The sequence below is a fragment of the Canis lupus genome, chromosome 12, assembly GCF_011100685.1.
Source record: "Canis lupus familiaris isolate Mischka breed German Shepherd chromosome 12, alternate assembly UU_Cfam_GSD_1.0, whole genome shotgun sequence".
Classification (NCBI taxonomy): Eukaryota; Metazoa; Chordata; class Mammalia; order Carnivora; family Canidae; genus Canis; species Canis lupus.
This window is the reverse complement of record NC_049233.1, coordinates 3,694,293-3,928,752: the sequence shown is the minus strand read 5'-3', so window position 1 is coordinate 3,928,752 and position 234,460 is coordinate 3,694,293. Positions and strand designations below refer to the sequence as shown.

General features: G+C 43.8%; 4 protein-coding genes, 2 long non-coding RNA genes and 1 other non-coding gene across 8 annotated transcripts; 5 read left to right on the top strand and 2 right to left on the bottom strand.

Annotated features, from left to right (window-relative positions):
- Positions 1-29,410: 29,410 nt before the first annotated feature.
- RPS10 (ribosomal protein S10) lies at positions 29,411-35,569 on the top strand. The gene is made up of 6 exons (NM_001252045.1): positions 29,411-29,466; positions 30,263-30,412; positions 30,640-30,811; positions 32,649-32,726; positions 34,630-34,685; positions 35,478-35,569. Exons 2-6 carry the CDS (start codon positions 30,263-30,265, stop codon positions 35,517-35,519), a joined length of 498 nt encoding a protein of 165 aa, NP_001238974.1. The 5' UTR covers positions 29,411-29,466; the 3' UTR covers positions 35,520-35,569.
- A 26,969-nt stretch (positions 35,570-62,538) lies between these two features.
- On the top strand, positions 62,539-182,490 carry NUDT3 (nudix hydrolase 3). The gene is made up of 5 exons (NM_001252389.1): positions 62,539-62,929; positions 124,551-124,661; positions 172,973-173,017; positions 178,708-178,792; positions 181,948-182,490. Exons 1-5 carry the CDS (start codon positions 62,831-62,833, stop codon positions 182,124-182,126), a joined length of 519 nt encoding a protein of 172 aa, NP_001239318.1. The 5' UTR covers positions 62,539-62,830; the 3' UTR covers positions 182,127-182,490.
- LOC102156449 lies at positions 62,980-77,774 on the top strand. The gene is made up of 2 exons (XR_005367593.1): positions 62,980-63,379; positions 77,415-77,774. It is a non-coding gene; the product is annotated as an uncharacterized LOC102156449 (long non-coding RNA).
- On the bottom strand, positions 89,156-107,673 carry LOC119874149. The gene is made up of 2 exons (XR_005367592.1): positions 106,989-107,673; positions 89,156-89,718 (listed from the first exon to the last, which is right to left on the bottom strand). It is a non-coding gene; the product is annotated as an uncharacterized LOC119874149 (long non-coding RNA).
- A 20,833-nt stretch (positions 182,491-203,323) lies between the features above and the next one.
- On the top strand, positions 203,324-203,425 carry LOC119874384. The gene has a single exon (XR_005368238.1). It is a non-coding gene; the product is annotated as a U6 spliceosomal RNA (small nuclear RNA).
- Positions 203,426-209,044: 5,619 nt separating this feature from the next.
- On the top strand, positions 209,045-211,654 carry SMIM29 (small integral membrane protein 29). Of its 2 annotated transcripts, none has more exons than XM_038553783.1 (5): positions 209,045-209,198; positions 210,273-210,456; positions 210,654-210,679; positions 211,017-211,122; positions 211,278-211,654. In XM_038553783.1, exons 2-5 carry the CDS (start codon positions 210,346-210,348, stop codon positions 211,341-211,343), a joined length of 309 nt encoding a protein of 102 aa, XP_038409711.1. In that variant the 5' UTR covers positions 209,045-209,198; positions 210,273-210,345; the 3' UTR covers positions 211,344-211,654. The 2 variants fall into 2 exon arrangements, with proteins under 2 accessions (XP_038409711.1, XP_038409712.1); XM_038553784.1 differs by having other exon boundaries at positions 209,186-209,474.
- Positions 211,655-211,872: 218 nt separating this feature from the next.
- Positions 211,873-221,240, bottom strand: HMGA1 (high mobility group AT-hook 1). Its single transcript, NM_001003387.1, is given in 6 exon segments — positions 211,873-213,209; positions 214,576-214,626; positions 215,211-215,294; positions 217,056-217,234; positions 220,807-220,920; positions 221,168-221,240. Coding segments are annotated over 4 exon segments (324 nt in total). The 5' UTR covers positions 217,191-217,234; positions 220,807-220,920; positions 221,168-221,240; the 3' UTR covers positions 211,873-213,155.
- Between the last annotated feature and the right edge of the window lie 13,220 nt (positions 221,241-234,460).

Below are 234,460 nucleotides of genomic sequence, written 5' to 3'. Positions count from 1 at the left end.
GAAGGTCTTTCTGTGCACAGGAGGATTTTACGTGAACTCATCTAGTGCTAGTATCCCCATTATACAGATGAGGAAACAGGCCGAGCCCGGTCCTTCAGTGAGACCTCTCTAACTATTAAAAAGAACTTCCCAGATGGTCCTTGGGGTTTGTGCTCAGAGCACACCGCAGTGGTCTGGACACCATCGCCACCTAGTGGCATTGTACCTTCAATGCAGGTAGACTGTCTAAGCAGATGCTGGGTATCAAGTTCAACACCCCACAAAGATTTTGTGTTGTGGTTTTTATTTATTTATTTTTAAAGATTTTGTTTATTTATTTGAGAGAGAGAAAGCGAACACAAGCAGGAGGAGCAGCAGGCAGAAGGAGAGGAAGAAGCAGGCTCCCCGTAGAACAGAGAGCCCGACAAGGGGCTTGATCTCAGAACCCTGGGATCATGGCCCTAGCTGATGGCACTTAACCAACTGAGCCACCCAGGTGCCCCTTGGCTATGATTTTTAATTTCTGTGTCCTGAACAACAGAGAGATGTGGCTCACTAATAATCTTACATTGAAGATGTGATAATGGGCAGAGTTCACCTTTTTTTTTTTTTTTTTTTTTTTTTTTATTCATGAGAGACACACAGAGAGAGAGGCAGAGACACAGGCAGAGGGAGAAGCAGGCTCCCCTCAGGGAGCCTGACGTGAGACTCGATTCCGAGTCTCCAGGACCACACCCTGGGCTGAAGGCAGCGCTAAATCGCTGAGCCACCCCCCCACCCCCCCCACCCCACCCCACCCCACCCCACCCCCTCCACCCCCGGGCTGCCCGAGTTCACCATTTGTAATACCAGCCTCAAAATGAATACCTAGGGGAGAGGAATTTAAACAGTGTGTTGATTTTTTAATTTTCCAGGAGCTGTCATATAAATTATCTCATTCGACTCTTACCACATCTGGTAATTTTAATGAGGGAATGAGACCAGTCAAGGGTGCCTTGACTGAGCCTCCAACACTGAGTTAGTGTTGGAACCTATTCCCAGTGGCTCCAGAACCTGGATCTTGTTACTGGAGAGGCCCCAATAGATCAAGCTCCCAACTTCTAGGCCCAGGGAGGCTAGGTGACTGGCCCAAGGATCCCATGAGTCAGTGACAGGCCTGGGTCTTGATCCCAGGTCTCCTGAATTATAGGACTGGGTTCCTCTCCACCCGGGGACTGTGTTCCAGCTTCTACTTCCTCCAAAGCAAACCCTACCTGAAGAAACAACAAGGCGCATGTAAGGGCTCTGCCATGAGGCTCGCTGCTGCAACACACCCCCTGCGGCCCATGATCTCTGCTTGGCTGCTTTCCACTCTGAGGTCTGGGGTTTTCCATCCAACCGGTTCTCTTTCAGCATGCAGCCAGTGTTAGGCCAAGAAAGAGAAAAAGACCACACTGATGGATTTGCCTGTGCACCGCCCCCATGCTCCAGCCACCTGTCCCCTTCTATGCTGCCCACCGCCTTTTCCTCCCACCCCGATCCCAGAGCCAGGAGGCCCAAGCCAAGATGAGATGAGGGTGCAGAGCCAGGGGACTGGAAGCTGATCTGGTTCTGCCACCACCTGGCCTTGGGGCCTGGGCTGGGGGCGTGCATTTTGCCTCTCAAACCTTGGTCTCCTCACCAACACAATGAATATGGATCACAGCACAGTGAGTTAGAGCTAACTACTGCAAACCAGCAAAGTGCCCTTCCGCAAGGAGTGCATTAGAAGCACCACGGCACAACCACACAATGAAATGGATTTTTTCTTTTTTCTTTTTTCTTTTTTTTTTAAGTAGGCTTCATGCCCAACGTGGGGCTTGAACTCACGACCCCGAGATCAAGACTTGCGTGCTTGGGGAACCTGGGTGGCTCAGTCAGTGAGCTTCCAACTCTTGGGTTTGGCTCAGGTCATGATCTCAGGGTCGTGAGATTGGGGACTGCGATGGGCCTCAGGTCAGCTCCACGCTCAGCATGGAGTCCGCTTGCAATTCTTTCCCCCTCCCTCTCCATCCCCCTTTGCTCCTACCCCTGCTCTCTCTCTCTCGCTCTCTTTCTAAAAGAATTTTTAAAAAGAAAGAAAATGGTGGTGGAAGACTATATACCCATGTTTGCTTATAAAATGGAGAGGGTATTTTGGTAGGACACAGGACCTGGAAAGAGTGGCTGCCTCCCTGAGAAGAAAGCAGGTGGCTGGATACCAGGCAGGGAGACTCCGCTCTGTGGACTCACATATTCCTTTTTGATGTATGAACTATTTCAGCATATCATCTATTTAAAAAATTAAATTGCAGGGACACCTGCGGTTGGGCATCTGCCTTCGGCTCAGGGCGTGATCCCAGGATGCCTGGATCAAGTCCCACATCAGGCTCTCTGCATGGACCCTGCTTCTCCTCCCTCTTCCTACGTCTCCACCTCTCTCTGTGTCTCTCATGAATAAGTAAATAAAAATCTAAAAAAAAAAAAATTCCTTAAAAAATAAATAATTAAATTACATATCTTAAAGATAGAAATAAATACAGTGGGGGAGTAATAATCATCATCACCACTCACATGGGCTTGCTTTCTCTTTGACACTATTCCAAGTGCCCACAGTTAATACCTCTCTTATTTCTCAAAATGAAGCTATAAAGCGAGGCATCCTTATTACCCATTTTGCAGATGAGGAAACCAAGGCTTAGAGAGGCGAAAGAGTTTTCCTAAGTCATCTTGGAAGAGCAGTGCTCTGGCCTTCGCTGCTGTACTGCCTCCCAAGCCCTGTGGTCCACATCCCCCACAGAAATCGTGATGGGCGTGGCCACGCAAGCTCTTTGAAGAGTAGAGAGTGCTCTGCTAAAGTGGGAAACTTCTGTTTATCTTGGCAGAGCCCCACCTCAATGTCTGAGGCTGTGACAGAGTGTATTTCCCAAAGATGGCCCCAATGGCACTTCCCACCCACGTGCCCTTCCACATGTCTCTCCAGGAAGAGATGGGGTCTGTTTCTCCACCAGCCTTCAATCCAGGTGCCCAGTGACTACTTGGACCAATATAATGTGGCAGGAGTGATGCTGTGTTAGTTCCCAGCATAGCCCTTCACCGACCTGCATCTTCTGATCCCTGCTACATGAAGGTGTTCCAGCCAACAGCATTGGCTGACAGCCAGCACCACCCAGCAGCTGTGAGAGAGAAAGCCATCCTGGACTTCCAGATCAGTCAGGCCTTCAAATGACTCCAACCCTAGAGCAATCTGACTGCAAACACCCAAGAGATCTCAAGTGAGTAAACCACCCAGCTGAGCTGAGTCAACCCACACACAGAGTTGGGAGAGAGAATAACACACTGTCGTTTGAAGCCACTAAGGCTTGGGAAGAGGTGGTTCATTACACAGCAATGAATAACCAGAATGGAGGCCCTAAGGGGAGCCTACTCGTTGTGGAGCCCAGTTCTTGACTGTGGTTCGGTTGCCCCATAGTGTTCAGTTGGCGGAATGGAGGGAGAGAGGCAAAGACCCTGGCCAGGCTCCTCGGTGACAACCTCCAGTGACAATAGCCATCACAAGATGTAGGCTCAGCTGCTGTCAAAGCTGCTGTCAAAGCTCCACCTCCTTGTCTCTCCTTTTGCCCTGATGGTCTGGCTAGCATCAGGGCAAAAGAGGGGGAAAGCACCATTTCCAGTTGTGCTGACACATGCCTTGCTGCCCCTAAGCCATAAGTCACCACTTGGAGTAACAGTAAATCAAACAGTGGAGCAGAGACTGCTTTGTTGGTTATCTGTCTCCCTAGCAAAATTGGAAGCTCCTTGGAACTTAGCTCATCCTCAGTAGAGTAGGATGGCTTGGCCGCATCACTGGGGCCTGGGACCCTTCTCAGTCCTGCACTGTTTCTCTCTTACCCTCTGCCTCTTTGTCTCCAAAGGTTCCCCATGGTTTTACTCATGGGTTATGAGACAAATACAGACTGGCAGTGTTCTATCCAAGCCATACTTCATTACTTCATTCATTCCAAGTATTGAGGGCCCTCTGTGTCCCAGGCACTGTTCTGTGTGCTGGGAATATAGCCGTGAACAAGTCGGGCAAAATCCTTGCCCTCATGAGGCTTGCAGCCCTGTGGGGAGAGAGATAATAAGCAGATAAATAAGTATACAATCATGTCAGGTGGTGATAATGCTACGAAGAATAACGAGACTCAAGAGAGTAACAGGGGATAGGGATAGTCTTTACGAGGGAGGTCAATGAACATTCCCAAGAAGTCATCAAAATAACATAAAAATGACCCAAAGAAAGAAGCAGAACTTCTTGACAAAACTCATATCTGTAAAATCTGATCAGGGAAATAATACTTGATAGAAATATGAGCACAAAGAAAACTCACAATCTTAGGAGCTCTAGACAGTAAAACTTGATATGTACTTTCCCTCCACAAAAGTCAATAAATCACATGGGATTTTTAAAAATTATTAGTGAAGAATTGATCCCAGTGACAAAAATCTCAATAAGGTAAAAATTAAAATGGGCAAAATTTTACCATATATTTTAGAAAATTGGTCAAGGAATTATCTTCATATCATTCACTCCAGAAAACATTTTCTCAGTGAAAATTGATAATGGGAAAAATATGATTTAAATGTTATATTAAACAATGGAGTCCATAAGCGAATTCATGCAGACAAAAATTAGATTAGTGGTTGCCATAGGATGAGGAGAGGGATGAATGGAGAGTGACAGCTAATGAGTGCTGGACTTCTTTTTGGGGTGTTGGAGATGTTCTGGAACTAGATAGTGTGATGGTTGCACAACATTCTGAATATACAAAATGCTACTGAATTGTGTGCTTTAAAATAGTGAATTTTATGTTCTGTAAATTATTTCATATCATTCATTATATCATGTGAATTACATATCAGTAACAAAATTTAAAAAACAGAATCAGACTTTTCACTGGTCTCTTGATAAAGTCCTTTGATGCACACAATCTTTAATTTTTATGAAGTCCAATTTGTCCATTTTTTCTTTTGTTGTCTGTGTTCTTGGTCTTATGTCCAAGAGATCTTGCCAAATCCAATGTTGTGAAGTTTCCCCAATATTTTCTTCTAAAAGTTTTCTAGTTTTAGTTCTTATGTTTAGATCTTTGATCCATTTTGAGCTAATTTGTGTACATGGTGTGAGGTAGGGATCCAGCTTCATATGTTTGCATGTGGCTGTCCAGTTTTCCCAACACCATTTATTGAAGAGAGTGTCCTTTTTCCATTGAGTAGTCTTAGTACCCTTGTCAAAACTCTTTTGGCCATACACATAAGGATTTATTTCTAGGCTCTCTATTCTGTTGTATTGATCTGTCTTTTTGCCATTACCACACCATCTTGATTACTATTTCTTTGCAGTATGCTTTATTTTTTTAAGATTTTATTTATTTATTAGAGAGAGAGAGAGAGAGAAAGAAAGCAGGGGGAGCATCAGAGGGAGAGAGAGAAGCAGGCTCCCCGCTGAGCAGGGAGCCTGATGTGGGGCTCAATCCCAGGACCCTGGGATCATAACCCAAGCCAAAGGCAGACTGAGCCATCTAGGTGCCTCACTTTGCAGTAAGTGTTTTTTTGTTTTTTTTTTTAAGATTTTATTTATTTATTCATGAGAGACACAGGGAGAGAGAGGTAGAGACACAGGCAGAGAGAGCAGGCTCCATGCAGGGAGCCCGATGTGGGACTTGATCTCAAGACCCCAGGATCACGCCCTGGGCCAAAGGCAGATGCTCTACCACTGAGCCACCCAGGCGTCCCTGCAGTATGTTTTAAAATCAGAAAATGTGAAATCTCCAACTGTGTTCTTTTTAATTTTTTTTAAGATTTTATTTTTAATTAATCTCTACACCCAACATGGGGCTTGAACTTATAACCCCAAGACCAAGAATCACATGCTGTACTAACTGAGCCAGCCCAGCACTCCCAACTTTGTTCTTTTTTAAAGAGTGCTTTATCTAACAAGTGACCCTATCTATTTAGGGTCATTTGAATTTGATGATGAGTTTTTCTATTTCTGTAAAAAAAAAAAAAAAAGGCTATTGGGCTCCTCATAGGAATTGCCCTGAATCTGTTCATTACAAAACCCCTTTTCTTACTTCTGAGGCTACCTGGCCTGCCCAGGGAAAGCCTGCAGAGCCTTGGGCCCAGGCATTCTTGAGCCCCGACCCAGGCTCTGCCACTTGCTGGCTATGTAAGAGTGAGGCTGGGCCCAGGCTGAACCCTTGGGCTCACCTTTCCCATCTACAACATGGAGCAAACAGTGGTCACTTTGGAATTGTTGTCAGAGAGACTACCAATAATGTGAGGACGTGGTGGTGCTCCATGAAGGGATTGGGGAGACTACTCCACTAATGGCATAGCGTGTCCACTTCTTGAAGGGAAGGATTTTTTTCTCCTGGAAAATCTGGATCTTGACTGAGAAAAAGAGTTTGGCACTTTTTCCAGAAAGGAGACCCTTCATTCTTCTCCTGCTCCTCTTTGGCTCTGGGTCCCCGTCCCAGAGAACTGAATCTGCATTTGCCCTGACAGGAGAAAGCTGGGCAGGCCACATCAGCTCTGAGCCCCCTTCTATCCCCACCACCCCACTCTGTCCCCTTCGCTCTGCCGGCAGTGGAGCAGGCCAAGGCAGGAGCTGAGGACCAGGTCTGCTTGTGAGCACACCCTGCCCCTGCCCACACGCCATGAACTCCATGAAGGAAGAAGGAAGAAGAGAGGCATGGTGACTGCGAGATGCTCATCCATGAGCAGAATCTCTGTCCCATCCCCCAAAGCTGCAACCTTTACTCAAATTATAATACAGCCCAACGCCCCAAGCCTCCCAAGCCCTGCCACAGAGCCTAGCTGGCACCCGGCCCCAGAGACAACACAGGGCCATGGACTGAGCCCCACACCCACCAGACCCCAGAGACCAAGCATGCCTCTGCGCCTTTCCACTTCCTTCATTCTGGAGTTGGGCCTCCTCATTCCTCACCCTGCACCAGGCTCCCTGGAGGGACCTCAGTGTATGCACATCCTTCAGCAAACTCATGCAACAGACACTGCCTGGCATCTTCACTGAATGCAGCCCCCTTGTTTTATAGTCTCTGTCATTATGCCCATTTCACACATGAGGACACTGGGACTGAGACAGTAGAACACCTTGTCCAGGATCACACAGCTAGTTGGTAACGACCTGAGATCAGAAGATAATAATGATCACCCACCTCACCCCTCCTTTCTGCTGATCTCTGTGGAGTAGGCAGAAAGGTGGCCACTTCTCCCAAAGAAGTCTACATCTAAATCCTCAGAACCTGTGAATATGTTACCTTTTGTGGCAAAAGGAACTTTCCAGAAGTTACTAAATTAAGGCTGTTGAGATGGAAAGATTATTCTAGATTATTTGGGTGGACACAATGTAATCACAAGGGTCTTTCTAAGAGGGAGAGACTTCTGACTACAGAAGAGAGGAAGGCAGTGGGATGACAGAAGTAGAGGCTGGGGTGAGGTGGCCTGTGGCCAAGGAACACAGGCAGCCTCTAGGAGCTACAAGAGATAAAAAATAGATTCTTTCTGGGGCACCTGGGTGGATCAGTCAGTTAGGTATCTGCCTTCTGCTCAGGTCATGACCCTGGGATCCTGGGATGGAGCCCCTCATTGGGCTCCCTGCTCAGTGGGGAGTCTAGTCTGCTTCTCCCTCTCCCACTACCCCTCCCCCCACTCATGCATGCACTCTCTCTCAAATAAATAAGTAAAATCTTGAAAAAAAAAAAAAAAAAGAATAGATTCTCTCCTGGAGCCTCCAGAAGAAATCAGCAGTGCAGTCATGTCTTTAGCTCCATAAGGTTCATTTTGGATTTCTAAGCCACTAAATTTGTGTTAATGGCAGCCATAAGAAATGAACACGCTCCACTTGGCCCTCACTCTTATATCAGCCTTACAGGATAAAGATCGTTATTGCCATCTGACAGATGGAGAAACTGAGTCTCAGAGAAACTAGGACGTTCCTAAGGCCATGCAGCCAATGAGAAACATAGCTGGGACTTGGACATGGTCTACTTCAACAGACCCCACTGGCCCTCTTCATGGAGCGAAGTGGGACCCAGACCCAGGGCTCTGTAACCACCCAGGCTACTTCCACTTTAACTGTGTGTCTCGGGATGAGTTAGGTAAACGCTTGTATGTCTGTTTCATCATCTATAAACTGGGATCATAATCATAACAGAGCTAGGCACACAGTAAACAGGCAACCCATTTTCTCTGTCATCGTTTTTAGTGTTCTTTTTAAAAAGGGTTTTATTTATTTATTTGAGAGATGGAGTGAGAGCATGAGCAGGGTGGAGAGGGAGAAGCAGACTCCCTGCTGAGCAGGGAGCCCAATGCGCGGGACTAGACCCCAGGATCCAGATATCAATACCTGAGCCAAAGGCAGACATTTAACCAACTGAGCCCCTTAGGGACCCTCACTGTTCTTAGTGTTCTACCAAGCGGCCATTAGGTTGCATTTGCTGGTGTGGTCACATAAGACCAGGAACCCTCCCAAGATGCTGTGCTGTCCCATCCCCTGAAGCCAGGGAGTCAGACACAGAAAGCCCAGGCATTGATAATAGGGGCCCACTGCTTCATGCCAGCCCACCCACAGCACCCCAACCATGTGTCCATGCTTGTCTAAAACAAGCTCTCACTCTATCTGCCAGGGAAATGGAACAATGTGGGCTCACCTTGGAGGCATTCTGGGGAAACACAGTGGTGTTCGAGAAAGGGCTGAGTTCCTCTCTAGTCTGAGTGTAGTGATCAATCCAGTCTCCTGGCCAAGCCCTCAGGGACTGAGATACAGGACAGCCCATCTGGCAGGTGAACGTGTTCGGTGACCTGAGAGGTGGCCCTACGTTGAGGACTAAGCTCAGACAAGGCCTCTTCCTTCTCTAGGCCTCACATCCACTTGGACAAAAGGAGGTGCTTGGCAGTCATATGTCCATGTCAAATGCTTTGTGACGGTTAACTAATTTAATTCTTACAGCACTCCTATCTGTGAGTAGGTGTCATCATTCCCATCATACAGATGAGAAAACTAATGCACTGAGAACACAAATTTTTTTTCTAGGGTCACTTTAGTTGCCAGGCAGTTTAGTTTCAGCACCTGTTTTCCTAATCATGTTATCTAAGACAAGAAAAGGTACTGGGTTTAAAAATTACCTGAGGACTGGGGTGCCTGGTTGGCTCAGTCAGTTAAGCGTCTGACTCTTGGTTTGGGCTCAGGTCATGATCTCAGGACTGTGAGGTCAAGCCCCACATTTGGCTGTACTCTCAAAGCAAAATCTGCTTGAAATTCTCTCACCCTCTACCTTTCCTCTGCTTTTGCATGTGTGCATATGTGTGTGTGTGGGCACTTGCACACACTCTCTCTCTCTAGATAAATAAAATAAGATCTTTAAAAAAAAAAAAAGAATTACTTGAGGGCTGCTTAAAAAGCAGCTTCCCACAAAAAAAGGGGGCAAAAAGAAAGGCAACTTTCTTTTTTTTTAATTTATTTATTCATGAGAGACAGAGAGACAGAGAGAGAGAGAGAGAGGCACAGGCACAGGCAGAGGGAGAAGCAGGCTCCATGCAGGGAGCCTAATGTGGGACTCGATCCCAGGATTCCAGAATCACGCCCTGGGCCGAAGGCAGGCACTCAACCGCTGAGCCACCCAGGGATCCCTGAAAGGCAGCTTTCTGAGCCTCTTCTGTAAGGATTCTGATTCCAGAGGTCTGGCAAAGCCCAGGAACCTGCATTTTAAAAAATTGTTTGCATTTGCAAATGAAAATGAGTCCATTTTTTAAAAATTGTTGTTTAAAAAGAAAACATGCAGGAGTGCCTGACTGGATCAGTTGGTTGAGTGTCCAACTCTTGATTTTGGCTCAGGTCATGGGAACAAGACCTGACATGGATTCCATGCTTCATGGAAGTCTACTTGGGATACTTTCTCTCCTTCTCCCTCTACCCACCCCCACAACCTTGGTTCCCAAGAGTTTTTTCTCTCTCTCAAATAAATGAATAAAACTTAAAAAAAAAAAAAACACAAAATGTTACATTTTCTACCTTAATTGGGGCACCTGACTGGCTCAATCAGTGAAGTATGCAACTACTGATCTCAGGGTGGTAAGTTCAAGCCCACATTGGGTGCAGAGATTGCTTAAAAACAAAATCTTAGAAGAAAATTCCATCTTAACTACTTTTAAGTGCACAGTTCACTAGTGTTAAGTATATATATATATTTTTTTTTTTAAGATTTACTGATTTATCTTTAGAGAGAGGCAGAGAGAGAGTATGGGGGGTTACAGTGCAGAGGAAGAGGGAGAGAATCTCAAGCAGACTCTCCACCCAGCATGGAGTCTGACCTGGGTCTCGATCTCATAACCCAGAGATCATGACCTGAGCCAAAATCAAGAGTTAGATGCTTAACCAACTAAGCCACTCAGGTGCCCCAAGTATATTTAAGTTATTGTCCATAGATGTCTATAACTTTTTCACCTTGTAAAACTCTATATCTATTAAACACTAATTTTCCCTTTCCCTTCCCACAACCCTTGGCAACCATCTATTTCCTGTATAATATTTTTTAAAGATTTTATTTATTTATTCATGAGAGACACAGGGAGAGGCAGAGACACAGGCAGAGGGAGAAACAGGCTCCGCTCAGGGAACCCTATTCGGGATTCAATCCCAGGACCCCAGAATCAGGACCCTAGTCAAGGGCAGACGCTCAACCTCTGAGCCACCCAGGCGTCCTTGTTTCTATAATTTTGACTACTTCAGGTACTTCAGACCAGTACAATCATAACATATTTGTCCTCTTTTGACTGTTTTATTTAGCTTGGCATAATGTCCTTGAGTTTCATCCATGTTGTAGTGTGGGACAGGATTGCCTTCTTCTTTCAGGCCATGTACTATCCCTTGTGTGTGCATATGCCACATCTTCTCCACCTCTTCATCGAGCCATGGACATTTGAGTCACTTCTGCCCCTTGGCCACTGTGAACAATGCCTACAATGAACACAGCATGCGCAAATGTCTCTTGGAGACTTGGCTTTCAGTTCTTTTGGTTATATACCCAGAAGCGGGATTGCTGAACCTGCTTAGTTTAGCAATTCTTCTTTGAATTTTTTAAAAAAACTCCATAGCACCATTTTCCATTTCTGCCAACAGTGCACAGGGTTCCAATTTACCCATGTCCTTGCCAAGATATGTTGTTCTCTGGGGCTTTTGATAGTAGCCATTCTAATGTCTGTGAAGCATTATTTCATTCTCCTTTGATTTGGATCCTGACATTTTCTAAAGCTCCTCAAGAGACTCCCACGTGGAACCAGGGCTACACTTTGAGAATCAGAGCACTGAGATGTTTCCTGATGACACCAAATACGGGGCGGGGGACGGGGGGTGCAACCTACACCAAGACATGACAGTAGCAGGGGGCTCCACACTCAGCCTGGCTCATTTTGGCCCCCTCTGGTCCGCCTGACACCAGAGCTCACCGTTAGCCCCACAGCGAAGATAAGTGGGGCGTTCTGGTGGGTAGGACTCCCTGTCTCCGATTCTTAAGGAGGAAAGGGTCAGTCTGTAGAATCTGATGTGAGGCAGAAAGTCAAATCTTCCCCTGAAAGGGAAGAGCCAGGCACAGGAAGCAGCTGGAACATGGCTCGGGGCCTGCTCTCCAATTTGCAAAAACCTACTCGTATTGCTGAGGAAGTGGAACTGCCATATGGCATCAGCCTTGCTGGCACTCCCAGCCAGCCCCAGAACAAAAGTTGAAGCATCAGAGAGTAAAATGCCCTGCCCTCTCCTCCCTCAGAATGCCAGGGCTCCTGGCGGTGACTTGTCTTCACGTTCAGCCGGGAGGCTCAGTCCCACGCACAGAGGAGCAGCAAGGCAGGAACAAAATGATGACTTTGGGGGGTGGCCCTGACTTGTCACATTATCCGCCCTCCCCTTCAGCTGTCCTCGCCCTGCAGGCTGCAAGGAGCTATTGTGCCAAGCTGCTCCACATGCAGTCTGAGGCCAGAGGTGCTTCCAGGATACTGCAGAACCGCGCAATGGGCCTGCAGAGCAGCCACGACACCCAGGACTGTTATTTATGGTGCTGGCCATGCTGGCTGGTCGGTGCCTTCTTCCCGTTCCATCTGGCCCTTCCTGGCAGGGCTCCCAGCTTAACTTACTACCGGCAGGGCCATATGTCCTGCCAGCCCTCAGAGGGCCTATGAGTGCCAGGGGCGGGGAGGAGAGATGAGAGCTAATTTCTTCCCTTCTCACAGTGCTGGTCCCTGGAGACAGAGGGCTCACCCATCCTGGTGCCTCCCCAGAGCCCCGGGTAGAAACTCCAAACTAGGTGGAGTATGGTGGAGTTGGGTGGGACACCAAGATTCCCTTCTGGAACTGGAGGCCAGGAGCCCCCTTCCCCCAACCCTTCCCTTCTTGCCTTACCCCTTAGTGACAGTGACTGGCACAGGCTTCTGTGGGCCCCAGGGTTGGGGATGGTGCTTGCTTGGGCTCAGGGTCAGACAAGCTAGAATTGGGATCTCCAAAGATGGCCCAGTCCATCCCCTTCAGGGTGAAACTGCTGCTCCTCCTTTCAGAAGGTGGCGTCTGTTTCTCTCTCCTTGCATCTGAGCGGGACTTGTGACCCACAGAATGCAGTGGGGGTGACCTTGAGGAGACCTAGCAGCTTTTTGCTTATGCCGATTGAGGGTTTTTTGGACCTTCCAACCTAACCCAGCCACCAGCTGAGTGAGTGACCCTAAGCTGTCACCAAAAGCCACAGACAAGGTTTACAACACAAGTGGTGACAAGCTGTCTCCACGGAGCCTAAAATGCAAGTGGATGAGGACAAATTGCAGACGGCTGCAAGACTCGCATCTGTGGGGGAAGAAGCAGAGTGAAGCAATCGGGGTAGCATCTGGTGACCTGAAAACAGGAGAACCCCAAAATAAGCAACAGATATTCATGGAAAGCACAGCATCCAATTTGAGAAGAGCAGCTGACATTAGAGTGTGACCAGATGCGAGGTGCTTGAAGGGGCTGGGAGGTGCAACTCCCATAAAGTCTTGGAGAGATTAGCCAAGGCTCCCTGCCCACGGGACGGGACCCCCACACTAGCGAGACACTGCTGGTCATGAAATTAAATTGAGCCATGGGACAGGGACATAGAAATGAAGGAAAGAGAAGGGCCAGGAAAAAGAATGAGTGTGCCTATTATTAATTTATTTGCCTCCCAGCAACAATACCATGCTTCTTCTCCATATCAGATGAGATCCCAAGGGATTATATAGATTTTTCTAGTCCATCCACCAAAAAGACCAGAAGCAGTGACCAACTCAACAGCAATGAACTTCCTGAAAGCCCAGATTGTGGTCCTGAAATATCATTTCCCAAGAACATAAATCAAGCTTCTTGGAGAAATGCCTGGTTTCGAGTCTGGAGCAGGAAAGTACTAGATGCAAGGTACACAACAAGCCTTGATGCAGCAGCTAGCAGGAAGCTCTCGAAGACTAACAGGATCATGTCAAAAAGACTCAGGAGCCAGTTTGAAGAGGCTCCCACTGGATCCTGAGAGCTTCAATAAGGATAAGAAATGCAATGGATTCAAATCAATCAAATATGCTGAAATCTACGGGCTCACAAATAATTGGCCATGCCCCAAATCTTGGAACGACCTGACCTTGCAGATCTCCAGCCAGTTTGGGAAACTCCAAAACTATGCTGTTCCATTTCTCTTGAAAGTTTACGCCAAAGAGGGGTTGGGTTTTTGCCATTTACAGGGTTGGGACACAAAATAACTGAGTGGCAACAGCTCTGGGAATAAAAATGGAGTGCCCCCCCCCAAAAAAAAATAATTGGCCACCTGGATAGGGAATCAATTTATTGTCTTGGAAATTGGTAAATAAAAGAAATGACTCAACCATTTATACTGCCTTCCCTATATGAACTATGCCACTGGATAACCAAGTAATAGATGAAGGAAAGAATCTCTTTATAAAAGTGTTGCAACCAATAAGTTCAATAGTAAAAATAGAACATCATCTTTTCACCACACCCTGTGAATTAACTGATGTAGGCATTGTCAATGACTGCTAACATCACAAAGAGAGACAGCCAGACATCATGTGCCTCCTGAGGGAATATCACATTGCCACCTAAATGTTGCCAAAGGGATCTAACCTGAGTCTGGTCAATCCTCTGAGTCCAGTTACCAGTTTGCCAGAAATACAGGAGACAGAAGAATATGTTGAACTGCACTGTGTGTGAAATCAGAATATCTAGACTGAAGTGAGCCTGGGTGGCTCAGTCGGTTGAAGGTCTGACTCTTGGTTTTGGCTCAGTTCATGATCTCAGATCGAGCCCTGCCATCAGGCTTCATGCTCAGCAGAGTCTGTTTGAAATTCTCTCCCTCTGCTCCTCCCCCTACTCATGCACACTCTGTTTCAAATAAATAAATAAATAAATAAATAAATAAATAAATACATAAATAAATACATAAATAAATACATAAATAAATACATAAATAAATACATAAATACATAAATAAATAATTTTGTGAAAAGAAGGAAAATCTAGACTAGGAAACTCTACAGTAACAGCCCAGTACCTTAACAAATTAACTCAAGAAAAAAGTGGGTGCAGGGATGCCTGGGTGGCTCAGGGGTTGAGTGTCTGCCTTCAGCTCAGGGTGTGATCCCAGGTCCAGGGATCGAGTCCCACATTGGGCTCCCTCTGAGGAGCCTGGTTCTTCCTCTATGTCTCTGCCTCTCTCTCTGTCTCTCATGAATCAATAAATAAAATCTTTAAAAAAAGAAAAGAAAAAAGTGGGTGGAGAGTGTGATGCACATATCCTAAGTGACTCCCCTACAAGTCATGACCTTGAACAATCCCTTCCTTGTGAGTGCAAGTGTGACCTGTGACTTGCCCCAAGCCAAGAGAATATGGCAAAGATGATGGGCTGTCACTACCATGGCTGTTTTGTTATGTAAGACTCCATCTACACAAGAAGTAGAAATTCTCTTATTCATTTGGAATAAGAAAACAGCCATGCTATGAACAGCCTATCGAGAGGGTCACATGCCAAGAAATTTGGGGCAGCTCTTAGAACCTAAAGGCAGCCTCACTCAACAGGCAGCAAACAGCTGGGGCTCTCAGTTATGCAACCGGAAGGAAATGAGTTCTGTCAACAACCTGAATGAGCTTAAACATGGATTCTTCCCTAATTGGACAACCAGACAAGAATGCAGCCTGGCCAACACATTAATTGCAGCCTATGAGACCCTGAGCAGAGGACCCAATGCAGTCATGCCCAGACCTTTGACCCACGAAAGCTGTAAGATAATAAATGTGTGTTCAAATTAAAATCACAATGGGAGGCCGCCTGGGTGGCTCAAGCATGATCCTGGGGTCCTGAGATCGAGACCCACATTGGGCTCCCTGTTCAGCGGGGAGCCTGATTCTCCCTCTGCCCCTTACCCCACTTGTGCGCATGTGCTTTCTCCCGCTCTCTTTCTCTCTCTCACTCGCTCTCACTCTCTTTCTCAAATAAATAAATATAATTTTTAAAAGAAAGAAAGAAAAACACAATGAGATTTCACACCTGTCAGAATGGCTAAAATCAAAAACACAAGAAATAACAAGTGTTGGCAAGCATGTGGAGAAAAAGAAACCCTCTTGCACTGTTGGTGGGAATGCAAATTGGTGCAGCCACTGTGGAAGACAATATGGAGGTTCCTCAAAAAATGAGAAATAGGGGCAGCCCGGGTGGCTCAGCAGTTTGGCGCTTACCTTCGGCCCAGGGTGTGATCCTGGAGACCCAGGATCAAGTCCCACATCGGGCTCCCTGCGTGGAGCCTGCTTCTCCCTCTGCCTGTGTCTGTGCCTCTCTGTGAATCTCTCATGAATAAATAAAGAAAATATTTTTAAAAATGAGAAATAGAAATATCATATGATGCAGTAATCAGACTACTGGTATTTACACAAAGAAAACAAAAACAGTAATTTGAAAAGATTTATGCACCCCTATGTTTATTTTTATTTTTTTTTTTAAATCTTTATTTATTTATGATAGTCACACAGAGAGAGAGAGAGGCAGAGACACAGGCAGAGGGAGAAGCAGGCTCCATGCACCGGGAGCCCGACGTGGGATTCGATCCCGGGTCTCCAGGATCACGCCCTGGGCCAAAGGCAGGCGCCAAACCGCTGCGCCACCCAGGGATCCCGCACCCCTATGTTTATTGCAGGATTATTTACAATAGCCAAGATATGGAGGCAACCCAAGTATCCTTCCATAATGAATAGATAAAGACTTGGTATCTATATATGATGGAATATTATGCAGCCACCAAAATAATGAAATCTTGCCATTAGCAACAACATGGATAGACCTAAAGAGTATAACGCTAAGTGAAATAAGTCCATCAGAGAAAGCCAAATACCATATGATATCACTTCTACATGGAATTTAAGAAATAAAACAATTGAGCAAAGGAAGAAAAAACAGAGAGACAAACCAAGACGCAAACTGATGTTATTAGAGTCAGTGGGGGAATGAGGGAAATAGGGGATGGGGCCTACGGAGTGCACTTGTGATAAAAAACAGTATGCTTGTCCTGATGAGCACTGAAAAATGCGCAGAATTGTTGAATCGTTGTATTGTACACCTGAAAGTAATTCAACACTGTATATTAATTATACATCAATTAAAAACATCTTTTTTATGATTTACTTATTTATTTGAGAGAGGGCGTGCATGAGTGAGTAGGAGGGGCAAAGGGAAGGATGCTTGGGTGGCTCAGGTCGAATGCCTGCCTTCAGCCCAGGGTGTGATCCTGGGGACCCAGAATTGAGTCCCACATCGGGCTCCCTGCACGAAGCCTACTTCTCCCTCTGCCTGTGTCTCTGCCTCTCTCTCTGTGCCTCTCATGAATAAATAAATAAAATCTTTAAAAAAAAAGAAAAGAAGGGGCAAACGGAAAGAAGATCTCAAGCAGTCTCCCTGCAGACTGTGGAACCTGATATGGGACTCAATCCCACAATCCTGAGATCATGACCTGAGTTGAAATTGAGAGTCAGACACTTAACCAACTGAGCCACCTAGGTGCCCCCAAAACACAGTCTAAGATAATAATAATTTTTTTAAAATGTGCACTGTTTTAACCCACTAAATTTGTGATGATGCATTATACAGCATAGAAAAATGAATACACTGGGAAAACCTATAGATTAAAAGACAGTTTAGGGGCTCCTGGGTGGTTCAGTTGCTTAAGCAACTGCCTTTGGCTCAGGTCATGATCCCAGGGTCCTGGGATTGGGGCCTGAGTTGGGGGGGTCCCTGCTCAGCAGGAAGCCTGCTTCTCTTTCTCCCTCTGTCCTCTCCCCCCATGCTCTCTCTCAAGTGCTCTATTTCAAAGAAATAAATAAAGCTCTAAAGATAAAATAAAATAAAAGAGAGTTAAAAGACATCAATTTTTTTCTTTCTCATTCTTTTTATTTGTGTCTGTTGTGTGTGTGTGCTACAACACAGATAAATATTGAGGACATTATGCTAAGTGAAATAAACCAGTCACAGGAAGACAAATACGGTGATTCCACTTATTTTAGATACTTAGAGTAGTCAAAACATAGAGACAGAAAATGAATGGTTGTTGCCAGAGGCTTGATGGAGGGGGCAATGGGAAATTATTGTTTAACGGGTATAGAGTTTCAGTTTTGCAAGATGAGAAGAGTTCTGGAGACGGATGGTGGAGATGGTTGCACAACAATGTGAATGTACTTAATGCCATTGAACTGTACACTTCAAAATGGTGAGGATAGTAAATTTTATGTTATATGTATTATACCACAACAAAAAAGTTGGGAGAAAAACATCTACCCCCAAAAGTCATATCCGGTTTTTTTTCTATCTCATCCTTTTTTATTTGCACCTTTTTCTCTTTTTTCAAAGATTGTATTTATTCATTTGAGACAAAGAGATACAGAGAGAGCATGAGCAGGGAGAGAGACAGAGGCAGAGGAAGAAGCAGGCTCCCCACTGAGCTGGGAGCCCAATGTGGGACTCCAGGATCATGACCCTCATGAACTGAAGGCAGATGCTTAACCATCTGAGCCACCCGGGCACTCCTCTTTTTTTCTTTTTTAATAGACCTTATTTTTTAGAGCAGTTTTTTTTTAAGATGTTATTTTTAAATAATCTCTACACCCAACGTGGGGCTCGAACTCACAATCCCAAAATCAGGAGTCACACGTTCCTTTGACTGAGCCAGTCCGGCGCCCCAGAGCCGTTTTAGATTTACAGCAAAATCGCACAGAAAGTATAGTCCTCATGTAGCCCCTGCCCCTCCCCCACCAGATTGGTACAGCTGTTACAATCAGTGTCCGTACATTTAAAAAATCTTTTTCAAAAAAAGATTTTATCTATTTATTCATGAGACACAGAGAGAGGCAGAGACATAGGCAGGAGGAGAAGCAGGCTCCTTGCAGGAAGCCCAATGTGGGACTCGATCCTGGGACCCCAGTATCAGGCCCTAAGCCAAAGGCAGATGCTCAACCACTGAGCCACCCAGGGGTCCCTAAAAATCCTTTTATTCTGAGCTAATTTGAGACCTGGAGAAAAGTTGTAAGAATAGTACCAAGAGTTGTCCTACAGCCTCCACTTTTTTCTCTTGGTGTTCATACCTTCTCACCAAGGATAGGAAGGTAACACAGGTACAACACAAATTAAACCACAGATCCGACTTTAATTTCATGAATTTTGTACTAATATCCCTTTTTGTTTCCAGAGTCTGATCCAGGATCCCACACCGCATTTAGTTGTTATTTCTCCTATTCTCATTCAATCTTTACATTTTTCCTTTTCTTTATGATGCTTATCAAAAAAACTTTTTTTAATGAGCAAACCAAAACAAATTAAAAAGAAAAAAGAACAAAGTTAGAAATCTTGCAGTATCTGATATCAAGACTTTCTGTAAAGCAACAGCATCGGGGAAGTATGGTGCTGGTGTCAGGAAGAACCACAGAACAGTGGAAAAGAAAAGAGTCCAGAAGCAGATCCACAAATTTATGGTCTATTGATTTTCGACAAAGGTGCCAAAATTGTTCAATATAGAAAGAATAGTGTTTTTAACAAATACACTGGAAGAACTAGATGTCCATTGGAAACAAAAAGAATCTCAATCCTTATACCACACACAAAATTCAATTTGAAATGGATCATAGATATAAGCATTAAAGTTAAAACGATGTATAAGACTAAGATTTTATTTATTTATTCATGAGAGACACAGAGAGAGAGAGAGAGGCAGAGACACAGGCAGAGGGAGAAGCAGGCTCCACGCAGGGAGCCCCCTGTGGGACTCAATTCTGGGTCTCCAGGATCACGCCCTGGGCTGAAGGCGGCGCTAAACCGCTGAGCCACCCGGGCTGCCCCTTTTTCTCTTTCTTTCTTTCTTTCTTTCTTTCTTTCTTTCTTTCTTTCTTTCTTTCTTTCTTTCTTTCTTCTCTTTCTTTCTTTCTTTCTTTCTTTCTTTCTTTCTTTCTTTCTTCTTTCTTGTTCTTTTCTTTTCTTTTTTTTTTTTTGAAAGAGAGAAAGCAAGAGCAAGGAGAGGATCAGACGGAGAGGGAGAAACAGACTCCCAGATGAGCAGGAAGCCTGACTCAGGCTCCATCCCAGGACCCTGAGATCATGACCTGAGCTGAAAGCAGATGCTAACCAACTGAGTCACCCAGGTGCCCCCACGACAAAACTTCTAAAGGAAAACATAGAAGGCTATCCTTGTGCCCTTCAGGTGGACAAAGATTTCTTAGATGGGAAACAAAAAGCATAGTTGTTAAAAAATTAATAAATTAGGGACGCCTGGGTGGCTCAGTGGTTGAGAGTCTGCCTTTGGCTCAGGATGTGATCCCAGATCTGGCGATCAAGTCCCACAACAGGCTCCCTGCGAGGGGCCTGTTTCTCCCTCTGCCTACATCTCTGCCTCTCACTGTGTCTTTCATGAATAAATAATATCTTTTTAAAAAATTAATAAATCAGACTATTAATAATTGATTAATTAATTTAAAACTTCTGGTCTTCAAAAGACATTGTTTTTGTTTTTTTTTTAAGATTTATTTATTTATTCAGAGAGAGCGAAAGAGAGGCAGAGACACAGAGAGAAAGAAGCAGGCTCCATGCAGGGGAGCCCGACGTGGGACTCGATCCAGGATCACACCCCGGGCTGCAGGTGGCGCTAAACCGCTGTGCCACAGGGGCTGCTCCTCAAAACACATTGTTAAGAAAATGAAAAGACATGCCACAGAGTAGCAGAAAATATTCATAATACATATATCTGAAAAAAGTACTGCCATCCAGATTATATAAATAACTCCTACAATTCAATAAGAGGAAAAGTGATCCAGGTTTAGAAATAGGTAAAAGACTGCCCATATACTTAAAAAGTAGTTAAAATAGTAAGTTTTTTTTTTTGTATAAATTTTATTTATTTATTCGAGAGAGACACACAGAGAGAGGGGCAGACACACAGGCAGAGGGAGAAAGGCTCCACGCAGGGAGCCCGACATGGGACTCGATGCTAGGTATCCAGGATCACGTCCTGGGCTGAAGGCGGCGCTAAACCGGTGAGCCACCGGGGCTGCCCCTAAAATAGTAAGTTTTATGGGATGCATACTTTACTGCAAAAAGAAGGGGTTAAAAAAACCAAATGATTTTATATTTTTAAAGATTTTATTAATTAATTAATTGATTGATTGATTTGAAAAGAGAAACAGAGTGTACCAGCGGTGAGGGTGGGGGGCAGGGGAGAGAGAGCAGAGGGAGAGGGAGAAGCAGGCTCCCCACTGAGCAGAGAGCCCACAACACTGGGCTCCCAGGACCCCGGGATCATGACCTGAGCTGAAGGCAGCTGCTTGAGCAACTGAGCCACAGAGGCGCCCTTCATATAAAATTTAACACAGCTCTTTTATTTATGTAACCTACCAATCCCACTCCTGGGTGTTTACCCAAGAGAACAAAGGCATACATCCATACAAAAACCTGTAAACTAATGTTCACAGCAGCTTTATTCATGATAGCCAAAAACTGCTAACAACCCAGATGTCCATCAAAAGCGGAGTGTAGGGGCAGCCCCGGTGGCCCAATGGTTTAGCGCGGCCTTCAGCCCTGGGGTGTGATCCTAGAGACCCTGGATCGAGTCCCACCTCGGGGTCCCTGTGTGGAGCCTGCTTCTCCCTCTGCCTGTGTCTCTGTCTCTATCTCTGCGTCTGTCATGAATAAATAAATAAAATCTTTTAAAAAAAAAACCCACAGAAGCAGAGTGTATAAACATCCAATATATTTGTTCAATGGAATACTACATAGCAGCAATAGGAATAAAATACTGAAACAGGCTAGAGTGTGAATAAATTTTAAAACCATTATGCTGAATGAAAGAAGCTATTCATTAAAAAAGAATATACCATATGATTTCATTTACACAGAAGTTTAGAAAAGGGAAATTTAATCTGTAGTGACAAACCAGAGCAGTAGGGATGCCTGGGTGGCTCAGCGCTTAAGCACCTGCCTTTGGCCCAAGGGCCTGAATCCTGGAGTCCTGGGATCGAGTCCCACATCGGGCTCCCTGCATGGAGTCTGCTTTTCCCTCTGCCTATGTCTCTGCCTCTCTCTGTGTGTTTCTCATGAATGAATAAATAAATAAAATCTTAAAACAAAAACAAAGCAGAGCAGTAGTTGCCTGGACTCAGGAGTAAGGGAGGAGGGTGGAGTGTAAAGGAGCACAAGGGAATTTTTTTAGGTGATACAAATGTTCTTATATCATGATTGGTGGTTACATGACTGTATATATTCGTCAAAACTCATCAAACTGCACACTTAAAATTGGTGAACATTCTTGCATATAAATTATACCCCATAAAGTTAATTTTTAACCTGGGCGAGACTGAACTACAGTGTCTAGAGATGCACACGTAGGTGATAAAACTCCATGGAAGTGAATACTATGAGCCAGGCTGGTGGTCACTGTGGGAGAAAGCCAGGAGCTGTACCTGGGATGGGGTGGTGAGGAGGGGCTGCTGGTTACAACAAAGTTCTAGTTCTTGACATGGATGGTGGTTACAAGTGCATTTGCCTTATAAAAATTCACGAAGCTATACTTTTATTTTCTGTAATAATAAATAATTAAAATAATGATAAATATTAAATAATAAATAAGTACAGTTAATAAAAATAAAATATGATTTTTTAATTTGTTTTTTAAAAGATTTTATTTATTTATTTACGAGAGAGAGAGACAGAGACACAGGCAGAGGGAGAAGCAGGTTCCATGCAGGGAGCCCGATGTGGGACTCGATCCTGGAACTCTGGGATCACGCCCTGAGCTGAAGGCCAACACTCAACTGCTGAGCCATCCAGGCATCCCAAAATACGATTTTTTTTAAAAGATTTTATTTCTTTGAGAGAGAATTTGCACAAGCAGGGGGAGGGGGAGAGGGAGAGGGAGAAGCAGACCCCTGCTGAGCAGAGAGCCCCACTCAGAGCTCCATCCCAGGACCCTGAGGTCACAACCGAAGCTGAAGGCAGATGCTTAACCAACTGAGCCACCCAGATGCCCCTGTTTGATTTTATTTTACAATGAAATAGTAAAATATAAATTGAAAAAATTTAAAATGACACTAACATTTCTTGAGTGCTTCTCATGTGCAAGGCATTGCTCCAAATGCATCACTTGTATGAACTCTTAGAATCCTTCCCACAATTTCACAAGGTTGGTACTATTATTATTTCCAGAAGACAGATAAGGAAACTGAGGCATAGAGAAGCTAAGAGATAGGCCCAAGGCGCCACAGTGATAATGGGAGCACTGGGATTTGCAACAGGCTGAGTAGGAGTCTGTGCTCTCAATTGCAGAGGTAGAGAGAGGCTCCAATGGGGGCCAGAGAGGAACTCTCCAGATAGGGGCATGGCTATCTTGCTTGTCCTGGTGGTCTGTGCTGAGGAAGGAAGCTCATTAGGGAGAGGATATTGAGCTGGGAGTTTCAAAACCAAGATGCATCACCAGCTTCATTTATTAAGAAATCTTTATCGAGCCCCTCATGTGTGCCAGGCACTGTCCCCGGCTGCTGGGATACCCGCTCACCAGCTTCACTTACTGCTGGCAGAAATCCCTGCCCTCGCAAGCGTCAGGTTGTCCACCTGTAAACAGGTACCCAAAGATGTAATTAGTCAGCTAAAAAGAAAAGGAAGTATGAAAAGTGCTCAGAGGTTTATGGGTGACGGGGGATGAATCAGACCTTGACAGCAAGGTAAGATCATCTCTGCAGCAGCAACAAGAGCAGGAATGCAAGACAACAGATCCAACAGCCTGAAAAGTGTGGCAGTCCTTGAACTCTGTCTACTGTTTTCGCCTCAACACTGATCATTATCAAATAAATTGGGGAGGGGCGCCTAGGTGGCTCAGTCAGTTAAGCTTCTGCCTTCAGCTCAGGTAATGATTCCTGAGATCAAGCCCCACATCGGGCTCCCTGCTCAGTGGGGAGCCTGCTTCTCCCTTTCCCTGTGCCCCTTTCTCTCTGTCAAGTAAGTAAAATCTTTTTTAAAAAATTTTTAGGGTTGCCTGGGTGGCTCAATGGTTGGGTGCCTTCAGCCCAGGGCATGATGCTGGAGTCCCAGGATCAAGTCCTGCATTGGGCTCCCTGCATGGAGCCTGCTTCTCCCGCTGCCTGTCTCTCTCTCTCTCTCTCTCTCTCTCTCTGTGTCTCTCATGAATAAATAAATAAAATCTTAAAAAAAAAAAAACTAAAACTAAAAAAGAATTTTTTTAAATGAAACAAATAATTTGGAGAAATAATCATGGCCGCTCCAGGCAGGTGAGGTCCGAGGAGCTGCTCCAAACAATGACAGGCAATAAGGTGATAGTCACTGAGGGAGAGGTTTCCATAATACAGTTCGCCCATGTGGAGGAGATGGTCAGGTTCCACTTAGAGGAGAAATTCCACCGTCAGCCCCATGGCACCAAATGTGGGTGACTCATGCATGCATGCATGCATGCATGTATGCATGCGTGCGTGTGTGTGTGTGCACGAATGTGCGTGTGCATGCATGCATGTGTGTGTGTGTGTCCAGGAATGTATCAGCAGCCATTTACCTACATATCACAAACTCACATATGTTGTGGGAGCTATAAATGAAAAATCACAGCACAGATGGCTCTTTTGAGGAGGTTTCTTCAGGAGTGGGAGGAAGTAACAGGCTACAGGATTAGAAAGCTATTCTAGACGTGGTGAAGGGAGATGTGGGGAAATGGTGAGGCCCACGGTGTCTGCTGGGGAGGTGTGATTCTCTGCTGTTACAGCCAGTGCCTCACCCTACCTGGGCCATGAAAGGGCATGTCTGCTCTGTTCCCCGATACTCAGAAATAGAGGCCACCATGCTGGCCATAGAGGGCACTGCTCCCCAATCTCCCTCCATCCTTGCAGCGACACAGATTCTGCTAAAAACTCCAGCACCTCAAAAGGAAAGGAACTGCAACTAGAAAATCTTTACAAGCCATAGTTTACTTATTTCCAACGTGCAGCTCCCAGGGGGCCCCAGGGCCCCAACCCTGACTTCTTTTTTTTTTTTTTTTTTTTTTCCAACCCTGACTTCTGCAAGAGTACTCAGGAGTTTAGAGATTTCTCAAAGTTGGCGGTTCTCAAGGCTGGCTGCTTCAGAAACTGCTGCTGCCCCACACCCATGTCCACCAGAACATTCTCGGCAGTTTTACTTACAGTGGCCAAACACTGGAAACAACTTAGATGTCCATCAACTGGTAAGTGAGTAGGCAAATTGTCATATAACTATACAGTGGAACATCACTCAGTAACAAAAAGGAACAAACTGCTGATGCCTGTGATACGGCTTCTCACAGACCTAATGAGTCACGAGAGGAGGGGTAGCCAGACACAAGCAGATACATCGTTGTGCTATCAGGTCAGAATAGGTGGCCCTGGGAGTGGACATGGTGAGTTGACTGGAGACTTCTGGGGTCTGGTCACATTCCATCTGTTGATCTGGATGGTAGTTCACGTGGATTTATCTACATTTATCTACATTTATCTTCACACACACATTGAAATACATTGAGCTGGAAGCTTGAGAGCTGTGCATTTTACATCTATTACACATCAAGAAAAATGGAAAAATAAAATACTGACCCCTGGGTTCCACCCCCAGGGCAACTGACTAAATTGGTCTAGGGTGAAGCCTGGGTGAATGGATTTTTTAAAACCTGCCAAGGGATTCTAACAGGCCACAGGGGTGAGCCCCAATCCCAGGAAGGCCAGAGTCCTTCCTCTCACTGCACTGAGTTCTCCACTCCCTGCCTCTGCCCTTGGCCCCAGCAAAAAGTCCCCATTGCAGAGAGGCAGCCTAAGGCAGCAGTCAGACTCCAGTTCTATCACCTCTTACCTCTGTAACCTAGCAAGAAATATCTATTTCTCTAAGCCTCAGATTCAGGTTTTTGGTTCTTTAGGGTTTCTGCATCTTTAACATGTGGCAAGAGACAAGCTTATACCTTATGCACAATATTGCATGGGAGTAATCAAAACGGTATAGATCTTTATAAAGTTAATCTCCTTAAAACATACATCTGATCCTGTCACTACTTTTTAAGATTTTATTTTTATTTTTAAGTCACCTCTACCCTCAATGTGGAGCTTGAACTTAAAACTTTGAGATTGAGAGCCCCATGCTCAACTGACTGAGCCAGCCAGGCGCCCCCTGTCACAACTTCTTGAAACCTGTGGCTTTTTCATTACACTTTAAATAAACTGCAAACTCCTTTCTGAGGCCACTTTAGCCTGTCGGGGTGTGCCTTGTTCACCATGTCCTAGCCACGCTGGCTGCCTTTCAATCCAAGCACTTCTCTGCAGTACAGCCTTTCATAGGAGGAGCCTGTCCCCAGCCTGTTCTCAACTCAAGCTCAACTTCTCCACAGGTTTCAACCTCCTCACTCCCCATTACCTTCTGTCACCACACCCTGGTCATTTTCTTCATAGCTCCCAGCACATAATAGAGGTTGTGTTGCTTGGTGTGGGACTCGTGTGTGCTCCTGCCCCCAATGCTTCCCTACCATCTGGCCCAGCACCAGGTGCTCCGTGCCTAACTGCTGAATGGAATTCAAGTGAACCCAAAGATGTACTGTCATCAGAGAAGTCTTCTGTGAAGTCAGAGAGTATTACTGTTCGTCCTCCTTCCCTACTCAATAACCTCTAATCTCTTCTGCTCCCCATGAGGTTGCTGTTTATTCTGGAAACATTTATTAAGTATACCTAACGTGTGAGACATTGTGCTCACTGCTGTAGAGGACACAGAGAGAAAAGCATGGTCCCTGCCCATCAGCAGGCCCTATCCAGGGAAGGAGACACCCACAGGAATACCATCTAAGGTCCCTCCTCACCCTCTTCTCGTTCCACACCCTCTCTAGATGTTCTCATATCCTTACACGTTCAGTTGATTCCCTCACCTAATCTAACCCAGCTCTGTCCCACAGGACAACTCCTGAACTCTTTTTTTTTTTTTTTTTAATTTTTATTTATTTGTGATAGTTACACAGAGAGAGGCAGAGACACAGGCAGAGGGAGAAGCAGGCTCCATGCACCGGGAGCCCGACGTGGGATTCGATCCCAGGTCTCCAGGATCGCGCCCTGCGCCAAAGGCAGGCGCCAAACCGCTGCGCCACCCAGGGATCCCCAACTCCTGAACTCTTTATCTAAAATTATACTGGGGTTGGATCACTATACTGCACATCTGAAACTAATATAATACTGTAGGTTGGGGATCCCTGGGTGGCTCAGCAGTTTAGTGCCTGCCTTCGGCCCAGGGAGTGATTCTGGAGTCCCAGGATCGAGTCCCGCATCGGGCTCCGGGCAGGGAGCCTGCTTCTCCCTCTACCTCTCTCTCTCTCTGTGTCTCTCATGAATAAATAAATAAAATCTTTTTAAAAAATACTATAGGTTAACTAACTGGAAATAAAAATTTAACTTTAAAAATAAAAAAATAATACTGGTATTTTCACCAGTGTGTCTCATAGGCACTAATGCAACAAATTCTAAAACTGAATTCATCTATCATAAACAATTTACTGGTATTTTATAGAAATAGAAGCTTAGGGCAGCCCGGGTGGCTCAGCGGTTTAGCACGGCCTTCGGCCCAGGGTGTGATCCTGGGAATCCCCGATCGAGTCGCGCATTGGGCTCCCTGCATGGAGCCTGTTTCTCCCTCTGCCTGTGTCTCTTCCTCTCTATGTGTCTCTCATGAAAAAATAAAAAATCTTAAAAAAAAAAAAAAAAGAAATAGAAGCTTAGCTTATTGAGGAAATGATGTTGAGATAGCAGTTAACATTCAGAGGGGGAAAATTTTACATCAGAAAACACTCTAGGAAGATAAAAGATCTAAACATAATTAAGTCACAAAAAAGACAATATTTTTGAAAGTGAACAAGGGAGTCATTGGAGGTTTTAAGCAGGGGAATGACATGGTCTGATATTGTAGAGGGATCACTCTAGCTATTATAAGGGAAGAGACTTGAGAGATTCAATTTCAATCGAGGGCATTCCATTATTGCTGCTAGGAAGAAAGAAATCCTACCTGTCTTTTGCTTTTTAGATCTTCTCTTTATTTTATTGCTGTTTTTCTCTTTTGTTTTTTGATATGCTGCAATTTCATCATGATGTTTAGGCATAAAGTTATATATATATTATTTTTATGTTATTTGGCAGTTTTTTCTTTGTGGGGATGGATATGTTTTTATGTAATCCAACTTGGATTTGGTGAGCTCAGTGAATCTGAAATGTGCTGTTTTCTAATAATTCTGGAAAATATTCTGAGGGTCTCTCTTATATTCTATATTACTTACATTCTCTATTATTTCACTATGAGACTTCACTTAGACATACAGGAGACTTTGTCTATCATTCGTATCTCTAACCCTTTCTTTCAGATATTCCATCTCTTTTCTCTTTTAAGATATTATTTATTTACTTGACAGAGAGAGAGCCCATAAGCAGGAGGAGCAGCAGGCAGAGGGAGAAGCAGGCTCTCAGCTGAGCAGGGAGCCTGACATGAACTGGATCCCATGACCCTGGGAATCTGACCTGCCCTGAAGGCAGACGCCCAACCATCTGAGGCACCCAGGAACCCCCAAATATTTATTTCTATATAGTAAGACCACAAAAATATTTGAAGAAACTAGGTTAATATTTACATAATCTTGAGATGGGTTAAGTGACTTTTTAAGCATTGTACCAAAGTCTGTAGCCATAAAGATTTGGATATGAAGGAATGTGAAACTTCTACTTCAAAATACCATGAAAATCAAGACAAATGAAAAAATGGGGGAAATTTTTGGAAAAGTATGTGACAAAGGATTAATAGCTTTCATATGTAAAGAGTGATTTCAAATCAGCAGGAAAAAACTTTCAGTAGGAAAACTGATCGTGGAAATGAACGATTTATTAAAGAAGGAATACAAATGCCTAAAAAGAAAAATGTTGAGCCACAGATGTAATCAAAACAAGTAAGTTAAAAGAGCAACGAAATTAATATTTCTTATTTATCAGACTGGCAAATATGAATAAGAACATTATCCAATCCCAGCAGGGTTAAAAGGGAAGTGAGCCTTGTTAATAACTGCTGACTAGAATGAAATGGATGATGCCTTCTTGGAAGTCAATGCGGAGTGTGTAAAAAACGTAAAAATGGGTGCTTTGTTACTCAACAATTACAACTTGCAGGAATGCATGCATCCTAAGGAAAATATATTGGGGCAGTTGTGCAAATATGTGTGTAGTATTGTCACCTATAATAGTGAAGGGTCTTAAAATATGTATCCAGTCATAGTGTTGATCAAACTATCCACCAGTGGGCTCCTGTCATTACAACCGTAGGCATTAACACGAAAAGACATTCATGAGGTGTCGGGAAGCGGAAAAGCCAAGGTCACCAACCACACCTTACATAATGTACGCGCGAAACAGCCCGTCTTTGTTAAATACGTACATGTATGTATTTGCGCGGGTGCATCTGAGTTTGGAAGAGCAGATACCAAAATGTTAAGAGCCATTACATTTGGCCCATAGGATGCTGTTTTCATTCTTTTATTATTGTTATCGTTTTGTCTGTCCTGTCTCCGTTCAAAGAACATCTATCACTTCCATAATCACAGGTCATCCGTGGGAGGTCAAGGAGCAGCGCGTTTCCGAGGCGCCAGTCCCAGCACCAAGGCAACCGCCTTCCGCCCGGCACCAGGCTCACAGGTGCCAGCGTCCGCTCCACGTACGCGCGCCGCGGGAGCGCTCAGGGTCCGCGGCGGCCTGTCAGGCACCGCCGAGGCCACCCCAGGCAGCCCGCGGGTCCTCGCGGGGGGGCGGGGCACGCCAGCCCGGAAGAGACGCCGCGCCGCGCCGCGCATGCCCCTTCCTTTCCAGCCCCGGTCCGGGTCGTAGCAGGCGCCAAGGTGAGTTTCTCCGTGGTCCGGCTCCCATCGGCGTCCATCCTGGCTCTCCGGCTGTCGCAGTCGCTGCTCCTCCCCGGGGACGGGGCGGGGGGCCGCTCTCCCGCTCCTAGCACGCCCGTTTTTGAGTAGTGAGGGGGCCGGGGGGCTCTAGTAGGAGAGGACTGGCGTCCCGTCGGCGGAGGCCGAGGAGGGGAGGTGTGAAGCCCTTGTGTCGCGGCCAGCCTCAGGCGAGGTGAGGGAAGCTGCGCCTCGTTTGCCCGCTCGCCGCGGGCCGCCTCCTTGCCCGGCCCTGGAGCTCTAGTTTGAGGGAAGAATGGAAGGGGGTGAAGGTGCGGGCCTCCTTGCTCGGCCCTTTGCTTTTGGGTCCGCGGCCCGCCACGAACGGAGGGCCCTCCAGACCCTCCCTGCGTCCCCGAAAGTGTGCCGCGCCCTTCCGCGCTGCGTACAGTTGCTGATCCTCCCCAAGTGCCCCGGGGTGCGGGGTTTGCGCCCGCGCCCCCCTGGCCCGTTACTCCTCCGTGGGTCTGGAGCGTTCGGGAGCCCTGCCCCTGTTTCTGCTCCAGTGTCACGGCAGCTGTCTTCTCACGCGTCTCTGGGGAGTGGAGGAGGGTCACTGGCGGCGTTCCGTTTTGCAGGGTTTCAAGATCTCCCTGCATGTTTTCTGTGCTGTGGTTTGAGGTTTCAGCCCGTTGGACGGGGTTCGGGGTGGTCGTGCTGGGGTCTTGCACGTAGCTCACCCGGCTGGCCCCTAGCTGCACTGCTTAGAAACGCTCCGGATGATTTTGCTTCATTCCAGATGTTGATGCCCAAGAAGAACCGAATCGCCATTTATGAACTCCTTTTCAAGGAGGGGGTGATGGTGGCAAAGAAGGACGTCCACATGCCCAAACACCCTGAACTGGCCGACAAGAATGTGCCCAACCTTCACGTCATGAAGGCCATGCAGGTAGCCTGGGGGCTGCTGGAGTGGGGTGCAGATGGAGGGATTTTCCACTAAACTAGAGGCAGATTCCAAGGAGAGGTCAGGACAGCCAAGCAGCTTGTTGCCTCCAAGGGCGCTGAGGTAGATACACCGTGAAAACTTGTCTATGCAACGTAGCTTCCTTTTGCACTGAGTTGCTAGATTGAAGTCTCTGCTTGTGTCTTGACGGTGGTTTTCTTTCTGTCTTACAGTCTCTCAAATCCCGAGGCTACGTAAAGGAACAGTTTGCTTGGAGACATTTCTACTGGTACCTTACCAACGAGGGTATCCAGTATCTCCGTGATTACCTCCACCTACCCCCCGAGATCGTGCCTGCCACTCTGCGCCGCAGCAGACCGGAGACCGGCAGGCCACGGCCCAAAGGTATGTCGCCCGAATAAAAGACCTGCTCTGCAACTGCTCTTTCTCAGGAACGGTGTACGTGAAACTGCGGAGGGCAAAGGAGGCCTTAGGATACACCATTGGGGTCGGCGTTAGAGGAGCCCTGCATGCAGGACCTAGGCCTCGTCCTGGAGCCTCTGTCCCCTGACATGGGACTTAGACTTGTAATGGAACTGCAGTCAGGTCAGTTCTTCAAACCATCCCAGGAGATCCCATTAAGCACAGAATATAGTCTGTGTCCAGGCACATGTGGTAGAGTATTGAGTAACTGGCAGGACGGAGCAAAACTGTTTGCCACATGTGAGAGAAATGGAATGGAGAATTTTCTAGAATTTCTTGGCGATGGGAGCAAAAATAATCAGAAGTCAAATAGGGGAAAACGGATGTGTGTATGATAGTGTGAAAGGATGTGCTTGTGGGGGGATGGTGGATTACGTTCTGGCTCAAGACCATTGCTGGCTCACAATTGTGTTTTCTCAAGGTTATGGTTCTCTTTCCCTAGTTTCTGAAAGAACTTGTTACAGGAGCTTGGTAGTAGTAGTCTGTGGGCTTGGGTGATGAAGTGCAGAGATCCCTAAAAACAGATGATCACCAAGACTGTCTGGGTCCCGTAGGGAGAAGCTTGGTAGCTCAGGAATCTGTATTTTTTATGAATTCTCCTTAGGGGATTCAGGTGGTTAGGTGGTGGGGTTATGTATCTGTAGAGCAGAGGTTCTCTGCTGCATCTTGGAGTCTCAGGGGCAGTGGGATACCATTGTCTGTGCCCCTACAGATTCTGATTTTGTTGGCATAGATGGAACCTGGCATTTATTTTAGGTTCAGTCTTCTTGGGCTGAAAAAATAATAACATAATTGACCTTTGAAACAGCTCAGGGCCTGGGACACCTGTGTCGTCGTCCGTCTCCCCCAACCCTACCCGCCTCATAGTCCAAAATCCATGTATAACTTGATTCTCTGAAAACTACTAACAACTTGCTATTGACCGGAAGTCTGTCTGATAACAAATAGTGGATTGGCGTACAGTTTGTACATCTGTTATATACCCTATCCTTATAATAGAGAAAACATTATTAAGAAGATCATAAGGAAAATAGATTCATTGTGCTACTATAATCTCATTGATCAAAAAGATCATGAACCCATGCATTTCAAACCTGTCTTGTTCAAGATCGACTACAGTTTATGTTCTAATCATGTGGACTCGAAAGTAAAGTTGGCAAGTTTGCAGGGTAACTAGGAAAAATACCAGATTAAATTTCTAGTGTTTATGATAATGTTTTAAAAGTAGTTTATATGTCTGCCTTCATATATATCCACACCCTAGTGAGGTGTGTGGAGAAGCCCAGGGCAACTGGAGGATTCTTGGTGGCCTCTATATTTATACACTGACTACTGGAGTTGGGGCTTTGCTGTTTGCACAAGAGATTTTCCACTTCAGAGTTGAGTCAGGTTCAAAATTTGGGCTATTTAGATGTTTGTGGAAGTGGTTGGATTGCTTAATTTGCCAAGTAATTGGAAAGGGTGTGTATGTTGAGAAACAGTAGAAAAAAAGGCAGTCCTTTTGCAGATGGATGGCATTTTCATTATTAATGTCCTCGACCTTTGAGGAGCTAGGGTCAGTGATTGACATTTCTGGCAGACAGCTCAGTTGTGTCCCTTTAACCCATCATAACTAAGTTGCTGCCAGTGAGCATAAGGAGAGCAATTCCAAAAAAAAAAAAAAACCAAAAAAAAAAAGGAGAGCAATTCCACTTTTCTTGGCCTGAAGGCAACAGAGTTCCCTCATCGCCTTACATTCACAGTGTGGTTTAATTTATAGGTCTGGAGGGAGAGCGACCTGCAAGACTGACACGAGGGGAAGCTGACAGAGACACCTACAGACGAAGCGCTGTGCCCCGTGAGTAAAGCATCTCTCTCAGGGGCTTTGGGGGAGAATCTCTGGGTTCTCAGTCACCCTGGCTGGGGTTTAGCCCTTGGAAATGCCAAGGTGACCAGGAAGGATTCGTAGTCTCCAGGCCATCTTTAGCTGGAGTCCTCTATGTCTCTTACCTGGTGCAGGTATTTGATGGATGGGATTAAGAGACAAGCCCCCTCACTGGGGATACCAAAGGCTTGAGTTAAAGACCTTTAACTAGAGCAGCACTGAAAACTCAGGAGAACAACATGCTTTTCTTTGTTTTCTGGTTGTATTCCTGTGTCCCAAGCTCGTTGAGGGCAGGGCCCGTTTACGTTATCTTTGTTGTTTCCTTTCCTTTCCTTTTTCCTTTCCTTTCCTTTCCTTTCCTTTCCTTTCCTTTCCTTTTTCCTTTCCTTTTTCCTTTCCTTTTTCCTTTCCTTTCCTTTCCTTTTTCCTTTCCTTTCCTTTTTCCTTTCCTTTCCTTTTTTCTTTCCTTTCCTTCCCTTATTCACAAGAGACACAGAGAGAGGCAGGCAGAGGGAGAAGCAGGCACCTCGCAGGAAACCCGATGTGGGACTCGATCCCGGAACTCCAAGATCACACCCTGGGCTGAAGGCAGGTGCCAAACCGCGGAGCCACCCAGGCATCCCTATCTTTGTTTTCTTAATGCGAAAATAGTTAGAAATCTTGTTCTTAAGTAGCACGTGTTTGTATTGACTTGGAATAACAGATGTTTGTTCTTCAGTCAACACATACTGAGTGTCTGACTTGCCAGGTTGTGTTCTAGGGGTTGGAAAGGCAGTAGTGTGCATAACAGACAAAAGACCTTTCTCGTTGAAATTGTAATTTAGTGGTAGGAAACTGGTAAGCAGAAATGAGTATATACTATGTCCATGGTGTGGGTGCTCCAGGGAAAAATTCAAGTGCAGATGGTGCAATTTTCAGTAGGGTTTTCAGGGAAAGCCACAGAAATGTGATTTAAACACCTGAAGGAAGGAGTCAGCCAGTGGCTCTCTGGGGAAAGAGCATTAAGGCACCTGGCTTGTTAAACCAGAAGACAGCAGGAGAGCAGATGGAGATACAGGTCCCTAGCTCCGTGGGCAGACTTGGGATTTTAGAGTCTGTGTCTTTGTTGAGAAGCAGTTAACTGTGTTAAGAAAGCAAGGTATAAAATAAAAGTGAGCACTTGACTATGTTACTGGGTAGTGAGAACAAATTTCTCCAACGATCAGACTAACTTGAGAGAAGGTTAATGGTGGCTCTTACTAGAAGTCCCACATGGGAGTTAGAGAGTGGTTCTCCAGAGAATGTAAGATTGGACCTGAGCCTCAAAGTTCTAAAATGTTATTTCAGTATGTAATCTATAAATACTAAGATACTTCCCATCCTCTGAAGTCTTGAAATGTTAGATGTATTTTCACACACCTCAGTTTGGACTCTTGCCTGCCATACAGGTCAGGGCAGCACTGGGTCTTTCATCTTACTTGTTCTCTGCTGTGGTCACCACAGGGTTGCTTTTGGCTTCTGTGGGCCTTTTTGTCCTTTATCTCTTCCCCTGTTGCTAGATGCTTATCTGAAGCATGTAAGTAACTCGATGGAAGTGAGGGTCTTCTTGGGCCACATAGAAGGGCATATAATCTAGGCTTTGTGGTCTGGGCAGCCTTCCTGGAGGTGAAGGTTTGCAGGTAAGTTTTGAAGGATGACTTAAGGGAAGCTGCCGGGGGTGGGGGGGGGCAGAAGTGGTTCATGGGGTGTTTCCCACCCCTGGGTGTAAGTTACTTGTACTTCATGCAGTGTATTTGCTGACATGGCTTTTTCTGCAGAATTAGGCCAGAGGCTTATCTTCGCTTGGTCTGTAATAGATGATATCATATGATGACTGAATTGGTATTTCTCTTTCCAGCTGGTGCCGACAAGAAAGCTGAGGCTGGGGCAGGGTCAGCAACTGAGTTCCAGTTTGTGAGTATATCCCTATTTGCTCTCCATAGGTGGTCACTGTTCTGGTCTCGGCCCTGGGGTCTGCAAGTTCTAGGGGTATGGTATGGTGTGCTGGATCCCACCCCTCCCCCAAAAAAACCCATGTTTCAAGAGCTTTTACATTAAGATACAGTATGCAAACTTTTATAAATACATAAGTTACTAAAATGAGTCCCCCACATCAATACGCTGCGTAGTGGTAGCTGCTTCATTAATGAGCATCATAATTGTAACTCTTAATTTCATGAACTAAAAATTATAAAAATTAGGGTTATGCACGACAAGCTGGAAATTGAGTGAGCTCTAGGTCCAGGATGGTGTGGGGCCAGGTCCTTCATCTTCTTCAGGGCTCAGCCCCTCCGTGCTGCAGTTTCCTCATCCTGATCGTGGTAGCTCTCTTGAGAACTTGTGATATTAATTATATAGGGTGAGGCATATCACTGTTGCAGCAACAGCTGTCCTGTGGCAGGTTTCAGAGCACACCAGTGTTGTCTGAGGCCTCATTTGTGAAAAGATGTGTGTGGCAGACGGGGACTCGTCCTGTGCTGGGGGTGCGTGCGTGTGTATATAAACACTCTTGAGTGGGTATCTATATTCCCATTTTACAAATGTGGAAACAGGCCTAGAAAGTGAATGTAGCCTCGTAGCCAGTAAGAGGCAGGACTGGGATTTATGGCCTGAACTCATGAGCCCCTATATTCAGGGCCATGTCCTGTGAGAGTGAGGCCTGCTCCCTGGCATGCTGCTAATGCTGATGTATGTTTTTTCTTGCAGAGAGGCGGATTTGGTCGTGGACGTGGTCAGCCACCTCAGTAAAATTGGAGATTGTTTTGTGTTGAATAAATCTATAGCCAGAAAAACATTAATCTTGTGTGTCCTGTTTGGTTTGCATTTTGTGGCCTGAACAGGAGTAAGGATCAGAATGTAAATGGGGCAAGATTGGATCCATTTAAGGAGTTGCCTTCATCCAGGGTGGCATCACTTGGCCACTGTGAGAGCTGCAGGACTTGGCTCAGACGTGGGCCCTCTGTTCCAGCACATGCTGCCCTGTTGAGTCTGATCCAGTGTGGTTACCATCTGGGGGGTGATTGGGGAGAGCAGGGCATCCTCCACTAGGCAGACTGCACTTGTCCAGTGTTCCTGGAGGCTTTTTAAGTGGGAGCCCTGCATGTGACATTAAATGGATGAGCAGTGACATTCCCCAGTGGGGCCAAGTGCCCCCAAGGGCTTTGCTGGGACCGTGCTGGCCCTGCACCACAATAAGCCTGACATGGTGTCTGGAAGTGGCCCTATGGGTGTAGCCCCTTAGAAGTTCAGGGACACCATCCCACAGGTTTCCTGGGTCAGATGCTGGCTTTGGCTTGCAGATCAAACCACAGATGGTGATGGTTACAGTAAATACACAGGACAGGGTCAGCATATGAGGCAGTGGCTCTGGGCCAACTAGTAATGGGACATTTCTGCCAAGTAAGGTTTTTTTTGGTCAGCAAAACTGGTAACTGGATATTAAGGGGATGCAGGGCTTGGGAGTCCTATTTATGGGTTACTTCAGTCCAAGCATTGTGCAGATAAGTAGCCAAGTGAGGTTCATAACATTAGAATCGCAACAGGTGGTTTTGTGCTGGTAGCCACCATGATCCTAGAGTCCTGGGTTTGATCGTTGTAATTTGGACCACAAGGTGGCAGCCGACAGCAACTCCCAAGTGTGCACTTCATACTTCGTTTTGGGAGATGAGCTTTGTATTCTGAGCCACCAGTAAGTAGAAGCTTGCTTTGGCAGAAAGGTGGTGTTTGGGGAAGCTGTTTCAGTGCGGCCTTGGCTGCCTTGTCAAAGATTGCTTTTTATCCAATTTTTCTGCTGGCTCAAGTGATGTCAAGTGGTTTGCCCGTGTTCACACGCCTTGTGATTGTTTAACCTGGATTCCACTGTGAAATGTTAGTAGCTCCTGGCCTTTCTGTTTCCCACCGAAGCCAGCAAGCAAGCAGATGGGTTTCCTCTGTAGCCTTGCTGATTTTTCTGGCAGTAAAAAGTAAGTCTTTTACAAAAAAGTAAAAGTCACTTTTTTGGCTAAGGCTCTTTGCCAGCCCTTTCCTTCGTGATTTAAGTTAGTTCCAGGAGGTATTCTCCAAAATCCCATGGACTCTGGGAAAACCCAAGGAATATACAAGGTAGAGTCATCGCCTGTGGATGCAAGCCAATGGAGGCTGCTCTTCTGCCCGCCAGTCCCTTGTCCTACCTGGGCAGATTGAAAGCCCACTGCCAATCAATAACCATGGATTAGTTGTTCAGGGATCAGTGCTAATATGTGCTCTGGGAAACTGAAGCCTCAAGATCTGCCTTAAAAGACTTCACAGTCTAAGGAAAAAAAAAATAATGCTACACAGTAAAGTTCTGCTTGCCAGGAGCACAGGCTGGTTCAGTCTAGAGCATGTGACTATCTTGGGTCATGAGTTAAAGCCCCATGTTGGGTATAGAGCTTTTTAAAACTCATATGCCAAATACTATATAAGTGATAAATATGTCCAAAGTGAATTTTTTTTAAGATAGTTACTTGAGAGGGGTGCCTGGGTGGCTCAGTTAAGCATCTGCCTTCAGCTTGGATCATGATCCTAGAGTCCTGGGTTTGAGCCCCAGATTGTGCTCCCTGCTCAGCGGCGAGCCTGCTTCTCTCTCCATCTGCTGTTGCTCCCCCTGCCTGTGCTCCCTCGCTCTCAAATAAAACTATTATTATTTTTAAAAGATTTTATTCATGAGAGACAGCGAGAGAGGCAGAGACAGGCAGAGGGAGAAGGAGGCTCCATGCAGGGAGCCTGATGTGGGACTTGATCCTGGTCTCCAGGATCAGGCCCTGGGCTGAAAGTGGTGCTAAACTGCTGAGTCAGCCAGGCTGCCCAAAATTAATTATTTTAGAGCATGAGTAGGGAGAAGGGGCAAAATGAGAAAAATTAAGGGTTTGGGGGATAAAGGTAGATGTTGACTATTATAAGCACCCAGGAATGTTACCCGAAGTGGCTGGTTACAAGGGGCAGTGAGAGGCCTGCATGAGCACAGCCATCAATGGGTGAAAACTCTGGGACAGTTCATCTCTGATTCCCTAAAAGTCCCAACTGTAGATCTTTAAGAAGCTGCTACCATATGCCTATGTTAGGTGCTGGGAGACAATGTTGAGAAGGATGCATCCTCTAGCCCTGAACATGAGGGTCCCCTGGAACACTGCTTACTCAGTGCCTGGCATGGGCCTCCAGCAGGGCAGCATGGGCTCATCTGGCTAGAATCCCCCATCTCTTGTTTCCAGAAGCCAGGCCAGTTGAGAACTAAAATGCCCACTATGCTCAAACTGTTCTCCAAGGTTTGGGAATACAGCCAGTAGCAGCCCCATAGCATTATTGGGGTCATGAGCTCCTGCTGCTGCTGTATTGCTGAACCCTTAGAATAGATTTATCCTTTTCCTTCCTGGACCTTGGAGAAAGATGGGGAAAAGGAGTCTTATTGATAGCACTAATTAGGACACTCGTTTCAAAGCCCACGGGTGAGGGAGATCCTGATTTGATCACTGTCTTGGGGACAAGGTTTATCTATTTCCAATGAGTGTGAAGCACTCTTGGCTCTCAGAGGAAGTATCAATGACTGGTGAGAGCCTTTTTTGGTTAAGCTTTCAGGACAAGGACTTGGTCTTAGGATGCTGTGGAAGGAAGCTGATGGTCTACTGGCCGGTGGGTGGCTGGGCCCAAGGTGAGAGCAGAAGTGTAACAGATCTCCAGTTTCAAGAACTTCCCTCCCTGCCCATGCCTCAGGCAGCTGATATCTTCCCCAGAACCACTGCAATCCTTTCCTAAGAGGTTTCCTGTCCCCAGCTTTGCCCCGTCATATTTTAGAAACACAAATGTGACCAAGATATTCCCCAGCTTAAAATCTTTCAAAAGTTCTATGTTGCCTTCTAGAGTCTTCTAGAATCTGAACGAATGCCGAACTCCTTGTGTGGCCAGACAGGTCCCTCACAACTTCTCATCTGCCTACCAGAACAAGGCTCCAAATTCCAGAATCCAGCTAACGCAGCTCACTCCCTTGGCTCTTTGCATGCTGTGGTCCATTTATACCTGGAAGCTCTCCCACCCCAACCCACTCAGGGCTCTTCTTCATTCTTCATTCTTCAGATTAAATATCATCTCTGGGAAGCTGTTCCTGACAGAACTCACTCCTACTTCAAGTTAGGCTCTCCTTGTTAGAGCCTGCAGCATCTCTGGCTTGCGCAGGCTGTGCTGGAATGCTTGAACAATTGCTCATTTCCTCTCTGATGCTGAGCCTTGCTCTAGGGGCCTCGTTTAGTGCCTTGTATGCAATGGCTCCTTTTTAATTGTTAGCTTTGTGAATGATGTCCTTAAGGAGTCATCTCTGAGATGCTGTCCCCTTCTGTGGAAAAGAACACTTGTAAAATTAAAAGAAAAAAAAAATCCCTTCAAACCTACATTGGGCCTATGAAAGTAACCGAAACACATCCTTACTACCGAAACTAAGCTCTGCCAGCATAAGGGAAGGCAGACCTGGAAATACATACTAGATGGTAAGTGACCTAGTGGTTATGGGTAGTTGTCTTGGTGGCTTTCTTCAGGGAGGAGGGAGCAATCAGCTCTCCAAGGGAAGGCTACTGAATCTTTGTGATCAGTGGTTCACCATGACCATCTGCACTAAACCTTCAAGTCTGGACTTGTTTTAGTCCAAACTCAAAACAGCATGAGGCAATAATGTGCCTGGCCCAGGCAGTCCCCATATCAGAGTATCAGAGAGTATCTCAGAAGGCTGGGGCTTCCTTGGCCAAGTCTAGGAATTGTCTTATTTTCCATTCTTTTCTTTTTCAGCTTTATTGAGGTGTCATTGACCTAGACTAAAGTGCATGTATTTAGACATACAATCTGATCAATTTTTACATATGTATGTGCTTATGAAATCAAGACACTAAACATATCCATCACCCCAAAAGTCTCCTCCTGTTAGTTTGTAATCCCTCATCCTCCTCCACGCTCATCTCCAGGCAAACAGTGATCTGCTTTTTGTGATACAGAAAAGTTTGCGTTTTCTAGAGTTTTCTAAAAATGGCATAAGAAATCCATTCTTTTGTAGTCTGGGTTCTCTTACTTGACATCACTGTTTTGAGATTCCTTGGTGTTATTCCTTGCCTCAGGAGTTCTTTATTGCTGCGTGTATTCTGCTGTGTGGATATACCACACATTTTTAAGGAATGGAGGCGCTGGGTCATGTGGTAATTCTGCGATTAACATTTTGAGGACTCGCCAAACCGTTTTTCCAGGGTGGCCGCACCATCATCTCACCTTTCCCATCAGCAGTGGACTACTTTTCAGTTGCTTCTCATTTTTACCAGTACTGGGTCTGCTCAGTCTTTTTATTGTAGCCATTCTAGTAGTAGATGCGAAGAGTTTGGATTTTATCCCGGGAGTGCTGATTAACAATATAAAGGTGAGGATTGATGCGACCAGGAGTGCTGGCTGCTTGGGAAATACTTGAACCCCTGCAGCAGGAAATAGTAGGCTGAATCTGGGTCTGCACAGTGACCACACTGGGGCACTGAGTGGTCATGGGTAAACCACTCAGTCAATAGTGACCACAATACACATTCAGCCTGCTAACGGGAAAGGGAGGGGGCAAATCCATCATTTAATTGCTCAGTTTTAGAAAGGGAAACTAGGACAGAATGAGGGCATTAAGGGGGAGAAATGAAAGGAATTGTTTAAAAAGTTACAGCCCATAGAAAGCCTGGAGCCTATTTCTTTTTAAAAGTGCTTTATTGGAAGCCCGTGATAAATGCATGGCACAAATCCAAAAGAACAGCCACTTGAAAAATAAGCCCTGCATGGTTTACTGACCTATCAAAGAGGCCATTGTGAGGGAAAGGGCATCTTTAAAAATAAATAAATATTAAGTGGGAGAGGATACCCAAGCGCAGGGAATAAGGAGAACTTAGAGGGGAAAAAAATAATTGTAGAACCTAAGAATCAAATGGCATTAAAAATTTTTGAGGCATACCAGCAAAAAATGTCAAAGCAAATAGCTCTAGCTTATTTAAGTGCATGAAAAGGAGGAAGTCAATTTGAGACTCCAGGGGCATTGGTTCATTAATGTGCAAAAAGCATCCTGGGGGAATGAGCAGTCAACTGACTCTGTGACATCTCTGCCTCCATCACACAATTTCCCTTTCTATCCAAATTAACAACTTATGGAAAATTTCAAACACATATAAACGTAAGAGAACAGACCACCATACACCAACCACCAAGTTTCAGCAGTCCCCAGCATTCTGCCTCTCGTCATATCCAACCATACACCCACTCCCCACTCATCCCTAACTCAGTTATTTTTTTTTTTAAGATTTTATTTATTCATTCATGAGAGACACAGAGAGAGAGGCACAGACACAGGCAGAGGGAGAAGCAGGCTCCATGCAGGGAGCCCGATGCGGGACTCGATCCCAGGACCCCAGGATCCCACCCTGGGCTGAAGGCAGGCGCTAAACCGCTGAGCCACCCAGGCGTCCCTCAGTTATGTTTTTAAAGTCAGGCTTATTGAGAGGTGCCTGGGTGGCGCAGTCGGTTAAGCATCTGACTCTTGATTTCAGCTCAGGTCCATGATCTCAGGGTCATGAGATGGAGCGCTGTGTCAGGCTCCGTGCTCACCACAGAGTCTGCTTGAGATTCTCTCTCCCTCTGCCTGCCCCCAGCCCACCAAATAAGTAAAAATCTTTTTTTTTTAAATGAAAAATAAAGTCAGACCTATTGAGGTATAATTTACATGCAATAAAATTCATCCTTTATATGGATACAGTTTTGAGTTTTGATAAACAGGCATAGTTGTATATCCTACACAGTTGTGTTATCCTGTATTGTGGGGGTGGGGGGGGAGTGCAATCGCAAGGGTCCTTATAAGGAAGGAGGGAGACAGGAGAGTTAGAGATGTGATGGCAGAAGCGGAGAGCAGAGAGAGAGAAGTGGCCAGGAGTGCTGGTGACGTGGTAAATACATGAACCCCTGCAGGAAATAATAGACTGAATTTAGATCTGCACGGTGACCACACCGCCACAGTGTGGAAGACTTGCCATCACCTTAAAGAGATCCCCTGTGCTGCCTCACTGTGGTCCACACCTTGGCAACCACTGTTTTGATCTCTATTATTTTGCCTTTTCCAGAATACTAGATAAATAAATGGAACTATTTATAGTTTTCTGTCTGGCTTCCTTTGCTCAGCATCATGTTTTGAGATTCATCCATAATGTTGCATGTATCAGTAGTTTGTTTTATTTTTGAGTATTCCATTGAGTGGATATATTGCAGTTGGTTTAGTCATTGTGGTTGTTTGTTTTTGTGTTTTTTTTTTTTTAAGTAAACTCTATGCCCAATGTGGGGCTTGAACTCATGTGGGGCTTGAACTCATGACCCTGAGATCAGAAATCACATGCTCTGCTGACTGAGCCAGCCAGCTGCCCCAGTCATCTTAATTTTCTTTTTTATGCAGGCATGTTTGGGTAAAGTTGAAACATACAAATTTTAACTCCATCTTTTTTTTTTTTTTTTTTTTTTTTTTAAGAGAGAGAGAGTGCAAGTTGGGGTAGGGGCAGAGGGAGAGAGAGAATTTCAAGCAGATACTCCACTGTGTGCAGAGCCTGATAGGGGCTCAATCCCACAACCTGAGATCATGACCGGAACTAAAATCAAGAGCCAGATTCCCAATTTAATGAGCCACTCAGGCACCTCCCCATTCTTTTTTTTTTTTTTTTATTCATGAGAGACACAGAGAGAGAGAGAGACAGAGACAGAGACAGAGACACAGGCAGAGGGAGAAGCAGTCCCCATGCAGGGAGCCCGACGTGGGACTCGATCCCGGGTCTGCAGGATCACGCCCCAGGTTGCAGGCAGCGCTAAACTGCTGAGCCACCCGGGCTGCCCTCTTTTTTTTTTTTTTTTTTTAAGATTTTATTTATTTATTCATGAGACACAGAGAGAGAAACGGAGACATAGGCAGAGGGAGAAGCAGGCTCCCTGCAGGGAGCCCAATATGGGACTTGATCCCAGGACCCCAGGATTATACCCTGAGATGCTCAACTGCTGAGCCACCCAGGCATCCCACACCTCCCCATTCTTTTGATAAATGGGTATAACCATATAACTCACACCCCTAAGAAAGAGAAAAGCAGCCCCTGACATCCAGGAACTGGCCTCACCCTTACAGGTAGGTCTTAGTGTGTTTGAAATTGGCCTGGGAGATACCTGGGTGGCTCAGCGGTTGAGTGCCTGCCTTTGTCCCAGGGAGTGATCCCGCGGTCCTGGGATTGAGTCCTGCATCAGGCTACCTGCATGGAGCCTGCTTCTCTCTCTGCTTGTGTCTCTGCTTCTCTCTCTCTGTGTCTTTCATGTATAAATAAATAAAATCTTAAAGAAAGAAGAAAGAAAGAAAGAAAGAAAGAAAGAAAGAAAGAAAGAAAGAAAGAAGAAGAAGAAGAAGAAGAAGAAGAAGAAGAAGAAGAAGAAGAAGAAGAAAAAGAAAGAAGAAGGAGAAGGAGAAGGAGAAGGAGAAGAGGAAGAGGAAGAGGAAGAAGAAGAAGAGGAAGAGGAAGAGGAAGAGGAAGAGGAAGAAGAAGAAGAAGAAGAAAGAAGAAGAAGAAAGAAATTGGCCTGGCACTCATAGTGAGGCCTCACCATTTTCCTCTTGGACATAAACAATGCCATCAAACAATAACACCAGACAAGGTCACTTTATGACTCTGATGATGTATACAAAAAAATCAAGACTTATTTTTTTAAGATTTTTTTTTTTTTTTTTTTTTTTATTTGTGATAGTCACAGAGAGAGAGAGAATGAGGCAGAGACACAGGCAGAGGGAGAAGCAGGCTCCATGCACCGGGAGCCCGACATGGGATTCGATCCCGGGTCTCCAGGATCGCGCCCTGGGCCAAAGGCAGGCGCCAAACCGCTGTGCAACCCAGGGATCCCTATTTTTTTAAGATTTGAGAGAGAGAGAGCACACATACGGAGGGGTCAGAGGGAAAGAGAGAACCCTTAAGCAGTCTCCATGCTGAGCACACAGGGCTCGATCCCAGGACCCTGAGATTATGACCTGAGCCAAAATCAAGAGTTGGTCACTTAACTGACTGAGCCACCCGGGTGCCCCAAGACTATTTTATAATCTTATCTAAGAACATAAAAACAAGTTCATTGTGAAAACCACCAAAATACCAAAGATCCCCTCTCCCAGTTCATAGGAATAGACTGCTACTTCTCTACCAGTTATAAGTTAAGCCATGTTCATTCCAGACTCTTTCTAAGTAAGATTTTTTTTTTTAAGATTTTATTTATTTATTCATGAGATACAGAGAGAGAGAGAGAGAGAGAGAGAGAGGCAGAGAGGCAGAGACACAGGCAGAGGGAGAAGCAGGCTCCATGCAGGGAGCCCGACATGTGGGACTTGATCCCAGGACTATAGGATCAGGCCCTGGGCTGAAGGCGGTGCTAAACCCCTGAGCCACCTGGGCTGCCCCTAGGTAAGATTTTTGAAGATACCCAATCACAGAATCACAGAATCATCCTGCTTCCTATTAGCATCCAATCCAGAGCAAAGCCCTGCTTCCTGAAAACCTCCCCCAAATCACCCAACACAGGCCCAAATCCTGTAATAAGTCATTCTTAAGATCTTCTTCCCCAGATACCCTATGCTTCTCCGTGGGAGGTATCCTCCCTCATTTCAATCAGCAAAAAAAAAAACAACAACAACTTTGTTCAACTACAAGTGTGTTCTTGGTCTTTGCCTGGAGGGCATTAACAGCCCTGTCAGATACAGAACATTTCACTTTCTTGTGGACACCTGTGTTGTTTGGTTATTATGAATAAAGCTGCTGTGGAACATTTTGTAAAGTCTTTTCATGAACCTATGTTTTCATTCTTGCTAGGTATATTAGTTTCCCATTGATGCTAAATGAATTATCACAAACTCAGTGCCCTGAAACAACACAAAATTACCTTACGGTTTTGGTGGTCAGAGGTCCAAAATGGGTCAGCAGGGCTGCATTTCTCTGGCAGCTTTGAAGAGAATCTATTTTCTTGCCTTGTCCAGCCTCTAGAAGCCACCTGCAAACAATGGCCCTTCCTCCATCTTGAAGCCAGCAGGGTAGGTAGCATCTTTAAATCTCTCTCTATCTGCTCCCTACTTTGGCCACCACATCTCTCTCTCTGAATCTCCTGTCTCCCTCTTTAGGGACCCCTCATAAGGACCTGCATTGGGCCCAGAAAATACATGATTATATTCCCAACTTGACATCTCTCTCTACTTTACTTCTGCAAAATCCTTTTCCCATATAAGGCAGTGTATCCACAGGTTCTGGGGATTAGGATGTGGACAATTTTGTTGGGGGGGTGGCGGGGGGCTATTATTCTATCACACCGGATAGATACTCCCAGGAGGGGAATTGCCTTGTTATTAAGTAGATAATATGTTTAGCTTTATAAGATACTTTCCTCCAAAGTATGTGTACTATTTTGTGTTCTTGACAGCAGTGTATGAGAATTCCAGTTAATTCAAGATCCTTATCATTTGATACTGCCAATCTTTTTAATTTTAGCTATTCTAATAAATTTATTTTTAAGATTTTATTTATTCATGAGAGAGAGAGGCAGAGACACAGGCAGAGGGAGAAGCAGGCTCCATGCAGGGAGCCCAATGTGGGACTGGATCCCAGGACTCCGGGATCACGCCCTGGGCCAAAGGCAGGCACTAAACCACTGAGCCACCCAGGGATCCCCATGGCCATTCTTTTTTTTTTTTTTTTTTTTTTACTTTTTAATTTGTTTTTTAAATTTTTATTTATTTATGATAGTCACACAGAGATAGAGAGAGAGAGAGGCAGAGACATAGGCAGAGGGAGAAGCAGGCTCCATGCACCGGGAGCCCGACGTGGGATTCGATCCTGGGTCTCCAGGATCGCGCCCTGGGCCAAAGGCAGGCGCCAAACCGCTGCGCCACCCAGGGATCCCTATTACTATCGATAATAAAATGTGAATATTTTCTCATATCTGTGGCTTGGCTATTTTCTTTCTTTTCTTTCTTTCTTTCTTTCTTTCTTTCTTTCTTTCTTTCTTTCTTTCTTCTTTCTTTCTTTTCTTTCTTTCTTTTTCTTTCATAAACTGTACCCTCAACATGGGGCTTGCACTCATAACCCTGAAATCAAGAGTTGTATTCTCTACCGATTGAGCCAGCCAGGCAACCCATGGCTATCCATTTTCTGATTAGCAGAACATTAAAATTTTGATGAAGTCTAATTTATCATATTTTTTTTTTATTGTTATTGCTTTCTGGGTCCTACTCAGAAATCTTCATTTAACCTCAGGCCCTGAAAATATTCCCTATGATGTCTTCTGAAAGTTTTAGGGTTTTAACTTTTACATTTAGCTTTATGATCTACCCCTTTTTTTGATCCACCTTTTTTTTAATTTTTAAAGATTTTATTTATTTGTTAGAGAGGGACAGAGGGGGAGGAAGAGGGAGAAGCAGACTCCCCATGGAGCAGGGAGCCCAACACGTGGCTTGATCCCAGGACCCTGAGATCATGACCTGAGCTGAAGGCAGATGCTTAACCAACTGAGCCACTCAGGTGCCCCCTTTATGATCCATCTTGAATTAATTGTGGTGGATAGTGTCAGGTAGGTATCAAGGCTCATTATTTTTCATGCAAATATCCAGTTATTCTAGGACTATTAGTTGAAATATTTCCCATTTCATTGAAATCAGTTGATTGTATAAGTGTGAGTCGATTTCTGGACTCTATTCTATAAAATTTCATGTCTATCTTCATCAAAATCATAGTCTTGATTACTATGGCTTCAGGGTGTTAGATAAGTCCCCCATCATTTTTCTTTTTCAAGATTGTACTGACATTTTATTTTATTTTTTAAAGATTTTATTTATTTATTCATGAGAGACACAGAGAGAGAGAGACAGAGACATAGGCAGAGGGAGAAGCAGAGGGATTCAGTCCTGGGACTCCCGGGATCACACCCTGAGCCAAAGGAGCCTGCTTCTTGGGCAGGCTGAGTGGGCAGCCTGGCTTGGGGCTTGATTCCAGGACCCAGGGATCATGACTCCAGCAGAAAGCAGATGCTCAACCGATTAAGCCATCCAGGCTCCCTGAGAAGTGACTTCTTAACATTGTCAAGCCTCTTAATCCATTCACATGGCATATCTCTGCATTTATTTAGATCTTCAATCTCAACAAAATTTTATAATTTTTAAAAAAGATTTAATTAATTTATTTGAGAGAGAGTGAGCATGAACAGGGGAAGAAGCAGAGGAAGAAAGAATCTTAGACTCCACACTGAGTGCAGAGCCCCAGTGTGGGGCTCGATTTCACAACCCTGGGAACATGACCTGAACCGAAACCAAGAGTCAGATGCTTAACTGACTGAGCCACACAGGCGCCCCCCCAATTTTGTAATTTTTAGGGCAAAGTCTTTTGCTAAATTTATTCCTGAGTCTCTTTGTGATATCTTAAATGGAATTGTTTTATTTTATTTTCCAATTGTTTTTTGCTAGGATATTAAAAGTGATTGACTTTTAGATCTTTTAATTAAGATGTAATAAACATACATAAAATGTACAGATCTTAGATATTCAGTACAATGAGTCTGACAATTGCTCACACCTGTTGAAATACTTCATAAAATGAGAGATACATTTTCAACCCCCTGGAATGTTTTCTTTTGTCTTTTTCCAGCCAATTCCTTCTCCAACCACCCTACAACTCCTATCAGATTTCTTTTTTTTTTTAATATTTTATTTATTTATTCATGAGAGACACACACACAGAGAGAGGCAGAGACACAGGCAGAGGGAGAAGCAGGCTCCATCCACGCAGGGAGCCTGACGTGGGACTCCATCCCGGGTCTCCAGGACCATGCCCTGGGCTGAAGGCGACACTAAACTGCTGAGCCACCCAGGAATCCCTCTTTTTCTTTTCTTTTCTTTTCTTTTCTTTTCTTTTCTTTTCTTTTCTTTTCTTTTCTTTTCTTTCTTTTCTTTTCTTTTTTCTTTCTTTTTCTTTTTTTTTTTTTTTTTTTTTGGTGCCGTCACTTGGATACGAATTCTTTTTTTTTTTTTTTAAGATTCTATTTATTTATTTATTCATGAGAGACACACAGAGAGGGGCAGAGACACAGGCAGAGGGAGAAGCAGGCTCCCCTGGGGAGCCTGATGTGGGACTCAATCCCAGGACCCCGGGATCACAACCTGAGCTGAAGGCAGACGCTCAACCACTGAGCCACCCAGGCGCCCTCTGTGTTTGTTTCTATATATTAGGTAAATCAGCTATGTCTCTTGATCTTGAAGAAGTGGCCTTATATAGAAGATTTCCTGTGGGGCTCAGAAGTTCAGTCCTTCCTGGTTACCAGAACCAGGTGCCCTAATAAATAGTCAATCCCTTGTGGCTGGGCTGCAACTGCTGCGGGTGCTCTGGTTCGTGAGACTGGCCCCCAGCTGGCTGGCTGTGATGCTTGGATGTAGGTGTTAGAGTGCACTGGTGGGAGACTGGCCCCCCATCCCTCCATGGGAGCCAGTCCAGGCTGAGGCTGTCCACTGGCTGCAGCAGAGTGGAAGCCATTTTGAAGAGGCATCTGCTGGGGTGGGCAGGTTGGGTAGGACAGGTCTGCAGTGGAATACCTGGCAGGGTGCTAGCAAGGTAGATGGAGAGTGTCAAAAATTATGCCCACCAGTGCCAAGCCTGCTAGGTAGAAAGAGGGTGAGATTAACAGTGACTGCTAATGCTTTTATTCCCACAGAAAGTTCCTACAGATCCTTGCCCCTCTGGCACATACCCTAAAATTAGTCAATAAATTTCCTTCTTATATGGCCCAGATGCTTTTTAAATGGCTGTCTCTGTGCTGGATTCAGAGCCAGTAAGTTTGTGCAAGTGCCCTTTAAGAGCAGAGTCTTGGCTTCTTATGGCCCTCTGCTTTCCCAGAGTCAAGCCCTGCTGTTATTTCTGAGTCAGGTATTTTGTGGGCTCATCTTTCTGGTGGAGATCTTCAGGGCAGAGGCGCCTGATGTGGGACATGAACTCTTCACTCTTCAGGGAGGCCCTCTGCATTTGTGATGATATCACTCCTGTTTGTGGGTCACTGCGCTGAGGCTGTGGGTCCCGACCAGACCACATCTCTGCCCCTCCTCCCTTTCCATGTGTCTTTTTCTTTGTATCTTTAGCTGTGGAAGAGTTGTTCTGCTAGTCTTTGGGTCATTCTCAGAAAGAGTTGCTCTACATGTAGCTGTAGCCTTTATCCTGTCTGTGGGAGGATGTGAGCTCACTACTCCATCATCCTGCTCCTTCTCTCTAGTTCATTTTATTTTATTGTTGAGTAGAATTCCATTGAATAAATACACCTCAATTTTTCCATTCTCCTACTGATGCACAGTTGGGCTATTTCCAGTTTGAGGCTGTTACAAATAGGGCTGCTACAAGCATCCCTACTCAAGTTTTTTAATAAGCATTTGTCTTCATTCTGTTGGGTAAATACCTAGGACTAAGCATGTTTTTAACTTGCTAAGAATGTTCTAAATAGTTCTTCACAGGACACCTGGGTGGCTCAGTAGTTGAGCGTCTGCCTTTGGCTCAAGTCCTGATCCTGGAGACCCGGGATCGAGTCCCACATCGGGCTCTCTGCATGGAGCCCTCTTCTCCCTCTGCCTGTGTCTCTGCCTCACTGTGTGTATGTCTCATGAATAAATAAGGTCTTTAGAAAAAATAGTTCTTCAGTGTGGTTGCTTCATTGTACAACCACTATGCAACAATAGTGTGACTGTCTCAGTTGCTCCATATCCTAGCTAGTCAGTATTTGCTGTTGTCTTTTTTATTTTACTCATTCTAGTGTGAACTTGTGTTTTATTGTAGTTTTAGTTTACAGTTACCCAATAACTAATGATCTTAATTAAGCACTTTTTTTAAAAAGATTTTTATTAGGGGGTCTGGGTGGCTCAGTGGTTGAGAGTCTGCCTTTGGCTCAGGATGTGGTCCTGGAGTTATGGGACCGAGTCCCACATCAGGCTCCCTGCATGGAGCCTGCCTCTCCTCCCTCTGCCTATGTCTCTGCCTCTCTCTGAGTCTCTCATGAATAAATGGATAAAATCTTTTATAAAAAAAAGATTTTTATTTATTTATTCATGAGACACATAGAGAGAGAGGCAGAAACACAGGCAGAAAGAGAAGGCTCCCTGGAGTAAGCCCAATGCAGGACTCGATCCCAGGACCCCAGGATCACAACCTGAGCCAAAGGCAGATTCTCAACCGCTGAGCCACCCAGGCAACCCATTAAGGACTTTTTTTTTTTTTTTTAAGATTTTATTTATTCGTGAGAGACAGGGAGAGAGAGAAAGAGAGGCAGACACAGGCAGAGGGAGAAGCAGGCTCCGTGCAGGGAGCCCGACGTGGGACTTGATACTGGGTCTCCAGGATTATCCCCCCGGCTGAAGGTGGCGCTAAACTGCTGAGCCACCCGGGCTGCCCATTAAGGACTTTTTAATGTGCTTGTTGGACTTTTTTTTTTTGCTTCTAAGATATTTATTTATTTATTTATTTACTTATTTATTTATTTGAGAGACAGCATGAGCAGGAGCAAGACCAGAAGGAGAGGGAGAAGCAGACTCCTCATTGAGTGGGGAACCCAACATGGGACTGGATCCCAGGACTCCAGGATCATGACCTGAGTGGAAGGCCTGCTTTTGGACATTTTTAAAAAGATTTTATTTATGTATGTATTCAGAGAGAGAGCGAGAGAGCAGAGAGCTGGGGAAGGGCAGAGGGAGAGAGAATCTCAGGCTGACTCCACGCTAAGCAGAGCCCAATGTAGGGCTTGATCTCACAACCCAAAGATCATGACCTGAGCCAAAACCAAGAGCTGGGAGCTTAAACAACTGAGCCACCCAGGTGCCCCTAGTTGGACATTTTTATGTCCATCTGTTTAATTATATTTTCCATTTTTTAAGAATTGGGGTGTTTGTTGTATTGTTGATTTGTGTACATTTTAAAATTATTTTTGGATACCAAACATTTGTTACATTTATATATGTATTACAAATGTGTTTTCCAGGCTTGTCTATTTGTTTTCTTAATGGTGTCTTTTGATGAGCAGGCTATAACTTTGGTCAAATCCAATTAATCAGGGTGCTTGGATGGCTCAGTTCAAGGAGTGTGTGACTCTTTATCTTGGGGTTGTGAGTTCAGGCCCCATGTTGGGTATAGAGATTACTTAAGTAAATAAAACTTTTAAAACTCTAATTAATCAAGTTTTTTTCTTTTATGGTTTGTGCTTTTCTTGGCCTCTAAGGCATTTTTACTGACTTTGAGGTCACAAAAATATTCTTCTCTACTTTCTTCTAGAAGTTTTATGTTTAGGTCTATTATCACCTCAAATAAATTTTTGTGTATGGAGTGAGATTGAAGTCAAGGTTTATTTTTAACCAGCATTTTATGAAAATCTAGCCATGTACTGTTAAGTTCTTTATTGAACACTTACATTCCCACCACCTTGATTCTACCATTAACACTTTACATAATTTCTCACTTATCTGTCTTTCTATCCATTCATCCATATATCCATCCATTAACACAACCCACTTTTAAAATACATCTCTGGGGCTCCTGGCTGGCACAGTTGGTGGAGCATGCAGCTCTTGATCTTGGGGTTGTGAATTCAAGCCCCATGTTGGGTGTGGAGATTACTTAAAAACAAAAAAATATTTAAAGAAATAAAAACATGGGCGCCTGGGTAGCTCAGTCAGTTAAGCATCTACTTTTGGTTCTGGTCATGGTCCCAGGATCCTGGGATCAAGTCCCACATCAGTCTTCCTGCTCAGTTAGCGGCCTGCTTCTCCCTCTCCCTCTGGCCCTCAACCCCAAACCCCCACTCATGCTCTCTCTCACTTGCTGTCTCTCTCTCAAATAAATAAAAAATCTTAAAAAAATAAAAGTAAAAATAAAATAAAATACGTTTCCGAATAAATTGCAGACAACAGTACTCTATCCCCTAAAAGTTTTTTTCCCCTAAATGTTTTTGTTTCCCCTAAATGTTTTAGCAAGGATATTATTTAGTTATAGGTCAATATTATTTACACAGATAAGAAACACAAATCCTAAGTGTGCATTCACTGGGTTGTGACAATGTGACCTGTGTAACCCTAACCTCTAAGATATAGAATTTTACCATTTTTTTAGAAAGATTCCTCATTCTTCTTCCCAGTTAATCCCCATCACCCATACCCATAAAGCAACCATTGTTCTCTTGTTTTTTTCCTCACCATAGATTAGTTCTGCTTATTCTAGGACTTCATATAATGGAATTACACAGTATGATTCTGTGTAAGGATTATTTTACTCAGCATAATGTTTCTGAGATTCATCCATGTTAACATGTCTATTAATAATGCATTCCTTTTTTGTGGATGAATAATATTCTATTGTGTAGCTTTACCACAATTCATTTACCCATCCTTCTACTGATGGTTATCAATATCCTTCTGGAATGTTGCTAAGTTTTACTTGATGGATTTACATGATGGATTCTCATGAATGAATGAGAATGAATGTCAACTCTTTGAAAAACACACACACACAAATTTTTGGTGAATATATATGTATTTTTTAAATTCCCTTGGGTAAATACCTAGAAGTGGAATTATTGGATCATATGATATGTATATTTTCAACTTTTTGAGAAACCATCAAACAGTTTTCAAAAGTGGTTGTACCATTTTACATTTCCACCAACAATGGATGAGAGTTGCAGTTGATCCACATTCTCTCAACAACATATGTTGTCAGTCTTTTTCATTTAAATATTTCAAAATTTAGCCATTCTGGCATATTGCATATGGTTTTATTTTCTTAATTTTTTAATTTTTAAAGATTTTATTTATTTATTCATGACAGACACAGAGAGAGAGAGAGAGGCAGAGACATAGGCAGAGGGAGAAGCAGGCTCCATGCAGGGAGCCTGATGCAGGACTTGATCCCAGGACCCAGGATAACAACCTGAGCCAAAGGCAGACACTCAACCACTGAGCCAACCAGATGCCTCTGTTGAACACTTTTTAAGGTACACATTGGCTATTCCTTATATATTTTTTTGTGAAGTGTCTGTTAAATCTTTTGCCCAATTTTTAAAACATTAAACTTTTTTCAATTGTACTTCCACAAAGCTGGAAAAAATACAATTGAACATTCAGAAAAATTAATCTTTTAATTTTGAGATATTTGTAAATTTGTATGCAGTTGTAAAAAATAGTGTAGAGTCTGTTTGCCTTCTACCCAGTTTCTCCTAATGGTAACGTCTTGCGAAACTATTATTTTGAAAGTAAAATATCGTAAAACACTATCGCCACCAGAATATTGCTATTCGTGAAGTCAAGGTACAGAGTATTTTCAATACCATAAAGCTCTCTCATATTGCCTTTTAATGTTGCCCCACCCCAATAGCCTCCTGAACCCTTGGCAACTGCTGGTCTGTACTCCATTTCTACAATTTTGTTATTTCACAAATGTTATATAGATGGAATCATACAATATGTAACATTTGGGGATTGGCTTTTTCACTCAACATAAAATCTGGAGATCATCCTAATTGTGTCCTTTTTTCTTTTTTTTTAAAGATTTTATTCATTTGGTTTTTTTGAGGGGGGAGGGGCAGAGGAAAAGCAGGGAGGGAATCTTAAGCAGACACTGAGCCTGAGTGCAGAGCCTGACATGTGGCTTGACCTCACAACCCTGAGATCATGACCTGAGCCAAAACCAAGAGTTGGACATTCAACTAATTGACTGTGCCACCCAGGTGGCCCAGATTGTGTCCTGTTTCGATAGTTTATTCCTTTTTATTGCTTAGTAATAGTCCATGGTATGGATGCACCACAATTTGCTTAACTATTCTTCATTGAAGGACAACTGGATTGTTATCAGCTTTTGGCTATTACATATGCAGCTGCTATAAACATTTATGTACATGGGGCACCTGGGTGGCTCAGCGGTTGAGCATCTGCCTTCCGCTTAGGGTGTGATCCCGGGGCCCTGGGATTGAGTCCCACATCAGGCTCCTTGCATGAAGCCTGATTCTCCCTCTGCCTATGTCTCTGCCTCTCTCTATTTATTCATAAATAAATAAATAAATAAATAAATAAATAAATAAATAAATAAATAAATCTTTAAAAAATTTTATGTACAGGTTTTCAAGAAAACATAAATCTTCATTTCTCTAGGATAAGTCCCAGGAGTATAATTGCTGGGTTGTATGATTGTTGCATGTTTAGTTTTTTTAAGAAACTGTCAGGCTGTTTTCCAGAGAATTTGGTAAAATGTACCAAATTACATTTCCATCAGCAGCATACGAGTGTTTCAGTTTCTTTGCATCTTTGCCAGCATTTACAATTAATCCCTATTTTTAATTTTAGCCATTCTCAGAGGGATGGAGTGAGATTTCATATGGTTTTAATATACATTTCCCTAATGGCTAATGATGCTGAACATCTTTTCATGCACTTATTTGCCATTTGTATATCCTCTTTGGTGAAATGCCTATTCATGTCTTTTCCCCATTTTCTAATCAAATTGTGTGTGTTTTTTAACCAGTGTGTTTTGAGAACTCTTTATTGTAAATACTAGTTCTCTGTCATATATGTGATTTGTAAATATTTTCTTCCAGTGTGTAGCTTGCTTTTCATTCTCTTCCAGGGTCTTTTGCAAACAAAAATATCTAAATTTTTATGAAGTCTGACTTATTATTTTTTTTATTTTATAGAGCATTTTTTAATATTTTATTTATTCATGAGAGATACAGAGAGAGAGAGACAGAGAGACAGAGACACAGACAGAGGGAGAAGCAGGCTCCATGCAGGGAGCCCGATATGGGACTTGATCCTGGGACTCCAGGAACACGCCTGGAGCCAAAGGCAGATGGTCAACCCCTGAGCCACCCAGATGTCCCTAAAATTAAAAAGTATTAAAATTAAAATATAAATCCCCTAATTCTGTTCTTAAAGACTTTTTTGGCTGTTCTATACCCTTTTCATTTCCATGTTTATTTTAGAATCACTGTGCCTACTTCTTCCAAATAATCTGATGACTTTTTTTAATAGAAATTTCACTGAATATGTATATCAACCTAGGGAGGATGGATTCTTTTCAATACTGAGGTTCTTCATCCACAAACATGGTATATGTTTACATTTATTTAGGTCTTCTTTAATTTCTCTCAGCAATATTTGTTTTCAGTATACAAGTCTTGTGCAATTTTTCTTAGGTTTGTTCCTAGATATTTGACATTTTTTGATATTATCATAAATTATATTTTGTTTAAATTTCATTTTCCAATTATTCATTGATGGTTATACAAATATACCTGATTTTTATGTATTGACCTTGATTCCTTTCACCTTGCTAATTTCATTTATTAGTTCTAATATGTATTAGTATTTGGGTGTAGCCTTTTTTTTGGATTTTTTTACATATACAATCATGTTGTCTACGAGTAGTGATGGTTTTACTTCCTTCCCAATCTTATGCCTTGTATTTATTTTTCATGTTTTATTTCACTAAGTTCTCTAATATAATATTTACTAGTAGTGGTGGTGAGATAGTCTTGCCCTGTTTCTGATCTTAGTGGAGAAGCATTTATTCTTTTACCTTTAGGTATAATGTCAGCTGTTGTTCAGGGATATCCTTTATCAAGTTGAAAAAATTCATTTTTCAAAAAGATTTCACTTATTTATTTGAGAGTGAGAGAGAGTACAAGTAAGTGGTAGGGCAGAGGGAGAGGAAGATATAGGCTTCCCTGCTGAGCAGAGAGCCAACATGGGTCTTAATCCCAGAACTCTGGGATCATGACTGAGGCAAAGGGAGATGCTTAACTGACTGAGCCACCCAGGTGCCCCTTACTTTTTTTTTTAAGATTTTTTTTAAAAGTAATCTCTACACCCAATATGGGGCTTGAACTCATGACTCCAAGGCCAAGAGTCACATGCTCCACTGACTGAGCCAGCCAGGTACCCCCAAAATGTTCACTTTTATTCCCAGTTTGCTAATAGTTTTTATTATGAAATAATAATTTATTAAACATTTTTCATCAAATACTTTTCCTGGATCAAGACGATCATACAGTTGTTTTCTTGTATTATGTTCAGGAGGTTCATGTTATTGTTTGATTTTTGTAAAGTTAAACTCACCTTACATTCTTTTTTTTTTTTTTCCAAAGATTTTATTTATTTATTCATGCTAGATATATATATAGAGAGAGAGAGAGAGAGGCAGAGACACAGGCAGAGGGAGAAGCAGGCTCTATGCCGGCAGCCCGACATGGTACTTGATCCCGGGACCCCAGGATCGCGCCCTGGGCCAAAGGCAGGCGCTAAACCACTGAGCTACCCAGGGATCCCCTAACCTTACATTCCTGTATTAAACTTCTTTGGTCATGATATATTTCACTGTATATGTAGGTGGATTCTATTTACTGATTTTTTGTTCAGGAGCTTTTTTGTATGTATCTATATTATTAGGAATATAGGTTTGTAACTCTTTTCTTGTAATGTCTTTATCAGATTTTGTAATCAGGGTTATTTTTGCCTTATAATGCAAGTTGGGAAGTAGTCTTTCCTCTTCTATGTCCTGGAAGTTTGTGTAGGATTGGTATTACTTCTTCTTTGGATATTTAATGGATTTCACCAAAAATATCCCAGACACTAGAGTTTTCATTGTAGGAAAGCTTTTAATTTTTTATTAATTTATTATTTTTTAATAGACTTTTTATTTTAGAATAGTTTTAAAGGTGCATGGGTGGCTCAGTCAGTTAAGTCCAACTCTTGATTTCAGCTCAGGTCATGATCTCAGGGTCCTGGGACTGGACCTACACTGGGCTCCTCAATGGGCTAGGCATGAAGCCTGCTTGTGATTCTCTCTCTCTCCCTCTCCCTTTACCCTTCACCTCATTCTCTTTCTTTTTTATCAAAAAATAAAATAATATAAAAAAATTTAAAAAAGAATAGTTTTAGATCTACAGAAAAGTTGTAACAGTCGCTATATAACCCCACTGTTTCTCTTATTGTTGGCATCTTACATTAATATGGTACTCTTGTTGGGGCACCTGGATGGCTCAGTTGGGTGTCTGCCTTCAGCTCTGGTCATAATCCCAGGGACCTGGGATCGAACCCCATGTTGGGCTCCCTGCTCGGAGGGGAGCCTGCTTCTTCCTCTTCCCCCTGCTCCTGCTATCTCTCTCTCTTAAATCAATAATATTAAAAATATATATGGTACCCTTATCACAACCAATATCGATACATTGTTATTAACTAAAGTTGTGAGAAGGCTTTAAGCAAATTCAATTTGTTACATAGATAAGGATGTTCCAACTTTCTATTTTGTTATTTTTGGTAAACTGTTTTTCTAGGAATTTGTCTAATTCCCCTGAAATTGTTGAATTTGTTAAAGTTTTTCATGATATTCTCTTATTACTCTTTTGATGTCTATAAGATCTGTAATGGCATCTCTTTTTTCATTGCTAATATTGGTAATTTGTTTTTCCTCTTTTCCTTTGTATCAGTCTTCCTTATGATACGAACTTTATCAGTATTTTCAAAGAACTAACTTGGTGTTGTTAATTTTCTCTTTTGTTTCTTTTCTATTTCATTGATTGCATCTCTATATCTTCTGATTAAATTGGGTTTAATTTACTTGGTTTTTTTCTAGCTTCTTAAAGTTGGAACTTAGATAATTGATTTTTTGTCTTCTTTTCTAATATATGTGTTTAAAGCTATATATTTACTTTTAAGCACTGCTCTAGTTGAACTCCACAAATTTTGATATCATTCAGTAATCTCTACCCCCAATGTGGAAGTCAAACTCATGAGGTCAAGACTGGCACACTCTACCAACTGAGCCAGGTAGATGCCCCAGTATCATTCATTTAGAGATACCTTATAATTTTTTCCTGTGATTTCCTCTTTGTTTTATGGGTTATTTAGGAATAGAATGTTTAATTTACAAATATTTGGAGTTTTAAAGATATCTTAGTTATTCTTTAAGTGTTTTTTTCCAAAAAAACATATTCTGTAAGATTTTGATGTTTTTCCCAAAGATTTTATTTATCCATTTGACACAGAGACAGAGATAGCACAGAGAGAGAGAGAGAGAAGAAGACTCCTGGCTGAGCCTGAGAGCAGGGAGCCCGATGGAGGGCTCCATCCCAGGATTGTAGAATCATGACCTCAGCTAAAGGCAGACACTTAACCAACTGAGGCACCCAGGCACCTCAGATTTTGATCTTTCAAAATTTATTGAGTATTGTTTTACACCAAGCATGTGGTCCATCTTGGTGCATGTTCTATGTATACTTCAGTATTTTATTTTATTTTATTTTAATTCTTTTAAATTTATTTATTTTTTATTTATTTTTAAGATTTTATTTATTTACTCATGAGGCAGAGAGAGAGAGAGAGAGGCAGAGACGCAGGCAGAGGGAGAAGCAGGCCCCATGCAGGGAGCCCGACATGGGACTCCATCCCAGGTCTCCAGAATCATACCCTGGGCAGAAGGCAGCGCTAAACCGCTGAGCCACCCAGGCTGCCTGAGCCACCCAGGCTGCCCTGCTGTTTAAGTAATCTATACTCGATGTGGGGTTTGAACTCACAACCCTGAGATCAAGAGTTGCACTCCATCAACTGAGCCACCCAGGCACCCCAGTTCATGTATTTTGAAGCTGTTTCATATTTATAACTGTTAGATTTTCCTTAAATGTTTCTCTTTCTCTGATGGTATTCTACTTTTGAAGCAAACAGGGAAAAAAGCTTGGTCAGGTGAGATGAGCTACAATCACATAGTGATAAATATAGTAGCATCAAAATAGATGGAAAACATGGGCCAAAATTTGACTGTCCCTATGGAAAGGATGAGTAAATATGGTCAATTTTGTAATCCTATTAAAAATTTTCCCTAGACTTGCCCTGGGACTTGAAATGTTATTTACTAGATCTTTACCTACAAGACTTTTGGAAAATTGAACATTTTTAGAATTATGTATTTGTTAATTTATTTGAGGGGTGCCTGGCTGGCTCAGTTGGTGGAGCATGTGACTCTTGGTCTCAGGATTGTGGATTTAGGCCCTACATTGGGTGTAGAGATTGCTTAAAAATAAAATCCTTTCTAAAAAAAGATTATTTAAATCTATTATCACCCACTATCATCCTTGGAAGGGTAGCCTATTCTCAAGCATTATCTCTTACCTCCTTCCCCTCTGTTAGGTACACTGCCTGGGATATATGGGCAATGAATGAATGAACTAGAGACCAGGTAAATTTTATATGAGGTGTGACAGGCAGCTTTAACTATGGACCCCAGTGATTTTTTCTTTCTTTTCTTTTTTTTTTTGAAGATTTTATCTATTCATGAGAGAGAGAGAGGCAGAGACATAGGCAGAGGGAGAAGCAGGCTCCCTGCAAGGAGCCCAATGCGGGACTCGATCCCAGATTCTGGGATGAGGACCTGAGCTGAAAGCAGACACTCAACCACTGAGCCATCCAGGTGTCCCGACCCCAGTGATCCTTGCCTTCTGGTACAAGGTATAATCTTCTCCCACACTAAGTCAGGCTGACTAATGTGGTCAATAGAAAGCTGTGAAACTAACAAAGTGTGACTTTCAAGGCCAGTTCATATAAGGCATTGCAATTCATTCAGTTTTTGAGTCTTGTATTGTTTGCTTTTAGAGGAATCTGACCACCATGTTGTGAGGATGCTCAAGTAGCCCTACGAAGTTCACATTAAAGGGCACAGAGCCTCTTCTACCTGTCAGCCATGTGAGAGAGCCCCCCTGGACGCGGGTCCTGCAGCTCGTCAAGTCTTCAGATGACAGTGGGACCAGCCAACACCAGCTTGCTCACCTTATAAGGGACACAGAGCAGGACTGCTCAGTCAAGCCACTCCAGGATTCTTAACCCACAGAAATCATGAGAAATAATAACTGATTCATGTTCTAAGCCACTAAGTTTTGAGGAGATGTGTTATGCATTAATAGGTAACTTGTACAAGAGCAAAGATCAGACCCAGTAGGTGCTCCTGGGGGACTTGAGGGGATGGACAAGGTAGTCCTGGGAGGGAGGAGAGAAAGGCATGTTAAAGGAACAAGACAGAGTAAGGCACTTGTGAAAAACAATTTTCTGGGGATCCCTGGGTGGCGCAGCGGTTTAGCGCCTGCCTTTGGCCCAGGGCGCGATCCTGGAGAACCAGGATCGAATCCCACATCGGGCTCCCGGTGCATGGAGCCTGCTTCTCCCTCTGCCTGTGTCTCTGCCTCTCTCTCTCTCTGTGTGGCTATCATAAATAAATAAAAATTAAAAAAAAAAAACAAAAAAACAAAACAATTTTCTGTATTTTGTTTAACATTTTACCCAAGATCACACTAAAAGTTATTACAGATGATTTCTGACATGCTGGGCCAGGATAATGTTATGTGATCTTCATTCAGAGGACCAGATTTTAGGTGTGTCGTGTGGGGTGTTCCTGTGGACAAGTGATTAAGCTTTATACTCAAGATCAGGTTCTGGACGGGCAGTAGTTGTTCTTTCACTAATAAAATGTTTTCAAGGTTGATTCTGTTAGGTCCTGGGAAAATTGCTGAGTGAAATAAGCAAGGATGAGTGAGACACAGACTCTGACTTCAATACATTTGAAATATGAGATTGGCAAAAAAGAAAGTGACAATGCCATGTGACAATGTGATAAAGCAGGACAAACTCAGGCCAGTAGGAAGCATAGAGGCAGTTATGCAGTCAGAAGGAGGGAACTTTTGAGTTTTATTTATTTATGATAGACATAGAGAGAGAGAGAGAGAGAGAGAGAGAGAGGCAGAGACATAGGAGGAGGGAGAAGCAGGCTCCATGCTGGGAGCCCGACGCAGGACTCGATCCCGAGACTCCAGGATCGCGCCCTGGGCCAAAGGCAGGTGCTAAACCGCTGAGCCCCCCGGGGGATCCCCAACTTTTGAGCTTTAAAGGATAAATATAATTTGGCTTCTTCTCTGGGTACGTGGGGAGGGATAATGGAATAGGTGAGGGTATTGGAAGAAGAGCCTAGAGCCTTCTGGACACCAGGGAAGCATGTTCAAAGGCTTACCCTGGTATACTGAGACCTGGAATACCATTTGCAATTCTGCTCTCTCAACCCTAATAAAGTGGCAGATAGTACCATGTAGCTGTCTAGCTGCTGGAATGATTGTACTCAGACAACTTTTCTGGGAAGGCTTTGGCAAGAGGTAGCAAGAGCCATAAATATGTTCCTACCCCCTTGATCTGCCTCTAGGAATTCATCCTAAAGGAATATCTGAAATAGGGACAAGGATTTATATACAGGGACATTCATTACTGTTCTAATGAAACAGAGGACACCATCTAAATTTCTAACAATGAGGAAAATATAAAATAATTGATGGTCATCCCTATGATGGGCTATCAGGTAGTAATTAGAAAGGTATTTTTTTAAAAAAAAGATAACATAAGGGGAAAGACGGGGGGGGGGGGACAGGCTACAGATCTCTATAGAATGTGCTCAAAGATACATGATTTAGTTTTTTATGCCCTCTGTATTTTTCAAAATTTTGACAATGATCATGTTACAGGATTTCTACAGCCAGAACTTTTTTTTTTCTTTCCTTTTAGAGACCTAATGGCAGAAGAGAAAATTAGAAAAGCAACCAAAATGACCAAGATTTTGGGAATTCTATTGCATGAAGATTGACCCAAATTAACTGAAATTCCACATTTTATGTGGCTAGGATTAGGTGAAATGCCATTGATATTATTTGCAATGTATTAAGTGACTAATTGCCAGACAAAAAATAGAAGCAAATAAAACATGTAACCGAGATTCCAACAAAGGCTTGGTTTCAAAACCTGATTTTTTTATGTGCTAAATACAAGCAAATTAAATAAGGGCAATAAGCAACTCACAGACAAATCCCGCACAGGTTTTACACCACGTTCAAGGAATGGGCATGGTATTATGTTTGGTCTGGGCTGCTGGGAATATTCACAGGTTATATTTCATTTTCCCTTGCTCCTGTGTCTTGCTATATATTTTCTCTGGAGAATCTGACGTCCACACTATAAAGTCCTCGTTTAGTGCCAGAAATAAGGATGTTTTACAATTTGCATTATGTGTGTAGAGCACATACACATGTATCTTCCTTGTCTGGCCCTCCTGTTTACCTTAACAGGAAGCATCTGTCTTTGCACCCGTCAAGGGCTGCGGGATGAATACGTTGGTGCCCCGGTGCTCAGGACTCCCAGCGCTCTGGAGGTCCAGGCTCTGTGCACAACGCCCCTCCCTCCAGCCTCCTCTCGCCCGGGGCCGCGCAGTGCCCGATCCTGGGTAAATCCCGTGGACGCTCCACAGCGTTTAACCGCATCCGGCTTTTTCCTCCAAACCTTCCCCTTCCCCGCTCCCAGAGAACCCGCAAGGCCAAGGCGGGCGGCCCGACCTTGGGCAAGTCCCCGCTTCCCCCTCCGCGACCCCGAGGCTAGAGAGGCACCTCTCGGCGGCCCCGGGCGACCCCGCGCCCGCACCCCGCCCTCCCCCGACTTCCTCCGCGCGCGCCCCGCCTTCCCCACCCCTCCGCTCCCGGCGTGGCGGCCGCCTCCGTTCGCACGGCCCTTTCATTCCAGACGCTCGTTTACGCCGCGCGGACTGGGAGGGTGCGATTCCCGGACGCCGCCTGCGCTGCGAGCGCGCGGCCGTCCCGCAGGCCCGCGCGGCCTTACGCCGCTGACGCAGCGCGCCCAAGATGGCGGCGCGGTCGTCGTCGGGGGTGGCGGCGGCAGAGGGGGCGGCGGCCGTGGCGGCAGCAGCGACGGCAGCCGTGACGGCGGCGGCGGCGCGGGGCCTGGGCCGGGGGGAATGAGGCAGCCGTGGCGGGCCAGCGGCCGAGCCGTGTAGCGGAGAAGCGGCTCCCCCTCCCTGCTTCCCTCGGCCGAGCCGGGGACGCGCGCGCGCGCCGCCGTCCGGAGCGGGCTCCCCACCCTCGACTCCCGCGACCCGCACCGCACCCCCACCCGGGCCCGGAGGATGATGAAGCTCAAGTCGAACCAGACCCGCACCTATGACGGCGACGGCTACAAGAAGCGGGCCGCGTGCCTGTGTTTCCGCAGCGAGAGCGAGGAGGAGGTGAGGCTCCGGCCGGGCGGGCCGGGGGTCGCCGGAGCCGGCCGAGGTGCGGGGGGCGCGGCCGCGGGCCGGGGGTGTGCCGGGCCCCGGGCAGGACTGCCCCTCCCGGCCCGAAGGAAGTGCCGCCGGAATTCCTTGAGCCGGAGCGGAGGAGGGAGGAAAGAGGACGGACGGTGGGCGGAGGGGCAGCGGGTCCGAGCGTGGCCCCGCGCGGCCTGAGCACGGGTCAGGCCGGGGGAGCGTGGGAGCCGACCGCCTGTCACGGGGCCGGGGGCCGCCGGGAGAAGGCGGTGGGTGCGGGACAGCGTGTGGCCTCGGGGCCGGGCCTCCGGCGTCGGCTCCAGGAAGGGCGGCCCCGCACTTGTCAGCCCGCACATGTGTGCAGAGGCCGCCGTGCACGAGGCGCAGGCCGGCCCTTTGTGCCAGAGAAATAGTCCACTACCGGAGCAGGTTTGGGGGTGGCCGAGGGGTTACGTGTGTCTGTGAGCCCATGGGGGTGGTTGGGGAGATTTAGGGCGTTGTACAGACGCCAGAGCCAGTTGTTTGTTTATTTTACAATGCGCTGGGTAGCCTTTCTGGTGTAGCTGAGAAGAAAGGACGTTCGATAAGAGAATCTTTATGACCTGAAAATACTTCATTTTAATTGGGAAGCCCAAAAGCCATGTTTAAGATCTGTGCCCTGACATTGCCCTATCGGAAACTCTTAAGGATTGAATTTGCTAGCAAAATGGACATGCTTAGAATCAGTTTCTTTTTTGCATGGAGTACCTAAAAGAAAAAAAAAAAAAAAAAAGAAAGAAAGAAAAGAAAATCTCAGCTTGCCAGAGCCGTTTTTGTGGTGATAAAGGGAATTTAGAGAAGGCAAACGTTTTTGTAAATCCACAAAGAGTAGCTGCTTTGGAAATTCATAAGATGCCTGTGGGAAAGCGTTTCTCTCCTGTGCATGGTGGTAAAATGGCAGTTAAACTGGAAACAATGAAGGACAGTGAAATTCAATATGCTATATTCTGGCATTCAGCAGCGGGCTATAGTGGCAGGGCTGCAAGTACAGTGCATCGTGTTGAAATGGGGGGAAAGGAACTTGACCCGTTAGTTATGAAAAGAAGCTGTGATGAAAGAGACAGATGGATTGCCAAGAGTTGCTGTCCAGAGATGTTTAGGAGGAAGTGGGACTTTAAATTATTGCCTGAAAAAAATTAGTCAAGCAGTAATTGTGCTGTTGAGGGACTATGTGTGTGTGTGTTCCCTTTCAGCAAAACAGAAGGAGAGGGAATTTGGAAATGTATACTTCGTGTTTTATCATATATTTTATCATATATTTTAAAAGTCCCCAAAACAGATGCATTGTAATGGGGTACTAAGCAGGGCCATGCTGTGAATGATGCAGTTTTGGAATATATACTTGAGTAAAGTAAAATTTTTGGTGGTGTTTACTGCTCCAGAGGCTTTGTTCTTTTCATTTTCATATCATATTACAGGAAATCAGATGGGATCACAGTCTGTTTTAACTGGAGGGAAAATTAATTAGCATAATAACATGTCTTACTACAGTACTGTGGTTAAGTCTGTGAGCACCCCAATTATAAGTAGAAGGGTGTATAATTTAGTTGTATGAATGATGCAAGACTATTTGTTTAAAAAAATCATACTGAAATTGAGAACATGTGAGTATTTTGGATAAATTGGAAACTTCATAGATCATAAGCAAACTAAGACTTGATTTTCTATTTTTTCTTAGTTTTGTTATTTACTAACATTAACAGACTTAATGTTAAGACATTTGGCTGATTGTGGAGTTTTCTCTCTTGAATTTCTTTTTGATCATTGGTTAATGAGCAGAAGATTCATGCAAATTTTTAAATTTATTTTTATTTATTATTTATTTGTTTCATGCAAATTTTTAAAAAATAATCTGAATTTTATTTTTTTATTTTTTTATTTTTTATGATAGTCACGCACAGACAGAGAGAGAGGCAGAGACATAGGCAGAGGGAGAGGCAGGCTCCATGCACTGGGAGCCCGACATGGGATTCGATCCCGGGTCTCCAGGATCACGCCCTGGGCCAGAGGCAGGTGCCAAACCGCTGCGCCACCCAGGGATCCCTCATGCAAATTTTTAATTACAGATTCGGTGGATGTTACAGCTAAAGCCCAGAAAGGACAAGAAAATTAATGAAATGCACCCATTTTAGACTTGTTCAGTTCAATTAAACAAGTATGTGTTAAGAGCCTACTATGGGTGCAGCATTCTATAATGTGAGATTTAAAGATAAATATCCCTTTCTGCCCAAAAAAGTTGAGTACTTTTTGATGGGATCCCTTAATTGGGAGGGATTTTGGACCACAAAATAATCTCTAGGGTGCCGTTCAGCTCTCAGATTACATAATTATGTTAGAAGGGAAGTAATTTGTTAGTTCCGGGAGAACTTTTATGTTCTCAATAGAAGTGCCAGAAACTGGAAGTATTAACTGCCACACATTGTGGGAATGTGAAATTCAAATTCAATAGGACATTCAACCCAATTTTATTTTTTAATGGGAAGCAATGGCTTTAATCAAGATAGAATAGCTTACAGAATACTGTTAGCATGAATACAATAGTAATGTAAGAATAAAGAGACCCTGGTTAATAAACTTAACTAACCAGTGTCAGGAAACATACATACAATGTAAAGAGAAAGAGATAGAAAATATTGGAATCAAACCTTCGAACATTCTGTTTTTTCAGCCCCAGAAGATTTTATATGCCAGCAGTGACAGTTGAAACACTGATCCAGGTTAGGATGTGTGAACATATTTGGCAAGTTGGCAAGTTTACAGAGCAAGTTTATTGAGATACTGTTACATATAGGGAGTTTAGAGTCTAGAGGGGGCAACAGAAGAACAGGCCCAACAGCATGAACAGAGTGTGTTCCTTTCCGTCAGACCTTGGACTGCTTTTCCTGTGAGTAGACAAGAATCAATAGCAGGAAACTCCCCCCACTTCAAAGTTTTACTAATTGTTATCAACATTTTGATAAATTAAAACCTTTAGGTTTAGGGCATTCATGATAACATATTTATTACTGTACTTTGAACCTACTGATACACAGTAGACAGTCTCTTACCCAATCTCCATTTAAACCAGCTTGGTATACTGAATACCCTTGTTATTCTGTGAGCCACTGGGTCTCATATACACCCCCAACCCAATCAGTCCTGTGCTTACATAGAGTCAGTTGTATTTATTCCTGTATTTGTGTATGTTCATCTTACTTGTTATTGTAATTATGTAGTGTAATTAAATATGATATAAGCATGTGAGATTTGAGTTCAAAAATAATGGTTTTGTGAGTATTCTAAATTCTTTGGAATGACTCAATAATTTCAAGTCATTAAAAGAAATTACTGCTCAATTATATGGATAAGCAAACTGCGAAGGATGGAGAAGAGTCTTAAAAGTCTAAAAGGACTCTGCACATAGATCACTTCATGAATGTTTTCAGGTTTTCGTTTTTCTTTATAGAAACCTGGACCAGAGAGGGCACCTGGGTGGTTCATTCAGTTAAGCGTTTGATTCTTGGTTTTGGCTCAGGTCATCTCAGGGTTGTGGGATCAAACCCCGTGTCTGGCTCAGCAGGGTGTCTGCTGGAGATTTGCCCCCCTCCCCCCATGTTCCCCCTATCCCCTGCATGTGTGCATGAGCACGCTCTTGCTCTCTCTCTCTCAAATACATGAATAAATCTTAAAAAAAACAAACAAACAAACAAAAAACCTAAAAACCTGAACTGGAAAACAGGTCATGCATGATGGGTGTGGTATATGAAAGACAACTCAGCCGTCCAATGATAGATTCAAGACAAGATCTTAGACCTACAAAGATTAGCAAGTAAGTATACATTTGTATTTTTAGTCTGCCTTATCTTCCCAGTTAATGTTTTATCATAAGCAGTATACAAGACTGAAACTGGCTTCTTGAGTAAGATTTTATTCTTCTGGACTGGGTGACAATAACAATCAACTTTGTCATATTGTTTGTCTTTGGTTCTCTGAAAGCACTTCCGGTTGAGATTTTTCCCTTATCCCTCTTTTTTTGAGGCTCTGTGATGACAGGAAGTGAGGGACACTAGAGGTGGGCTTGCTTGTGTTCTTGTACTCTCCCCAGAGTGGAGTGGGGGAGTGGAACAGGCATTTTAGACAGTTGAAATATCTAGCAGTGTGAAATACCCTCCTAGAAAGGCCAGTGACACAGTCTGGACACCAGATGATGTCACAGTGCTTGGGAAAGTTAAAGCTGCGCCTAAGGGTCTATTTTTACTCAAGGTAAAACACGAGTATTGATAGGATCATCTTAGATTTCTCTGTGTATTAAAACTGCTTTTAAAAGGAAAGGATAGATATGCCAGGGTAGCTCAGCTGTTGAGCATCTGCCTTAGGCTCAGGGCGTGATTCTGGGTCTGGGACACTGGGCTCTCTGTGAGGAGCCTGCTTCTCTGTCTTTCTATGTCTCTGCCTCTTTCTCTATGTGTCTCATGAATAAATAAATACATCTTTAAAAAATAAAAAATAATAGAAAGGTCAAAACTGTCCTTAAGGGTCTTAGGTTTGTTGGTTGAGCTTTTCCATCTCTTGGCAAGGGACTGCTGCTTCGCACTTTCTCTGAACTCACGAGGGTGGGTGGGGAGATGACTGACATTGAAGATCCTCAGTGGGCAGGGACTCTGGTGGCCTGAGTGTTTGTTAGTAAGAATGTCCCAGAGGAGCAGGTGGACGTCATGGCAGACCACACCTTCTCCTGGGCTCTAGAGAGGAGAGTAAAGCACAGGCAGCAATCCCAGAGGCAATAACCATGACAAAGAGCTTTCAGTAGATCCCAGGCTGGTTGGAGAGTCTTTTTGTAACATATCTCTGGTCATTGTCCAGTATTACATTGTTCTAAGATCATGATGAGTGCATTGATCCAGTCATCTGATTGGACATTACTGATGCTCATTTCTCTCATTCTTTTCCTGGTGGCTTCTTGTGTGTGTGCTCTCTCGTGCTTACGTAGTAATACTGGTTAGTCAGTTAAACATTTTTCCCATTACCTCCTTTTCTATTTTGCTTCCTGAGATGTGAATTCTGGTCTGAAATCATACTGCAATCTCCATTCTTCTTTTCTATTCTTTGCCTTAACCTTTTTTGCTCCTGAGTGATTCTCATTTCTCAGTAAATATCGGGTTGCATATCTACTTTGTATGAAGCAATCTCTCATTTTCTTCATAGCCTAGTCCAAAAAGGAAGGGCCCTTGTTCAAGAATACATTAGTTTACTCATTTTTTGAGGGCCCTATTGTGGACTAGTCTCTGTGCAAGATCCTGCAGTGTATCTTTACACTGGTAAATAAGTCTATGGTCCCTCATAAAGTCAGCTTTTCTATCTGCTATGTATTTGTGCCCATCCCCTCCTGCCAGCCCAGCAGGGGTGGGTGTCCTATGGGTGTCCTGTCTTTCCTGCTTCATTACCAAATCCTTCTCTACTTTATCATTCCCAGCTGAGCAGGGTAAAGTATTTTCCATCTTAAAAGAAATGCTCCCTTACCCCATGTTCCCTCCAGCTACCATCCCATTTCTTTCTTCCAGTTCCCAGCAAAACTTTTCTGTATTCCTTGTCTCCACTTTCCGACTTCCCATTTCTCTTGAACTCATTCCAGTCAGGCACTCTTTTTTATGATTATGCTGGAATCAGTCTTCAAGATAACAAGTTAACAAAACCAGTGGCCAGTTCTGAATCCTTGCTGCCTCATCATTACTTTCTTCTTGAAATACTTTCTTTACCTTGCTTCTAGGACATCTTTCTAGTTCTTCCCCTTCTTATTGGTTATTCCTTCTTAGTGTATTCCTTCTCATTTTCCCGAATTCTTTTATTGTAGTGCACAAGGACACAATCTTTGAACCGGTTCCACTCCCCATACTTCCTACACATGCTCATACAGTAGGTGATCTCATCCAGTCCCATCTTTAACTACTGTATTTATACTGATAACTTTCAACTGTATTTTTAGCCCTAATTTCTCTCTTGAAATCAAGGCTTGACTATCCTGCAAGCTATTTGGTGTTTCCATTTGGATATCTTCTCGGCATCTCAAACTTAGAATACCCAAACTGAATTCTTGATTCCATCCACCAAAAACCAAACAGCAACAGAAACCTGCTTATCCTAATTAGTTGTGCCTCTTTCAGTAAAGGAAATATCCATGCTCCAGGTTAGAAACCTTGGAGCCATCCTTGACTTCTCCCTTTCTCCTAAACTACATCTAATCTTACAGCAGATCCTGCCTAACCTTCTCTCTTCCACCTCCACTGTGCTATTCTAGCCTAACCCATTATTGCCTCTTGCCTGGACTACAGCTGAATCTTCTTAACTGGTTTTCCTGCTTCTGCTCTCACTCTTCTAGTCTTGTCTACCATAGCTGCTGTAGTGATTCTTCCAACATAGATGTCAGATCATGTCACTTCTCTGCCCCAGTGGTATTCTCAGTGAATCCAGTGTCTTAATCATGACCTATTTATTTATTTATTTATTTATTTATTTATTTATTTATTTATTTATTTATTTATGATAGTCACAGAGAGAGAGAGAGAGAGAGAGAGAGAGAGAGGGGCAGAGACATAGGCAGAGGGAGAAGCAGGCTCCATGCACTGGGAGCCTGACGTGGGATTCGATCCCGGGTCTCCAGGATCACGCCCTGGGCCAAAGGCAGGCGCTAAACCGCTGCGCCACCCAGGGATCCCTTAATCATGACCTCTAAGGTTCTGGATGTTTGGGTCCCCTGCCATGTCTCTGACCTCATCTCTTATTACTCTCCCTCTTACTCATCCCTTTCTTGCAACCACATTGGCCACTGTGCTGTTTCTCTGTCATATTATCGGTCCCTTTTCTTTGCTTGGTTTTCACCTCATCAGACAAGTCTTTAATGATCATGTTATAGAAAATAATACCAGTCCATTGTCACTGTATCTCCTAGGCTTTTTTCTTTCTGGGCAGCACATATCATGAAGACATGTTATATTCCCATTTGTTAGTTGTATTGTTTTCTCTCACTAGAATACAAGTTAGTTTATGAGGATAGAGATTTTTGTCTCTTATGCACTCCTGTATCCTTGGTGATGAGAACATAGTATATGCTTAATATTATTTCTTGACTATGTGAATGAATGAATGAACACATTGTCCCTGAAGAAGTTTATAGTCTAGGGATACCTGGATGGCTCATTGGTTGAGCGTCTACCTTGAGCTCAGGGCATGATCTCAGGGTTGTGGGATCTTTACAGCTAGTAGAGGAATTGAAAATACCCCCAATACACTGAATGCTAGTGCCTACCAGTAATGGGTTTCAGGGAAGTCTTCTAGCTCTTATTTCCAGTGTCTTAGTGACAGGGTGTTTGATAATAATGTTGAGTATCAGCCCAGTGGGAGTGTATGTGTATTCGGTTGTAAATCTTTTGAGTCTCAGTGGATCCTTTTTCATAATAGGACACTTAGGATTTCTTTTACATGTTGAACTTGTGAGTCTGTGCCATCTTGCAGGATTTGTGTTGGGTAGTTGATAAAATGTACTGATCCTTAACCGTTAGTGATGCAATACCTGAGGAAAAAGGATTTTCATTTTGCTGATAGCCTTTTACTAGTAGATAAGAAAATACATCAACAAACTACCATCAAGTAGTAGATACTATTTTAATGACTTGTCCATAGTGGTTGTAGCCAACCAACAATGTATATCAAATCTGGATTCCAAAGTTTAGTTAGTAGTAATCAATTTGCAAATGAAGGTTGATAAGGATGGTCATAAAAATGTTTTCTGTTGTCATTATTTTATTCTTTATCTAGGTCAAAGTGAAAGAGACACGATGTCAAGTTTGTGAGTATGGAGTCTTGAAGCATTTGATTTATGGTGGTTAATGTATGAAATGGAACAAAGGATCCATCATAGGCGAAGAAGATAATATATAAATAAAAGAAGAATAAGTAATTGAATTTAGAAAAAAAGTCCCCAAACCTAAAATTTAGTAATAAAACATATGCATCCAAAGTCAACTTGCTAAAAAAAAAAAAAAAAAAGTCAACTTGCTGAGTAACACCTTCCAAATACCCAAGAAAACTTCTTGAATCTAGTTTGAGAATTTCTGTCCTAAAATAACATGGAAGCTCAAGGATGTCAACAGTTTTTCCCAGTCTTCTTGAAATCCTTGCTTCCTAGCTTACTAAGCCTTTGAGTGAGGAAAACCCTTCATTTTTTAAAGGTTTTATTTATTGTGAGAGAGAGCACGTGTGCACATGTACAAACAATGGGAGGGGCAGAGGGAGAGAGAATCTTAAGCAGGCTCCATGTGGGGCTAGACCCCATGACCCTGAGACCATGACCTGAGCCAAAATCAAGAGTTGGATGCTTAACTGATTGAGATACCCAGGTGCTCTGAAAAATGTTCATTCTTATAGTCATTCATTCATTTATTCATTGGTTGTACAAACTTTTTTTTTTTTTTTTTTTTGGTTGTACAAACTTTTATCGAGTACCTGCTTCTAGGCCAGATGCTGTTTTTGGAATGCAGTGGTGAACAAGACAGGATGGAAGCTCTTGCTCTTGTGAAGCTTCTGATATCAGATGCAGGGAGATGGTAAATGAGCAAAAATATTAGTGAACTTGATTTTAGGCAGTGGTGATACTGGGCAGGAAACAAATATGTGATGGGACTGAGACTGGGGGTGGGGGTGTTGGCAAATTGGGGTCCAGTAGTCTCTGAAAAGCAAGGCAGAGGGAAGAGACCCCTAATGGCAATGAATTTGGCAAGGAGGAAAAGCAGGAAGCTGGCCAGAGTGGCTGAAGGCCAAGTGGAGGAGAGTGGTGGGAGATGTTGCAGAGGTGGGAGGCTACCATTTCCTGTGGAGGTTTGTTACTCTTCTAGTTTTCCTGGTTCTCCTTTACTCTGCCACCTACAGCAACCCAGCAAACAAACTAGTAATATCCATGAAACCACCTTCTTTCCCTTGTATGTGAGGAATAGAAGTGATGGTGACAGGATGGTAATAGAACAGTAAGAGTTGATTAGAAAAAAACTTGTGCTTAAGAAATGTACAAGTGGAGATAAAAGTATTGTTCTGTAATATTTTATTTTATTTTATTTTATTTTATTTTATTTTATTTTATTTTATTTTATTTTTTTAATTTTTATTTATTTATGATAGAGAGAGACGGAGAGAGGCAGAGACATAGGCAGAGGGAGAAGCAGGCTCCATGCACCGGGAGCCCGACGTGGGATTCGATCCCGGGTCTCCAGGATCGCGCCCTGGGCCAAAGGCAGGCGCTAAACCACTGCGCCACCCAGGGATCCCTTGTTCTGTAATATTTTAAAGAAATAAATCTGAAAGGACCCAAAGACAAATCCCTAAAGTTTCTTTACACTTTATTAGGGTAGTTAGTCAGAAAGGCTACTTTGAATAGGTAGTATATGCACACAGTACAAAATTCAAATGGTACAAAGGATATGGAACAAAAGATTCAGGTAGTTGTTAGCTTATAAAAGATATACTGCAGGGCATTACAAGTGAAAGAATGGGGGGTATTTTTGTTTAATAGAGGTTTTTGCCAGTTTTTCCTAGAAATATATATTTTTTTAATGGCAAATTTTTAACTAACATCTTTATTAGAAATATGTTTTTTTTTTAAAAAGATTTTATTTATTTATTCATGAGAGAGAGAGAGAAAGAGAGGCAAGCAGAAACATACGCAGAGGGAGAAGCAGGCTCCCCACAAGGAGCTTGATGCAGGACTTGATCCCGGATCCCGCCCTGAGCTGAAGGCAGATGCTCAACTGCTGAGACATCCAGGCATCCCTAGAAATGTGTTTGAACCCAGGCCATTTAAGCAGTATAGTTTTTGAGCACTTACCTAATTTTATTGAAGTTTGGTTACCTTAAGTGCTGGGGATCCTTCTGGAATGCGGAACTGCTAGGAATGGAGTGGTCTGCATGTGTGCATTAGAATCAGTGTTGGCAGTGGGCTGTGTGTATCAGGAAAGTGCTATGATGTGGAAGCTGCTTGTCTAACTGGCCTTCAAGCCCCTGAAAAGCAGCTTAGCAGTTGTCTGGGTCAAACTGGGCTTGCTGATTTCTAAACTCTCGCTGTTTACACTACGCAGAGTCGACCTTTCAAGCCAAAGTACCTTCCTGGTAGTAGTAGGAAACAGTTCACTTTTAGCCATATGCTTTTGTCCCAGCTGTGGAATGAGAAGGAGGTAGAATTCTGAGTGGAATGGTGACTTTTCAGCTCTTCCTGAGAGACTTGAGGTAATAGAAGGCATGTATTGGTCTCTGCCCCTGGTTCCTGGCACAGAGCTCCTAATATTCTCACTATGTCGGAAGTGATAAGAACACGAGAGCATCTCTTGTTCTAATATTGGTCTTTGACCTCTATTCCTGACACAGGGCTCCTGATGTAATTTCCTGGATGATAGGAGTGTCTTTTGTTCCAGTGAGGCAACTCTGGGTGGGTTCCTGGATGGCTCCGGGATGAAGGCCAGTCACTAGAAAGACCAAGCCATGATTAGCAGCTTGGAATTTTGAGCCCTGCCCCTCATTGCCTTGAGAAGGGAGAAGGGCTGAAAATGGAGTTAATGACCCATCATGCCTACATGATGAATCCTCCATAAAAATCCCAATAGTACAGGGTTTGGAGAATTTCCAAGTTGGTGAACACATTCACACTGGGAGGATGACACACTTCACCTCCATGGAGCCAGAAGTTCCTTGCCCTATGTAGCTCTTGATCTGGCTGTTCATCTGTATCCTTTATCATATTATTTAATAAATTGGCAAACATGAATTGTTTCTTTCAGTTTTGTAAGCCACTGGCAAATTCATTGAGCCCACAGAGGGGGCTGTTGGAACCTCTCATTTGTAGCCAATTGGTCAGAAGCATTGGTAGTAATGGGGGCTTGGGACTGGCATTGGGAAGGGTGGTGGTGGACTTGTGGGACTGAGCTCTTAACCTGTGTGATCTGACTCTGTCTCTGAGTAGAGAGATGATGGCATCCAGAGATAGCGTCAGGATGGAGTAAAATTGTAGGACACCCAGCTGGTTTTGCAGAGACCTGTTTGGTGTAGGGGGAACCCCACACATTCCATGACCAGAAGTATCAAAAGTGATGTATGCTTTGTGAGTAGTGATGGAGGCTCTCAAGAAGGAAGAAAACGAAGATTTTTCCTTCTCCCAGCCTGTGCCTTAACCTTTTCTATCCCCTTGCATCAGTCCCCCAAAATGCCATCCCAGAGCTGGGTATGGGAAACTTGATTGAAGAAGATCATCACAGTGCAACCTCCTTATTTATGAAATAGAAAAGAATTACTAGAATGATACAACCATATTCCAATGTGAGCACGAAAAGTATTTGCAAAGCAAACATGAGTGGGTTGTTTTTTTCTGCTTCTCGACATTTTATCATGCATGTTGTGTGTGCTGCTGCCTGCTGCTTTCTTAGTGCAGTTAACCAGAAGTGGGCTGTGTGCAAATCTGGTTACATATCTGAGGCAGGTAAGATCATATCTTTTGTGTGCTTTATCCAAATATACTTTTAAAAATTCCTAGGCAGTTTAGGACAGTTTTTAATTCTTTTTCAAAACGGGAAATTAATAACTTGAGTAGCATAAAACATTATCTTACGTCTGTGTGTTTTGTGAGCATTTCCAAAAGGAGATAAAGCAGGTGAATTTCAGCTCCACGTAAAGAAAATTATTATAAGGGACGCCTGGGTGGCTCAGTGGTTGAGCATCTGCCTTCAGCTCAGGTCGTGATCCTGGAGTGCGGAGATCGAGTGCCCCATCGAGCTCCCCACGGGAAGCCTCCTTCTCTCTCCACCTATGTCTCTCTCTCTCCCTCTCTCTCTCTGTCTCTTATGAAAAAAGAAAATCTTTTTTTTTTAAAAAAGAAAATTATTGCAAAATAACAAAAACTTAAATCTAAAGCAAGCGGAAACAAATCTGTACAGAAGACAAGACTATTATATACATTAAAAAGAAATGGTCCCTTAAATAGACTTTCTTTGTGTACACTTAGTTCTCTTTGTTCATAGAACAGTAAAGTCCTTTTTTTAAAATTTTATTTTTAAAAGATTTTATTTATTTATTCATGAGAGACATATAGGCAGAGACACAGGCAGAGGGAGATGCAGACTCCCCACAAGGAGCTTGATGTGGGACTTGATCCTAGGACTCTGGGACCATGCCCTGAGCTGAAGGCAGAGGCTCAATCACTGAGCTACTCAGGCACCCCACAGTAAAATCCTTTTAAAGAACTGCCTGAAGGGGCACCTGGCTGGCTCAGCAGTAGAACATTCTACTCCTGATCTTGGGGTCGTGAGCTTAAGCCCCCCATTAGGTGTAGAGATAACTTTAAAAAAAAAAGAAAGAGTAATGAAAGGATAATGATTTTTCTTCGAATATTCAGGAATTCTAGTGAACTTCTTGAGGCAAAATACCTGCTTTTATAAAACACTTTGTAAATGTGAGTAGCTTGAATTAATGTTTTGAATAATTGGAATTTTAATTACTTAATGTTTCATTTTCTTCCTCTTGGAATAACTTGGTTGTTAGACTTAAAACAATTTAGTAAATTAGCGCTTACTAAATGTGCTGAGCCCTGACTCAGGGCTTTTGCACCTCTCACTGCAGTGCTGATTTTTTTCCCGGGAGGTTTTGCAGTTTAGGTAGACTGCTTTTAATAATAATGAGATGAAACTTTTAGATTTTATTGGTAGAATGAGTCAGAAAAAATAATCCAGAGAGTTTCTGGATTAATTATTAATTATACTTCTATGGTGTTTTCAAAGGTTCAACAACTATTTAATAAGGACATAGCTTGGGGTCATCCTTCTGCCAGATACTAGAGTGATTTTTTTTTTCAAAAAGGAATTTTTTTAAAAAATTACAGAAGTAGTGTGTCTCTAAAGAATACTCCGAACTGAGGAGGTTAAGATGTATGGAATAGGATGTGAGCTCCTGAGGAGCTGTGAGCTGTTGGCAGGATACAGTGTAGAATGTAAAATGCAAGCTAATTAAAGAGGCGATGGAGAGGAGTGTTTATGAGTATTTGGAGGAGTCTGTGAAAATGAACTGGAGTGTCGGAATCGTTTTAGGGAGTTTGTAGGGCCACACCTAGATGTCTTGGTTAGATTTGGGTAGCTGACAAAACTGTATTCTAGATGGAGGACTTTGGGCCAGGTGGGTGACCTCATGGAAAGTCAGAGGCCTTTGGAACCCTGTTTGCCTTGAAGTTTTGTGTGAGGACCACATACTGATGGCTCATGGCTGTGTGTGGGATGAAAGATGATAAAAAGCAATTTAAAAAAAATTAGTTGCCAACATTTTAATTTGAAAATTTTTGAATAAGGAATCTGGTCTTTAGTTTTTTTCTTGAAAAACCAGAGGATCTGGCCTCATTACACCAGCTTCCCTATGTGAGGACTGCAGCCAGAGCTGATTGGTGGCCACCCTTATGGACTGACTGCCCACCCCTCTTCAGTGGGCCACAGTCCTTACCATTCCCTGTGGTCCCCTAGATAGAGAGGCCCAGTGACCGCTAACATTTATTGGGGTGGCTGAGGTGTTACCGCCTTCTCAAGGTAGAGTTAAGAGTAAGGTCAAAGATTTCTTGTACCCATGTAAATTTCAAGAAAAATGGGGAGAGTGCATATTTCTTTGTGGAGATGGAAATATTCCTACCTCTTTAGACTAGTCAGTGTCAGAGATTCCGACTGATTTCACACTCCTGTGCACCCTGCCCAGGTCCCATAAAATGGCGTTTGAGTCTCCATGTCTGTAGTGTTGAAGAGCTTAGGCCCTAGAGTCAGACATACCTGAATTGGATCCCTGGCTGTCACACTCACTTGTCTGGTGATCTTGAGCAAATTACTTTACATCTCTTTGCCTCATTTTCTCACTTTTAACAATAATAGTACCTCTCTATTTTATTGTTGTTGGAGGACAAGTGAAATCACTTAATATATAGAACATTTAGTCCAGTGCCTGGCACAAGTTAACATTCGGTGTCAGCTATGTAAATATAAAGCTAAGGAAAAGGCAATTTCTAACTTTATAGCAACCTGGGCTTATAGCGAATTGTGGTAGGAAGAAAGTTATGGGAATTTGTTTGTTAATTAAATCAGTTTGTATCTCTTGAGCTGTGGGTTCTGTGCTGCATTACAGTGAATGAGGTGAACACAGCCCCTGCTTTCACGTTGCTTACGATCTGTGGTGGAGATACATAACTAAGCCAGCAGTTGCAGTACAGTGTGATATTTGAACTAGAAGGCCTTAGAGGACTTCAGTCATTCTCTGTTTTCATCTTTTATGACAATTATAGTGTTAGGAGGGGTGCCAGACAGGGCAGAGTACTTGGTGATGGTGGGCCCTGTTTGTAAGAGCTTGGCACTGTTAAGTGGTCCACCATCTTTCCTTCCCCTTTCCTCAGATCATCATTTATGGAGCATCTACCATGATTTGGGCAAATGTCCAAGCCTGACAGAGAAAACAGAAAGAGAAGCCTTTCTCTGGATAAAGAAAGCTCTTATCCTCAGCTTGCCTCCCCCTCACACTGTCCCAGATCTGTACTTGGAGAAAGAGAAATTAAGAGGGTCCAACCCACCCAGTGTCTGGGAGAGGAATAAAGACACTTCTCATCCTCAAAGACTTGAAAACAAGAGGCTCAAGAGAGAACCCTACCAGTTTGAAACCTTGGAGCTGCCACTGGAACCAGGAAAATCCTTCAGAATTGAACTTACTTTTTATTTCATGATATTAATACTTTGTACCATTAAAAAGTCGTACTTTATAGCATGTCTAAGAATTTTTTTTTTTTTTTTAGATTTTATTTGTTCATGAGAGACACAGAGAGGCCGAGACACACGCAGAGGGAGAAGCAGGCTCCATGCAGGGAGCCAGATGTGGGACTCGATCTGGGGACTCCAGGATCATGACCTGAGCCAAAGGCAGACGCTCAACCGCTGAGCCACCCAGGCATCCCTAAGAAAATATTTTAAATGCATAAAATAAAAGTGATTTATTTTAACACCTTGAATTTTACTTAAAATAATCCCTGTAGCTTGATTTTATAATAAAACTTAAAAATTCTTTAAACTAGAAATATAGTGCTGTGGGAGAAAGAAGTGGGGAGATGAATTCTTTGGCTTAGTAAGGTGCATGTCTGGGAAGGACTTGGCATAGGACCTGGTCAAGGGACCTGGGGGAGGATCTGCTGTGGTCAGATGGGATAGAAGAGGCCAAGGGCAGCTGAGGCAGTGGCATACACATTAGAGTCTCTGGAGAACAGTTTGTGGGCTATGGTGTAGGGATGTAGAGTCTACCAAATGATTGATTTTTCTGGCAGAAAATCAGGGCATAGAATGTTTGTGGAGTCATTCTGTGAGTGACTTTGCAAGTGGGTGCATATCTGTGCGAGGGATAACTGCTTTTTATTTCTAGGGTCTCTGGTCAGCACCTCTTTCCTCAGAGCATTCTTCTTTTATTTTTGGAGAAATCCTCCTTTGGAGAGGAGGAAGGGCCCACCCTAGCATCCCAAGAACTGAATGGGCCAATGTGCTAGCTTCCTTCTCTGGTGTGCCAGTGTGGATGCAGGACTCAGGCTCCATTAGTTGGTGGCTCGGTGCTTTGAGTCTGGGTCCTGAGGACGCCAAAGGGAGAGCAGGGGAAAGACAGCGGCTGTATGCTAACCAGATGTTTGTGTTTTAGTTTCAGGCTGTGGCTTTTGTTTCCAGCCCTGGCATGCCATGATGTGGGCCCATCTTCCAACCCTGGCCTTCCTGTCCCTGCCACTCCAATTCTCTGAGCCTTTGATGTTTCTTTCAGTACATCCCCTTTGGCTACACATGGCCAGTCTTGGTTTCTGTTGCTTGTAGTCCAAGAACCCTGTCTACTGCACCCCCTGGGTAGTTTTTAAGGTAACCTCCTCACTAATGCATTGTGCTAGAAGAAATGTATATGTGTGGAGTCCCGAATTTTTTTTTTTTTAAGATTTTATTTATTTATTCATGAGAGACACACAGAGAGAGAGAGAGAGAGAGAGAGAGAGGCAGAGGCATAGGCATAGGCATAGGCAGAGGGAGAAGCAAGCTCCATGCAGGGAGCCCGATGTGGGACTCCATCTTGGGACTCCAGGATCATGCCCTGAGCCAATGTCAGGCGCCAAACTGCTGAGCCACCCAGGGATCCCCGTTTTTAAAAAATTTTTAAGTAATCTCTGCGCCCAACATGGGGCTTAAACTCCTGACCCCTAGATCAAGAGTTGCATGCTACACCGACTGAGCCAGCCATTATCCCCAAAAATGTTTTTTAATGATGCAAGTTTATGAAAACCGCAGGATGCTTCTTGAAATACACATTATAGTCTCCTATAAGAGTTTATTGAGTCCTTACCTATATAAAGTACTATTCTAGATGCAGTGGTGATTTTTAAAATGGGATGTGTTCCCTGGTCTCCAGGAAGAATGCTTTTCTAAATTGGTTAATTTCCTTTAGCCATTTCAGTGCAGTTGAACAAGCAACTCTTATGTGTCTTATGTGGGGGCAGATTGAAAAATGGAAGAAATAGGACTTGAAGTACATGGAGCAGTTAGAGAAAGTGTAGAGAGACTGTACTTTGGAGGGACTTCGTGTTGGAGACAAAACACTGAAGTAGTCAATCTTGGGTTTTAGGAAAGGATAGGATTTAGATAGGTGGGAAGGAGGGGAATGGGTATGTGTAGAAGGGGATCCAGCATGGATTTGGGTTGATTAGGATAGGTTTTTAGGAAAGAAGTACATTTTCATCTGAGATTAAAGTGTGGATAAAAGAAAAAAACCTAGAGCTTGAGTTATATTGATGTGAATTTGAGAAAACTTCTAGGTGGCACCATCTTTCTGAGAAGTAAAATGTATATACTGAAAGTGGTCTGGTCATAGGAGTTTCAGAGGCAAGAAAAAGTCTGGCAGACTGGTGGGGTTGGGATCAAAAGGATAGTTTTATAATGTTGGAGGTCGAATGGTGTGTATCCTCACAGGCAGTTGTGGGCCTGCTTGTGTGTAGAGCACTACAGAGGATAAACTATAAGCAGGAAAGTGTTTTATTTTTTTTAATATTTTAATTTATATTTTATTAGCAAGATAAACTCAAAGCAATTCATAAATCAACGTTTCTTTTTTTTTAAGATTATTTATTTATTTATTTATTTATTTATTTATTTATTTATTCATGAGATACACAGAGAGAGACAGAGAGACAGAGAGACAGAGACACAGGCAGAGGGAGAAGCAGACTCCAGGGAGCCCGACGTGGGACTCGATCCCAGGTCTCCAGGATCAGGCCCTGGGCTGAAGGCGGCGCTAAACCGCTGAGCCACCCAGGCTGCCAGGAAAGTGTTTTAGAATTCTGGAAACTTAAATTCCATCTTCAAGAGAGAGGATAGAATTTATAGTGCTTACATTTTCTGTATTTCCCTATTGCTTTGCATGTAGGAGCTGGAGAGGAAATGAAACAGGAATGTTTCAAGGTTGGGGACTGATTCAGGAGCTATAATGCTTATATAATAATAAGGTCAGGGGAGTAGGAAATTGACCAAGAGTCCGTTTTTTCAGCTGTAAAGTGGGAATATATGGTACCTAATTTATGAAATTCTGTGGAACTTGTATGAGGGAAGATAGCCCTTCCCAGGTACATATTGAGTACTCAAGAATCGTTAGCCATTGTTACTAAGACAGGAACCACTGAAGGAATCCCAGTGGTCAACAGATAATTATGATGTAGTGAGAAAAGTGTTATAAAAGAACCTGGTACAGGGATCCCTGGGTGGCGCAGCGGTTTGGCGCCTGCCTTTGGCCCAGGGCGCGATCCTGGAGACCTGGGATCGAATCCCACGTCGGGCTCCCGGTGCATGGAGCCTGCTTCTCCCTCTGCCTGTGTCTCTGCCTCTCTCTCTCTCTCTGTGTGTGACTATCATAAATAAATAAAAATTAAAAAAAAAAAAAGAACCTGGTACAGAATGCTTAATGAACGAGGTGACTAATGCTGAATCGGAAAGTTGGAAATAGTGGGAAAGGAGTAAATCTGGGTGTTGATGGGTGAGTAGAAGTTTACTGCATTAATACAGATTGTGCAAACCTTAAAAAAAAATCAAATCCTGCTCATAAGGGCCTAATACAGCTGCACAAAGATAGACTTCAGTATGGCATGTGATCCAAAAACCTAGGAAGTGGGAAAGAAGGAATTTAATGGAATAAACTTTAAAAAGTATTTAAATGCAGTAAATGGACCTGTGTGAGTGTACTTTGAAAGGGCGTTATGGAGAGAGGTAAGACCTAAGGTTATAGAATCTTGAAATTTGTAAACCTGGAAGTAACCTTAGGCAGAACCTATCCAACCTTAGGCAGAACCTACCCAACCACTTCAGTGAGATAAGGGAACTGAAACCGAAAGGGCATCCAAATCTGACTACTGTGCTATTTCTGGTGAAATGCGTACAAAGGTAGAAAAGAACACAGGTTTTTTTTTGTTGTTGTTGTTGTTGTTTTTTGTTTTTTTTTCCCCTGACAGATCTACAAGAAGGAGTTAAATAAGTGGAAAGGAAGAAATTTGAATAAAAATACATTTCTAAAGCTGACTCCCAGCACCAGCATTCAAAACAAAATAAAACAAAGGTGGATTGAGAGGCTGTGATACAATTATAGAAACATAATCTATACTGACTTTAGCAGCATCCATTGCTTATTGTCACCGTTGGCTGCAGCTGATCACGCATCACAGAGCCAGCACATATGTGTTGTGGGAAGAAAACTGAATTTATCAGAAACATGGATATTTTTGGCAAATTTTGAATGCCAGAGACATTTTTTTGAAGGCAGTTTTATTAGTCTTCTTTCCATTATAAAGAAAGTTCATGCTCACAGTAGTGAATTTGGAAAACATTCCCTCTTTTGCTCCCAGTAGGTTGTAAGTTATCAGAGTTCTAATGTGTCTGTCCTGCTCATAGTTCATCTTCCCTGGTGCCTAGATGGTGCTTTATACATAGCAGGTTCATGGTTGTTGGGAGGTTAAATACCTTCAAATAATTTCTAAAACATAGGGAGGAAATTCTTTAATCGTTATGGTTTTTGGTTCTTAACAAAAATGGTAAAAAAAAAAAAAGTGATTGACAAGTATAGTTTTATAAACTGTTTTTTCAAAGATTTCATTCATTCATTCATTCATTCATTCATTCATTCATTCATTCGAGACAGAGAGAAGGCAGACATAGGCAGAGGGAGAAGCAGGCCCCTCACAAGGAGTCTGATGTGGGACTCGATCCCAGAACTCCAGAATCACTCCCTGAGCCAAAGGCAGATGCTCAACCACTGAGCCACCCAGGCGTCCTGTTTTTCACATTATTATAAACAAATTTTTTTCCTAATCTGAACTTAGCGTAAACATTTTAATGACTATGTGCCCGTTGAATGGATGAAAGCATTTACTTAATGTTCTCTGTTGTAAATGATATTGTTAAATCACAGAAGAAGGTAATATTGGCAAACACAGTAATTACTGTTTTATCTTTCTCTGGTTTCAAAAAGTACACATTTTAAAAAATATGACTGCCAACCATCTTAAAGAATTACTGCCCTCAAAAAAAAAAAAAAAAAAAAAGAATTACTGCCCTCCATTTGCTACCCTCTTCCCCCAGTGCTCATTAATCAAGTATTTAGTGAAAAGAGTGGTGGTATTTTACCTTTTTACAAATCTCCTAAATTTACAAATCTCCAAATACCCTTAGATAATTGATAGCTTAGTTTTCATATATGCTATTCAGTACAGATTCTGTGTCTTTTGATACGTTGTTTTGAGGTAGCTGAAGAAAATTGAGTCCCATAGAGAATATGTAGTGAAGTATTTCGTAGATGTTCCTTAATTTGGGTCTCATGGTTTCTCATGATTAGATTGAGGCCATGCATTTTTGGCGGTAATATCACAGAAGTGCTATGTCCTTGTCAATGCATCATAGCATCATACCAAAAGGTACCTGATATCAGTCTATCTTATTACTGGCGATGTTAACCTTGATTGGTTAAGGTGATGTCTGTCTTGTTTCTCTGCTGTAACATAATTACAAATCTTTTTTTCTGATATTGAGAACTTTTAAAATTTACTTTCTTAGCAACTTTAAAATAACTGTATACAATAAAATACTGTTAACTGTAGTCACCATACTGTACATTACATCCCCAGAACTTATTTATATTATAATATAATTATAATATATTATAATTATAAAGTTTGTAGCTTTTGACCTTGTTCACCTTCCCACAACCACCTCTGCCAACAACTACCAATCTGTTCTCTGTTTTTCTTTTTTTAGGTTCCACATGTGAGATCATACAGTATTTGTTTTTGACTTATTTCACTAAGCACCATGCCTTTAAGGTCTGACCACGTTGCAAGCGGCAGGCTTTCCCTTTTCTTTGGCTGAATAATATTCCTCTTTGTGTGTGTGTGTCATGTTTTCTTTAATCATTCATCCATCTGGTGAACACTTAGGTTGTTCCCATGTCTTGGCTGTTGTAAATAATGCTGTAGTGAATGTGGGCATGCAGATATCTCTTTGAGGTAGTGATTTTGTTTCCTCGGGATATATACCTAGAAGTGCGATTGCTAGATCATATGGTAGTTCTATTTTTCATTATTTGAGGAACTTCTTTTTTTTTTTTTTTTTTTTTTTTTTTTATGATAGGCACACAGTGAGAGAGAGAGAGGCAGAGACATAGGCAGAGGGAGAAGCAGGCTCCATGCACCGGGAGCCCGACGTGGGATTCGATCCCGGGTCTCCAGGATCGCGCCCTGGGCCAAAGGCAGGCGCCAAACTGCTGCGCCACCCAGGGATCCCTATTTGAGGAACTTCTGTACTGCTTTTCATAGTGGCTGAATCAACTTACATTCTTAACAGCAGCACACAAAGTTTCCCTTTTCTCCACATCCAACACTTTTAATGTCTTGTCATTTAACAGCCATTCCAACAGTTGTGAGGTGATATCTCATTTTGATTTTTCTGCCCATTTTTCTTTTTAGATTATTTATCTGAGAGAGAAGGAGCAAGCACAAGCCAAGGTGGGGGAGCTGGGCAGAGGAGAGGGAGAAGCAGACTCCCGTTGAGGAGGGAGCCTGATGCAGGGCTGGATCCCAGGACCTCATTATCATGATCCAAGCTGAAAGCAGATGCCCAACTGACTGAGCCACCCAGGCACCCTCTTCTACCCATTTTTAAATCCTATCTTCCCCCCCCTTTTTTTTTGGTTTTTGTGTTATTGAATTGTATGAGTTCCTTGTATATCTAGGGTATTACCCTTATCAGATATCCAATTTGCAAATATTTTCTCCCATTTGGTAGGTTCCCTTCTCATTTTGTTGATAGTTTCCATTGCTCTGCAGGAGCATTTTTTTAGTTTGATGTAGTCACATTTATTTATTTTTGCTTTTTTTTTTCTAAGTAATCTGTACACCCAATACAGAGCTTGAACTCATGACTCCCAAGATCAAGAGTCTCATGCTCTGCCAGCTGAGCCCGCCAGGTTGCCTGTTGCCTTTGCTGTAGTGTCAAATTAAAAAATCATTGCCGGACTGACCGCCTGTGCTTTCTTCTAGGAGTTTTCTGATTTCAGGTCTCACGTTAAAGTCTTTAATTCATTTTGAGTTGATTTTTGTGTATAAGGTAGTGGTGCAGTTTCATTCTTTTGCATGTGGCTGTACAAGTTTTTCCAGCACCATTTATTGAAGAGACTGTCATTTCCTGTTACAGATTTTTGGCTCCTTTGTCATAAATTAATTGATCATAAACACAAGGGTTCATTTCTAGGCTCCCTATAATGTCCTATTGATTTTTTATCTGCCAACAGATTGTATTCTGTCTTATTGATCTTTGTATCTGCCAACAGTTGATGGTAATATCATACTGTTTTGATTAGTATAGCTTGGTAATATAGTTTGGAATTGGAACATGATTTGTTCTTCCTAAGATTGCTTTGGCTATTCAGGCTCATGTGAATTTTAGGGGTATTGTCTTATTCTGTGAAAAGTGTCATTTGGAATATTGGTAGGAATTGCGTTGAATTTGTAGATTGCTTTTGGTAGTATGGAACATTTTAACAATATTCTTCCATCCATAAGCATGGAATAACTGTCCATTTATTGTGTCTTCACTTTCTTTCATGAATGTCTTACAATTTTTAGCGTACATATCTTTCACCTCCTTGGTTAAATTTATTCCTAGGTATTTTATTCTTTTTGATGCAGTTGGAAATGGGATTTTTCTTTCACAATTTCTTTTTCTGATAGTTCATTGTTAGCGTATAGAAATGCAGCTGATTTTTTTTTTTTTTTTTTTTTTTGTATATGGTGTTTGTATCCTGTAGTTTCACCAGATTTATTAGTTCTAACTTTGGTGTGGAGTCTTTAGGGTTTTCTTTTAAGATTTTATTTATTTATTCATAGAGATGCAGAGAGAGAGAGAGAGAGGCAGAGACACAGGCAGAGGGAGAAGCAGGCTCCATGCAGAGAGCCTGACATGGGACTCGATCCAGGGTCTCCAGGATCACGCCCTGGGCTGCAGGCGGCGCTAAACTGCTGCGCCACTGGGGCTGCCCAGGGTTTTCTTATATATAAGATCATGTTATTGGCAAATAGTGTAGGTTTTACTTTTTCCTTTCCAAATTGGATCCCTTTTATTTCTTTTTCTTGTCTAAGTGCTTTGGCTAGGACTTCCAGTACTATGTTGAATAAAAGTGGTGAGAGTGAGCGTCTTTGTTCTGTTCCTAATTTTGGAGGAAGAGCTTTCATTTTTTACCTTTGAGTATAATGTTAGTTGTGGGCTTGTCATAATATGGCCTTCATTATGTTGAGGTATGTACTTTTTTTACCCACTCTGTTTAGAGTTTTATAATGAAATGTTTAATTTTGTCAAGTGCTTTTTCTGTATCTATTGAGATGATCATGTCACTCTTATTTTGTTAATGTAGTGTATTACATTGATATGTGGAACTATCTTTGCATCCCTGAAATAAATCCCACTTGATTGTGACATATAAAATATTCAATTCTTTTTTTTTTAAACTTTGATTAGTCTCAGAATGATATTTTAGTAATAATATTAGAAAATAGCTTCTTTGTGCGGAGCCATCTGGCTGGCTCATTCAGTAGAGAGTGCTACTCAATCTCAGGGTCTTGTGTTCAAGCACGTGTTGGGTGTAGAGGTTACTTAAGGAAATTTACAAAAAAAAAAATGAAGCTCAAGAAAAAAAATACCTTGTTGGGGCATCTGTCTGGCTCACTCAGAGAATGCTGCTCTTGATCTTGGGGTTGTGAGCTTGAGTCCCACATTGGGTGCAGAAATTACTTAAAAATAAAAAATCTTTAGAAGAATACCTTGTTGCATAAGATATAATAAGGTAAATTACTAACATCTATAAAGCTAGAGGTAGGAAGGCTTCCATCATATTTTTGTTTCTTATTTACAGTTTCATCCAGTTTCCTTGGAGTAGACTCCTCCCTTTCATGAATTCGATAACTCACTGATGTGGTCAGTTTCATCATTTTCAGCATCTTTAGACACGGATGGTGCAACTGTGGGTTGAGAAATCAAATCTCCTAGTCTTTCCTTTTTAAAGAAATGATCCATTCTTAAATATAAAAGAATTATACATTTTCTTTTATTTGAGAATAAAATATTGTTAAAGTCATGTTTATTATTAAAGGCTGTTTAAGTTTTAGATACAATTTAAAAATTTAGAAAAATTTGAAAATTTGAAAAGTTGTATTATAAAACAAGACCACAAAAGGTACTGCTTGTGTTTTTGTGTAGGCATAAGCAAAGCTTCAGAATTAATGAAGTAATAGTAATGGTATATAGGGCAATATTCAGGTTACAGAAATTTAAAGCAAGTGTAAATGGTAATGACTGGTAAAAGCACAGAATGGAGATCAATCTAAGTTAATCTCTGAAAGACATATTTGTACCCTAAAGCATCATTATCTTAGAAAATCTGGATAACGCAAGACTATACAAGCACACATTCCATTAGTGGTTGGAGTGATGGCTTTGTTACCAGTCACGTAGCCTCTGGAAAAATCCACTGTACGCATATGAGAGAATAGGAGTGGAAAGGGCAGATAACATCTTAGTTTTTTTTAACATCTTAGTATTAAGATGACAATAGTGTTGGCCCCTCTGGGGCCTGTGATCCCCCAGGAATCTTTGAGAACTGCTGTTTCTAAGTGATTCTGACTACAGCCTGATGTGAAACTGGTGGAAGGAAAGGCATTAGTCAAGTGCTTTTTGTGCCAGGCACTGTGTTAGGATCTTCACAAGATACAATCTTATTTAGTCAAGGTCTTTGTAATGGTGGCAGTGAAAGTGATATGAGGTCACAGTTGGGTTATATATGAAGATGGGATTTTGTTGAGTGTAAGATGCAAGTCAGGTCAGGGGTGGCCTTTAGGGTTTTGACCAGAGTAACTGGAAGGGTAGAGCTGCCATTTCCTTGGCATGAAGAAAAGTACTGAAGGAGCAGGTTTGGGATGGGGAAGAGACCCACTATATACAGAAAATAGTGTTTAGGGGAGAGGAATGGGCTGGAGGTATAAATTTGGAAGTTGTCAGCCTATCAGTAGTATTTTAAGCCATAGTCTCGGACAGAGTCACAAAGAGCATAAGTAGCTATAGAAGAGAAGACACCTTAAGGACTAAGGCCTCTAACACTGCATGATTTAGAGGCTGAGGAGATAGCAAAGAGTAGCAAACAAGGGAGCAAGAAAATCAGAAGAGTATGTATTCTGGAAGCCAAGGAAAGGTTGATTCAATGCAGAGTGAATGTTACTATGACAAGGGCTAGTGGGTCAAGTGGATGAAGACTGAGTTGACTATTAGATGGGGCAACAAGAAGGTAATTGGTGACTTTGATAGGGGGCAAAATTCTGTTTGCAGTGGGTTCAGGACTGAGTGGGAAAAGAATATATATTAGTATAGACAATTTTACTGAATAATTTAGCTATAAAGAACAGTAGATAGGATATGGAGTCACGAGAGGGTTTGGTTTTCTTAAGGGAGAAATACAGCATGTTTTATGCTAATGGAAATGATCTGATTTGGTAAAGAGGTGAAATGTTAAGATTCAGAAGAGAGAATTGCTGGAGCAGTGTCTTTAAGTAGGACAGAGAGAAGATCTTGTGCACAAATGGAGGGGTTGGTTTTCACTTGGAGCACAGATAGTGTCTTTGTAGGACTGGGAGGAAAGGCAGGGTTTATGGACATGGATGCAGATAAGTAGCTAAGTTGTAGGATGGAAACATGGATATTCTTTTTAGATTGTGTCTATTCTCAGCAAAACAAAAACCAAGAGAGTGAGGGTGGGGCAGTTAAGGGTAATGTGCCACATCAAGTATAGCTGTGAAATGGCAAAGAAGCCATAAAAGGACCCTCTGGGGTATAACAAGAAATAGGCTAAGTGTGAATTTCACATCTGATTATCTCAAGTGAATTCTAGGATTAAGTGTTACAGAGCTTCCATTTTGGTTCCATAGTCTCACTAAATAAGATATATTTACATTTCTTTAAGTTTCTAATGTGTTACCTTTCTTATCAAGGAATATTTTTAAAGTACTGCCTGATTAGTGTATGATATTTTATTTGTACTCAAAGGATTAGCTTTTGCAGTCAGGTTGCCTTAGAATTATCCTTGTTTTAATGGTTATATTATACTTCACAGTTCTTGTAAATAATATACAAAGATGTTAGAAAAACTTAATATTGGGAAAGCAAAAGGACAAAACCAGTTGATTACATCAAATCTATTTTATATGCTAACAACACTAGTGAAATAACATCCATTGGTTATGTAAAATGTGTTTTGAACTTTGATACACAATACAGATCTATGAAACCAATGGCCAGTTGCTTTCTAGTGAAGGAAGAAAACAAATCCAAAAAAACAAATCACATTTTTTCAAGTCGTCCATTCCTAGAACTCTTAAGGACTTTGCCTAATCAGAGTGATTTATTATACATTTGAAAGTATATTGCTTAATAGTTACTCTTTTGTGTGAAACCTAGATTCATTTTCTTTATTAAAGTATATAATTGAAGCTTTTAAACAGTTAACTTTAGGAGAAGCAACAAAACAAAAACCAACCATACATCATTAATGTTTTTGTAATTCTTTCTTTGTTCTTGATCCTTAGCGTGTCATATGTATATCGTCATTTTTTTTGTATTTTCAAATGATGCTGTAAACTGGTGTCGTCTTGTGTGTAAGTTTGAAAAGACAATACATAGGTGAGTAGCCATTTTCTCACTCTTAATGTGGATAGACTTTGTTGCTATGTGACTGAGTCCAGGATTTGTGGAGTCATCTCTTATTGGTAGCATAGTCCTTCTGAAGTGGTCAGGCTGATCAGCTGTCGTGTGTTTTTCCCTGCCTGCCACAACTCTTAACATTGCTATAGGTCTGAGTTTCAGTGCCCTTAACATGTTTCTTTTGCATCCTGGATTAATGGTTCAGGAGTTTCTTGAGAATGATGATTGCCTTGGTTGTGTATAGGAAGATGACAGCCCATAGTACAGAATTAACACTATATTGTGGGCTGACAATAATCCTGAAGATTGCTAGCTGAGACTTACCCGGAAGAATTATGTGTACAGGCAAAGCTTTTCATTGAGAGTATGGAAGATCTCAAAGCTGTCCACCTAATTCCACTTGTAGGCAATAAGCTGAAAGATAAAGAAGTAGAAGACTGATCAAAAAATCTATACACAGGGTGCCTGGCTGGCCCAGGAGTGTGCAACTCTTGATCTCAGGGTCGTGAGTTCAAGCCCCACATTGGACATGGAGCCTACTTTTTTTTTTTTTTTTTTTAAGATTTATAGATTTATTTTAGAGAGAAGTGGGGGAGAGGCAAGCAGGGGAGGGGTAGAGGGAGAGAGAGAGGGAGAAAAGCAGACTCCCTGTTGACTATAGAGCCCAGTACAGGGCTTGATCTCACAACCCTGAGATTGTGAACTGAGCCGAAATCAAGAGTCGACATAACCAACTGAGCCACCTAGGTACCCCTAAAACATAGCTTTTATATACATTGGGAAACCAAAAAACTCATTTGACTCATTTTATGGAAACATTTGCTTTATTTCATGGTCTGGAAACCACACCCTTGATACCTTGGAGATGTACCTGTGTTATGGAGCTTTCTTGATGCATAGATAGATACATAGCATTTGAGTATTCCTAGTGAATGAAGGCCCTCACTATCTAGCTGCAATTGGCAAGAATGATTAGTAGTTAACATGGATTATTTTCATATGAACAAGTGCTTAAGGGTGTTTAAATTTATTTGGACCTTACTGTTGATTTACTTAGCAGGTCATGTGAATAAAAGTTAAATTTGTAATCAGCTCCTCAGTTATAAATTTGGATTAACGTTGTCTGAGTTAATTGGTGAAGTCTGTTCTACATGCTTCATGGAATTTTTGTTTAAAAGATACTTTGATGGGGCACCTGGGTGGCTCAGTGGTTGAGTGTCTGCCTTCAGCACAGGGCGTGGTCCCTAGGTCTTGTGATTGAGTCCCTCTCAATCTGGCTATGTCTCCCTCTGCCTGTGTCTCTGCCTTTCTCTCTGTGTCTCTCATGAATAAATACATAAAATCTTTTTTTTTTTTTTTTTTGTTAAAGATTTTTGAGGGCAGCCCTGGTGGCTCAGCGGTTTAGCGCCGCCTTCAGCCCAGGGCGTGATCCTGGAGATCCGGGATCGAGTCCCACGTCAGGCTCCCTGCATGGAGCCTGCTTCTCCTTCTGCCTGAGTCTCTGCCTCTCTCTCTCTCTCTCTGTGTCTCTCATGAATAAATAAATAAAATCTTTAAAAAAATAAAAAATAAAAATATTTTTGATAATTTAGTCTCTTGGCCATTTATTTCTTAGGGTCCTAATAGCACTGTAGTTCTAAGAAGTATTGAAATTAATGTTCAAGATGTCACTGTCTAATTATATGAATTGTTACATTAAATGTTAACATGTTCTAATAGAATTATTTAAATCTGATTTAATTTCTAGTTTATTCTGCTTTCTGCCTATCACCCAGAAGTTTTAATAAAATAAAAACATAAACCATATCATTTAATGTCAGTTTACCACAGAGTGCAAATGAAATGACACTGTGATGATGGTTGGATTATATTGCAGAAGGAATGTTAGTGGTGATCACAAGGGAAGCAGAATGGAGTGAAGTCCTGGGGCCTCTGCTGAAGCATTCCTAATAGAAATATGCTTGTCAGCCATCTGGAGCAGGACATGAAGGGAAGTTCCTGGGGTCTGAGAGGGAATTTATCCTCCAGTCCTTTGATCTTGATTTTGGGGAGGGAGGACAAGCAACTATACAGAAGAGTGAAAAAGAGACCAGGCTGTTGATTTATGTGGTTATTTTTGGTGGGTAATCATGATACTTCCATCACAGGAATGTTAAGGACTCCAATATCTCAAAGGAAAGACTCTGCAAAGGGAATAAATCAGAGTGATTTCTCTGTTGCCACTTGAGGGAAACTGAGACCAAAATAGCAAATGATTTTTAAAAACTTTAGAATGTGTTTTGTTATAGGAAGTTTGAAAGCAGTTCCCTTGATAGTCTTAGGTGGTAAAATAGATCATTCACCAACTACCGTTAAAGCATTGGCTGTTCTGTCTGCCAAGTCCTGTACTAGATGCTTGGTATTCAACGATAAGCAAAAATATGGACTCTGCTCTTTGAACTTTAGAGTTAATCACACTCAGAAACGTTTGATCACAAACTGAAGTGGCATTGTCTAGGAAAAGAACATCATTAGTCAAGTGAACCCATTTGACAGAAAACCTTGATATGGACATGGTGGGCAGGCTGCCCTGATCTCTAAAGAATGAGTAAGAGTTAACTAGGGAGGGCTGCCCTGATCTCTAAAGAATGAGTAAGAGTTAACTAGGCATTGGGCAGGGCATTTCAGATTGAGGGAACAACTGTGCAAACACTGTATCAAGAGGGAGTGGAGTGTTTAAAGAATTGAAAGTAGGCCAATGGTACAGAGGTGCAGAGTACAAGCATGAAGTGAAGTCAGTGGGGCCAGACCGTAGAGGTCCTTGTTAGCCTTGGTCTTTGGCATTGGGTCTTTGTTTATTTGCTTCTTGGTGGATATTTACTTTTTAACTTTTTTACTGTGGAAAATTATGAACATACACAGAAGAGTGACAAATATACACTACTTAGTGTAGTTATCTAGCTTTAATCAGTACTTGACCAATCTTGTTTAATTTATATTTTCACCTGATAAAAGTTGTGATTCTTAAAGTAATGGGAGGCATTAGAAGAGGTTTTTTTTGTTTTGTTTTGTTTTAAATATTTTATTTATTTATCCATGAGAGGTATACAGAGAGAGAGAGAAGCAGAGACACAGCAGAGGGAGAAGCAGACTCCATGCAGAGAGCCCGATGCTGGACTTGATCCCAGGACTCCCGGATTACGCCCCAGGCTGAAGGCAGGTGGCAAACCACTGAGCCATCCAGGGATCCCCACATTTGAAGAGTTTTAATAAAAGCAGGAGTGAGTCAAAAACTGGACCAGATTTTTGTTTTGAAAGATAATTCAGGCTGTGGGGTGGGAAGAAATTAGAGGGGGAAGAGCACAGGCAGACAGGTAGACAGTTTACTGTAGTGGTCCTGTCATGTAAATACCTTGAATCAAATTAGCTGTTGTGGAGCTGAGAAGAGTGGACAGATTTCAAAAATGTCAATGGGAAGATCCTCTGGATTTGGATTTGGTAGGAGGTTGGATATAAGGGATAAAGGAGAGGGAGAAGGTGGCCCTGGTAACCCCTTGGTTGCTGACTTGAACTTGGGATGGATGAAAGATCCTGAACTTAAAGGATGGTTGGTGGCACTGCAGTGTGAAGACCAAGTACAGGAAGAAAGCAGGCACCTAGTTTTGCCATCTTATCCCCTCCTCAAACCTCCAATGCTCTTTCTCCAGATGACATGGCAGTTTGACCTTTCATACTGAGGCCAAAGAGCTAAGATGAATTTGAGCTGTGCACTCTTTTTTTTTTTTTTTTGTAAGATTTTATTTATTGGGCACCTGAGTGGCTCAGATGGTTCAGCGCCTGCCTTTGGCCCACGTCATGATCCCCGGGTCCTGGAATCTGGCCCCATGTCGGGCTCCCAGCTTGGTGGTGAACCTGCTTCTGCCTCTGCCTCTGCCCCTCCCCCTGCTTATACTCGAGAGCATGTGTGCTCTCTCTCTCTCTCTCTCTCAATTGGATAAATAAAATTTTTTAAAGTGTAATTCATTCATTCATTCATTCATTCATTCATTCATTTATAGAGCAAGCACAAGCAGGGGGAGAGGCAGAGGCAGAAGGAGAGGGAGAGGCAAGCTCACTCCTGAGCAGGGAACCCAGTGTGGAGCTTCATCCCAGGAGACCTGAGCCGAAGGCAGATGCTTAACCATCTGAGCCACCCAGGTGCTCTTTTAATAGTTCTCTGGAGCAAAGGATATGGTCATATTTGGGTTCAAAGGACATCCTGGAAATGCTTTGTGGATTGGTGCTAAGAAGGCAGCAAAACCAACTTTATCTACCAGGGCAGATACAAACTATTAGAAATAGTCCATAAATAATCCACTTGGATTTTTTTTTTCTACTTGGATTTTGAGTAATATTTGCACTATTTTTTTCAGGAGTCGCCAATTCTTAAAAATAAACCAGACCAAAAAATGTAACACTTTCTAAATAATATGTTTCAGGCCCTTATGCAGGTAATTAATTTATGATAAACTGCCTCTAGGGAATCTCAGATTTGTCTCCAAGAATCTTTTTTTTTTTTTTGTCTCCAAGATTCTGAATAGTATGTATTTTAACACAGGTGCCTGTGTTAGTCTTTCCAAGAAGAGGATGGGGTTAGTCTCCCCACTTTGGAGTTGCACCAGCTAGCTGCTCAGTAACTCTGTGAGGTTCCTGAGAAGACCATTTGGACACCTGTTCAAGTCATGGCTAGCTGTAAACCTCTGTAGGAATTCTTTTTTTTTTTTTTTTTTTTTTTTTTTTTAAGATTTTATTTATTTATTCATGATAGTCACACAGAGAGAGACAGAGAGGCAGAGACACAGGCAGAGGGAGAAGCAGGCTCCATGCACCGGGAGCCCGACGTGGGATTCGATCCCGGGTTTCCAGGATCGCGCCCCGGGCCAAAGGCAGGCGCCAAACCGCTGCGCCACCCAGGGATCCCTGTTTTTGTTTTTTTTTGTAGGAATTTTTAAAAATCTTTTCACCATGCTGAGGTGGGATGTGATGAATAAATAATTTTAAGTAAAAGATGAATCTCTTTATATCAGTCTCTTGGTTTTTCTGAGAGGTCTTGCCTGGGTCTCTTTCATGTACCTCTCCAAGTCACACACTGTCACATCATGCTCTTTTTCTTCATGACGCTTATCACTGAAATCACCTTGTTTACGTGTTTTGTGACTCCCTGCCTTAACAGTGACTCCAGAGCTGCAGTCTCCTGTTGGGTTCATCAGTGTAGCTCTTGTGCCTAGACAAGAGCCCAATGTGTGCACATTCTCAAGAGATAGTTTTTGAATGAATAAATGAATGCTAATATATAAATATATTTCTGTCTTCATTTGCTAGATAATTCACATTGTTTAGTTTAATCATTATGAATAGTGTGATTTCTCAACAAATAAATTATTTGGTACCTAATGCATATTGAAATGTACATTGAGATGTAATTGTGCATTATGGTTTACAAAATAGACAAAAGTTGCTTATATGATGTGATGTCTGGAGTTTTTACCTTTGATTTTTCAAAAGCTACTGGTTTATTTTATATTTTTAGAATAATTTTATTTCTTTTTTTTTTTTTAAGATTATATTTATAAATGAGAGACAGGGAGAGAGGCAGAGACACAGGCAGGGGGAGAAGCAGGCTCCATGCAGGGAGCCCAATGTGGGACTCGATCCCGGGACTCCAGGATCATGCTCTGGGCCGAACACAGCGCTAAATCGCTGAGCCACCGGGGCTGCCCAATAATTTTATTTCTAAATGATGAGAGAAAAGAGATTTCAGGATGCCTTTTGCAAGTATCTTTCAGTAACATGAAAGTATGAATAACCCTTAATTCCCACTAAGAAAAAGTCCAGATGGACTATTTATCATTCTGTCTTCTTTTGCTGTTAGCTTCTGAAGTGTGAGAACCTAGCCCAGTTATATATAATGATTTTGATCAATTGAGTGCAACTTGCACATCTGATAAGAAATTGTTGTGAAAGAATGTTGCAGACTTATCTGCCTTAGAAAGTTACATTTTTATGCTAGTGCTCCTTCTGTCTTCTGTATTCAAATGAATGTTGGTTGTGACACTTGTGACACTATTATTGGTTGTGACACTTGTGTTGAATCTTAAAGGATGGATAGAATTTATATAATGATTTCTGTTATTTAGAAACTGTCCTTAGCAGTTCATTTAGAAATTATTAGTAAAAACAGGGACGCCTGAGTGGCTCAGCAGTTGAGAGTCTGCCTTAGGCCCAGGGCGTGATCCTGGAGTCCCAGGATCGAGTCCCACGTTGGGCTCCCTGCAGGGAGCCTGCTTCTCCTTCTGCCTATGTCTCTGCCTCTCTCTCTGTGTCTCTCATGAATAAGTAAATAAAATCTTTAAAAAAAAAAAATAAATTGGGGGTCCCTGGGTGGCCCAGTGGTTCAGCGCCTGCCTTTGGCCCAGGGCATGATCCTGGAGTCCCGGGATCAAGTCCCACATCGGGCTCCCTGCATGGAGCCCTTCTCCCTCTGCCTGTGTCTCTGCCTAATCTTAAAAAAAAATTATTAGTAAAAACACAAGTATTTTAAAATACAATGTACTGATTTTTTATTATTTAACAATTTTTATATTCAAGTGTAATTTATATAGTGTTACATTAGTTTCAGGTGTGCAGTATATTGATTCAACAATTCTCTACATTACTCAGTGCTCATCATAATAGGTGTACTCTTAATTTCCTTTGTGTATTTTATCCACCCACCGCCCCCCCCTGGTAACCATCAGTTCTCTGTATTTCAGAGTCTGTTCTTTTGTCTTTTTTCCTTTGTTCATTTGTATTGATTGTTAAATTCCATATGCGAATGAAATCATATAGTATTTGTCTTTCTCTGACTTACTCCTCTTGGTATTATACCCTCTAGATCCATCCATGTTGTAAATGGCAAGATTTCATTCATTTTTATGGCTGAGTAACATCCATCGTGTGTATACATAACACACACACCAGGTCTTCTTTATCCATTCATAATGCCACACTAAACATAGGGGTGCAGATACCTTTTCAAATTAATGTTTTCATTTTCTTTCGGTAAATACCTGGTAGTGGAAATTCTGGATCATATGATAATTCTATTTTTAATTTTTTAGGAGCCTCCATACTCTTTTTCCATAGTGGCTGTACCAGCTTACATTCCCACCAACAGTGCACACGGGTTCCTTTTTCTCCACATCCTTGCCAACACTTGTTTCCTGTGTTATTTATTTTAGCCTTTCTGACAGGTGTGAGGTGCTAATCTCTTTGTGGTTTTGATTTGCATTTTCCTGATGTTGGGTGATGTTGAGTATCTTTTCATGTGTCTGTTGGCCATCTGGATATACTTTGGAAAAATGTCTCTTCAAGCCCTCTGCCCATTTTTTCCTTGGATTATTTGGTGTTGAATTCTATAAATTCTTTATATATTTTGAATATTAACCCCTTATTGGACATATCAATATCTCCTCAGTAGATTGCCTTTTTGTTGATTTCCTTCCCTATTCAAACAAATACTTGTTTTTGTTTTTGTTTTAAGCTTCTATAGAAGAGATGCACAGGTTGAGCTGCTATTGGAAATAACACAGGAGTTTTTTCAGTGCTAAAGAACAGAGACTGAGCTTTTTAAATGAGAGCATTTAAATAGAGTTGTATTTGCAATGACAGTAAGGGCAACTTACAAACTGTTTCTGTTTCCTATGTCAGTCTTCTTTTCTGACTTTTTAAAATCTTCTAAAATATGTCTGTTGTTTCTTGATGTCCAGCAGAGGTAGATAAAAACAGCCATTGTGATATAATAATTTGACAGCGACAGAAAATACCAGCTGAGAAATGTGTGACCTAAGACAATGTATGGTCAAGTCGGGTCTTACTTGAGAGCTTGACTCAATCTGGTTAGTTAGCAAATAGCTTCCTTGTTCAGCCTCCCGAGGATGAAGCCAGGAACAGATGCCTGTTCTAGGTGGCTGACACCTAGAAGTCTCTGCCACATTTCTTTTCCTTTCCTTCCTGCTTTCCTTTGGCTGCCCCCCATCATGCCCACCCACAAATCAGATGTGGAGCATAGAGTAAGTTCCGTTGGACTGGAGGCAGGGGTGTAGGGTAAGTGAAGAGGAATGGTGGGAGTGAATGCTGTACCTGTCAGGGTGGCTTTACAAGGTCACAGGGCAATGGCAGAATCAGTGTTGTGTTTCTGTTTTGTTTTGTTTTTAAGATTTTATTTATTTTTTTTGAGAGAGAGCACAAGCTGGGGGAATGGCAGAGCGGGAGAGGGAGAAGCAGACTCCCCATGAGTAGGGAGCCCAATGCAGAGCTCTGTCCCAGGATCCTGGGATCATGATCAAAGCCAAAGGCAAGTCACTTAACCAAACTGAGCCACCCAGGTGCCCCAGTGCTGGGCTTTGGTCTTGTAGTTATTTCCATTGTGAAGATGATTGTGGGGGTAGGAATAATTTTTCTGGCATTTTAGAAGACTGCTAGCTAAACTAATTTTGAACTGGACATGTGAATGTTGTAAATGTGCAATTACTAAAAATATGTGCTGATCAGAACTCTCACCTTGCCATGTTTAATACATCTATTTTGGGCCATCTTTTCCCACTGCCAAGACTCCCTAATCTCCCACGACTGCTGAGTTTGCTTCTTACCCTTAAATGACAAGCCTGCTTCCCTCACTCCTCTTAATGGGCAAGGATAAAAACTGAGTTATTTTTTGGGGCTGAGGGTGGATAAGGAGTTCAGTCTGCTCTTTGTGTTTTCCTTTTTCTGGTTATTTGCAATTTTGGCTGATCTGTCTTCGGTAGCTCCCTTCCTCTAGTGGAAGTGATGAAATGTCAGTACTTGTTAGCTTGCAAAGGAACCCAGATAACCCTTTATCCTTGTTAAGGTGAGTCTGTGGATCTGGAGGACTCCCAGGCTCCACTGGCTTAGAACAGAATGAGTCTTGGTCTGGCTGTTAACATGTAATGCAGCCGCATAGCTCATAAACCAGCTATGAACATGTCAGCTTTTGGTTACTCAGAAAAGTGGAGAGCAAGAGGACACTTGTACTGGTATTTTTTGAGTATCGTGATTAATCATTATGATATACTGAGGATGTTTTGCAAATTGAGACCATGTGCTATGGAACCAAAGTTCCAAGTGTAATTTGCTCTTTCTACAGACACAGACTCCCAGGATTCTCATTATGAGTGTTAGCTCATGGTGGGTAGTGCAATAGCATTCAGCCAGAGTCCATGTGGTGGAAAGAACATGGTGTTAGTCAGGTCTGTAGTTCAGGTCTGAGTTACTCTTCTTAAACCAGTTTCTTCAAGTGTAAAATAGAAGTGCTAAAATAGAAGTGCATCCACTAACAACATCTTAATTCCTAGGATTATTATGAGAATTAAGTTAGATTATATTAAAAGCACAGCAAATAAATAAATATGAATATATTTAAGACATTTTAAATTGCTATACTAATAATTCTGTAAGCTTAGATTGAACCTTTACCGTTCCTTTAAAGTAGTCCAGCAATTGTGTTTTAAAATATACTAGTACCTTTAAAAAATATTTGAAAGCTTTTTTAAATAGACTTTGTTTACCAGAGCAGTTTTAGGTTCACAACAAAATCGAGTGATAAGTACAGAAAGTGCCTGTATGCCCTCTGCACCCACACACTTAAAACCTACCCCATTGTCAGCATCCCCCACCAGAGTGGTACATTGGTACCACTCAATGGTACAGTGGTACAGTGGTACAAGGCACTGATCCTACCTTGCCACATCATTATCACCCCAAATCCATACTTTATATGAGTGTTCGCTCTTGGTGTTGTATATTCTGTGGATTTTGATATATGTATAATAACATATATCACCATTGGAGTGTCATACAGAATAGTTTTACTGCCCTAAAAATCCTCTGTTCTCTGTTTCATCCTTCCCTGCCCCCAACCTTTAGCAACTATTCATCCTTTTTTTTTAAGATTTTATTTATTTGACAGTGAGAAAGCACAAGCAGGGGGAGTGGCAGAGGGAGAGGGAGAAGCAGACTCAATCCTCTGTTCTCTTTCCGTTTCATTCTTCCCTGCCCCCAACCTTTAGCAACTATTCATCCTTTTTTTTTTTTTAAGATTTTATTTATTTGACAGTGAGAAAGCACAAGCAGGGGGAGTGGCAGACGGAGAGGGAGAAGCAGACTCCTCATTGAACAGGGAGCCCGATGTAGGGCTTGATCCCAGGATCCTGAGATGACCCAAGCCGAAGGCAGATGCCTAACAGACAGAGCCACCCAGGTGCCCCAAAAAAACTAGTTTTAAAAAGTATTCTCTTAAATGTTTTTCTTATAGAATGTTCTGTTATTAAATGGCAACTTATAATTCATTATGATTTCATGGATAAAAAGGCTTTGTTTTCTACATACTTCATCAGGTGGGTGTTGTGAGGATATTTCATTCTCCAGATGCTTTGAAGTACAATTGAGAGACAAATTTAGGATCACATTGTTAAAGTAAAAGTTTTAGAGGAATTACAAAAATGTGGCCAAATTAATTGTTCAGGAATAATGCTTTTCTCAGGGTAGGACAGAGTAATTTTTAGTTTGGTCTCCTAATGGCTGAATAAAGGAATGTCAAGAATATAATTTTGGGTTTCTTTATTTTAAGAAAATAATTTATGAGAGTTTGCATTAAAAATATATGAAACAGGGGCTCCTGAGTGCCTCAGTCAGTTAAGCATCCAGCTCTTGATTTTGGCTCAGGTCATGACCTTGGGGTTATGGGATCAAGCCCTGCATTGGGCTCCGTGCTCTTTGTGGAGTCCACTTGAGATTTTCTTTCTCCCCTTTCTTTGGCCCCTCCCCTTGCTCGCACGTGTGTTCCTTCTCTCTGTCTCGTTCTCTCTCAAACAAACAAATAAATAAATCTTTTAAAAAATATATGAAACAGAACAGGTAAAAAATTTAAAAAGATCAATAGAAGAGATATTCCCAGAATGGGCAGTCATCCACTAAATCTAGATCCCTTATGGGTTAGCTAAAAAGAAAGGAAAATGTGATAGGACTAATGGCTTTTTAGAGACTGACAAAGAACAAATATAAATTAGTCTAGAAATAGACTTTTCCTGACATTACATTTTAAGATGTATTTATAGAGTAATTCTCATGTATAGGGAATTTGAATGTTATAGTGGCAGTATCTTTGAATGTGTTTGGTTTATTTTTTTTTTTTAAGATTTCATTTATTTATTTATTTATTCATGACAGACACAGAGAGAGGCAGAGACATAGGCAGAAGGAGAAGCAGGCTCCATGCAGGGAGCCCGATGTGGGACTCGATCCTGGGACTCCAGGATCGTGCCCCAAGCAAAAGGCAGACGCTCAACCACTGAACCACCCAGGCGTCTCTTTTTATATGATTTATTTTTTATTTTTTATTTTTTTCTTTTTATATGATTTAAAATTCAAAAGGTGCAGGGTGCCTGGGTGGCTCAGTTGGTTAAGTGTCTGCCTTCAGCTCAGGTCATGATCCCAGGGTCCTGGGGTGGAGCCTTACATCCAGGTCCCTGCTCAGCCTGAGAATCTGCTTCTCCCTCTGCCCCTTCCCCTGCTTGTACACGCACATGCATTCTCTCTCTCTCTCTCTCTCTCTTTTTCTCCCCTCAAATAAACAAAATCTTTAAAAAAATAAAATTCAAAAGGTACAGTTGGGATTCAGTGAAAATTCCCCTTCCCATACTTGTCCTCCCAGTTACCCAGTTTCCTTCCTTGCAGTCAACCAGTCTTAGCAGTTTCTTATGATTCCTATAATAGATGTTTGATTATAGAAGATTCATTTATATTAACTTTTTAAAGGTTTTATTTATTTGACAGGGATAGCACAATTTTAAAGCAGTTGCTACCCATTTTTTTCTGATTTCTAGTGACACTCTCCATCTTCCTAAATAGAGTAAATGAAGTATAATTTGTGGTAGAATAAAATAGTTCAACAGCTTGATTATGTTAGAAACAGAAATTTGTGAAATAATAGTATTTGAAATGACATAAAATCTTTTCATCTTAATTTTCTCGTATATAGTTAAATATTTGGTTTATTCTTGGAGCACCTTATATGTTTGACCTCTTTTGTGTTTTCATTTTCATAAGAATGATAAGCTGGAGTTCACACATATGCGGTCAGAGTTGCAAAAGAATAGTTATTTGTGACCTGCCTGCCCCCTACTTACTGCTCATCTGACACTACCATAAAGTGTGGCTTTCCGGTACATCTGCTCGTGGCTATAACTGGGCAGGCTGTAGCCATGGTGTAAACCATTAGGTTTATAATACATTGGTGTAAAAAAAAAAAAAAAAAATAATACATTGGTATAAAGTTAAAAATTGCTTTTTTTACTAAAAATAATTTCCTTTTATTTTATTTTTTTTAATAATTTCCTTTTAATCATTTGATGTGCTTATGTGTGGATTTAATATTATTTTAATAGTAATCTGGAAAATTTTGGTGTGATTTCTTTGAAATAATAAGCAGCAGAATAGTTAGGAGCCCATTATAACAGTGACAAAAAATAATAAACTGAAGAAATAGGTAAGATGTGTGCAAAGAAAACTTCTAAAATGTCACTGAGAGGATGGAAAAATGTACCGTTTTTCTAGGTAGGAAGGTTCAGCATCACAAGATGTCAGTTCTTGCTAAGTTAATCTACAAATTAAACTTGTTTCTTGTAGAAATTAGAAATGTCTTATTTAAACAGCTCAAGCAATTTCTGAGGGTCAAATCGATAAATAAACATGGAAGAATAGCCAGTAAAATTTGGAAACAGAAGAATGAAGGGTGGTAGTGGTGATATCTAGTCCAATTAAACCATGTTGCAAAGCTATGTTACGTAATATAGAATGCTTGGAAATTGGATCAGGAGTAGGCAAATGAATCAATGCAACAGAATAGGTAGTCCAGAAATAAATTGGCGAGTCATCTAAAAAATATAAAGTTGGATTTTTATGTTTATAGCGGAATAGCTTCCATTGTAAATAGGAAATATAAATAAGAAACTAAAACCATAAATTTCTGTAAGAAGACATAAGGTCGTTTTGTTACAGTCTTGGACTGGAGCAGGACCTTCTAATTATGCCATTTAATTCCCAAATATATATGGAAGTACATGGCTAAGAATAACCAAGACATTAAAAGAATGTTACTGAAAATTTCAAATCTTGACTCTTAATTTCCCCTAATTTCAGGGTAGTGAGATCCAGCCCTGAGTGGGGCTCTGAATTCAGTGGGGTATCTGCTTCTCTCCTTCTCCCTCTTTTTCTCTGCCTCTCATGTGCCCACCCATGTGTGCTCATGTATGTGTGTTCACTCTCTCTCAAAAATAAATCTTCTAAAAAAAAAAGAAAATTTCAAATCTGTACAAATGTACACTAGATAGTATAATGAACCCATACGTATCTCTCTGTCAGTTTCAGCTGTTAGCAACTCATAGCTGGTTTTGCTTCATGTGTATTCCTAACCACTTCTCTCCTCCTCTGTTATCTGATCAAATCTTAAACATCATATAATTTTGTCCATAAATTTTTAGTAGGTACTTTTTTTTTAAGATTTTATTTATTCATGAGAGACACACAGAGAGAGGCAGAGGAAGAAGCAGGCTCCCTGCAGGACCCCGGGATCATGACCTGAGCCAAAGGCAGACACTCAACCACTGAGCCACCCAGGTGCCCCTAGTAAATACTTCTGAAATAGAACTCTTTTAGAACCCCATCCACAATATCATAATCATACAGTAAAAAGTTCATACAGGAAAGGTAGGTTTTCCCCTTAGTGTAGCATTATTCCCCAAATTAATGAGTACATCACCTATGGTTCAATCCATGAGTTCATCATATTGATTTTTGACTAGTAGGAGTCTCTTCAAGTTAACTCCTGAGTCCCATTTGTATTTATTTAACTACATCTTAGCAACTTGAGTCCACCAATATACAAAAAGAGTAATAGATGATGACAATCTAACCACATGAATTCCAGAAATGCAAGGCTGATTTAACATTTGAAAAATCAATCAGTGGGAATGCCTGGGTGGCTCAGCGGTTGAGCATCTGCCTTCAGCCTGGGGCGTGATCCTGGAGTCCCGGGATCAAGTCCCACGTCGGGTTCCCTGCGTGGAGCCTGCTTCTCCCTCTGCCTCTGCCTCTCTCTCTCTCTGTCTCTGTCTCTGTCTCTCTCTCTCTGTCTCTGTCTCTCTGTCTCTGTCTCTCATTAATAAATAAATAAAATCTAAAAAAAAGAAAAGAAAAATCAATCAGTGAAATCCACTACATTAACAGACTAAAAAAAAGAAAAACCATATCAATATCAGCAGATTTAGAAAAAGTCTTAGACAAAATTCAATATCCATTTATGATAAAAAGCCTCAGCAAACTAGGAAAAGGTAGGAACTTCCTCAACATGATAATAGCTACTCAAAACAACTACCATTATGCTTTACTATATCTATATATTTAATATTTTATTTATTTTTAAGAATATGAGCCAGGGGAGGAGCAGAGGTGGAGAGAGGTAGAGAGGGAAGGAGAGAATCCCAAGCAGACTGCCCTGAGCACGGAGCCTAACTTGGGACTCAGTCTCATGACCGTGAGATCACAACTTAAGCCAAAATCAAGAGTCAGACACAACCAACTGAGCTGCCCAGGCGCTGTATACTTTAGTATTGAAAAAAATACATACATTCTCCTTAAGATGGTGAACCAGACAAGGATGTCTGTTCTTACCACTTCTGTTAATCACTGTTCTGAAAGTCCTGTCTAGTACAGTAAGGCAAAAATGAATGAATGAATGATATGAGAGGAAGAAGTAAAACTGTCTTTTTTTTTGCAGCTTACTTGATCATCTATGTAGAAAATCCTAAGGAATCTATCAAAAAGTTACCAGAACTATTTTTTTTTTTTGAAGATTTTATTTATTCATGAGAGACCTAGAGAGAGAGAGAGAGGCGGAGACATAGGCAGAGGGAGAAGCAGGCTCTTTGCAGGGAGCCTAATGTGGGACTTGATCCCAGGACTCTGGGATCACGCCCTGAGCTGAAGGCAGATGCTCAGTCGCTGAGCCACCCAGGCGTCCCAGTTACCAGAACTAGTAAGTGATTTTAGTGTGGAAAAAGGATAAGATCAGTATGCAGAAATCAGTATTTTGTGTATACTAGCAGTTAACAGAAATTGAAATTTTAAGAATATCATTTAAAAGAGCATCAAGGGCAGCCCAGGTGGCTCAGCGGTTTAGCCCTGTTTTAGCCAACAGCCCTCCATTTTCCTAGAGTTAAGGGTCTCTTACGGTTTGTCTCCCTCTCTGATTTCGTCTGGGAGGGAGAGGATCTTAAGCAGGCTCCCTGCCCCATTTGTGAGCCCAGCATGGAACTCAGTTCCATGGCTCTGAGATCATGACCTGAGCCAAAATCGAAAGTTGGATGTTTGACTGAGCCACCTAGGCACCACTGTAAATAAAGTTTTCAAGAATCATAGCCACATTCATTTATGTATTGTCTCTCACAGCGTCTGTGCTGCAATGGTAGAGCTGATAGTTGCAACAGAATATACAGCCCACAAAAAAAAAAAAAAAAAAAGAAAAGAAAAGAAAGAATATACAGCCCACAGAGCTGAAAATATTTACTACCTGGCCTTTTATTGAAAAAGTTTGCCAACCCCTGATGTAGAAGAGCTTTATGATCTCAAGGAAGGGGCGGATTTCTTAGCCAAGAAACAGAAAATACTAACCATAAAGGGGAAAAAAAGTGTATTCATCAAAGTTAGTAACTTGTGTTCATCAAAAGATACGAAAGAATGAAGAGAGTCCTCAAGAATGGGAGAAAATATTTGAATGTATAACAAAATCTGTAAAGAACTCCTACCAACCAGAAAAGAACACAGTAGAAAAATGGACCCTAAACTTGATCAAGCCCGTGATAAAAGTGGAAACCCAGATGGCCTGAGAACATTTTTTAAAGTACTCAGCCTCATTAGTAATCAAAGAAATGCAAAACCCCCCACAATGACATACTGTTAAACTATCAACCAACATACTAACTAAACTAACATACTATTAAACGCTCTTACCAAAGAGAATGTAAATTGGTACAGCCATTATGGAGACCAGTTTGGAGGTTCCTCCAAAAATTGAACTACCCTATGATCCAGCAGTCCTATTTCTGAGTGCCTCTGAAGGAAATGAAGTGAGTATCTCAGATAACTGCACCCCTTTGTTCCTTGTGGCATTAATTCACAGTAGTCAAGACATGGAAACAACCTTAGTGTCTGTTGATGGATGAATGCATAAGGAAAATGTGGTGCATCTGCACTCACACACAGATATTATTCAGCTAAAAAAAGAAGGAAATCCTACCTTTTTAAGATTTTATTTATTTATTAATGAGAGACACAAACAGAGAGACACAGGCAGAGGGAGAACCAGGCTCCATGCAGGGAGCCTGACGTGGGACTTGATCCCGGGTCTTCAGGATCAGGCCAGGCCCTAGGGCTGAAGGTGGTGCTAAACTGCTGAGCCACCTGGGCTGCCCAAAATCCTACCATTTGTAACAACTATGGGTAAATCTTGAGGGCATAACGCTAAGTGAAGTAAGTCCAACATAGGAAGACAAATGCTCTAACGATCTCACTTATACGTAGAATCTAAAAGAGTTGAACTCAGAAACAGGGTAGAATGGTGGTTACCAGAGTCTGGGGGATGGGGAAAATGAGGAGATGTTGATCTAAGGGTATAAACTTCAAGTTGTTTTTGTTTTTTGTTTTTTGTTTTTTTAAGTAACTTTTATCCCCAACTTGGGGCTCAAAATTCACAAACCCAGAGAGCAAGAGCCCCATGCCCTACTGACTGAGCCAGCCAGGTACCCGAACTTGAAGTTATAAAATGTAGTTCTGGAGAGCAAATGTATACAGTGGTGACTGTAGTTAGTAAATACAGTGTTGCATACTTGAAATTGGATATTCTTAAAAAAAAAAAAAAAATTGTTGGATATTCTCACCAGGCACACAAAATGGTGACTATATGAAGTAATGGATGTATTAACTAACTTTATTGCAGTAATCCTTTTACAGCATATTATGAGTATCAAGTCATTATGTCACACCCTGTAAATTTATAATTTTATTTTTTAATAAATAGTAAACAAACAATACCTCATTAAAGCTGGGAGGGGGAACACATCTGACTGGCAAAAAAAAAATATATATATATATATATACACAATTACAGAAAAATAGAAAGCTTCTACATGGCAAAATCACCATAAAGTCAAATTGACAATCACCAGGCTAATTTACTTAATATTATGTGAAGAGCTTCTCCAAATCAATGAGGAAAAAACCAATAACCCAATAGAAAAATTGGCAGAGGGTATGCAAAGGAAATACAAGTGACTCTCAAATATGTGAAAGATGCAACACCTCTCTTGTAATAAGAGAAATGCAAATTGAAACTAAAAGGAGATGGCCATGTTTTACCTGTGAGATCGGCCAGTGTCAAAAAATAGGATAATACCACATGTGATAAGAACGTGAGGGAACAGTGAGCCTCATACACTACTGGCAGGCATGTATAAACCTGTAAAACCTCTGTGGGAGGCAAAGTATCAGCATTTATTAAAATTACAAATGTGTCTTATCTTTATAGCAGTTCTTAGATTGTATAAAGAAAATACCTTTATCTTGATCCAAATGACCTCTATGTTATCAAATCAAATGCTCCATTCTTATTAGTCTTCATCTTTCTTGACCTCTTAGTGGTGTTTAACTCAGTTGGTCGTTCCTTCCTCTTTCAAACACTTTTCTTGGTTTCTTGCATGCCTTTTTGCTTGATTTTCTTTCGCACTCACTATTTGTTCCTTCTTGGACTCCTTTGTTGAATCCTGCAAAACATTGAAGAGCCCCAGGGCAGAAGCTAGGAGTGCTCCAGATTTTCTCTCTAAATAATCTCGTCCAGCCCCAAATTCTGCACACTGCTAGATGTTAATCTCTGTCTCTGACCTCTTTGTTGAACAGCAGATTCATCTCTCCAACTGCCTTCTCAGCAGCTCCATCTGTGTGTTTGATAGGCAGCTCAGACTCAACATGCGCAAAGCTGAACTCCCGGTATTACCTGCCAGACCTGCTCCTCCCATTGTTTTCCCATTTTGTCCATTGGCTCAGGTCCAGGAACTGAAGTCATCTTTGACTTCCTTCTTTTTCTCATAGCCCATATCAAGACTTCTCTTGGCTCTACCTTTAGAAGAAGAGTCAGAATGTTACCACTTCTTTCTCCCTGTTATCCCTTTAGTCTGAAACCATCTTCACTTCTCTCCTTGGACTAGCATAGATCCTCCTGTTTTATCCCACCCTTGTTCAACCTTGCAATCTATTCTCCAGTAACTGTTCCAGATGTTTGCTTAGAACCCCTCAGGGGCATTCTTCTTCACTTGGGATACGATCCCAAGTCCTTACCTCCTTAACTTGTGATTCCCTCTATGACCTGTTCCCCTCCTCCTACTTTTTTCCTTACTTATTCTGCTCTAGCCATGCTGGCTTTCTTACCTAGACCTTGCGGCCTCAGGGCAGGAACTTTGTTTCTGAGGGTACCTTTCCCTAGAGAGCCAAAGGCTTGTTTTCTTCACTTCAGTCAGATCTGCGCTCAAACATCCCCTTTTAGGAGAGACTTTCCCTGACCTCTCTGTCTAAAAGAGTACTCTGTTAATTTCTACTTCCTTTTTTGGTCTTTTTTTTTTTTTTTGAGATTTTATTTTATTTTATTTTTTATTTTTATTTATTTATGATAGTCTCACACACACACACACACACACACACACACACACACACACAGAGGCAGAGACACAGGCAGAGGGAGAAGCAGGCTCCATGCACCGGGAGCCCGATGTGGGATTCGATCCCGGGTCTCCAGGATTGTGCCCTGGGCCAAAGGCAGGCGCTAAACCACTGCGCCACCCAGGGATCCCTGAGATTTTATTTATTTATTCATGAGGGACACAGGGAGAGATGCAGAGACACAGGCAGAGGAAGAAGCAGGCTCCATGGAGGGAGGCTGATATGGGACTTGATCCTGGGACTCCAGGATCACCCCCTGGGCCAAAGGCAGGCACTAAACCACTGAGCCACCCAGGTGTCCCTGGTCTTTTTCTTCTTATTAGTATTTCTGATCACCTGACTTTATTTTAGTTTATTGTCTGTCGTCTTCCATTAGATTGTACATTCCAAAAGAACAGGGCTTTTGTTATGCTTATTGCTGTCTCCACAGTGCTTAGACAGTGATTGGCCCTGAGTAGATATTCAATGGCTGTTAGTTTAATGAGGGAATGAATTTATGAATTCTATCAGTATATTCACATTTGGAAAGTGATTTGTGTATAGGGCTGTTTATTGTAGCATTGTTTTAATAGCAGAAATTGGAAATACCCAAAATGTCCGTCAAGACGTGTGATTAAATAAATTGTGGTACAACCATATCATAAAGTCCCCAGTTGGAGATATGTATGATTTCATTTATATGAAGACCCAGAACAGGCAAAACTAATCTATGATGGTATAAATCACAATGGCGATTGTTTCTGGGTTGGGGGCATTGACAGGAAAGAGTCACAGGGAACTTTCTGGGAAGATGGAAACATGTATCCTTATAGGAATGTATATGGGATCAGGTGCATGCATTAGTCAGACTCATTGAGCTGTGCCCTGACAGTCTGTAAGTTCCAGTGAGTGTGAATAATAATTCAGTTACAACAAAATGTATTTCCTATAAATGAAAAAACGAATTTGTGTATCAAGTTAGTGGCATAATTGTACAGAAGGTAAATCTTTCATGTGACTTTAAAACAGTGTTTTGATTGAACATCTCTAGTAGGATCTATCCTTAAGCTAAGAAGAACTACAAAGAACCTTGAACTGTAGTTAGTGGTTTTATAGCTAATAGTGCTATTGATTTGAAACTATTATATTACAGGACAACTCAGATAATTATATTAATGTTATCTTTTAGGATAAAAAATATATGTAAGCATAAAATCCAATTAGTTAAAAGCTCAGTAAACTTTTTAAAAGATTTTAAGTAATCTCTACACCCACCACGGGTTCAAACTCAACCCTCTGATCAAGAGTTGCATGCTCCATCATCTGAGCCAGCTAGGTGCCCCAAAAGCTCAGTAACTCTAAATCTGAAATGGAAATATCAGCATAACCCATAATTCATTTTTCTCTTCAATTATCCTATTTTCATTTTTTTTGTAAAAAGTATTTATTATTTGAGAGAGAAAAAGAGTGAAAGCACCAGCCAAGGGAGAGGCAGAGGGAGAGAGAGAGAAGTAGACTCCTCGCTGAGTGGGGAGCCCAACATGCGGCTCGACCCCAAGACCCTGGGATTATGACCTGAGCTAAAGGCAGACACTTAACCGACTGAGCCACCCAGGTGCCCCTATTGTTTCCGTTCTAATAATACATATTTCCTATCTGCCATTGAAAATGAAAGGCTTTAGAAACAATGACAACACAACAGTGCCAGTACCTAAATTGAGGCCTCTAAATATCATTTCCCACTAAGAACCAGCTAAATTCAGATTTGGGGCAGGCAGTGCTTACAATGACCCTGAGATGTGACCGTGACAAAAAAGCAGACAGCTATACAAGATTAAAGACTTATGTCAAAAATATGTGAGATAAACAAGATTTGTAAAACATTACTGTTAGGATATATGTGGTAAGCCTGTGGGTGGCTACCATATGGTTCTTTCAACTTAACTGTATATTTGAAAATTGTTATAATTAAGTGCTAGTTGAAAAAGACGGAATCCAACCTGAAGCAGCTCTTGCTAGACTAGCTAGAACTAGCTCTTGCTGGTTAAAGGTGGGAGAACCAAAAAACTAATGACTACAGGGCAGCCCTGGTGGCTCAGCAGTTTAGCGCTGCCTTCAGCCCAGGGCTGGATCCTGGAGACCCAAGATTGAGTCCCGCGTCTGGGCTTCCTGCGTGGAGCCTGCTTCTCCCTCTCCCTGTGTCTGCCTCTCCCTCTCTGTGTGTCTGTCATGAATAAATAAATAAAATCTTAAAAAAAAAAAAAACTAATGACTACAATCGATTGAAACATAGGAAGTATTAACACAGTAACAAGAGTAACAACAAAATATTTGGAGGTAGCTTGGACACTCTCATTTTTCTAAAAATTAGTGAATTAGGAGGAGGAAAAAAGCATTTATCTTACCTTTCCTCTGTTAGGATAATCAGTCAGTGAAGAAGTTTCTTCTTTGTGGAAATTTCAGTTAATATAAAAGGGATGATAGAATTAGAAAATTATCATTTGTATTCCCTAATGCAGTTATGGATATAGAATGGGTATCATTAATAGATGCTACAACCAGTCAAAGAAAGGCTGACGGTGAGCTCTGTCATGGATAGATCACATGGGAGCTCTTGACACCAGTTTCATCTCATCATTAAAGCTGATGTCAAATCTTATTGTCTGACAATGCAGTGCTATAGCAAGTATGTGGCACTGGCAGTGAAGTTTTCTTGCCAAAATAAAAACAAACTTGATTAGGCTTCAAGATCTTCCCACCTGAGTACAGGAACTGTGGGAGAGAGAGGACCAAGTTGAATATTACCACAGAGGGAAGGCACTAGAAAAAGCAGGAAGTTGGGAAATCCTACAAGATAAATGTTTTCTACAACAAATAAATGGTTTGAAAACCATGGGCCAGGAGGGGGAACTGCTTTAGACTAAGGCTTATGAGTCATACCAACCAAATGCAATGATTGGACTTCTTTGGGATCTTTATCTAAATAAATCAGTTGAGGGCAGCCCCAGTGGCGCAGCGGTTTAGCGCCGCCTGCAGCCTAGGGTGTGCTCCTGGAGACCCTGGATCGAGTCCCACGTCAGGCTCTCTGCATGGTGCCTGCTTCTCTCTCTCTGCCTCTCTCTCTCTCTCTCTCTCTCTCTGTGTATGTGTGTGTGTGTCTCTATGAGTAAATAAGTAATCTTAAAAAAAATAAATCAATTGTAAAATAACATTTTTTAAACGATTGGAAAAATTTGAATATGGCCTGTTTATTAGATGATTATAAGCAATTACTCATTTGCTAGGTTTAATAATGACATTGTGGTTATATATTTTTTTAAAGATTTATTTGAGAGAGAGAAAGAGAACAGAATGCACACATGCAAGAGTCGGGGAAGGGACAGGGAAGAGGAGAAAATCTCAAGCAGACTCTTTGCTGACCTGAGGAGATAGGGTGCATGATGCGGAGCTTGATCTCCCCACCATGATATCATGAGTTGGATGTTTAACCAACTGAGCCATCCAGGCGCCTCATGATCATATTTTTTAAAAGTCCTTATCCGTTAGTGATAATGTAACTGGAGTATTTAGTGATGAAATATATCGATGTCTGGGATTTGCTTTAAGCTACTCTGGGAATGGGGTTTAGGCAAATAAAACATGATAGGCAAAATGTTAATAATTACTAAAGCTGGGTAATGAATATGTGGAGATTCATTATATTTTTCCTCTACTTTTGTGTATGTTTGGAATTTTCTAAAATAAAGCAGTTTTTAAAATTACCGCATGGCCATTAAGAGAAAAAAAACAGGAGGGGTACCTAGGTGGCTTAGTGGTTGAGCGGCTGCCTTTGGCTCAGGTCATGATCCTGGGGTCTTGGGACTCCCTGTGGGGAGTCTGCTTCTCCCTCTGCCTATGTCTCTGCCTCTTTCTGTGTGTCTCTCATAACTAAATTAAAAAAAAAAAAAAAAGGAGTTTCTTTGGTATGTAATGATACGATGATTTCTGCGATTAAAGTGAAAAACTAAGGACAGTGTATGTGATGGCTTACTATTTGAGGTAACAAAGAAAAAAATAATATGTATCTATTTATACTCATATATGCTAAGATATCTCAAGAAGTCTTCATAAGAAGTGCCTCTGGGGTCAGATGTAGGAAAGAAGGCTTACTTTTCACGGAATGTCCTTTTGTACTATTTTAACAAGTGTAGTGTGTACCACTAAAAAAAATATATTATAAAAAATAAAAAGAATTAGGAACCACTCTTCCAGGCACACACACCTGTGTAAATTTAGAACAATGGAATGTCAGTGCTGGTGAGGATTTTGAGATTATTTGAACAACCTCATTTTAAAACTGAGAAAGTTGAAGTCTGTGGGGTTTTGTTTTGTTTTTTTTTCAGTCGTGTGGCGAATTGGTGTGAGGCCGATTTATAAGCCAAGTCTCTGACTGCCCTCCTCTATAAAGTAGACAGCATACAAGTATGGTTTTAAACTTTGCCATCTCAAGTTAGATTGAAATGTGATTGATACATTCCTGCTACTCTGGGGACAAGATACATACCTGCCTTTGAATCTGCAGGAGCATCGTTTTTTATGAACCTGCATTTTGGAAGACATCATTTGTGTATGGCTCAGCAAAATCAGTGTTATTGATAAACAGTGATTTTACAGTGTATTCCTACAGTTCTAAGATCGTGTGTGGGAAAATAATGCAGCTTATGGATGTCAGGAATGTTGTTGCTGTGGCTTTGTTTGTTTTAATGACCTCAGGAAACTTGAACGTTCTAAATATTTCATTCACTCTTATTTGGTTTTCAGAAATTTCCTAGGGAATAATGCTTGGCATTTTTCTTGGCCAATTATAAAAATCTTAAATGCTTGTTCTAAAATATTCAAGCTGTACATGAGATTTTAAAGAAATGCCTTTAAAGAAAATGCCTTCTCCTCCTTAGTGCCACCAATTGTACTATACAGAGGCAGTCATTGTTTCTGGGGTGAATGCTTTCAAATGGAAAAATTTTTTAATTTTTTTAAAGATTTTATTCATTTATTCATGAGAGAGACATAGAGAGAGAGGCAGAAACATAGGCAGAGAGAGAAGCAAGCTCCATGCAGGGAGCCCAATGTGGGACTTGATCCCGGGACTCCAGGATCATGCCCTGAGCCGAAGACAGACACTTAATCACTGAGCCACCCGGGCATCCCTCAAATGGAAATTTAAATTGAGGTTGTGAAGTTCTCATCACATGGAGTACAGGAAACTTCTCCTAGTGCCTCAAATTTTTTTTCTTTTCCCATCTGCTCCCCTCCTGTGTTTCTGTCTCTTGAAAAATGGGTATCTCTGTCTGCCTGTTGACTCCAGTAAAATGCCTTAGCCTCCACATCCCTTTCACAGCACCCATATTTCTGATTAGTTAACAGCCCCTGCCGTCGCTCACCCCTAAATATGACTTAGCCACTTGCTCCCCGTCTTCAAGGATGCTGATTACCAGACCTCTCTGTTTCGAATAGCCCATCACTCATTACCTTTCAGATTCAGTAGGCTTCTCAAACAAATGAAATTGCCATTTTCCTCTTCAAAAACCAAGGAGGATTCCCAGTTGCCTTCAGTTGCTGTAACTCTTTGGTAATGCAAAAATGGAGTTTTTTATATGGTTCCAGTCTAATTTATCAGTCTCCTCCATTCCTCTCTTTTTCTTTCCCATCATGCACCCTATACCATTATCAAACTACTCGGATTTCTCAGCATTCCTGGGATATAACACACTGTTTCCACAACTGTGCCTTGGCAGTTGCAGTCCCCTTTCTGGAGCACCTCTCCTTCCTGGGCACAGGAAAGTCCTCTTGGCCCAGTTCACAGGTTCCTTTTGGAGAAGTGTTCTGGGACCCTCTCAGAGTCTTCTCTCCTCTCATAAGCCTTATCAACATGATGTTGTAGCTATTGGGCCCTTCATTAGATCAAGGCTTGGCAGAGTTTTTCTGTAAAGGACCAGATAGAAAATATCTGTGCTTTGTGCACACCTGATTTTTACCAGGACTACTCAGCTTTTCCCTTGTAACCTGAAAGCAGCCATAGACTGTAGGTAAATGAATGAGCATGGCTATGCTCCAGTAAACTTTATTTATGGACACTGTGATTTGAATTTCGTATAAATGCACATGTTCCCAAATACTCTTCTTTAGACTTTTTCAAACATTTGAAAACCATTTTTAGGTAAAGACCATTCATAGGTCATGGGCCATACAAAAACCATCAGTAGGCTGAATTTGGTCCATGGGCCACAGTTTGCCAATCCTTGCATGAGAGTGGGCTGTTCAGAGGTAGGCTTTCTATATTTTTATACATCTCTGCCTCCCACTCACCCCCCCTTTCTCCGTGCCTCACTTCCTTTATAAGCAAGTGATAACTGGACAATAGTTTGTTTTTGTTTTTGTTTTAAGGTTTTATTTATTTGATAGAGCATGAGCGGGGCAGAGGGAGGGCAGAAAGATAGGGAGAAGCAGACTCCATGCTGAGCAGGGAGCCTGAGGGGATGCAGAGCTTGATTGCAGGACCCTGAGATCATGACCTGAGCTGAAGGCAGACGCTTAACCGGCTGAGCCACCCAGGCGCCACTGGACAAAGTTGTTTATATAGTATATGTGCTGTCGAAGCGAGCACAACAGTTGTTTATAGAATAAATGCTTTAGTGATGAATTACTTGGATTATGGTGGTATCTAAACATGTGAAAAATTACAGAGCATCATATTGTGAATTAGTAGCCATTTTTTATATTTATTTTTTTTTTTAATTTTTATTTATTTATGATAGTCACACAGAGAGAGAGAGAGAGGCAGAGACACAGGCAGAGGGAGAAGCAGGCTCCATGCACCGGGAGCCCGATGTGGGATTCGATCCCGGGTCTCCAGGATCATGCCCTGGGCCAAAGGCAGGCGCTAAACCGCTGCGCCACCCAGGGATCCCTTTTTTTTTATATTTATTAATAAACATTTTTAGAAAAGAAAGTGTACAGAAGTTGCATAATTAGAGGAATTCACAGGTCTCCTCTATGTAGAAAACAGCTCTGGCCTCCAGAAAAGATATAATAAACAAGCAAATAGTCTCTGCTCATAAAACTGGTCCAAATCCTTGTTTTGTGGGTTTTTTTTTTTTTTTTTTTTTTAGATTTTATTTATTTATTCACGAGAGACACAGAGAGAATGAGGGGGGGGGCGGGCAGAGCCACAGGCAGAGGGAGAAGCAGGTTCCATACAGGGAGCCTGACATGGGACCCGATCCCGGGTCTCCAGGATCACACCCTGGGCCGAAGACAGGCACTAAACTGCTGCACCACCCGGGCTGCCCCAAATCCTTGTTTTGAATTCAAGATTAGATCAGGATGCCTTCTTCATCTTTTCCTTTTATCTGATGGCAGTTTTCAGAGGGTTTTTCTTACAGGGCTAGCTAGCTATATCATGGGGATAACAGGCTCTAAGTGGCCTGGTGGTCAGAGTCAGACATGTAGACTGTGTTTTGAATCCTGGCTCAGCACTGACCTTTTTTTTTCTGTGCCCTTTGCCACATCACCAAATCATCTAAGTCTTGGCTTCCTCATTGCTATAATGGCAGGTACTGAAGAATACCCAGCTTGTATGGTTGTTTGAAATTTAGGAAGAGTATATTAAAAATAGAATATGTAAAATGCCAGCACCTGGCACAAAATTGGCACTGAATAAATACTACCTGCTGTTGTTATTATTTATTTCCCCCCAGGATTAGTCTGTTTTCGTTCAGCATAGACAAGGCCTGTGGGAGTGGGGGAGATTTACAGAAATACCCCGGTTATATTGAAACATTGTAATCCAACAATGTTTAGTCTCTGTTTTTTTCATATAACCTGCCAATACAGCCAAGCTTATTGGTTTCTTTAGTCTTCTTTTTTAAAATAAAGTCGTTGACTACCAGGCAGTGTAAATGCTTTGGTATTTTAACATCAACAGTAACTGAGGAAGATCGTGCAGACCACTCTCTCACTTAGAAGACCAGAGTATGCTCTGTACCCTGGGACTCAATACTTAAGAATGCCGTGCAGGAGAGTTTGTGTTTCTGACTACCTTTTCATATTCTTAAAATACCTCTTTGTTTCCAAGGTAAAACTGTCAAAATATCTATTCACAGCACAGTATGATGTTTCTTTGTACTAGACAGAGAATTTCCTTTCATTAAATAAGCAGTCTGATTAGCTAGATAAAGAGATGTTTATAAGGCATTTTGTAAACTGACTGTTTATGTCCCCTTGAGCAGTATTTTGAGCTCCTGTGTTGGAAAAAAATAGAGGGTAAAATGGTTTCAAAACTCTAGGAACTGATACTACTAATACTTGGCCCTGTGATTACTTATTGATTTAACTTGAACAAGTTATTTGACTTCTTGCTGAGAGCTTAACTCATCTTTTTGATATTTTTATAGGGTCCTTCTACACAAGAACTTGTAGCAGCTGTTCTCGAAAATATTGTGTTATAGGGCAGCTGGGTGGCTCAGTCGGTTAAGTGTCCCAACTTTTCATCTCAGCTCAGATCTTGGTCTCAGGGTGGTGAGTTCAAGCCCTGTGTCGAACTCCACACTGGGTGTGGAACCTACTTTTTAAAAATCTCAAATATTTACACACATACATAATACATTCTGTAAAAAATAGTAACATTTCTGTTTATCTGGAATCCAAGCAGATAATTATTCACTATTATTTTGGTCTTATTACAAGAAGGAGCACAGAAATGATTACAAACTACTCTGTAAAGTAGTTTGCAGAGCATATCACAGATTTGGTAGGGTGCAGCCCTTGTGTCATCTAGGATACCAGCAAAGTTCTCTGGCAGTAATGGCTGTGCTGAGGGGCTGTCAAATGTCAGGGGCATTGTATTGTTGGAAATGATATCATGTTGGGTGTATTACTGAATGTAGTTTTCTGGAAATTAGTAATATATCTAAGATCTATAGCTTGTTAATCAGGATTTCCTGTGATGTAGATTATCAGCATAATCTTTTTTTTTTTTTTTTTTTTTTTTAAGATTCATTTATTTATGAGAGACAGAGAGGCAGAGACACAGGCAGAGAGAGAAGCAGACTCCATGCAGGGAGCCCGATGCGGGACTCAATCCCTTGTCTCCAGGATTACACCCCTAACTGAAGGCAGATGCCCAACCGCTGAGCAACCAAGGCATCCCTTTAAAAAAAAAAAAAAAAAAAAAGGAAAACATTTCCAGAACTTTAACCTAGGATATGTGGAATATATTTACCCCCACTGTGGTCTTGGTGATGGGAATAGAAACTTTTCTGACACCAAGAAGGGTGAACAATAGGTAGAGCTTTGCAAATATGTAAATTCTCTCTTGTGTTAGTCTCATCCTGGCTCAAAGAATCTAAGACCATTTTTTCCCCCAAATCTTCTTCTCTCTTACCTCCAGTCCCACATTTATATGTTTGTCCACTAGAAAATATTCACTAGAGGGATGCCTGGGTGGCTCAGTGGTTGAGCATCTGCCTTTGGCTCAGGTCATGATCCCAGGTCCTGGGATCGAGTCCCACATCGGGCTCCCTGCATGGAGCCTGCTTCTCCCCCTGCCTGTGTCTCTGCCTCTCTCTCTCTCTCATGAATAAATAAATAAATCTTTAAAAGAAATATTCACTAGACATCTCATTATATTTTCAATTCATATGTTCAGAGGATATCCTCCTTGTGGTTTGCTCCTCCACTGACCTTTCACATTTTCCTTGGAGGGCAGCTCCACCATTGACCTAGCCCATAATCTGTCAATCATTTGGTCCTATGGAAGCTTCTTTCTCTTTATCTGAGAACTTGTAATTTCCCTCCCACTCTCACTTCTGTCCTCCTCCTTTCTCAACCGGAATTAAATGTGTGAACCTATTCTGCTTACCAAGCTTGCCCACGTCCAGCTCAAGTCAAAGTGACCTTTCTAAAACCCAAATTGGAAGAGTGCTCCTAGCCACTTCTAGTTTGGTGCTGCCCAGAAGGCTTTAGTTTTTGTTTAAATAAACTCTTAAAATTAAAAACAAAAACAAATTGGGTTATGTTATTTCTTTGCTTAAACAACTTGCTTGATTTACCCATTGCCTTCAGGTTTCAATCCAAACTCTTGATAATTAGACCCCTGCCTTTTGTTCAGCCTCCCTGAGTAACCCCTTCTATATGCTTTCTGCACTCCTTTTTTAAAGCACTTGTTTGTTCATTCAGTCATTGGACCATTCTTTGATTTGCTCATTAAACTTTTATTGGACACTAATAATGGGTCAAGCTCTGTGCTTAAGGTTTGGGTATGAGGCAGTCAACAGAAGAGATCCTTAGACATTTCACTGACCTCTCACACTGTTAATCAGGATAAACTAGGTTATGCTGTAATGACAGATTAACCCCCAAATCTCATTGTTTTAACACAACACAGTTGTATTGCTTGTTACAAGTCACTTTTCAGAGGCTGTGCTTTACACAGGGTCTCTTCCAATCAGAGGCCCCATCTTACAGCTACACCAACTGGAACTCACTATGTCCTTGGGCACTGTGACAGAGGAAGAGAAAAGAGACTGGGTGGGTTTCTCCCTGCCTTAGCCCAGAAGTGAAGTGTGTGTCCCTTCTGTTCACATTTCCTTAGTCAGAAACAGTCAGGTGGCCCCACCTAATAGCAGAGGGGCTTCAAATACCATAAACAAGCACATAAAATATCTGATGAACATTATGATCTCTGCCACAGTTACTGAAATAGAAACAGTTCCTGACTTCTTGTCTGTCTTATCCACTGGACTTTAAATTTCTTGAGAACTGAGATTGTATCTACCTTGCTTTTATGTCCTAATAAGCACATGGGCACACAGTAAGCTTCTGATTTTTGTTGAATAAATGTCGTTCTTGAGCTTGGATTTACCTCAAGTCACTCCCTTTAAGAAACGTCTTATCCCTCTACTGCCTTCCCCTCCTCCTGCCCCAAGCCTGGGTTAGGTGTCTCTTTTCAGTCTTTGTAGTATCCCGTGCCTACCTCAACCAAAGCATTCCTCAACCTGTATTATTACTTTTTTGTCCCTTCCTCTCTCCACTAGATACTCATTTCCTTTGGGGCAGGGGCTATGGCTTTCTTTTATGTATATATATTTTAAGATTTTATTTATTAATTTGGGAGAGATAGAGAGCATGCATGAGGAGGAGCAGAGGGAGAGGGACAAGCTGACTCTGTGCAGACCCTGGAGCCTGATGTGGGGCTCAATCCCAGGACCCTGAGATCATGACCTGAACCAAAACCAAGAACCAGAGGCTTAACTGAGCCACCCAGGCACCCTCTTTTATATTCTTTTGAAAATTTGGGGACGCCTGGGTGGCTCAGCAGTTCAGCATCTGCCTTCGGCCCAGGGCGTGATCCCAGGATCCAGGATCCAGTCCCACATCGGGCTCCTTGCATGGAGCCTGCTTCTCCCTCTGCCTCCGTCTCTCCCTCTGCCTCTCTCTCTGTGTGTCTCTTATGAATAAATAAATAAAATCTTTTAAAAAAGAAAAAGGAAAATTTGTATTAAGCATTTTTAAAGCAATTTTTAAAACCTTAAGAAATAAAACATTACTATTCCAAGCTTAAGTAAGCCCTTTATGTAACTCTTCCCCCATTAGGTTTATCATTCCCATAGATTTCTTTAGTCTTTCATTGCATATTTGTGTCCCTAATCAATATAAGGATTTTCCTTTGTGTCCATGTGGATAACAACCTATCCCCCAGCCCTACCTGTTGATCTCTCCCTGCTCTATAGGACCACCTGTACCATAAATCCAGGAGTTGGATATGGTGTGTTCTCTAGGTACATTTATCCATCTCTGCACTGATAATCACCTGTCTTGGTGATAACAGTTTCATGAAAGGTGTGATACCTGGTTGTCCAGTCCCTTACTTTGAACTGCCTTAAAATTGCAGAGGTTTTAAGCTGCAACTGCCATTCCTGGTTTATAATGATGCTTAATGAATGTTGAATAAATAACAAATTGTTTTTTTTTTCCTTAGTATGTCATTTATAGGTTTAATTTTGTCATTTAATTTTTTCATTTAATTTCTTTTCAGATAATTCTGTACTTAAAAATCAAGCTTCAGAATCAGAATTTACTGACCAGAAACACCATTTAGTGTTTTCTAAGATAGGAAGGAGTAAAGCCTGTAGCTAAAGTAAAGAATGTTTTGGTTTTTTTGCAGTAAGTTTTCAGTGGGTTGTCAAGGAAACTAAGCCAGGAGAACTGTTTACTGGTAATGGTGTTTGCTTTGAAGAGTGACTACAAAGTAATGAGGCTTGTTTTTCCCAGTGTCACTATTATATGTAGTATTACCTCACATAGCCATGCTTTGAATGTGCAAGGTAATAACACTTTCTAGATTTACTAATTAATATTTCACAAGGATTGAAATTTAGAAATTAAATTATACTTTATGTTAGAGGTTTTCTTTGCTTTGGCTTGCAATTGTCCCTTTCATTTGGACTATAACCTAATTGGATGGCCCTAGTCAGCTTTTCAAGCAAACGCTTAGGTTTAGAATGGCTGTGTAACACTTTGCCAAGTGGGAAAACTCTAGGAAGAAAGACTATGTGTTGTTTATATAACAAATCAACGAAAGATTAACCAATTTTTCTACTCTTTCTTCTTGAGTTTTCTTTGCAGATTGGATTGATAGGACTTAAATGCCATTATCTAGAAAGTCTTTGGAAGACTTTTTTTAAAAAGGTGCTTAGGGGCACTTCGGTGGCTCATTCGTTAAGTGTCTGCCTTTCTCTCAGGTCATCATCCCGGAATCCTGGAGTTCTGCATCCAGCCCTCTGCTCATCAGGGAGCCTGCTTCTCCCTCTCCCACTGCCTGCCGCTTTGCCTATTTGTGTGTGCTCTCTTTCTCTCTCTGTCAAATAAATAAGTCTTTTTTTTTTTTTAAAGCTGTTTAACTGAGACACCTGGGTAGCTCAGTGGTTGAACGTCTGTCTGCCTTTGGCTCAAGGCGTGATCCTGGATTCCCAGGATCGAGTCCCGCATCGGGCTTCTTGCATGGAGCTTGCTTCTCCTCCCTCTCCTGTGTCTCTGCCTCTCTCTGTGTCTCTCATGAATAAATAAACAAAATATTTAAAAATAAATAAATAAAGCTGTTTAACGTAAATTAACAAACATGATTATGTTTGGATTTTATTTGTATATTTATTAAGATTTTATTTATTTGGGGGAGTGAGCGAGAGAGCATAAACAGGAGGAGGGGCAGGTGCCCCTGTTTTTATTTTGATAAGAAAGTTTTTCTGCTTCTCCCTCTGCCTGTGTCTCGGTCTCTCTCTCTTTCTGTGTCTCTCATGAATAAATAAATAAAATCTTAAAAAAAAAACTTTTAAAAAGTTTTTATTAAATTCTAGTTAGCATATAGTATAACATTGGTTTCAGGAATAGAACTTAGTGATTCATCACACATATAACACCCAGTGTTCATCACAATAAGTGTACTTGATAAGGAATTTTTTAAAATGTAAGATTAGCCACAATTATAAGATGGGAGGAGTATGGCAATGATCTCCCTCTTCTTTTATGGAAATAGTATATTATTTCAGCTTTATGATTTAATATTATATGAAACTAAGGATAACTTTTGGGAAGGCCACTCCCTTGGAGTGTAAGCTCTGAGATAGAAAGTAATAGCACTGACTCCTAAATTTAGCTTTTAAAAATTTACTATGATTTTAAAACCAGTTTTATTTTATTGGAAGGAAGTACACATAACATGACATTAACTATTTAAAAGTGAACAAGTCAGTGGCATTTAGTTCCACTAATTCAGTGGCATTTAGCAACCTTTAGGTAGTTTCAGAACACTTGGATCACTCCCAAACAAAATCCTATACTCATTAAGCAGTTACTCTCTGTTCTTCCCTTCACCCCAACCCCTGGCAACTACCAGTTTGCTTTCTGTCTCTGTGCATTGACCCATTCTGCCTATTGAACATAATTGGGATCTTACAATATGTGATTTTTTGAGTCTAGCTTTCACTTAACATAATGTTTTCAAAGTTCATCAGCTGTGTGTTGTGTATCAGGGCTTCATTCTTTTTTTTTTTTTTTTTTTTTTTTATTTATGATAGTCACAGAGAGAGAGAGAGAGAGAGGCAGAGACACAGGCAGAGGGAGAAGCAGGCTCCATGCACCGGGAGCCCGATGTGGGATTTGATCCCGGGTCTCCAGGATCGCACCCTGGGCCAAAGGCAGGCGCCAAACCGCTGCGCCACCCAGGGATCCCGGCTTCATTCTTTTTATGGCTAAATACTCTTCCTGTGCATGTGTATGCCACATTTTGTTATCCATTCATTCATTGATAGACATTTGTTTCTACACTTTGGCTACAGTGAATAATGTACATTTATGTGTAAGTATTTAAGCACCTCTTTTCAGTTCTTTTGGGCATATACCTAGGAGTGGGATTGCTAAGTCATATGGTTTTTGTTTGTTTTTTTGAGAGCAGGGATGGGGGTGCAGAGTGAGAGGGAGAGAATCTCAAGCAGACTCCCCACTGAGCATAGAGCCTAACACAGGACTCATTTTCACAACCCCCAGATTATGACCTGAGCCAACATCAAGGGTTGAATGCTTAGCTGACTGACACCCAGGCACCCCTTATGGTAGTTTTTATTTAGTTCTTGAGGAACCACAAACTTTCCATAGTGCCTGAACTATTTGACATTCTTGTCTTGTGTTTAAGGGTTCCAATTTTTCTACATCCTTGCCAGTTCTTGTTATTTTTAAAAATATAGCCATTCTTGTGGGTGTAAAGTCACATCTCATGTTGGTTTTACTTTGTACTTTCCTAGTGACTAATGAGGTTGAGCATCTTTTCATGTGCTCCTTGGCTATTTGTAGATCTTCTTTGGAGAAATGTTGCTTGTCTTTTTGTTGTCATTGTATGTATTTTTATGTATTCATATTTTGGATAGCAGGCCCTTGTCAGATGATTTGCAAATATTTCCTCCCATTCTGTAAGTCACTTTTTCATATTCTTAATGCTCAGAAGATTCTAATTTTAATGAAGTCCAACTTATCTAATTTTTGTTGTTCATGGTTTTGGTGTCATGTCTAAGAATTCAGCATGTCTTACCAAATTCAAGGTCATAAGGATTTATTGCTGTTTTATTTATTTTTGTTTTTTAAATTATTTTTTAAAGTAAACTCTACCCCCAGAGTGAGCTCAAACTCATGACCCCAAGATCAAGAGTCACATGCTCTACCGACTGAGCCAGCCAGGTATAGACTGTATATTGGTGACTGTATATGGATTCACAGATTTCCTTCCTCCATGGTTCCCTGAGTCAGCAGATCACAGGCTTTATAGAGGAACATCAAGAGAATCTATCATGACATGAAGAAAAGGGATTAAGGATGAGAAAAAGGTAGAATTTCCAAGGGCTCATGTAGTTGCAGAAGCCTCAAGGGATAGATGGAAGATGACCAGAAGGAAGGTCACCAGAAGTCAGTAATGGAATCTACAAGCACTACAGAATACATAGCATTTTCTTTCAGGCAACAAGGATGACTGCGGAGTAGAAGTGAAGTGCACAGGTGGAATAGGGATGGAGGGTCAAAATTGAGACTTTGTCAGAAAGGGATGGTGTAGGGAACTATAGAGGATTCCTTTCATTTTGGAAGTAATGCCCACCCAATTCTACCTCCAAAGGAGAAGTCTAGCTAACTGTTTAGCATCTGTCCTAGAGAGGGGTAAGGAAAAGGAAACTGAGACCTTCCAGGATTTTATTTCATCCATAACTAGGATGCTGGTTAATTTTGCATTAGTAAACCATAGTCTCTATCAGGATTTTATATGTGTGTTTGGTTGGTCTTCTCTCCTTTCTTAATAAAATTCCCTAGTAAGAAGAGTTCTAGTTTTATCTCAGCTGAAAGCATGATGAAGATTTTGACTTCATGTAGATGAGGGAGTTGGGTTCTCAGTGCACACTTAGAACTTAGGGGTGGTGTGTGGTTTTGGTCTGTAGCCATCTGATGGACCAGGAGTGAGGATCTGGGAAAGAAGGTATTGGGACGATGGTACCAATTAGGGCTAAGGACTTCTTTCCTTCTGGCCAGCCCTCACAGCGCTCATGGGCTTTTTTTCCCCCCAGTCCTTGTCAACTCTGTGTTCAAAGGGCTTTAAAGAAAGGAACAAAGGAGAGGGTAGATGGGATAAGTGACTGAGAGCCTGAGGGAAGGGAGAGGTACTGGACACTAGGTCAGATGCCTTTCTGCTTTTACCAGGTGGACTATCTTACTTTTTCCAATAGAAGCAAAAGCTACTCTACAAGAAGTGACCTGGAGAGGTATAAACAAAAAATGGGTCTCAGGTCCCAGAGTCTGAGTTTGTACAAATAGTGTCTTTTATTTTTAACTACCCACGTGACCCCTGTGACTTTCAGGTGCTGCTTGTGAGCAGTAGTCGCCATCCAGACCGATGGATTGTTCCTGGGGGAGGCATGGAGCCTGAGGAGGAGCCAAGCGTGGCAGCAGTCCGTGAAGTCTGTGAGGAGGTACGCACTGAGGAGGAAAGGCATGGCTGTACCTCGTAATCGTGAGTCTGTCATGTCTGTGTAGTTCCTTATCACCACTCACTGAGTAAGCATACTCGTGATCACAGAAAGAAGGAGTTTACCAGTTACCTTGTGCTTCCTTGATTAAAGGGATGGTCAGGTTGTGACCTGGTAATGTTTGTTGGGCACTCTGTGTAGGGCGAAGGCTCTGGTAATGACCATATCTAACCATACCAGATAGTCTTTTGTGATTTCCCCATGGAGCTCTTTCAGCATTACCTCTCTTACCTGTAGCAGAAGATCAAGAACAAGTAGTTCATCAGCCCTAAGAAATAAGAGGGACAGGCAGTATTGATATATGGCTTGTTCTCATTAATGAGATGGAGGAAGAGGCTGTTGTTCTCCTCTGCTTCCTGGATCCTGGCTATACAACAGTGGCTAAAGCAGCAATTCTGTTAGCCAGAAAGTGTTACTAATAATGCCATTAAAGAGATAATAGAAAAAAAAAAGAGAGATAATAGTTTGTTCTTTGTTATTTAGTCACAAGTTATTCAGCATATATGTCCTGAATTCCTGGACCACACCCAGTATATTTTACTAGATAATCTAGAGTAAGTAGTCAAAAGAAGTACCTTAGTTCCCTTACTTCTAGAGTTTACAGTTTGGGCAAACTGAGATACAGATTGCAGTTCAAAGCCAGGAGGAAGGAACTAACATTCCTCCATAGCCTGCAGTGGTGATGCCATGCTGTTCCTTGCTTTGCTTATGTTATTTCACTTAAGACTCCTAACTTGGTGATGTAAGTTTTATCACACCCATTAACTTGCCCTGGCCATATGGCTAGTGCTTTTTAGATCCATTTCTTTGTTCCAGAGGGAACTGAAAACTGATGCTAAGGACATCTAAAATAGCACTAAGAACAAGTCTCCTATATTTCTTTTGGGTTCAGCCCTTGCTGAAGTGCCCTGAGACTAATCTTACCCATGGAATATGTAAGGAATTCTTTCCTCGCTCTGAACTCCTACAGGCTTGTGTTGACTTGCAACTCTGTCATTTTATCATTTATCTGGAGTCCATAACTAGACTATAATCTCTGAGAGCATAAAGTATGTTTTGTGGTTTATATCCTCCTTGCATGTGCACAGTACACAACTAGGTGAACAGAAATTTTTTTTTTAAAGATTTTATTTATTTACTCATGAGACAGAGACGGGGTGGGGGGGGGGCGTGCAGAGACACAGGCAGAGGGAAAAGCAGGCTCCATGCAGGGAGCCTGATGTGGGACTCTATCCCAGGTCTCCAGGATCATGCCCTGGGCCAAAGGCAGGCGCTAAACCACTGAGCCACCCGGGCTGCCCGGTGAACAGAAATTAACGAATACATGCTTCTGTGACAGGTGGAGCAAGGGATGCAACAGTAAAAGTCCTGAAGGGTTACCCCAAATGGAAATGATCAGAGTGTAGGGGAGTGATAGATACTGTCCGAGAGGATGTGAGAAGGCCTTCTCACAGTAGTAAGAATTGGTGTCCCCCGTTCTTATCAGACCTGAGATAATGGGGAATGCATAGGGGTAGGGTGGCCTGGACGGGCAGATGTGATTCTGTACTCTGCCTTTCTAGGCCTGAGGGCACCAGAATCTTTTTGCCTTTTGGCTGCTGTAGGTTCCACAGTACCTAAAGCAAAAGTGATGTTTGACAGAGCTTCTGTGGCAGTTGTAGATTCAGAAATGTGGTTGGTAAACCTGAAATGGAGTGATGGTTTTAGAATACAGAGAAAGGGAAAAAGTTCAGAGACTTTGTGCAAAACTTGCTACTTGGTTTTAGGAGTTGTGGGGGCACATCTGACCACTATACCTTTGTGGACCATGTTTGGATTTGGCATCTGTCTCAGGAGAGCATATATCAGTTGCCATTACTGTTGTTGGATTCTGAGTGTTATAGTTGAGTCATCTGTGGGTTATACACATGCAGTGAAGATGGAGAGAACTAGGTGATAAGTAGAAATGTAGTGAGGGACAAGTAAGGGTGTAGGGTGCCCTGCTCACTCTTTTGTTTCCTGGAAATGCCATTCCACAGGTAGTGAGAATGAGTGGGGATGGGGCATAGTGCTTGGATCCTGTCCTCAGATATTCAGGATCTGCACTCCCTCCTGTCTGCACAGGGTCCTGAGCTTGAAATTAAACCCTGCCTGACTCTGAGCAAGTCAGAGGAGAGTCATACCACACCCTGTACTTTGTTCTAGCATTATTGAGAGGATAAATGTCTGTGAACTCTAGAATACAATACAGAATAAATCAAATGTTTGCACAAACAATAAAAATTGGTGAGATGTCATTGTGAAAACAAACATTCCAGTACTTCTGTCAAAATAAAATAGAGGGGATGGTTCTTCCAATTCCACATCCATCAACAGAGCATAAGACTTGGAATCAGAGAGGATATAGAAAGATTTTTCTTTTTTTTTTAAGGGTAGCTTTTGTGAGCAGAAATCACTATTCAGGGGTTTGTTTAGGTTTCAAAATGATACAACTTGGGCAGCCCGGGTGGCTCAGCAGTTGAGTATTTGCCCTCGGCCCAGGGTGTGATCCTGGAGACCCAGGATCGAGTCCCATGTTGGGCTCCCCGCATGGAGCCTGCTTCTCCCTCTGCCTGTGTCTCTGCCTCTCTCTCTCTCTCTGTCTCTTTGTGTCTCTCATGAATAAATAAAATCTTTAAAAAAAAAAACAAAAAACAAAATGGTACGACTTTTGTAAAGTACACATTCAAAAAGTTAATTTTTTTCATAATGCTTACAGCTCTGATTGTTCTCTATATAAACGTAGGAGATTTTACTGGTCACTTTTGGATAGTACTTAGACCAGTTAATTCAGAGGTTTCAAATTGGATTTATAGAGCTAAATAGAAGTACTTTCTAAAGAACTTCAGTTGTCTGACTTAAAAAATAAAAACCTTATGAAGCTCTTCAACAAAAAAGTCCTGTGAATCTCACGTATTAAACGTCGTGCGCCTGACTGGCTCACCCAGTGGAACATGCGACTCTTGATCTCAGGGTCTTGAGTTTTGAGCACTACATTGGGTGTAGAGATTACTTAAGTAAATAAATATTAAAAAAAATTTTTACAAATGAGGTGAGTCTTAGAATCTTAGATTCTTAAAATATTCCCATAACATATGTAAACTGAGATTTTCAACTTAAAAAGACAAATCAGAAAAAAATTATTCAGTTATATTTTGAAAACCAAGGTTATACTCTAATAGGCCAAGTTCTTTTTTTTTTTTTTTTTTTAAGTAATCTCTGTGCCCAACATGGGGCGCAAACTCATGACCTTGAGATCAAGAGTCACATGCTCTGCCGACTGAGCCAGCCAGGCGCCCTAGGCCAAATTCTTTTGCACATTACAAAATTATAAAATATCTCTGGTTTCCTTCCTAACGTAGAAATATATTACAATTTTGATTCTCTTAAATATTTCTGTATTTCATTCTCAAGATTTCTAGGATTGAAAGACACCCACCCACCAAAGAAACCAAGCCCTCCCTGTTAAGTGAGGCCAAGACTCTTAGGTGGCCTGGTTGGAAATGCTGATCTAGTCCACTTTTGCTCTATCAAGATTCTAACTTGAGAAGGCTAATGGTTGTAGATTCTACACTGGGCAGGAATGTGTACTGAGTGAACACTGCAGTATCTGGCATGCCTGGCTAACTTTGTCCTTCAACCTGAAGGCTCCTTCCTCCATAAAGTCTTTGTGATGCCTCCCTGTAGACTCACTGCTCTTTCTGTGTGTTTCCCTTGCAGTTTATACTTCTAGCATCATGATATCTGTCATCTTTGTTTAATTGTCTGTCTCTGTGTAGTTGGGCACCATTCCTTTTTGCTCACTATTCAGTCCCCAGTGCTTAACACACAGCAAGTACTTAACTCACAGCAAGTACTTAACAAAACAAGTGTTTCAGTTATTGACAGGACTACTTAGAGCAGCCCCATAAATACAAGGTAGGCCCTTTTGAGTTGTCAGGAGTAAACATACCGGCAGGTCTCAGTTAAACGAAGAAGAATAGTTCAATGTCACAGTAGCTGTCCAGCCAGGCACGCAGGACTGGAAACTTGGGTCACAGGGTGCAGACAGGCCTTGCTCACAGTGCCTGGAACGGCGGTGGGAATGCAGTATGGCTCCTGGAACCTAGTCGCTGTCTTCTGTAGATGAGCTGCTTCTCTAATCTCTTCTCAGCCTCCTGGTTTCTGCTCACCTGCATCTCACATTCAGCTTTCCCAGCAGAGATGACCTGACCCATGGGTGCAGCTGCCAGGTGACATTATTAGCTCCTGGACATTTTGAAGACATTTGCCTTAACTTTGCTTTGATTGCTGATTTCTTATTTCTCTTGCTGTGTTCAGAGTGTCAAGATATCATGTGCTATAAAAGTATGGCCGCTCATGCTTCAGAACATCTGCAGCAGCTTTACTGGGAGGATCCTGTGTATGTGGGGAAAAAAAATATTTACTAACACAGGAACATGTTTGCAGCACATTCCTAAGTGGTCAAAGCAGACTATGAAACAGTATTTATGATGTAAAACCATTTAGTGGAAAAGAAATGTGTGTGTCTATTTGTGCGGAAAAAATAACATTGCTTGCACATCTACTATGTGTCAAGCTCTGTTCTAAGCATTTTGCAAATATTGCCTCATTAAATCCTCTCCAGACCCTATGAGATAGTGGAACTGTCACAGTCTACATTCTGCGGGTGAGAAAAAAAACAGGTTTGAGCCAGCCAAGCGCACAAGATTAAGTAATTTGTCCAAACAAATTGTGCCCAACCAAGTGTGCTCAAGGTAAGATTTCAACCCAGAACATCTAGTCTCAGCACCCACATGCTTCTATGCTGTGCTCATTGAAAGAATGTCTGCCAAGATGTTCATTCAGGTTATCTTTGGATTAGCTCAGAGATTATCATCTTCTGCATTGAACATATATTTATTACTAGAAAAATATTCTGTATAAACATGAATGGAATAGAATTACTAAGTAGCTGTTATGGCCTTGTTGTTGGGCCAAGATACCATTAAACTCAGTCTGTTTGGGGTGCCTGGGTGGCTCAGTTAGGTAAGTGTCTACCTTCAGCTCAGGTTATAATCTTAGAGTCCTGGGATTGAGCTTGGAATCGGGCTCCCTGCTCAGCTGGGAGTCTGTTTCTCCCTCTCCCCCTGCCTACTGCTCCTCCTGTTTGTGCGTGTTTGTGTGCGGTCGCGCGCACACGCTCTCTCTCTCCCTCTCTCTCTCATAAATACATACATACATACATACATACATAAAATCTTTTTTAAAAAAGAAAAAGACAACTGAATCTATTCAGAAGCTTTGTTTAACCCAGCTTAAACATTTCAGCATGTTGGCTGAATTTCAGAAACCAATAAATCTGTAGCACTTGAAACATTAGCAGTCACATTTCAAGGGCTAAAATACTCCCTTTTGGAAACTGGCCTCCGTTTTTTAGCTGCTTATGGTCAGAATCCTATTAAAGTGACCCCCATTGAGTGGGAGGGCTGGGGCTCTCTCCCCAGGCCCCCCAGGAGCTTTGGTAACAGTGCATCTCCAGCCCAGGGCAGCAAAGGCTCGTGTGAGCCAACCATGAGACACCCTCTGTAATCAAAAAGAAAAGCACCTCTTTGTGTAGTTTTCAGAGCTATTCTTTCTTGCTAATTCAATAGGAAAGGTAAAACTGTTGGCTAACAGAGAAAAAAAAGAGAAACTGGATCTGAAACTGTTGTGTCTTCTGTTGATGTTTCATCTCTCTTCTCACCTTGAGCGAACCAAGAGCGTTATCACAAAAATAAAAAACATCTGAAAACAGAATTGGGAGAAAGATACGTGCATACCTTCAACTGTGACCTCTTCAAGGATGTTAAAGATGGGGATCCCTGGGTGGCGCAGCGGTTTGGCGCCTGCCTTTGGCCCAGGGCGCGATCCTGGAGACCCGGGATCGAATCCCACGTCGGGCTCCCGGTGCATGGAGCCTGCTTCTCCCTCTGCCTATGTCTCTGCCTCTCTCTCTCTCTCTCTCTCTGTGACTATCATAAATAAATAAAAATTAAAAAATAATAAATTTAAAAAAAAAAAGGATGTTAAAGATGGGTGCCTTCTGCTTTTATAGAAGTGTAGTCTGTGGTGACAATTGAAAATATGTGGCCAAATGCCAGTTCCTTTTGTCTGCTGCTTCATGTCTGGACAAGGCCTATGTCCATGGAGCCATTTCCAGCATACCCAACTATAAAGTATTTGTAGGCAGCTTGATCATTAATCTATGACATAGGTACAGCTTTAAAAAAAAAGGTGTAGCTTGTTCTCTGACTTCCTCACTTGTCTCATGATACCACATTTTTCTGCTACTCCTCTGACTCTTAACCACCTGTTGCTTTGCCATATAAACTCACGATCTTAGAAATTTCTTTAATGAGGTCTTCTTATACTTCCCTGTACTTCTTGTACAGGGAAAAATCTCAAGTTTTTAATACACTATACAAAACGTAAAAGTGTCACAGAACGTTTGATTTAATTCACCTTCATTTAGGAGTTTTTTGAGCGTCTAGGTGCCTTAGTATAATATCAAGAGTCACAGTTGCCTTAGGAGTGGAGAGGTGTTTGTTGTTATCTCTAGCTTTCCTAATCTTACATCATCCCATCAGGAATCTATTATAACCCTTCATGATCTCATTTTCAGATAAGAGCGTGGAAGATACTATAGTGGACTTTATTTTCAAAATCTGTATCATCATCATCATCATTGTCTTTTTTTGAGAAAGCATATGCATGAGCCGGGGGCAGGGGTGTGGGGAGGGCGGAAGAAGAGAATCATAAGCAGGCTCCACACGCAGCAGGGAGCCCAGTGCAGGGCTCAGTCTCACAACCCTGAGATCCTGACCTGAGCTGAAATTGAGAGTCTGACTCTTAACTGACTGAACCACCCAGAGGCCCCATTTTTATCTCGGGCCCCTGGGTGGTTCAGTCAGTTAAACCTCTGACTTCAGCTCAGGTCATGATCTCGGGGTCCTGAGATTGAGCTCCACATTGGGCTCCCTGGTCAGGGAGTCTGTTTCTCCCGCTCCCTCTGTCTCCCTCCTTGCTCTTTCTCTCCCTCTCTCTCTCAAATAAATAAATAAAACCTTTTTTAAAAATCTATATCTTCTTATCGAACTCTTGTACTCTGTGTTCCCTGTCTCTGCCAAAAAAAGAAAAAAATAGTTGTACTCTAATATATATGTCCTAGCAACTAGAAAGCTCCATATGGAATCTCAGAACTGTCTCTAACAAAGAAGCAGTCTTTCACAGCTCTTGTTATACACAAGTAGAACATTTAAAAAGCCTGTAACTATTTGGGAATAATTTAAGATACTACTTTGTCACCCTTTCTTTTTAGGTCATAAGTATTTGACTCTATTTGAAGTGGAGTAAAACGTAAAGGCTCTGTGTGACTACATTGTATTTTCATCTTTATTTTTTGGCCTCAGCCTGAACAGTTGTGTCCAAAAGGTGGGGATAGGGAATCACAGAATTTGTTAGAGAAATAACATGATTCTTTTAAAATCCCAAAGTTTAATCACAAAATATGTATCAGAATATATTACAAATATTTTTAATCAGATTAATATGATGGGGAAAAGGTGGGAAGTAATGTCATGGCTAGGGGTCCTCCAGCTTATAAGCTTGTATGTAGGGAAGTGGACAAGCAGTTGATAGTGGATGTAGTTCTAACCATATGGGGAGAGCCTGCCCTGGTCACAAGGCAATTCCTACTCAGGCCTAGCTGTTAGTTGTCATGTAGCAATCAAGACCCGATATGGTTCTGATGTTTCAAGAGAATCTTGAAAGCTAGAGTCTCATGTGAGATCTGGTCTTTTAATATAGGCAGCTAATATTTTTTAGAGAAAAAGAGGCACACAAGGTTGGGAGGTGGGGGGAGGAGGGGAGGGTGAGCAAGAGAATCTAAAGCAGGCTCCAGATCCAGTGTGGAGCCTGAAGTGGGGCTCAGTCTCACAACCCTGAGATCATGACCTGAGCCACCTAGGGTACCCCTAGATAACTAATTTTTAAAAATTTTTTTTTCAAAAATTTTTTTCAAAAATGTTAAAATAATACATGCATATGGGTTTAAACAACAATAGTAATACTAAAAGGTCCATATGAAAAACAACCAGGGGGGCCTGGGTGGCTCAGTCGATTGAGTGTCTGACTCTTGGTTTTGGCTCAGGTCATGATCTCAGGGTCGTGGAATTGAGCCCCACATTGGGCTCTCTGCTCAGCAGGGAGTCTGCTAGAGATTGTCTCCCTCTCCCTCTCTCTAAAATAAATAAATCTTTTTTTAAAAGTAAAAAACAAAACAAAAAAACAACCAAAATGTGTTCTTAGTGAGGTTGATGAGCTGTGTTTCAGATTTTTACTTTATTTTTAGCTGTAAAGTGATGAGCTTCAGCCTCTTTGAAGAAGACAGTTTTTTATTTTTCAGTCTTCTAAATGATAAGTGAAAGCAAATAAAGGTTTTTAATATTGGCAGCATTTCACTGTTTAATGGAAATGTTAATATGAGGAAATATATCCATATATAAATTATTGTAAATCAAGAGAGACCATAAATCAACCTAAGATGTTGAAAAGCAGTTTTCATTTAAAGACTATTCTCTGGGGGGATCCCTGGGTGGCCCAGCGGTTTAGCGCCTGCCTTTGGCCCGGGGCGCGATCCTGGAGTCCCGGGATCGAGTCCCACGTCAGGCTCCCGGCATGGAGCCTGCTTCTAAAAAAAAAAAAAAAGACTATTCTCTGAATTTCCAGGATTTAATTTTTAAGAAACTTTAAATTACATGATTTTGAGTTATTAATAATAAGGTATATGCATGGCTATGTGCACCTACAGATTTATCTTAAAAATAGGGACAAAAATAGGCAAAGAATTTTTCTGTATATTTGAACCTTTTCAAAATAAAAAGTTGGTCAGAAAATAACCGTAAATGCTTATTATGCATCAGCTATATTCAGATCTTGAGGAGGAAACTATGAAGTAAAATGATATGCTGGATTCTACTTTCCTTAAGACAGATTGTGTTTTGTTAAGTACTACCGAGTCCTTATTTTTACTTGGGGAAGGAGGTATTTTTAGCTCATTTGGTCACAGCATTATAGAATGCAAGAAGCATCATGTCTCTTAAAATATCTTATTCTGATAGTTAATTCCTTTTAAAGAATTTGTTTTAGAGTCAGAGGCGAGGGAGAGGGAGACAGAGAATCCTAAGCAGGCTCCACACTCAGCACAGGAGCCTGATGCAGGCTGCTATCTCATGACCCTGAGAGGATGACCTGAGCTGGAATCAAGAGTTGGATGCTTAATCAACTAAGCCACCCAGATGCCACCCCATCTCCCTTTAAAGAACGTAATAGGAAATGTGGTTCAGTGATGAAAAAATATCAGGAAATTTTTGTTTACCTAACATGGACATATTTTTGCATGTGGAAACGTCTTTATTCTGACCTCCTAAGAAAGCTTACGTGCAAAAATATCAAGAGAAAAGAAGACATAGCAAGAGAAGAGCCTTTTCCTTAGAAACAAATAACTTCAAATCTGTAAGATGAACAGAGAAAGCATACCACGTTTTAGTGTGGAAACGTGTGTGAGGCTGTTTTCTGTTAGTGGGCGGAATGAGTCCTGCAGATCGCTGGCAGAGGCCCGTAAGTAAATCCGTATTGAATCTCCTGTTTCTGGCAGCTGAGAACTTGCAAAGGGCCTTTCCTCCCAGTTACAGTTCAGGGATGAAAGGAGACCTTGGCATAGACACCACCTCCAGTGAAGGGCCTGGCTGAGGCGTATGGTGCTAATCCTCGTGCTCAGCTTTTGCTCTACACTCACGTGGCCAAGAGTGTAATTCAACTCTGGCCCTAGAGCAAGGAAGCCTCTCTTTCCTTTCAGAGGAAGGCACCTCTCCTCTGTTACGAAATGGGAGATGGCTACTCCTGGATTACTTCCATGGTTACTTCTGGAGTCCACCTTAAAATGATTGACAATTTGTAGGACTATCATTTTGACTTTTGCAAAATTACTGAGTAAATACTCTCAGCTTTGTGAATTTGACATATTCAAAACGTTATGTTACTACATATTTGTGTTAGCATTTTAGTTTAAATATATAGGTACTTTAGACTATAAATCTCCATGAGTGGTTTTAAAAATGGAAACAGTAAAAAACAAAAAAAAAAAATGGAAACAGTATAATCTGAGCAGTGCCCAGGGGGCACCTGGCTAGCCTAGTCTGTGGAACATGTGGCCCTTGATCTTGAGGCTGTGAGTTAGAGCCCCATGTTGAGTGTAAGTATTACTGAACAGTACTCTTAATCTGAGGGCTTTTGTGTGCTCCTTGCAGGACTTACTGATGTTGTTAGCAGAGCAGTTTGATTACTTGATTAAACCGGTGACTACTATAGCTCACCATTTTTCCTGATTATAAAAATAATTTATGGGATGCCTGGGTGGTTCAGCGGTTGAGCATATACCTTTGGCTCGGGGTGTGGTCCCAGAGTCCTGGGATCAAGTCCTACATCAGACTTCCTGCATGGAGCCTGCTTCTACCTCTGCTATGTCTCTGCCCCCCCCCCCCATATGAATAAATAAAATCTTTTTAAAAAAAAATTATTTAAAAAAATTTATGTTCCTAGCAGAATGAAAATCCAGAAAGCACAAAGAAGACAGTATATTACCATAATTCCATGGCTGGCTCTATTTTCCTCAGTGTTTTAATCATTTCAAACATATAAGAAAAAAATTTTAAAAGTGAAACAAATACTATATTCTTCTAGATATATCTGTTGGCTTTTTGCTCTATCTCTATACATACTTTTTTTTTTTTTGCCAAGCCATTTGAAAAGAAGTCATACATATTATGACATATCACCTCTAAATTCTGTCCTTTATGGCAGCCCTGGTGGCTTAGCGGTTTAGCGCCACCTTCAGCCCCGGTGTGATCCTGGAGACCCGGGATTGAGTCTGACGTCAGGCTCCCTGCATGGAGCCTGCTTCTCCCTCTGCCTGTCTCTGTCTCTCTCTCTCTCTCTTCTGTGCCTCTCATGAATAAATAAATAAAATCTTAAAAAAAAATTCTGTCCTTTAGCATGCATCTTTTTAGAATAAAGCCAGTTCCCTACATTACCACATGCCATTGTCACACCTAAGAAAATTCATAATTCTATAATCTCTTATCCCCACCTAAAAAGTCCAGGATCATTTTCTAATAGAATATCTCACATTCTGATTTTCTTTGGTTGTTTCTTCTTCGTGTCCTTTAACTTGTTTCCTTATCCCGTATTTCTAACAACTTCTTTTAGAGCAGTGCTGTCCAGTAGAACTTTTCGGAAGTTATATATATGCACTGTCTAGTGTAGTAGCCACTAGCTATCTATGGCTCTTTAAGTTAGTTAAGATCAAAATTTTAAATTCATTTCCTCAGTTATGATAGCTGCATTTTAAGTGCTCTTTAGCTGCTTGTGGATAATGGCCATCATATTAAATAAATAGCACAGGGCTGGAGGCTTGTTTAGCTTTAGGATAGACATTTTTGATAGATTGCTGCATCAGTGATGCTGCATGCTTCCTAATATTTAACATTAGGAGATGCATAATGTCAGGTTGCCTAGCCATTATTGATAAAATGTTTGATCATGTTGCTACTGACTGATCTCTCCATTGTAGCAGTGCATGTCTGCCTATGCAGCAGAATACCTAAATAATCTATTGAGTAATGCTTCTACACTATATGAATATCCTGTCTCCCAGCAATCTTTCAACCCGTATTAGCATCTTCTGATGATCCTTACCAAATAGATCCTTACAGTAGAGACTGAAATACAATGATTTTCTGATATTTTCTTAATTAGCTGAAATTCTTCTGTAAGAGAAAGCTCTTTTCCTTGTTCCTCTTTCATGCTCCTTGCCTTCCCATGTTTTTCTTATTTTGTTTTTAAAGTAAGCTCCATGCCCAGTGCAGAGCCCAGCATGGGGCTTAAACTCACCACCCTGAGATCAAGACCTGAGCTGAGATCAAGAGTTGGACACTTAACCCACTGAGCCACCCAGGTGCCTCTTTTCTTCTTATTTTAAATAACCTCCTGGGTTCATAGATCTTAATTTTTTTTCATTGTGTTATAGTCAGTTACAGTCGTTATTCTCTTTAATTATCTCAGATTTGGTCAGCGTGTACCCTTTCAGGCAGCCTTCTGTATACTTTTGAGTCCTTCCTTGCCCTGTAATGCGATAAAGTTATGCATGGAGCCTGCTTCTCCCTCTGCCTAAGTCTCTGCGCCTCTCTCTCTGTGTCTCTGTCTCCTTCTGTGTCTCTCATGAATAAATAAATAAAATCTTTTTGAAAAAGAAAAATCACGATTTCACATTAATATTTCCACTTCAAATTTAACATTACAAGGTTTTTTTCCTTTTATTTGTATCTCTTTTACTCTTAAGATACTGGTTTTTAATAATATTCTGATACTGTTATTAGTTTCTAATAACATTATTTGCTTTTTTATATTATAAGATAGTATGAATGAATTTGCATCATTGATACTTTCACATCACTGGTACTTTCATTGTTAATACTTTGAGGAGTCTGACAATGTGTTCCAAGCTGGTTAGTGTGAACCTGTTGATTTTAGGGAGGAGTACTCTAAGGGGTAGAATTAGCCCTTGGTGCTAATTTGGATTATTTAGGGATTGGATCTGGGTTGTTTTGAATTGGTAGTAAATGACAAGACGATATTTATTTAAAGAGGAAGTAATTGGCATCAGCAAGGAGGTAATCACTTTTCTTTGTAAACCTGGGTTATAGTTTCCTTTACTTAGGAACAGTATACCTAATATAACCCTTCTTTACCCTATCTGGGGGCCACTTTCAGGCATAGAAATAGTAAGATAGGTTATGAAATATAACCTAAGAACTGAGTAGGAGGGTTTGTATTGCTTTTGTGTAGTAGATTTTTGGTCTGTAGATGTCCTTCATTGTGTGTGTTGATGAGGTTATAGGCATGGAGTAGGGCCTATACTTGTACCATTCTCTACCTGACCTCCTACATTTGCAAATGATTGTTTAGATTGGAGTAGTTCTCAACCTTGTCATTTGGATTCTAGGCTCAGAGAGTTAAAAGCGGGATTCCCACCCGACATAAATGTATGGTAGGAGTTTGAAAATTCACACAGGATAGTTCTTGAGTGAGACCATCTTTCTTATGGCAGTTTGTCCAGCATTTCTGGTCCCATCTTACTAAGTACCAGTTGTGCCCTCCAGTCATCATGACAACAAGAAACATGCATTATCTCCACAATGCCCTTGGAGACAGTCGCACTTGTAGAAAACCTCTGTTGAATGTTCTAGAGAGTTCCTTTTGTCCTCCAGATCTCAGTTGCTTAATTACTCATGCTTAGTTGGTAACTATTTGTCAGACTCCTGCTGTAGGCTCGGTTAGGGTTAGGACTAGTGTCCTGAACATGGCAGATGATGTAGAAGCAAAGAACAGGTTATGAGTGCAGCATGGTGGAGAGCCTTGACATCCTGGCAGAGGGATTCACAGTTGAGAAGGTTCTAGGACTTGGGTATCTTGGTGAAAGTGTAGTACTGCTCATTGACCTGCAAACTCAGAATAGAGAGAGAAAGATAATGATTGAAGAAAAGTAGTTCTTCCTTGTGTATTCCCACTTTTTAGTGGAGAGGTAATGATAAATGAAAAAAATATATATATTCCATCTCACTAGTCATCAGATAAATGCCAGCTAAAAAAAAGCTGGTATCTTGGCTTCTACCAAATTAGCCAAGGTTTAAAAAACTATTTCTACCCAAGATGATGAAGGAGGCAACATGTACTAAGAGCCTTAAAAATGTCTATACTGGGGGTGCCTGGGTGGCTCACATGGTTAATCATCCAACTCTTGATTTTGACTCAGGTCATGATCTCAGGGTCGTGGGATCAAGCCCGACATTGGGCTCTGTACTCAGCGTGGAGTTTGCCTTGTCCTTCTCCATCTGCTCCTCCTCCCACTGTCTTGTGCTCTCTCTCTCTAATAAATCTTTAAAAAAAAAAAAAAGTCTACTGTTTTCAGGGTGCCTGGCTGTCTCAATCGGAAGAGCATGTGACTCTTGATCCCCAGGTTGTGAATTCTAGCCCCATGTAGGGTATAGAGATCACTTAAATGTCTAAACTGCTTTTGGACACTGTACACCAGTCATTGCAAGTGCTCTCCATTTCAGGACATACCACACACGTGACATCATGTGATTCCCTCCAACTAGAAAGCTTGCCCTGTTCCCTTGCCACCTAGCACACTTCTTTGAGTTTTCAGTGCAGTCAATTTCGTTTTATGGAAGCTTTCATGACTTTCAAGGCTGATACATAGGTTCTTCCCCCACCATCCCATTGTAATTGTTATTTATTCATGAGAGAGAGACAGACAGAGGGAGAAGCAGGCTCCCTGTGGGAACCCGACATGGGACACTATCCCTGAGATCTTGGGATCACACTCTGAGCTGAAGGTAGATGCTCAACCACTGAGCCACCCAGGAGTCCCAAAAGGGACAAATTTAAATTTCTCATACTCCCCACTAGGAACATTTTTCTGTATTTCATGTGTTTTTGCCCATCAGCCATCATCCAACTTGACTGTAAGTTTCTCAATAGTAACCTCATACATGGGACATGAAAGAGCACTGGGAGCTCATAACAAATATAAAATAAAAAGGAGGCAGGGGTTTTCTGACTTTAATCTTTGCTCTCATTTTCTGTTTTCCTACCTCTCCTCCCCTCTCTCTTACCGTAGGCTTGGAGACCTTGACCAAATCTTGTGACTTTTTGTGCTTTTTGGTTCATATTTGAGCCCAGCATTTTTCACTTCTGAGTATCTGTAGAGAAATGCTTATTCACAGGCAGAAAGAAACATGTACAAGAGGTTTGTGCCAGCTTCAATGTGTAGTAGCAAAAACTGGAAATAATCCGAGTGCCCCTCAGTAGGAGAATGACTACTTCAGTTGTGAAATATTCATATTACATATTATCCAACAGTTTAAAAATAATAAAGGAAATGTATATATCCTAACACATAGAGCTATCAGAAGCATTTAGTGAAATGAAATGGCAAGTATGATTGATTTGTGTAAAATAAAATGTCCTAAAACATATTTATGTATGTGCATATATATGCAAATACTTAGAATGGAGGCTGGAAAGAAAACCACTAAACTGATTAGAATGATTACCTTTGGGGAGGGAAGAGGGACTAGGAAGCCTATGGGAAATTTTGCTTTATCTAAATGGGGGGGGAGGGTTATAACTCCATCACTTTTTCCAGAATCTGGGTAGAAATGTGAAGCCATCAAGCAGTTGTAAAAGTCAGTACTTAAAATGTTTAACAGTATAGCCAGAATCCTCCACGGAATTCTAAAGGCAATATATTTAAGCTCAGAAAGATTAAAACTAGACTTGCTGAAATTCTGTACTGTATTGTCTTCTGCAAGAAAGTGCCCTCTCTGGTGGTAGTCAGCAAAGCTTCAGTTAGGTTTTTGTTTTAGTCTTTGATGCAAGCTTATTTTTAGCTTTGCAACCTGATCTTGCTATGCTATTGTTTCCTTTTTTTTTTCTTCTAGATTTGAATTAAATGATTACTGAAGATAAGATAGTTGAGAAAGGGATGATTCACATGGAGTTTGCTGTTTCCAGATGACTAGATTAATCTTTAATGGAGTATGAGTAGAAGTGATCCATGAAAAAAACATCAGTTTTGCTCATCAGCCTGAGAACTAAGAATATTGCTGTTGGATATATTTATGTGAACTCTTTCTGTTGGTTATGCAGACAATTATGACTTTAGAAACTGTTATATAGAAAGGAAAGAAGAAGGAAGGAAGGAAGGGAGGGAAGAAAAGAAAAGAAAAGAAAAGAGAAAAGAAAAAGAAAGAGAGTTATTTACTGCTGTCTCACAAAACCTGAAACCAGACTAACTCAGTTTCTCTGAGACATGAATTCAGACAAGGCGCTGCAGAGACGGCTTATCCACAATGACTGGGGCCTTAGCAGGAAGAATCAAAGGCTAGGAGCAGAACACTGTTGGAATAGAAATCTTTTTTTTTTTTTAAGGTTTATTTATTTATTTATTCATAGAGACACAGCTAGAGAGAGAGAGGCAGAGACACAGGCAGAGGGAGGGGCAGGCTCCATGCAGGGAGCCTGATGTGGGACTCGATCCCTGGTCTCCAGGATCACGCCCTGAGCTGCAGGCGGCGCCAAACCGCTGCGCCACCGGGGCTGCCCAGGAATAGAAATCTTGAATGACTTTTTCTCCTGCATCTGAGTGTCTTTGCTGTTTTGGTTGGAATATCCTAGAGTTGTCCTTTTTCATTTCTTTCCTTGTCTGTCTTCCATCTCCGCCTTGGTGATCCGGCTCAGTCTCAAGGTTTTGAATATGGGAGATGGTTAGTCGGTAGGTAGGTAGATGCACTTTCATCCTCAACCAGAGCTTTCCTTAACCTGCCTACTTGGTATTTCTATTTGGTTCTCAGACTGGCAGCTGAAACTTAATATATATAAAGCTAAACCTGTGATTCCAGTACCTTCTCTCAAACTTGCTCCCCCAGCAGTCTTCCCCAGCTCCATAAGTGTAACTCCTTACTTTTAGGTGCTTAACCCAAAAAACTAGGAGTCATCTTTAATTTCTTTCATTTCTCACACCCAGTGTTTAGTTTACCAGCCAATCCTGTTGACTTTACCTTCAGAATGCATTTATATCCAGAAGCCAACCACTTCTTACCAATCTCTGTTATTACCACCTTGGTCCATGTCACTGTCATCTCTCCCCTAGTTCTTACTTCTTCGGTCTGTTTTCAACACAGCAGGTGAAATGATCCTGTTAAAAGAAGCCAGGTTGCAGTACATCATGTCACTGTGTAAGCTGAAGCCCTTAGAATGGCCTATGATCTGGCTTCCTCTGGGACCTCACTTCTCACTTCTCTCTCTTGCTCACTTTGCTCCACCCGTCCTAGTAGCCCCCTTGCTGTTTCTCCTGCTTCATCATCATGGTATTGACATAGTCCCTAGAGACTGAATCTGGAGGAAAGAGACCATCCTGCTGGTTTTTCCTAATGGCTTTTATGTATGGCGATTGCCTTTTATTGGTGATGAAATGTCATGGTATTGAGGATGGGAAATTAACAGTTTCAAAAAAACAGATGTAATCTATACTGTAAGTAGCAGGCCCATGCATTTACATCTATGCCGAACGAAATGCTGTTTTTCATCCATACCTGCTGTTCTTGCTCAGCTAGATCTTGCCACACTGAACAGTCCTCTCCGGCCGGTGGGTTGAGGAGTGACTTAAGGGCCTCCATGGGCAGTCTAGAATGCCATCTGAACAGCCTGTCCCGTCCATTGAGAGAGCTGATGGGGCTCCATGTCAGGCCTCAGAACAGATACGGTTTTGGTTTCACAGTATGCCATAAAAACACACAAAAGGGCTTTTTAGTATGGAGAGTGAGGCACTTAAAGTAGGGAAGAGTATCGTTTTCAACCAAGAGTTCCTCTGTGACATGCTTTCACTGAGATTTATGAGAGCCAAAGGAAAGACGATCAGCTATTTATGGCTGTGTGAGCTGCAGAGGTCTGGGTGCAAAACTGAATGAGGACATCTCCGAGAAGATGCACAGGCTTGAGAAACCCGAGGGAGTGTGCCTGTCTATATGGGGACTATGATGTGAGGTAGAAATTATTTTTATAGGCCCAGACAATCACGTTGTTGAAAAGGACATCAGGAAGTTATCTGGTTTAAACCTGCACTTTTGGGACACCTGGGTGGCTCAGCAGTTGAGCGTCTGCCTTCAGTTCATGGCGTGATTCCAGGTCAGGGATCAAGTCCCACATCAGCCTCCCCGCGGAGAACCTGCTTCTCCTTGTGTCTGTCTCTGCCTCTCTCTGTGTGTCTCTCATGAATAAATAAGTAAAATTAAAAAAAAAAAAAAAAGGAAAATTTAAAAATAAATATAAATAAACCTGCACTTTTGGTCAAGCAGAGCTAAACATCTATACCATTCAAGCCATTGGGTTTTTCTCTTTCTTTTGAATATATATTTATGAAAGTAGGGATCCCTGGGTGGCGCAGCGGTTTGGCGCCTGCCTTTGGCCCAGGGCACGATCCTGGAGACCCGGGATCGAATCCCACGTCGGGCTCCCGGTGCATGGAGCCTGCTTCTCCCTCTGCCTGTGTCTCTGCCTCTCTCTCTCTCTCTCTCTCTCTCTCTGTGTGTGTGACTATCGTAAATAAATAAAAATTTATTTAAAAAAATAAAAAATAAATAAAAGCTACTAACTTTTATGTTATTTAAGTGAGTAATTTCTTAATGTCTAGTTTTTAAAAATTACTTTTAATGCCATCCAACAATGAGAAAACCACTGTATATACCTATCAGTATAGCTAAAATAAAAACTTTATGGTACCAGTTAGCAGCAGATTGAGGGTCAGAAATGTAATTGTAGTTGCTCGGTGCTTTCAAATAAACTGTTTATATCTGCTAGGCCACTTGAGAACATGAAATAGTAAATACTCAGAGCAAGATTGCCTTTATGGTGATATTTAACAATATTGAATTTTTTTGTCATCTCAAACTGAAATTGCCAATTCTGCCTTTAAAATGAAGGTTAGAGGGCAGCCCCGGTGGCGCAGTGGCTTGGCGCCGCCTGCAGCCTGGGGTGTGATCCTGGAGACCCAGGATCGAGTCCCACGTCGGGCTCCCTGCATGGAGCCTGCTTCTCCCTTTGCCTGTGTCTCTGCCTCTCTCTCTCTCTGAATAAATAAATAAATCTTTAAAAAAACAAAAATAAAATAAAATAAAATAAAATGAAGGTTAGATTATTGTTAAGAAAACCTTTTTAAAGCTGGTCCTTCACACTTATTTTCCAGAATTTTCAGTCTAGAATGCAGATTTATGTAATACCCCTTCAGTAATTATAAATTCAAAAAACAATTGAAGGTTCCATTTATATAAGCTTGCCTGCCCTCCAGAAGGTGTCTTAATTTATTTTCTCAGCAGCAGGGATGAAGAGGGCATTAATACATTTGGTACGTGTGCTGGCTTTAGAATTAGTCACCTACATTCAAATCCTAGTGCTGCTGCTTAACAGAACAGCATGGTATTGGCAAATTATTTATCATCTCTAAGCATTGGTTTTCTTATCTAGAACATAAGAACCATGATAATACTTGCTTTGTAGGTAGACATTTTAGTAAGAGCTCAAATACTAGCCATTATCGTTGTTGTTGTTGTTGTTGTTGTTGTTATTAGAAAAGAGGAATAATTTGTCCTGAAATCACACAGTGGATCATGACCTGACCACACAACACTGTTTCCAAAAGCCCTGGGCTCTTATATCTCTCCACTCCTATTCCATCCTATTATCTTCATCCAGAGGATGCTAGTCAGGTTAATGAACTGTTGTATGAGCCTTTTAGGTTACTTTTTTTTTTTTTTTTTTTGATATACCACATTTTGTTCATCTGTCAATGGACAGTCTCACTGTATTTATTTATTTATTTATTTATTTATTTATTTATTTACACAGGAAAGAAACTAGATTTATATTTTTGGCACTGGGTCCATTTAATTTTTTGTTGCTTTTTAAAAAAAATGCTCACATAATTGAAAAAAAAAGCTACTCCTCCCATTTTGCAGTGTATTCTGTAGCATATTTTGTGAAGCTCAGAAAAATTGATATGGAAATGAGAGTACCTTATTTTTAGATTTTTTTTTTTTAAGATTTTATTTATTCATGAGAGACACATAGAGAGAGGCACAGGCAAAGAGAAGAGGTTCCCTGCAGTGAGCCTGATGTGGGACTCCATCCAAGACCCCTGGATCACAACCTGAGCCAAAGGCAGATGCTCAACTACTGAGCCACTCAGGAGTCCCTCATTTTTAGATTCTAAAATAATTTTTTTTCTCCAAGTTTTCAGGGTTGAAGTTTTTTCCCACATTATAAAAATTTTCAAACTCTAACTTATTAACAGAATTATTTTTTTTTTAAAGATTTATTTTTTTTTTTAATTTTTTTTTTAATTTATTTTATGATAGTCACACAGAGAGAGAGAGGCAGAGACATAGGCAGAGGGAGAAGCAGGCTCCATGCACTGGGAGCCCGACGTGGGACCTGATCCGGGGTCTCCAGGATCACGCCCTGGACCAAAGGCAGGCGCTAAACCGCTGCGCCATCCAGGGATCCCAACAGAATTATATTGTAAATACCCCACATACGCCTGCCACCTACATTCTGCCATTAGCACTTTTCTTTTTTTTTTTTTTTTTTTTTTTTTAATTTTTTTTTTTTTAATTTTTATTTATTTATGATAGTCACAGAATGAGAGAGAGAGAGGCAGAGACACAGGCAGAGGGAGAAGCAGGCTCCATGCACCGGGAGCCTGATGTGGGATTCGATCCCGGGTCTCCAGGATCGCGCCCTGGGCCAAAGGCAGGCGCTAAACCGCTGCGCCACCCAGGGATCCCAGCACTTTTCTATATTTGTGTTATCACAGGATCTGTATCTGGTACTGAAACCTTAAGAAATAACCAATACTCAGCAACAAAATTCATTTATATTGCCATCACCTAAAGATAACCTTTGTTAAAAAAAAAAAGATAACCTTTGTTAACATTTTGGTAATTTCATGCCTTTAAATATATATATATAAAAACATACATATAAATATATATATAAATATATATTTAAAATAATATAGGAATTTAACCATTTCATTGGCTTATTATATTGTGGAAAGACATCCTTTTGTGATGTCTTTTATAGGCATGTATGTGAGTGATTATTTTGAAAGACCTCGAGTCCAGGTATAAATACGCCATACTTGTGACTTTTTTTTTTAAGATTTTATTTATTCATGAGAGAGACACAGAGAGAGAGAGGCAGAGACACAGGCAGAGGGAGAAGCAGGCTCCATGCAGGGAGCCCGACGTGGGACTCCATCCCAGGTCTCTAGGATCGCACCCTGGGCTGAAGGCGGTGCTAAACTGCTGAGCCACCCGGGATGCCATTGTGACTATTTTTTGTTGAAGATTTAGTTCGATGCTAATTTTTCATTATTCCAGGCAACATTGAGAAGGATATCTCTGTTGTTTTTTATTTTTTGGTATTTGCCCAGTTATTTCTTAGTATATGTGCTGCCGAAGTGAGCACTGCCCAGTTATTCCTTAAGGATCAATTTCTTGGGATCCCTGGGTGGCGCAGCGGTTTGGCGCCTGCCTTTGGCCCAGGGCGCGATCCTGGAGACCCGGGATCGAATCCCACGTCAGGCTCCCGGTGCATGGGGCCTGCTTCTCCCTCTGCCTGTGTCTCTGCCTCTCTCTCTCTCACTGTGTGCCTATCATAAATAAATAAAAAAATTAAAAAAAAAAAAAAGGATCAATTTCTTGAGGCAGAATTGTTGGTAATATATTTAAGTTTTGTTTTTAATTATCCAGTTGCTCTCTAGGAAGAGTACCTGTCTACAGCCCAGCACCATGAAAATGCAAATTTCTTCTACATATTTGCAAGGTATTTTTGTTTTTTATCATAGCCACTTTGAGACATGAAAATTGTATCTTACTCTGCTGATTTCCAAATTTAATTTGGGAAACATTAAACACCTTGAAATAGGGCAGCCCCGGTGGTGCAGCAGTTTAGTGCTGCCTGCAGCCCAGGGCGTGATCCTGGAGACCCTGGATTGAGTCCCACGTCGGGCTCTCTGCATGGAGCCTGCTTCTCCCTCTGCCTGTGTCTCTGCCTCTCATTCTCTCTCTGTGTCTCTATGAATAAATAAATAAAATCTTTAAAAAATAAAAAATAAACACCTTGAAATAACTCCTGAATCCAAAAGAAATCAAAACTGCAGTCTCAGATGATTGAGTAATTATGATGAAAGTGATGGAAGAAGTGGCCTATAAGATTCTCTCAGGGAATTCATTAAGAAAATATTTTTTGCCAAGTGTATTTAAGTTTGTATAAATGTTTCATTTTATACACAAAGATTATATATAGTCTTTGTTCATACATACAGACTCTTTATTCTATAGGTTTAAGTTTTGAAATTCTGAGATGTTATATTGTAATTGTGATTTTTGTTTGTTTCTCCTTATATTTTGCTTTGTATTTTTCTTTATCTGTTTATGTAATTCAGCATATAAAGAATGATTGTTCGGTCGCCTAAAGAGTTAAGCTTCTGCCTTCAACTTGGGTTGTAATCTCAGGGTCCTGGAATCCGAGCCTCCTTCAGCAGGGAGTCTGCTTCTCCCTCTCCCTCTGCCCATGCTCACACACTCTCTCTCTCACTTGCTCTAGCTCTCAAATACAGTCTTTAAAAAAAAGAATGATGATAGTTTTATTTCCATAATGGATCATACCATATCATCATAAAATTACCTTCTTTGTCCCGTTTATTCTTTTTACTCTGAATTTTAGCCTTTTCTGCTTTTTAAATGGTGATGCGGGTAACCATTTTGCTGGTATCACTTAAGATTCTATTTTTAAGTAATCTGTACACCCAACATAGGGCCAAGGTCAGGAGTGGCATGCTATACCGACTGAACCAGCCAGGCATCCCTAATTATGATAATTTTTAAAAAGTGTATTCTTGTCATCTTTTATGCTGTGTTATTCTTATCTGCTTTTCTTATGACTAGTCTACATTTTACTATATTGATTGTTCTTCCTTTATTTTCTCTAGCGACATGGAAATTACATATACTGTCTCTTTAATGCAGTGGTTACTTTCTTTTTAAAATAGATTTAATTTTTCCCCTTTATTTATTCATCTCTTTGTTTGAGAGAGAACCGGGGAGACAGGTGGTCAAGAGGGAGGAGGAGAGAGAGAATGTCAAGCGTACTGCATTCAGGAGCCCAACACAGGGCTCGATCTCATGAGCTTCAGATCACGACCTGAGCCCAAACCAAGAGTCAGATGCTTAACTGGCTGTGCCACCCAGGTGCCCCTAAGATTTAATTTTTTTTCAGATTTTATTTATTTATTCACGAGAGACAGAGAAAGAGGGGCAGAGACACAGGCAGAAGGAAAAGCAGGCTCCATGCAGGGACCCCGATGTGGGACTCAATCCCAAGACCCCAGGACCACGCCCTGGGCCAAAGGCAGGCGCTAAACCACCAGCCACCTAGGGATCCCCTAAGATTTAATTTTGTAGAGCAGTTTTAGGTTCACAGCAAAATTGAGTAGAAAGTACAGAGTTCCCATATAACCCATATCTCTGCACACGTGCGATATCCCCAACCATCAGCACCCTGCACCTGAATGGCTCATTTGTTAAATTGCTGGTCCTATATTGACACCATTATCACCCCAAATCCATAGATCATATCAGGGTTCACTCTTGTATATTCTGTGGATTTCAATAAATGTATAATGTCATGTGTCTACTATTACAATATCATACAAAATGGTTTCACTCTACTAAAAATCCTCTGTGTGGTGCCTGTTCATCCTTTCTTCTCCCCTAATCCTCTGGCAACCACTGATCTTTTTCCTGTCTCCATCGTTTTGCCTTTTCCAGAATGTCATATAGTTGGAACCATACAGTATGTGGCTTTTTCAGATTGGCTTCTTTCACCTAGTAGTATGTGTTTCAGATTCCCTCATGTCTTTTCAAGGCTTGATAACTCATTTCTTTTTAGCACTGAATGATCTATTGTCTAGATGTACCATAATTTATCCATTCACCTATTGAAGGACACCTTACTTGCTTCTAGTTTGGGTAATTATGATTAAAGCTGCTATAAAAGTTGTATGCAGGTTTTGTGTGGACATTAGTTTTAAACTCCTTTGGGTAAATACGAAGGAGTGTGATTGATGGATTGTATGGTAGAGTATGTTTAGCTTTGTAAGAAACCCCCAAAATATCTTCCAAAGTGTCTGTCAACAGTGACAGTGAATGAGAAGTCCTCTTGCTCCACCACCTCCTCAGCATTTGATGTTGTCAGTGTTCTGCATTTTCACCATTTAATAGGGGTATAATAATATTTCCTTGTTTTAATTTGAAATTCCATAATAACACATGAGGTTGATCATCTTTTTATATGCTAATTGGCCTTCTGTATATCTTCATCGGTGAGGTGTTGGTTCAGATCTTTTCCCATTTTTTATTTTTATTTTTATTTTTTTAAATAATTTTTTATTTATTTATGATAGTCACACAGAGAGAGAGAGAGAGAGAGAGAGAGAGAGGCAGAGACACAGGCAGAGGGAGAGGGAGAAGCAGGCTCCATGCAGGGAGCCCGATGTGGGAGTCGATCCAGGGTCTTCCAGGATCACGCCCCGGGCCAAAGGCAGGCGCCAAACCGCTGCGCCACCCGGGGATCCCTTTTCCCATTTTTTAAATCAGGGTATTCATATTCTCATTGTTGAGTCTTGAGAGTTCTTTGTTATTTGGATAATGGTCTTTTATCAGATATGTGTTTCTCAGTCTGTGGCTTGTGTTCTGATTCTCTTAACACTGTCTTTCACAGAGCAGAAGTTTTTCATTTTAATGAAATCCAGCGTATCAGTTCTTTATTTTATGGATTATGCCTTTGCAATTTGTTGAAAATACTCTTCTTACCATCGTATTGCCTTGGTCATTGTCAAAAATAGATGACCATATTTATAGAGGTCTATTTCTGGGCTCTGTATTCTGTTCCTTTAATATATTTGTCTCTTCTTTTGTCAAAACCACACCATCTTGTTCACTGTAGTTTTATCATAAGTTTTAAGGTTAAGTAGTGACAGCCTTTTGTTATTTGACTTCAGTATACAGTTTGGCTATTCTGAATCTTTTGCCTCTCAATATGAACTTTGGAATCCCTTTGTTGATATCCACAAAAGCTTGTGGGATTTTGATTGGGATTGCATTGAATCTACAGATCAAATTGGGAAGAACTGACATCTCGACAACATTGAGTTTTCCTACTCATGAATATTGAGTATCTGTCTCCCCATTTATTTAGTTCTTTGAGTTCTTTCATAGAGCTTTATAGTTTTCGTTTAGATATTATATTTTGTTAGATTTATGCATAAGTATTTCATTCTTAGGAGTGCTAATATAAATAGTATAGTGTTTTTTATTTCAAATTTTCATTGCTGATACCTAGGGAAACAGTTGGCTTTTGTACCTTGTATCCTGTAATGTTGCTATCTATAATCACTTACTAATTCCACAAGTACTTTTTTTTGCCATTTCTTTCAAAATTTCTACACTCAATGTCATCTGCAAACAAAGGGTTTTATTTCTTCATTCAATCTGTATACCTTTTATTTCCTTTTCTTGTCTTACTGCATTTGCTAGAACTTCCAGTATGATTAAAAGAAGTGATAAGAGGCACTTGCCTTGTACTTGACCTTAGTGGGAAAACTTGAAAGTTTCTCATCATCAAGTATGAAGTTGGCTGTAGGATTTTTATAGATATTCTTTATCAAGTTTGAGGAGGTTCCCCTCTATTCTGATTTTACTGAGCATTTTTTCATCAATAATGTGTGTCAGATCTGGTCAAATGCTTTTTATGCATCTATTGATAGAATCTTGATTTTTTGTTTTTAGCCTGTTGATGTGGTAGATTACATTAATGGATTTTCAAATGATGAACTAGTTTTGCATATCTGAGAAAATCCCGTTTTGTCCTGATTTACAATTCTTTTTTTACATATTGTTGGATTTGGTTTGCTAATATTCTGTTGAGGTTTTTGCATCTGTGTTCATGAGAGATGTTATCTGTAGCTTTCTTGCAAGTCTGTCTGGTTTTGGTATTGGGGTAATGCTGACCTCATAGAATAAGAATAGTTGCCTCTGCTTCTATCTTCTGGAAGTGACTGTAGAGAATTGGTATGATTTCTTCTTAAATGTTTGGTAGAATTCACCAGTTAACACATTTGGACCTGGTGCTTTCTGTTTTGGAAGATTATTAATTATTGATTCAATTTCTGTAATAGACATAGTCCTCTTTTAGATTGTGTATTTTTGAGTTTTTAGCAGATTGTGTTTTTCAAGGAATTGGTCCATTTCATCTAGGTTATTGAATTGGTAAACATAGTAATCATTGATTCATAGTGTTCCTTTTCTATCCTTTTGATGTTCGTGGGATCTGTAGTGATGGCCTCTCTTTCATTTCTGATATTAGTAATTTGTGTCTGCATTTTTTCCTTAACCTGGAAGAAACATTTTATTTATCTTTTCAAAGAACCATCTTTTAGTTTTGTTGATTTTTCTGTTTTGAAATTCATTGATTTTTGTGGGGTTTTTAAAAGATTTTATTTATTTATTTATTTGAGAGAGAGAAAGCAAACATGAGCAGGGGTGAGGGGAGGGAGAAGGGGAAGCAGACTGCCTACTGAACAGAGAGCCCAATGCAGGCTCCATCCCACTGACCCTGAGATCATGACCTGAGCTGAAGGAAGATACTTAACTGACTGAGCCATCCAGGCACCCCTGATTTCTGTCCTACTTTTATTATTTCTTTTCTTCTAATTTCTTTGGATTTAATTTGCTCTCTTTTTCTAGTTTCCTAGGTTGGAAGCTTAGACGATTGATTTTAGATCTTTCTTCTTACCTAATATTTGTATTCAGTGTTATAAATTTCTGTTGAAGCACTATTCTCACTGCATTTCACAAATTTTGGTAAGTAGTGTTTTTATGTTTATTTAGTTCAGGGTATTTTTAAATTTCTCTTGAGATTTCTTTTTTGACCTATGTGTTATTTACAAGTATGTTGTTTAATCTCCCAAGTATGTTGGATTTTCTGTCTTTTCCTGATTGATTTCTAGTTTTGTTTCATTGTGATCTGAGAACATATGTTATATGATTTCTATATTTTTTTCTATATTTTTAAATAGGTATGTTTTATGGTGTAGAATGTAGTCTGAATGTACCATGTGAGTTTGAGAAGAACGTGTATTCTGTTGTTGGATGAAGTAACCTATAGATATCACTTAGATCTGATTTCTTTTCTGCCTGCTGGAACTGTCCATTTCCAATAAAAGTTGTTGAAGTCTTCAACAGTAATGGATTTATTTGCTTCTTGTAGTCCTATCAGATTTTGCCTCACATATTTGGATACAATTTGGATACATTTTTGTTTGGTGCATACACATTAGGATTATTATGTCTTCTTGGAGAATTGATCATTTTATCATTATGTAATGCTCTGATGTAGCACTATGTAATATCCTTTCTCTCGGATAATTTTATTTGCTCTGAAATCTGTTTATTCTGAAGTTAATATAGCTATTTATGCTTTCTTTTGGTTTGTGTTGGCATGGAATGTCTTTCTCCATCCCTTTCTTTTCCGTCTGTATCTGTTTTTATATTTAAAGTGAGTTTCCTTGGAGACAGCGTATTAGTTGGCTCTCATTTTCTGATAGACTCTGACAGTCTTTTATTTGGTATATGTAGACCATTGATGTTCAAAGTGATTTTTTTTAAAGATTTTATTTATTCATTCATGAGAGACACAGAGAGGCAGAGACAGAGGGAGAAGCAGGCTCCTCACAGGGAGCCCGATGTGGGACTCGATCCCGGGACTCCAGGATCACTCCCTGAGCCGAAGGCAGGCGCTCAACCGCTGAGCCACCCAGGCGTCCCTCAAAGTGATTATTGATATACTTGAATTAATAGCTACCATGGTGGGACACCTGGGTGGCTCAGCGGTTGAGCGTCTGCCTTCAGCTCAGGGCAAGATTCTGGAGTCCCGGGATCAAGTCCTACACACATTGGGCTCCCTGCGTGGAGCCAGCTTCTCCCTCTGCCTGTGTCTTCTCCCTCTCTCTCTCTCTGTGTCTCTTGTGAATAATAAATAGATAAAATCTTTTTTTAAAAAATCGCTTCCATGTTTGATACCATTTTCTATTTTGGTGTGCTCTTGTTCTTTGTTCGTATTTTTGTCTTCCACTCTTTTTTCTGCCCTTTTGCTTTCAGTTGAGTACTTTATATGATTCCATTTCTCTCCTTTCCTAACATCAGTTTTTGCTTTTTTTTTTTTTAGAAGTGATTTTTTTGTAAGATTGCAATATATATATGTACAACTAATGTAAGTACCTTTTAATAACAAAATAGTCCTTATTCCTCCATCCCTTCTATCATTTCTATCATTCATTTCATTTATGCATAAGTTTATGTACATATAAGTTGAATATAGAGTTGCTATTATTTTTTAAACTATTATCTGTTAGATCAATTAAGAAAAATAAAAGTTTTTATTTTTCCTTATTCTTTCTCTAGCACTCTTTTTTACATAAACCTGTCTTTCTGACCTATTATCATTTTCCTTTTCCCTAAAGAACTTATTTTAACATTTTTTTTTCAAGCCAAGTCTACTGGCAACAAATTCCATCAATTTTTTTTTTTTTTTAAGAAAGTCTTTCTCGGGGATCCCTGGGTGGCGCAGCGGTTTGGCGCCTGCCTTTGGCCCAGGGCGCGATCCTAGAGACCCGGGATCGAGTCCCATCGGGCTCCGGGTGCATGGAGCCTGCTTCTCCCTCTGCCTATGTCTCTGCCTCTCTCTCTCTCTCTCTGTGACTATCATAAATAAAAAATAATAATAAAAAATATATATATATAAAAAGAAAGTCTTTCTCCTTCACTTTTAAAGGATAATTTTGGGGCAGCCCAGGGGCTCAGCGGTTTAGCGCTACCTTCAGCCCAGGGCCTGATCCTGGAGACCCGGATCAAGTCCCGCATCAGGCTCCCTGCATGGAGCCCACTTCTCCCTCTGCCTGTCTCTCTGCCTCTCTCTCTCTCTCTCTCTCTCTCTCTCTCTGTCTCTCTCATGAATAAATAAATAAAATCTTAAAAAAAAAAAAAAGGATAATTTTGCAGGCTGCAGAAATCTAGGTTGATTGTTTTTCTTCTCAACACATTGTTTCCTTATCTTTAATTTTCTACACTTCGAATATGACATGTCTGCATGTAGTTTTTTTGTATATTTATCCTGCTTGGTGTTGTTTAAGCTTCCTGGATCTAAGCTTTGTATCTGACATTAATTTGGAGGAAAATCTTAGTTGTTACTGCTTTAGATATTGCTTCTATTTCTTTGTCTTTCTTTCCAGTATTGCCATTATGCAGTGTTACACCTTTTATAGTTGTCACAGTTGTTGGATATTTTGTTTTTGTTTTTCAGGTTATTTTTAAATTTCTTTTCAGTTTTGGAAGATTCTGTTGATGTATCCTCAAGTTCAAGGATTCTTTCCTCAGTTGAGGAATGAGCTGATCAAAGGCATTCTTCATTTCTGTTAACTGTAGCTTTTTTTTTTTTTTTTTTTTTTTTAGATTTTATGCATTTATTCATGAGAGACTCAGAGAGCTAGGGAGGCAGAGGTTAGAAGCAGGCTCCATGCAGGGAGCCCAATGTGAGACCTGATCCCGAGACTCCAGAATCTTGCCCTGAGCCAAAGGCAGACACTTAACCACTGAGCCACCCAGGCTCTAGCATTACTTTTTGATCCATTCTTAGAATTTCCGTGTTTCTCTTCACAGTATCCATTGGTTCCTTTTCCATTAGAACCCTTAACATACTAATCATAGTTGTTTTATATTCATGGCTTATTAATTCCAGCATTCCTGCCATATTTCAGACTGGCTCTAATGCTTGTTTTGTCTTTTCCTTTTAGTATGCCTTGAAATTTTTTGTTGAAAACTGAACATCGATGTACTAGATGAAAGGAAGTCTGATAAACAGGACTTTAGTAATACAGTGATTAGGTGTGCAAAGAAGGGAAGCAGTATATAGTCCTATGATTAGGTCTGTGTCTTTTAGTGATCTGTGCCTCTGGGCTGTAAACTTCACAAGTGGCTTTTCTGTCATTCCAGCTCTTCTTCACATCTCCTCTCCACCCTTATCTTAGGTGGGAGAGGATGGCTGGAAGGTGCTAGAATTGGTTATTACCCTTCCTCCCCATTGGCTAGGCTCTGACAAAACCCCAGTAGGTTAGGCTCTCGTAAAATACTTTCTCTTGGGGCAGCCCTGGTGGCCCAGCGGTTTAGCACCACCTTCAGCCCAGGGCGTGATCCTGGAGACCCGGGATGGAGTCCCAGGTCAGGCTCCCTGCATGGAGCCAACTTCTCCCTCTGCCTGTGTCTCTGTCTCTCTCTGTGTGCCTCTCATGAATAAATAAAATCTTAAAAAAAAAAAAAAAAAACTTGAAGGCAAGCTTTTAGAGCAGAATGCTCTAGAGTATTTGATAATGGCTCTTTTTTTCCTTTCCCCAGAAGCAGGACAGGGGAGGTACCTGGAGGTAAAAACACAGAAATGTGGTGTGTCCACCACCCCACCAAAGTTTTGATTCTTAGACTTGTCCACTAAGCCTCTAGCAAGACAGTTTAGGTTTTCCTACCCCATTCCCTCCCGCCTCCACTGGTTCCCTTGATGATTTCTGCTCCATTAAGTTGTGACTTTCTGTATTTGCCTGTCTCTCCAATTTTGGAGGCAGTGGTTTGCCCTATTCACTTTTGCACAAAATCTAAGAAGAGGAGCATCTGGATGGCTCACCCAGTCATTTAAGCATCCAACTCTTGATTTCAGCTCAGATCATCTCAGGCCATGAGATCGAGCCCTGTGTCAGGCTCCACACTCCACCCACTCTGCTTGGGATTCTCACTCTTTCTCTTTCTCTCCTGCTCCTTCTACCCCTCCCCCTGCTCATGCATGTGCACTCTCTCTCAAATAAATAAATAAATTCGGGGCAGCCCTGGTGGCTCAGCAGTTTGGCACCACCTGCAGCCTGGGGTGTGATCCTGGAGACCCAGGATCGAGTCCCACTCGGGCTTCCTGTAGGGAGCCTGCTTCTCCCTCTGCCTCACTCTCTGTGTCTCTATGAATAAATAAACAAAATCTTTTTAAAAATAAAATAAAAATAAAAAAATAAATATTTGTCTCCCTATAAATAAATAAATTAATTAATTAATTCTTTTTAAAAAAATCTTAGAAGAGTTGTTAATTTTTCGGTTCAGATTCTTTGTTGCTGTTAAGACAGAGTAGCAACTTCTAAGCTCCCTATATACTAGACCAGAAACTAGAAGTCCCTTTTAAATAGCATATTTGAACAGGTATTTATTTGTCCAAGCAAACAAAATAGTCTACATGCACACAGTGTAAAAAATAAAAACAATATCCCCTATTGCACAACTCTCACTGTGTTTAAATTTGTAACTATGTAGGTATAGATTATCATTATTATTAAGATACCATTCTTCAAAATACAAAAAGTTACCATGTATGATACTGAAAACAGTATCAGGGTGCCTGGGTGGCTCAGTAGTTAAGCATCTACCTTCAGCTCAGGTCATTGTCTGGGATCCTGGAATCAAGTCCCACCCACATCAGGCTCCCTGCTCAACAGGGAATCTGCTGCTCCCTCTCCCTCTGCCCTTTCCCCTGCTTATGTATGTGTGTGCCTGCTTTCTCTCTCTCTCTCTCAACCTCTCTCAAATAAATAAGTAAAATCTTTTTAAAAGAAAAGCGGAAAAAAAAGAAAATACTGCTTTAAAAAATAATTATTTAAATTTTAAGACAGTGAATTTTTCCCCCTTCATGTATTCCCTTTCTTCTGTTTTTCGTCATTTATTACTGGTTGACTATACTGGGTAATTACTATTTTTTTTTCTAAGATTTATTTATTTATTCATTCAGAGAGAGAGAGAGAGAGAGGCAGAGACACAGGCAGAGGGAGAAGCAGGCCCCATGCAGGAAACCCGACGTGTGACTCGATCCCGGGTCTCCAGGATCACACCCCAGGCTGCATGCGGCACTAAACCGCTGCGCCACCGGGGCTGCCCGGGTAATTACTTTTAAGTAAAGTATGTGTTATTACATGTTTTGAAAAAATGTTTCACACACAACTGGTTTGGCTGATTATAGACTTCTTGAATAGTACTCTTTGTCCTTAGAACTGTTGACTTGGGATCCCTGGGTGGCGCAGCGGTTTGGCGCCTGCCTTTGGCCCAGGGCGCGATTCTGGAGACCCGGGATCAAATCCCACATCAGGCTCCTGGTGCATGGAGCCTGCTTCTCCCTCTGCCTATGTCTCTGCCTCTCTCTCTCTCTCTGTGACTATCATAAATAAGTAAAAAATTTAAAAAAAAAAAAACTGTTGACTTCAAGCATTTGGTGTTATTGAGGAAAAGTCTGGTATCAAATTATTTTTCCCTTGTGTAAATGCATGAAAATTTTTATCTGTGTTAAAACTCAGGAATCACTGGAGTCTGCCTCATGCTTGGTGAGCTCTTCTGATAGGAAGGCTCATAGTTTAGCTTCAGAAGCTTTCCTTCTTTCTTTCTTCAATTTTCCCACCTTCGTCAGTTTTATTTTCTACTGCTGAAACTTTGACGTAATATTGTATTTCTTAATCCTTTCTTATAATTTTGATCTCCACATTTTTACTTTGTGTGCTGGGAGAATTCTTCAAGTTTTGGCCTCTAAAATCTCTACTTTTCTGCCGTATCTAATTAGCTATTCATTTGCCTTCTCTGGAGTTACTGGTTTGTAGTAGTAGTAGTAGTAGTAATAATAATAATAATAATAATAATAATAATAATGGTAATGCTATTTAGGAATTCTTTTCTGTTTTCACATTGCTCCGTATTTGTGACAGCCTGCCGTTATTTTAGAACTGTAACGTCTTCTTTGGTCTTACTAAATAAGAATTCAGTTTTTCTTGTAATGACGGTTGCTTGAATTATCAGATTGGTTCCCTTGTTTTGAACTGTATCTTTTCATGTATTTGACTTCCTCTGAGTGCTCATTCTTAGACTGAAGTCTGAGTTTGCTTAGTAATTGCAACTAAAATAAACACTTCTAATGATTAATCTTTTCTTCAGGGACAGTCTTTTTATTTTTTTTTCTAAGATTTTATTTATTTATTCATGAGAGACACAGAGAGAGAGGCAGAGACACACAGGCAGAGGGAGAAGTAGGCTCCATGCAGGGAGCCCTATGTGGGACTCAATCCCGGGTCTCCAGGATCACACCCCGGGCTGAGGGTGGCGCTAAACCGCTGAGCCACCCAGGCTGCCCCGACAGTCTTTTCTTTACACCTCTCTTTGTTTTTCCACAGCTCATCTGCCTCAGCGCTCATCCCTACTCCACTAGCTTGCCAACCTTACTCCTTATAAACTGATCAGTCTTGCAGGGCCTTCATTCCCATACACCACAGAATTAGAGTTCTCCTGACTATTCAGTCCCTGCTCCGTGCATGCAGTTTAGTAGAACTCTTTTGTGTGTGTGAGTCAGGGGCAATTCCAGGGAGTATCAGAGCCTAAGGTAAAAGATTCCTTTACTTTCTTCATAGGTTTCCTGTGTTCTTGATGCTTTTCTCTTCATTCCATTCTTACTGGCCCAGTCATCTGCCAAGATTTTAAGTTCCATGTGTGTTGGTTGTTATGGAAGGAATTTAAGACAGTGAGTCAAATATATGGGCATAGACCTGTCCATCTAAGAATGTTTCTTTTTAAAGATAACCTTTTCCCCTGAGTTCTAAAACTGTATCAAGATAATATTTTTGTGTGGTCCATGGTTTAAAAATAAAAAGGACTGGAAGACTTAGAAAAGAAACATTCCTTAAGAAATTCCCTAAGAAAAACCACACAATAAGTAATGTCTTATTTCTTGCCTTATACTTTCATTATCTCATTCTCCAGAATCTGCCCTGTTACAGAGTATAGTACTGTATTTGAGCTGGTTTGTGTTGGAACCCTGAATAGAAGCTGAATTGCTGGGATAGGAGCCAATAGCCTTCAGCAAATATTAAATGCAATTTTTGCTTCTGGAGATTCTATAATCCTTAAACCACCCAACAACCACTGGACCCAGGTAGATTTAACTGACCCTGCTAAGGTGGCACTTAACCAGCTTCCTCTTAATTCATTGAACTTAAAAGTGCCAACTGCCTATCATAGAGCTTGTCACACAGGAAGTGTCTAATGAATGTGTTATATCAGCAGTCACATTTCTAAGTTCTACAATTCTATTTTCATTCTTGGTTGCGTTTACATACATTTTGTTCTTTTTTTAGGATGCCATAGCCTCTCAAAGCTATGAGGGTAATAACTAATCTTCCTTAAGTTTTCTTCTGTTCTTTTTTTTTTTTTTTTTTTTTTTTAATCAGAGCTAGTTTTCATTTGTTTGTTTTGATCTTTCCTTCCTTTTGGTGATGCCCTTTGGGATGTCAGGTGATCCCATGGTCATTCTGTCCCAGTTAGACTGAGGCAGTAGCAGCACTGAATGGGAGCCCTATGTTAAGTGGGTGGGGTAAAGAGTGATGTGGAGGGAAGTGGGGCTGTTTTTCCAGGAACCAGCTGAAAGAATGCCACAATAGGTGGACTTTACTGGGGCGGAGGGCGGGGGTGGCGGGGAGTACTTATATACACTACAGTAGTTCTTCCCAGTGTTTCTATTTTTCTGTTTGGGATTAGAGCCCTCAGAGTTGTCTAGATATATGCTTGGCTCCAGGCCATTCTCCATGTGTGGGGATAGCTATTTGGTATGTAGACATTCAACTTTCTAGACCCCTTCTCACTTCTACTCCATGTCCCTGCCATATGCTATCCTGGAACCTCTCCAGAGTCTGGAAGTTGAGCTGACTTTGCTTTGCTTTTCTTGGTCTTTCAACCCTCATTTATCACTTTGCATCTTCCTGGAATTTTTTTTGAGGTCTCCTTTCTTCTGATAGCCCCTTTCTATTTTTACTTTCATATTGATGGGGGTCTCAGGAAGAGGAGATAATGCTTAGTCTACTACTAAGTTTTTTTAGTTAAATTTTTTTTTTTTTTTTTTTTTTTTACTTTGTAGAATTAGGTCTTTTTTTCTTTCACTCTTAAGTAATGTTATAAATATTTTTTTATTTTTTTTTAAGATTCTATTTTTTTTTAATATTTTATTTATTTATTCATGAGAGACACAGAGAGAGGCAGAGACACAGGCAGAGGGAGAAGCAGGCTCCATGCAGGGAGCCCAACGTGGGACTCAATCCCGGGACTCCAGGATCCAAAGGCAGGCGCTAAACCGCCAAGCCACCCAGGAGCCCCTAAATATTTTTTTCTTAAGTAATCTCTCTGCCAGGAGTGGGCTCAAACTCACAACCCCAAGATCAAGAGTCACGTTCTTCTGACTAAACTAGCCAGGCGCCCCTAAATATTTTTGTTTCTCTAAGATACTAAAGACGGATTTCTTGCTTTCAGTGGATAAAAAAATTCCAAGTAGGTCGTGATTTTGTAAATTGAGCCATCTTTATGTATAATTTACCTTAAACACTAGCAGCTTTTTAAAAGAACCCATTCTTTAGTCACAACTGAAATTTTATTTATTATTTATTTTAAACTCACTAGGAGAACCTAAAAGTAAAGTTAGCTCTTTTACCTGCAAATAATTACTGAATTATTTTCAACCACTTTTAAAAACTAGAATAAAAGAAATCTCTTTAATTTATCTGTTTATATTATGAGATATAATTGAATGCTACCCATTGATGAATAGCTAATTCAGTGGTTTAGTGTAGAGATTAGAATCTGCCCTGTTACAGAGTATAGTACTGTATTTGAGCTGGTTTGTGTTGGAACCCTGAATAGAAGCTGAATTGCTGGGATAGGAGCCAATAGCCTTCTGCTAAATGAATTGAGTCCAGATGACTCTTCCAAACCAGTTGTACTTGCTTTCCTATCCAGCTCCACATTCCAGGAAAGAATTTTTGGTCATTGGGAAGTACATCCACAGTGTACTTTCCATTGACTCCGATACAATTCACCCTGGCTTCAGCAAATATTAAATGCAATTTTTGCTTCTGGAGACTTTATAATCCTTAAACCACCCAACAACCACTGGACCCAGGTAGATCTAACTGACCCGGCTAAGGTGGCACTTAACCAGCTTCCTCTTAATTCAGTGGACTTAAAAGTGCCAACTGCCTATCATAGAGCTTGTTACGCAGGAAGTAAATTTAAGGACTCTGATTCTAATTCACCTTGAAGGGACACCATGTAGCTCAGAAAAAGCTATGTTTCCAGGTTAAATGTCACAGTAAATGTAACTTGGTTACACTTTAAACTTACTAATAGATACAAACTTGTATTAAAAAGAAAGTAAAACTTGTCATATGTTTTCAAACACAGTAAGTAGTACTGAATGACTAAAAATGAAAGGATGGGAAAAGGTATATCAAGCAAATACTAACCAAAAGATACTTGGATAATAATTACAATTATTTTTTTTATCCAAAAAAAACAAAGTAGAATGTAAATGAGGGACATTTAAAAGGGACAGTCTGCCAAGACATACAGCGGTCATGAACTTATATATACCTAGCAAACTTCTATATAAAGCAAAATTGATAGAGTTGGGGGGAAAGTTGACCAATCTGTAGCCACATTGGAGACTTTAAAACATCTCATTAAGAAACTGATAGAAAAAGTGACAGACGGGAGGAAAAAAATAGGTTGAATGATACCATTAGCAAGGTTGATCAAATAGCTATATTGAGAGAAAAAAACCTTGTATTCAACCAAGAATATGTAATTTTTTCAAGCACACATGGGAGTATTATAAAAACTAACCATATATTAAGCCATAAAGTATTAGAAATTCCAGAGCATCAGTAACACAAACTACAGATCTTCCTCAGCCTATCATGGGGTTATATCCTGATAAACTCTCATAAATCGAAAATGCACTTAAAATGTTGAATATCTCGTAATTTACTGAATACGATATTGAAAGTGAAAAACAGAATTGTTGAACAGGTACAGAATGGTGTGATTGGTCATTTGCCCTTGTTACCAACTAGCCAACTATAGTCATGACCACTGTCCAGCATCACAAAAGAGTATCCTATCACATTTCACTAAACCAGAAAAGATGAAAATTTAAAGTACAGGTTCTACAGAATGCGTATTGCTTTTGTACCATCATAAAGTCAAAAAAATCATAAGTCAGGGGTCATCTGTGTATATACTTTTGACATATGCAGTAAAATTAGAAATCAACAATAAAGCCAGTTTGAGGGACGCCTGGGTGGCTCAGCGAGGGGTTCAGTGTCTACCTTTGGCTCAGGGCGTGATACAGGATTCCCAGGTTTGAGTCCTGCCTCGGGCTCCTTGCTTGGAGCCTGCTTCTCTCTCTGCCTGTGTGTCTGCCTGTGTGCCTGTGTCTCTGTGTCTCTCATGAATAAATAAATAAAATCTTTAAAAAAAGCCAGCTTGACAGAGAAATACATATTTAGAAACAAAAAAGTGTACTAGGGGGTGGCTCAGCGGTTTAGCGCTGCCTTGGCTCAGAGCCTAATCCTGGAGACCCTGGATCGAGTCCCACATCGGGCTCCCTGCATGGAGCCTGCTTCTCCCTCTGCCTGTGTCTCTGCCTCTCTCTCTCTTTCTCATGAATAAATAAATAAAATCTTAAAAAAAAAAAGTGTACTAATGGAACCTGGGTGGCTCAGTGGTTGAGCATCTACCTTTGGCTCAGGTTATGATCCCGGGGTACCAGGATTGAGTCCTGCACTAGACTCCCTACAAGAAGCCTGCTTCTCCTCTGCCTATGTCTCTGCCTCTCTCTGTGTGTCTCTCATGAATAAATAAGTAAAATCTTTTTTTAAAAAATGTACTAAATAATTATTGAGTTAAAGCACAAATCACAATAAAAATTAGTAAACATATAGAACTGAGTAATTGAAAGCACTTCATATCATGATTCATGGGTACAGCTCCTTCAGGTTTTTGAGACTTAGAGGCTTGTATTAGAAAGCAAAATAGACATTAAAGAAACTAAGTGATCCATCCAAGAGACTAGTAAAAACAAGACAAACTGAACATAAAAGGATGGAAATAACAGGGCAGCCTGGTGGCACAGCGGTTTAGCGCCGCCTGCAGCCAGGGGAATGATCCCAGAGACCCAGGATCGAGTCCCACGTCGGGCTCCCTGCATGGAACCTGCTTCTCCCTCTGCCTGTCTCTCTCTCTCTCTCTCTGTCTATGAATAAATAAATAAAATCTTAAAAAAATGGAAATAACAAGGAAAGGGGCAGAAATTAATAGAGGAAAATAGAAATGATCAATAAAACCCAAAGTGGGTTACTTTTATTTTTCTAATAAAATAAACAAGCCTCTTGCAGGACTGATAAAGAAAATGAGAAAAGGCAACAAATAAATAAAATAAGAGATAACCACAGAATATAATAAACACAAAAATTAGAAAACTTTGATTAAAAAAACTTTCTAGATAAAGCTACCCAAATTTACATAGAAATTGGAAAACCCTGGGGCACCTGGGTGGCTCAGTCAGTTAAGCATTTAACTCCTGATTTCGGCTCTGGTTATGATCTCAGAGTTGTGAGATTCAGCCTCTCATTCAGCTCCACGATCAGCGTGGAGTCTACTTGAGATTCTTTCTCTCCTTCTGCCCCTCCCCTTACTCACACATGCTTACTCTGAATAAATGAATGAATGAAATCTTAAAAAATTAGAAAACCTATGTACAGATTATTAACCCTTGTCAAAATTGTTAATCACTTGCTGACAAATTTACTCAGACTAATTGAACTTTGCCAAAATTTCCAAAAATATATTTTTACTTTAAAGAACTATTTCAGGGACACCTGGGTGGCCGAGCAGTTGAGCTCCTGCCTTTGGCTCAGGGTGTGATCCTGGAGTCCCAGGATTGAGTCCCACATTGGGCTCGCTGCATGGAGCCTGCCTCCCTCTGCCTGTGTCTCTGCCTCTCTCTGTGTGTCTCTCATGAATAAATAAATAAAATCTTAAAAAAAGAACTATTTCAGAAAAGAATAACTACACCTGTAAGGCTGGTGTAATCTCAGATCGGTGATCAGCAAACTTTCCTGTAAAGGGCCAGATAATAAATACTTAGACTTTAGAAGCCATATGGTATCTGTCACAGATACTCAGTTCTGCTGTCATAACATGAATAAACCCATACAGAGTACTTCAGTGAATGAGCATGGCTATGGTCCAGTGCAAGTTTATTTATAAAAATTGATGGCAAGACAGATTTGGCCCATGGGTTTTTTGACCCTGATAATTAAAAGTAGAAAGGAACGATAAATTCTCACTTATGAACACAGATATAAAAATCCCAAGTAAAAGAAGAGCAAATACACTAAATTATCCCAAGAATACAAGTCTTAGAAAATGTTTACATAATTTACTTCATTAAGAGATTAAAATTATCATCTCAGTAAATAAGGAAAAATTATTTATTAAAGTTCAGTATCCAGGGTAGAGCATGAGACTCTTGATCATGATGTGATTCATGGGTTGTGAGTTTGAGCCCCCATGTTGGAGGTATATTGTACTTAAAATTTTTAAATCTTAAAAAAAAAAAAAAATTAATCTTTAAAAAAAATAGATGATAGGTAAATATCTTTAAAAAGAAAATAAAATTCAGTATCTGTTCATCTTGAAAGTTATTAGGAAGCTAAAAATAAAAATTCCTTAACCTGATAGTGTATCTGGTAAAACTTACAGTGAGCATCATATTTTTTAAATCTTCTAGGTATTTCTAACAGGAAAAAGGCAGTTATGTTTGCTATCATGCTACCATTTAATATTAAGCTGGGGGGGTCCTAAAAAATAAACTGGGGGTCCTAAACAGACAAACAAACAAACAAACTGGGGTCCTAGCCACTGCAATAAGACAAAAATAAGTACAAATTATAAATATTCAAAAGGAAGAAACAAAATTGTCATTATTTGCAGATGATTCAATTACTAACAAAAAAACCCAAGGAGGGGATCCCTGGGTGGCTCAGCGGTTTAGGCCTGCCTTTGGCCCAGGGCGCGATCCTGGAGACCCGGGATTGAATCCCACGTCGGGCTCCCGGTGCATGGAGCCTGCTTCTCCCTCTGCCTGTGTCTCTGCCTCTCTCTCTCTCTCTCTCTCTCTCTCTCTCTCTGTGTGTGTGTGTGACTATCATAAATAAATAAGAATTAAAAAAAAAAAAAAGGAACACAACAGAAACTGGTAGAACTAGTAAAAGCACTTAGAAAGGTTGCAAACATAAGATTAATATGTAGAAACCATGGGGCGCCTGGGTGGCTCAGTCGGTTAAGCGTCTGACTTCAGCTTAGATCATGATCTTGGGGTTCCAGGATTGAGGCCCATGTTGGACTCCCTAATCAATGGGAAGTCTGCTTCTCCCTCTCCCTCTGCCTCTGTCCCCACTTGTGCTGTCTCTCAAATAAATAAAATGGTTTTTAAAAATATGCAGAAACCAGCAGTTTCTTTAAAAGCAGTAATGGATTAGAAAATACATAACCTTTTAAGATCTAGACCATTCAGGGACGCCTGGGTGGCTCAGTGGTTGAGCGTCTGCCTTTAGCTCAGGGCATGATCCTGGGGTGCCAGGATTAAGTCCCAAGTCCCACATCGGGCTCCCTGCATGGAGCCTGCTTTTCCCTCTGCCTGTGTCTCTGCTTCTCTTGTGTCTCTCATGAATAAGAGAAAGTACAAGGCCTCTTGAGGCCCTCCTAGTCTTGGAAAGGTATACCATCCTTCTGCATTCTGTTGGCCAAAGTAAGTCACTAGGCCAGCCTCATAAAGAAGTGGGTAAATAGATGTCTTGATAGGAAGAGCTATAAAATCACATTTCAAAAGACATGGATACAGGAAGAGGTAGAGAACTGTAGTCATTTCTGCCTTTGAAGTATGCATAGAAGAACTTGAGAATATGTGGGGAAATTGAAGCTTTTATCCTGTGATTCAGAAATTTAATCTTAAACTTGTACACATTGTAGGTTGTAACAAGGATATCTGCAAGAGAAGTTTTGGGTTTTGTTATTGTTTTTTGCAGTGTTTTTTAATAATAGCAGAACTAAATGTCTACAAGTAAATGGATTAATTGTGGTAAATAAATTCCTAAAGTAGGGTGGCCCGGGTGGCTCAGCGGTTTAGCGCCTGCCTTCAGCTCAGGTTGTGATCCTGGGAACCCGGCACTGAGTCCTGTGTTGAACTCCCCGCATGGAGCCTGCTTCTCCCTCTGCCTGTATCTCTGCCTGTCTTTCTCTCTCTGTCTCTCATGAATAAATAAATAAAATTTAAAAAATAATAATAAATAAATAAGTTCCTAAAGTAGAATTCTGTTCAACAAATAAAATGAATTAATTTGAACTACATGTTGCAATATATCTTAAATTTAGAAGCATGATATTGAGAGGACAGGGTTTCAGAAGGTATAATCCTTTTTTTTAATCAAATAGAGAAACATTTAGAAAATACTATTTACCATGAATAGTGGGTAGATAACTAAGTAGTACAGGTATAAAGCCATGCAAGAGAATGATAAACACCAAATTTGGTTGAGTAGTTAGTTAGTTCTGGCAGAGCTGGGGAATACACAAGGGTCTTCAGTAGTATGAGTAGTTTTATTTCTTTTTTTAAAATGCATAGTCTTTAATTAATTGATTAGCTAATTAATTAAAATAAAAATTAAACATATTTTTTAAAAAATACACAGGGGTTGCCTGGATGACTCAGTTGGTTAAGCATCTCTTCTGCTCGGGTCATGACTTGAGTCCTGGGGTTGAGCCCCATTTCGGGCTCCCTGCTCAGTGAGGAGCCCGCTTCTCCCTCTGCCCTGTCCTCTCCCCTTGTGCTCACTTGCTCTCTTTCTCTCTTAAGTAAATGAATAAAATATTTTTTAAAAATAAATAATAAAAAAATATACAAAATGGTACATTACTATTTGACAGAGCTGGCTGGTTACTACTTGAATGTTTATTTTCTTTACTTTTTTGAAATTTGAAAGATTTCATTTAAAAAAAAAAAACTGGGCAGCCCCGGTGGCTTAGCAGTTTAGCGCTGCCTTCAGCCCAGGCATGATCCTGGGGACCCGAGATCGAGTCCCACGTCGGGCTCCTGGCATGGAGCCTGCTGCTCCTTCTGCGTGTGTCTCTGCCTGTGTCTCTGCCTCTCTTCTCTCTCTCTTTCTGTGTCTCTAATAAATAAATAAAATCTTAAAAAAAAAAAAAAAAAAAAACTCTGGGATGGGATTTCACTGGACTTAACTACAATTACTTCCCAAATCTCCTTTCATCTGTCTTCACTGTGACTCTTTCCTGCTGTTACTTAAGTTTGTCCGGTACCAGAAAGGTATGTGAATTGAAGACCACATATTTTTATTCCTGGCTTTCCTCATAAGATACTTGCATGAGAGTTGCTCCCCTGAGCTCCTTTGGGGTCTGGGCTTATTGCTTTAATAGAGCAAGCTTTAATACTACAGTTCCCTTGGATGTTCAGAATTTTTGTTTTGGGATATTCGTCTTCCTATGAGAGCTACCTTTTTTTTTTTTTTTTTTTTTTGAGAGCTACCATTTAAATCAAAGGAAGTAGCAGGAAGTATTCTGATACAGTACCAGAATACCTGACTAAAAGGGGCTTCAACCGTACCAGTTATTTTTTTTCACGTAGGAAGTCCAGAGGTTTGGGGATCCCTGAGTGGCTCAGCGGTTTAGCCCCTGCCTTTGGCCCAGGGCGTGATCCTGGGGACCCGGGATCGAGTCCCACGTCGGGATCCCTGCATGGAGCCTGCTTCTCCCTCTGCCTGTGTCTCTGCGCGCCTCTCTCTATATATATCATGAATAAATAAATAAAATCTTAAAAAAAAAAAAAAGAAGAAGAAGTCCAGAGGTTGGACATTTACCACATTGCTTCAACAGCTCAGCCACCAGGACTTCCATTCAGCTTCTCAGTGATTCTCTTGCCCTTCCCCTTACGATCACAAGGTGACTGTAGCAGCTCCAAGTTTCAGGTCCCCACTTGACAAGCAAGGTGTAGGATTTCTTTTTATCATGGTGGGAAATCTTTCCCATAAGCCCACAAGAGACACCATCTCAGAAGCCATTGATCCAGAACTGGGTCACAGCACACCCGAATCTGTCACTGCAGAGGGGAACAGAATTCCCAGTGCCATTCCTGGTGTGCCATAGCTCTTACCTGAACAGAATCCAGATCTTCCTGGTAGCAAAGTGGAAGGAGGAATACCTGTGGGCTAGGCATCCATCGTGTCTACCAAAATGTCTACCTTAGAGTAAAAAATAAGTTTTAGAAGGTGATGACACATTTTGTACCCATCCAAACTAAAACAAAGCCAGGGTTCTTTGTGGCAGCAGATCATTTTAGGGGCATTCTCAAAGACCCATCCATATTAGTGCCTTTGCCCAAGTCTCGTGTACATAGTGTGAGAGCTTTTTACAAGAGGAAAGGATGGGATCACTGAAGTCTCAGTGACTGCTACTTCCAATCTCAGCAAAACACCCCAAAGGAAAAAAAAAAAAAAGACATTTGTGGAGAGATTTTTCTTTTATAAAGTAGACAGTTGCTCAAATTATTTTTGTTAACTAGTCCACACGTGCTAGAATTGGTGTATATTACACCTTGAAGTTCAAGGAAGCACTCACCTGCATATTGTTGAATAATGAAGTGCAATAGATCCTCTATTTAGAATTCTTACCACTACCTAAGATGAGCTTTTAAATTAAGACTCCACCAGATTAGGGGTTTTGAATATATAGATTGAAATTGTAACTGCTTTTATGTGATTTGGAGAAGAACAGGTCATACCAGCACCCTGACTAGACCAAACTTAAATATACCCTGAATCAAATCTTATCCCCAAACTGAGCCAGCTGTCTGATGTGACCCTGACACCTACCTCGACCCACATGCAAGAATCATGTGAAAGATAAAAATAACTCTCTGCTGTTGCTTGTGGCAGCAGTTGAGAGGGAGCTAGCTCAAAGCTAATTGGACTGTGGGGAAGCATGAAAATGTAAAATGGTTGCAGTGAACTCTGTCTTAGAGGACATTTACCTCTGAGGATTCTTCCTCTTGATCACTATGCCTTTAAAGAACTGAAATCCTCTTGCTTCCTAAAGAGGCACCTCCTCCTAAGAAAACTGCTAAATCTCAATTTAGCAACTGGTAAATATAAGAATATTTCTTTGCTTTTCACAATAGAATCATTGGCAGGATCACCTTAGATAGAATTCTGCAAAGTAGATCCCATAAGTATTGATATAAAACTTGAAATGTTGAAGGATGCCTGGGTGGTTCAGTGGTTAAGCGTCTGCCAGTGGCTTAGGTCGTGATCCCGGGGTCCTGGGATCAAATTCTGCATCAGGCTCCCTGCAGGGAGCCTGCTTCTCCCTCTGTCTGTGTTTCTGCCTCTCTCTCCCTGTATCTCTCCTGAATAAATAAATAAAATCTTTTTTAAAAAAATTGAAACTTTGAGACAAAGCTATTGTTAATTTCTACAACTTATTTTTTTCTATTGAAGATTAATTAGAAGTGAAAATATATGCTACTGAAATTCTTTGTACAGATGGCAATGTTATGTAATTTACACTAGACTTTATAAGAATATCTGTTTTATAAAGAAAATGATTTTATGCTTTCTTCCAACTGCCTCTGTTACAGTAAATCATAGATATATGTTGGTATTGAATGCAGAAAACACCATTATTAGACAAAAGTTTAATAAAATTATATTGAGGGGGATCCCTGGGTGGCTCAGCGGTTTGGCGCCTGCCTTCGGTCCAGGGCGTGATCCTGGAGTCCCAGGATCAAGTCCCACGTCAGGCTTCCTGCATGGAGCCTGCTTCTCCCTCTACCTGTGTCTCTGCCTCTCTCTCTCTCTCTCTCTCTCTCTCTCTGTGTCGTGAATAAATAAATAAAATAAAATAAAATAATAATAATAAAATAAAATTATATTGAGCTGTCATATTATGTTAATTGCACCCTTAAAAATTGGAGATAGGGGATCCCTGGGTGGCGCAGCGGTTTGGCGCCTGCCTTTGGCCCAGGGCGCGATCCTGGAGACCCGGGATCGAGTCCCACGTCGGGCTCCCTGCATGGAGCCTGCTTCTCCCTCTACCTGTGTCTCTGCCTCTCTCTCTCTCTCTGTGACTATCATGAATAAATAAATAAAATCTTTAAAAAAAAAAAATTGGAGATTGAGGTGCCTGGGTGGCTCAGGTTGTTAAGTGTCCAACTCTTGACTTGGGCTCCAGTCATGATTCTCAGGGTCATGAGATGGAGCCCCGCATCAGGCTCTGAATTCAGCTTGTAGTCTGCTTGTCCTTTGTCCCTCTCTCTCTGCTCCTCCACCCACCCTTCTACTTCCCTGTGTGTGCACACTCTCTCTCAAATATTTTTTTAAAAAGCTGGGGATCATTTTCTTTTCTAAACTTTTGGGTTCTTTAAGAAAAAAATTGAACAGTTAGAACTGTAAAAGAGAACTCTTTCTTTACTTTGCAGAAGTGAAATGTGAATGATGGCCTCTATGAATCTCCTTACTTCCCTCCCCTCGCAACCAATCTGACAGCTCTGCTCATAGGCTCTGTCAGTGGGGACCACAGGCAGGAGCACAGATACCACATCTCAAAAGAGTTGATCTGAGTGTTCAGGCTGCCTATGATTGGGGTACAAAATTGGTTTTCTAGTCTAAGCTGGCCTGCCAGCTCCCACTTGTTCAGGCAGCTACATTGGTTAATTCACAAAGTACAATCTAACTAGTCTTAGCTAGCCATGGAGTGCAATTATCTCTAAAAATGTAGAGAATCAGTTTAGGGCACCTGGCTGGCTCAGTCAGTGGAGCAAGTGGTTCTTGTTCTTGGGATCAAGAGTTTTTGCCCCACATTGGGTGTAGAGAGATAACTTTTAAAAAATTCAAAAAAATTATTTAATATAGAGAATTATTTTAAGGAAAGGTCAACATTTCCATTTGAGTAGACCCAAAAGCCACATGGGGAAAGAATGGATGGGAAATGAACAGGCATGTTGGCAAGAGAAAGGAAAAGAATTCTTTGATAGATGATTAGAAAAAAATTTTTTCGGGATCCCTGGGTGGCGCAGCGGTTTAGCGCCTGCCTTTGGCCCAGGGCGCGATCCTGGAGACCCGGGATCGAATCCCACGTCGGGCTCCCGGTGTATGGAGCCTGCTTCTCCCTCTGCCTGTGTCTCTGCCTCTTCTCTCTCTCTCTGTGTGACTATCATAAATAAATAAAAAAAATTTAAAAAAAAAAAAAAAAAAAAAAAAAAAAAAAAGAAAAAAATTTTTTCAAAATATAGCTCACCTAGGAGTCTAGGCCTATAAATTTGCTCTTATTTTAAATATCTCTAAAGAGGGGATCCCTGGGTGGCTCAGCGGTTTGGCGTCTGCCTTTGGCCCAGGGCGCGATCCTGGAGTCCCGGGATCGAGTTCTACGTCAGGCTCCCGGTGTGGAGCCTGCTTCTCCCTCTGCCTGTGTCTCTGCCTCTCTCTCTCTCTCTCTCTCCCTATGTCTATCATGAATAAATTTTTAAAAAATCTAAATATCTCTAAAGAGCTTTTAGAGTACTTTTTTTTTTTTAATTTTGCTCATTCTCTACAAACTTTTTTTTTTTTTTAAGATTTTATTTATTAGAGAGGAAGTGAGAGAGCATGAGCTGGAGGAGAGACAGACTCTCCGCTGAGCAGGGACCCTGATGCAGGTCTGGATCCCAGGACCTTGGGATCATGAGCTGAGCTGAAGGCAGACACTTAACCGACTACTAAGCCACCCAGGTGCCCCCATTCTGTACAAACTTAATGAGTACCTACTGTCTTTAGAAGGTATTTTTGCCTTAATTTTTAGTTTATTATACAAATAACATGGCAGTGGTAATAGAAAACAAGTTACAGCATTTCCCAGGCATTTCCAGGGATTCATCCTTCCCTTACCTCTCCCCACTTCTAGCAGAGACAGATACAAAATATAAAAGCTAAAAAGACATAGCTTAGTTCAAAAGCAAGATGGGTACCATCTCCATAGATCAGAAACAGGGTTAGAACTGCTGAATGTCATTGGAAACCTGCAGCCTGCCCAGCCTTGAGTGGCTAGTGTTCAGACCCCTTGGAGTAGGGGGAGCCCAGGTTCCCGGTGGAAAGGACACCAGGAGCTGAGACTTTTAGAAAGATAGGGGCCTAGGTAGGGAGAGGACATAGATGCGGTGTGCAGTAAAAGATGGAGCCAAACCATACCATGGCTCTGCCTGCAATATTCGCTGCATCACCTTGGAGCAGGAGTCCTAAATGGTCACTTTAAGAGCAGTCTTTGAAGAGCTTGGTGGAAGAAGCCTCACAAGTAAGCCCTTTACCAGTTGGAACATGAGTTTACTTTTCAGATGAAGCGAATTTTATAGCCTGGTCTGACAAAGAACTTAAATATGTTTAGGATGTTCAAAAGTAAATTAAGGAATAACTTTTTAATTTAAAAAACAAAGGCAACTGGGTGGCTCAGTTGGTTAAGTATCTGCCTTCGGCTCAGGTCATGATCCCGGGGTCCTGAAATTGAGCCCTGCATTGGGCTCCCTGTTAAGCAGGAGCCTGCTTCTCCCTCTGCCTGTTTACTCATACTTGTTCTTTCTCTTAAATAAAGAAATAAAATCTTTTTAAAGTAAATAAAAGATTGTAAAAATCATGGAAACAAATGCCTACATAATGGAAATGGGATATCTAAAGAACAGGTAGAAATGAAAAATAATCAAATATCAAATGACTAGAGGTGGAATAACCTTAGTTTTCATACAGCTGAAAAGAAAATTAATCAATTGGAATAAACTGAGAAATTCGCATGATGCATCAGAAAGATCCAAAAAAATTACCAAAGGGCCGATGGGAGATACAGAGTATATGCATAAAGGCCTAAGCATTGTATGATCCCATCCCCCTCTCTCTGTCCATCGCATCATTTGTGCATCTCTGTCACTAGCAGAATCACCTGGTTTATTTGCTTGCTGACTTAAGCCTTCCTGAGCTGCTTCTATAAGATGCTGAGCTCTGTTGTGGGCATACTGTATACAGACAGCCAAGAACAAGTCAGATGAGGATCTTGTTCTTGTGGATCTTGTATTCTAGCCTATTCATCACTATACCTCTGACATTTATCAGGCAGTCGGTGTATTTATTGAATGAATGAATGAATGAATGAATGAATGAATGAAGTTAACACCTCAGAATATCTTCTTTGTGGCTTCATGGCCTTGATTATCTGTTATGTTTGGGCAGCTTTGCAGTGGGGAGAGAGATGGGGAGGAGATGAGAGGAATCCTTCCTCCTCAGAGCACACCCTGCTGTCACTGGTCTGTGATACTCGAGAAATACTGGTGTGACCTCCAGAGACCTGGATTCCACCTAAGGTGCTCCTCTTGGGCTTTGATTCAGAATAAGACCAGCAATGTAAACAATATTAATGTGTTGATTTTTCTTCTTTACTTTTCAGGCTGGAGTAAAAGGGACATTGGGAAGATTAGTTGGAATTTTTGAGGTAAGTCTTAAAATCTTTGGTGCATTTGGTATCATATAAGTCACCATGCTATGTATACATGTATATCTTTGTCTCAGTCCATTTGGCTGCTATAACAAAACTGAGTGGCTTAGAAACAATAGAAATGGATTTCTAGTTCTAGAGGCTAAGAAGTCCAAGATCAAGGCACCAGCAGTTTCAGCGTCTGGTGAGGACCCACTTCCTGGTTCATAGTTAAAGATTTCTCCTGCTGTCCAAAAGTAGGGTGTTCGTATGAAATCTTTTTAAGTTGAAATGGGAGAAAGTGAAGAAGCAATTAATTTATATGGAAAATGTTTTTTAGCATTTCCATAAACCAAAAAATAACCTCTCTCAGGTTTTTCTGGTACCTCAGGATACATCTTGTTAACAGATGCATAAAATAAATCATAAAATAAATCAAGGTAAAGCACAGATGTTCACAGCCACAGTTCAGAGCTTTGGCTGCTTGATGAGGAAGTGCTGAGTGTAGTTCCCAGGGAAGGAGTTCAGTCCTGCCACTCTTGCTGCTCCAGGTGTGCACTGCCTCTTTAATGGCTCACTGCAACATAAATGCTGAATGCTGGTTTTGTCTTCCACCTTTTTTTAAATAAAAGCAAAATCCTTTTCGGATTTCTTTCAGTTACCAAAAACAGGTACTAATGTAGATCTTTCGTTAAAGTGAAGTGGCTTACCTAGAACTTTGGAAAAGCAGGGGATACCTGTAGCTGTTTCTTTCTGTGTTCTCACACGGCAAAAGGGGGATGGTTGCTCACTGGGGTCTCTTTTATCAGGTCACCAGTCCTGTCCTGTTCATGAGAATCAGCCCTTATCACCTAATCACTTGCCAGAGGCCCCATCTCTTAATACTGTCCCATTAGGAATTAGGATTTCAACATCTGCATTGTGGGGAGCATAAATATTCAGTCCACTGCAGTCCTAATCTAGGATAGACACCATCACTAAGGTTTCCAAACAAAGCAGCACCAGCAGAGGATAGCTTACTTTCTTTTTTAAAATCCCATAGTCCCTGGCAGCCGGGTGGCTCAGGGGTTTAGCACCGCCTTCAGCCCAGGTAGAGACCCAGGATCGAGTCCCACGTCGGACTCCCTGTGTGGAGCCTGCTTCTCCCTCTGCCTGTGTCTCTGCCCCTCTCTCTCTCTCTCTCTCTCTCTGTCTCTCTCTGTGTCTCTCATGAATAAATAAAATCTTTAAAAAAAAGAATAAAAAAAGCAAATCAAATGTTTCTTTGATTTTTGTCAGTGCATGTGAAACATATTTATATTATATTGTAGTCTGTGAAGTGTATACATACACTTAAGTGTCTGTATTAATGTATATGCCATAATTTAAAAGTACTGGGATCCCTGGGTGGCGCAGCGGTTTAGTGCCTGCCTTTGGCCCAGGGCGCAATCCTGGAGACCCGGGATCAAATCCCACGTCGGGCTCCCCGTGCATGGAGCCTGCTTCTCCCTCTGCCTATGTCTCTGCCTCTCTCTCTCTCTGTGTGTGACTATCATAAATAAATAAAAATTAAAAAAAAAGAAAAAGAAATAAATTTTAAAAAGTACTTTATTGCTAAAAAATGTTAACTGTCATGAGCTTTCAGATGTTATTTTTTTGCTGGTGGAGGATATTGCCTCCATGTTAATGGCTACTTGACTGATCAGGGTCATGGCTGCTGAGAATTAGGGTGGCTGTGGCAATTTCTTTTTTTTTTTTTTTTTTTTAAAGATTTTATTTATTTATTCATGATAGTCACAGAGAGAGAGAGAGAGGCAGAGACACAGGCAGAGGGAGAAGCAGGCTCCATGCACCGGGAGCCCGATGTGGGATTCGATCCCGGGTCTCCAGGATCGCGCCCCGGGCCAAAGGCAGGCGCCAAACCTCTGCGCCACCCAGGGGATCCCCTGTGGCAATTTCTTAAAATAAGTTTGCTGCCTCAATTGACTCTGTTTCATGAACAATTCTTCTGTAGTAGATGAAGCTATTTGATAGCATTTTACCCACAGTCAAACGTCTTTTAAAATTGGGACTCTGGGACCACCTGGGTGGCTCAGTAGTTGAGCATCTGTCTTTGGCTCAGGACAAGATCCCAGTCCCAGGATCAGGACCTGCGTCGGGCTCCCCGCATGGAGCCTGCTTCTTGCTCTGCCTGTGTCTCTGCTTCTCTCTGTGTGTGTCTCATGAATAAATAAATGAAATCTTTTAGAAAAACAACAACAACAAAAAAAATTGGGACTCAGTTCTCAAACCCAGCTGCTGCTTTATCAATTACATTTGTGGAATATTCTAAATCTTCTGTTGTCACTTCAATAATCATCATAGCATCTTCACCAGGGGTAGATTCCATCTCAAGAAACTACTTTCTATGCTCATCCATAAGAAGCAGATCCTCATCTCTTCAGGTTTGATCATGAGATTGCAGCAGCAGTTCAGTCCCATCTTCAGGCTAGACTTCTCTTACTTTCTTTTCTTTCTTTCTTTCTTTTTTTTTTTTTGAGAGCAAGATAGTGAGCAGGGGGGCAGATGGAGAGAATTTTAAGCAGACTCAGTGCTAAGCACAGAGCTGGATGGGGGGCTCAATCTCATGACACTGAGATAATGACATGAATCAAGTCTTGAATCCCTCAAAGTCCCTCATGAGAGTTGGGTCAACTTCTTCCAAACTCCTGTTTGTATTGATATTTTTTACTTTTTTCCATGAATCACCACTGTTTTTAATGGCATTTGGAGTGGTGAATCCTTTCTAGAAGGTTTCCAGTTTGCTTTGCCCAGATCCATCAGAGGAATCACAATCTATGGTAGCTGTAGTCTTATGAAATATATTTCTTAAATAATCAGACTTGCAAGTTGAAATGACTCCATGATCCATAGTCTGTGAAATGGATGTTGTGTTAGCAAGCATGAAAATATGAATTTCATTGTCCCTCTTCATCAGACCTCCTAGGTGACCAGGTAGACTGTCAATGAGCAGTAATATTTTGAAAGAAATCTTTTTCTGAGCAGGAGGTCTCAAAAGTAGGCTTTAAATATTCAGTAAACCATGTTGGAAACAGATGTGCTATTATCCAGACTTTGTTCCATTTATAGAGCACAAGCAGAGTCAATTTAGCATAATTCTTGAGGACACTAGGACTTTCATTGAGCATTGGCTTCAACTTTAAATCACCAGCTGCCTCTAACCAGAGAGTCACTGTCCTTTGAAGCTTTGAAGCCAGGCACTGACCTTTCTGTGAAAGTCTTAGGTGGCACTTTTTTCCAATATAAGGTTCTTTTGTCTACACTGAAAATCTGTTGTTTAATGTAGCCACTTCATGGATTATTTGAGCTGAATCTTCTGGAAGCTACAGCTTCTCCACCAGCACTTGCCACTTCCCCTTGAACTTTTGTGTTACAGAGATGGCTTCTTTCCTTAAGCCTCATAAACCAACCTCTGTTAGCTTCAGACTTTTCTCTTGCAGCGTCCTCACCTCTTGCAGCCTTCACAGAATTGATGAGAATGAGGGCCTTGCTCTGGACCAGCCTTTGCCTTAGGGGAATGTTGTGGCTGGTTTGATCTTCTATCCAGACCACTCAGACTATCTCTATATCAGCAGTGAGCCTGTTTCGCTTTCTTGTCATGCATGTGTTCACTGGAGTAGAACTTTTAATTTCCTTCAAGAACTCTTCCTTTGCATTTTCGTCTTGGCTAACTGGCACAAGCAGCCTAGCTTTCAGCCTATCTTGGCTTTCAGCATGCTTTCCTCGCTAAGCTTAATTATTGCTAGCAAAAAAAAAAAAAAAAAAAAAAATCATTGCTAGCTTTTGATTTAAAGTAGAGTAGGAGGGATCCCTGGGTGGCGCAGCGGTTTGGCGCCTGCCTTTGGCCCAGGGTGTGATCCTGGAGACCCGGGATCGAGTCCCACGTCGGGCTCCCGGTGCATGGAGCCTGCTTCTCCCTCTGCCTGTGTCTCTGCCTCTCTCTCTCTCTGTGTGTGTGTGTGTGACTATCATAAATAAATAAAAATTTGAAGAAAAAAAAAATAAAGTAGAGTAGGAGACATGCAACTAACTCTTCCTCTCACTTGAACATTTAGAGGCCACTGTAGGGTTATTAAGTGGTCTAATCCTTTTTTAATAATTTTTTTAAGATTTTATTTATTTGGGACACCTGGGTGGCTCAGTAGTTGAGCAGCTACCTTTGGCTCAGGTCGTGATCCTGGGGTCCTAGGATCGAGTCCTACATCAGGCTCCCTAAGGGAGCCTGCTTCTCCCTCTGCCTATGTTTCTGCCTCTCTCTCTCTCTCTCTCTCTCTCTCTCACTCTCTGTGCCTCTCGTGAATAAATAAATAAAATCTTAAAAAAAAAAGATTTATTTATTTGAGAGTGCACAAGCAGGGGAGAGGAAGAGAGAGCTGGAGAAGCACACTTCCCACTTAGCAGGGAGCCCCATGCTCAGGGCAGGGCTCCATCCTAGGACCCTGAGACCATGCCCTGAGCCAAAGGCAGATGCTTAGCTGACTGGGCCACTCAGGCACCCCTAATTGACCTAATCTTAATTTTGTTGTCTCTCAGTGAATAGGGAGAATGACAGGGAGAGATGGGTCAGTGGAATTTATTTGTTAATTTCACTGTCTTATATAGGTGTCGTTTGTGGCACTGGGAAACAGTTATATTAGTAACATCAAGGGCAGCCCCAGTGGCGCAGTGCTTTAGCGCCGCCTGCAGCCCAGGGCGTGATTCTGGAGACCCAGGATCGAGTCCCGCATCGGGCTCCCTGCATGGGGCCTGCTTCTCTCTCTGCCTGTGTCTCTGCCTGCACCTCTCTCTCTCTCTCTCTCTCTCTCTCTCTCTCTCTCTCGGAATGAATAAATAAATAAATCTTAAAAAAAAGTAACATCAAAAATGATTGATCACAGATCACCGTAACAAATATAATAATGACAGAGTTTGAAATACTGTGAGAATTATCAAAATGACAGACACGAAGTAAACAAATGCTGTTGAGAAGATTGCACCAGTAGATTTGCTTGACACAGCACTGCCACGGACCTTTAATTTACAGCAAAGGCGGTGGCTATGAAGCACAAACAAGATATCCCTGGATGGTTTATCCCATCCCCACCTCTCTTCCTCTTCTCCCAAGATTTGAGGAGGGGAGATGAAGTGTAGAGAAGATTGAAGGAAAAAGAAGATCAAGTAACTATCTTGAAAGGCGGAAGAAACAACGAAGTGAAGTAGGCTGGGATAGAAGTTTGGAGGAAAGTGGAAGGTAGTGAGAAATGGGGAAATAAAGATGAGCAAGGTTAGTAGGGGAGATGCATGAGATAATGAGCTTGCTTGCATTACTGGAACACCCACCCACCCACAGCCTCCTCTCTTTCTTGTGTTTTAGCGAGTTACATTTACTGGGTGCCTTTTTCTTGAGTGGTCGCAAACTTCCTTCTCACAGCCTTCCTGTGAGGGGAAAGAAAAAAGAGATTAAAGCTTGGGCTTTAGAAGGCCAGCCAAAGAGCGCAACCTGAAATGCAAGTGCAGCATGTTTCAGATAGGTCATCTGGTGCTCTTCCCTGTGTGACTATAAGACGACTCAGAGTAAATGGAATGCCTGTGTCTGAGCTCTCTGGACATATGGCTAAAAGTGTGTTTCACTTAAGTAATCTCAGCTCTCTAAGGGAAAGCTCTTCCTCTGTCCTCTCTTTGCCCTTCAGAACCAGGAGAGGAAGCACAGAACGTATGTCTATGTGCTCATTGTCACAGAAGTGCTGGAAGACTGGGAAGATTCAGTTAACATTGGTAAGTTGTCCCCAGATAGCCTCCACAATGCTCCTCACCACAGGGCCCTTGCCACACAATAGGTCATGACCCAGAACCAGAAATGAGCCAGATAAAAGAAGTCATAGAAGGACATGTTTAATGAAAGAAGCATGTCCATTTTGAACTTAATGAAAATTAGTGTTTTGCAGTGTCCTAAAGGAAGCTGAAGGTGGGTACATGGTCAACAAATAGAAACGTGTCGTGTAAAAATAAAAACAGTTGTTTCCCAAGTCAAATTGGACCCTCCTCAGCAGATACTGACCATCTTCCACCATGCTAGGGCTGCTGCTGGCCACAAAACCCCAGCTGAGAGCAGGATCTTGGTTGTTCCTTGTCAGGCGTTTATTCATATTGTTGGAGAAAGCTGCTGACCTGGTGGGGTGAGCTGTTCTCTCCAGAGCCCTTTCGTAGATACAGAGTAGTGGGAGCAGTTTCCAGTTCAGCCGTGTTCCCCTTCGTGTGCCCCTCCCTTTCTCCTAAGGAGCCACTCTCTTTGCTCTCTCAGATTACTACGGAGTGTGTGTCTTTAGAACTAAAAACCTCAATGATTTCATGTTTAATCTTTTACCTCTGTAGGAAAGTATATTCTAGAAAAGTTTAATATTAATTTAAAAACTGGTTATGAATTGGCAAATGGGATAAAATCCATTTGCTAAAACCTTTTCCTTTATTGTGTGTATGTGCTTTGCCACCATGCCCCTCACACTGCTGATCTGGGCATTTTGTGGCCCTTCAGCTTTTAACAGCTTTGTATCTGGTAAGAATGCAATATGCTTAAGTAAACAAATTCAGAGGGGTTTATTAAAAATAGACTCCTTGACAGCTAGTGCTAAAACTTAAAAAGGAGACAGAGATGAATGTGGCATGGCCCTGTCCTCAGAGCACTCTGTCAGGCGGGAGTCACACACTTGTGATATGAATTTTCAAGGTACCATTGCTCTATTAATATCCAGCAAGCCTTTCACCTTATACTACTTCCAAGAATTGAAATATTGAAATAATCTAAAATATGGAGAATAAGCCTATGAGCCTTCCTGCAGATGAGCCCTTTTCAGGTAGAAATTGGGTCTCAAACATTTGATGCCTCAGTGAAGGATAAGTGTTCTGGAGTACATTCATCTGATGGACTGTTACACAACTGTTAAACATGTACTTATGAAAACTGATCTACCATGGCAAAGTGCTTATGAGTCAGTGTTGGTGAATGAAGAAAGCAGGGTACAGACATATATATATACACATACACACACACACACATATGTATATATACACACTAATTAAAGCTACATGAAAATAAATTTGAAATGAAAATTTAAAAAGTTCTCAGTTTCACCTAAAGAATTGGCAATGACAAAAGAAAAGGTAGCAGTGCTGGCAGGTGTGGTAAAAATGACATTCCAGCACACACAAGCAGGACTGTGCATTGGGATGGCCTCTCTGGAAAACAGTTTGGCATTATATAACACGAGGCCTTCCGAGTTCAGTGTTTTATTCCTAATATCTCAGTTCTAGGCATCTTCTGGGAGGTTAAAAGAAAGAAAAAACAGGGACGCCTTGGTGGCTCAGCAGTTGAGAGTCTGCCTTCGACTCAGGACATGATCCTGGAGTTCTAGGTTCAAGTCCCACATTGGGCTCCTGCATGGAGCCTGCTTCTCTTCCCTCTGCCTATGTCTCTGCCTCTTTCTAGTGTCTCATGAATAAATAAATAAAATCTTTAGAAAAAAAGAAAAGAAAGAAAAAGCACATAAAGCTTTTTTATTTTATTTTTTTTAAGAGAGTGTGTGTATGCTGGGGGAGTGGGAGGATGGGGGAGGGAAAGGGGGAGAGAGAATCCTAAGCAGGCCCCATCTGCCCAGTGCATAGCCCCATCTCACAATCCTGAGATCAGGACCTGAGCCAGAATCAAGATTCAGATGCTCAACTGACTGATCCATCCAGGCGCCCCTCATATTTTTTATAACTTAGAAGAGCACTTAAGAAACAGTGTGAAATAGAAAGAAGGAATAATAATAATAAGCAGACTCATAGCATGTACTATGGGCCACATATGGTTCAAATGTCTTACATATTAATTAATCCTCACAACAGACTTGTGAGATAGATACTATTTATTATCTCTATAGATGAGGAAGGTGGGGCACAGCTCAGTACCTAGTTCAGTAACTTGCCCCAAACTGACCAATATGATTGGAGCCCAGGATATTAGCTCCAGTGTCCAGGATTCTAACCACAACACTCTTATTAGAGCTTCTCGGGATTTAAAGCATCTGAAAGCATGATCCCAGTTATAGCTGTTCAGTGCAGTGTTTTTTTCAAATGTGATGAAAGAAAAAGGCACAGAGCTATTGAGAGTAGTCATTTCTGGTTTCTAATGTTGTGTTAATCATATTCTTTACACTTTCTTCCATTTTCCCAGTATTAAGCAATGATCTTTTATTATAAGAGAAAAAAATAAAGGATCTTAAACACGAAAAGGAAAGAAAACAGACTGAAAGGGCACTTGGGTGGCTCAGTGGTTGAGCATCTGCCTTCGGCTCAGGGCATGATCACCAGTTCCAGGGATTGAGTCCCGAGTCCGGCTCCCCACATGGAGCTTGCTTCTCCCTCTGCCTGTGTCTCTGAGTCTCTCTATGTCTCTCATGGATAAATAAATAAAATCTTTAAAAATATAAAATAAAATAAAATAAAATAAAATAAATAAAATAAAATAAAATAAATAAAATAAAATAAGTAACTGATTATAAAGCAGCCATCCTAGTAATTCTAGAAGCTCACTCTTGTGTTGATTTATGCAGAAGATGGGGGGTGCTGGCTGGGCTTCAGGTGTTGCCATACAAGCCGGGCAAGGCTCAGAGGCGCAGGAACTCAAGAGGAAACCAGGAGCAGTGGTTCTCCCTGGAGGGCAGATTTCACACAGTTCACTTCTCAGATGTCTTCCTTTCTTGGGCATTGGCAGCTGTATGGTATTTGAAACATATACTCTTGTGAGGAAAAATACCTTTATGATGCACGGTTTTAAAGTCTTGATGATGTTGCCTTCTTGTTTTCATCGACACTTTCTCCCAAGTTGTAAGATTAGAATCATGCCACTGCTTCCCTTTTGCCCTCATTTCTTTTTCTCTCTGCCCCCACAGGAAGGAAGAGGGAATGGTTTAAAATAGAAGATGCCATAAAAGTGCTGCAGTATCACAAACCAGTGCAGGCGTCGTATTTTGAAACATTGAGGCAAGGCTACTCAGCCAACAATGGCACCCCGGTCGTGGCCACCACGTACTCGGTTTCTTCCCAGAGCTCCATGCCAGGCATCAGATGACTGAAGACTTCGCGTAAGAGGAATGGAAATTGGAACTAGACTGGAGTGCAGATCTTCCCTCCCTTGCTCTTTTCACCTCTCCTCACAGGCCTCCTCTCCAAATAAGGCATGATGGGCAGCAGAGAAAGGGGTTCTTGATGGTGTTGCTGTTTGGTGTTAAGTGGGCTTTTTCTTCTCTTTTTATGGAGGGGGTGGGGGGTGGGTATGTAATTTGTAAGTACTTTTGTGCATGATTGCTCCCTTCCTTTTCACACCCCTACAATTGTCTAAAGAGACAAACAGCCTTCCCTCTGGCTTGGATTCTGAAGTGTTCCTGTTTGTCTCACCCCAGCCCTGGCCAGACATTTTTTCTTTGATTTTTAATTTTTTTTATTAAAAGATACCAATATGAGATGAAACCTTTCAAGAATTTGTCCTGTAATGCTCTATTGAGTCCAGTAGGTTGGTCACTTCCACCATAGGATACATTTATCTACACATTATATACTGGGCATATAATATGTAAATAAATGACTTTTAGAAGAGGAATTTAGCTGTTTAATTTTTCAAGGTTTTGTTTTTTAAATTCGGGTGTTTCTAAAATGGAGAGCCTCACAGTTAACTTCCCTTTTTGTTTTTGATGCTAGTGTTTAGGTAAGCTTTCCTGTCCTCCCTTTTCCCAGTCACTGACTGTAGTTACATAGGGTACGGAAAGAGTGTAGCTACCTTCGTAGCAGTCCCAGGACTCATGGCCTTCTCTCCTGAAAGCTGTGTTTCCATGCCAAGAAAGAAACAGGAAGAAACCTATTTCCCTTTTTATTACCAAGCCAGCAAATGGCCTCAGCTCAGACCTGGAGAAACAGTGGTAGAAATTGAATTCCTTCCCTACGTGTTGACAGTAGGGATTTGAACTGGATTCTTGGGATTACTATCTAAAAAACTGGAGCTTCAAGCACTGTTTCTGTCCTGCTGGTGGGAATTTTTTCCATAATACTCCTTGTCACCGACAATGGCCTCTCCTTGTGCATACATGCCTTACACCGTGCTGAGCTGGATATTGTCCTTGTGCTGAAGCATCCAACTTGTACTTGGCAAGTGTGTGCGTATGGTCCTTTCCCCATCCTGGGTAACCATGTTAAGTTCCTGAAAAGTACACAGGAAGAAAATTCAGGTGTTTGCTTATCTTTGTAATGCTACAGCACTTGGAATTGCACCATGGAGCATGCTCAGAAATACTTAGTTTGTCTCCTGCTGGGATGCAGAAGGTCTCGATGTCTGCTGAGAAGTGGTATGGGAAAATGCTCAGTCGTTTAGTAGAGTAGCGACATAAGCATTGGTCACTAGCAACTGTCGTGTTGGTTTTTGATACAGGCTTCATGCTGGCTTCATTTGCCAGTCGTGTTGTTTAGTTGGGAAGTAAACAGGAAAGGGTCTTGAGATGGAGGGCTGGGGCCAGTTGGTTTGACACTGATCAGTCCCTGGCTAGGGCAGGAGTTTGTTGCTGTACTCTGAGTGGCATCTCCTTTGTCAAAACATAGCCAAGATGTGAAATTAAGATTGTGGTTCTCTTTATTTAAAAATTCTAATAAATACTCAAATTTTGAAAAGCTTTTGCTCTTCCCTCCCACTAGAAGATGTATGTGTATGCATGACGTAGGCCTGTGTCATTCAATGTTTAACATTTTGGGGGAATCTTGCGGTGAACTTTAAATCTTGCTGTCTGCTGTGTTTCATCTTCTCTCCCAGTCTTGAGACACAGAACCAACAAGTAGTGCCCACAGCTTCCTTAGGTTACTGTCCTACCTCTGGGAAAGGAATTTGTCCCAAGTAGGGTCTCAGTGGACAGGAACAGCACATGGGACTGGAGTCTAAATACCAGCCCACTGTTCGCATGTCCTGCTCAGAAACAAACATCCTGCTGCTTGTTGCCCAGTTGAGAGCATTTGGAGTTTCTGTCCATAGGAGTAAAGGAGAAAATGTAATAAATTCAACCAAGCACTAAGTATCCAAAAAACACATCCTTCCAGCTCAATTCTACCTTTACGATCTGTTTCAAAAGTACTTTGCAGGAAAACAGGCAGTGCTCCTAAAAAGAGAAGTGCAGTGTTAATAGTAATTCGTGCATTTTTTCATGATCTAAAGATGTTTTTACTGGGCTGGTGTCACAACACATTCCCCACCGAGTCCAGTTTGGATTGATGTTGGCGTCTTGGGTCAGGAAAGTGAACTGTGCCAAGAAGTATTTTTCAGTGACATGAATGGATCCTATTAATGCAGTTAACTGGGGAGATTGTGCGGATGCTTTCTTAACTGACAAAAAGAGGCTTTGTCCAACGCCAGAATTGTTGAAACTGGTGCTATTTTCTGTTGCACTGGGATCCTGATGAGTGGGGATTGGTGTTTTTCCCTCCCTGGCACCATAACACCATGGCTATCTTCACTGATGTGTAGTCATCGCCCTTTTGTGATGGATTACTTAGACCACGGTTGCGGTAGCCATTATATGCTTCCCCAAAGAAAGCAAGGAGAAATGGAAGAAAGCACAAAAATGATCCCACTTGCGGAGTATTTCTTTGACACCGATTTACCATGAGTTCTGCAAGTACTCCCCTTATTCAGGCTTGACACAAACAGCTTCTGGGGTACAGGGCAGATAAAAAGTTTCTTTTTTTTTTTTAATTATTTATCCATGTGCAACACAGAGAAAGACAGAGACACAGGTGGAGGGAGAAGTAGGCTCCACGCAGGGAGCCCGAAGTGGGACTCAATCCTGTGTCCCCAGGATCACGCCCCAGGCTGCAGGCGGCGCTTAAACCACTGCGCCACTGGGGCTGCCCATAAAGTTTCTTTCTCACAGTGAATTTGCCTGTCCTGGATTCTGTTTATTTCTAGGGTGCCCATCACAGTCCAACATGCTCAGAATAGAGAAAGATAGCATTGGATATTTTTAAATGAAACTTTGTTTTTAGTTTATCAATTTGCAGCCACTGGGAATGCATCAGTGAGGTCATGCCGTCTTTTGGGACCAGGACTGTGTGTGTGTGTATGTGTGAGAGAGAGAGAGAGAGAGAAAGAAAGAAAGAGAAAGGACTACCAGGAGTCAGCTCTATTCGACTTTTTGTAGCCTTCCAGAATGGTGTAGCACATGAAATAGGAATCTTGATCTTTCTTGTAGCTAAACTAGCAGGATGGAAAAGTTAACAAATTGACAGTTTTGTTTTTACAAGTGTCTGCTGCCCCATCTGCCCTGCATAGAAAAGGCTCCCGCACTGCTGAGTCTGAGCTGAGGCCATCTGGAGGGATCAAAGAGTATGGAAGTAACACCCCTGTGAGGCCACAGAAGGCCTGGAAGGTGGCTTCACTGCAGGATTTCCACCCTCTGCGTGGCCGGATACAGTGCACTCTAGCTCTAGGCCTTGCCTCTCGCAGGCTCTAGGGAGGAGAGCAGGCTACTGCCCTCTGGGAGTCCTGCAGCAGTTTTGTAAACACGTTGCTATACAGTCAAGTTCCTTCGTTACACATATTTTCTGTTTTGATGTTAGGAGTCAGTCCACATAAGGTCCCTTGACTAGCTTAGAAAAAAAAAATCACCTTTTGTTTTGAAAAGAAGAAAAAAATGTCCACACAGAACCATTCTTCCTCTTCCTTCCCCTTTCTCTTGCCCACATGCAGTGCTCATTGGAGCAGCCCCCCAACTCCAAACCTCTCTTCCAAGGAGTAATGTGTCTTCTGCTAGATCCGGATGTGCAGCTCACATGTCGTGCTGGATGTGCTTGTCATTTCCACTTAGTGCTGGAGTAATGCCTCTGCTGGTCTCCCCACCTGATCTTTTTTTAAAACAGCATAGCCCAAGCTACATTTCTTTTGGTTCCCAAAAAGGATTTAATAATCACAGCGGGATCTTTGCCACAACTGTGTGAATTTGAGTATTCCTGAATTATTCTTGAAGTCCAGACTAGTTGAGAGGAAATTTAGAATAAGAAGAACTACCTGGAGAAGTCACAGAGGGCCGAATTTTTGCTTTAAGGGAAATGGAGATTAGCTGTAACTGATGATCAAGCCTCGTCCTGTTCCATCTGCATTTGAGAAAATACCACACGGGTTTATAACAAATAGGAGGCATGTTTGCTCAAGAGGCTCTGGGGTGAAACTATCTAATGGTGATGAAATAGTGCAACAGCCCCTGTGGTTCTTATTCTTGAAACTCTAAGAGGTCAGACCTGAAGCTACATGGGTCATACTGCCCAGTTGAGGCGACAGTCTTTCCTTCTGAGCCCTGCTGGAGAGGAACCCATTTCCTCAAGGCGGGGGGGTAGAGGGTGGGGGTGGTGGGGCTTCCAGGCTGTGCAGTTATCCATGTTAGTGACCTCATCCCTGGTCCATCCGGGCACCCATTTCACTTGGAATAGGCCGGAAAGCAGCCCAGGGCCAGCTTCTGTCCTCTTGGGAGTGAGCCTTGCAACAGAGACCTCGCCATCCTGGAAGAGCTGTTTTTTCCATGTCACTTTAGATGTCACCTAAAGCAGTGAGACACTTGAGATGTTCAGGTGGTAAATTGGGAAGCATTGGCTGCAGTCCATAAAAGCTACTGTTGTCTGTTGATTAGGTGGCTTGAGATCACCACAGTCCCTGGCAAGCTGAAGATTTTAGGCTCTCCTTTAAAGGCCAGAAGCCTTCTACTTCTGCCCCTACAAAGGCAGCTGCACATTTTGGCCATAGCTGATAACCTTTCGGGGATGTGAGAAGCCTAATCAGAACATTTGAGAAAATGATACCTCTCACCTTCAGATTCATCAAATAGTTTGTCCTCTTAGTCCCCTTAAAAAATTAACAAACAAACAAAGAAAGAATGCCATTTGGTTGGATTTGGACATGCTCCTTGAGCTGAGGCTACAGTCACATGATTATGAGTCTGCAATATGAAGCTTTCTAAGTGGAAAAAGCATGTCTCTCCCCTGAAGCTTTGTTTATAGTGAAGATTTATGGAGCTTTAGTTGTCTGAAAAAATGAGACGGTCCACTTGAAGGGGAGCTCAGAGGGATGCTACATTAACTCAGAATTCACACCAGGAAGGATTCTGCTGGAGAAGAAAGTGCCTTTCGACAAAAAAAGCAAGATTAATATCTAAAAGGTAGACAGGCATTTCTTCTGTTCCTCCACCAATCAGTTGTTTAATAATTCTAGGTTTCCTTTGGTTTACAGTCTCAGTTCTTAATCCCACAAAGAGGTCCCTAGAACACCAAAAGTGTCTAAAACCCTGGAGGTTGGCTTTAAAAGATACAAAATCGGTAGCATTGTTACTTTCCAAGTTCACCATTTTGATGTGCTACCCATCCTTCCACACACTTTGCAGCCAGGCCAGATGTGAAGACTGTATTCATTGACTTAAGGAACATAAATTCTGGTTCTGGAACAATTACCTGCCAAATCGCCTACTGCCTGTGGAAGTTATCTTTGGGGTATACCTTTCAGAGAACATTTTGACAATTTAGTAAAATTGTTGTGGGCTTGAGGGCCCAATCAGGCATTTAGATCAAAATTGGAAGTCTTTGGGCCTCCTTAGGGAAATAGCAAGATGGCTAAATCCCAGTGCTCAGCCTTGAGACTGTATGTCCCAGCCCCCACCCCCAGTATGGGGTGAAGTGCCACCTTCAGGAAACCACTTTTCCAGTGAGATTGTCTATAAATCCCAACTTGAAAATGGTAGCCTCTGTCACGCTCTTTATTGTCCCGTTGTGGGGGAGAGAAAAAAAGCTTTTCAGGGTTAAACCTTGGCCTCTAACCTCTTTGTTGGGGAAAATGTATCACTAACAAATTATCTAAAGATCCAGCGGCGTAACAGATAATGACTTGTGCCTAGGAAGGTAGAGGCTGATAGTCAAGACACCCACAAACCAGAAGGGTCTGTCCCACATACAGCCTCCACAGGGAACAGATCTGAAGTTAGGTTTTGGAGAACTTCCAAGGCATTGAAATGAAGGGAGGACTTCAAGGGCCTTTGCTCAGGCAAGTGGGCAGCTTGTATTCCTCCCAAGAACGTGAAGCTCCAATGGGAATGGCAGCCATTGAAGCCACAGCCTGCAGACAGACCTTCCCTTTTGCTGCTTCTCACATAGCTTATGCATTTTTTGCTCAGAATCCAAGGGGACCTTCCTCTCCAAAATCTCATTTGCTTCAGGTGTTTTGTTTAGCCCCTGAGAACCTCCCCCTGTCACTCCCACCTACAAATGGACATAGATGTTTTGCTCGGGACACAGATGCATGAGTGAGTCCAGGGCCCAGCAGCACACGGTTGTGTTTAGTGGTTAGTAAAACACTTGGTCCACTCTATAACAGTATGTGGTGCAGTTTTTTCACATCAGGTCTGTTTTTATTATTTTGTGGTCTGAAAACTTTCAAACTAGTTTATCCAAGAAAAGGCAGATGGTTAGAATAAGTAAAATTTAGTTAGTTCCTAAGAAGGAAAGATAGCTGCCAGTTTGCCATGTGCTTAAGGAAGTCAGGAGCATTTGAGGATGTTGGGAACTGTTGTAAAAATAAAGCAAGTGGCTCTAGCCTACCCAAGTGTATCAGAGAGAATATGGAAGCCGGTTCATAGCATGTTTAAATTTGCTCTGGCCAACCCCACCTTCATTTCAAGGACCTTACCTCCCCTCCTCTACAATGACATTGGTAGAAGATGATCTCTGAGGAGGCACTGAGGCCCCAGCTCCGTTTGCTGGGCTGTAGGATGTGGCCTCTAAACAGTCTGAGGGTTTTGTTGTTTTTTTTTTTTTTTTTTAAGGGATTTCCTCACTGTGATTCCCTCCACGTCACTCATCTACCATCAGCATCCGAAAGGTGAAAATCCCTGGGACCATTCCAGTTCTGAAACAGATGAACTAGATGTGCTTCCTCCCCTTTTGCAAGTGTATTGTCCAGATGCAGTCTCCCTTTGGCCGAGTTCAACTGGTATTTCCAGAGAACCCCCCTAAATTGAGGCATGTAGCTAAAATGTTTTGACTTTTTTCCCCAGAGGACATCGTCTTTGTCCCTTCCCCCTAGTGCTCATACATTTTAGCTGAGTCTTAAAACATCAAGTCTGATAATGTCTCCAGAAGTGAGATAAGAGCTGGGGGCCCATGCCCCCAGGGACCAGTCCCCTGGGGGAACCCACATGCTCTAACCAGACTGTTTTGATCCTACCAGAAGTCTGCTGTTGTCCCCTTCCATCAGGGCTGCCTAGAAAAGCAGACGACTTACCCTTCCTGTCATTAGGTCACCGGAGTCCTTTGGTGACCATTCTACAGAGTGAGTGTATGTGTATCACCTGCGTAGGCGGTGTGCCTCCTGTTTGTTAGAAAGGGTAGAAAGTGGAACACCCAATGGGCTGAGTATTCATATCCTTGGCAAGGTTGGCAGAAATAACCCCCGTGAGCTCAACAAAACTGAGGAAACTGAGGGACAGCACTTGTATGGAAGGAGTTGGTTATGGTCCTTTTACCTCTTGCGACCTGATGCTGCAGCTTGAAACTGGGGTTTGGAATAATATCACCCTTAGCCCAATCCAAATGCACTCCAGGACTTTGAAGCTTCCAACCCATGGCTGTAGGGACTTATTTTCCATTTTTTGTTTCCAAAACAGCCTTGCTTGGTATTGCATGGAAAGTTCCAGTTTTCCTTCCTGCCCACTTGGGGCCACCTGCCCAGGCCTGGCCTCTTCCCCTGTATCTTCTCGTAGGAAGACCCACATAGTGCCATTTTGAGTTAAGGGCAGTGGAATTTGGTCCAGAGAAGGCAGCCAAAACTGAATTTTCTTGTTTCCTCTTCTCAAGGCGGGTGTTTTTAGGCTTCCTTCATGCCTCGCTTTCCTGTGGGGACAATCAGGGCTGTGGAGGAAGGGCTGAAAAGAAAAGGAAACAGTCCAGCCAGGAGCACAGCTGATGGGAGTCCACTTTCCCCTCCATAATAGGCCAGTTGTATGTAGCAATTCTCCTGTACTAAGGTGTCTGCTTCTGTGGTGCCAGCAACGGTCTGGATAGAGTCTGGATAGAGCTTTGGTATTTTCCCTAAGGTTCCACCATTCCCATATCCCACTCCTTTTTATAAAAACAAATGCTTAATCCTGTGAGCGTGCTGTTCCTTTCTATGTGTTCATCAGTTTCCTTCCATTTGAACTGTGTGGGAGGGAAGGGCATTGGAATTGTAGGTTGTAATCTTGTGCCAACCAATAAAAACCAGTATTTCACACACAACCTTGCTTAGTGTCTCTTCTTTCTTGAGGTTTTCCTTGAGCCTTTCACATCAGTCTGGTTTTGATTTGACAACCCCCCCCCCCAACACACACACACACACACACTTTCTGCCGAGGTCTTGAGAGTTGCTCTGGAAGTCAGAGGTGCCTGTGGAAGATGTGCTGTCTGGGGACTTCAAGTGAGAAGTGAATTGGAGAAGCCCGTGGCAGGCAGTGAAACTCCGCGTTTTGTCTCCGCTTGCCAGCACTGCTGAAGGTGCCCGGGGAGATTTCTTGGGTGGACTGCCAGTGCCCAGCGCTGAGAGGGCCTCTCCCCCTAAGCCAGCGAGGCTTTCCTAAGAGCCCAAAGGGACATGAAAGGGACAGAGGTGAGCCACATACAAGACAATACAAGAGCACAGCAGGGTGTCGCTTTCCTGTGTGGGAGCAAGAGGTGGACGTGGTAGGGTCAGGAAACCTTTATTTCAAGAACCTTGTCTCCCATCCTTTCCAATGACTTTGGTGGGGGATGCTGATGGGCGGGGACCGTGTTTTGAAGATGTGTAGTGATAGGAACTTGCAGGCAGAGAAGGCAGGGTACCATCGGTGAGAGAGCGACACTGAGTGACCTGGGAGACAGACGAGGAGCATTTTGAGCTGTCATGAAAAAGAAAGCATGATGAGGCTAAATTATGGAAGACAGCAAAAGCCAGGCCAGGGAATTTGGCTTCATACACGTGAAGCATTCTTGAACAAGATAAAAATAGTCCTGTAATAACAACCATGTTTGAGGAGGAGGCAGCAGGAAAGGTTGGAGAGAAGTGGTTTGGAAGCTTATGATATCCCATACATGAGGTGATTTGGACTGGGGGTGAATGAACCTGGGAACGAAGAGAGGGACAGAGAAGCAGGAGTAAACAGCGTATCACAATCACGTAAGCCTGTCCATCCACTGAGGCAGGCTGGCCTCCCTGGGAATCTGGCGGCATCAGCACCGGCCAAGTTTTGGTAAGTTTTGGTAAGTTTTGATATGGTCCGTGTACCCAAAGGGTCACTACCAGAATGAGACTCTCATGAACCGAACTCATAAAAAGACTGAGATGGATGTTCCTGGACGGCAGTTGGCTCTTTTGTATGATGATAAATGTCAAACCAAGTTAACCTGGCTAGTGCACACTGGCTATCTATATGAGTAGCCAAAAATAGGAAGTTGGTTGCTGAACAATAGTAACCCGATGATTTCATTCCACCACAGGGCAGATGCCCTACCAGCTGGTCAGGGTGCCCTTTCTCCCTAAACTCTGATTCTGTAGGCCTCCTTTGTCCATCCTGTGATGATTACCCCTCCTTTATCAAAGGATTCTTTCTTTTGCCAGATTTAGTGTGCATAATGAGGCCATGAGCTTATAAACGCTGACACAAGTGATGTGCTATACTTAGGAAACTACCAGATGGCAATCTCTAATTGGGATCTGGGGTTCCCGGAACTCTCCACTCACCCATGTCCAATTATGATGGGCCATTGTGCAGGTGTCCCATCACCATCACATTACTACACGTTGATCGGTCTGCATTGAACTCAGAGGGTAAATGCAAACTTTAGTATTATCTTGCTGCAGCCCAGTCTTCCAATAGCCTGTAGGACTTGTGGCTACTGAGAGGTCTAAAGAGTCCCCAAAAGTTTGAGTATGGGTGAGCAGAGGAAATTAGCTCAAAGGACACCAGTGCAGCTCTGACACTGCTGGAACCAGCACCAGGAACAGTGTGCCACAACATGCATTGCAATTCCTCTGCCCTTTGTTAGGCAGAGTGGCAGCTCTGAGCATCCAAGCCAGACTAAGCTGACACAATTCTTGCTCATCCCTGAGTCAGGCTGGTTCCACCATCCTCTCTAGAGACCTGGTAGTTGTGCCCAAGAAAGCCTGCCATTATAAACCATGGCCTTGTTCGCTTTCTGATCTCAGACAACATTTGGAGTGTGAAAGGGGTGTCTCTTACCTCCTACGTCTTGTGACACCCAGCTAACATCTCTGCATCTGAGGATGCTGTCATGTGGCTCCATGTTCTATGTCCTGAATACCAGCAATGTACTAAACCCAGGACATGCAGTCCTCACAGAGGCACCTGCTTAGGTGACAGATGGCATGAAATAGGAGAGATGACAGCCTTGGGAGGTAAAAACACTAGGGGCGGGTTTGAGAGGGGACGCTGGGGAGAGCTCAAGAGGGGGACCATAGGAGTGTGGGAAAGAGTAAGGGAGGAAGGACTGTCGAAAGGCCGCCTGCTGGAATAGCAGTTGTGAGCATCACAGTTAGACCCCGGTTCAGGTTTCGGCTCAGCTTCTTGCCATGCTCTGGGATCCTGGACAAGTCACCATCCCTGTTCCCTCCTACTCAGTGGGGGAGAAGTCTACTTTTCATGCTTGTTGTGAGCGTCAAATAAGTGGAGGAATGTGTGTGACGTCAAAGTTGCCGTGGGATCACTCAGTGGTAGTTGTGAGCAGACACCTGCTTGGAGATGGCCGAGGGCTGTGCTGAGTTCACGAAGTCACAGCAGATAACAAATAATCACCATGCAGAGTGACAAGTGTGATCAAAAGGAGGCTGAGGGGATCCCTGGGTGGCGCAGCGCTTTGGCGCCTGCCTTTGGCCCAGGGCGCGATCCTGGAGACCCGGGATCGAATCCCACATCGGGCTCCCGGTGCATGGAGCCTGCTTCTCCCTCTGCCTATATCTCTGCCTCTCTCTCTCTCTGTGACTATCATAAATAAATAAAAAAAAAAAAAATTAAAAAAAAAAAAAAAAAAAGGAGGCTGAGGGAGGGACTGTCTCCTTCCCAGAGGAGCCATCATCATAAGAGATGCAGAGGGATGAAGGGGACAGCAAGTGGGGCTAGAACATGACACCAAGAGTGGGCGGGGATGAGAAAGGCAGGAGATGCCACAGGAAAGGTCAGCCGGGGTCAGGTGGCTTTGCAGGCTGTTTGAACTTTACTCCGCATGACTGGGAAGCCAACAAAGGTTTTAAAACAGAGCAGTGACTGCATTGGGTTGGACAGTTGAGGAAGATGATGCTACTGTGTACCGAGTGGCCCTCGTGCTCCAGACCTTAGCACCAAGCAGCATGTCCACGGCTTTACGTTTAGTCTCTGCATCCCCACGGTGCATAGGACCTGTGATCATTACCATTGTCTGATAACCAGAACAGAGCCTTAGGGAAGTAGACTACTTTTGGAGGGAATTGAACAAACTAATTTGAAAAAATCATAGGGTAGGGCACCGTAGATTGAGCATCTGCCTTCGGCTCAGGTCATGAACCCAGGGTCCTGGGATCAGGTCCCATGTCGGGCTCCTTGCTCAGCGGAGAGCCTGCTTCGCCCTCTCCCTCTGCCCCTCACTCCTACTCATGCTCTCTCTCACTCTCTTTCAAATGAATAAAATCTTAAAAAAAAAAAAAATCATAGGGTAAAGTACCAAGGATGTCTAAAGATAACGTTGAAAAACTACAAGGGGGCAGCCCTGGTGGCTCAGCGGTTTAGCGCCGCCTTCGGCCCAGGGCGTGATCCTGGAGTCCCAGAATCGAGTCCCATGTCAGGGTCCCTGCATGGAGCCTGCTTCTCCCTCTGCCTGTGTCTCTGCCTCTCTCTCTCTCTCTGTGTCTCTCATGAATAAATAAAATCTTAAAAAAAAAAAAAAGAAAGAAAAAAAAAAAACTACAAGGGAAAATACAGGAGGACTACAAGGAAAGGCCTATGTTCTATCAACACTGAGACAAGATTGGGGGAGCCTGACTGGCTCCGTCTGAAGAGCATGCGACTCTTGATCTCAGGGTTGTGAGTTCGAGCTCCATGTTGGGTGCAGAGATTACTTAAGTTAAATAAACCTGAAAAAAAAAAAAAGAAAGAAAGAAAGAAAGAAATCAGGTGCCAAAAAAAAAAAAAGACTTCATATAGAGTCATAGCAACTAAAACGATGTGATAGGGAAATAAAAGAGAAAACAGAACAGGGGACCAAGAAGCCATGCACATGAGGGAATACAGTAAAAGCCAAAGGAGCTATGCAGCGGAGTGGGGAAAGACCGGGTTCTTCGGTACATGGTGTTAGAACAACTGCCTAGCCAAATGGAAAAAAATAAAATTAGCTCCTTACAACATATGTAAAAATAAGTTCACAAATGTGGAAAATGAGTCCTAAATCTTTTAAAGACAGATTGATTGATTGATTGATTGATTGATTTTTGAGAGAGAGCAAGGGAACCCACTTGCATGAATGGGGGAGGAGCAGAGGGAGGGGGGGGAAGCAGACTCCCCGCTGAGCAGGAAGCCTGACAAAGGGCTTCATCCCAGGACCCCAGGATCATGAACTGAGCCAAAGGCAGATGCTTACCCCACTGAGCCCCCCAGGTGCCCCAAGTCCTAAAACGTTTAGAATAGAATATAGAAGTAATGTAATATATCTGAGGTTACGCAGGTAATAAATGGAGAAACCAGAGCCTGTCCTCTCACCCACTCAGTAGTACTCTGTCCTGGTCACTTCAGAGTGTACGGTGGACCAGTGCAAGCAGACACTGAAGGTAGGAGGTGGTGAATGAAGGCTGGATTTGTGTCTGATCCACAGGTACCCCATGAAGGATCATCACTGGGGAGGCAGAGGGAGAGTGTCTCGATACCAGTGTCACTCAGTCAATAGGTTGGGCACTGATGGTGTGCCAGGACCCTGCCAGGTGTCCATGTGAGAGATGCCATCAGGAACTTAACATTGGGCACCTAGGTGGCTCAGCGGTTGAGCCTTTGGCTCAGGTCAAGATCCCGGGGTCCCAGGATCAAGTCCCGCATTGGGCTCCCTGCATGGAGCCTGCTTCTCCCTCTGCCTCTGTCTCTGCCTCTCTCTGTCTCTCATGAATAAATAAGCTCTTAAAAAAAAAAAAAAAAAAGGAACTCAACATCCATTGAGGGTGTAGAGGTGGTCATGACACTGGGCAGGTGTGAAGAGGATAAAACTAAGGCAACAGCAATGAATCATCACATGTAGGGCTAGGGAGGATTTTTGAGATCATCTGTCCAGGCCTCTCGTTTTACAGATTGGGAAATAGGCACAGTGAGAAAGGCCTTTCCTCTTTTTTCACCAGTGTGCTAGTCTGGAACTCTGAGCAGAGAATATACCTCCCTGGACGTGTCCAGTTCCTCTTGTCTCTGTTGACATGATGATATCTTTTTTAAAAAAGATTTTATTTAAAGATTTATGTATTTATTTGAGAGAGAGAGAGCAAATGCAAGCGAGCAGGGGGAGGGGCAGAGGCCGAAGTAGAGAGAGAATCCTGAAACAGACTCCATGGTGAGTGCTGAGCCCTACCCGGGGCTCCAGCCCAGAACCCTGAGACCATGACCCGAGTCAAGTCAAGCATTGGCCTCTTAACTGACTGCTCCACCTAGGTGGCCCATTTTATTTTTAAGTAATCTCTACACGCAACACAGGGTTTGAACTCATAACCCCGAGGTCAAAAGTCATATGCTTTACTGACTGAGTCAGCCAGGGGCCCCTGAAAATACCTTTTTTAAAAAATGGTTATCCTGCTCTGGCCACAAATCACTGTCCAGCCAGTGGCAGTCTAACCCCTGCTCATCACTTCATTGCTTACTCATCCACCATCATCTACTCCCAGCCTCCTCGTCCCCCTGTTCTTCCCCTGCAGCCTCGCTGTAGAACTGCATCCCTGAATTAATCCATTCATTCCTACCGCCACCATGCAAGAGCTATGCCTGCCCAGGGAAAACCATGTACCGTGGGCTCATGTCTCCCCTCCACTGAGCCTCCAGTACCACCCATCAATGGTCAGTGACTGTCACACTGACAAGTCCAAAGGCCACTTTTCTTCTCATCTGACGTCACTGGCCCCTCCCTTCTCCCACTGGTGTGCCCAGCAACACTTCTGATTCTCCTACCCATAGCTTTCAGAGTAGAGTTCCAACTCCTTAGATGAGCACCCAATATCTTTTGTGATTTGGCCCCTGCCCACCTTCACAGACCCTTTTTCTGCCACCAATCTTGCGCTGCTTCTCCTCAGATCTCATTGAACTGCTTGCGGTTCTCCAAATGCATCATACACCATTGCACTGCTTCACAGCTCACATGTGCCCTCCTTTGGGAAAGATCTCTGAGATCCTCTCCCCTAGTCGGAGTTGTGGAAATCCTGTACACGCCCTGACCCTGAAGGCACCCTCTAAGGCAGGGCGGCTATCTCTCTGTTCTTGGTATCCAGATGAGTGGTTCAGAGCAGGTACCGAAGAAATGTAGGTTGGAGGAAGCAAAGAGCCAAATGATGTTTTGGGAATGTCCACAACACAAGGAAATGCATCCCTAATGTCACCCTGTACTCTGGACAGCTATAGCAGCCACACACACCCCGACTGGGAAGGAAGTCCGTGCCGCCTGCCCTCCGGGGTCTCGGGACGGGGAGTTTGCGGCAGGGAGAGGAGGAGCACCATAGCAGTCTCTTCCCTTAGGGTAAGGGTGATGTTCTAGCGGCACAGCACCCACGGGGCCTCTTCCGCACCCTTGAGTTTGTGGGTTAGAGGAGGGGAAAGGGAGAGGTGCTTCCTCACAGAGAGGGAACCCCCATTCCTGCTGTTCCCCTTATGTCTGAGCTCAGGACCCTGGGAACTTTCCGGCCCCGGGGCAGGACCTAACAGAAGGCTGGTCCCTCCGGTGGGGCCTGTGTCTGAGACCAGCAAGGGGAGCCGCGCTGGAATTAAGGCCCGAGAAGGGCAGGGCACTGTGGGGATTTGCAGATCGAGGGGTGGCGTCAAGGGTAATTTTACTCGGTGGGGAGCTCGACCTGAGACAGGTACCGTCCGAGCCGCTTCCGAAGCGCTCCCCCACCAGTTCCAACCACCCCTGGGCCGCCTCCCCGCCGAGCCCGAGGCGTGGGCTCTTCGGGCTCCACGTCGTCGCTGAGGGAGCTGATGCCTGGGGCCCTGGAGGGCCCGGGCCAGGAGCCTGCGTGGGGGCCAGCCGGAGGGAGCAGGGACCTGGCCAGCCGCGCCTGCGCGCTGCGGGCGGGGCGGGCGGACGGCCCTCGGCTACGCCCGCCCCGCCCCCGCCCCGCCCCCGCCCTCGGCTGCGCCCCGCCCCCGACCGCGCCCCGTCCCGCCCCCGCCCCGCCCCCGCCCCCGACCGCGCGCGTGCGCCTCGGGGGACCGGCCGGGCGCGGGCCTCGGTCCGCACGGGCGCTCGGGTGCGGCTGCCTTTGGCGGGCCCTGCGGCGGAGCTTCCGGCGGCACCTGCGAGGCGGGGGAGCCCCAGCGGGGCAGGAGCCCGCCCAGGCTCCCCCGCCCCGCCCCCCGGGCCGAGCGCCGGGCCGCGCCGCAGCCGCGTGGGGGCGCGGCTCGGGGTTCAGCTCGGGCGGAGCTCGCGCCCTGGGACCCGGTCCGCGTCGGGCCGCCCGGCGGCCTCTCCCCTCCCTCTCCCTCGGCCCCTCCCCTCCTCATGCTCACTCGCTCGCTCGCGCTCTCAAATGAATAAAATCTTTAAAAAAAAAAAAAAAAAGTGGGGGGCGCCTGGGTGGCTCAGACCTGCCTTTGGCTCAGGGCCCGGGGTCGCGCCCCGCACCAGGCCCGGCTCAGCGTGGAGCCCGCTTCTCCCTCCCCCCGCCCGCCGCCCTGCCCCCTTGCGCCCCACGCTCTCTTTCCCCTGTGTCAAATACATAGATGAATCTTTAAAAAAAGAAGAGATAAAAGAACTACTTAAAACAGGCGTGGAGCTGGGAACGCACAGGAGCTGCAGGCGGAACACCAAGTAACTTAACACAAGTGAGCCCATGTGAGTAAAAGCCTAGAAGGAAACACCCTCTGAAGCTGGGATTAGGAGTAATTTTACTTCCTTTTTTGTTATGTCGTATATTCTCCAACTCTTGAGAGTAACTTTTTTTTTTGCAATCAGGAAAAAAAAATCAGGAAGGAAATGGGGTGCCTCGGTGGCTCAGCGGGTTGAGAGTCTGACTCTAGGTTTCAGCTCAGGTCATGATCTAGGGGTCGTGGGATCAGGATGAGCCCCGAGTTGGGGCCCACACTCAGCAGGGAGTCTGGGATTCCCCCGTCCTCTCTCTCTGCCCCTTCCCATGTTCACATGCACACGCTGTCTCAAATAAATAAATAAGTCTTTAAAAAAAATACGGGGTCAGGACGCCTGGGTGGCTCAGTGGTTGAGCGCCTGCCTTTGGCGCAGGCGGTGATCCCGGAGTCCTGGGAACAAGTCCTGCATCAGGCTCCCTGCGTGGAGCCTGCTTCTCCCTCTGCCTGTGTCTCTGCCCCTCTCTGTGTGTCTCTCATGAATAAATAAATAAAATCTTTAAAATAAAACAAAACGGTGTCATTATAAAAAAAAAAAAAAAGGAAAGGAAATAGTCCCTTACATTTATGCAGCATCTTATTATTTACCTAATATTTAGTCCTTCTCTGTTATTTCTTTCAATCAACAATAATCTTATTTGTGAAGTGATTATTATTAGTTACATTTTGGAGGTAGGGACTCCATGAAATTCCATGGTGGTGAATGACTGACTTGAAGGCACAAAACAGTAGTGAGCAGTGGTGGGATCAGGGAAATTTGACCCAGCCTGGCCCTGAGCCTGAGCAACACGACTGTGGCTGATAAGCTTCTGCTACAGACTCGGTTCCTCTTTCTTTTTGTGTCTCCCCCTTCCCAATCCTTGGTCCACTGAGTGACATCATTAACTCCATTAACTCATTTATAAAATAAATGTGCACTGATAACCCACTGGGCATTCCATTATTTTTGAGGCATTATTTACTCATATATTTTTTAGTTTTATTGAAGTATAATTAACATACAATAAATTACACATATTTAAGGTGTATACTTGGATAAGTCTCGACATATGTGTTCATATAAAACAATCACAACGGGGATCCCTGGGTGGCGCCGCGGTTTGGCGCCTGCCTTTGGCCCAGGGCGCGATCCTGGAGACCCCGGATCGAATCCCACGTCGGGCTCCCGGTGCATGGAGCCTGCTTCTCCCTCTGCCTGTGTCTCTGCCTCTCTCTCTCTCCCTCTGTTACTATCATAAATAAATAAAAAATTAAAAAAAAAAAAAAAAAAACAATCACAACGGAGTCAATGGACCTGTTAATCACCCCCAAAAGTTTCTTTGTGCCTTTATGATCCCACTCTCCTGACCATCAGGCCTCTAATACCCAATCAAACATAAATCTGCTTTCTGTCATTACAGATTAGTTTGCATTTGCTGGTTTTTTTATATAAGTATAATCACACACCATAAACTGTGTATGTGTTGCGAAGTATAGATTCAAGTTGATAATTTTTGCACAGATATCCAATTGTTCCAGCATCATTTGCTGAGAAGGCTGTCCTATTCTTAGTTTGTTTAGTATTTTTATCATGAAAGGATGTTGAGTTTTTATCAGATGCTTTTCTGCATCTATTGAAATAATCACGTGGTTGTTTTCCTTTGCCCTATAAATGTGCCAACGTTTATTTTCCTAGGAATTCACCCTTGCATTCCCAAGATAAATATCTTGCATAACCAAGAAATATCCCACTTGGTTACAATGTATAATCACTTTTAGTGGGCCATTGGATGTGACTTACTAGTATTTTGCTGAGAATTTTATATCTATATTTATAAGAATATGAGAATGAATATATCTATATTCATTTTTTTCATAAGGAATATTGGTCTAGAGTTTTCTTACAGAGCTTTCTCTGGCTTTGGTAAAGAATGGTGGCCTCATAGAATGTGTTAGAAAGTGTTCTGCTCCTCTTCTGTTTTGGGGAAGAGTTTGAGAAAGATTGGTGTTAAATCTCCTTTCGATGTTTGGTAGACTTTACCAGTAAAGCCATCTGGTCCTGGACTTTTCTTTGTTAGGAGATGTTTTAATTTATTGTTTTGTGGGGACACCTGGGTGGCTTAGCGGTTGAGGGTTGAGCGTCTGCCTTTGGCTCAGGGCGTGATTCCAAAGTCCTGGGATAGAGTCCCAGGATCGAGTTCCACATGGGGCTCTCTGCAAGGAGCCTGCTTCTCCTTCCCTCTTCCTGTGTCTTTGCCTCTCTCTGTGTGTCTTTCATGAATAAATAAATAAAATCTTAAAAAAAAAAAAAAAAAAAAGGGCAGCCCAGGTGTCTCAGCGGTTTAGTGCTGCCTTCAGCCCAGGGCATGATCCTGGAGACCTGGGATTGAGTCCCACGTCGGGCTCCCTGCGTGGAGCCTGCTTCTCACTCTGCCTGTGTCTCTGTCTCTCTGTCTCTCATGAATAAATAAAAAAATCTTAAAAAAGAAAAAAAATTTTTTTTTTGTGGCCTAACACGGTCTGTCCTGGAGAATGTTTTATGAATACTTGAGAACAGCATATTTCTGTCGTTGGGAATGTTCTGTATGTCTTTTAGGTCTAGTTGGTTTCTAGTGTTTTTTACATACTCTATTTCCTTATTGACCTTCTGTATAGGATATTTAGTCCATTATTGAAGGTAGGGTACTGATATCTCCAGCTCTTCTTGTAGATTTGTCTTATTTTTCCTTTCATTTCTGTTGTTTGCGTCATACAGCTCCTTCATGACTGACCCTTTTATCAGTATATAATGTCCTCCTTTGTCTCTTGTAACAGTTTTTTTTTTTTTTAAGATTTTATTTATTTATTCATGAGAGGCACAGAGAGCGAGAGAGGCAGAGACACAGGCAGAGGGAGAGGCAGGCCCCATGCAGGGAGCCCGACGTGAGACTCTATCCAGGGTCTCCAGGATCACACCCAGGCCTGAAGGTGGCGCTAAACCGCTGAGCCACTGGGGCTGCCCTCATGCAACAGTTTTTGATTCAACATCTATTTTGTCTAGGGGTGCCTGGCTTGCCCAGTCAGTAGAGCATGAGACTTGATCTGGGGGTTGTGAGTTCAAGCCCCATATTTGGGGTAGAGATTACTTAAATAAATCCTTAAAAATAAATAGGGGTGCCAGCGTGGCTCAGTCCGTTGAGCAACTGCCTTTGGCTCAGGTCCTGGGATGGAGCCCTGAGTCAGACTCCCTAATTCTCCCTCTCCCTCTGCCTCTCCCCCCACCCCCCTGCTCATGCTCGTGCGCTCTCTCTCTCTCTCTCTCTCTCTCTCATAAATAAAATCTTTAAAAATAGGGCAGTCCCGGTGGCCCAGTGGTTTAGCGCTGCCAGGGGTGTGATCCTGGAGACTCAGGATCGAGTCCCATGTTGGGCTCCCTGCATGGAGCCTGCTTCTCCCTCTGCCTGTGTCTCTGCCTGTGTGTGTGTGTGTGTGTGTGTGTGTGTGTGTGTGTGTGTCTGTCATGAATAAATAAATAAAATCTTTTTAAAAAATCTTTTAAAATAAAACAAAATAATATAAAATCTATTCTGTCTAGTATTAGTAGAGCCACCTTGGCTGTCTTTTGGTTACTCTTTGCATGGAATATGTTTTTCCATCCTTTCAAAGCTGTCAGCCTATTTGTGTCTTCGGGTCTAAAACAAGTCTCTTATAAGCAGTATATACTTGGATTTTTAAAGAATATTTTTGATCATTTTAAAGTGTACAGTTCAATGGCAATAAGTACATTATTGTGCAACCATCACCACCATCCATCTCCAGAACCTTTTCATCTCTCCAAACTGAAACTCCATACTCATTAAATAATTCTCCACTTACCCCTACCCCACCAGGCCTGGCAACTACCATTCTACTTTCTGTCTCTATGACTTTATTACTAGTGTATGTAAAGTACTACATACTTCATAAGTGAAATCGTAAGCATCTTTCCTTTATAACTGTTTTTTTTTTTACTTTGCATAATGTCTTTGAGGTTCAGACATGTTGTAGATGTGTCAAAATTTCACTCTTTTTTAAGGATGAATAATAATATTCCAGGGACGCCTGGGTGGCTCAGCAGTTGGGCATCTGCCTTTGGCTCAGGGCATGATCCCAGAGTCCCAGGATCGAGTCCCACGTTGGCCTTCCTGCATGGAGCCTGCTTCTCCCTCTGCCTGTGTCTCTGCCTCTCTCTGTGTCTCTCATGAATAAATAAATAAAATCTTTAAAAAACTCATAGTCGTAATAAAGTGATTACTGATATTAAAGGATTTACTTTTGCAATAGTGTTCTATTTTTTTTTAATTTTTAAAAGAGGGATCCCTGGGTGGCGCAGCGATTTGGCGCCTGCCTTTGGCCCAGGGCGAGATCCTGGAGACCCGGGATCGAATCCCACGTCGGGCTCCCGGTGCATGGAGCCTGCTTCTCCCTCTGCCTGTGTCTCTGCCTCTCTCTCTCTCTGTGTGTGACTGTCATAAATAAATAAAAATTAAAAAAATATATTAAAAAGAAAAGATTCTAAAAAAATAAAATAAAAAAAATAAATCCTTAAAAAAAATTTTTTTAAGATTTTATTTATTTATTCATAGAGACACAGAGAGAGAGAGAGGCAGAGACACAGGCAGAGGGAGAAGCAGGCTCCACACAGGGAGCCCGACGTGGGACTCAATCCCAGGTCTCCAGGATCATGCCCTGGACTGAAGGCAGCGCTAAACCGCTGAGCCACCGGGGCTGCCCTGCAATAGTGTTCCAGATGTCATCTTTTTTGTTCCTCAATCCTCCCAATACTGACTTCTCTTGTGTTTAATTTTTTTTCTAGTGTACCATTTTGATTTCCTTTTCTGTATATTTCCTACTTGTTTTCTTAGTGGTTACCATAAGGATGACAAGTAATACCCTAAGATTAGTAGCTAATTTTTCATCAGACACCATGAAGGTCAGAAACAAGTAGATGATATAAAGTACTGATAGGGGGCAGCCCTGGTAGCTCAGTGGCTTAGCGCTGCCTTCAGTCCAGGGTGTGATCCTGGAGACCCGGGATCGAGCTTGGGCTCCCTGCATGGAGCCTGCTTTTCCCTCTGCCTGTGTCTCTGCCTCTCTCTCTCTGTGTCTCTCATGAATAAATAAATAAAATCTTTAAAAAAAAAATAAAGTACTGATAGGGAGCTTGCTTCAGCAACAGATATATGAAAATTGGAATGATACAGAGAAGATTAGCATGGCCCTGCACAAGGATGACATGCAAACTCATGAAGCATTCCATATTTTTAAAGTTACACTTACTAAAAAATAAATAGCTAAAATAAAGTACTGATAAGAAGGGGGGAAAACTGTCAACCAAGAATTCTATATCCAGAAAAACTATCCTTCAAAATTAAGAAGACATCCTCAGATAAACAAAAATTTATGGAATTTATTGCTAGTAACCTGCCCTACAAGAAATGTTAAAGTGACTCCATCGGAGTGAAATAAAAAGGCACTAGATGATAACTCAAAGCCACATAAAGAAATAAAGATCACTGGTAAAGGTAACTACATGGTAAATATTTAAAACTAATATTATTGTATTTTTGGTATGTAAATCCTCCTTTTTGTTTCTTACATGATTTATAAGATAGATGCATAAAACAATGATCATAAATCTTTTTTTAAAAATATTTTTAGGGATCCCTGGGTGGCGCAGTGGTTTAGCGCCTGCCTTTGGCCCAGGGCACGATCCTGGAGACCTGGGATCGAATCCCACGTCGGGCTCCTGGTGCATGGAGCCTGCTTCTCCCTCTGCCTATGTCTCTGCCTCTCTCTCTCTCTCTCTCTGTGACTATCATAAATAAATAAACATTTAAAAATATATTTTTATTTATTTATTCATGATAGAGAGAGAGACTTTTTTATGGCTCCAAATATGGTCTGTTTTGTTAAATGTTCTCGGGGCACAAACCCTACAGTACATTATCTTTTTTTTTTTTTTAAGATTTTATTTATTTATCCATAGAAACACAGAGAGAGAGAGAGACAGAGGCACAGGCAGAGGGAGAAGCAGGCTCCATGCAGGGAGCCCGACGTGGGACTCGATCCAGGGTGCCCAGGATCAAACCCAGGGCTGCAGGTGGCGCTAAACCGCTGCGCCACCGGGGCTGCCCACATTATCATTTTTTAAACACAGTTATCTTTTTTAAAGACTTAAGTGATAAGAGAAAAAGATGATATACTCAAGTAATTACCATTGCCAGAGCTCTCCATTCCTTTGGGAAGGTTCACATTTTTACATTTTCTTTTTGCCTGAAGAATTTCCTTTAACTTTTTTTGAAGTGCAGGTCTGCTAGTGATGAATTCTCTAAGTTTTTATATATCTGACGATGTCTTTATTTCACCTTTGTTTTTGAAAGATATTTTTTATGAAGTTTTAATTTGAATTCCAGTATAGTTAACATACAGTGTTATATTAGTCTCACGTATATCATATAGTGATTGAACAGTTTCATACATTACTCAGTGCTCAACACAACAAATCACTTCTCAATCCCCATCACCTGTTTCACCCATCCCCCTGCCCACCTCCCCTCTGGTCACCATCAGTTTGTTCTCTAGAGTTAAGAATCTATTTCTTGGTTTCTCTCTCTCTCTCTTTTTCCCTTTGCTCACAATTTTTTTATTTCTTACATTCCACGAGTGAAATATTATATTTGTCTTTCTCTGATTTACTTTGCTTAGCATTTATACTAGTTCCATCCACATTGTTGAAAATGGCAAGATTTTATTCTTTTTTGTGGCTGAAAAATACTCCATTGTATATTTATACCATATCTTCTTTATCCATTCATCTATCCACAGACCCCTGGATAGATGGTCTATCTATAGGTTCTTCCATAATTTGGCTATTGTATATTTTTGAAAGATATTTTTGCCTAATGTTCTACATTGGGAGGTTTCCTTTTTTTTTTTTAATTTTTATTTATTATTTATTATAGTCACAGAGAGAGAGAGAGAGAGAGAGAGAGAGAGAGGCAGAGACATAGGCAGAGGGAGAAGCAGGCTCCATGCACCGGGAGCCCGACGTGGGATTCGATCCTGGGTCTCCAGGATCGCACCCTGGGCCAAAGGCAGGCGCCAAACCGCTGCGCCACCCAGGGATCCGGGAGGTTTCCTTTTGATGTTTTAAAGATATTGCTTCACTGTCTTCTTACATGAATTATTTTGGGTGGAACTTTAATGTCATACTTTGTTTCTCTGTATATTACATCTTTTAAGATTTTCTCTTTATTACTCATTTTAAGCAATTTGACTATAATATGCCTTCGTATAGTTTTCTTCGTGTTTCTTGTGCTTGGGGCTTACTGCGTTTCCTAGATCTGTGGGTTTATAATCTTCATTTCTTTTGGAAACCTTTCAGTCATTAGTTCTTCAAATATTTTTGTCACCTCACCCTCTCTTCTTCTGGGCCTCTCTACTTACTCATCTATTAGGCCACTTGAAATTGAATCCCACAATTCACTGATGCTCTTGTAATTTTATTCTAGATTCTTTTTTCTCTTTTTCATTTTCGATGATTTCTATTCTAATGCCTTCATGTACACGTATCTTTTCTTCTGCAATCCAATCTGCCACTAATCTCATTTGGTGTATTTTTCATCTTGGACATTGAAGTTTTCTTTTAAGATTTTTTTTTATATTTATTCATTCATGAGAGACACAGAGAGAGAGAGAGAGAGAGAGAGAGTGAGGCAGAGACACAGGCAGAGAAAGAGAAGCAGGCTCCCCACAGGGAGCCCGATATGGGACTCGGTGCCGGGACTCCAGGATCACGCCCTGGGCCCAAGGCAGACGCTCAACCACTGAGACACTCAGTTGTCCCAGACATTGAAGTTTTCATGTTTAGAAATTCAATTTGGAGGGACGCCTGGGTGGCTCAGTGCTTGGGCATCTGCCTTTGGCTCAGGGCGTGATCCTGGCGTCCCGGGATCCAGTCCCGCATCAGGCTCCCTGTGGGGAGCCTGCTTCTCCCTCTGCCTATGTCTCTGCCTCTCTAACACTCCATATCTCTCATGAATAAACAAAACCTTAAAAAAAAAAAAAAAGAAAGAAAGAAACTCAATTTGGGACTTTTAAATATCCTTCTTGTCTCTCCTTAACTTGTTAAGCATAAGGAATATAGTTATAACTGTTTTAGTGTTCTCCTTAGGTCTAACATCTTTCAGTTCTGGGTCAGTTTCAGTTGATTATAGATTGTGTTTTCCTGCCTCTTTGCATGTCTATTTATGAATCCATTTTTTTAGTGGATGCAACACATTAGGAATGTTACCTTATTGGGGGCTGGATAGCTGCATTCCTATACATCTTCTTGAGCTTTGTTCCGGAATGAATTTACATTACTTGTCAACAATTTGATCTTCTCAAGTGTTGCTTTTATGATTTGTTAGATAGGTCCAGAGCAGGGGGATGCAAGGATGAGTAAGGCATTAGTGAAAGGGGATACATAAGCCCACGCACTAACCATAGAAACATGGGTGAGGGAACAGTTCAAACTTTATCAGGGTGGCATGGTACAACCTCAGCTCTGCCCTATTTCTCCCTTTCCTTCATGCAACAGCATGATGAGAACAAGGAGGGCTGGAGTATTCCCTGGCCAGGCTTGGGGGGTGCCCTCTTGGGGTTTGAAGCCTTATCACAGGAACAAACCAGGCTTCAAATACAGACATGGAGCAGCCACTGGCACAAAGCTGACCAGGAAGAGGGACCCACCTGTCCTTCCATTCTGCTTCACCCTTGCTGATCACGAGGGCCTTGGGAAGTCATCACACACTGCTCAGGGCTTCAGCTTACTCATTTGTAAATTGGGGTTTACTGAGTGACGCTGAGACCCCAGTCCTTTCTACACACTGACTTAGCCAGTTGACCTCTAAGCCCACCCCTAGAGGGCCCTCAAGATATGTGGTCAGAAACTGTGGGGATGAGGACAGAGGTCATGTGTGTGGGCAGCCAGGGGGTTCTAAAACCAGTCTTTTGATCCTAACCTCTTGCAAGGTGAGGCAGGCCCTGCCTGGGGATGTGGCCTCCTCCCTCTGCCCTCAGCTCTGATAGAAGCCTGCGATGAGTGGTCTTCTTACTCTTCAGACTCAAAAGCCAGAGAACACCAAGGAATCCACCTGGAGCCTCCAGACCCAAGCATTTCTGTCATTCCTTTCCCCTTATCTCTGATTTCCTACCAGTCAGATGATGGTGTCTGAAGGCAAGAGGCCAGAGTTCCCAACTGCTCTCTGGTTCTAGATTGGGTCATCTCTGCATCAGACTTGCCCTGATCAACCTTCTTTGGAAAGGCCTGAGGAAACAGGCCAGACCAGACCAAATGGCTCAACCATGTCCGTGCCACTGGCTGTCTCTGGCAAGAATAAGGGGATCCAGTTAATCCCTCCATCTCCAGTAGCATCCAAGGACCCTGGAGGGCCTCAGCCTGGCTCAGCTCCCACAACTTTTATGTGGCTTTCATCCACTGCCAGCTGGAGTTTTCCTAACCGTGTGTGGATTGGGAAGAGAGGTTGGGAAGGTGTAGTACAAAGCTACACACGTACTTGAGGTAACATACGAGTGGAAGAAACAAGAGAGTTGGGAAGCCTGGGTGGCTCAGCGGTTAAGTGTCTGTCTTCGGCTGAGGTCGTGATCCTGGGGTCCCAGGATCGAGCCCCGCATGGGGCTCCCTGCGTGGAGCCTGCTTCTCCCTCTGCTGTGTCTCTGCCTGTCTCTAATGAATAAATAAATAAAATCTGAAAGAAAGAAAGAAAGAAAGAAAGAAAGAAAGAAAGAAAGAAAGAAAGAAAGAAAGAAAGAAAGAAAGAAGAAAGAAAGAAAAGAAAGAAAGAAAGAACGAACAAGAGAGATCCCTTGTATCCTTTGCCTAGCTTCCCTTTGCACAACTATACCAGAATATCACAGCCAGGGTGCTGACATCGGTAAGAATCCATCAATCCATCTCCAGTGTGTGGCATTAATGATCGCGCCAGTAAAGCTTCCGAATTTACCCACTTCTCAAGTTGCTGGTGACCCCGGGCGGGGACTGCACCCTGCTGTTGCACGTGGTGACCGGGCGGGGACTGCACCCTGCTGTTGCACGTGGTGACCCCGGGCGGGGACTGCACCCTGCTGTTGCACGTGGTGACCCCGGGCGGGGACTGCACCCTGCTGTTGCACGTGGTGACCCCGGGCGGGGACTGCACCCTGCTGTTGCACGTGGTGACCCCGGGCGGGGACTGCACCCTGCTGTTGCACGTGGTGACCCCGGGCGGGGACTGCACCCTGCTGTTGCACGTGGTGACCCCGGGCGGGGACTGCTCCCTGCTGTTGCACGTGCGCCGTCAAAACCGACGGAGGTTCGCGGGGGATCTAACAGGGCACGGTATGTGCCAGACTCCTTATCCGGGGCATCGTGTGATCCTCACAAGGGCCCGTGTGGCAGACGTTAGGACCCAGGCGCAGAAAAGGCTGGAGGCCAAGCGCGGGCCAGGTCCCACGGCCAGGCAGGGGCGAAGCCGGGCTGCCTGTTCCATGTGCCTCCGAGCACAGCGCAGAGGGCACCCTGGGCACCAGGAACACTCGCGGAGTCCTTGCGGGCCCCGGGCAGGGGAGAGCAGCCCGCGCCTGACCTAAGCTCGGGAGCCGCTTGGCGGGACACCCGGGCTGCACCCAGAAGGACGAGGAAGCCCGACGCAGGGACCACGGCCGCCTCGCGGGCCGCGCTCGCCGGGCTCCGCCCCGGGGGACGCCGGGAAGCCGCCCCAGCCCCGCCCCCACCCCGCGCGCTCTCCTCCCCCCGCTGCGCGGCGCTCGGCTGCCCCCTGCCGCCGGGGGGTGGGCCCTGCAGCCTGGGCCCTCGCCTCCGGATTGGCCGCTCCAGAAGCCTCCGGGCCGTCCGCCTTCCGCCACCGGATTGGCTGCGTCCCGGCGCTGAGGCCCCGCCCATTTCCCCGGGTCCTTTGATCACGCGCCTGCCGGCTCTTCCGGGGCCTGGGAGCAAGGCGAGGGCGTTCCTGTCCGGGCTGCGGCGGCGGGAGGTAAGGCACGATCGGGTGGGCCGGGCTGCAGAGCGCCGGCGCGGGGCCGCATCCCGGGGGGCCGGATTCCGGGAGGCCCGGGCCCTCTGCGCAACCCCCAAACCTCCCTCCCTCGGCCGAGTCGCCCAGCGCCGTGGGAACGACCTCCCACTCGCCGATGCTGGTCCGCATCCTCGGAGCGGCCCGACACCCGCCCCACCTCGGCATGTCCCCTCGACCATGGGACGGTGTGCATGCGACTGTGCAAGCTCGCTGCCCCCACGGACACCGGGACAGGTAGTTCATACCTCGCCGTCCAGTGGAGACCCAGGCGAAGCGGGGTCGGGGACTTGGGGTCTGCGTGAGGAGCCCATGGACCATCTCCTTGCATCTCTCGACGGGAACTGACCCTCTCACCTCCGCCTGGCAGCCCAGGCTAAGAGGGGAGGGACCTGGGCGGAGCCCCGGGTGGGGACCAGAGGGAGGTGACATCACCTCGCAGATACAATCCAGCCCTGCCCACCCGTGTCCACCCTGGCACGAGACCAGTAGGGGAGAGGCTGTCCCGGCTGTGTGTCTGCAGGAACGCCAGGGACCAGCCCGGCCTAGGGAGGGCCTATTGCCTAAAGTGTGGGGATTGGGCGAGACTGAGGCAGGCTCCTCCAGATGCTCCTGCCTCACCCCCGCGGCCCCCCAGTGCAGGACCCTCATGCTTTTTGTCAGATCTTTCCTTTTGCTCCAGTGGATAGGTGCTGGCAGCCCAGTGTCCGGAGGGGTTGCTACAGAAGCCCAGATCATGTATCTAAGCTTTTCTTGGTTCAGATGTGCAGATGTCTGGCCAGCACCTGACTGGGGCCTCACCCTGATTTGGGGGGATAGGGGCTGGGCAGGACTCTGGGCCTCCCCTTGGTGTCTTCTACATTCAGGGTATCCAGTGAGTCACTCACTGTAAGGTTAAACCCAGCACACTGACTTGGAGGATACCTCGTCCCAGTGCCCGACCCAAGTTTTGATACATCACCAGCTCCTGGGGAGGGATCCAGAGCTTGGCTGTCACTCTGGGTGAAATTGATAACCTCCCTTCCTCCTCCCCAGGGAGCCCAGTGGAGGCGCCCTCCCGAGGCTCAACTGCCCATGCTGACTACCCAGCCCTCCGGCTGCCGAGGTCATGAGTAACACTACAGTGCCCAATGCCCCTCAGGCCAACAGTGACTCCATGGTGGGCTACGTGCTGGGGCCTTTCTTCCTCATCACCCTGGTCGGGGTGGTGGTGGCTGTGGTAAGGAGTCCCCTCATAGGCACATAAACACCCACACCTCTGCTGAGGCAGAAGGGGGCGGGGCTGGTCCAGCCTGCACACATGGTCTCAGCTGTCCTGCTCTTACGCAAGTGGAGGGGTACAGGTGGGTGTCTCACTTGTGGGCTGTGCTCACTTGTGGGCTCAGCAGCCTCCGCAGCTGTGTGTCTCTGTTACAGGTAATGTATGTCCAGAAGAAAAAGCGGTGAGTGTCTCTGCCCCTATTGTTACCTCCCCTACATTCTGCTTACACTTCTTCCTGTAGGATCAGGTTCTCTACACACACGGTTAAGATGCCCCTCGGCTATCCTTATACAAGCCTGAAATTCCCTGCACCCCATTGTTAGGATTTCCTGCCCACCCTGGGCTTACCTACACGAGAGGCCCCTTATAAAATTGGGCTCCTATTCTTAGAACCCTAGTGTGCCCCTGAAGGCACCCACTGGAGGTCCCACTGCGTTGGGGAGTAGACACAGGGCTGTCAGGTGTTTGAAGGGAGTGGACACCCACCCTGGGCTGAGCTCCCCTCCCCTGCTCCCCAGAGTGGACCGGCTTCGCCATCACCTGCTCCCCATGTACAGCTACGACCCTGCTGAGGAGCTACATGAGGCTGAGCAGGAGCTACTGTCTGATGTGGGGGACCCCAAGGTGAGCACTCTGGGGCTCCGGGATAATTAGCCGAGGTCCAGCTGCTGCGTTCCCATCCATACTCCCCTCCCCCACGTGGGCCGGGCTAGTGGGGTATCCCCATGGTTGTGCTGAGGCCCAGGAACTCCACCCCATGGCCCCATCTCTCCCCACAGGTGGTCCATGGCTGGCAGAGTGGCTACCAGCACAAGCGGATGCCCTTACTGGATGTCAAGACCTAACCAGACCCCTCCCAGCTCTCCAGAACCATAGGATCTGGGGCGTGCCCTGGGCCTGCAGTCTGCTGCCTCCCTCTCCGCTAGCACTCACCCAGCTCCCCCTGCTGGGAACTGTCTCCTCTTTCCACCCATCCCCAGCAGCACCTCACTCCCCCACCCTCCACAGGGCCCTCAGCCCTGTGTGACAGGGTGCAGCCAACCACCCACCGTCTCATGGGCACCACCTGGCTTTGAACGAGTTTCCACGGTGACAGGGCCTAATGTATAGTATTCAGTATATATATTTTGTAAATAAAATGTTTTGTGGCTAGGGGTATTTTTTTTTTTTTTCCCAAGAAAGGCTTAAATTACCTTCCCTGGAGCTAATACTTCTCTTCCCCTCTCCTGAGCTGAACAGAGCCCTTGGGTAAGCCACCCCCTCAACTAGATCTTTGGCTTCCACACACCTTTCACAACTACCCCAGGTGCCCACCAGAGGAAGACTCCAGTCCAGAAAAGGATATTTTTTTTATTCAAGTAACTGCAAATAGGAAACCAGATGGGGGGGCCCCAGGCTGGGACAAATAATGACTACCTCCTCCCCAGCAGAACAGGGGGAGAAGGTGGCCCCTACACCCTTGACGGTCTATACAGGCCCCCCCCCTCACTCTGCTGCAGCATCCTAGGGGCAGAGCCCCACCTTCCCTGGGACTGGGGTAATCGGTAACCCAGCCTGCTCTGCCCTGGGGCCCTTCCCCTAAGAGTCTCGGAGGAGGGGATGTGGGCAGGACAGGAGGAGGCAATGAGGATGAACATTTGGCGCTGGTCACAGCAGCAATGACAGATGTCTAAGAATGGAAACATTGAACAAAAACAACACAACTGTCCAGAGGTAGTTTGTGAACAGAGGAAAAGATGGAACCAGAACCTTGGGGGGTGGGGAGGAGCAGAAGGGTGGGAGTGGGCAAGGCTAGCTCCTTGTTATCAGTGCCCCATGTAAGGAAAGGGGATACTGAGGCCGAGGGGGAAGCGCATGGGGTTGGGCAGGCGCTCTAGCCCACCTCAGGTGGCTGCCACAGGGACCGTGGACCTCCTGAGCCTCACCTGGATAAAGGGGGGGAATGCATTTCCCTCACTGCAACAGATTCCAGGAAGGAAGGTGGGCTGGAGCCCATTTAGAGTAGGGGGGGCTCAAACCCCTCCTGCCTTCCTTCCTGTGCCCAAAGGGGGCTGTCTGACCCAGAGCAGGGACCAGGCAAAGTGGGAAGGAAGAGAAGTGGGTGTGAACCGCACCTAATGAAACACAGGTCAGTCGGGGGGCGTCTTGGGGCCGAGTGCCCCTCCCTACCGGCCATACCTGCTGCTGCCAGTGCTGTGGAGTGGGGCAGATCAGAATGAGATGGGCGCTTGGGCCCCTTTTAAGGCCAGGGGAGCCCTCCCAGGCCCCTTAGTGGGTAGCCAGAGGAAGAAAGGGGAAGCAGAAGGGATTCCCCCCCCAAAGCCAAGAGCCCGGTCAGCGATGTCCCCACCACTGAGCAGGAGGATGCGGCAGGGGCAGGGCATACGGTGCAGTGGGAAGTCAGCCTTGTCTGGAAGGGCAAGTGTGCGTGTGGGTGGAGGGGTCACTGGAAACCAAGACCAAAGGAGACGGCTCCCCACTCGGGCCTTGGGGCCCCGCAGCGGCTGGTGTGCTGTGTAGTGTGGTGGTGAAGGCGCAGGGGGGTGGCGGGGAGGCGTGGGTCTGGGGGAAGGGGCAGGGGCGGTGGGAGCGGAGCGGAGCTGTCCAGTCCCAGAAGGAAACTGCCCCTCGGTGAAGGAGCGGGCGGCACGGCGCGGTCACTGCTCCTCTTCGGAGGACTCCTGCGAGATGCCCTCTTCTTCCTCCTTCTCCTGTGAGGTGGACAGGGCAGTCAGTGGGAGGGGCAGGCACAGGCCAGGATCGCTCCCACCCCTCCCCGGGCTCCCTGGCTCTCCAGAAGGGGGATGAGTCAAGGCTGAGTGTGTGAGTGACTCAGCAACCTCCACGGCCCAGTTTCATTCATAAAAAAGGAAGAATTTAGAGGGAGGGAAAAAAAAAACCCCACACACATGCTGCTCTTGCACCAGGCCAGGCCCCCTTGGCCCCCGGGCCTGTGGTGGACATGGCAGGACCCGCAGAGCCCCGTGTGGCACTGAGCTGCAGCCTGAGGAAGTGAGTGGCTCTCTGTAGGAAGAGAAGGGAGAGGTGGCCAGAAAGAGGAAGCGGGAAGGGGCGGCTGCGGGGTGTGCTGGGTGCAGTGCCGGGGAACCAGGTGGCCTTGGCCCGCAGAGGCAGCTGATGGGCCATGGACTGACCCCGGGCCAGGGCGGGGAGGAAGGGGAAGTGTGTGCCGCCGGGGCTCACTCACTGGGCGGGAATGTCGGGACACCACATGGGCCTGCGGCCCCCGTGCCAGGCACAAACTCCAAAACAACTTGTTTCCTGTTACTCACTCCTGGGGCCGGGCCAGCACCCCCTAACTCCCCTCCTCACCCTGGTGGTGGCTCAGCTCGAGGAATGAAGGCCTTGAGATCAGATTGGGGGGTGGGGTAGGTAGGAAAAGGCCAGAAAGAGCAGGCTGGGGTGGCCTTAACTTCAGTATAGGCCCTAGAAGCAGCCTCCTGGACTCCGCCTACCTTCTTTCATTAACAGGTGTTGGGGGCGGGGGGGGGGGGGGGGGGGGGCTCAGAATCGGATGGTCCCAGTTGAGGTGCTGAGTGGGATCACCTCTCTGCTCCCACAGAGCACTACCCACCTGCCCCAGGGCTGAGCTCCTTTGCTGCTGCTTCCTTCGCTACCCAAGAGCGTGGGGAGGACAGACCTCACCCTATGCTCATAGTCTTCTTTCCTCATTTCTATAATGGGGCCCGGGGGTGGGAGACTAGATGACCTCCAAGTTCCCCCTAGAAATGGAGTCTGTTCTAGGAGTAGAGGAAAGAGAAGTAGCCCCAACCCACCAGGGCAGGGCAGGGGTCAGAGTCTGGTTTGTCCCCAGGACCCTTCACTTCTCAGGGACACAGCCCTTTAAAAGCCGTGGGCTGGGTGCCAGGACCCTCGGCCACACGCACATCCTCTCCCTCTCCAGGCCTGGGTAGAAAGAATGATGATGTCCCACTAGGATTCCTGGCTCAGGTTGGGCAAAGCCATCTTCCCAGGCAGAGCACGCAGGACTAATCTGTCACCCATTCTTAAACACCCTCCCAGGAAGTAAGAAACCGCCGCCATCCCTTCACCTACCAGTTTTTTGGGTCTGCCCCTCGGTTTCCTCCCTGGAGTTGTGGTAGTTTTCTAGATGGTCAGAGAAAAAGATCCACTAAGTTGAAAAACATCCCTACCACTGCTCACCGGATGCCCAGTGCCCCACCAGGATGGGGAGGGACCGAACCACCTACCTCTGCTCAGGGCAGCCTGGGACTCCCTCAGCCTGCGGGCCCACCCGAAGCCAGCTGGTGATGACTGGCTAGCCACACTGCACCCCCCCCCCAATATACACACACGCCCCCCACTCCCTCCTCCACCCATGACTCAGAGGATATGAGTCGTGTCTCAGAAAAAATAAAATAAAAAACAAAACAACTTCTCTGAGAGACTGATGCCACTGTAAATCTGGCCTACCCTGCTTGGCCCCATTTCTCTGGGGATTCAGGGGACCCCGGAATGGAACGGAACATGGTCAGCCTAGGGAGTGATGGAACTACCCCTTCACTCTTCCCCATTCACCTTTCTCCAGACAAGGAGAGCTATGGGGCTTCTAACTGGATTTCCCCATCGTCCTGTGCAGGCCTGAGTGCCCACCAGTGAGGAGTCAGTCATTGCCCTGCTGTCCCCAGTTTGCCAAGACCCACTGCCACCCGTGCCTCCTTCATCCTTACCCGGGTCTTGGCAGCACCCTTGTTTTTGCTCCCCTTTGGTCGGCCCCGAGGTCTCTTAGGTGTTGGCACTTCACTGGGTTCCTTCTGCAAAGGCAGGTGGGATAATCGGACACAGATGCCATCTGCCCCACCCCTTTCGAGACACAGCTCTCCCCTCCACCCCAAGTCAGCCAGCCATCACCCTGACCCAGAAATCCACAGGCACCACAGCAGGCAAGCCCTCCAGACCCAAGTTCTCGCTCTATTTTGCAAAGCCCCTCCCGTGCTTCCCTGTGACAACAAAATGACAAGAAACCAGAAAAGGGAAAGGGGTCATAGGGCAGAAAAACCCATCCGGCAGCTCTGCCACCAATGGGCCCTAAGCTCTCAGGCAAGACCCAGAATGCTTGGGACTCAGTCTCCTCAACTGCAAATGGTGAGAAGACTTCCCTCACAGAGCATCAGAGCCTCAAGGAAGGGTGCAGAAGTGTCCCCCACTGGGCCAATACCACGCCCCAGCCCCTGGGGGAATGCAGAAGAGGATAAACACCCCCCAACCAGAGGGAGCCTCCAACCACTACCTGCAAACCAAACTCCCTCCAGGCTTTGTCCCAGGGAGGGAAATCAGGCCCGGATGTCAGAAACCAAGAGATCCCTGCCGTAGTCGCCGGTGAAATTTACTAAGCCTGACTAAGCCTGACGGAATAAAAAGCTGCTGCATAATGCACAGAAGCTGGACAGTAAAGGCAGGTCAGCTACGGTTTCGGGGTAGCTGCCCACAGGCTGTTTGGAACTATAGTCCAGTAACCCAAAACACCCCCCACCACCACCCAGACACCCGGCTGCAGACCCCAGCTACCTAGCAAGAGGTGGAGGCCGAGGGAATGAGACAAAAAGACCAACTCCCTCCACACTGTGGGCTGTGCCAGGGGCAGCTGAAGCCCACCACTCTGACTTCTCAGGGCTCATGTCTCCCCGCAGTCAGTACCTCCCGTGCTCTCCATCCTACAGGTAGGAGAAGCCTGAGGCCCACGGAGCAAAGAGCAAGGGTTGACCTGGACCCCTGGCCTCTGGCCCTCACCCCTGCAGCCCCTCCGAGAGAATCCAAGATCTCCACCAAGTGACAGGTGCTCCCCCGACAGCCTCACAGGCCATGCTCCCTAGGGTGCCCCAAGGGGCCAGGCTGGCCTTCTAACCCTGTGGAACCTCAGTGGTGGCCAGCACCAGGGTTCCCAGAGTCCCACTCCTATGACAACTTCCCCACATTTTCTGTTCTTGGGCTTCCGTTTCCTTTTACGGAGCCAGAGTGGTGCCTGGGCCCAGGGCCGCTTGAAGCCAGGCCTGTGGACAGGTGCAGCCCACAAGCTTTGTTATAGGTCTGGGATAAGGAAGTACGGAGTTGACAGTTAAGTATTTAGTAACTTTTATGGCTAATGGACAGACAAGTATGTGCCGTGAGCCTAAGGATTAGAAACACAGGACTTAGACATATATGTAAACTCCTCTTTACTGTGTTTTTGTAAACATGCTGGTCTATCCACAACAGCCTGGACATAAAGGGTGGGTAGTTTACCAGGATGTGAGCATGAGGTCACTTCTGGCTTGGATTATCTGGCATGGGCTCAGGGGTCACTCAAATTTCTCAGCCCCCCCCCCCAAAAAAAAAAAAATTTCTCAGCCCCCACTTCTCTCCTGGGGTCTCAGGAGCTGACCAGGGTTGGCATGTGTGGGGTGCATGTTTGGAGTGAGCGCACACCGACATGCAGCATGGATTCTGCAGCCCTCTACTCCAGCTGTCACTTGCTCAGACACGTGGCACCTCCCTAACCCAAAGGGGGTAAACCGAGCAAAGGTTTGGACACCCACCTGACTCCCTACCAGCGCCGTCCCGGGACTCACCGGAGGCTGCTTGCGCGGCCGGCCCCGCCCTCGCTTCTCAGTGCCGTCCTTTTCCTGCTTGGAGGCCAAAGGCTGGCTGGACTTCGAGCTCGACTCGCTCATCTTCCCTTCTCTCTGGAGCAGGTGGAGGAGCGACGGCTGGGATGCTAGGGAGCAGGAGAAGTTGTTTTAAACACGACATCTTGCTTCAGCCACCTCCTATCTCCTTCACCACTTCCACCCTCCAAATGCACTGTAGGACCCTGCCTACTCCTAGGGCTACCCAGGATTCCTGACATCCTGAGGATGGGATGAGGGGGAATCCCTGGGTGGCTCAGTGGTTTAGCGCCACCTTCAGCCCAGGGTGTGATCCTGGAGTCCTGGGATCAGGTCCTGCATCGGGCTCCCTGCATGGAGCCTGCTTCTCCCTCTGCCTGTGGTCCCTGTCTCTCGCTGTGTGGGTCTCTCATGAATAAATAAATAAAATCTTAAAAAAAAAAAAAAAAAAGCCTTAAAAAAAAAAAAAAAAAGGATGGGGAGTTGTGGGGGGTGTCTACCCAGCCCGGGCAGGCTGCTACAGGGTGGGGCTGGGCCGTTGGCCCTAATCAGCTCCTTATCTCCTGCTCAGAAGGGTGCTTTGTTGTCCTGCCACCCCCACGGGGCCCAGGCTCAAGAGGCACAGCCAAGCTCAGATGTATTTCTGCAGGTGAGGCCACCTAGACGGAGGTGTAGGTTGGGGGGTCCTCACACTGCCCAAGGTCCCTCTGTCTAGCCAGCTGCCCTTTCTCTTAGAGAAAAGCAAGCCTGAATGGCTCACAGTCAACAGGGGAGGAAAGGGAAGCAGAATCAATCAGCCCCAGACAGCCAGGGCCATCAGTACCCCCCCACCTGGCCAAGAGAGTTGCCTATCTGCCACGGCCCAAGCCTCAGGACCAACTGCGACACTCCACATCAATCACCTGGCCAGGGGTGGTGCCCACCCCACCACTTAGGTCTCCTCTCTGCTCTCCCTGGGCAAGAGCCTTGGGGATTCAAGGCTGGGAACAGTTTGGGAAGGGGGAAGATGGCCAAAATTGTAGTAGGGGAGGAAAACCCAAAGCCCTTTCCCCTTATCCCCACCCCACCCACCTGGAGTCAAATAAAATCTTCCCCTTTGATGCCTGCTTTCAGGAGGGGCAGAATTTCTCCACTGAGATGGATCCTTCTAGCAGATGCTGGCTGCCCTCCCTCCCTCCCACCCCCCCAGCCCTGGCAGAGCTGGTCCTCAAAGCTTCTTTTCTAGCATTTTCCCTCTTCTTAGAGGCCGTTTTGGGTTTAATCAGCCCCACTAATTTTGAGTTTACATAAAACCTCCCACTGCAAGGAGCACCTGCACCCCGGATTAGGGTGGCTCTTCCAGAGGCTTAAAACACAGTGAGGGTCCTCCCCTCCCCCATCCCATTTCCCCTCTTGTCTTTCCAGTTGCAGAGACAGGAGACCCGGGAGACCTAGGACTCTGTACCTCCCTGGTAACAGATCCCTGGTTGCCCTTGGGAAAGGGCGGGCCCACACAGCTACACTTCCAAAAGACCTCCATCTGTAAAATGGGGTAATGGGAAGACATCTACCCCAACTCCCTCTTCCAAACTGATGTCAAAGATTAAACCAGATCATAGTTAAATGATCATCATAGTCAAGATCATAGTTAAATGCGTCAACATAAAGTCCTCACTTCAATCAAAATGAGAACTAGAATATTCGAAAATGACTTTTCTTTCACCTATTTCAGATTTTCAGACACATTTCCAATTTTAACTTAGCCAAGAGAAAAGAAAGTTTTTTTGCAAACTTGTGATTTTTGGAGGGCTTGAGGCCCCCATCCTCAAGCATCACGATTCTCCAGACGGTGAGACTTTGGTAATTATTCTATTTTATAATATTTCAGACTTGAAGACCCTTTTAAACAAGGTGGTTGGTGATTTATCCTGCTCCGTCATTAGTGGCTTGGCCTGCTCTGTAATTACAGGCAGTGATTAGAATCTTATATTACACCACAGGTTCCCCTTCAAGCTAAACATCAAAATTAATCAGTCTAAATGAGCACTGACCTCACATGAGGTCTGCAGAAGGCCCCCTCACGGAGGGGGTTCCAGTTGGGCCAAGCCAGCCCCTAATCCCAGAAAGCCTGGGCCCAGCATGCCTGAGAATCCTGGTGGGTCTCCGGGAAAGTTCCTGCATCATCTGGAGATCCCCCCACCACCTCATACTCCTGGGGACCCCTTTAATCCACTCTCCAACTCCCTCCCCTTCCAGGCCTCCAGGAACTGAATGAAGGCCTGAAGCCCTCTCTCGGTAGGGCTTGTCTCTTCTTCCACCTGTTTCTGAATATCAGAAGCCTGGCTGGCGAAGCCATGTTTAGGGCCCAACCTGAATCCTTCTGTATGTAATGAGCCTTTCTGGGCCTCAAGCTTGCCCCTCCACACACCGTGCATGCAATGGGTCTTCCACAAATGCACACGAGTCTACGAGCACAACCCTAGGAAATCATCATGGGGCTCCCTTGTTTTCCGGAAAAAAAGTAGCCCAGAGAGGCCTGAGGAGTTGCCCAAGGTCACACAGCAAGTTGGTGAGGAAAGAGAGGTTGTTACCGGCGACCCCTCTAGCCCGGGACTTTTCTTTCCTTACCCTCCTGGAGACTGATTAAAGTCTCTGTCGCCCCCTGCTCCAGACCCGGCCCCAGGGTGACTCTGCAAGTGTCTGGGCCGGGCCGTTGCAGGTCAGCCAACGAAACTAGGGGCCCGAGCGCGCGGGGGGAGGGGCACGGGCTGCTCTCGCAGGCGCGGGAAACTGGTGCACCCCGACCGCATGCACCGCCACGCGGGTGCACCCGGCCCCACTTCCTGCCAGAGGGGGCACCCAAGCCCGCCTTGGGGCAGGAAACCTGGCGCGCGCGGGCGCGGGGTAGAGGAAGAAAGCCACCTCCCTCCGCGCCCTCCCCGCAAAATAAAGCTCCAGAAAAAAAAAAAAAAATTGAAACGGGGAGTCAGAGGGACTAGTTCCAACAGAGCCCTGCAAAGCAGAGAAACCTGTTTGTGGGGGCGGAGGGCAGGCCCGGCCCCGGGGGCTGAAGAGGCGCGGGCCGGGCCAGAGGTGGGGTCGGGGTGAAGCCCCAAACCCAGGGCCGCGCGGTTCGGCCTCCTCTGCGTAGGGGGGCACCAGGAGGAAGGCCGAGCGGGAGCAGAGCTGAATTGCGGGGCTCCCGCCCATCCCCCTCACTTCTAGAACTTCCCCGGGCTGCGGGGGTCGCCCGGCCCCCCACTCGCCCGCCTCGCCGCAGCCCGCTCCTCTCCCCACCCCCCACAGCCCGGGCCCCGGCTCGGGCTCGGGCTCGGGCTCCAGCGGGAGCGGCGGCCGCGCGAGGTGCACCGGGCTCCGCCGGGTGCACAACTCGCGCTCGCCGCAGCCGCGCGCCCCCTCCCCCACCGCGCGCCTTTCCCGGGTCCCCGCCCCCCGCAGGGCACCCGCGGCGCGGGGGAAGGGGTGCGGGCGCCCTCCCCGCGCCGCGGGGCCCCGCCGCCCGCCCCCGCGCCGCGCGGCCCTCCCCCGCCGCCGGCTCGCGCAGCCCCGGCCTGGGAATAAAGCCGGAGGCGCGCGCTGCAGCCCCGGGCGGCTCGCAGGAGGGGCGGCGTGCGGGCGGGGGCGCGGGCGCCCCCCTCCTCCGCCGCCGCCGCCGCCGCCGCGGGCCCCGGGGACGACTCACCGCGAGCTCGGCCGCCGGCCTGCGGTGCGCGCTCCGGGCTGCCGGGAGCGACGGTGCTGGGCGCTGAGGACCGGCCTGGCTCCGCCGCCGCCGCCGCTGGTAGCAAATGCGGATCTGAAACCGGGAGAGAGAGCAGAGGCGCTCAGAGACCGCCGCCGCCGCGTGCTCGCCGCCCAGGCCCCCGCGGGGTATTTATCTGTCACATTCAGGCGGGGGGACAAAAATATTCGCCCTCCCCCGAAGGATGGCGAGGGGCAGGAAGCTAGGCACGGCCCGTGCGCGGCCTCAATAAATAAATAATTTAATTAAATGATAGATACATAAAAAAAAAAAGAAGCCACCGGAGGGGCCGCGAACTCACGCCTTCTTGGAGCCGCGCCAGCGCCAGAAATAGCCCGGGCTCGGAGTCCCAATTAGAGGAGCGCAGCCCCGGCTCAGGGGAGCTTAAAAAGAGCGACCCAGGGGCAGGGGGGACGGGCCCGCCCGCGCCAGCCGTGTCACTGTGGGGGGCGGGGCCATGCAAATGAGCCCGGGGATTTAAAAGGGCGGCCGCCCGCCAGCCGCCGCCGCCGCGCGGGTGGGTGCTGACGCCCGGGAGGGGTGCGCGGGAGGCCTGGGCTGGGAACCCGAGGCCACGATCCCCTCTACTGTCCCGGGCCGGGAGCCCGGGGAGGGTGCATAGAGTGGGAACGCCAAGGAGCTTTCCGCGGGGGGAGAGGGGAGGGCGTCCTCACAGCCTGGAACGGGGCGGGGGGGCGGTCCTGGGAGGATCACCTCCAGGGACCTTCCGGGCGCGTGGGCCCGGCGCCCGCGGGGCGCGCTGGGTGTGGGCGGGCGTTAGTGCCCGCGGGATCCGCGCGGGCGGGCGGGGGCGGGGAGGAACGCGCCCGGGAGAATTCCGCGGCCTACCCGCCGCCCCAGCGCCCAGATTCGCGGCTCGCAGATTCCCCTGGGCGGACAGGTGTCAGCATGTGCATTTCAGTGCCAACCTGCGTGTGGCTGACTGGTGAAATACAAGTCTTGTGAAATCCAAACGTGAAACTTGTGAAATCCCGAGTTCTCGCTTATTAATGGCCGCGAGTGAGCCGTCATCCAGGTGCAGCCTCCAAGCGAAGCAAACGATTGGCTCGCTTGCAGGTAAACCCGAGGGTGGACTCGTCCCTCCAGGGGGCTCGCGTGGTGCTTGGAGATACGCCTACCCACTGGGTGCCCTAGCCTTCTCCGCTGCGAAGGAGAACGAGAAAGCGTGAGCCCACGGTCGCCTGGAAGCACTTTGAGGGCAGGGACTGGGTCGACGCGAGCCGTCCCCGCCACGCCTGGCCCGCCCGGCGCCACAGAGACTTGTTGCACCGACGAGGAGGAAGCCAAAGTCGAAAGATGGCGGGGAGGGCGGTGGGAGAAGAAAGGGCGCTGTCGAGAGCGGCGCGCCCTGCAGGCCGGGTCCGGGCCTCCTCGGGCGCACCTCCCGCCCCTGGTCCCCGCGGCTGCCCTCCACACCTCCCGTGATGCAGGGAAATGCAATGCGGCCCAGTGACACACGGCTGTGACTCATGTTTTTCTTTGCTCCCCTCCTTCCTCCCCGGCCGGCCGAGGCCCCAGCCCAGCCCCCTCCTCAGGGGGCGAGCGGGCGAAGGAGGGGGCCGCCAGGAAAACCCTGCGCCCGCAGTGGAGGCGGGGTGGGGAGCCGGAGGGGCCGGGCCTCCTACTTTCAGGAATGTTTCAGGAATGTTTCCGGTGGGGGTGGGGAGCAGCGCGGGATGGGCCCAGCCCCCACCCGGGGCGGCGGGCCGGCGCTCGGGGCCGGGGGCAGCACGTGCTCGGCCGGGTGGGGGCGGGGGCGGGGGCGCCGGGGCGGGAAGGCGCCGGCGGCCCCGGGCGCGGGTTCAGCCAGGAGGGCGCGCGGGCCTGGGGCCGCCAGGGCTCGGGGTGGGCCCGGAGGCCGCCCTGCGCGCGCCGGCTCCCCGCCCCGCGCCCAGGTGAAACGGAGTTCCTGCGAAGTGCCCAGGCCGCCCCTGGAGGGGAAAGGAAGTCACCGGAGGGGAGAGGAGGGTGGAGGGGAAGGCCTGGGAGAGGCTGGGGGAGGGGCGGCCTGCCCCTTTGTTTGGAGCCGGGGTGGGGGCGGGGCGGGGTGGAAGGCGCGCGGCTCCCTCCATCTTTGTGCCCTGCGTGCGGAGCGCGCGCTTAGTAGGCCGCGACTTGGGTTGGCTGGACGCCTTGAGGTGGCTCGAGAACCTCTGCAGCGTTGAGCGGAAGAACGAGCCTTCAGTTCTTGCCCCACTACCGTCAGGTCACGGTTCCCCGCCGGCGACGCGGGCCCCGCGCCTGGCCCGGGGGTGGCCCTCGCAGAAGCGCGCGCGCCCCTAGACGCCGGGCGCCAGGCCGAGCTCCGGGGCCCACGGCCTGGGAGGCCCCTCCCCGGGACGCAGCTTACCTGGGGCAGCCCTGCCTTGCGCGCTTGGCCGGTGTCCTGCGGCCTTCCCTGAGGGACCTGGGGAAGGGAGAGGGACTTCTGCCTCCAGGGGCTGTGGGAAAACTTGGCCAACTTTTTGGCCCACTTCTAACTAGCCGACTTGATCTTATTTTTCCTACCCTTATTTTTCCCCTCGTCCTGATTTTCTCACCGACTTGGTTTTTTACCTTGTCCTGCGGGTGTTCTTGTCAGCCACCTCAAACCCTCCCTGGAAGGAGGCAGGTATAAATACACTTGGGGGCAAATACGATAGCTTGCTCCTCTTCAGGATTCCCCTCGCCCCTGCAATCCGCAGAACTACCACTGACCTCCTTGCCTTCTGGATTAAAGATGCCCTGAATTCCCTTCCTTTTCTGTCCTTCCTTTTTCAGTAAGTATTAAGCAGAAGGGTGAGTGGTCGTGAGAAAAAGATGAATAAGATATGGTTCTTGCTCCAGCAAGTTTCATATTTAGAGGAATCAGAACCAAGAACACACCAGAGAAAGCTGAGGAGCAACCCAGGAGATGCCATGAGGCCAGGTGCACTCTTTGATTCAGTCAGTATTTATTGAAAGCCTACTAGGTACTAAGAGCTGGTCCAAACTCTTGGGGTACAAGCAGTGAACAAAGTAAAATTCCCTGTGCTCTTGAAGCTTATGTCTAGGGAGTCAGGCCTTTAAACAGAGACTCATGCTACAGAGGGAGAGAAGATGGGAGCTCAGAATAGTCAGGGAAGTAAGTTGGCTGGAGGAGCTGGGCTGAAGTAGGCCTTGAGCTGGTCTTGATGGCATTTGGATAACTAGGGAATTAGGAGCAGCAAGAAAGAGCTATTCTAAGCCTGGGGCATCAACCTGGTTGGTCAAGGCCTGAGGAGTCCCAGGGGAATCCATCATGTCAGAACTGGTCTTCCCCTTAGGAAACATTTTCTTACTGTCAGAGTTGGGTTATGCAGTTTCCACAAGGACAACCAGCCAACTTCAGGAACCCAACAGGAATGTCCACGGAGTGAGGAGTTCCGATCAACTCTGTATTTCAGGACAGCTGCAGGTTAAGTTCATTTTCACCTGAGCTGTTGCAATTCCTCCTGATGGATGCCAGTTCGTCCCCTGCCTTGCCAAGTGGTGTAGCGGGAGACTGACAATCCCAGTCGAAGTTTGGAAATGCAGAGGTTGTAGTGGGTTGGAGTGTCTCTTAGCTTTCCCTGGGGATTCATGTCTCAGTACATCTCTCCAGTCAGCATATGCGCTTCTCAATACCTCTTCTGAGTCATCTACGGCTAGCTCTTGGAAGAGTAGAGGAGAAGACCACTGTCAATGGTTCCATGTAGTGTTTGGGTTAGTTGAGGTTTTCTAGAAGCCCGGGGGATGAGGTTTGATTAACATTGTATGTCCAGCCCAACATAAAAGGTAGTGGGAGGAGGCAGGAAGAAGAGAAACCAGAATAGTTTAACCATTGCCCAAACTGGGATACTTTTTAAAGTAAACATTTTACTGATGAAAACTGTATGTGCAGAAAATGCACAACCCTGTATCAGCTCAATGCATTTTTGTAGAAGGAACACCCTGTGTCACCAGCACCCAGATCCAGAAACCATCTCCAGCCCCACCACGTCACCACCATTGCCACTTCTAATAGCCTCCTGTACTTTCCCCTTTTGCATGCATCGCGTGGATGGAATCATAGGTGATACACTCCTGGGTTTGTTCAACATTATATCTGAGTTTCATCCATGTGGTAGCATGCGGCTGACATTCATTCTTCTTGCTGCATAGTTATATGGTGTGAATGTGCCACAGTTTATGTATCTGTTCTGTTGAAGGGCATTTGGATGGACTCTGGTTTGGGTTATTACAAATAGTACTACTGTGGGTGTTCCAGAATATGTCTTTGTGATTAGATGTGCAAATTTCTGCTAAGTAGTGCCTAGGAAAGGAATTCTTGGATTGTAGGATAGGTTTGTCCAGCTATTACAAGCAAGTAGGCCACTTAAGAGTAAAAGGGGGGACTTCGCGGTAATTTTGACCAGACAGCATAAAACTGGGATTGATCCCCGGCTGTATCAACCAGGATTGACCCACGCATGTCACATATAGGGGCGCCCTGGTGTACAGTGTTTGACCACTCCTGGAGAGTCACCCAGCTACTAGTACATCTGGTCATCTGGCAGGATCAGGTCTCCAGGCCCTGCTGACCACAAGCTCTGCTGCCAGGAGGCCTGGCAGGCCTAGAATGGGAGGAGAGCCTCTTCTGCTTCCAACTTTCGAGGGAAAATCTCTTCAACGAATTGGAAGGCCCAGGAGACAGGCACCCCCGTGCCCTGAGCCAATTACCCATGCTGCATGGCTGCAGGGCACCATGGACTTTGTCAGCTTTCTTCAAGGCTGAAACACAGGTAAGCCCCACTCCTCAGCAGCCTCAGAAAAAAAATGAGGAAAAGGAGTTTATGAGCATGGACTAAATGCAAATGTGTTCTCAGATCCTTCAACACTCCTACCAGATCAGTGATGCTGTTGCCGCCATTATACAGGTGCTAAAACTGAGGCTCAGGAAGATTAAACAGCTTGACATTCTGCTTCTATGCCCAGGCTGGGTGGCGTTGCTGCCTTCTCCCAGCCTGGCCAGATGGCTCTCTCTAGGCACCAAGAGAGGCATAAGGGATGTGGCCTTGAACCAGGTAGCTACATTCCCTGTCTTTAAGTGGTGTACTTTGGGTGGGATGGGGGGCAGACAAGTACATGGCAAATATACTTTGAACAGTGTGGTACCTGCTGGAATGGGGGCCCGAGGAAGCACAAGGCAGGGGCCCAGTGTGTGGGTGGAGCATCACAGGAAGGCCTGGGAGTGGGCAGGTGAGGCAGCAGGGCATCTGATGTGGGGATGGGCTCCGGGCTGTGACACACATAGGAGCTGGACTCAGCACCATTCCCCACACAGTTTAGGATGTGAATTAGATCCCACCAAAGAAAGAGGAAAATTTGAAGGAAGCAGGGAGAGGGAAATACCACTGTGTGGGCTGTGGAGACTTGGGCTTTTCTGTAGCACATATAACATCCAGTTACCAGCTTTATGGGGATCAAGAGGCAGGTATGGGGGGACGGGCAGAAGGGCCTCCTATTCCTGGATGGCAGCTCAGCTACTCAGATGGGAGGGCCTCTTGATTCCCACCCCCATCAGAGCAGAGGGAGGCAGTTCAGTTGTGTTTTCCCAGGAGGCCCAGCCTAGAGCTGGCTCCTCCAGTTCTTCCAAAAGTTTTAAGAGCACCTAATTCCTGGTATTAAATCTCTTTCCACCTAAAACATAAGGCATGTCCCACCTCTGTTCAGAATCCTTCATAGATTCTCATCTCACAGGGTAAAAATGAAGTCTTCACCCAAACCCCAAAGCTCAGCAATCTCCCCACCCCTAACCCCATCACCTACCTGCCATTCTACTTCAGCTGCACCAGCTTCCTCCATGGTCCCCACACCTGCCAGGTGAGAGCTCACCTCAGGGCCTTTGTTGCACTTGCCATTCCCTCTGCTTGACCTGCTATTCCTATAAATATTCTCAGGACTCACCCTGTCACCACCTTCAGGTCTCTGTTCAATATTACTGTCCATGCTATGTAAAATTGCACATTTGCCCTGCAATTCTTCATCTACTTTACCACGCTTCTCCCCCCATAACACTTATCAGTTGCTAACGTACTATATAACTAACTTTGTACTTAATTGTAATCGGTAAAAGTGGTACATTTGTTTCCTGTCCAACAGTGTCCATTGGAAGGCCAGAGGATTTGATGTGTGGTATTGACAGGCGGATTCCCAGGGTCTCACACAGTGTTCAAATCTAAAACAACTGTTGAATGAAGAATGTTTAGCAGAAGTGATTTCCGTTATCACAAAAGCCAACCCACAGGGCATTGGGTTGGGCAAAGGCCATCTGTCCCCAAACCTCAAGGCAGACAAAAGGGTGAGGAACCCAGCATATCATCATGGGAGTCACAAGATGGCCTAGCCCAAGATGCAGCTTCTACACCCTACAGAAACACCTGCTTTCTGTCTATGTTAAAGTCACTGTACCATTGTCATCTGCAGACTAATTTCTAGCAGGCACTACTTCTAGATCTTACAGTTTGCCAGCAATCAGGGGAAATTTTTTCCCTTTGGTCTCAGGTTTAGTCATCAGGAGCTGGCCGCCACCTGGCAACCATCTTGGCCCTTTGGCCAGAGTGGACCAGCCGGGTTGCTTTGCTTATTGGTGGCTGGGCGGTGGTGGCAGCACTCCAGAGTGTGCTTTGACTGAGTGTAAGATTTAAGCTTTGCACAGAACAGGTGTCCCTTTGCTCCAAGGAACTACCTGACAATGTCCAGTGCAACAGGCTCTGCAGGTACAATGCCCAGCCGTTTCAGGAACGGCTGAAAATACACACACTTGAAAACTACGTAGTCTGTGAAAGCCCCATCCTTGCGAGCAAGTGGAAGGAAGTATTAGGGCCTGGGACCCTGTTCTCTGGGGGCTGAAGTGTAATTCTGGAGTCCGGCTTGAGGCACTGGGCTGGGTTTCTCCCCAGACCACATGCCCTCTGGGGTTGGATGTCCAGTCAGTTCAATAACCAGCTCTAGTTCTTGGGGACTCAAGTCCTGTAGCTTTATTTTTATTCTTTAAGATTTTATTTATTCACGAGACACTGAAAGAGGCAGAGACACAGGCAGACGGAGGAGAAGCAGGCTCCATGCAAGGAGCCCGATGCGAGACTCTATCCCTGATCAGCCCCTGAGCCAAAGGTAGCTCAACCGGCGAGCCACCCAGGCCTCCCAAGTCCTGTAGCTTTAGCCACCTGCTCCTACCTCCCTCACACTCTTTTGGGAACATGCCCCAAGCATTCAGGAGAATCTCCTGTGGTCTTTAACTTGTTTCTCTTGCTCTCTTCCCTAAGTGCTGGGTCTGAGGAAGGGGAATAGTGACCCCTGAAGCCTTCAAGAGTGACTATCCTTCACAAGTTGTGGGGAGGCTCCCTCCTACCCACTTGTCTGGGGTGGGGTGGGGCCCAGCTGGGTCCTTCTGCCTCTGCAGCGGAGGGCTGCTCCACTTGGGGTGTCTCCTGGGTTCCCCAGTGCTCTGTCTGCTCCAGGCCACCCTGCACCTTTCTTGGGGCTGACAGCGTGGCTCTGGGGTCTCCATGCCGGGGATGGGCTGGAGGGCGTGCTGCCTGCAGCCTGCCGGAGCCCAGTAGAGCCCAGTAGCACGTGGGATGCCTGGGCTGGGCTCACGGCCTGGGGCCGGCCAGAGTCTGCGGATAGAAAGGAGAGCAGGGTGGAGGTCGAAGGGCGGGGGCCCTAGTTGAGGAGGAGGTGGGCTGGGGGTGAGGGGAGGAGCCAACACCAGGCCAGGGATTTGTCGGAATCCTCCAGGGCTTTGTTTTGTTCTTCTCCCCACCCGCGAGCCTCGCGAGCCTCGCACCAGGGCCTAAGGGGGCCTTGGCGCTCAGCTGAAGTTGGTGAATGGATGGATGAATGAGAGCCAAAAGGGCTGGGGGAGGGGCAGAGGAAGTGGGTAAGCTGGGGGAGGGGAGAGAAGCGGGCTGGGGGAGGGGAGGTAGCCACTGGCGGGAGGGCGGAGGAGGAGGAGGAGGGAGGCAGGCGGAGCAGGGCGAGCCTGCTGGTCTGGAATCTGGCTAGGAGATGGCGGCGGGGACGGGCCTGGCCGGCTCCCCTGCCCACCACTCTGGCTTAGACCTCGTTACCCCCTGCTCACCCAGCCTCCCCGCCTCCCTCCCACCCTACGAGTCCTAGGGTCGTAGGTCCAACTAGGCCCAGCTCTTCACTGCCAATCGAGCAGCGCCCTTCTTTGTCTTCTTACTTTCTTACTTTCTAGGAACCCAGCCACTAGGGCGTTGGTGGTCCTCCAGGACCAGAGTAGCTGAATGGCCCTGGTGGGCAGTGTTAGTCTGATGGTAAACCTAGGTTTGGACTCCCCCCTCCCCTTTCCCCACTCTGAGGTCTGGATGACAGGAAATACAGAGAGTGGGATCTGGGCCACCTTGCAGAGTCTGGGATGGATCTCTAGGGGTAGAGGAGTGAGCCAGTGGGCAGAGAAAATCCAAGGGCTTGCCCCACTGACAGCTGCCAGAGACCCCTGCGGGAAGCAGTGGAGCTCCCCGTGGGCAGTGCCAGGCAGGAGCTGCTGACAGCCAGGTTTCTGGGTCACCATCCAGGGTGCCCTGCCAATTCTTGGGCTTTGGGGGTGGGGTGGGGTGAGGGGTGAGGGCCAGCTGCATCCGAAGCCCAGACCCGGCTGCCTTCTTTGTCTGGGCCACTTCTGGGCCTGCTCCCATCCCCCACTTCCAGCCTTGCTGGGGCCTCCTCCTGAGCCATGGAGGCCCCCAGGAAGGGGCTAATTGTTGATCCTGGAACTTCCCTTGGGCTTGTAGTTCTGCTGGCCTATCTACCTTGAAGGTAGAGTGGATAAAGGTGCTCAAGAACCCCTGCCATGGCAACCCCTAGGCTTGGGGCCCTCTCTCCTCAATCCCTGCTCCTGGGCTCTGCTCTCAGCAACTCTGCATCTCTTTTTCTGGCAGTTCTGCCCTTGGTGGGAGGAGGTTTGGGGAGCAGGATGTCTTTTGCGGGCAGAAATTCTTCTATGAGTTCTCAAAAAGGGATTTCACCTTCCCAGTATGATGAAGTTGGCACCTGGTACCCCCACCTACCTTGGCATTGGCCTGGGTCCAGCTTAAACCGTGGCTTGGTCCCCAGAAATCTACAATACTTTTTCTCAGGAGCTCTTAAGTATCCATCTTACAGTGAGAGCAAGGTCTAAAGAGGGTATCTTGCTGTAGCAAGGGGTAGGAATAGATGCAAGGTGGAGGGACTGCCCGGTGGGCAGCTAGGCCGCCTTTTGGCGGCCATTAAGTGTTGGGGGTGGAGGGATGTGACTGAGACTGGGAGCCTGTGCGCTGGCGGCTAATACAGACAGCTGGAGGGGTGGGGATCAAAATAACATTTAATGAGTGCTCATTACTCTCATCCACAGGGGAGGATTGGTCTCTCCATTTTGTAGATGAGGAAATTGGGGTTTAGCGAGGTCAGGTGACTGGGATTCAGTCTATCTCCAGGTCTCAGTGCTCTGAATCCTGCCCCGCCCCTTACCCTGCGCTACTTTTTTTATTCCATAGTCCTGACCTCACATCTAGACTGTGCTACCCATTACTGTAGCCACCACACACAGGTAGCAACTGAGCACCTGAAATGTGGGGAGTCTGAATTGAGATGTGCTGGAAATGTGAAGTACTTTGGATTTCCCAGACTATCAAAAAAAAAAACCCACAAAGAAATACTAAGTTTTTATATATTGATTTTTGTGTTGATATGATAATATTTGGGCATATTGGCTTAAATGAAGTATATTTTCAAAGTTTATTTCATTTATTTCTTTTTTACCAAATGCCTCGCCTTCTATTTCCATGGACAGTGCTGATCTAGATTCTTTGCTTATTATTTATTGTCTGCCCCCAATATCTGCTCACGGAGGGTGGGAGTCAACATATTTTGTTCATGGCCTTTTTGGTCCTATCCTAAGTTTTTAAGGTCTGGCACTGGATTTTATTATAGGTGTTCAATAAAAAATTTGTTCAATTTAATCCAGCCAACCTGATTCCTGGCCAATCTGAGAGGGTTGGGCAGAGAGCCTGAGGGAGGATCCTTCATCCCCAGGGCCCATCTTCTCCTGCCACACAGCGGGGCCCCACGAGGCAAGCCGGCCGACCTGGACGGGGTCCTTCCTGACACCCTGCCTGCACCGGGTACGGGGGACGAGTGTGAGGTGGCTGCTGCTGAGCAATGCTGGCCCGGCCCTTGGGAAGCTGGAGGGACTGCCCGCCGGAGGCGCAGGGAACAGACGGTGCGCGGCCCCGGGCCCTGGCGTGGAGGAGGGGGCGGGGGTGGGGTGGGAGACAGCGCTCGGCACCCCCCGCTGGGACCCCGGCCGCGCACCCAGGGGTGGGGGGCCGGGCCGCGCGTGTCGTTGTCCGCGGGTAGGGTGTTGGGGGTGTGCCCGGCTCGGCGCACACAAGGTCACTGTGTCAGAGGAACGGCCGAACACTTTCTCTTTCCCTGTGATTCGATTGCGGCTCCGAAAGCCCCTTCCGTAGGGACTTCCCTCCGCGCCTGACTCACGCTGCCTCATGCGTGTGACTCAGGCCGGGCGCCGCGCCAGCCCGCTGTCCCCGCCCCCGGGCCCTGCCACCGAGCCGCAGGGGCGGGGCGTGCGGGCACCGAGCGCTCGCGGCGGGGCCGGGGGACGGAGCGGCACCGGGGACAGGCCAGGCGAGAGCAGAGGAGCTGAGGGGCCGCGGCAAGCCAGCCGTGTGGGAGAGAAAGGCCGAGAGGAGTGCCAAGACCGAACGCCGGGGCCCAGAAGCTGACACTGGGAGGAGAAAGAGCTAAAGCGGAGCAGGATACGAGACCCAGGAGGGGAGAGCCGCAGCCTTCACGCAGGCCAAGGCAGACGAGCCCGAGCCCGAGCCCGAGGAAGGGACAAGTGACCAGTGGGAGGCAGCGAGGAGAGGAGGGAGGCAGGGGGCCTGGGCGCTGCCGCCGCCCTGCATGCTGCTGGCACCGCGCGCGGGGACCAGGGACCTAGGACGAGGGACGGTGCCTCTGAGCCTGCGGTCTTCTCCCAGCCCCACCTCACCTACTCTGTAACAGTGGCCAAGTTTCTTCCTGTCTCGGGCCTCAGTCTGGTCACCTGCAAGATGGGAGGTGTGGTGGACAGTAACACATCCCCCTGTGCTTGCATCCCCGCCCTTACCTCCCCATCCATCCCTGCCCTGACTGGCTCTGTGCCCGGGCCCCCTTGCCAGCTGGCTCTCTGTCGGGCAGCACCCACTCAAAGGGCATCTGAGGGAAGGAGAAGTCGGCATACTCCTGCCCTGGCCCCAGCCCTGCTTTGGCCCCTGGTCTGGCTGGGCTGTGTCCTTCCATGAATCCCCTTGCATCTTCAAGCTCCCGGTACCTCTGCCCCTTGCCCTTTCAGCCCTGGGAGTCACAATGACTTCCTGCCATTGCACATTGCAGGTGTGGGTGCTACCCCCCCACTCCCCCACCACACTGTTCCTCTTCCCTCCACCAGTGCCCTTCCATTAAAGCCTCTTGAATCCCTTGGGTTGTGTTCCATGTCCTGCTAGGCTGCAGGGTGTGCCCTGAATGGGGCAGCACAGTGCTCGGCACCCAGGGAATTAGTGGTTTTGCCATCCTGCTCCCTCCTTCCAAGAGTAGGGGTGGGCAGACATGAATAACAGTAATAATAGGAATAGCTAAGATGTACTAATACTTTCAAAGTGCCAGACACAGTTCTGATATACTCTTTTTAACTCATGTAATCCTTATAACAACCCCCTAAGTGGCTGCTATTCTTCCTACCACTTCACCATTGCAGTAATGCAGGCACAGAGAGGCTGAATAACTTTCCCAAGGCCGCAGGGCAGAGCTGGGTTGGAACATGGTCAGTCTGGCTCCAGAACCAACACTCTAAAACCTCTCTTGTGTACCTTGGTGAGGGGCCAACAGGAGGAAAACACCTGCATTCTGGGCAGAAGGGATAGTATGGGCAGAGCCTTGGAGGGAAGGAGCTTTTGTAGTGGGTTTCAGAAATAACCAGCCATGCTGTAGTGTGAGTACAGGGTAGGAAAAGGAAGCCACAGAATTTGACAATGGAGTAAATGGGAGCTAATATTGGGGTGCCTACCTATAGCTGGGCCATGGGCTTTTTTCCAAAAGTAATAGGGAGGCATAGAAGGTTTTTAGCAGGGGTGGGACAAGTTGGCATTTTAGAAGGGATTACTTTAAAATGCAAGGGAAATACTGTCTTTCTCCTATCAAATGGCAAAACGCTTTAAAATGATAATTCCCAGTGCTGGCAACGTTTCAGCACGCTGAGTGCTCTCACATGTAGCTGTTGGGAATGAGTTAGTTGGACCTTTTTGGAAAGCAGCTGAGCCATGTGTAGTACTTAAGGAGGGCCCAGCCCTTGACCTGCTAATCCCATTTCTAGGAATCCTTTCTCACAGAGAAGAGGTCAGAGATTTATGTCCCAGAATCAAATTCATTCCATCACTAATAATTATAGTAATAGTAATAAAAGAAAACAATGTGAATATCCAACAGGAGGGAATTGCTAACATAAAGAGGGAAGAATCATGGAATTTTTTTTTTTTAAGATTTCTTTCTTTCTTTCTTTCTTTCTTTCTTTCTTTCTTTCTTTCTTTCTTTCTTTCTTCTTTCTTTCTTTCTTTCTTGATAGAGAGAGAGAGAGAGAGGCAGAGACACAAGAGGAGGGAGAAGCAGGCTCCATGCCGGAAGCCAGATGCAGGACTCGATCCCGGGACTCCAGGATCACGCCCTGGGCCAAAGGCAGGTGCCAAACCTCTGAGCCACCCAGGGATCCCCCATGGAATTTTTTATAGCAATATATTTTTTCAAAGAGAGTAAATGCCATCAGAAGTGCTCAAGATTTCTAGAACTCGAGGCACCTGGCCAGCTCAGTCACAAGAGCATGTGACTCTTTTTTTTTTTTTTTTAAGATTTTATTTACTTATTTATGAGAGACACAGAGAGAGGAGCAGAGACACAGGCAGAGGGAGAAGCAGGCTCCATGCAGGGAGCCTGACGTGGGACTCGATCCCAGGTCTCCAGGATCACAGCCTGGGCTGCAGGTGGCACTAAACCACTGAGCCACCAGGGCTGCCCAAGCATGTGACTCTTGATCTCAGGGTTGTGAATTTGAGCCCCACACTAGGTGTAGAGATTATTTAAAAATAAAATAAAATATTTTATTTTATTTTATTTTTTTAAGATTTGTGAGACAGAAAGAACATGAGCACAGCAGGGTGAGGCAGTAGGCAGAGGGAGAGGGAGCAGCAGGCTCCTCACTGAGCAGAGAGCCAGATGCGGGGCCCTATCCCAGGACCCCAGGATCATGACCTGAGCCAAAGGCAGATGCTTAACCAGCTGCCTTCAGCTCAGGCGCCCCAGGCGCCCCCAAAATAAAATCTTTTTTAAAGAAAGTTTTCTAGAACTCTTACAAGTAGTAACTGAGTTCATTATGGCTGCAAGGCAAGATTAACACACAAAAATCAATCCTATTTCTTTATGCTCTCAGTCAACGCTTGAAAACAAATTAAAAAGGCAATACTATTATAATATTTCCAAAAAGAAAGAAGGAAAAAAA

Excerpts from the sequence above, each read along its gene's own strand:
- RPS10 (NM_001252045.1), top strand. The coding sequence starts at position 30,263 with ATGTTGATGCCCAAGAAGAACCGAATCGCCATTTATGAACTCCTTTTC. Across the intron at positions 30,812-32,648 it reads CGGCAGGCCACGGCCCAAAG|GTCTGGAGGGAGAGCGACCT; the intron begins GTATGTCGCCCG and ends TTTAATTTATAG. Across the intron at positions 34,686-35,477 it reads CAGCAACTGAGTTCCAGTTT|AGAGGCGGATTTGGTCGTGG; the intron begins GTGAGTATATCC and ends TTTTTCTTGCAG.
- NUDT3 (NM_001252389.1), top strand. The coding sequence starts at position 62,831 with ATGATGAAGCTCAAGTCGAACCAGACCCGCACCTATGACGGCGACGGC. Across the intron at positions 62,930-124,550 it reads GCAGCGAGAGCGAGGAGGAG|GTGCTGCTTGTGAGCAGTAG; the intron begins GTGAGGCTCCGG and ends TGTGACTTTCAG. Across the intron at positions 173,018-178,707 it reads GATTAGTTGGAATTTTTGAG|AACCAGGAGAGGAAGCACAG; the intron begins GTAAGTCTTAAA and ends TTTGCCCTTCAG.
- SMIM29 (XM_038553783.1), top strand. The coding sequence starts at position 210,346 with ATGAGTAACACTACAGTGCCCAATGCCCCTCAGGCCAACAGTGACTCC. Across the intron at positions 210,680-211,016 it reads TATGTCCAGAAGAAAAAGCG|AGTGGACCGGCTTCGCCATC; the intron begins GTGAGTGTCTCT and ends CCTGCTCCCCAG. Across the intron at positions 211,123-211,277 it reads CTGATGTGGGGGACCCCAAG|GTGGTCCATGGCTGGCAGAG; the intron begins GTGAGCACTCTG and ends CTCTCCCCACAG.